This window comes from Panthera tigris, chromosome B2 (genome assembly GCF_018350195.1).
Source record: "Panthera tigris isolate Pti1 chromosome B2, P.tigris_Pti1_mat1.1, whole genome shotgun sequence".
Taxonomy (NCBI): Eukaryota; Metazoa; Chordata; class Mammalia; order Carnivora; family Felidae; genus Panthera; species Panthera tigris.
In genome coordinates, this window is record NC_056664.1 from 45,377,894 (window position 1) to 45,666,251 (window position 288,358).

The 288,358-nt window shown below is 38.9% G+C and overlaps 1 protein-coding gene and 1 long non-coding RNA gene across 3 annotated transcripts; both read right to left on the minus strand.

Annotated features, from left to right (window-relative positions):
- Positions 1-19,748: 19,748 nt before the first annotated feature.
- PTCHD4 (patched domain containing 4) lies at positions 19,749-198,068 on the minus strand. The gene is made up of 3 exons (XM_042985297.1): positions 197,643-198,068; positions 141,891-142,371; positions 19,749-21,466 (listed from the first exon to the last, which is right to left on the minus strand). The coding sequence occupies exons 1-3, from the start codon at positions 198,066-198,068 to the stop codon at positions 19,833-19,835; spliced, it is 2,541 nt and encodes an 846-aa protein (XP_042841231.1). The 3' UTR covers positions 19,749-19,832.
- Positions 198,069-249,785: 51,717 nt separating this feature from the next.
- On the minus strand, positions 249,786-269,957 carry LOC122238387. 2 transcript variants are annotated; one of them, XR_006217298.1, is made up of 3 exons: positions 269,881-269,957; positions 268,332-268,520; positions 249,786-250,183 (listed from the first exon to the last, which is right to left on the minus strand). It is a non-coding gene; the product is annotated as an uncharacterized LOC122238387 (long non-coding RNA). The 2 variants fall into 2 exon arrangements; XR_006217297.1 differs by having other exon boundaries at positions 269,730-269,948.
- Positions 269,958-288,358: the final 18,401 nt, after the last annotated feature.

Below are 288,358 nucleotides of genomic sequence, written 5' to 3' on the forward strand. Positions count from 1 at the left end.
GGGAAGTGTGTTTGAGTTTTTTCACTAAGAAGAAAAGCAGAGCAAGTGCTCCCACTCAAATTTGTGGTTGCCATGATGGTCTTTCACATTTTGAGCCGTATTTCTTCTTTCTTTCTCTCTCTTCTTTCCCTTCCTCCCTCCATTCCTCCCTTCCTCCCTTCCTTCCTCTTTCTTTTCTTCTTTTGTTGTTTCTTTCTTTCTTTCTTTCTTTCTTTCTTTCTTTCTTTCTTTCTTTCTTTCTTTCTTGCTTTCTTTCTTTCTTTCTTTCTCTTCTTCTTTCTTTCATCCATTTGTTTGTTCGTTCATTCCATTAACAAGTAAGGGCAACCTATGACAGTCTCTGTTGCGTCAAAGGAAATCACAGCTTTTGTTAAAATTTAAGTTATAGATAAATATTTTTAAAAGTGAAAGGCTAGATGTTAATATTGCCTGGCAAGGCATTCACAGGTAAGAAATTTCCAATTTATAAGTAAGTCTACCCTGAATTACTTACTAGACCATGAGATACATCCAATGGCTTTACAATCGAAACATCTGAAGCTTTCAAGATTCTCCTGAAATTGGCCCCCACTTTGATCTTATTCCTTCCCTCCCTTCTTTCCTTCCTTCTCCAAATATTTATCGAATGCCTAATGTTTGCCTGGAACTATTCTGGACTATGCAGTTTTAGTAGTTTATAGAACAGAAAAAAAAAAATCTGTCCTCATAGAGTTTTCAATCTACTGAGGAGAGACAACAAACAAACAGCAATGGAAGGAAGGAAGGAAGGTAGGAGGCTTACAGTCTGGTTATGGAAGGCCTTTCTAATGACCTGATATTAAGAAGAAATGTCATGAAAAAAATGAAGAAGACTTATGGCTAAGGGTGGGGGGAAAAGAGCCTTCAGGGTGGTGAGAACAGCAAGTACAGGAGGACAAAAGTGATTGTGGCAGGAGAGGAGGTAAGAGAGCAGGAGACAAGGGATCAAATTTGCTACAGTTTCCGCTTTCCCACATCTCCCACCGGAAGTAATGGTTGTGCAGCGCTGGATGCTTTACATGAACAGATCCCGTGCATTCTTCAAGCACGACTTAAGTTGTGTTTCCTTCCTGCAGGATTCCCCTGATACCCGATTCTTTTAACTCTAAAGGATGAACCATGCAAGTTGTCATCACCCATTTTCTGTGTTTTATCACTTATGATTGTTTCCTCTGTTAGTGTCTTCAAATAGATCCCAAGCAACTTAAGGGTAGAAACTACGTAATACATTTTCTCCATCCCTTACAGTGCATAATACTGAGACTCATGGTAATTAAATAAAAGAAATTATGTTAATTAAGAAAAAAATAGAAAAATCCACAACTCAAAAAAATTCAAGGAATGTTGCCATGAAAACAAAAACAAACCTATAGGTTAGAACTCAGTGGATAATACACATTATCTTCTGGTTTATCTGATGACTTATGTCATTGCCCATTCTACTTTAGAGATTATCTCTGTATGTTTGTACACTCCTTCTTCCTGCCCTGTAGAAAATGGGGGCCCCATCTATGCAGGCTTCTTTTTATTATAATAGTACTACTATCCATTCCCCTTAATGTCTGCCTTCATTCATGAGATTTCTTTCCGAATCTATGTATCCAATTTCACAGCATATTGTTACCTAGCAGAGTCAGGGCTATCAGTGGAGTGGCAAATTATAAATATATCAGAGACATAAACTACAGGGTGAAAATCCATTAGGCCACTAGTTTATTTGAAACATTTGCTTGAGGTCACCTAGTTAAGAAGAAGTCATGGATGGGGGCACCTGGGTGGCTCAGTTGGTTAAGTGTCCAACTCTGGTTTTCAGCTCAGGTCATGATCTCACAGGTTCATGGGTTCAAACTCTGCCCCCAGTGTAGAGCTTGCTTGAGATTCTCTCTCTCTCATTCTCTCTCTGCCCCTCCCCTGCTCATGCTCTAAATAAATAAATAAACTTAACAACAACAACAAAAGAAGTGGTCATGAATGAGTAGTGGTGATACAACACTTTCATAAAAATTATTTCTCTTACGGTAAGGTCTTTATGATTTTTAGACTTGAAATTATCTTTTACACACTGTTCATCTGCTCTCTACGGAAGACAGTATAGTCCAACTAAGGAAAAAAATGTTGATGTGCTCCATGCTAAATAGAACAAACAAGAAGAGAAGATTCCACTTGATGACTCTCAAATTGTCATTTTAGAGAAACATATCAATCTCGGTCCCCCTGGGCGAGATCTTACAGTACTTCCAGAACTAAATTTTAAACTGGATAAACACTTGGGAACCCAATGTTAAGGAGCAAGATTGTATTCTTCCTTCCATAGATGACTCTTTTTTCTTTCCCAAATTAGTCATGATTTCTCCTTCCTTTAAGCCATACTTTTGAATATGCCTTAGTCATTGCCATGCTAAATAAAAGTGAGAGGCGGTGACAACAGGGCAGGAAATGACTCCTTATTAACATTCTTTTCTGATGTTCTTTCATAAAATGCTTTTTCCTTTTTTTTTTTTTTTTTCCTACTCTGTCTCAATTCTGGTCTGAGTGGTCTGTTTATCAGTGTTTCTTCCCGTGGGTCAAATTATGAGTTTTGGCACTTGTTTGTAGATGTAGTCACTAACTTGTTTTAGTGTATTAATATCAAGCAAAATGATTTCCTCCCTTAAGGTTTTATCTTCTGCGTTGTTAATAATACTAATCAATTGCCTGTCCTTGCCTTTCTACCTTACCATTTAGTTCAAAACATATCTAGCACGCATTGGTACTTATTTTCAATAAACAAACACAAAAATAATAGAGTAACTGCTCTTTATATTAATCAAAATTTTTGAACAGTTTTTAGATTAGGTTAACTAATAACTCTACTTTCAGTTATTCTCATAACGTAACTATTTTCAGTTAAAGAAAATAATGTCTTCCATCTTTTTATACGGCATTAAGATGTTTTTCTGAATTATTTGAACATTGCTTTGTCCCTAGCACAGGACTTGTTCCATTACTTGGCACACTGTAAGTGCTTAATAAATGTTTGGGGGATGGATTAGTGAAGGAATGATACAGCATTTTCTTTATGCCCTGTTCCTTTCCTATTTCCTAGCTAATTGCCCATATTTCTAGTTGCTGAAAAACTTCTTCCAATCAATAATTATTCTCTACCATTGTCAACCTTTAGTTGGGGCTCTGATTACTAAAAGTAGCTGGGTGCTCTAAGTATTTTGATATAACTCATAAAGAAAAACTATTGGAATATTTGGGAAGAGATTGATGACCCCTAGAGGCATTTTGTGTACAGCTCTAAAATAAGTTTCAATATTCCTTCTTCTACCTGGATGACCAACGTGGCTTTTTGAGGGTCTGGTGGTGGTGAATTTTTTTTCTGTCTTTTTTTTTTTTTTAAACAAATTGGTGTTTGTCAACTGTTGATTTTGCTAGATTACGGCTTTTTTTAAGAGTGTCTTCGGTTTGGCATACATCACGGTATAAAAGCTGTGATAATGAGGACAAAGAAGGCTTACAACCATTTTCAACACACATTACACACTGTTTTTGGTTGAAAAATTTCCCCTTTCCTACTTTATATAAAGTTCTCAAGAAATAACCTTTCTCAAGTGTTTTATTCACAACCCAAATTTCCCATTTATACTAGAATGTCATTGCATTTTTCAAAAGGATGACAAATAAAATAACCCATTCATCTAGGCCATTTTGGTCATGTTTTTCCTTCATATTTCACTCTTTTTGGTCTTTTTCAGCTTGGTTTCCATTTATTTACTTTGACTTCTCTGAGTTTCTACTAAAACCAAAGGGCAAAATCAACTCTGTACTGTTTTAACTAAAACCCAGACTCTGAATGCAGTTACCATGTAGATGAGTCATTTTTGTTTAAGTATTCTACTCTTCTGTGAGGACATAAATCCCTTAATTATCTAGATAGTAATATTATTTAGCAAACAAGAACTGGTTTGTATACAGACCTATCAATACTGCTTCTTTTATTCTCTAATAAGATAGTTTCCAAAGTTTGCTCCATGGAACACAAGTTTCTAAGGTGCTCCATGAACATAGGGCCCCATAGCCAAATATATTTGGGAAATGTAATCTTCTGTCTACCCTACTGGGAAATTAATTGCAACATCTAGGGTAATTTGAAAGGTAGGCTTCATTTGGCAGAATTGAAGCCATTTGTACTTCAAGAGGCTCCTATTGGAGAGACAGGAATAAAAAGATCTCCTAATAGTCTGGATTTTGATTGTACTTAGTATTTTACCTCGGAGTTAATATTTACCACCATCATTCTGTTTTACTTGATATTTGTGATGGTCCCACATGCAGAGGAAGATCAATATTTTGTGGGACCTGAAGTGTGTAACAATTTTGGAGTCCCTTTGTAAGAAAAGGAGTACAACATTATCTTACTTTCACGAACTTTATATAAACCGATGATGATATGAACACACTGCCGGAGACTGTTCCAGGGCCTTGGAAAGACTCACTCGAGCAAAGGGCCCTGAAATTTAAGCTTCATCAGGTGCTAAATCTGCATCATCCCACATGAAAAACAATATTATAAAATAGAATTTATATGCTTTATAATAAAATTTATTATATTATACTTTATAATATTGTTTTAGCCTCACTCCTTCTAGTCATTCTGCCCACCTGACACATACCTTACATTCTCAGCGTCGACAGATTTGAGAAATAAAAATATGAAATGCCCAGTGATATTTAAATTTCAGGTAAATAATAAACTTTTTAGCATATCTCAAATGTTGCATGGGACATACTCATGCTAAAAAGAAGTGTTCATTGTTTACCTGAGATTCCAACGTAATGGATATCCTATATTTTACCTGGCAACCTATGCCTTTCAGTCAAAACACTCCATCAGAACTTTTCTGAAAATGATACAGCCTTTCATACTCTATGACTTGGTTCAATGTCTCTTAAAGTTTCTTCACGACAAGGCCCTCACGGGGGACCTGTTATAAATATAGACGCCTAAGCCTAACCCCTAGTGCGTTCAACCAGCTTTCCAGGTAAGTGTTATCAATAGGCAAATTTGACAAACACGGCCCTAATTCGGGGGGTTTTGTTTCCTCAGGCTGGAATGTTTTTGCACGCTCTAATCATCCAAATTCTCAGGCCTAGAGATAAGGCACTGCCCCTCATCATCACCCCCTTCCCTGGGCAGACTTCATCCAGCTACTCTCAAACGCCTACTGCTGTTTACAGACTTCTACTGTAGCAATTTTCCAAGTGAAACTGTGGTTTCATATGCCAGTAGCATCAGCATCACCTGGGAACTTAAAACATAAACGTTTAGGCCTCATTCCAGACCCACTGAATCAGCAGCTCTGGAGGTGGGGCCCAGCAATCGGTGGTCTAACGTGCCTTCCACGTGATTCTGATGTACCCTTCAGTCTGAGAATAATTACTCTATGTTAACGCCCTTCACTTTTGTTGTAGTTAAACGTAGGTGTCTTGCCTCTAGTTGGATTGTCTGAATTCCTTGACGGGTAATAGCTGATTGGATTTTTCTTTGTATTCATTCTCAGTGCCTGGCACATGGAGAGTATTTAAAATTTGTGTTAAATGAAAGATTTGATGAGTAAATGAGTCCATAGGTAATTATGGTTTGTTGTTGTTGTTTGTTTTTCAGTAAGCTGTCTAGTAAAAGCCATAACCCACAGTGTACATCATAAAGCTGGGTGGATGGTAAAGCTTTTCTGGGATCCCACTGTGTGGCATGGGGGCTCCAAGGCCCAACTGTTCTTACTTTTTCTCAAGCTACCATTTGCTCCTTGGTCCTTTAGGCATTTCAGTTCTATAAACTGTGGAAGAATACAAAGAGTTCAGATGAATTACCATCTCAGGTCATCTTATAGACACACGCTAATGTTAATAAGCATGCATCTATAAATGCAAAACGTTTGATGGGACAATTATTTCATGGAAAAAGTACTAAGTTAGAGACAGGCCAGCTACGAGATTATGCAAGTGCTGTGTATGAGGATATGCTGTGAAAATTATATTTTACATACATATCCAGCATTAACCAATGCTGATGGTTAAAAATGACAACATCTGTCTTTATGATGAGGTGTATATATGTGCCTATACAAAACTATCTGAGCAGATGACTGAAGACCAGCTTTCTAATTATGGGAGGAACAGTGATCATGTTTCTATGCATAGGTCACCTGAAATGTTAAATTCCCTGAAATATAAACAAATTTCAAGAACTGTTTGCTAATTAAATTGATGTTTTCATCTGTAGATTAATCTAAATATTGTCATGAGTTCCTTAGGTCGGATGCATACATGTAGATAAATGTCATATACTTGAATATCCAGCAATCTAACATAGAGAAAAGCACAAAAGATCAGGGGTACGTGTTCATTTTGCTAAAATTTTCTGTTTCTTCCTCTTTGACACATCTTTCATTATGTCAGTAACGTGAACCAATTAAATCCATTTTTTTCCCCAGGCTAAAAATGTGGAAAACCAAATCAACCATTCCGTCAAGAGTGATTTCCTGACATTCGGTGGTAACAACAGCTAATTTTGCATATAAGAACCACACAACCTGATTATTAAAATATGAATTAGAATATTAGAGTGAATAGATCATGCAAAGAACGAGTGACTGGTTACTGTGATACCCTATCAAACCCACTAACATGTTCAATTATAGGGTAACATATGCTGGTGTTTTGACAACTCAAAAGTTCCTGGGTGTCCAGGCTACCTTATGGATGCCGGTTCCACAGAATTAGTTGCATTCATTTCTTCCTTTCTTATCTTCATGTCATTATTACCTTTATCCTTGGGGACTATATCATCCTCCCAACACTTTCTTTGGCCCAAGTTTCTCATCTCCAATCTATCTTATGGTTGTATCATTGCAGACTAATGTTTCTAAATCCTGACTCTAATAATACTTTTAAAAAGCCATTCAAAAGTCCATCATATCAAATGTGAATTGTCCAGTATGACATTCACGGTCCCTATGCCAAACTTCTGCTTGTACAAATGAAAATCCTCTACGGGAAACATACACTTAAGCTAAATTGAGTTCGTTGATTCAGGAACACAGTCTGTGCTTCTGTTGCTTAATATCTTTGCTTAGGCTGTGCACACTTCCTGGGATGCTCAGGCCAAAAATTTAACCCCACCTGAAGTGCTGTCTTATATAGAATGTACGTCTTCCAGGTTTGGCTTTACTAGAGGTAAACTCTCTACCCTCTAGATACTCTTCGTGGGATTCTTTACAAGTTCTTGCTCGTATTTTAGCTATGGATGCCATAGATACCTTTGTCTTATGACTTTTATATCTTCACTCAATGTAAGGGCTCTATCAGCACTTGTGGGATTAAATTTGTGGACTTGGTGGTCTAAGCCACTGCCTATCACATTTAGCTGTACACTGAAATCAATGAGGGAATGTACAAAAATACTGAGACCTGAGTCCCACTGGTAGAGATACTGATTTAATTTCTCTGGGCTTTGAAATAAAGAAAAAAATATCTCTAGGTCACTCTGATACGCAGAAAATTTGAGGACCAATGGCTCTGCTGATCCTAGGAATACCCAAAATGTCTTTTGGAGTGTGCACGTTGGCCACAGTCTCCTATGGCTACTTGGTTGGTAAATTTATGTCCCTATCAACTCTGTGAAAAGTTGAAACCTTCAATCAGCTCCAAAATGTGGCTTCCCCAGACCAAGTCCAATCTTATCTTTACTCTAAGCCACATTATTGGGAAATGCTTACTTCAGGTTTAAAGGTTGGGGCGCCTGGGTGGCTCAGTCGGTTAGGCATCTGACTCTTGGGTTTGCTCAGGTGGTGACCTCACGGTTTTGTGAGTTTGAGCCCCGCATCAGGTTCTGGGCTGGCAGTGTGGAGCCTGTTTGGGATTCTCTCCCTCTCTCTCTCTCTCTCTGCCCCTCCTCCACTCACACTGTCTCTGTCTCCTCAAAATAAATAAATTAATTAAAAAAAATAAAAGTTAAAATATATCCGTCCAAACTTCCTTCTAATCCCACTTGCTAGTTTTTTGGGAGCACCAATCATTATTGTAATTAAGACACTAATTATAAAAAAAAGGAAAAGGCTAGTATATAAATTGGATAGTTTTAAACTATGTACACATATTACACTTTACTGTGATCTCTGAAGTAGAAGTGAATCTTAAGCATATGATTTAAAAAATAGTTTTAAGCATGTTAACCAACGCATGGTCTTAAATTTTGTATTTAGAAAGGGGTGGTGGGGGGGGGGAGAAAAATCTTCTATGCAGCTGTTCTTATCACATATAATTTGTATTTGTATGACTCTGTACAGGCACTTTTTTATGCCTGATTTAGGATGAAAAGATGATATATTGTATCATGGGGACATAGTGCTTGTTTATAATGTTTTCTTTCGTAAAATAACCTATAAAGCAGGGGCAACAATACCTACCCTACTGGGCAGATATTTGAATTGTAACTAAAACTAATAATTTTGACAGAGATGGTTAGTTTCAGTGTATTAGTTGGAGTTGTTTTTTCTGGAAGGTTTGGATTCCAACTGGTCCATGTCAGCCCTTTACTCTTGCACAATGAAGGACACTGGGTGTTTCTGAGGTGACCAGGTGGCCACAGGTATCTATGACAGAATATGGATGGTGTTCCACTGTCAAGAGAATCAAACTCATGCCCTAAACTGGCTCTTGCAAATACTATAAGCAATAAAGATTAGAAATTTGCATGTTGATGCTGAATTTTTGGATCCTTGACTTAAATAGGAGAAACACAGAAAAGGGGACTGTGGTGTTTACACTGTGTCAACCTTTCACTGCATTCAAACCCAAGAATATATCTCAGGACAAGCTGTCTCTTCATGACCCCAAGTCCAAATGCAATTCTGGTGATCTACTTTCTAATATCCAACTGTGACCACTCTCCTCTGGGTTGCAATGCATCTGTGGTACTCTTCACAACTTTGCTTTGCAGTCTGTGTGTCCTTTTGTGAATTCCGTATTCTTCCAGACTGTCTTTATCTATTAGAATCTTATCCAAGCATCAATGTGGATATTGCATAATGGCTTCCATGAACTTCCCAGGCAGAAGTTTCCTTAACAGATTATACGTGCCTTAAAGGCAGGGGTATGGATATTGGCATTTTTCCCTGAGCCTAACACAGAGACCGATATAGGGGCTCCTAAGTATGTGCCAAATAAATGCATATAATCTCAAGCAATCTAAGAGTGCTCCAGAAACCTACCCACAGTAAGGCTTGCTCCTAAAATACAAATGAATTTCTGGTTCTATTTCTTCAGGGCCTAATAGCCAATAAACTTTCGGAGATTTAGATTTGTCAACATTTGTTTTGACCTCTTTCAATGTGTTTATTATTAAAAAGAAAAAACCAAAATAGGGGAGCCTGGGTGGCTCAGTTGGTTAAGTGGCCGACTTCAGCTCAGGTCATGATCTCGTGGTCCAACAGTTTGAGCCCCGCATGGGGCTCTGTGCTGACAGCTCAGAGCCTGGAGCCTGCTTCAGATTCTGTGTCTCCCTCTCTTTTTGCCCCTCCCCACTCATGCTCTGTCTCTCTGTCTCTCTCAAAAAAATAAATATTAAGAAAAGAAATACATTAAAAAAACACAAAATAACTAAACTAACAAAAACCAAATCAAACCAGAAACGTTTAGTTCAGTGTTTATTTTCTTCTTCAAGTTTTTCATTTTTTTTTTTTCTTACTGATCTCTTTTTTTAAAAGCATCCCTGTCCTTTGGTATTTTTTTTTCCATGTCAAATCACATTGCCTTTTATTTCCCTGTCAGGATGTGTATTGTGCCAGGTTCTAGCATCCCAAGTTATTGGCAAGGACAGTTAGCTTCATCATAGCTGAATTTTATTCTTCATATGGGGCCTTCTTCTTGTGTAATAACTGGTTTTAAAAAATAATCCCAGAAAATAAAATAAAACAAAACAACCACCAAAACAGCCAATATAGGTCTCACTGATTGAGATTGTTAAAAAACTCACAGGCATGGGTCACAGGCAGACAAGTCAGAGGCAGAAGGATTCCTTAATTTATTTCATTAAATAGGTACTTGTGAGTGTCTAAGTGGTAGCACCTTGGGTTGGCATTATTAAAAGCAAGTAAGGAGTTTCAGCTTGCTGCCCATATTGAAAACAATGAATAATACTTTTCCAAGACTTCCATGCTTGTAAATATGTTCACCTGTCCAGGTGAATCTTGCTAAATTTTCTTATTTCACCCCTTCCTAGCATGCTCATTCTTACCTAAAGGAAAACTATGCTTTAGTCACTCTAAAAAATTATTTTAAAATGAGAAAGACTGAACATATTAAACAAAGGAATGAAACAAAATAAATTAATGATGAAAATGTTAAATTTAGACAGGAAAATGGCTATGGAGTTAACTCAAACATTTCCATTCAAAATTCTGGGCACTTTTGTTTGAAAAAAATTTAAAAACTATATATAATAAAATGTTATCAGACAGAATTCTTTATTTATTCATGCAAATAATGTCAATAATGAGCTGACTCTGAAATGACAGGTTTCTAACGTGTATTGTGGATTATGAAATTGTTTCAGTATAATTTTGGCATCAGGTGCACTTAAATCCTGTGAATGTTGGTTATCTATGTATTCCTTGTAATTACACCACATTATTTTTCAGAACACAGAGTGAACTCGGGTATTCAAAGATTTAACATTCTGGGTTTCGATGACTTAGGGGTGGTGCTGACAACTCATGAATAATTTTGCTCAGACTTGGAATTGTATCATATCCATAGACGATAAGGGATGTGCTTTTTGAATGAGCCTGCGTACTGCACGAGAGCCACCAGTCTATTTATTATTGTCTTCATCTCTTTAGCTCTCACGTGATGAGAAAATTGTTGCTTCAAGCACCTTTGCAATTTATGTTCTTATAGTAATACAATGTAACAGTAAGAATTTTTAGGCAGGATTTTTTTTTGAGCTGATTATAAAATGCGTTAGACATGAAGTTAATATCATGGAGGTCATAAAGGGCCATCTAAATATTTTAGTAACACGTTAGTAATTTACATGTTGTAGATATCTGTGAATTTAAAGATTAAAAGAAGTCTCAGAAATGCCAGGGTATTTTGCCTTTGCTTCAGAATGCCCTATCTTAACCATGTAAATATAACTAATATATATTATCATGGTATTTTTTGAATGAATTTATTCATCAATTTTTAAAGGATAAAATTTATAAGTTTTGGAACTTGTGATTCTATAATGGACTAAAGAAGTATACATTGTTATGTTACATTGTGATGACATGAGATATTAGGATTAAGAAGTTGAATTGTAGTCTAGAAGAATCTTTCTTTAAAGGATAGGAAGCCCAAAGATCCCAGTGACATTAGATGAAGAAGTCTTGTAGTATGATATTCTGTGAGGCATTTAATATTAATAGGAAACTACAGTGAATCTATCAATATCCTAGTTTGCAGCATTTGGGATTGCAATCTAGAAAGAATTTAGCAAAGTCAACTGACCCTAGGAACAAAGGGGTAACCACCAAATATCACCTATCATTGTTTTCATATGCTAACTGTTCCTTATTATAACTAATGGACATGGATTTTGGTTGTTGTTAAAATAAAAGGTCAGCGTAGCCAGAAATACTGTAAATAATTTTGCTTAGTGGCATTACAGTAAATATAACTGAGATGACATTTTTTTACAAACAGCTAAGACTTTATTGTTATTTTTCTTGAGGTTTTTACCTTTAGGCTTTAGATTATAGATTTTTTTTTTATATCACAGATTTTTTAAATAACATAATCCTGAGAAATTTAACTAAAATTATTATACCTCTATGTATCCAAAGTGTGAAAATAATAATGAAATTAACAAGGAACTATCAGCAACATAAATTCCTTGATTATGTTATGAGATTAATTACTAATTAAGTATGTTTACATGTGTAAATCTATGGAAAATAATTTATTTCTCTATTTTTATTATATTAGGAAAAACCTAGTTTATAATTTTTTTTGCTTATAGAGCATAGAGACAAATTTTGATAATGGACCAAATTCAGGTAATTTGGAAATTTCTGAAGGACTCATATAAGAACATTTGCTTGTTAGTAAGATCTGATATGGGTGGGCACTCTGACAGTTTCCTCCTTTGAAGATATTTTGGGATGAAAATATAACTTCAGCAATTTTTTTTTTATATTGACATTTTTGTTCAAAACTCTTTTTCAAGTGTTCCTTAATAAGTAGCTTTAGTTTTGTAGTGCAAGGTTCAGAATCACAGAGCAGAGAGTTTAAATGGTGTAATAGTGTATTTGCACTATTTTATGAGGCTGTTTTCATGAATGAGATGTGCTAAGAAACTATATGACATAGAACATTAAAAAAAGAATGTTCTTATAGGGAAAGACATCTGAAAATGGTGGTTTGCTATGAGGTTTGTCCTGATAAGACACTGGGTCTCATAACACCATACATTTTATTACTCTTCTTTGTTAGAGAAATTAGCATTCTGTTTATCCAGGAGAGCACCTCGGCTTTTGGTTTAGGATAGCAAAGGAAATAAAATGCTCAACTTCTACTTTCATTTCTGCAACTTGTCTATGCATGGGTGAAGATCTTTTCCTCCTAGTAGTTTTCTTCTCACTGATTCTCATGTTTCCCAAGGTGACCTGTGTTTCAGAATCCTAATTTAGCCAAAAATGATAGTGATCCTATCCAGTGGAAAAGAAAACCTAAGTAAAATGCCAAATACTAGTAACTTTGTGTCTTTCTATTTGCTTAGGGTAAATGAGCAAACACACAGATTGAATTTTCCCTCCATTGATAGGAAGTGCACTTGAATTTTTACTGAGTTACTCACAGATTATTTGATTGTGCACCTCCCTAGGTAGACCACTGCCTCAAAGCCAATGTCAAGGTATTCTCTTTCTGAACCGAGTTTCATGTTCGGAGATGTCTGTAGAGAGACAACCAAAGAACAGCTCTGAGAGATTTCACATTAATGAACATCGTGTTAACCGGAATGCAAAGGAGGACTGCCCAGGGGGTATTCCCTTTACATCTAGATCATCTAGACTTAGAAAGTGAGGGAGATGAGATAATATTGCTTTGTGGCTTTAATGTATTGCCATTTAATCAAAGGTTGCAAGCCATTTCATCTTGAAATACCCTTATGAGGTAGCTTGGAGAGATCTCTGCCCTTTTCAAGCTGTGATAGATTTCCTGTTTAAGAGCAAGAAAGTCGATTGCTGAGAAATACGTCTAATTAACGTGAAAGTCTAATAAAGTTGTTGATTAAAGTCTGCTAAAACTTTGGGATATTTGCATTGGTGAGTTTAAGGTCTAATTTATCAGTACCTAGCACTTTTATGTTTGAGAAGAAAAGATGCCAGAATTTCCTGATTCTCCCTCAAAATAGATGCTGCACATTACACCAAGGTATGGGGGAATATGAGAGTTTAGCCTTTTTCTAGCTCTCTCACTGTGGCTCAAATAATCAGTAAATCCACTAACTAGAACGATGGAAGACCAGTTTCCAGGTGGATACTGTACTGGCCATCTTACATTAGATGACTTCAATGCTCCCCACAACATAGTGTAGACTGCCTCTGCCCAAATCCAAGTTAATAAATCTACACAAGACTGGAAAACAACACACTTGCCATAAACCCCACTTGTCTTTTATCCATGGCAGTCTCTCCTGATTCCTCCTAGAGTTCTGATTTCTTCACTGTTTTGACAGAGCCCTGTGGGTAATGTGGTTGCTCTAACAATTATGGAAATGGAAAGGAGACCATACCGTTCCTCTATCTGGCCATACCATTAGCCACGTGGGAATCCAGAAGCCAGTTACAAATAACTTCCAAAACCCCCTGTTCAGATAAGTATAAACATGTGACGTGGAGTAGGAATCACACACAACCGGGAGATATTCTCACTCCTCTGTTTCCAAAGTTTCCTTCCGATTTTTAAGACTTCATAATTAGCATGACCTGTGCACACTTTCTTAAAACTTCAAGGGGGGAAAAATAGTAGTGATTTTCTGTAATTTATAAAAGTGCAAAATTAGCAATGGTTTTGTAATAAATGCTTTATATTAAAAAATATCTACCTTATAGAGGTTCTCAGTTTAAGATATAAGTCCATTTAATTTTGATGGCATCTGTGGAGGTGCAGAAGAGATATTATTATCTACAGACCAGTCATCCATACCATTCTGGTTATGTGATTTTTTACCATATATAGATTTCTCTCTGAATAACTTTCCATTTTATAAGAAAAGCAAGTGACTTCTCTATCAGTAACAGAGAGGACCTCATTAAGTACAGAGGAAACATTAAAAAAATTATTTGTTATGCCTCAAAGAGGGACAAAATCAAGGAATGCCAACAGCCATCTCTAGGAATGAATAATGCTTGCCTGGGGGTTTACTTGAAGTTTCTTTTCAAGGAGGCTCCCTAGTACCCCACTCTTCACCCACAAAACTATCTATGGCTCTGGTTCATGCATGGAAATTCAGAAGCAATTTCCTTGCAAAGATCAGGTTATGAATTTGACAAATAAGAAGACAATCTTCAAGTGAAATATATTGGCATATGACCAATTTTGCTAGCAGTTAAGAGTCTGTAGTTTTGAGGAATGATGCAATTCTCTGTGCATTATCCTAAACTCTAATATATGTGGAATTTCCCCCACCTCTTCTATCACACCTACTTACCAACATCTTGATTTCTGAGCATGTGGGCTCATTTCCCAACATTCCTTCACACTTATTTCAAATGTTTCCTGAGCCAACTGCACAAAACATCAAGCACAGAACACCACCTCTTTCCTTTCTAACTAAAACATCATGGTGGGGCAAACCTTGGCCATTTAGTTTACAATTCAAAACAATTTACCACGGTCAAGCCTACATATAGTTCCTCCCATGCTGGACCTGATGCAAAGAATCTTTGTTGTTGTCATTATGATTTTGCTGCTTTCATTTGACTAAATATATTTGCAGTCATGATCTTGAAGACAAATCATTCAAAAAAAAATCTAGCTCATTTCCCCTATACAATATATTGGCAGATCATGGCTTAAAAGGGTTGGTATAAATGCCTGCACCACAGTGATGATGCTGAGTTTTATTTTAGATTCAAGATGGGAAGATTCCAAGGGCATACAAATTCAGCTATAGATAGGTTTTGAGTCAATGTCATAAAATTTGTCACAAAATTGTTTTGTAACACAGAAGGAGCAAGACATATTTTTTGTTTCTTTGTTTTGTTTTTAAAGGGAATAAAAGTGCTTCTAAATTACTTTGAAAAAAAAATGACAGTTTTCAGGCTCACATTTGAAAAGATTATCAATACCTTTGGCAAACACCAACAGAACAGAGAGATCTCTCTAAAAAGAGGTTGAGCCAATCATTGAGTTCTCCAATTCACAGGAGACAGATCTAAATTTCAGTCGCAAGGTATTGTACTCTCTGGTTCACCGTGAGATCAGCAAACATAAGAAATTAAACTTGGAATAATTACTGACTAACACAGAATCTGCTATGTTGTTTACCTGGAAGCCAGATTTAGCCTCTAGGATTTTTCAGAGGACATTCTAGAAGAGGTTGCTGCTATTGACACCCAGGGAAGGCAATTTTTAAATTGTCCCCCTTGGGATGAAACTTTCTGTGGACTTTAGGCCCTTGAGACCAAAACCTACAAGGCATTTATGAATAGCTGATATGAGAATTTTAATAAAAGTTGCAATAACCATGAAAATAGTGTTTGTAAAAATCTATGTACTATTAGTAACAATGCATGCATAGTGCCAGGCATTCATAACTATTTGGTTATAAAAATATGTGACTGTAATTATGGTATTTACAGTCAACTTATAAAAATACATGTAATTCTGATGGCAATAGTTAATCCCTAGCTCTAACCACAAGCCTAGAAGGATTGGAAGATTATTATGGGAAAGTGCGTGGGTAATTACAAAATGGACAAAGCTCTCACCCTCTCGAATTCAACATTCAAGAATGGCTATTATAGCTTCATAGGAGCTTCATTTGTCATAATTCTTCTAAACTCACAAGGTAAAACCCCAATTCTCTGGAAATAAATAGGAATCAAATTGGAAAGAAACATTCACATGATACAACCATAGGGAAGAATAATTCTTTCATGGAATATTCATGCACACCTGTCAGAGAGGTTCCCGATCCCTGGAAGAATTCATGGGGTGACATTTAAGCACACCTTTCATTTAAAATATTATGCATGGTCTAGGTTAACCAAATCTCTTTCTGCAATTTAGGTGAGCACCTCTTTGGAGCTTATTAACCATCATGGGGAGTGGAGTTCTTACAGGACTTTCTGATTCAAATTTATAATCTGTTGGAAGAAAATAAATCCACATTGCAGTTTAAATTCAGAAAAGGTGTGTTCTTTCCTTCTTTCTTTTCTTTCTTTCTTTCTTTCTTTCTTTCTTTCTTTCTTTCTTTCTTTCTACAAACTTTAAAATCTCTTGTTTTAAGAGAAAACCATATTTCAGCAAAGTACAATATTCTACATATATGACATATTTCCCACGGGTTCTTTTCTTCCAGGGTTGATGAGTCATCTTTTAGCAGTAGATGGGTTCCCAATTTGAACGCCATGAGTATTTCACAAATGGACAAAAACAGTGGGAGTAAACTAGAAAAACTTGAGAGTTACATATAAGCTATTGAAAAAGGCAGAGGTTGGGCATTACCTACAAATCATGATCTCATATGTTAGGATGTATCTTGGCATTGAGGAATCGGAATATTTGAAAATATCTGTCGCACAGTGAGGTTGGGAGGTCAGATGATGCTCAGTTAGATTCTTTATGGGCTTAAATTACTTCCTAGGACTGAGCTAGGGCATTTTGGATGGTATATTAACTCTTCCAGAACAAGAAATTCCATTTCAATAAATTATTGCTACAGTTCATTAATGAATACCATGGTATCCTGGAAAAGATAACGACCCTTCCAAAATCCAACCCTTCTTGTCAGTTGAGCAATGAGAAATTCACATTTATTTTACTCACTGTGATCCTTGAAGACATAACCTAAAAAAGAACTGTTTTCCTCCATCCACATAGAGACTATCTAGACGCAGGTAGGATATTGGAATTGTCCTGGTGGTTTGGCAATAGATGCCAAACTGTCCTCACATGCATTTGGCAACCGGCATGCTTCATTCGTTCTTTAGAAATCAGACTGCCGATCTTCATATATGGAATATGGAATTGTCTAAGGTAATCAAGAAAAAAAAATGACCCAAATAGGCAAGCTTTTTAAAAATTGGTAAATGAATGGAGAATGGCACACCTTGGGCAAACAATGGAGTAATAGTTAATGGGATGTCTCGGTTGATTATTTCCCATCTTTTGAAAGGGATGTAAAACAAATATTCACAAAGGGTGAGTAAACTATGGCAGAAGAATCCCCCTCCTTTCCCTCAAAGCCTAACTCTTCAGAGACTTCTACTTCAGATATGAGATCATGGTCTACAGGTCTACTAGTATCAAATACCAGTTCATCCCAGCAGAGCTGTTCAGGAGGCAAAAGGCTAGGGTTATCTGTGACGTGAATTTCACAAAGAATAGGAGAACAATAGCTGTGTATGTTTATGTCAATTACTTTGCATACTTGATCTACTGCTATTGTGCCCACATGAACACAAGTGAGAAGACACGAATCATTTCTAATAGAAAGAAACTCAGTAACCTCAAGGTAGGACAAAACAAACTTCACGTAATAAAATAAAATTTCGTTAAATGGTTTTCATTTTAGAGACAGTGCTTCTTTCCCTTAATATCCTGGGAAACTCCTTATCTGGAAAAGTATACTTGTTTTATTGTTTTGTTACTTCATTAATCTATCAACTTCATTTCCAGACTGCAACCAGAATGGAATGGTTTGTATCTCTTTTCTGAACTTAACTGAGTCCAAGAGGTGTTTTTTTTTTTTCTTTTCTTTTTTTTTCCTTTTTGTTTCCAGATTTTAGTATTTGAAATTCAATTAAAATATACAACTGAAGTTGGTGGGAAACAGTAGCTCTCTTCCAGGTAAAAGAGCTTACTAAATGTTTTTATCATCACTGGACATTTGTTCAGTCCTACCTGAAAATTAATTTATTTTACTGGTTGGCATGGGAAAAGGCATTTTCTAGGAATTTTCTGTGACAGGAAGCACAGCATTAATCCAAGTAAGCACCCAACAGACTAAGTGTATCTGCTGGGGAGCAGTTTTAAACGTTAACTCAATGAAAACATTTACCTCGGTACTTGTTCTGAGAGAGAATTCAACAGCAGTTACAGTTAACATGACCCGTGGAGAGCTACGAACACCCCAGGGGGTGGGCCAGCTGAGGAGCACTTTCCAGGGAACAAGAACAATGATATTGCAAGAAGCTACAAAACGATATTGCGGTAGTTATAGTGATCACTACTATAGTGATCGTGGCCTGGGTCAATGTTCCAAATATTAATGCAAGGAGCACACTAGACTTTATAGGATTAGAATATTTTCCTTACACTAAGAACCAGTTGATGGTGCATGATGAGTGGTGATGATCCATTTACTCTGTTTCGTTCTACGACATTTCTTAGTTAGATCTCCTTTTTCCTATGTTAATTATCTATATTCCATGGCAGTATATATTCGTCATCTAAAATGAGAACACTGTACCTATGGTATACCTCAACGGTCTCACACACACGCACACAGACACGCACACACACGTGTACCCTATACATACATGTATGGACAGTATGTGTAAAGTGTTCATTTGCAGTGGGTAAGCTCTCTGAAAGCAGCCAAACCAGCCTTCCCGAGTATAGCGAACCATTAGACCTCAATGAAAAGCCTTATCAACTATTTAGCTCCAACATGAAATTTTAACCCTTGTCCATGTGGTAATTGGTTTAAATGCCTTTTGTGTGTGTATGTTTTCTTTTTTCTTTTTGATTTTATTTTTTTCTGAAGTCATCCAAAGCAAGAATCTCCAAGATTGACATGATATGTAGAATCTAATGGACTGACATCTCTGTTTATTTCGCTTATCACACAGTTGTATAATACTCTTTCTGCTGAAACACTTGAGTTGTTTTGAGTTGCCATCAATGTATCTGTATTTGGCTAAGGCAGGTTTGACTTTCTAGAGAAAGTCCAGCCCATCTGCAAATGGACAGCTTCTTCTACACGAACATCAATGTTCACTAAAGACAAATCTAAGTATATGTATATATGGTATATATACATATATATGTACACGTAAAATGGATTGGGAAGTCCTTTGGTTTAGACGGGATTAAATATGTACTTCCCAAGTGCATAGGTTTCCTTTGACCAACCTGTTCAAAACACAAATAAGAAAAATGCCATGGCAATTTTGACATTTACTGTCTTTTCCCCTATTTAGAGGCCCCCTTTCTACTCCTCTCCATCTTTCTTAAGCATTTTATTTTTAAAAGCAGTGAGATCTTTTGGCCTTCCAACGCTTCATTCATTCGTCCATTCCTTGGAAGAGCTCTAAGATCACATCCCCAAACTTATCTTTAGTGGAGAACAAGGTTGTAAAGAACATTTCCCTCTTCTTTGATTCTCTCTTCCCCCCAGGAAGTGGACACCTTGATGTGTCATGAACAATTCACTCTTGATCTGACTTTCCTTGTTACCCCTGGCCAGCCCAAGCAGCTGAGGAGTGAGCTTTACTCTCCCTGCATCATTGTGCAATACTGGAAAAGAAAAATAATCCATTTGTCTACACCCTTCAGACTGTAGTGACATGATCAGGGTTCTCTTGAATCTCTATGCATTCAATTTCCTCTCTCTCCTTCCGTTTGGCGCGTTTCTTTTTCTTGTGGTGCTTTTTGGAAGGGGGGAAAAAGGTTAGGAACACGGGTAAGATAACAAAACAGTGCAGAAGTGTGCAACCCCCAGTGAGCAGCAAGCATTTGAACAGTGTGAAGGTCAGGTTTGAAGGCACAAATAGGAGGGGGACCAACCCAATAAGAAAAGAAGTAACATTTTGCAAAATGGCTGTCCCATGCTCTTGTAGGGAGCTTTTTATACATTGTGTTCGGGTGTGCTCAGTTGCTAGTACAAATGTGTAAAGCAGTGGTGCACAGTGGTCAATGGCAAAATTTAAAGTGTAGATAAGGCACAAGATAGAAATGCAATCCATGTCGACGTTCCATAGCGTCATTAAACCCAGAACGCCCAGCTCAATTGAGGTGACACTAAGAATGAGCCAGAAGTTCCCCAGAGGGTGGATCACTAGGAAAAAAGTCAGGATTAACACCAGGAGGACACCAAAGCCTGCAATCAGAACAGGCACCGTGACAGACAAGCCATAATGATCCGTGAACACAAAGGAGGGGTTGAACACGATGAATCGGATGCTCTTTGACAGAGACAGGGGCCTCAATTTTTCCAACACTTCTATGACTTCCTTCTGCTTGTCTCTGCTAGTCCTGGCCACCAGATACAAGCGAGAAGCGATAATATTGTTTTCATCCCCTGCTTTGGAGAAGATGATATCGTTTCGAAAATGCTGGAATTCTGGCTTTTTTAAAAATGAACTTTGTAGGACACTGATAAAGTCACTCTTGTTACTGGCACTGATGTTGCTAACTTTCAGGAACTGGTAATACTGCTCCACCCAGGACACTGCAGTGAACCCACTACAGAGCCTCCTCAGATCCTCCTGGACGCTGCTGTTCCAGTACTCCAGCGGCTCGTAGATGTAGAATCCTATCACCGGGCTGTAGTTGCTGAAATATTTCTGCTGAACCATGGCGTAGGAAACACTCGGAGAATCACTGGCTAGTAGATTGATGATGTTGGCCCTGTCGCTGATCTGCAAGCACCCCATGAAGGAGAAGGAGGCATAAATGAGATAGAGGATGACGACAAACGGCTTCACGTAGATATTGGTAATCCATTCGTTGTAATGTTCGCGTAGGAAGTGCTGAATAAAATGGTGCTGGTAGGGGTTCGCCTCATGATGGGATGTCTGTTGATGCCCGTCACTCATCACTGTCTGGAACCACACAGGTTTGCGGTCCAGGTATTCCGCGGAGGGGATCTTACAGCAAAAGATGCTGTGGTAGCGGTTTTGCTCTAGTTGGCCCGCGAAGACCAGACAGGAGCCAAAGAATGAGAAAATGTAGAAGTAGTTCAACAGAATGGAGACACACATGTTCTGACAGAAGACCTTCACAGCCTCTATGTTTGTGAATGGGCTGGCACCCATGCCAAAGGTAATGAAGTACAAGGAGCTGGTCATGGTATAGGTGACCATCACATCAGAATAGGCATCTGCAACCCTGTCTTTGAAGGGTAAATTCTCTCTTGTTCTGCGCCATCCGGACAGAAGCTCAAACACTCCTTTAGTTCCATGACCTAGTTTTTTTTTAGAAAAGAGAAAGAATCATTGTTTTTATTTCCTCCTATGGCTCAAGTGAGCTCTTTATAGACTATCTATGCTAAGCAGCACTTTATACTCTAATCTTCAAAATGCTATGATCCTCATATCAGGGTCTCAAAATCTGAGTTACGCAACAGGATATAGTTAGTCTGGGTGTCTATTTTAGCGAAGTCCAAGTTAATTGGTGTTCTGGATAAAATTAAACATGTACTGTCTGTCTTATTAATTTTACAAGTCGTAAATATAATTGACATTATTATGTGATTGCCACCCCCACGCCCCCGCCCCAGACACATGCTGTCTCCCTAAGTGGATCGTAAGTTGTAAATGGCAGGGACTGTTATTCATACATCTTCAAATGCCCCACTTCAATTGACTGCTCGATCAATTGAGGTATTGACTGACAGTCCCTAACCTCCATTTCAAGCTGACTTATGGGCTGATTTAGGAAATTATAAGATGATTTTAAACACTTAAAAATCACTTAAAATTGATTTTGCAATGTTTAATAATCTGCTTGGTGGCCAGATGGCTTAGAAACCAATTCCTATAGATTTGATTAATTAACATTGAGTGTGAATTGAAAAAATCCACCAGGTCACATAAAAGACAGGGGAAGACCTTCAGAGCAAGAGATCATAGCAAGTATTTCCTTTGGGTTCCTCACAGAGCTTTTATTCACACAGTATGAACGCTGACTAGCATTTACTTCCTTAAAGTGGATGTGGAATGCTTCTTTTTAATCAGCTTCTGTGCATTCTTTAGTAGGCGTGAATAAGCAAAAGCTTTATTCCACAAATATTACTTGAGCACTTGCTATGTACCAGATACTGTTAGATATTGAACTGCCACCACCCTCTCCGCTCCCCACCTTGCCTGCTTCTTCACCCACCCCAGGCATTTAAGAGCTCTGAAGATACCACCACTTGCTTCCTTACCAGCCAAAGCAGAAAACAGCTGGGAAAGCAAAGGGACTATGCTATACCTTCAATTTCCCTCTTTTTCACTTCCCTGAATTAACTCTGTCAATTACCATCCACAATGCATCAATTGGTAACTTTCTGACTGAGAGAAAATCTTCATGCATCACTCTTGCCCTTGTAGGCAAAGCAATACTACACACAAACCTTTTCTATGAATGGATACAAGCTGTGCTTGGGCTCTTCTCCAAGAAATCCATTACAGGAGGATGTAGCTTAAGGGCACAAAATGACCTAGTTCAAGAAAACTTGGAAAATGGACTTTGTGGGACACCTAGATATTGGAGCAACTCACTTAGCAATGCTTTAACAAACATAATGGCTGAGGTCTTACTATAACCACTGATCCTGTGTTGTTGATAGAGTTGCTAATTGGCATACGTAATTTTCCCCTTCTTTATTACTTTTATTTGGGACTACAATGGGCACGATTAAAAACCATTTCTCAGCCTACCTTACAACTCGAGGTGGTTCGTATGATGTATTTCTGGATAGTATAACTGATAGTCACCTAAGGATGCTTATTAGAAAACCAGAGGCTTTGCCGTAAATGGTATCATGGAGCCACCAGTAAGAGCCATGGTCTACCATCGTTTCTAATTATCTTTATTTTTATTTTTTTATTTTTTTACATTTATTTATTTTTGAGAGAGCACTAGTTGGGGAGGGGCAGAGAGAGAGAGAGAGAGAGAGAGAGAGAGAATCCAAAGCAGGCTCCAGGCTCTGAGCCATCAGCAGAGAGCCCAACGTGGGGCTCGAACACAAAAACTGCGAGATCATGACTTGAGCTGAAGTCGGACGCTCAACTGACTGAGCCACCCAGGCGCCCCTCTAATTATCTTTAAAGAGAACCCAGTCTCTGCTTATCTAAGCCACTGTAAGTAAGGTTATCATATACAGTTGAACTTTTTCCTAACCAACAAAGCTTTGTAGGTGAGTTAACATTTACTTAAACCTCTTTTATGAGGAGCTAAGAATTCTTGCTTTATAGTTAATTTGACTCTAGTATTTACAGGTTTAAATATATATACATTTAAATATATATAATCAAATTATATATCAAATATATATATCAAATTGATTATATATAATCAATTATATATATATATAATATATATAATCAAATTATAATTTGATTAAAAAAATTGGTTCATCTCTTTTGGGAGTTTTTAAGATTAATTATTAATTGTTACTGCATTGGGGTTGTTCTTATCCTAAATATAAATCTATTGATTCTCCAAAGTTCTCTCTTCTGGGTCTCCAGTCAGAAAAGATAAATTTATCCTAGCAAATAGAAAAGATTAGGCAAATTGCATTTATGTATAAGGTAAGTTTTTTTTTTTGTTGTTGTTGTTGTTTTGGAGGCAGTGATCTATTACTTATTACATTTAATTACTAGCTCAACATGTATGTGCATTGCATTAGGTCTAATAATTCTTTAATTTTTTAAAAATGTTTATTTTTGAGATAGTGAGAGAGAGACAGACGGAGTGTGAGTAGGGGAGGGGCAGAGAGAGAGGGAGACACAGAATCTGAAGCAGGCTCCAGGCTCTGGGCTCTAGGCTCTGAGCTGTCAGCACAGAGCCCGGCGTGGGGCTCGAACCCATGAACCATAAGATCACGACCTGAGCTGAAGTCAGATGCTTAACCGACTGAGCCACCCAGGAGTCCCAAGTCTAATACTTCTTAACATCATTAATTCTTCATTTCTATCTTCTGCAAGACTCCTTGACAAAACAGAATACCGGATCTTTCATTCCCTTGACAAAAACATAATATTAGAATATTAGCTGAAGTAATTAAAAGAATTCTTTTAATTAGAGCACTTCTCTTCTGAAATGAGGACTCTTGCTATCTTTGTAGTTATAAGGGGGAGAAGGCTACATGGGGCTACAGCTAAATTTGGCTTTCCTTTACTAATGGTCACTTTTGTGAATATTAGGTACACTATGTAGGCCAGATTGTTGCTTTATATAGTACAAAGGTCTGTACGTGTGGGAAGATGATGCTAAACTATATTAGGTTAACTAACCACTTTAAGTGTGATAAAGTGAAAACTGAAAACATAATTTCCAAACTTTGTTTGGAGAGGACATTTTATCCATTCATAGGTTTGGATATTTTACAGACTATTCCTACGGATAGGAATCATTTGATTCTCACCATAATCTGGCCATTTCCTTGCTGGTCTAATCTATGACCTGCTTCAGCTAGGGTAGTCTTTCTTCTCACCATGAACCTGCCCATGATCGGTCTTAAGTTCTTAGTTTTATTCATGCTTTTTTTCTCTGTCTTGCAATACCTTCTCCTTATCGCTGGTCATATGGACGTTTTGTCCATCAATCTGTTAAGTGTCAGCTCAGTTCTCTTCTTTGCCAGGAATTCATCTCTGACAATTCCAGACATATTGATTTTTTTTCTGTTCCTTAAAGTCTTACTGCACTAATTAGTTACTCATTTTGGCACAAAACGATGTGCTGTTCTGCTCTGGAACAAAATGGTTTTCCTAGGATATGTTCTATTTCTTTGGTTAGACTGCAAATTCTTCAAGGTCAGGGAATACATTTTATGCTTCGCAGAACAATCTGGCAGAATTATAGATGCCCAGAAGATGCCCACTAATCTCTTATTGAATTAAATCAATTCTTGATTCTAGATGGGTCATAAAAATGTATCTTTTCATTACTTATTCTAAGATTTATTATGCATCTTTATATCTACATTGTGTCCAGAAGAATACACTTTTCATTCAATTCAACCCAATATGTATTTATTTTGACTTGTTACACATGAGTACCTACACTAGTCAATATATAAAACATAAAGGTAAACAAGAAACACACTATTTTCCAATATCTGTCAGACCAGAAGGTCATTTTCACTTGGGTAATTCTGAGACAGAGATTATAGATATGAATTTTATAAGCTGTCCTGTAGGATGCTCAGAAGAATTTCCTGACCTCTACTAACTAGATGTCAGCAGCACACTTCACAATTGTGAGAACCAAATATGTCTCCAGACATTGCCAAATGCTGACTGGGGGACAAAATTGCACCCAATTGAGAATTACTGGTGTAATTAAAAAAAAAAAAGTACACACACACACATATGTATTTTAATCACCTTTTCCTGATTGTAAAAACAGGACATAATTCCATTAAAAAAATTGGGAAAGATGGAAAAAATAATGGTTCAAAGTTATTTTATATTCCTGCAACACAGATAATTGCTGTTAACAATTTTGCATATTTCTGCCAGTTTTGTATGTATACAAGTATGTATTAAACTTATCCATCCATCCATCCATCCATCCATCCATCCATCCATCTATCTATCCATCCACCCATCCATCCAGATTGGTAACTACTTAATTATCTAACAGAACAGGGCTCCTGTAAAGAGAAATTAGAATTTGGGATTACTCTTGTCGCTATCCAGTTGTCCTGTCAACTGTGGGAAGCCTGTTTCCAAACCTTGCAGAGGTTTTTCTCTCTTGGTTTCTTACTTTTGACTTTGGGTTCCATTCTGAGGCTAAAACCATTTTTTGAACATCTACTCACTTGAAAGAAGCCAAGTTATTTCCCATAGCTTTTTAAAAGTGTATATTCACTAGTTTTCCACACTTACCAAGGGTCCTATTGCAATTCAGACAAGATACCTGAAATTAAAGAAAGTGACCTACCATCACAGATGATGATGATAGTGTGGCTTGCCCCACTGGACCATGACCTGAACTAATTCTATCGTATTTCCTTTTGGTGCCTTAGTCCTGACAGTTTGTTGTTTCTCTCCCATTCCTGCACAAATCCTTAATCTCCACCTAAGTCCTCTGCTTTATGAACCACTCCATTCGAGTTGCTGACTGGTGAGAGACATAGACGTGAGCCGTTAATTGGATTGTAAAGAATAACCGGAATTCTTTCTAAGCGGAGATGAATGCTATGGACTGTGAAAACACAGTTCTTTCTGAGGGATCAGGGAAAGCTCCAAAAGTTTCTGACACATAGAGGATGATGCAGTCTAGACTGATGGAATGACATGAATTCAGGCACAAATGCCTGTAAATCAAGAGGAGGTGGCTGTGGTTTTAATATTAGCTTGTTGGTATAGCCGGTTATGCCATTGCTGGAACAATGCATTTACTATTTCAGGAGATGACTGCCAAACTTTGATCATGATTTCCTTCAATTATTAGCATATGTTTGCAAACTATATTACAATACCATAATAAGCGGCTCGACTGGGAGAACTAAGCTTTCTCTTGGCAAAGTTTCATGAAAAAACAGAGAACTCTTAAAAATGCTTTGGACAGCTGGAACCGGGAGGACAATTCAAGGAGGGCAATGAAATAAAAGATTTGGGTGTATGTGTGTATATTGAATACTCCAAAAGTCTTCAGCAATGTTGTTGGAGACCTCTTTCCAAATGAAAGCAAAGGGAAGCCTTGTGCAATAACAAGTGAAACTTACATGACACCTGGCTAAAACAAAATCTGGATATTGAACCGGCGTTTGATTAGTATTAGGAATATTACTCTATTTAACAATAATTTAACAATTTCTCCTATTTACAATGGATAAATATGAAAAAAAAATGAAGATTATGTGGATTCTTCTTTTGGTCATGGTATTGTAGGTCAGCCAGAGAGAAAATTTTGAATGGTTAAAATTTAAGAACATACACTTTTGTTACCAAACAAAACTGATTTCAGTCATAAATGAGCTGAACAATATTCAGAATGGGTTGTAATTCCCTTGAGCCTGAAGTAATCACTTTACAGACAACTAAACAGGACTTCTAAAGTAAGACAGATGTTCTCCGAGAACAGATTCCTTCCCACATTTAACAACATTTCTCTAAACTCTTGTATTCCAGTGTAAATTTCCATACTGTGATTGTACCTACAGTGACTTAGGAAAACTGGTGACAGGGCTCGGCCTAAAATGACTTTCTTCCAAGGAAGTATTGTTCATCAGTAAATGCAATACAAATTTGACAGTTTCCATGTCAATCCCAAACCCAATCTCTCCCCAAACCAGAATTCCAAAGAAAATACTTTTAACAAGGATCAAATCTAATCAGAACTAATTGTAACTGATTCAATTAGTACTCCCTACTGGGCTTTTCTTGATATATTACTTTAATAAGCACCATCTGTGGGCTTCTAATTCTTTCTAATCAGCTGAATTAGAATTCTCTTCATTTGCCTCGAGGAGATGTACTAGTGGGCCTCCCTTTATACTTGAATATGTCAAGCCTTCTGCAGGTCATGAGAGCTTGATATCTCTGGTTTCAGCAACATAAGAAATAAGGCAAAAATAATATTCCTTCTTATGATCTGCTCCAGAGAAATCTTTTTATTTCTTTAATCTCATTTATTTATTTCTTTAATCTCATTTACTTCTGCTTTGGTTGGCTATGCTTTCAGTAACTGTGTTTGTGGAAATCACCCTTAAGCTCATGTGGAAAAGTGTATTTTGATTTTCTACTGGGCTCTCAGGCTAGGTGACTTCCCAATACTAATCAAATGAATAAATAATGAATGAAAAAAATAAAATCCAGCCAACTGAGCCAGTAAAGCAGCTAACAGCAGCAACAACAGAACAGCAACAACAATAACAACTCCACCACCACCCCCACCACCCCAAAATCTGGATATTGAATCAGCATTTTTAGTTACCATTCACCTGTTCAGCATTATATGGGATACTCATCCATTGTTCCTTCTGTTTAGTTGGCTGTTCCCGCTTATATTTTAAAGATACCACTCAAACATGATCTCATCTCTAATATCTTCTGGTTGCCCTCTTCATCCCTAACTCACATGCTTAGAAGCCTCTCTGCATTCCAACACATATGGTAATGTCAACTAATAAAATTATCCATCGGTGTGCCTGTTTTTTTTATGTAAGTCTGTAAGGCCCTCACTGTCTAGGGTAGGCACTGTCTTTTCCATTTTTATATTTCAATTATTTGACACTAATTGGCGCTCAATAAATGTTTGTGAAATTGAATTGGCCATGATCTGTGTCTAGTCTTAAAGATATTCTTAAGGGGCGCCTGGGTGGCTCAGCCAATTAAGCATCTGACTCAGTCTCAGGTCATGAGTTTGAGCCCTGCATCGGGCTCTGTGTTGACAGCTCAGAGCCTGGAGTCTGCTTTGGATACTGTGTCTCCCTCTCTGTCCCTCCCCAACTCACACTCTGTCTCTGCCTCTCTCTAAAGATAGATAAACATTAAAAAAGATATATTTTTAAGTGTGCTTGCCGTGATTATTACTAAGAACTCTATATTTAGCATAAGTGTCTGTGAAATAGAAATTCCCTCATTTTACTGAGAAGGGCACTTGAGTGTTACCTTGGTGGTGATTCTATGGCAGAGGCAATGATAGGTATCAGTGACGTTCAATTGCAAAGTAGCATGTAATTCATTAATTTGACTGGTTCAGCGTTACAAATGTCTGAGAAATGGAATATCAAATTAAAAAGCTTGTTCTAAATTGTTATTTGGCAGGGTAGAAATGATTTTGTAAAGTATTCCTGCTCCCTAAGAGATGGATTTTTTTTAGACATTTTCTAATCCTCATAATCTCTCACCTGGAGGTGGTGATCAGTGTGTATTTTAGACTGACTACTTTTAATCAGTGTTCATCAGAATAAACAGGTGATTATCAAGCTCTATACACAAAGGATGGCCAGGGCTCTTGCCTTTTGATACCTATATAGCCTAAAAGACATAGAGTAGGATGTTATTTAACAGGAATTTTCTTTTTTTAAAAAAATGTTTAGTTATTTATTTATTTTGGGAGACAGAGATAGAAAGTGGGCAGGGGAGGGGCAGAGAGAAAGGGAGACAGAGAATCCCAAGTAGGCTCTGCACTGCCAGCCTGGATCCTGATGTGGGCCTTCAATGGGCAAACCAGGAGATCATGACCTGAACTGAAATCAAGAGTCAGAGGCTTAACAGGTTGACCCAACCAGGTGCCCCTCAACAGGAATTTTCTTTTTTCTTTTCTTTTCTTTTTTTTTTTTAATATGAAATCTATTGTCATATTGGTTTCCATACAACACCCGGTGCTCGTCCCAACAGGTGCAAGCTGCTGTTGCCAGGGGCATATTTGATTGTTTTACCTGAAACTTGTGATGGTGTCGTGCAATGGGGGTGGGTCTAGCTTCATATTACTGTTACCCAGGAAGTGACTTCTCTTGAAATGTCCCCATCCCCGTACAGAAGGAAATAGGCTAAAACGCATGGTAAAGAGGCACCATATTGCAATGAAAAGAGGAATTAGAAGGAATCTGAACAGCCACTCTTAGCACTTAGTAGGAGGTTAGAGGATTTTATTAGGTTCCTAAGAGAAAAAAAATGGAATTTAGTAACAGATTCTTACTGTATGTTTTTTCAGAGCTGTTGTGTATTTTATACATATCCTAATGTATAGAAAAGGGCATATAGTCTCACTCCAGAGTTGCATTCCATCATTTTTGCTAATTTATTTTGTAGTTCTACATAAAGTTGAGTGTAAAGAATCTAATAAGTGTGTGTGTGTGTGTGTGTGTGTGTGTGTCCTCACATACACATGTGAGTATATGTAGATCTCAATATACATATGAGAGAGAGAGAGAAAGAAGGGGAAGGAAATAGCAATAGAGATAGGGAATGGGATTGTTTCAAAACCTGGTGACTATTGCAGCTAAAGTTTTAATACTCAGAGGGGGTAAAACTAGGTAGACAATGTGGTTACTAGCACATCCCCAGAGTTAGATTGATTGAGTTCAAATCTCAGGACCCTTTCTTCCTAGCTCTGTGACCTTGGGCAGGTTGTTTTTTTAAACCGCTCTACATTTCAGTTTCCTCATCTATAATTAGATAACAATGGGGGCTACATCATAGGATTGTTATCAGTTTCAGATAAGTTAACATATGCACTTGGCACACGGTAAGTGCTCTATTGAATGGAAAAATTTGGTGCTGGCAACAGCAGGTTGTTTGCATCAAGAACATTCCAAATCATTTGCCGTGGAATGCCACCTTCTGAATGCAGCTTGGTTTTTGCTATCTTTACCACCACAGCTGAGTTGGCTTTTGGGGGGGGGATCCCCAGTGCTCTCTTTTCAGCTTTTCTTGCTGTGGCGCCTCCAGTGCTGCCAGAAGATGAAGCAATCCTGCAGAGCCAGCGTGCATACGACGGCTTGCTTTCTCGTCCTCTCCCTCTTTCTGGTATTCCCATTCAGGGGAAAAAAGACTACAAGCAAGCTATTTGTTTTTTTCTCAATGCTTTCCATGTCTTTCAAGTTCTATGAAATGAAGATACATTGCTTTTGAGAAAGAGAAAAGCAGCTGTCAAGTTGGCCTTGGGTGTTGCCAGGCCCTGGTCTGGCACCCACAGCTAGGCTTAGCGTTGACCACAGACAGTCTGGCAGAATTGCATCAGATAAGACCAGTCTGACTGAGATGGATTGAGATAAAACAAGACCACCTCATGATTATGACCGAATATAAGCAAAACATAAAAACAAAAACAAAAAACCGCCATAAAATGGACCAAACACCTTCTAATGTCAAGAATGGTAGGAGTGATTGCTGTTTCTTTGCCAATCACAGTTTAGTCTTCATCTCCTGGTCTTTAGTCTGGTCTTCTTGCCTTCTAGGTGTCAGTATTATTAAGATAACTGATCATAGAATTATCCTCTTTTCTTGATAGTGACCAACCGTGCTGTCTTGAACCCTCTTCCAAATCACCTAACACATGCAAAAATCATATAAGTCCATTCTAATACCTTACTCCTGAATTGTTCCACAGTCCCCAATGGTATGTGTTCTTTCTCAATGTAATGAGTCGGTTAATCCAAATTTCTTCATTTATAGTAGTATTCCTGGTGGTCCTTGACTGGGGGGGCATTGACATATTATTATGAATAGGTGTTTTTGGAAAACAAAATAAGTTAAAGCTTTTGTTGTTGACTTTAAGTTGATTTCTTTGAGTTTAGGAGTTAGAGCAGGAGTACTGAGTCAGAGTTAAGCCCTGGAGGATTTGAATTTCCAAATCAAGGGATGGCTTCCTGATGGAAGAAATATTTTGGTTGTGTTCTCAGTGAAAAAAGAATGCCAGTTGGGTATATAAATGGGAAGATGTTCTGAGGAAGATAACACAGATATTAATAGGAAAAGCGAGGAGCAAGCAGTCATGTGATACTAAGAAATCATTGTTTTAAGCAAAGAAGAGCAATTAATGGAAGAATGAGTGGTCAGGCTGAAAATCTTAAAATTGTTAAAAGAAGTGAGTTTGCAGTTTAGAAACTAAACACAAGCACATGCTTAAAAAGTCAAGACTTAGACTAAGGAATCATATGGAAGAAAATAATAAATACAAGAACTTGTAAGAATGAATGAAAATTAAGATATAGTGTTTATTGAGCGAAAGATATTTAAAGAACAAAAATTAGTTAGAAGAATTAATTCATTCATTTGGAGGACATTTCCTGAGTGCCTCCCATTAGGAAAATATGGTCAAATGTCATCTTTCTGAAGTTTAATAACTCCCATTTGTCCCACTTGAAAACCATATCACATCCATATGTCTGAATTTATTATTTCATTAATTATAAGCTTTGGGGATCTTCTATCCTATAAAGAGTAAAAGTGGTGATAAATTAGGATTTCTGTAACATCAAGATCTGGAGAATGATTTCAAAATGCCTGATTCAATCATTGGGAAACATGTTTGAAATAGAAGTAATCTTACTTAGCAAACCTAAATTACGCATAGCTTTAGTTCCTAATAAATATCACTCAAAAGAAATCTTCAAAGTAGTAGCATGAATTCTTGAAAGAAGTGTAATGCTTCAAAGGGCAAGTTTTCTGGGAGCATCCTTGAGTGTTTTGTGACTTTTTTTTTTTTTTTTTTTTACCAATGAAGATGAAATAAAATATCCCATGTGTTGGAATTTCTCTCTGAACAGAGTGGCTCAAAGCCAGTGGAAACTCAATTAACCAGAAAGCCCAGAAATTGGATCATTTGAATAGCCATTAAATTAATCAACCAGAACTTCCTTTTTGATTCAACTTTTATTGGTTGATTAACTTTATTGGAGAAAATCTTTCTAAAATGCATTAGACTTGTATTACTCTTCCGTGTTCTGTCCTAAAGGAAGAAAGGAGGGAAGGAAGGAAGGAAGGAAGGAAGGAAAGAAGGAAGTTGGAAAGAAAACAGTATGTGTAGCAATTAAAAGGATGTACTCTAGAGTAACACATTTTGGTTCCAGTTCTGGCTCTATCACTGTGTGATGTGTGATGTGGAGAGAATCAATTAGTTTAACCTCTACATGTCTCATTTTCCTAGTCTAGAAAATGGGGATAAAAATGGCACCTATTTTAAGGGGCAAATAAGAAGATTAAATGAAATAGTAGCTATAATGTGCTTATAGCAGTGCCTGACACACAGGAAGCACTCAGTGAGTTAGCTGTTGTTATTTATTGAATAATACTCCACAGGATCATCATTTTATTATGCACAAAAAATCAGGAGGCAGTATGGCATATTGGTTAAAGCATTACATGCTGTGTGGGTTTGAGCTTCCTCACTACCATCAACTAGATGTATGACCTTGAGCAAATTAACTCCATGGCTGGATTTGGTAATCTCTAAAATCAAAAGCATAACAGTAGCTGCTTCAAAGGATTGTTATGTTAAAGGAAAAATAGACCCATGGAGCCCTTAGTACAAATATCTGGCACACAATTTGTACTCCCACAAATGTTAGCTATTATTGAAGAGTATTATGTAGTTGTAGAAGTGTGGGAGTTTGGATGAATGTGTACCAGGTTTAGAGAAAAGTTTAAAAGTTCTCTTCTCTGATTTTTATTTTGAAACTTGCCTCTTTTTTTTTGTCCTTAGAAGTTAATTGTGGAAAAGCACTGATTAATAAAGGGTTTTCGTTAACTAGATTCAACTGATTGTGGCATTCCTTGCGTGAGTGTTCTTATTCAAGGTTGCTAATAGAGTTGCTCTCATTTAGCAGGAGGGAAGCTGAAAGGGAGCTTTCCAGACACTGTGTGTTTCTGACTCACAGAGGGAACCCCAGTCATTTCCAGAAGGAGAACACAGCAGAGCTGCTGGACAGATGGCTGAGTTCCATCAATCCAGAGAGCAAAGAGACCATTTGCAGAAGGCCCTACAAATGACAGAGCTGATATTATTTGAATGTATCCCTGATGAATACAGCCTTCCTTTTCAGCTGAGATGGAAGTTTTCTAGTACTTTCTAGTACTTTCTCCACTTTTAGTGGTCCACAGCTTAGCTTGGCTTTGTCATAGCATGAATTTATAAATAAGAGTTACATCTTTTCTGCTTCTTATAACAATTTCTTGTTAGGTGTTAATTCTCAAAGGCAGGGGATAGAGGACCGTGGGTCATGTGGATAGTAGCCTGGCAGAGGGGGTCCTGAGTACAGGCTTTTGTGTTCATGCACAGCTTCAAACTTCAGCGGTGTTATTCCCTAACTGGATACCTCCATGGGTACTCTCCATGTTGGTTTTCTCAGATGCAGAGCAGAGAATGTAAGCCTGACAGTGTTGCTGAGAATAACAAATAACAAATAATAACAAATAAGGTAACCCACATAAAATGTTTACCACAGTCCCTGGCACGTATCAAACACTCAGTAAATATTAGCATCACTTTTTGCTTATGGGTAAGCGCTCGTGTGGGGCTTAGGCTTTTTGTGTTCGTTGTTCACTACAGCACATGGCTGTTTCATTCTTGAAGTTATCAATAGAAATGACAGTTAGTCATGATAACACGGCAGGCCACTAAACATAGCTTCAGTGAATGAAAATTGTAGGAAACACTTATTGCCTCTTGTGATAAATCTTACTCCTTTCCATCTTGATAATCCCTATGGACTTTGTCCAGCCCATTTCCATTAGGCAAAGATTCATCAAGAAACAATCATGAGAAGAACATCTGTTCTTCATGAGAAACAGATGAAAACTCACCCAGATTGCTATGACTATAAAACAGCTAACTGGACTCTTGGGGAAGGTTGAGTTTTGGCCATGTGACCGTTAGAAAGTTTAGGGAGATAATCTGAAGGTTTTGAGCTCTTTGAGGTATATGAAAACTCTAGGGCTATTCTAGCATTTATAAAAAAAAAAAAAAAAAACCCAAGCAGGCCCACATTATTTATTTCCAGACCATTTTCACTTATAATTGACTGACAACAATTCAGGGCCCAGAAATAGTACGTAAAGAGCTGATGAAAGAATATCAGCAGCTTGCAAAATGTATTATCTCTGTGACACCTTCTGAGATTTCTCAAGGGGTAGACTCTATTAACGCCGGTAGGGAATCTTCAATAAAATAGCACAGCTCTCAAAGAAATTGATCAACTAATCAACAGATATCGAGGAAGGACCTACCATATTCAAGTTGTGGTGCTACACGACAGCACACTTAGCTTTACCCTGATGAGTGTACTCTTTCTACATACCCAACAAGTGAACATCCTGTCCAGATACTTTTTGAAATTTGGAAAGTTCCTCCATATTTAGAGTCGATGCTAGTCACCCCCAAATTTCCAAAGTCTGCTACTAATTGTATACTTTGGAACATATGGCAGTTATTCTGCCACATACCCAATAATTCAAATATTGGAGACAATAGCATGGAACCTTCCGTCTTCTCCAGGCCAATCATCCCATTACTTTGACTCTTCCTCTGATGACATCTGCAGAGGAATCAATTTGAAGAACTGTGTAGCAGTAAAAGTGCCTTGAAACCAAGGACCATGTCTTCATTTTTGTTTGTCCCTTGGTACCTAGCAGTGTCGTAAATGCAGCAAGTACTTAAAGAATATTTTTTGAGTCTTGTGTTGTTAAAGTTTTGTAGCTAAACATGCGAAGTTCAAAAGCAGGCTGAAGCATTACAGGGAGTGGCAGATGGTAAGTCCTGTGATCATCTCTTAATTACAGTTCGGGAACACAGCAGAGGGATTGATATCTACATGTTGTCAATTATTACACGCATTCCATCTTCTGTACTGTAGTGGGTGATGACATTCTAGTAAGTTGATGGCAAGGGTGATTTTTGTAACAGATGTGGTCAAGTCAATATTGTACAAAGCCTGTTTTCACCAACTATGGAGGTGCTCAAAGGCAAGATCTATTTCTGTCTCATGAGGCAGAGTATCCTAGGAATGCTTCTTGGATCGGTTTACAAGATCGGCAAATAGCTAATACATGTAAAAACAAAACAAAACTACAAAAGACAGATTTTCCATACTAGCTCACCATGCAGCATGGCAGGCCTAATTTGTCAGTGGAGTTGCTTGACACTTTAGATTTATACTAGGAAAAGGAAGTTAAGCTTCATGCAAATCTACAAGTGGAAATTATTTCTGTATTCAACTTAAGGAGTTAGTCTTCTATGAAAATAGAAATGCTTCTGGGAAGATTTACCTTGTAAACATAGTGGTTCTTCATTCTTTTGGCTGAGTTTGTCATATCCTTTCCTAAAACAGATATGTGTTGACAGAATAGGCTGGGTACAAAGGAAGGAGCCACTGATGAGCAGATGTGCACAAAGGGGATCCTGAAGAATATCACTGTATATGAATCCCACGAACCCTTCATTTAATCATTAGGAAATGGAGTTTCCGAAGAATCCATGATATACAGCATTTACAAAGTGATTTTGGTAGTCAGGACCAGAATCTAAATCTTTAGCCTCTCACCCCAGTGTGAGTAAACTGATCTCGAGAGCAGTGACTGTGTTCTTTGGTTCTTTGGTTCTTATGTAACCATTTCCCAAGGCACTACTTGGCACTTAGTAAATATTTATTAAAAAACTGAGGACTCAGTGGGTACCTCTGATCTTCTAAGATTTCTGGTGTTCTAGTGTGTTGGGGAAGGGATACTTACACTTCATGTTTCCAAGAAGAGGTAACTACCATCCATTCTAATTTGGATAGCGCTGGAGAGAGTACTTGTATTAATAAGTGAGTAAGGAGGGTCAGAACTTGTCCTCAGCTTTGTCATTCCCTACTTTTCATGTTCCCATGCGTAAGTGGCTTCCATCCAATATCATTTGGATAGTGCTGAATAGTATATTCCATTTCTTCCTTTTATGCTTTAATCATTCCTTCAGGTACTGGGAATAGCTGATCTGATGGTTGGAGCCTGATGATAATGTACCAGTAGGTTGGCTGCTATTCCTCTAAAAGAAGAAATAAGCTGAACCCTATTTCTCTACCCTGCACTACTTATATTAATGAATGAGTAAGGAGGGTGAGGGCTTGTCCTCAGTTTCTCTTTCCATGTGGAAGCACTCCTGGCCCTGTTGTTCTAATGGGAGGCCATCTCTTAATGTTGGTCTCCAGTACCCTCTTCTGACAGCAACTGGATTTGTGAGGAAAACCACAGTCTTCCATGCAATTGGCTGCTAAGGAAATCTTAATGGGGGTGCCTTAAAGACCTAATTCTCCTTATAGGAAGGAGAGGGGAAATCTAGATTTAGGATTCGTTAGGCAGAGATCCCCACATTAGACTCTGGTACAATATAAGGTCTCCATTCTTTGGAGACTTTGGGAAATACCATCCCTCCATTTATAAGGATGAAAATTTGACTCTTGTTAGGCTCCTTGGGTATATATTCTCCACTGCATGGAACCCAGCAGTGGGGAAGGTTGATTGATTGAGATGACTGATTTCCACACATTACCTATGACATGATCACTGAAAGAATATATCTTTCATTTAATAGTCTGGTATTAGTTATACAGTAGGTATATCATAAACACTCATATCAAGGCTGCAGTTTTCTTTCTTATTTGTTATTTCATCCTTCCAAAATGGCATTTTATTTTCTAAGTTGCATTTTTATTTAATTTGTTTTTCTTTTAAGAATCATAGACTGAATGCAGAACAATTGTGAATTAAGCATAGGTTCTTTTTTTTGATGTTTATTTATTTATTTTGACAGAGAGGCAGAAGACTCAAAGAGTAGGGGAGGGTCAGAAAGAGCGAGAGAGAGAGAGAGAGAGAGAGAGAGAGAATCTCAAGCAGGCTCTGTGCTGTCAGAGCAGAGACTGATATGAGGCTTGTTCTCACAAACCATGAGATAATGACCCGAGCTGAAATCAAGAGTCAGATGCTTAACCAACTGAGCCCCCAGGTGCCCCTAAATTGCATTGTAAACCATCATAACCCTGTAGCTAAAATTTTTGGTAAGTTACAGAATCTTTTTGGCTAATATTAATTTTTAAATATCTCCGTAAAGAGTATCATTCCCATTATTTGACCTGACCCCATGCTTTTCAACTATTTCCTCTTTTCAGTAATTAGGCAAATCTGTAAAACATAGATTATGTCTAAGGAATTTTCCTCATTGAATAAGAATGGAAGCATGGGGGGAACATGGGGTTAACTTTACATTTAGCAGAAGAACTTCTCAACAGTAATGCTGGAGATTCAAGGTCAGTTCAATGTGCACATGGTACCACTCACATTTCTTTCCAATGGCTGTTTAAAAAAGAGTAAACACAAAGACCAGAGCGAAACAGCAATGAATTCATCAGCTTGCTTAGGATACCGAAGGCTTCTACCTTTTAACCCCATGTAGACATCCTTCCAGTTAAAAGCAAAGTCGCTTCAGGAAGGCATGCATCCCTTGCAAGAGGAAGGAGGGCATGCCGCTGAGGGGAAATAAAGAGAAGCAAAAACAAGGGAAGGAAGAAAGGAAAGAAGAGAAGAAATAGGGGGAACAGAAACAAGTTTCCTTTTTTGGTCCCTACTGGTACTGGGGCCATTGGACATCAGATTCTCCCTATTTCTCCAATAAGAGAGAAAAATCCCTGGAGAAAAATCCAGTGAAGGGTTTGTATGAATAAACAGAAATATTTCCTCCTAGATTTTTTTTTTTCTTTAGGAGAAGACTAGGAGAATCCATAAGTGGAAGAGTTTTTGCTCCTACAAGAGACAAGAGATTAAATCCTAAGACAAAACATCAAAGTAAATACAGGTCTAGAAGGGCCTCTCCCCCTTTATAGCAAGGCTATATAATACTCTATATGACACAAATCCTGGGATTGTCAAAGAGTTTCCTCCATGTAATATGCATAAATACTTTTTATTGCTTCTCTGTTGTTCTTATCAATTTACATATTTTGCCAACTTCCTGAAGCAATATCTGACATCTCTTTGCTCCTCAATACCTGAGCTTTCACTGTACTATGATCATTATAGGTACTTAGGGAACATTTTTGACAAACTTGATGAAGTACTTTTCCTGACTGCCACCAAATAGGACGTTATTTATGAAATGGCTGTGGAAACAATTGTAATCTATCATGCTCCATAAATGTAATGTAGGCATAAAAGTGTAAAGATACTAAAGATTTCTGAATTCAAATCCATCCTATTGGGTACAGAAAATTAGTCTGGGATCAAACATTTGCTGAAATAACTTTGCATGTTCTTCTAATGGGGTTTCCAAATTAAGTGGAAAAAAAAATGAAGGCGAACCCCTCCTTGTAACAACCCTATTGAGATATGTTTCGTACAATCCACCCATTTAAAATATACAATTTAATGATTTTTCGTGTATTAAAGAGTTGAGCAACCATCACCACAATCAATTTTAGAGTTTTTCATCACCCCAAAAGAAACCCCATACCAGTTAGTGGTCACTCTCCATTCCCCATCTTTTCCCCCTAAACCCCTAGTCCTAGGCAACCACTAATCCACTTTCTGTCTCTATAGATTTGTCTATTTCATGTAAATGAAAACATATAATAATTTAGTCTTTTGCAACTGGATTCTTTTACTTAGCATAACGTTTGCAAGTTTCATTCATATCGTAGCATGTATCGGTACTTTATTCCCTTTTATGGCCAAATATCATCCCACTATATGGCTACACCACATTTTATTTATCTCTTCATCAGTTGATGAATATCTGCTAACATGAGTCAAGCTGCTATGAACATTTGTGTGCCAGTTTTAGTGTGGGCACACGTTTTCATTTCTCTTGAATGTATACCAACGAGTAGAATTGCTGGGTCATAATTCTATACTTAGCCTGTCAGGAATTATCAGACTCTTTTCCAAAGCAGAGACACCACTTTACATTTCCACCAGCAATGTATGAATGGTTCCAATCTCTTGCAACCTCATCAACATTTGTTATTTTGTTATTTGTTACTGTCTGACTTTTTTTATTTTGGCTATCCATGTGCTCATTGTGGTTTTGACCTGCCTTTCTCTAATGACTAATGATGTCAAGCATATTTCATGCTTTTTGGCCATTTGTTTATTTTCTTAGGATAAACATCTATTCAAATTCTTTGCTCACATTTTACTGGGTTATTTGTCTGTATTATTAAGTTATAATAGTTCTTTTCATATTCTGAATATATGTCAGATCAGATATGTGATTTGGAAATAATTTTCTCCCATTCTGTCAGCTGTCTTTTCACTTTCTTTGTGGTGTCTCTTGAAGCATGAAGTCTTTTAATTTTGAGAAAGTCCAATTTATCTTCTTTTTGTTGCTTTTGAAATCATTTCCAAGAAGACTGCTTAATCAAGGCCATCAGAAGTTACTCCTATGTTTTCTTCTAAGAGATTTATAGCTTTAGCTTTTCATTTATGTCTGATCTATTTGAGTTAAATTTTACTTATATATAGTGTAAGGAAGAAGTCCAGCTTCACGATTTTTCATGTGGATATCCAGTTGTTCTGGTATCATTGGTTGAAAAGACTGTTCTTGTCCCACTGGATTATCTGGGCACCTCTGTCAAAAGCCAAACCACCACAAATGTAAGAATTATCTCTTGAGTCTCAATTCTATTCCACTGATCGATTCGTCTGTCCTCATGCCAGTACCTCTGTGTCTTCATTACTGCTGTGTTATAGTCATTTTCCTGATCTACGAACATGGAATGCTTTTCTATTTATGTAGGTCTTTTAAAGTTTGTTTTCAACAGTGTTGAATAGTTTTCAGAGTACAATTTTGCACTTCAATTCCTAATTATTTTATTCTTTTTAATGTTATTATAAATGGCATTGTTATCTTAATTTAATTTTTGAATTGTTTATTGCCAGTATGTATGTATGCCAGATAGATTTGATTTTTATATATTGATCTTGTATCCTGCAATCTTGCTTAACTCATTTATTAGTCCCAAACATTTTTTGGTGGATTCTTTACAATTTTATATGATGAAATCATCTTATCTCCAAATAAAGAAGTTTTGCTTCATCCTTTCAATATGAATGACTTTTATTTCCTTTTCTTGCCTAATTGTTCTTCCTATAACTTTCAGCACAATATTGAAATGATTTGGTGAGAGCAGACTTCCCTGCTTCTGATCTTAGGGAAAAAGCATTCACCATTAAATACGCTGTTAGCTTTGGATTTTTCATAAACGTTTTTCATCATGTTAAGGAACGTTTCTTTCTAAATTCGTTGAGTGTTTTTATGACAAAAGGGTTTATCAAATGCCTTTTCTGTGTGTATTGAGATGATCATGTAGTTTTTGACTTTTATTCTATTGATACGATGTTTTACATTAATTGGTTTTTAGATGTTAAACCACCCTTGCATTTATGGGATAAGTTCCATTTGGTCATGGTGTACAATCCTTTCCATATGTTGTTGGATCTTATTTGTTAATATTTTGTTGAAAAATTTTGCATTTATTATTATTATTATTATTATTATTATTATTCTTTCCTTCTGGTATCTGGTTTTGGAATCAGGGTAATACTGGCCTCCTAGAATGATTTGGGAAATGTACCCTTCTCTTCCCTTTCACTTTCTTAAATGCAAAAACTGTTCCTACCTCTCATGTCTTGCCAGGATAACCTCCTTCATTTTGTTGATAAATTATAGCATATCTAAACTTCCTCATCAGTCAGTACGTAGGAAAGTACCTATGTGATTTGAACCAATTTATTCTAATCACCAAACAGTATTTATAATGCTCCCACATGATTTAAACCAATTTGGTTTTCCCACGAGAGAAGTCAGGTGGGAGACAGAGATCGAGATGGCGTGTTTGCAGATGTGTGGCATTAAGCACAGGGAGGAAAGAAATGCCTGGAGCAGACTTACCCTCTAAGAAGCAGATAGCTGGGTTCTAAGATGAGAATAGAATCTCAGGATTTCACAGATCACTCTACTTGTGATTAACATTATATTGTTTCCTACCTTTTAGACTCTATGAGAGGAATCTTCATGTTTAATCTTTGAAATTGTGCTTTAGTTTCCTCCTTCCTAGCAGAGGATCCCCCCACCTCCTTCCTTCCCTCGTTCCTTTCCTTCCTTTGTTCCTTCCTTCCTGTCTTTCCTTAGAACTGAATTTCTAAACTCATGTAAACTCAGTGGAGATAACTCACTGATGCCTTAAAAATAATACAAGGAGTGCCTGGGTGGCTCAGTTGGCTAAGCAGCCAACTCTTGGTTTGGGCTCAGTCATGATCTCACGGTTTGTGAGTTCGAGCCCCTTGTTGGGCTCTGTGCTGAAGGCGTGGAGCCTGCTTGGGATTCTTTCTCTCCCCCTCTCTGCCCCTCCCCTGTGCTCTCTCTCTCTCTCTCAAAATAAATAAACTTAAAATAATAATAATAATAATAACAATAATATGAGCAGGTCAGGAACTACAGTTAGATTAAGTGTTATTTTCTTAGTTTAGCTCTTATTTTGACTTAACTACTTGAAGACATTGGAGAATTAAAGATTTTAAAAACAACAATAACATAACCAGTAACACAACAACCTGTCTGGTTCTTGATGAATTAACATTTTCTGGCTCTCCTCATGACAGTAGGTTTTACTGAAATGCTCAATGTTAAATGCTGTAAAATTATTATCCTTTAATCCCTAAATATCTGCTGCACATTAATGTTTCTTTTTAACAAATCAAGTTAACAAGTAGTGATGGTAAATGTTGGGGTTTGGGAGCTAACAGTCAAGAACAAATTCTTGTAACATCTTCGGTACAAAACGGTGGTTTTATTAAAGCATGGGGACAGGACCCATGGGCAGAAAGAGCGGAACTGGGGTTGTGAGGAGTGGCTGATTATACACTTTCTTTTTTAAAAAATTATTTATTTATTTTTTATTTTTTAATATGAAATTTATTGTCAAATTGGTTCCCATACAACACCCAGTGCTCATCCTAACAGGTGCCCTCCTCAATGCCCATCACCCACACTCCCCTCTCTCCCACCCCCCATTAACCCTCAGTTTATTCTCAGTTTTTAAGAGTCTCTTATGGTTTGCCTCCCTCTCTCTCTAAGTTTTTTTTTTTTTTTCCCCTTCCCCTCCCCCAGGGTCTTCCGTTAAGTTTCTCAGGATCCACATAAGAGTGAAAACATATGGTATCTGCCTGTCTTTCTCTGTGATTATACACTTTCAAGTTGAGATAGGGTTAGGGATAGCATAAGTCTGTAAGAAATTTGAAAACAAGATTTCCAAGACCTTGAGGGGCTAGCTGTTGTTAGGAAAAAGTCATTTACTGCTGTCTGGTAAAACCTTATTCTTGACAACCTTCAGATGTGTACCCGTGGGCCATATGTTTAGAGGATGGTCCAACATATGTCTCGGGGAGCAGAGATAAGGGAGGATTTTTTACAGATCCTCAGGATCCTGGAGGTTGGGCTAAGTCAAGCTAAGGTTGCCTTTTGCCTCCAGCAAAGCATTAGCATGGAGGCAGCTAAGCTCCTTGAGGAAGGTGACTCTGCCCGTCTCAAGTACTTGTCACTGGGCTGTAAGTTTTTAGGAAGTTTAATTTTTCTTCTATATTTCTTTTGCCTTTGTTCTCTACATCATTTAGTAACTTGTATGCTCTGGGTATTGAGTGATTAGAGAGGAAAGTAGGTTTAGATGCCTTTTTTATTCTGAGGGGTTTACGATCTCATTGAGAAAAGGCATATATTTAAGAAATACTTAAATAAGAATTCAAGATGCTTTAATCCAGGCAAGCAGGTATTTATTTTTTACCTACTGTGTTCAAGGCACTGAATATCATTTAGAGGTGAAACTATTGGAGCCCAGGGAAACAAATACATGGGGAAATTGAAATGAAGGGAATGATTTTAGAACTCAGAAAATGATGAGCATATTGGCTGACAAAGAAATGGGAGACATTCATGATTTCAGCCTGAATATTAATTAGCAATCGTTTTCCCTTCCATTCAAACAGAGCAGCCAATTAAAAAAAATGTCAACTACTTTGATTTCCTTTTAATCACATATAAATAAATTCAAATGCTATTCTTTCTTTGTCTCTTTTGATGGGGCAATCGTCAAATATGTCTTAACTTGAGCCAATTTCATATGCTCAAAAGTAACCCACAAACACTTTTGAATCTCAAAAAACCTCAATGTTTTCCTTTGTTCCAAAGTACAAAGGAAACATACTTCATATAGTGCTTTCTGTTTAAAATTACAGAAATGAATTGTTTTTCTTGGAGCTCTAAGAAAAGTTTTTCTGACATTTTTGTGATCCATGGGAGAAGGGTCTGGTTAGAGCATTCACAAATACCCACAGAATTGAAGCAAGACTTCTCCATAGCCAATTTCTGTGCATGCATTTAATTGAAAAAAAAAAAAAAAGTCTGCTTTTTGAGTTTTGCAACCTAATTTCCCTCCCTCTAGTTCCATCCAGGCAGTGCAGACAGACATTTCAGAGGAAGTGGCTAAAATGAAACTATGAAGCATTCTTAATTTGAGCGCAGATGAACACAATATATGCAAACTTTTTCAGCTCAAAATTTGACAAGTTTTCTTACACACACTCAACAGGAAAAGAAAAAAATTACTTGTGATGGTGTTTTGCTTCGGCGCAGAAGTACCTATGAGGAAAGAGGGCTTGCTAATTTATTCATTCTTTTAGTCAATATATACTCATTAAGTGTATAAAATGTACTAAGCACTCTTACAGGCATTAAGGATACAGCAGTGATCAGGGCAGAGGAAGTCCCTGTTCTCATGGGGTTTATATTCTAGTGAAGAAGACAAATAGTAAATAAAATAAATAAGCACAATATATAACATGCTATATGTTGGTGAAATCAGGAAAAACTTAAGCAGAAAAGAGGGGTTGGTTAGGTGTGTGGGGTGGGAGATTTTAGATAGGATGTCTAAGAAAAACCTTACCATAAAGATGACTTTTGAAAGATGTCCAGAAAGAAGTGAACATCCTGGCTGTATTATCTTCAGGAGAAGACTATTCTAGGCAGAGGAAACCTTGAGTACAATGGCACTGAGGCAGGAACCTGCCTGACTTGTTCAAAGATAACATCTTAAGGCCAATGTGGCTGGAGTGGACCGAAAGAAGGGAGGGTTGATTATTGATAAACTCAGAGAGATAGATCATGGTGAGGGACAGACAGAGCCTTGCAGATCACAGTGCAAACACTGGCTTTTACGTGGAGCAGGATGGGGGAACATTGGCAAGATCACCTAGGATTCTGGAATAAGAATAGAAGGCAAGGGTGCAAGTGAAAAAAACCCAGTACCAGTTAGGAGGCTTTTGCAATAATCCAGGCAACAGAGATGTGTTATCTAAAGGAGTGACTCTGATCACTTAGTACAGGGGTTGGCAAGCTACAGCCTGAGGGCCCAAATCAGTTTGCTTCCTGTTTTGGAAATAAATGTTATTGGAACACAGTCACACTCATTTATTTACGCATTGCCTATGGCTGCTCTCCCCCTACAACAGCAGAGTTGAGTGGTTGCAACAGAGACCAAATGGCTAGAAAAGTAAAAAATATGTAGCATTTGGTCTTTTACCTAAAGTTTGCATATTCTGACTTAGAATCTCCTAGGAGGAGGATTATGGCAGTGAAGCTGCCTTCTGGATATGCAAAACAGCATAGGCAAGAACCATTGTTTCTCTTCATTACAATTCTGTATAGTGTATGCACTTTGCAGAAGGTGGAGAGAAGCATATCTGGGGTTTAGTAATGAGGCAGTATGAAAATAAGATTAGTTGGTCAATAAAAGATAATGAAGAATATCCTTCATTCATTCACTCAAGACATATTCTTTGAAAATGACATTTATCAATCACAAAATTTAATGAGCTGGAGAGACATCAAATAAATAAACACACAAGTAAATCTATTAATTACAAAAGCACTAAGTGCCATGAAGGAAAGGATAAGGGACATACTTTATATTAGGAGAGTTCAATGGAAAGGCCATTTGAGATGAGACCAGAAGGACGAGTGGGAGGGAACAATAGAGGAAGGATTTCATATCAGAAACAGGATATACAAAGGTGGCAAATGGGATGCACAATTGAAAGAACTAGGAAGAAAGCACAGAGACAGGCACACAAACACATACACCCCAGGCGCGCGCGCGCACACACACACACACACACACACACACACACAAATGGCTGAACCTTTGACAGCAATGAGGAGAGAGTCATGGAGTGTGGCTGCAGATAAAGAATGAGTTGGAAAACACAAGGCTTCATAGATCATGTGGAAGAGTTTTGATTTTATTGTAAGTCCACTGAAGGACGTTAGGCAAAAATAGTCATGATACGCAGAACTCTGGCCCCATGAGGAGTATGAATTGAAGGGGCCAAGAATTCAAGGCTATCAACCAGTTAGGAGCTAGTTTGCAAGTGACTCAGGAGAGAGATAATGATTACATGAAGCTGGTGTCTACAGTTTCATTCAACAAGTACTTACTATATTTTTACTATGAACAAAATATTATTTTTGGTTCTATATTGGTGGAGCAAAGATAAATGGTAGACCGTCTCTGCCTTCAATAAACCTATAGCTCTGAAGACTAGGAAAAGTATATGGATACTTGTTCTATGTAGTTGGCTATGATAAATTCTAAATTCTCTATGACGACCTGATAGAGTACTACTGGGGACTGAGGGAAGGAAAGTTTCTACTGGCTTGATTGGTGAAAGAATCTTAGTCACCACCATATCCCCAGGGCTAAGCACAGTATCTAGGTACCTCACACATGACAGAGGCTTGGGTCTTGAGGCTTGAGAGAATGACTTAAGTCATGTCTCTGGACTCCTGTCTTACTCATTGTTTCCAAACACACTGATTTCAGTGACTGGATGTGCCAATTTCAGCTCCTTCTATATTGCTCTGTTGCTACCAGCCAGCCTAGTCCTTGCCACAGACCTTCCTTATGCCATGATCAGATAGCCTGCCAAACCACGGTGTTTCTCCCTGTGCTAACAGCTTGCCTGCCTTTATTCGGATTACAGCCAGTTGTTGTGTTTGGCCTCACCGTGTGAAAGGGAGCCAAGGATAAGAGGCAAATACGCCAAATTAAGTTAAAATACTTTATAGAATTCGAGGACCTAACAACCTTATCCTACGCTGCGACCAAGAGCTGTTTGATTCCGCTGGGATCTATAGGAGGGTTGTGGGGTTCTACCCCTCTGAGAATGCCTTGCACACACTTTAATACACATTAGGTGATTCAAAAATACAAAGTAAGCTGTGATGAAGTTTCAGGTAAGCTAGTTCATAACAGTCATTCCACACAATGAAGAATATTCCAGGGTCTTTTTCTGCTGCCAAGTCTGCCCAGCCCTATTCTTTCCCTCGCCCTCCAAGCTGGAATCACTTCCACTTGTGGGGTCAGACCCATCCAGGATGAGCCAACTCAGAGAATATATTACAAACTTTAATCTCACCAGGACATGCAGCCTGAATTAAGCCTCAGACTATGGTTCTTGAGGGAAAGGTAGAATACTGACTAAAGCCAAGTATTTGGAGACTAGTTTCTCTCATTCTTTTTCTTTACACTGCCATATTCAGGCTGTTTGATGTTGGGCAAATTTCTTAACTTCTCCGAATCTTATTTATAGAAGGAAAATAATGAAATCTTCCATTGAGGGTAAAGCCCTTTGTGTAAATCCTGACACGAGATCAGCATTAGATTAAGTGGTAGCTGTGGTGAAATCCCTGTGGTGATGTGGCTCACTTTGCAAATTTTGAATACAAGATTGGCAATTTCTCCTAGTAGGCTCACCCTTGTCATTTCATTAACTTTATTATAGTGTGACCTTGACTTTTGCGGACTTCACTTAGAGAATTATGGTGGGTTTTACTGTTGTTACCTATTAATCTACAATATTATTATTCATGCAGAAACCTGGTATTAATCATAAGTCAGTCTCAGAAAGAGACAGAGACTTTCAATTCTGATGTGTTGCCTCCCATCTTTGTTTTCCAAAGCAGGACCACTTTGAATGGCATACATTATTACAATGCCTGTATTTTGTTCTTTCCATGTAGAACACCCTTTGAAACAAACATGCCTCCAAATTCTGGAGGCAGTTACAGGTCTCTAGTGGCCAAGTGGAACCGGTGGGAAGGCATTTTAGAGATGAGAGTCTTTGGAATTGAGACAACTTTTAGCAGTCAAAGACTGTTTTCTTGCCCATGGAGTCAATAATATTCCTAAGATTCTGCCAGCCAAATGGTCTTGGTCTTAATTTACATTACTTCAGGTTCCCAGGAGTACCGCCACAGGCAAGAATCAGTTTTGCTAATGATTATAACAAGTAATGTTATTGAACTGAGACTACTGGACTTGGATAAGATAGAGAAGGCTCATTTCTTGCTATATCTCCTCTTAAGTATAATTATAATATCCTTGGACATAATACAACAGACAAGCATAAGAAGACTCTGAAAGGTGGAATGAGGAGCGCATACTAATTAGGGACCTTGGGATTTTAACAATGTGGGATGAGTTCCCCACACTTTCTTTTCCTCCTCCCATACATCCCAGGCCAGCTGCTGGAGAAGTCCTGGCTGGATTTGAAAGTCCCAAAAGACACAAACCATAAAGATCTCCCAAAAGTGTGCTCTCTCTAGCTAAAGAACCAGAAAATGGGGGGTCCAGCAGGGTGGCAATGTTTTTGACAAAGCCCACCTTACTACATTCCAACATCGTGGAAGGGAACATATCCCCTGTGGTACTGGCAGAGATTGAGTGGAGAGCCTGGATTTCCAATTCCCCCTGGGAACAGCCCTTGGCAGCCACACTGGTCTCAGCAGGGACTGAGGGGAAACCTGATCTCCTAGATTCCTGCCCCAAGCTGCTCTCCTCCCCTTACCAATTTACAGAGAGTTGGGGTGGATTTTGGAGACGAGGGAGCTGGAGAAAGAATTTCTTTGCGTTTTGTGGGCAGATCCCTAGTAACCCCAACATGAAACTGATTAGAATTAGCACTTCCAAAGGTCTGAGATGGAAATACAGTATAGAATACTGCCTAAGTGTTCATATGGGCCTCTGAGCAGTCTGCAAACAAAGCAGACCGGAATAGCACTGCATAGGCTGTGACAAATAAGTTGTCATTGGTACTACATCCCACAAAAGTAGGCCAGGACCTGCATGATGAGCCAAAAGAGGAACTCTGCTAAAAACAAAAAAATAATTAGGATCCAGAGCCTTATCACATGATGCTTCAAAAATCCACTTACTGTTATTTGAGTGAGCTCCGGACACTCTGATGGCCATTCACCAATGCTCAGCTTTGCCCCTGCTCTTCAACTCTTGCTCATTTGATCTGATCCATGAGTTGCGATTTTGTCTTTTCCTGCCTAGAGCTCAGAGCCCTGATTCCAACCCGCACCTCTGGGACTTTGACTGACATTTCCAGGAGAGAAAGCTGATTCTGTTCCACACGCTCCCAGTAATAAATAGACTCTTGTGAATGGATCAATTGCAGAGAAGTATAATGCTGCCCTGTTTTTTGGGGGGGGGTGGCTTTTAGATACAATGCCCCAAATTGCCCTTGAGCTGGGTCAGTTTCCCTCATGCCACTCTTTGACATGGTTTTGGCCAATATTCTCCTAAAGAAGTATCATGGTTTCTGTCAGAAATGAAAATTTAACCCACCAAATCTTTTATTCATATCTAATTATTCCAGGAGTCTATAAATTCAGCCACTTAGGACCTACAACTTTCTTACTAACTTCAACTTATAAAATATCCATTTTAATAAAATATCCCCCCCCCACCCGAGAGCAAATGTAAAACTGTAGGTGACTAATGATCCATTTGAGGAGATTACAATATGTGAATAATTAATAATAATAGTGATGTAAATAGAGAAGACATTATGGTTCCTTCATTTTAAAAGCCTCCCTCATTTAGGAACGCTTCATGAATTGAAATCTACCTAACAGGGTGCCTGGTATACAGTGGGTGCTAATATATATTTACCAAAATTAAAACCATTGGTTATATTTTGAAGCATTTGTTCACACTAACGGACAGTCCAAATGCTACTTCAGTCGTGATAGTCATAGGAAATCTAGAAGTGAACTATAATCCCGAGGTAGAGATTATCACTGTAGTTTGAGGCAGTGACCCTTTGAGGAAGTGATATAAGTATCAGAGAAAATACCTATGAGACACCTGCAGACCACAGAGTTTGCAAAGCTACCCCAGGTCTGTAATTCTGGGGGGACATTTACTTAAATATCTCGTTCATATCGTCTGAAGCAGATTAATAGTAAGTATTGCTTACCAAATGGGGAGGCTGAAAGCGTGTGCTCACATGGTACTCTACTGTAAGCCACTAGGAATTCAATAGGCATTTCCTTAGATATGTACATTAAGGACAATAAGCATGTGCTCAAAATATTATTAATAAGAAATAAAACTTAAAAAATTAATATTGTCTAGTGTTAAAATGCAGTATTCTTTGGTTTGGAGGTCAGGGTTTTAAAACTAAGAGAAGAGGGGCGCCTGGGTGGCTCAGTCAGCTGAGCGTCTGACTTCGGCTCAGGTCATGATCTCACAGTTTGTGAGTTTGAGCCCCGCGTTGGGCTCTGTGCTGACAGCTCAGAGCCTGGAGCCTGCTTCGGATTCTGTGTCTCCCTCTCTCTCTGCCCCTCCCCTGCTCATGCTCTTTCTCTCCCTCTCTCTCAACAATAAATAAACATAAATAACAATTAAAAAAAAAAGCTAAGAAAAGAGTTATTATAAGCCAAATGACAAATACTTTTGTTATCCCCAATTGTCTAATAATGATTTATTTCGCTTCCTGTTCAAACTCAATTACTACACCATTCTCACTCTTCATTATTCCATCTCTAGACTCTTTGAAGCGAGTCGGTAATATTATTCCCTCTTTTTACACATGAATAAACAAGGAGCAGCAATTAACTGATTGGGCCAGGAGGTTAACAGTGGAGATGTAGATGAGTAATTGGACTCTGTAACGTTTACCCCTGCTGGGTTCTCACGTCTGCTGCCTTGCCGCACTGCAGGCCTAGCACATGTGTCACACCAGGACACAAAAGAGAATCTGATTCTTGGAATATTAGGGGTGCGCTGTCTCTCCACATGGGCGACATGGCTACGACAGTAGGAGGATCTGATTCAGCATCCTCCTCGACTTAGGAAAAGACTGCCCTACCTCTTTCTGGCCACAATGGGATGCAGGTAGGCACTTCACTTTTTTGACCTTCGATTTTTGAATCTAGAATTTTGCACTACTTGGTTTGTAAGAGCTCATCTGGTACTAAATTCTTGGAAATGGCACCAGAAGACAATGGCTTCCTTTGTTTTGAGGGTTTCTTCCTTTGAATGGAGGAAACTATTGGGAGCCTGACAGTGTGGTTAGAAGAGTAACTGAGATGTCAGGGTGAGGTCTAGTGCACTGTACAGGCAAGGATGTATACACAGGCATGCATGCATGGACACACACACACACACACACACACACACATTCCAAATTTTGGCCAGGTACTTGGAATTTGGTTGGGAGACAGAGATACATGTTGTGTTTATTTAAAGACGGTGCTTTGCCTTTTATGTTAAGCAGGTTTTTATTTATTGGTCAACTACCTCCTTATCTTTCCATCAAAGACATGCTTAGATTTGAGACGAGGTCCTGCCTGGAAGCTGAATAAAACAAAGGCAACTAACACCTGATTTTCTGATATCAAACATTCATGTCAGCTTTTTGTTCAGGATGGGCTATTCCATGATCACCTCAGAAACACCCACAACACCAAACAAAGAAGTCAAAACAGAGGCTGGGGTCTCATTCCTGGCATCCATAGATTAATAACAACTGGAGCTGTCAGTGACAAACTCATTCTGCCACTTAGGATCACTTATAGTCACTGTGTTTAAAGACCTCAGCAGCAGAAGAACAACCATAGCCACTCCATCCCCTCTACCATCAACCGATGGCGGGTGGAGCTCGGACATCTCAATACTTTTTTTTTCTTTCTCCATGATCTGCTTTCCCTCTGTAATCCATTTCCTACTTTTCCCAGTTTTATTTTTTCTTGCTTTTAACTTCTTTTTATTTCCTTGGACAAAGTTTTTCTCCTTTTTTCCTTCCTTCTTCCTCTTCTAATTCATGACATTAGGATATTACAGGTTGTGATCATTATTATAGGTCAACTTGGCTGGGTGGAGGGATGCCCAGAGAGTTGGTAAAAACATCATTTCTAACTGTGTCAGTGAGGGTGTCTTCAGAAGAGATCAGCATTTGAAGTGGTAGACTGAGTAAAGAAGATTGTCTTCGCCAATGTGTGTGGGCATTAGTTCCCACTGAGAGCTCCATCGGAACAACAGGGCAGAAGAAAGGTAAACCTGTCATCTTGGTTTGCAAACTGGCCCCCATACGTGGAGGTCAAGGAGAGAGCAAAGAAAGAGGCAGTCCAGATTGGCAGGTGGCAGTTTTAATAAGACGTAAGAGAACTTACATATGTGTCTTGTCTTGGGTGGCCACAAGACAAGGAGATCTCTACACCCACCCCCAACAGAATCTTAAAAGTTTATGTAGAGGTCTTAACTGAGTTCAGTCACAAAAACAGCTTCGATGATCTCAACAACACCTTATTTCCTCAAGGTTATGTCCTTGAAATGACTACTAGTATGGAAGCATACATTCCAAGGACAGGGGAGGGGGTGAAGAGCCTCCATTTGCCTGGATTTTGCTTGCCAGTCAACGAGCGGGTATGTTCTCTAGATGAGCTCCTCCAATAAGTCTCTCTGCTTGAGGTAAGACATTCCACTTTTCCTGACCTTAGACAAATCTTCAAACTCAGACCAGCATCTACCCCATCAGTCCCTTAATTCTTGAACCTTTGGGTTTGGACTGAATTACACCACAAGAGCTTTCCTGGTTTCCTGGTTTTCCAGCCTGCAGATGGCAGAATGTGAACATACACTCCACAGTCGTGTGAGCCTGATTTATATACATAAATCATATATGTATATATTATTGATTCTGTATCTGTGGAGACCCCTGACTAATATACAGGTCCTAGTCCCCCGGCTCTGACCTGGCCTGGGAAATGCCAGGTTTGAATCTTAAGCTTATGTCTCCAATGTTTTGGGGGCACTCTGAAAGAAGCTGCTATGAAAATGTAAGTAAATGCTTTTGAAATTAGCTGCTTTTAGGAGTTAATTAATAACGAATTGATATTCATGAAATCTGACCAGACGCAGTGAGCCCTGAGTGGGGGATAATTAAGATATTGGCACTCCTACCATTGCTCTTTACCGACTGTGCAAAGCACTTCCTTTCTCTCTAGACTTTTTTGGTTGCAGATTTCGGCAGTGTGTCATTTTGCTTAATTAACTAATATCTGGGGTTTTGTCTTTATCACTTAGTCACTTTATGATATTATGGACTAGCAGAGGAGATACCTTTCACCTCCTGCCTCACCCACCCAAGGTGTCTGCTGCCCTCTGGAGTTACTCAAAACCCCCTCCACAGGACGGTGAAGTAAGCAGTTCAGACTTGAGTGTGCCAGTCGTCTGCAGTGTGGACAACAAGAGCATAGAGGCAGGACATATTGCTTGTGAATATTTATGTCCCTAAGAGGAAAGCCTTATTTCTCATTTGTCAGAGAGTTTATTTTCTTTCCTACTTCCCCCTAAATAATCTAAATCAAGCTTCTTACTTGATAAAGCCCTTTAGAAAAAGCTTTCCAGTCTAAGTCAATTTTCTCTCCCTACATGTTGCTCTTCCATGTGTGTGAAAATTACATTCTTTTAGTTGTACTAGAAATTCTTCTCGCTCTCTAAAATAAGATATCCCTTGTGAGCTGCAAACTCATTGTGATTCTACACGTTTTCTACTTTCTAGTACGGCTTTATTCACAGCCTTCTCTCTCAACCCTTAGCCTCCCTTCCCTAAATATCCCTTATGCTAAGAGATATGTAGTCTTCTCTCTTGGTGAGGGATAATCATGTGCTTCAAGATATTAAGAGGTTTTGAAGAAAGAGAAGACCTTCATTGAAACTTTGGATAGAAGGGCATGTCCTAAATGTTTTGATTTAAAAATAACCACCCTCCACTTACGTATAAGTATGTTTTCACAGTGCAGTGTTCCAGAGAACAAAAATGACAAATTACATCTTCTTACTAAGCTTATGTTCTAATGGGAAAGGCAGACATTTAACAACAACAATAAGTAGCTGAATGCACCAATAAAGTCAAGTAGTGATTAATATTTGTGGTGGTCACTTGTTCACTGTTCCTGGGTCCATTCCCAGTCCTCCTTCTAGAAAATACATTTCTGAGGGTCCCTTGTCCTCTGGCTCTCAGCTGGCTTGGGGCAGAGGAAAGCTCTGAGAAGAGAGTAGAGGGCAAGAGGAAGGGAAAACCCATGGCATTTCTCCTGTCTTTTCTCTGTTTTAGGCAAAACAATGGCTGTATCTCTTTTATATAAGCCATTTCTCTTCTCTATGTAAGTGACTTGGGGTATCTCCCCTTTACCCTGTATCGTCTTTCAAGGGCAGCTCTTGGGCTCTGATGACACCATCTTCTTACTTTCTTCCTCCAGCTCTAAGGGTCTTGCAGTCTGATCTTCCTAATCTTTGTGCTGCCTCTTTCAACAGCTTTGATCCTACTTCCTTATATTATAGTTCTTCTTTTGGACCACTTAGTGTGGGCTCCTTTTCCCATGTTGGGCCTTGGCTGACATAGCACTATAAAATGTAACTGGTAAGGGAACTAAGAGGGAAGAGGACGCTGTTTTTGACATAGTGACCAGGAAAGGCCTCTCTGGGAAGGTGGCTTTGGGGAAAGGGCTTGGATGGAATGAGGATGTAAACCTTGATAATGTCTTGGGGGAGACTTTTCTGGGCATAGCATTTGTTTGGGGCTCCAGGTGGGAACACGCTTGGCATATTGGTGTAACAGCAAAACGACCAGTATTGTTAGAGCATGGTATGGGGGAGAAGAGAGCTACAGGAAAGTCAGTCAGAGAGTTAACAAGGGCCAGATCATTTAGGCTGTGTAATGTCTGATAGAGGTGATCAGAATAATTGGACAGAATAACCTGAGTTGATGACTCTGGGAAGAGTGTATGCAGGGAACCCAATAAGAAGGCCATGGCAGCAATCTGTCCACGTAGAATATGGTAGTACTTCAGACTAAGATGAGAGAGGTAGAGATGGTGAGATATGGCAGATACAGAGTGTTTTTGAGGGTGAAGCCAACAAAATTTGCTGATAAATTGGATATGGGGTCGTGAAAGATGGACATCAAGGTTTTGAGCCTTGCATAACGATGATGCTGAGTTGAGAAACACATGATAAGTCTGGAGGAGGTTCCCTGGGTGGGCAGAAATTGAGTTTGATTTTGGACATGTTAAATTTGAGATACCTAATAGACATCTGAGTCCAGTGCGAGGTAGGCATTTGGGTATGTGCATCAAGTTCGGGAGAAAAGACTAGGCTAAGGATTAATTCTAAGAATAATGAATATATACATGGTCAAAGGACTAGATGGGATCTGGGGAATAAATACAGAGAAATATCACAGAGATCCTTGGACTGAGCCTTGAGGTAATTCAATACTTAGAAATCAGGCAAGCAAGAATTCTATTACTGAACAATCCATGCTAACAGCCTAAGTGTCCATTGATGGATGAATGGATAAAGTAAATGTGGTATGTGCATAGATCTAGATGTGGATATTTAATGGAACATTATTCAACCATAAAAAGAAGAAAATCCTCCATTTTCAACAACATGGTGGACTTAGAGGGTATTATGCTAAGTGAGATAAGTCAGAGAGAGAAAGACAAATAGTGCATGATCTCTCTTATATATACAATATAAAAAACCTGAACTCATAGAAACAGAGGCACTGGTGGAAGGATGGAAAGCAAGAGAAGGGGAGAAGTGGCTTTCTTCTTTCTTATGGTTTCTGGTGGTTGTTTTCCAGTAGTAGAAGTGACAATACAATAATGGTTACAGAAATGACAGCTGTCAGGCTGGTTTCAGGCAATAGTTTCAGCCATGATCAGGGTGGAAATTCTGGGAGATCCAGGATCAACCATGATCAACACTTACCTCCAAAGTGTAAGCTTGTGGCTACAGCCCAGAAATAATAGCAGCCTCTCATCTCTGGGTATCACGCCTTCCTACCTTTTGCCCCTCTAGTTTCTTCCTTCTGCTTTTGAACTTCTAGTTTTTCTAGGATCTTTGTACTTAATCCTCTGTATTAAATCCCCTGTTTGAGATATTTAGGTAGATTGTACTGGAGGTGATACGATTACAAAATGTCTCAAGTGCAATTCCATTTATTGTCTATTTAGAAATTGTTACACACATTTAGTGACTTACCAAGAATTTCTGGGCATGACCTTCAGTCATATTTAAACTCATATTTCATATTTAAACTCTTATATTTTATCATCAGTTGCTATAATTTGGGATGTCTCTGTTCTGTAAATTTTCCAAAGAAGGGCAAGTAACTTTGCCCAGTAGTGAACTAAACCTCAGACTCAGCAAGCACAGTTTTGCAAAACAATGGTTTCTCCAGTAAGTGATAATTAACTCAGTTCCTGTCTGTTTCAATGAGTTTCCTTTCTTCTACTTGGCACAAGTAGACTTTATTATTAGTGGAGGATCCTGGTGGTATATGTTCCGTGAACTTCATTTTATGATGCTCCCCACTGGGACACTGTTTCTTATGACTTTCCCCACCAAGGAAAATCTTACTCATTCTTCTAATGAGGACAAGTATTTCACACTATTTAGCTTCTTTTCAATCTAGGTGACCTGTAGTCCCAATTCTCATTTCCAAAAACTGAAGCAATGCTCTGCTCTTTTTTTTTTAACAACTTTTTTCTTTTTTTCTTTAATAAAACAGAAGAATTGAGAGAAAAGGTTTTGCACTTTCATGGTGAACTGGTGCTTAATAAGATGAAATCATGACTCATCATGAGGAAAATGTTGTAAATTCTGGACAAGACTGGTAAAGACAAAAATAGAAGAAACCCCTTTGGTCTGCACCCCAACACCCCTAAACCCCGAATCATTCAAGGATCAGCTGTATCTATATACTGGTTTTGTTTCTTTGGCGAACCCTGACTAATACAGTCATGTAAATCAATAGAAGAAAGAAATAAGGAAAAAAAAGAAGGAATACTGCACCAAGCAGTTTAAAGAGAACATGAAAATGATACATTATTTATCATGAGGTTCTTTTCTCTTTCTCTTCTCATCAACTTTGTCAAAATTCCTCAAAGCAACTTCTTAAATCTTTATTGGAATTCACTTCAGATTTGGGGCAATAAAATTTATCTGCCTAAGGTAGTGATTAAACATCCATATTAAAAGGTCTACAGGTAATTCCATGGGAAAGAAACCTAACTAAATGTCACAGACTTTTTACTACTTCTCTGCTTAAAAAGTAAAACCATGAAGAGGGTTGCCTCAGGCTCTCTAAAACTCTTGTCAATATGGATTTTAAAATCTGATGTTAAATCTTTGAGCTCTTATTTATTCAAGAAAATGACATATCTAGTCCCTTGTCGTCATTTTAAAAATTACTAGGTGTGTTGATTTGTGTATTAGGTCTATATTGTAATATTTCTCATTCTTGAAGCATAGTCAGAATTCAATTGTATGCCGACACAGAAAAATTCTTTATGGAGATCATGTCAAGAGGATGACAATTTACATTGTCCCATTTACAGAGGACAATGATCTGTTGGCATTGAGAGTCCTAAGCAGCTTTCATAGTGGCACCATCGTTACATCATTTCTAAACTAAATTTGTGGAAGTTTCCAAAGGGTTCTGAGTTGGTAGAGTAGACTCATGGAAGATATAGGGGAGGTACTTTTTACATATAGGAAAAACTAAAGTCAAAAGAAGAGTGAAAACTGCACGGTGCACACAGGAAGTCAGGCTACTTTGCAACACATTTGATTTGTAATGAATCTGATAATAAAATTATAGTACCCGGCCGTTATAATTATAGTTGACCCTTAAACAACAAGGGTTTGAACTGTGTCGGTCCACTTATATGTGGATTTTTTTTTTTGATAAATACAGTACTGTAAATGTATTTTCTCTTTCTTGTGGTTTTCTTACTAACATTTTCTTTTCTCTAGCTTACTTTATATGTAGATAGTATATGATATATGCAACATACAAAATAGGCATTCATCAACTATTTATGTTATTGGTAAGGCTTTCAGTCAATAGTAAGCTTTTAGTAGCTAAGTTCTGGGGGAGTCAAAAGTTATACATGGATTTTCAACTGTGCAGGGGGTCGGCACCTCTAACCCCCATGTTGTTCAAGAGGCAGTAGTACTATGTTTGTTAGAAACAAAGATTGGGACTTTGCCCGTTGCCTCCAAATTGCTCTTTACTGGAACAAAGAGGCACAAAATACCCTGATATCTGTACTAACTCATACAATACCAGTCACAAAGTCTGAAAGAAGACAACTGAGTGTCTAAGCTGAAGAAAGAAAGTGGAGAATTTTTAGGGGTGGGGTGGTGGCTGGTGGTTTCTAAAGGAATCCTTTACACAGACCAGCTTGAATATTTCAGAGCCGAAAATCCTGAAGTCCATTCTCATGCTCTCATCCAGTGCATGGTGAGAGGTTTCTTGGGAGAGTGTGACATGTGCATGTCCTGCAGTTGTGAGAGTGAACAAAGAGCTTGGTGGCTGTGAATTCCAGAAAGTGCTGGAAGGCTGCTGGAGTGGCTGACACCAGCAAATGACATGGGGCTGAAGTGTAATGTGGCTTGGGAGTAAAGGGTTGTGGCAACTTCCTGTGGGTTCTTGTAGCTCCCTGAGTAGGTGGAGACCTTAGCAATTTCTCTAGTTCCATGGAAGGTGCAGGATGGGTAATGGAGGAGGCAGGACACAGGCAACCAACGCATAAACTGGTCAAGGGAGATTACAGCTTACCTGGGAACCTATTCATACATGAGACTGAGGGGAGATGCTGTCAACTTTCTTTGAGGTGATCCTCAGCAAATCACCTCCATCATCTGTGTGGAGACCCCCACAACTGTGAGTACCTTCAGCAGCAAGTGGGACCATTTTGAGCCACAGAGCTCTTGCTTTGTGTCTTCCACTCTACCACCCACAGGTAATTAATTGCTTAAGAAGATCTGCCCCTCCTAATTCCTCTTCTCCATTCCTATTATGGAAGAGGGAGAAAAAGCAGGTATCTCTGCACTAAACCTTCTTGCCCACCCCCCATCACCACACACACACACACACACACACACACACACACACCCTGAGAAGTTAGAAGGAGAAGAGTATGCCACGCCCCTTCCCACAATTGGTAGATGACAGCTAATGGGACAGGAAATTAGAGATTTATAGTGAAACAAGCTGAATTTTAATACCTAAAATTGATCTGAAATCATGAAATCTGTCCAAAATTAAGGCTCAAGTTGACATCACTAATTGGAGAAAAATATAACCATTTTGTATTTGTATTCTCCTGGGTTGGCATTCCTCCACGTATCATTTGAAGAAATTATCTCATTTAAAAATAATTGAATTTAAATAAAATCCAGTTGTTTGTAGAATAAACAACTAAGCTAAAACTACAGTATAAAATAACACATGGTGAACAACTCTACTTTTAAAACACTGAATATATTTTTAACAATTGTTTATTCTAATTTTTTCTATGATACTACTTTTGGGCAAAACAGTTACTACATTTTCAAAGAGTTAGGATAAAAGAATTAGTTGTCCCTTCCAAAATGCCTAGGCTACAAAGAAGTTAACTCAATTGCTCAAGGTCATGTTTTAAGCTTGCATACATCAACAATTGACCTACATAGTCCAAATAACAAAGCCAAGCTGAGGAAAATGCACCCGTGAAACAAAGGCTGTAACAAACAGAGATGAATGCACATGATCAAGTAGGCAGATGTGAGAGAACACACAATTCTATAAACTACAGTGTTCTGGGCTTGGAAGGTTTTCTCGTAAGACTTCCTTCTTTAAGGATGCTATAACCCTTTGAGATCATCAACCAATATTGAAGCAGACACTTGATTTTACTACATATATTCTGTTATAAATTTTCTCAAACTTAAAAAAATTGAGACCTTTGCTGGAGAAAAGAGTTTCAGAGGCTTCCAAGTGCCAAAGGAATATACAGTACATATATGTTTTATTTTATCTATTCTATTCTATTCTATTCTATTCATTTTTAAGTAGGCTCCATGCCCAATGTGGGGCTTGAACTTATGACCCTGGGATCAAGAGTCAGATGCTCTATTAACTGAGCCAGCAGGGGGCCCCCAATACATGTCCTTTAAATGTAGTTATTGGAAGTTTGAAAAATTTATCTCCAGGGATCTCATCCAACTTTTTTGAAGACAGAAATGCCTGAAAATTTCCAATAATGCTGAAGCCACTCTCGGGGAAGAAACAAGTAAATCCAAGTAACAAGATGGTGATAGAGTTGCAACCATTAAAAATGTACATGAAATAGAAAAATCAAGTTGAGCAGAATTTTATCTCAAGGAGTAAATTTTAAGTTGCTGCTGCAGTAAAGACAAATGGTGACTGGGTGTGGATGGGGTGGTGGACAGGATCTAGACCAGAGGGAGATAGGAAAAAGTGAGTGGAGGAAAGAACTTCACAGCATACTTTTATTTTTTTTATTTTAGAGAGAAAACAAGAGAGAGCATGAGTGGGGGAGAGGGACACAGGGGGAGAGAGAGAATCTTAAGCAGGGTCCATGCTCAGCACGAGCCTGATGCCAAACTCAATCCCACGACCCTGGGATCATGACCTGAGCCAAAACCAAGAGTTGGACATCCAACCGACTGAGCCACTCAGGTGTCCCCACAGTATACTTTTTCTAGCCTGGACTCAACCTAGAGTTACCTTTTCCACACCAAGTCCAGGAACCCTCTCTGCCAATAGGTGCAGATGGCATCCACAGACATTTGGAGTTAAGAATGTTCATACATGGGGCTCCTGGGTGGCTCATTCAGTTAAACATCAACTTCAGCTCAGGTCATAATCTCATGGTTCATGAGTTTGAGCCCCACATCAGGCTCGCTGCTGTCAGCCTATTGGTGCAGACCTGGCTTTGGATCCTCTGTCCCCATCTCTCTGCCCCCCCCCCTTGCATTCTCCCCGAAATAAATAAATATAAAAATAAAACCCAAAAATGTTCACATTTGTGTCAGAAAGCTACTCTTTCAAATTTTCACCTTGGACAGGTTAGTGCATCTCCAAGGAGGAAAAGAAGTAGCTAAGACAGTGGAAAGACCATTGCCGGGGGGTAAGGGGTGGGGTGGGGGAGGATCAATGTAGTAATAAAGACACAGTGCTTTTTAATTTCAAAGATTCAACCTGAAATTGAGAGTTTTTAATAAGCAGTTCATTAGTTCTAAACCAGAAAGATCCAGATCAGCCTAGGGAAATAACACTGTGTGGGATGTAGAAGTGAGCAAGACACGGGAACCAGGGCAACCAAATGCCAGAAAAGTTGAATCAGAACTGGGACAGAGATTGACCTACACTGATTTTGCTAAGATATTACAAATAATTAGATGAAAAGGGATTTTTAGTTAATGTTAGAATATTTGCGCAATTTTTGTACTGGGCTAGCTATAAATATATTTAATTGTTGCAAATATTGTAGAGGTCATTCCCTCCTGAAGGTTCAGTTCTTTTTGGTGGAGTTTTTTTCTCTCATAAAATTTGAAATGGAAAAAACAATCACTTCAAGTATTATGGCAGAGATTTTTAGTTTTCTTCCAGTGCATCTCCCCTTTTTCTATAATAACAGAACCCCAGTTTTGCATCTTGGCACATAGCTACTCAGATTAAGTGTGCATTTTTCATCTACTCTTACAACGGGGTGTGACCACAACACTACGTTTGGGGCAATGGAATGTAAGAGGAAATGGTGTGTTCAGCTTCTTAGTCTGGATGTAAAAAGTTGGATCCTATTTGTTCCCACCTGCTGGCTAGAATTCAGAGTCATGGTGGACCACGTGGATTAGGACAAACCCCTAGTACTACCAGATTAACAAGGAAGAAGGGATCTGGGACTTTGGGAAGTTGGCCTATTAAATGCATAAATGCAAGTTGCTACACCTGAATTATTTACTTGTGAGAGAAATAAGGTCTAATCATATTTAAGCTTCATTATTTTGGGTTCCTCGCATAGCAGCTGAACCCAACCTCATCTCCAAGTGAAATATGTATTTTTTCTTTCATTCGTTCAACAAATTGATATTTTACGCATATCCTAAATCAGTCACTGTTCTAATGATGGATTTGCCAGTGAACGAAAGATACCAGGTCCCTGCTCTTGATAGAGTGAAGAGCCTCAGCTAATAAGTAAATTAAATAATGTATAAGGTAATATCTCATAATTATAAATGCCATAAACAAAATGGCACATAGTAATCTATTAGTGAGGTGTTAGATACCAGGAGGGTATGCTACTTCTAAAGAGTTAATGATGGAGAGCCTCTGTGAGGAAATGACAATTAACCTAAAATCAGAATGGTAAGAGGTGGTTAAATATCTAAATATGCAGAAGAAGAGGGGTCTAGTGGAGGAGGCCAGCAGTGTGTCAAAGCCCCAAGCTAAGAGGGACCTTCGAGTTGCTGAGGGCATCAGAAAATAGTAAAAAGAAGGAAGTGTTGAAGTATCTAAGGTCAGAGAGACATACAGGTATCTGATCACAAGTGATTCTGGAACCAGGGTAACAAGTTTGCGTTTTGATGTCATCGCAGTGGGTGGCTATTGGAAAGCTTTGAACAGGGCAGGGATATGCTCTGACTTCTAATCCACTTGAAAAGATGCCCCAGCTGTTGTAGAAGCAGGAAATAGGTGTGACAAAACATGTTTTATTTTCCTCCTGGTCAGTCAGGAAGTCTACATTACCCAGTCTCCCTTGCAGTTAGGTGGGGCCATGCAACTGCCTTCTAGCCAATGACATACGAGTGGAAATGATGTAGGCCACTTTAAGGCCTGAATCCTAACACTTCTGTGAATCTCCATGAGTTCTCTCATCTCTTGTCTGTGGTTGGATGATGCACTTAGAGGGCTTTGGTGATGGTGGAGCCACCACTTGAATGAACATGGTCCCCAAATGACTGTACAGAGCAGTGTCTCCCTACTAGAAATAATCTTTTATTTGTGGTGAGTCACTGAAGTTTGGGTGTTGTTTGCTGAAGCAGTCAGACTAACCTGATTGACACAGATAGCTACTGTGGTGGTCTGAACAAGAAATGACAGTGGCTTGGACCAAAGGTACCACTTGGAGGCAGGGTGAAGTGACTGGATTTGGGATATAATTAGAAAGTGGAGCAAACAGGACTTACTGATGGATAGAATGGAGCTAACAAGGATATAAACAAAATGAGAAATGACTTTAGGATTTTTACTTGAGCAGTTGTGTGGCTCACAATTTCATTAACTGCGGGCATTGGGTGGGGAGATTGGGAGGGGGCAAGTGTATGCAGGGTGGGGGAAATCAAGCATTCTATTTTGGCTAGGATACATTTTTAGATATCTAATTAGACACTGAATTGGAAAAGTTGGATATATGAGTCTATATCCCAGAGGAGAGGGAAAGGCTGAAGATAAATTTTGGAATCATCATCCAACAGATCATATGGACTTAACCAACATTTGCATTCACGGTACTTGTCCACCGAATAGGTTGTTTCTCACATGCATGCCCACTCATTACCAATGTCTTCTGTTGGGATTCGCAACACTTTTAAAGATACACACACACACACACACACACTCACACACACACACAATCATGTCAGAGAGGAACATTAGGAAGATGTGAGCCTGGACAAGGAAATTAACACAGAATTAGACCTTGGGTAGATACATAGGTTTTAGCTAAAATTCTCTTCCTAAGACAGTGATGGCTCCCACCCAAGTGTCAAAGAAAAGAACAGGACAAGAGGACTGGGAGCATCTGAAGTACAGCTAAATAGGTTCTGCTGATTGTTGTTGAGATTATAGAAAGACGAAAGAAAAAAGGTGATCACTGAGGTGTAATTCCATTTACCACATTGTCAGTTTAGGTTCACTGAGGTGAGGACTAAAATAGTCTGTTGCAAAAGTTAAATGAAGAGGAAGAGTTAAAAAAAAGTCTAGCTAACATTTAAAGAAAAGATTATTATTGTCACTGCTCTGAATTTCAGACAAGCTCTTCTGAAAAACAAATTATTTGTAGTTCCACTGTTCCAAGATAATTATTGTTAGCTATTGCACTTCTCTATAAATTACTTAGCAATTTTATTTCTTTTTTGGAGGGTTAATTTGATAGGAGAAAGTGTCATTCCCCTGTTTTAATTTACATTCCTTTAAAGTATAGTACATTACACTTTTGCCCTCCTATTTTTTACCCAGTTATATTCTCTTCTGCCAATTTTTCGTATCCTTGGACTTTGTTTTCCAGCATAAATTTTGGTCTGTGTTAGAGACTACTATTTTCCCACCCAAATATCAATTTTTCCCCTCTTCAAGCCCCTAGCTTTTAGCAAAGCATTAAGCCACTTGAAATAAGACATTTCCTGGCCTCTCTTGTAGCTAGTAGGAGACACATGACTAAATTCTAGCCAATGGGATATTGGTGGAAATACAGCATAGCAGCTTCTGGGAAATTTCTTTAAGAGGCAGTGACATGCACTCCTTACCTACTTTTTCCATCTTGATGCTTAAAACATGGATATGATGGCTGAATCTCTGTCTTGGGTCATGAGAAGAAGGGTATCTTCTGTACCTGACCCCGTGGAAGCAAAATGGGTTCCAGATGATGGGACAGATGACAGTCTGTGCCAGCCCTGGACTGCCTGCATCAAAACTTTTATGTGAGAGAAGAGTAGATTTCAATTTTTAAGTTGCTATTTGACAGACTTCTGTCACTCAGCTAAACTTAATCTTAACTAATGTGGATACTGAATCCAATCTTCATTTTCAAAAGACTGTTAGCTTGAGAAATCCCTTCAATGCAAGAAACTATGAAAGAAACTTATTGAAACAGAAATGCTAGATTTCGTATCTTGACTTGATCCCTTCCCTCTGACTCTTTTCTCCCCCCCCATTTCTTTTCCATTCTACCCCTCTTCATCCTTCTCCTTCCTTACCACCACTTTCCTACTCTGGGTATATGTGTCCACTTTCCTTCCCCACGACCTTCACTAGCCTAACTGGCCCCGCTGTAGGAATTAGCAAGATGCAATCCTCAAGGTGGCTAAAAGTCCACTGGTTCATGACTGTGGGAATTAGAAAAAGGTACCCCTTCCTCTGCTGGATCCAATCCCACACAGAGCATATGGTTTGGCAGGCAGAACCTGGGCTGGGTTTCAATCCTTCCTTACTCCTTTGGCTGGGTGCCCTCATGCAATGAACTTCATGGCCGTGTTTGCAGCCAGCGAGTCCTTTGCTAGCAGGCTCGGCTCATCTACAATAGGACTCTGAAACAAAGCCATAGAAGGGTCCCCCAAATTGAGAGCACCCTTAGACTTAGTGTTAAGTGCCATTCTTGTTACTGGCTTTCCAGCCTAAACAAGGGTTCTTTTTGCTTTTATTCCTAATTACAGTTGAGAGCCCTACTGACATTCATTTGTTACCTGCATATATCTTGACTGCTGCTGACACCATTTCTGGTAGCTCCTATTATCTGTGCTTTCCTATCTAGTTATTTGTTTTGTTTTTCTGAGTACTGTTTGGTTCTTATTGTCTCGGTTCTCAGTTTCTTCTTGTGCTGCTGTCTTCTGGACTGGGGCTGGCCAAAGACATAGAGGGGGAAAGATACCAACAAAATTAGCTGGGAAATTAATCAAATTTATGGATTAATCCATCAGCCATTAAGAAAACATTTTAATCACAGAAATGGCATTTAAAAAAATTCTTCGAACTTGAAGTTTAAGGGAGGAAATAAAAATATTTGATATAGAGATTCCTCTGTGTACTTTAGTCTTATTTTCTGTACAGGCCTTCTTCCCCCTAATTTCTGGGAATCAGTAGTGCATTATATGCTGTATTTAATTAGAAGTTCTAGTTGTCTTTACTACTCTTTTCACCAACATAACCTAAGATCTCTTGTCCTTACCCAAGTTATTGTATTTTTTATGTCTTGTTTTTTTCTAGGTCCTCACATATAAACTTAACTTGTGCCATACACAACATAAAACAAAAACAAGCTGGCTAATGAAACTCATGCTAGGATTATTTCCTCCACATTTCATAACCATACAGTGTTGTTTCTGTGCCCTTCGCCTGATAATTTTTCTTGCCCTAAGTGAAGACGGCATAGATGATGTCAAGTTTGAGGTCTATGTTTCACGATAAAGACAACTATGACTATAAAACCATTGCAAAAGGTGCAAGTTCCTTGTTAGGTTTTCCTTGTTTTCACTTGTATTCATTGGATGGAAAAATGAGTGTGAAAATGTATAAGTGCTTGACTGCAAAATTCAAGGGGTTCCCGGCAATCAGCTCACGGGAACCAAGTCACTAGAGTATCCTTAGCATGTGTCCCCTGCCCCAGCCAAGGGCAGTGATCTCTGGAGATCCTCTGATTTCTGAGTGACCCTTCACAGTGCTGGGCTGAAGGCTAGCACCACAAATAAAGTGTAAATGGAGAGCAAAAACCAATCTCTGGGTGGTCAGAACTCTTCCTGACATTCTGAGTTCTTATTGACACTGTCCTAAATATTTCTATCTATCTAGGTTCTGTATTTTGCCCACTAAATCCTTTATTCCCTGACTGATCTCTACATGAAATTCAATCTCACGGTCAACGTCACTTGTTCTTCTGAGCCGCACCCCACTCCACTTGCAAGGCCAGATGGTCGATCCAGGCCACTCCCGGTCAGTATTGCCCTATTGCCCGCCCAGTACGATGGAGTCCTGACTATGTGGGAAAAAAAACCAGAGAGAGAAGCCTCATTACAAAATGAGTTTGAGCTGGAGGGAGAAAGAGAAGGACGTCTAACAGGCTGTTTCAGGTTATAGGCAAAATGAAGATTAAGATGATTTTGAAACCCAGTGGTACAGAGGCATTCAAACTGAGGGAGGGTGTGTGGAGGTCACGTCAAGTGGACTGACTGAGGACCGAATCTTCACCCGCCACTTGCTTTTGAGGACCTCAGGCTGCTGTCTTAACCTCATGGGTCTCAGTTACCTCATCTGTAAAATGAAAATCATGACATCTCCCTTGTAAACCTGTGAGGATTACAGGAGATAGGACCTTGACCCACTTAGCACCGTGCCTGACGCATAACATGCTTTCTGTAACTGGCATTTTGAAAGAACAGGTTCACGAACCCGGTCATGCACTTGCAAAGAATTTTCACCCAGGCTTTATTCCAAAGCAGCTGAGAGCGGATTGTAACATATTTTCAAGTAAAGAACACAAACACAGTCCTTTGCCTCTAAGTTTTTCTTTCTTTTACTCATTTAATTCACATCTCTGCTCACAGGTCACCTTCTCAAGAAAACCCCTCTGCCTACCCCATGTAAAACAGAACTTCTCATCAGTTTCTTTCCTCTCATCTTGACCTGTTTCTTTGTACAGTACCTGTAGCCAGACATTTTATTAAGTATGTGGTGTTTATGTTTTGTTACTGGTAGTAGTAATCTCCTTCCCCTGTGTTTAAGCTTCAGGAGGGAGGAAACTTGGTTTGATTTACTTCTGTTTCCCTAGCACCCAGAAAAATATTGGGGACAAAGAAGGAATTTAATTGAATTCACTTGTTAAATGAACTATGATATGTTACTTTTTCTGATTTCATGTTTATCAAGCTATTGTTTTTATGGTTCATCTCTGCAGCCGCAGTTAGACAGAGGTATAGGTATGATCGGCCACACGTTTTCATAGTATTCTTAGTTTTCTTGGCCATAAAAGTTCTTCTCTAATACATGGCACCAACTCATGCGATCAGAGCAAAGTGTTTGTTTCCCAGAGGACTTGAAGTCCCTTTTAGACCCGCTGCCATTCCGAAAGAATGCCAGAACATGACAACTCCTTAATTTTTTTGCCAGTCTCATCTCTCTCAGCCCACGGCCCAGTGTCACTGTCCGCAAAGTGGGGAATTCACGGGCATTTTCTCTGTTGGCTCGCTTTTAGTCATTCTCTCCTTTCCAATAAACTCGCACAGGTTTTCCTTCCCATAGGACTCAGTACTGTGCTTGTCTAGCTTTCAGTCTCAGGGGCAATTTATCAGGGCTGGTTTCCCAACTTGCTCCCCGTTTCCCATGCCTCTTTTATTTCACTGTTCTTCAGCTGAGCAAAGAACAGGTCCTGGGGATTGATGACTGGAGCTTTCTGCATTAATGAGCAATCTGTTGTGCAGAGGCTGTGGCTCTGCCTGCGGGCTTATGGAAGGGCTTCCAGGAGTCACACATGTGACTCCTGTTCATCTTCCTCTTTCCGTAAACCCCCATGGCCACCAAATACCACACTGTATTCAAAGGTGCTGGGGCTCACTTCATCTGGGCCATGAAAGGACATGTGAAGGACATCTTCCCCTCAACAGTGCAACTACAACTGTAGGATCCTTGATGGGCGCTGGGCTGAAGGTCACTACCGGAGGTTGGGAGGAAAGGTGGGTGCTCTAGGTTGAGAGTGACCAATGAGCATATGTCTCTCTTGACACTTGGAAACTTCAGTTTTTAGAATGAAGTCTGTCAGTTTGTCATATACATATATAAAAGATATATATATATATACACACACATATACATATACGTGTAAAAGATATATACACATAGATATGAAATATATAAAGTCTTTTCCTCAAGGAGCTTAATGGTATACAAATGTATTATTGTAAAAGGATATGCCTGCTTAAAAATTGCTATTTATATGATAAAAATGAGATACAACTATTCTTTATTTCTTATTGATAGTATCTCTAATTTTCTAGAACTTAAATCTCAGAGAATGAGGGAGTTAGACTAGGCTATCCATAAGACACACACACACACACGCACACACACACACACATATATATATATATTTTTTTTTTTTTTTTTTTTTTTTTTTTTTGAGAGAGAGGAGAGAGTGAGCCAGGGAGGGACACAAAGAGAGGGAGCAGAGTATCCAAAGTGGGTTCTGTGCTGACAGCAGACAGTTCGATACGGGGCTCAAACTCACAACAAATCATGAGGTCATGACCTGAGCCGAAGTTGGACACTTAACCAACAGAGCCACCCAGGCATCTCCACTTTATACTTTTCTGCTCGAAGTGTGGTCCTGGGAGAAACAGCATGAGCTTGACTTGGGATCTTGTGAGAAATGCAGGGACTCAGGCCCCACCCAAGATCTACTGAACTAGAAGTTGCATTCCAACCTGCTCCTAGAAGGTTGCAAACCTACGCTGCAGGTTGCAAAGCACTGATTTTCAGCTCTAATATTTTGGGGTAGTATGGTTACATTTCAGAAGCTAAATAAGATAATTATCTAAATGCCAACAATAGCGTGAAGTGGAAAGGACATAGATGTGAATTTGGATTTCAGCTCCATTACTAATAATCTTTGGGAAAATTACTTCAGTGTTCTAATTCGTAATGTGGAGAAAATGGCATCTGCCTTGAGATAGATGTGGGGATTAAAAGTTATACATGTAAAGGACCACCACACGTAATTTCTGGAACCAGAGCATGATAACTATCCTTGTTGCTTCATTAAAATCTATACAGCTAAGAGATTCTTGAAAGTCTTTCACCCATTTGAAGTTTATCCTGTGGAAGGCCAGTAGCATTGTTCAATGAGTTCTCTCCAGATTGTCTGTCACTGAGCTCCATAAGGACTAGAGGGCCCTTTGTGACCGAGAAGGGAGGCTACACCCAATTCAACTTTTTAGGGGACTGAGGATCCCAAGCTTTCCAGGTGTTGGAAGCCATCATCTTCCAGGACTATCTTGGCACCTAAACTCAGCTCCTCGGATCCTTCGCCCAACGTGTTTATGTACTGTCTACACTCTACCCCATATTTTCCCTATTAAAAATGGAGAACTCCGGGGGCCAGGAGTTCCCCATGAAGCCAAGTAGTCTATCTGTGGCCTTTCTGTAAGATACTTAACTAGCGGGGGGCTCATTCACCGCTGGGGCTATTGCCGTGAGTTCCAGCTTGCTCCAAGCGACTCTACTCACATTTACCCAAGCCCTTTGCCCTATATTATTTGGGTAAAGATTGAAGAGTGGCAGACAAAAATCTTTTAACCTAAATGGTAAAAGATGTTAGGACGTAGGGACGAGAACTAGATCTCATACAAAAAGAAGCAGGAGAAAGAACATTCTACTGGGAGCAAAGATGCAGTCTAATTCCATGTATACAATTAGCTGGCCCATCTCTCCAGTACATTTTATGAATGTAGGCCTTGGATTTTCCATTTCAAAAATGAGAATACTGAATTAAATGATCTTTCCACTTTAAAAGTCAATTGTTACTTTTTTTCTTATTTACCTCATATGCTTTGAGATGAAAAATCCAAAGATTTTTGTGAAAATGTATAGATTTCATAGCCAGTTTTTATATAGTAAAATCTTAAACTGGTTCGATTAAAAAGTCTTTAATCTTTCGTTTTGCTTTGTCTGTAATTCTTCATATAAACAATTTGTGGCCCATGTGAGGTTCAGTGGCTCTGTTTTTCTGGGATCTTTCTTGCCTTTCCCAAGCACACACATATTTGAAGATTTCTAGGTAACTGAGTTTAAAGAACTCCTCTGGTAAAAAAAAGTCTACCCAAGTAATTTTGAAAGAGCATTCCTTATCCGATGAGCAAAAATGCCTTCCAAGTTGGACAAGGAATCGTTTCTGCAACTGGCATGGACAATTATTTCCATAAATAAGTAATTCAGTGAGAAAGAAACAAAGAAATCTAAAGAAATGCTTCATTTCAGTGGATCTGAAGGCAGAGACCAAGGACTGGGCACCAAAGTCCAAAAGGTCTTTCTAAATTGAGGAAAAAAAGTCTAAAGTAACTTAGATTTTGTTTAGTCTTCACCGATTTGGATTAAATTATAGCAGTGGATAACAGGCCTACCATTTAACACACATCTTCCTTTTTAAGAATTCACCCGAAACAATGTCACCTCCCTCTGTCCTCCCAATCATCAAGAATCTGTCCCTTCTGTCTTGTTATTGCACTATGCTCTGTGTATTACTATATGCTATTGTATTATATGATGTTATATATCACATTATAGCATCGCTTTTATTGCATAGCAATTCCTATTTCCATTTCTGCCTACTCTACTTGATTGTGCATTTCTTGAGGACAGAGACCATGTCTTGATCATTTTTGTCCCCCCAGGGCTAAGGCAGTTCTTGGTGCAGTTGATACTCAATAAATGTGTTTTTAATATTTAATGAAGAAATCAATATGCATTGTACAAATATGCAAAGCTTATTTTAATGGTGTTTGAGAGAAATATTATAACAAATTGTGTGCTCTCTGTTTCTCAGTGAAAATTTCTAAATAAAAATAATGTGATTTGAATCTAGCCACATTTGGGGTAAAAAGGATGTTCTAAAATAATAACGCTCTAAATGGAGCTGCATTTAGAATGAGGCTCTCATTAAGATTATGAATTGGTACCTAACACATAATTTTAATATGTATTCGTTTTAATGTAGATTTCTATCAAGTGCTATGTGAGCACCTTGATATCCAACATCTTCTTTATAAACAGTACTAAACGAAAACAATTGGCAAAGCAAGTAAAGTAATCCATATATAAAAGACAATTTACATATCAAAATGGAAATGCTCATTTGAACTAAGGTAAGGATTTGAACTCAGGAAAATGTAACAGAAGTAAAAAAGTATTCCATTTAAAAAAGAAATTCAGATAGGTTACTGAATATCAAGAACCCATTTGCACCCAGGTAGCAAGTTATTATTTTTTAGTCCTCATATTTGTATTTAATAAAACCGTAACAGGGAAGAGTATCTGATAAGCCCAAAGGGATGCTTCTGTGGCAATGCATTGTAATTTTTGCTCCCTGAATCTTGCGAGCATTTTGAATTTCTGCCTATTCTGAAGCAAACATAACTTTTGCTGTTTTTCTCTTGCAGTAGGTAAAAAGGTTGTAAACTCTGACAAATCAGCACTGCAGTTTAGTTTATGACACCCTGGTGCCACATATGTCCATAGATGTGAAATTGTGAATTTCCAGAGGGGAACTTGAGGTTGCTCTCAAAGGTCTGAATCATTGCCTCAGAAGTGGGGTCTTTCACGCTCGGATTCCCATGATTTATGGACTTTCAGAGTGTATGACATCTGTACGTAAGCCACCATGGCAATCCTGCCCACTACCAGCTATTTGTGGTTGATTGTGGCCTCTTTCTGGTCTCTTTCGCTTTTCATTTCACACAGATGGGAGTGCCCTCTGCTCCTTCCAGATTGAGGAGCTGGGAGCCATACCCAATGAAAGTAACGCCTTCTGCTTTTTGCTCGATAGCTTGCAACAGCTTCTTAGATTCCTATGCATAGTCTTAGGGAAGAAACTTGTTTTGACTAGTCCATCAACCTCCATGCCCTGTAGTTGAAACTGGGTCAGCATCCTTAAATCAGCTGTCAGAAAATAGTGGGCTTTTTTTTCTTCAGTTGAAGTACAGTTGACATATAATGTTACACTCGTTTCAAGCACTGCATAGTGATTCAACAATTCTATATAGTATGGAATCTTACCATGCTAAGTGTGGCCACCATCTGTCACCATACAAAGTTATTACAGCATTATTGACTATATTCCCTATGTTGTCCTTTTCATCCCCATCACATAATTGTTTGATCACTGGAAGTTTATACCTCTTAATCCCCTTCATCTATTTCATCTATCCCCCATCCTTTTCCCCTCTGGCCACCACCAATTTGTTCTCTGCATGTATTAGTTTCTTTCTTTCTTTCTTTCTTTCTTTCTTTCTTTCTTTCTTTCTTTCTTAATGATTTCCCTAAAGTGGATGGGAAAGAAGGACAAGAGGTAAAGGAAGAGAGTGGGAAGTGAAGCAGTACATTGGAGTCAGTCCAAAGGCACACTCTAAAAGGGCAAAAAAAAGGGTAGATGGTTTATAGACATAGAATGATATTTTGCATCTTCACATTCAACTAAGTTTAAAAAAATCCAAGGATCCATTCCAAGCATATCCAGGTAATTGGATGAAAATTTTGCTTTGCACAGAGATGTTTGGAATCTCAGAGAAAGACTGTCATAGAGACATGGATTTTTCAAGTAGATTTTCCCCATACAAGGTTCTTTCACTCTCCACAACACAATTCTTGCAACAAAACCTTAGCTAGCTATTAGTGTCTACTGGATCATCATATTTTTATATATTCCCAGGCACATACTCCCAGGGATTCATGGTACACAGTAAAGAAAATATTTTTAGGAGACCTTCTTCACAGAAAACCCAAAGGGAAACATTCATGAGGGTTGTGTATGCCCTCATGTAGAAGGTACACAGAGTTCTATAGAAATGTGTATTTCAAGTGATAGTTCTGTCTCAGAATTAGTGTGAATTAGCAACTTTATATTACATAAGCAAGACCCCGGAACTGTTTCTGCTTCCTTATTATAGGCATGCCTCAGAGACATTGTGAATTCGTTTCCAGACCACTGCACTGCGATAAAGTGACTATCCAAATAAAGTGAGGATCACAATAAAGCAAGTCACATTAAATATCTGGTTTCCCAGTACATATAAAAATTATGTTTGCACTGTGCTATTAAGTGTGCAACAGCACTATGTCTAAAAAAAAGTATGTACCCTAATTAAAAAATGCTTGATTGCTAAAAACCGCTAGCCATCATCTGAGCTTTCAGAGAATCGCCACCTTTTTGCTGGTGGAAGGTCTTGCCTCAATGCTTGATGCTGATGTCTATTGATTGACCAGACGGTAGTTGCCGAACGTGGGGGCGGCTGTGGCAATTTCTCAAAATAACGTAACAATGAGTTTCGCCACATCAGTTGACTCTTCTTTCGTGCACAATTTATCTGTAGTATATCATGCTGTTTGATAGCATTTGACCCACAGTAGAACTTTCAAAATTGGAGTCAATGCTTTCAAACCTTGCTGCTCCTTTCTCAGCTAACTGTATATAATATTTTAAACCTCTTGTTGTCGTTTCATCTATCTTCACAGCATCTTCATTGCAAGAAATGAAATTTCAAGAAATCACTTTCTGTACTCATCTATAAGAAGCAACTCCTCAACTGTTCAAGGTTGATCGTGAGTTTACAACTATTCAGTCCCAGCCTCAGGCTCCACTTCCGATTCTAGTTCTCTTGGTATTTCTACCACATTTGCAGCTCCTTCGCCCACTGAAGTCTTGAACTCCTCAAAGTCATCCGTGACAGCTGGAATTCCAAACTTCTATGAATGTTGATATTTTGACCTCTTCCTGCGAATCATGAATGCTTTGTAATGGCATCGAGAGTGGTGACTCCTTTCCAGAGGGTCTGCAGTTTTCTTTTCCCAGATCCATCAGAGGAATTGCTACCTGTGTCAGCGACAGCCTTATGAAATGTATTTCTTTTCTTTTTTTTTTTTAAAGTTTATTTATGTATTTTGAGAGAGAGAGAGAGAGGGGAAAGAGAGAGAGGCAGAGAGAGAGGGAGAGGGAGAGAATCCCAAGCAGGCCCTGTACTGTCAGTGTAGACCTCGATGCAGGGCTCAAACTCATGAACCATGAGATCATGACCTGAGCTGAAATCAAGAGTCGGACGTTTAACCGACTGAGCCATCCAGGAGCCCTGAAATGTATTTCCTAAATAATAAGACCTGAGAGTCTACAAGATTCCTTTATCCATGGGCTGCAGAATGGATTTCTGTATTACTTTTTATCCCAGTTATTTAACACTGATGAAACATTCCAAGACCGAGAGCAGCAATTACTTGTGTAACTCAGGACACACTGCTCTGGTTTGCACTATTCAGAGAATTCAGGCAAACGTAGACATAATTTGACTTTTTCTTTTTTCCACTTCCATATATAACGACACGAGGCTCTTCTTCCTCTTTAATGGAGTATGTCACTGAAGATAACCAGCCAATATTATTTATTACATGTGTGTCATGTGTCCTCTTAAAACTGTGAGTTCCTTAAGGAGGGGAACATTGCCTTTTATCTATTCGTGGGCCCACCACAGAGCTGGACACAACTGCTCAATAAATATAACAACAAGGGTATTATTATAATACTCCTAATACCTAAAATACTCTAGTAGGAACATTTTTTTCTTACCATAAACTTCCCCCAAATAAGTATATATTAAACATGTGTATCATTAGGTTGTGTTTCTTATGACCAGACAAAGGGAGTTCAGTTCTCAAACCATGAAGAACAATGGGTCAAATACGCAACATTAAAGGCATATATATCCAGGAAAGTTGACAGAGGGAAGCACCGATTAGGGTCAGGGGTGGTGCAATGGGGGAAGGCCTTAGAGCTTCTTCTGTATAAAAGAAGGACTTCCAGGAGGAGGCATGGCTGGCCGCAAAACTGGATAAGGCAGGCTGTAGTCCTAACAGAGGAAGTGACCAATGCATAGGATAGGCTCTTTTGCACATGCACCCCAATGTTTATAGCAGCACTATCAACAACAGCCAAATTATGGAAAGAGCTCAAACGGCCATCGACTGATGAATAGATAAAGAAGATGCGGTATACACATGAAATGGAATATTATTCGGCGATCAAAAAGAATGAAATCTTACCATTTGCAGCAACATGGGTGGAACTAGAGTGTATTATGCTGAGCAAAGTAAGTCAGTCAGAGAAAGACAAATGTCATTTGGTTTCACTCACATGTGGAATTTAAGAAACAGAATAGATGAACATAGGGGAAGTCAAGGAAAAAATAAGATAAAAAGAGGGAGGGAGGGAGGGAGGCAAACCATAAGAAACTCTTCAATACAGAGAACAAACTGAGGGTTGCTGGAGGATTGGTGGGTGGGGGGATGGGCTACATGGGTGATGGGCATTAAAGAGGGCACTTGCTGGGATGAGCACTGGGTGTTATACATAAGTGATGAATCACTAAATTCTACTCCTGAAATTGTTATTACATTATGTGGTAATGAACTTGGATTTAAATTAAAAAAAATAAAGGCAGGGAAAAAAACCAAAAAAATAAAATTAATTAAAAAAAGGATAGGCTCTTTTGTCCTTAGCAATTCTGGAGACAGAGTTATTCCTTAGTTGGAGGAGGCTGGATGGGGTTCCTGGAAGGACTCCATGTCCTTCTCTATGTCTGGGCAGATTACAGACTGTAACCTCTGAGCCACCCACCTTTGTCATCCATAAACTGTCAGGTTCCTTTGTGGGAGGCCTTAAGTGGGTCTCCTTTGATTTCAGAGATATCTGTACCTTAGCTTCCCAAGACCTTCATCTCTTTGCTAATACCTAGAAAAATACCTTTAAGAAGGTGTGTGAGTTACAGAGAGAGATTTCCTGATGGGACTTAAATTGAAACTGAGATAACACTGTAGTGTGAATTGATTTTAGTAAAAATTTAATTGGGTCTGTCGGTCTGTAAATGCCAGGTTACCAGGTCCTTCTGGGTGTGGATACTGGGAAGGGACATAAGTCTAGTAATTTTCTATCAAGGAAGAATGTGCATGGGGCCAGAAAGAAGAGGCTGGGGTTAAAAGAGAGAGAGAGAGAGAGAGAGAGAGAGAGAGAGAGAGAGACAGTTTTGAATATCTGATGATTTTACCCTGGAGAGACCTTGTTTCTCTTCAATTGAGCAAGACATACAGCTGATGTGCATTATGGGATTTTTGTCAGGCTACTGGAAATGGCAGCATCCTTACTTCGCATGATTTATGAAGAGTATTTTGGCTTATTTGACACTTACTTTATATAAGACAGTGCCTCTTCCAGAAGGGTCATTAATCAACTCTTGAGGTCCCTGAGTGCGAAATCTGACAGTGCCCTGTTGAGTCCTCCCAGTCTACCACCACCAAGGGGCTGTATCCGCATCTAAAAGTCTGCCAGCCAGTGTCACTCCAGTCAGAACCTCCCGCGTCCCCACACCATTACCAGCCAGTTGGCAGATTTTTGTTTTTTACCATTATGCGTGCAAATTTCACCAGAGTCCAATGAAAGTTGCATATAAGCACTTGGCGCTTTTTCTTTGATGAGTTTTTCCATATTTGGAGAGAGAAGCGTTTCTAATGGACAAACATGTCATTGAAGATGAGCAGTTCAGGCCAAGTGTTTCAAATGGCAGCTGAAAGGCTACGAATTAAATGCATGAATAAAGGAGCGCATTTATGGTGGTAATTTTAGATGGGGAAAAAACAGGTAATTGTATAATCATTACTGTTTGACTGAAGAGCAATGAAATGCATCTTTTCCTTGCTGTTAAAATGTTATTTGCTTTTAAGCATATTCTCCAAGTAGGATATGAAGAAACAACAAATGATTATTTTCACTTGCACTGTATACTCTTTGAATAAACGTACAGATTCTTCTTTTGGCCTGAAGCTGATAAAAGTCATCAAAAGCATAACAATGACATAGCGAGGGCCTCCTGGGTGGCTCAGTCGGTTAAGTATCTGACCCTTGATTTCGGCTCAGGTCATGACCTCGTAGTTCGTGCGTTCCAGCACCGTGTTGGGGTCCCCACACTGACAGTGGGGGAGCCTGCTTGGGATTCTCTCTCCCTCTCTCTCTGCCCCTTCCCAGCTCTCTCTCTCAAAATAAATAAACTTAAAAAATTACATCCCAAGCTTCCTGGGGGAGAGAAAGAGCAGCCAGTATCATAGTGATTTTATTGGTGGGAAATGAAGGTCTAAAGGTGAAGTGATCCAAGGACTAAGGGGCTTTCCAGGGACACCCGGACACTATAGAAGTCCATAAGATACCACAAATATCCAAGAGTGGGCCTCAAAGTCCATGCAGCAGGGGAACCACTCCCATTTAGCCCTCTACGCAGAATCCCCCTCCTTCAAGAAACATTCTCTTGCTCGCCTACCATTATACCTCTTTCTTCCTGTTTGTTGCAGAAGCTTCCAGGTGTGGCAATTAAGAACATCAACTCTGAAGCCACGCTGACTGAGTGTGAAGGTCCATTCTGCTCCTTGCTGGCAGTGAGACCCCACACAAGTGACCTATCCTTTCCCAATCTCCATTTCCTCATCTGTAAAGGGATTATAATCAAAGCTACTTCAGGGGCTGTTGAAAAGATTCAGTGCTGATCTGTATAAGGCATTTAGAACAGTACCGGGTCCATGCCAAGCCTTATGTGTTTGTTAAGTGAATAAAATCACCCGTCACTTTCTGCTTTCCCTAGCGTTTTATTCTCCAACAAAAGCAAACTGTTCGTTTACTTTTGTAAACTTACCACACAGTAAGTTTACTTGCATGCCTTTGTTCCTGGTGTTTCCCTTTCTGGAAGGCTTCTCCCTCTCAGACAAGACCTCTTCTGTCCATGGCTCCCATAGCTGACTGGCCACAGTCCTACCGGTATTCCTATTGGAGCATTACTTGTGCTGCAATTCCCGGCAGAGTGAAGCCAGGTGACTACTGGCACACGTTGGGACTTCCATTATACCCCTCTTCCAGTTTCCTCCTTTCTTTTTGGCCAATTCATCTTAGCTTCTATTTTGGATGCCTTTTCTCTACCCCCTACCCTCAGGGCTCTGTTCTAAATTCCTCTCTCCTCTCACTAGATGTACTTCTACACCTCAATGCTGCGTTCACTCCTCTGACTGTAAAGCCATTTTACTGACCACTCTAAACCTATTTCCAGATCTTTCTTGGGAACTTCTGACCCATATTATCAAATGGTTACCACAGTGTCTTTACTTAGATGTTCCAAAGGCACCAAAAGTTCAATATGTTCAGAATTGCGTTCTGTTTCCCCCCTGCATCAAATCCTCCCCCAGAGAATTGTCACTTACCCTGGTATTTCACTGAAGTGCCCCATGCCCAAACATTACCCCTCTTTCCTCTTGTTCTCTCACTTTCCATCAAAACTCTGGTCCCCTTAGCCAAAGCTAAGCAAGGTCTTAGGAAAGCTAACTATTACATAAGTTGATAGAATCATGTAATAGGGGCCCTTTCTCACTCCTCATAGGGAGCGTTTTCTTTTTAACACAAATGAATTACTAATATTGGGATTTGGGGTGCTGGGAGAAGCAATTCTCTTAAATTATATAATTCAGTTGACTCCAGTAAGGCCCGGACTGGATGGTTTGTTCTAGGATTCCTTTGTTTATTATTAATTATAAGCCAGAAACCAGAATTTCATCCTTTTCTTTTGTCTCTCTGCTTTCCAGAGCTCCTTCCTACCTCTACCATCTTGGAAAGGGCCCTGTTCTATCCCATTCATTTCCTAGCCAGATGGAACTTGACCCTCAAATTTCCCCTTCTCCTTTCAGCTCCTGAATGTGAGCCTAAAGTCTCTTAGACACCTCTACTGAAGAAGGGGTATCCTGGGTGGCCGTGAGCTTGGAGATGAAAAGTGTATTGAGCCGTTACCTATAGCTTGTTGACCCTAAAATGCTTTTTGACGAGACACAAGTATTAATAACATTAGCCATTCACTGGAATAGCACATAATCTTTACAGAAAGAACAACTAAATCACGCCCTCTCACACAAATTAACATTCCCATCAGTACTAAGATTTGTTCGTTTGTATTATGATTTGTTTTCATGCTTGCTCTTAAAAATGCATTTGAAGTTATTTAAAGAGGCACAAAGAATAGAACAAAGGAGATGGATGTAGGAAAATAAGGCCGACTAATAGGTAGGGTCAGTGCACAGAGTACTGAGAGGGTGAAGAAGAGGGATAGAAGTGGAGAAAAAAATTAGGTTTGGAGCTTTCCAGTGGCTGGAATAAAGGGGTAAACACATTTATGAGAATGAGATTAATGGTATTCATATGATAAAAGCACAGCTTTTTTTGGCTTGTTTCTGACAGCTGGGAGAAATTTCTTCCCTAAAGGGTGCCTGGTGTGGTGTAGTGAACTATGTCCAGAGCAATATTTTTCAATAAGTCCCATGGTGAGTTTCATAAGGCTACTTCTTCTTATTATTCTTTTTAAAAATTTTTTATTTATTTTTGAGACAGAGAGAGACAGAGCATGAGTGGGGGAGGGGCAGAGAGAGAGAGGGAGACACAAAATCTGAAGCAGGCTCCAGGCTCTGAGCTGTCAGCACAGAGCCCTACATGGGGCTCAAACTCACAAACTGTGAGATCATGACCTGAGCCAAAGTTGGAGGCTTGACCGACTCACCCACCCAGGTGCCCCATCATAAGGCTACTTCTTAGGATGGTCCTCAGTACAATAGACGGATCATTGCCAAAGCAAAGCTAGAGAAAGGCATAATTTTGGGGGGCCCACACATTCTGGTACAAGTGCATGGCCAGCTGTGCATGGTGTAGTATAAAAGTTAAGAGTATGGAGACAAAATGGCCTGAGTTTGAAATTCAACTTTGTCACTTCCTGGCTATGTGTCACCCAACAATTTAGGCCTCTGGTTCAGTGTGGTCATTCATAGAGTGGAAATAATAATATTATCCACCTTATCGGTTTATTCTAAGGATTAAATTAGTTGATAGGTGTGAAGGGCTTAGAATTGTACCCTGGTACAAAGTTTAAGCTATTATTAATCAAAGGAAAAAAACCAGAAAATATCTAGAAGAAAGATTACCCACAATTTAAGCCACACACACACAATAAATAACGTTTCTTACTAGTGCATTTTTGATCAAAAAAGTGAGAGTTTGAGATCAGAATTTCTGACACAAACCTAGACTGCATATATTCTATATGGAAGAATTAAAGGGAGAACCATATGCTCTGATAATCAACCAAGTGGAGGGCTATGTTGACACCTGTAATGAGAGAGCAGGAGCCCAGCTGAACACTTGGCAAGTGGAAGACCATCCCTCAACTATGAGCAGGGCTACCTATGGAGGAATCCAAACAGTTCTCAGGAAAGAATTCTGAGTCTATAAGATACAAATGGATCTTCAAGGTCCCTAATTCTGTGCAGTAGACAATGCTTGGCTGAAATAATTTTAGTTTGGAGAAGTTTCAAAGTGAAAATGAATATTTACCCATCCATCTATATACCTCAGTGAGGAGCCAGCAAACATTTTAAGTGCTTGCAAATTCCTGATGAGTCCTTAAAGATGAACTGGATTCAGATATACCTTTAGGTAACTGAGTTTGAATTTTCTATGCAAGACAGTAAGACACAAGTCAATCAAGAGTTGAAAAGTCATGGTCTTAGCATCCCAGTAGTTGACATTAATTAGTTCATCCTTTTGAATGTCATCAGTATGACTTAGCTATTGAGGCCAATCCTCACATATAAGGGGAAAATGCCCTATCTATAAGAATAATGACACCTCCTTTTTACTCCATTTCAAGCAACAAAAATTTACCTGATGATTATATTATTTTCCTGAACTTTTAATGATTTATTTTAATTACGACACAATGTAAAAAAATGACTTACTCATAAAATATGTAAAATAATTAAGTCGTTATGACTCACTTAATTTTTATACTCAACAGTTAGAATGCTGTCTTTAAAAATTCTTTGTAGAGGGGCTCAGTTGGTTGAGCATCTGACTTTTGATTTTGGCTCAGGTCATGATCTCACGGTCCTGAGTTCGAGCCCCACATTGGGCTCCATGCTGAAAGTGGAGCCTGCTTACGATTCTCTCTCTCTCTCTCTCTCTCTCTCTCTCTCTCTCCCCCCACTCCCACTTGTGCTCTCTCTCTCTAAAAAAAAAAAACAAATTCTTTGTAGATTAGCATAGTCATCTGTCTGTAACTTAAAACGTTGATGTGTACTGTATGTAAATATGCACCCAAGTCACCAAGTTCCTCACAAGACTATTACACTGAACACTATTGCATGCACAAACTTTTTGAATAGTATGTCAAGAAAAAAAGAAAGACTAATATGGTGCTGGATTTCCAGAACATTTTACACATCTAAATCTAGTAACTTAATTTTAGTATGTGTGACTTAGTTTGCTAAAGCACATATGAGCAGTTAAACTTGACCAGTATGACTTTGAGTTCCCTTTTTTTTTGTTTTATTTTAGAGGGGCTGGGGGAAGGGCAAGGGGAGAGAGAGAGAGAGAGAAAGAGAGAGAGAATCATAAGCAGGCTCCACACTCAGTGCGGAGTCCCATGCGGGACTCGATCCCACAGCCCTGGGATCATACTCTGAGGTGAAATCAAGACTCAGATGCTCAAATGACTGAGCTACTCAGGTGCCCCCTTTCAGTTCACTTTTAAAAATTCTTCTTAATATCTTCCTTCAACTCTTTCTAAACCTGCATCTTCTTCATAGAGCATTTGGGACTGAACTGAAATTAAGTGGCAGTTTTCACTCCATCACTCCCCTCCAAAACACAAATTTATATATTCGTTCACTCACTTCCTCTGTCCCCCACTTTCATTTTGTTATATCCATCTTTTGGTGAGGGGTATAATCTGTATTCCAATGTAAAATCTACATCCATTTTGAGAAGATAAATTTTAAATAAAGATTTCCATACTTCTAACTCTTTCAGACGATTGAAATTATTGTGTTACTGTGCTATTTAACTAAGACTTTAAATATTTCAATCTACCTAGGCCTAGAATTCAATAAGGCTGTGTTCGTGGAACAGAGTACATTCAGCTCAAAAGGATATCATCGCACGGCTTACTTGCTATTGTTTACAGTGAGTATTTCATTTCTAGTAAGTGGTTTTTGCGTGACAGAGTCACAGCTAGAAATCACGGCTTTTTCAGGAGTCTCTCGTCATTGGACTAAAGCCATTTTCCTTTATGTCGTTCTCATAACCTTCCTGACGAAGGCTGTTCTTAGGTTAGATACATAAATTAAGCTATGAAATCCACTGTGAAGTCTAGCATCCCTATGCTCTTCACTGGTGGCTTTAGATTGTATTTAGAGGTTTGTTCTTAGAGTGAATATAAACTAGGAAAGGAATTAATATGTCGGATTTTTTTGTTTTTGAAGGAGAATATGCTGTGGGGCACTTCTTATTGTTCAGATGTCTGTATGAACTCAAGTGGAGTAACACCAGCTGGCATGCCCTGTGCTTTCTGCCACCTCTCGTTTCCATCACCACCAAGGTTGTCTCAATATTCTCTTCCTCAAGTAGCAAATCACATCAAGGGAGGCCCCAAACACTGTGAACATATTTTGAGGGAAATTCATCAGAACCAATGCATTCACATGTCCTGGCTTGGTTGTTATTGCTTTAAATAAGCTGACTTATATCTGATTTGCATTTAACCATGCCCTCGATTTCTTTCACCTATGCATTTATCCAACAAATATATAGATGGCTGATTAGGTGCCAGACACTGTGTTAGGCGCTGGGATATAGCAACAGAAAAACACTCTTCTGGAATTGGTATTATATTCCAGTGGGGGAGGTAGACAATAAATACATCTTTACAAAGCATATAATGTTAGATGATGATAAATCCTATAAAGTAAAACAAAGCCAATAAGGCAGATAAGGAGGGTAGAAAGTGCGAGGGGCCGTGTGGTTCAACGGGAAGACTTGTCGACTTATATCGACTTATCATATCGTTGACAAAGGGCTATTTAAGTGGAGAGGTGAGGAGTATTGAGATATGTGAATATGTAAGGGCAGGAAATTTCAGGCAGAAAAAAGTAGCAAGTACAACGGCCCTGGGGCAAGAGCGTGTGTAGCACAGTAGAAAGGCAGCCAGGAGTTTTGTTGGAGCAAGTATGCGACGGGACTTTTTTCACAGGAAAAAAGTCAGAGATACGATGGATTGTGTAGACCATACTGAGTGGTTGAGGTATTATAAGTGAGAGGCGACGCCCTGCATCAGTTGAAGGAGAGAAGCGACTTGATCTCATTTATATTTAACTGCATCAGTTAGGGTGAGCTGGGGAGGACACTTCATAGGGAAAAAGAGAGGACAAGGCAGGAGGCTACTGCAGCAACCAGACAAAAGATGACGCCTTGGACCAGGGTAATGGTGGGGTGATGATGGGGAGAATTATGAGATTCCAGATAAATATATATACTCATATATATTTATAATATTTAATATATATTTATATATATAAAACATATATATAATACACACACACACACACACACACGCACACACACTCTAATAGAAGGGTGGGAAACTGGGGCAAGGGGAGTTGTTATGGGTTATTCCATGCTAAAGTTTGCTATTGACTTAGATAGGGAAGGCGGCTGGGAAGCAGATTTGTAGGGGGAAGATCAGAAACTACCTGCTGAGGTTGTTGGGAGCTTAAGTGAATTAATGCTCGGATAGTTAGGGCAGGATTGATACACGGGACTCACTAATCTCAACACAATTGTTCCTGCCATTTTTTCATTTCCTTATGTGCTTTGTTGAAATGAGATCTCTTGAAATCCCCAGTCTTGCTCTGAAACTGATCTTTCGCCCCTGGTTTGATGCAGCACTCTATGCATTTCTTTCTTTCTTTCTTCTTCTTCTTCTTCTTCTTCTTCTTCTTCTTCTTCTTTTGTTTGTTTTAATGTTTATTTATTTATTTTGAGAGAGAGAGAGAGAGTGCACGTGCATGAGTGGGGGAGGGGCAGAGAGAGAGCAGAGAGAGAATCCCAAGCAGGCACCACACTGGCAGCGATGACTAGGGGCTCGACACGGGACTCAAACTCATGAACCACGAGATCATGACTTGAGCCGAAATCAAGAGTTGGATGCTTAACTGACTGAGCCGCTCACGTGCCCCTATGATTTTCTTCTTCTTATTTGGAATTTTAAAATCTGACCCTCTATGACAAATTGAACTTGAGGTGATTTAGACATCTGTTCCTTAGACGTACAAATGTTGTAAAGGACATTGACATAACATGAAAGCACTGTCACTATCCAGATGTAAACTATAATTATAATCGCAATTGTTTTATTTGCCGTGCAGGTCTCTCAGTGTAGAATGGTTGTGACCGCAGTTCTTTTGTGACCTTTTTGTCTCGGATCTCATATGTGATCACAAAGAAAATCATAAACCAAACTCTATGGAAATACATAGAAACGTTTCAACTGGGTCTTTAAGGTCATTTTATAATCTTACTGGACAATGTGACAGCTGTAACTAGTCTGTATATTGATTTTAAAGGGTCCATATCGGGTTTCCTGCATTTTGCCCCATGCAGTGTAGTTAGAAAGAAGTATTAGCTAGCCGTCAGCAATGCTTGGGGTGCACATTGCCTGTATATTTTTCCCCTAGTGGATGACTTTCAAAATAAAATCTCAGAGAGAGAGGGAGGAAGGGAGGGCAGGAGAGAGAGAGACAGCGGAGACAGAGAGAGAGAATTTAACACATGACTTTTTTCATCTCCAAAGGGAGTTACCCAGTCATTCAGCTGAATATTTTTCAAACTTTATACCATAAAGCCTTAGCCTTTCTAGGTCACCGTACTGCATCTGAGACTAAAATTAAAACCATAAATACTTAAAGCCTTAACGCCTACACTCTTTAAAATCTGGTAAAAACAGGCATTTCCCTTTGCCGCTTTACTGTGCTTATTTATATGAGAAATAGCACTTTGAAAAACATGGCTTAAAAGCAGAATCACACAGAGCATAAGGGAAGAGAAAAGCCAATTTACATGTTTCCATTTTTCTTTTCCTCCAATTTATTCCCTCCTGCTTAGTTTCAGGATTCATATCAGTCTCTATCCAATTTCAAGAGGGAGGAACTCGCCACCCTAAGCTAGTAACCAAATCAATATTAAAATGTGGAAGGCGGTTGTAAGTCTAATATCTCCCAGAGCACCTCTTCCATTGTTGCTCAACAACAGGGTAGCTAAGAAATACTGGCGTCTGTTTTGCTCCTTTGTGACACTGCATCTAACTTACAGACCTTTTATGATCTGGTCTGCCTAGTGCGCCATTATGTTAATTGTTTTGGAACAAACCTTCCCTGACTTCCAGTGTGCCTTTCTGTTGGCAACCTAGTGTCACTCTCCCACTGCTCACCTCTCCCATCCAAGGCAAGAGCCGTATCCCTGGGCACCACGTTTTCTAGAAGCATGTACCTTTTCGAGACACCTGGAAGGTGGAAGAAAAGCAGGAAATGTTCTCATGTTCTTTGGCAAAAGCCAAAGCCACATGGGCTCCGGCAGATGCGAGATGTGCACTGTGGGGGCAGATGTGGCAAAGCTGACTTCCTGCAAGCTTTCTGTGTGCTTGGTCTCTTCTGAAGCTCCCGATTCCCTCTATTAAATCTCTTCTGGCTTGAGATACCCGTTTTTCCTGCTGGAAACTGTATGATACATGCAGATGGAGACAAGGAGATGGACTGGGAGACAGAGGTTCCCTACAGGAATCCACCCTGCCTGGGTTAGTCTGCTGGGAAGCACAGCCATAAAGTAGCAAAACAGACGCCACGTAGAAACACACTGAATACTCTGGAACCGGGAGCTGACCTGAGTGGGAGATAATTCACACTTATCGCTCACTTGCTGTTTGACTTTGAATAAATTGCTGGACCTCGGTTTGCTCATCTGTGAAATGCCATTAATGACAGTACCTACCCCATAGAGTTTTTGTGTGGTTTAGTGAATTAATGTTTGTAAAATCTGGAGGAAAAGGAACGGCACATGGTTAGTACTAAATGAGTTTTGCCAAAGGAAAAGTTAATTTAAAAACTAGCTTAAAAGTGGTCTCCTTGGGAAGTTAGACTTGAACTCCAGTGCTCAAAATATTCTTGGAACGTGGACATTTAGGGACTTGTACCTACACCCCGTCCAGCAGCCGCATTAGAAAACTGTGATTCTGGGGGCGCCTGGGTGGCTCAGTCGGTTAAGCGTCCGACTTCGGCTCAGGTCACGATCTCGCGGTCCGTGAGTTTGAGCCCTGCGTCGGGCTCTGGGCTGATGGCTCAGAGCCTGGAGCCTGCTTCCGATTTTGTGTCTCCCTCTCTCTCTGCCCCTCCCCCATTCATGCTCTGTCTCTCTCTGTCCCAAAAATAAATAAACGTTAAAAAAAAAAAAGAAAGAAAACTGTGGTTCTGACCCTGGTCCATTCTTCTGCCTGGTGCAGGAAGCGCCCAAGCTCCTGCATTTCTCCCTGACCATTCATCTCAGCGTTGGATGAAAAATTGTATTATGCAACCTGGCCATTCGCCTTGTTCATGTGGTTTAGCTCTGAATGATTTAGGACTGTTTATACAAAATCAAACACACTCTCAAAAGATGAAGCATTGCTTCCCTCAAAAATGTTCAAAACAGCAGAGAATCCAAAGGGATTCCAGCTGAGCAGCTGCAAATGTGTCCTAGACAATGGCTCTGTGACTGGCATAAGTTTAGAGCCTCTCAGAATAACTCTTGAAAACGGGAGAGAGCTCTTGGGTTGATACATTTAAAGAAAAATAATTCTTCTCTCCATGCATATGTGGCAGTTACCCTTCATAAATCCTCTGGGATTGCAGTGAGAATGGAGAATAATAAAATACAACACAATTAAGAAAAATAACAAAACAGGGGAGCCTGGCTAGCTCCGTTGGTTAAGCGTTCAACTCTTGATTTCGGTTTAAGTCATGATCTCACGGTTCATGGGTTCGAGCCCTGCGTCGGGCTCTGTGCTGACAGCATGGAGCCTGCCTGGGATTCTCTCTCTCTCTCTCTCTCTCTCTCTCTCTCTCTGCCCCTCCCCTGTGTGCGTGCTCTCTTGCTCTCTCTCTCTCTCTCAAAATAAATAAACATTTTTAAAAATTAAAAAAAATGACAAAACAGCTTCAAGGACAGAAAATGTAAGTTGCAGGGTCAAGATGATCTTTCTCTGTTCCTCTTGTAACAGCTGGCAAAGGTGGCCAAGGTTGCCCTAACCATTACCTACAGAGTTAGATACAGAATTAAATTTGGAAGCTCCAGTTGGGGAAAATCTGGTTTCAAAAAACAAGCAGGGATCCTTATTTTCCAGCAAACCAGTGTTTGCCCTTCAATGCTTTCCCTTGCATTCATTACTCAGTTTTGCAAAGTGAGACATACTTTTTGTTACTGGCAGATGTCACCCGGGGGAGAGAGAGGAAAAAATAATCTCTGTCTTGTTTTTTCTCTCAGGTGTAAAAATTTTCCCTTTAGTTCCTTAGTGTCTCAGGAATCCGTTGAGAAATGCAGCAAGAATATGTCAGATAAGCTGAAAAATATTTTTCCAGGTATTCATTTTAACATAGAATGAAAGCATTCTGTGGCAATCCTGGAGGCTGCAATAGCTGTTTGGAACTGGTTTATGAATTAACCTTTTTTTATATAGTTTCATGAGAATTGATCCACTTAATCCATTTCGATCCAGCTGAATGCAGATTTTAGTAATTTATCAAGACGAGTCTTTAGGACGTGTCTCATTCCCGAATCCTATCCATCACAGATTAAGGATTGCAAAGACCTCATGTATTTTAAAATTTAAAAATACCTAGAAATGCTGATCCGAGATTTACGCATTTAAACACATACGGTGCTATGTATGCTTAATGTATAGTTTATAAAGTCCTGTAGATTTCTTTTTTTATTCTTTGACGATTATCCACAAACGTCTTTATTTTTGTGATTTTCTATACTTGTCCTGAGCATACCCTCATTCGTTCGTTCATTCATTTCATTTCATTTCATTTCATTTATTCACCCAACGCTGAATAAATACCTACTGTGGTCTAGCACTGTGCTAGGCCTTGGGGATATGCAGCTTGGAATCTGGAGGAAATCACAATCCGGAGGTGAAAAGGGAATGTGGCAATTAAATGTATTAATTATCAAGTAACTGTCAATTATAATGTGTAAATTTAAGTAAGCTTCTCAAGCTCATGCAACCTGGAAAATGACAGTTTATCAGGGGTCTGAAAAGTACAGGCTTTAGGCCAAATCCAGTCCGCTGCTTGTTTTTGTAAATTAAGTTTTATTGGAACATAGCCAAGCTCATTCGTTGATGTGTATCTACAGTTACAAAGACAGAGCTAAGTCTTTGCTAAAGAGAGGATTTGCAAAACCTAAAATATTTACAAACTGACCCTTTAGAAAAGAACTTTGCCTTCCCCTGGTTTAGACATTACAGTTACAGATCAGGTGTTTGAATACCACTCTCTCTGGCTATGAAGTCCCTTCCACCTTATCTTGTCAAATTTTTAGAATCATAGATATCTTAAAGATTTCTCTAATAAATTTCTATTTTTTGTTCCTAGTAAATATTTTCTATAAACTCCTCCAACAAAGTTTTGTAATAAAAAAAGTTTTTGATGTTGGACGGTTAATCTCCACCTCTGGAAAAAAGTCAGTCGTCAGAAACAGTTTCTGCTTTTGTACATATCTGTTCAGAAAGGGAACGGCAGAGCTAGGAAGCAACAGATAAAACGAGACAGTAGGACTAGATTGTCTCAAAAGAGCTTTCCATCTCCAACATCCCAGAGCTCTATATTTCTATAATAATAACTGCACAGGCTAAAATTAAACCTAGCGTTGCAGCTGGAGCAAACACACAGCACAATGGTTTATGGAAATCAATTAAGGACAGATACAAACCTAACTGTAACTGCACCATTAAAAATTCCAATCTTCCAAATTTTACTTCGCAAAAATAAGGACAACCCCTAATCAATAACACATTATTCAGAGACCTCTCAGACAACGTCAATGAAAATAACTCGGCAGGACCCTCGATCCATCTCTGACATGCATTAGATTCTAACAGGTGAAGATGATGTAAAAGAGAGCCCTTGAGGAATAAAAGACAAAAGAAATTAATAAAAATCAGCCTGATGGCAACAATTATTTCCTCAAATGACCTAATCTTAATGATCCATGAAGACACATAAAGCTTTGATGTGGGCTTTTGGCCTGAGAATGAGCTGAACAAATCTATATTTAGAAGGCTTCTGGAAGACTCACATTGAACTAACAAGTACGTTCTGAGAGGAAAAGAGAGGGAGAGGGAAGGAAAAGGGGACTAGCCCTCAAGTACTTCTTTAGGCTGCTGCGATTATATGTACGCTTGCAAATGAAACTCGGGAACGTATCTGTTGTCCATTCATCCACTCAAGAAACGTTTATTGAAGAGTCTGTCAAACACTGAGCTCCGTGCAGGAAATGCAGTGGACAGTGAGGCAAACTTGCTCCTTGCTTCATGGTGCCTATGGCTTAGTGGGTGAAGAGAGGCATTCAGCAATTATAATACGATATGATGTACAAGTGCGTGCAGGGGAATGTAGAATCCTACAAGAATGTGCCTGGCACATCTGACATGGCCGACACTAAGGTATCAGAGTCCTCCCTGGCGGGTCACCTCAGGCCAGAAGTGGGAGACTTCCAGCTCCTCCCTGCTCCTTCCCTTCCCTCTCTTCACAGTCTGACTTCCGACCTTGCCTGTTTACATCTGCTCAAAATCCAAAGAAGGTAATTGTCCTAGGAGCCATTTGAGAATGTGGATGAATGCAGGGTCACAGATCCAGCAGGAATCATCGGTACCGGTAAATGCTGAGCAGGTAATAAAAACAAAGTGACAAATCTAGAGGTGACAGAATCCATTTACTTCTGCAAGGCAGTGATATGAAATGGGCAAAAGACAGAGAAGAACATGTCTCCCAAGGAAACTGGGGAGCAATGCCTTGCTATAATTGTTGGGTACAAGACTGATTAGCTGGAGTATGCTAAAGAGTTTTAAACATCTTTAAGTAAAATGAATGTTCTAATAATTCACCTTATTCATTCTGTGAATCCATCCCTCCCACGACAGGTTAAGGTTCAGTCATCCAATTTGAGAAGTACAATTTTCTTTAAAAATGTTACTGGCATGTATAACCTATTTGTTCTTTTTAAAGAGGCAAATAAAATAAAACTAACCCTCCTGTACACCCCACCCAGCCTAAGAAATATATTACAAATACCCTTTCCTAATTTTTCCTCTATTCTATTTCTTTACTTTTAACGAATCCTTTAGATGTTAATTTCTGTAAAAAAAAACCAAAAAAGCCTGAAATTTATTAATATCTTTATCTTTCCACCAAACAATTCAAAAACATTTTATATTGGTAATGTCACTCCCCACGTATATACTAATTTTGTCCAGTTATTCAGCTCTGTCCCGATAACTTTATGCATTCTTCCCCTCTCCTGACCTCTTCCCAGAGAAAGTAATCATTTTCTTTAAAATATTACTAGCACAGGGGCACCTGGGTGGCTCAGTAGGTTAGGCGTCCGACTTCGGCTCAGGTAATGATCTCATGGTTCATGAGTTCAAGTCCCGCACTGGGCTCTGCACTGAGAGCTGAGAGCGTGGATCCTCTGTTGGATTCTGTGTCTCCCTTTCTCTCTCTGACCCTCCCCTGCTTACACTGTGTCATCTCTCACTGTCTCTCAAAAATGAATAAACGTTAAAAAAATAAAAAAAAAATTACTAGCATGAATAAAATTTATTATTAGATATTATTACCATTTTATATACAATTTACCATAAAGTTGATATTTTCTGTTTTCACATTTCTTTGTGTATCTTGCATCTTCTTTTTGGGATCATTTACTTTCTTCTTGAATTACAAAATTAGCTGTTTCTTGAGTGTTAATTATTTTTTAGCTAAATTCAGTAAGTTTTGATTCCTTTTGTGTTCATGTGTTTGTTTTTGGTCTGAGAAGTCATTATTTTACACTTATTTGTAAGAGATGCTGTTTGCTGGACATCAAATTCCATATTATTTGCTATTTTTTTTTTTAGCACATTAAAGATAATTATGTTCTACTTTTATAGTCGTTGAATTGCCAGTTTAAATTTCATTCCACTATGTGTTCTTTTGCTCTCTGGTTGCTTTTTTGATTTTAAAATCTTCTCTCTCACTTTTTTTTTAATGTTTATTTATTTTTGAGAAAGAGAGAGCACAAGCAGGGGAGGGGCAGAGAGAGAAGGAGAAAGAATCCCAAGCAGTCTCCATGCTGTCAGTGCAAAGTCCAATGCAGAGCTCGAACCCACAAATCATGAGATCATGACCTGGGCTGAAGTCGGACCCTCAACCAACCGAGCCACCCAGATGCCCCTAAAATTTTCTCTTTGAAAAAAATAAAATAAAATAAAACCTTCTCTTTGTCTTTAAAGTTTTGTAACTTCAACATAATGTGCTATGGTATGGATATTTTCTTATTTATACTGCTTAAGATCTTTAGGATTTTTTGACTGAGAAATGGAATCTTTTATAAATTCCAGAATATTGTTACCTTATTATGAGTTTTTACCAGTTCAACCAAAAAAAAGATGTCACCCTTTGAGGGTCTGGTGTATGTGTGAGATCCCATTTCTGTCTCCTACTCCTCTCAGGTGCCAGGCTTTCCTTCCTGTCTTGTCAGGCATGACCCACTGAAACCCAAGCTTTAGGCTATGGGGTTCACCAGCTCCCTTCCGGGCAAACACTGGCTTTAAGGCACAGTTACATCAATGGATTTGTGCTTCCTTGTCATTTGTAACCTCTGATTCTTTTCATTACTTTAATGTCAGGGCAGCTTCACTCTAAAAAAGATTCTTACAAAATGTTTTATTTAATATTTTGTAGGTGTTGGTGCTAAGTAAAGTTTTCCTGAACATCCAAGCTGCCATATTTCTGGGGAAAAAAAAAGAAGGAAATTATTTGGAAACGAACAAAGGGCTGATTCTGCAGATCTGATGCCAATTTTCCTAGAGCTTTGATGGAGAAATCTGTTTTGGGGACCTTAGAGTGACTAGACATACTCAGAAGGCAGATCACACGCCTGCTGTTAGAACAAGGAATGTGAGGAATGATTAATGAAGCACTCTCTAGAGTTTAATTTTTTTTTTTTTCTTTCAAACATTCTAAAGACAGAAGACAATACTCATTGGAGAAAATGCCGCTTGGGTTGGAGACAAGTGGGAGGGGGTAAAAAAAAAGGGTTCCCAAGTCAGAAAGGGTCTAAGACTGGATAAAGCGCAAAGAAGATAAAAGAAAAATCACGGGGGTGTCATCCTTCAGTCGCAACTGCCTGGAGCTCAGCAGGACCCACCTGGGCTTGATAAGAACAGCTTCTCTCCAGGCAATGACTGTGCATGTGTCTACAGGAGCCAGATTCTCCGGGATCTCTGCTCCTTGTCTCTGTAATAGAACGTTAGACCAGAGACCTTAGGCCCCAGGAGCTTGCTGTAGTTCACTCTTTCATCCATCCATAAATATTTTAAATCGATGTATTTTTGAGTGACTACTCTCTGCCAGGCGGAGCTAGGCCTGGGGATACAGTGTGGAACAACGGACATGTTCCCACTATCCCTGGTATTAGGAAGCTTAAAGTCTATTTGGGAGAGATAAACTCCAAGCAAATACCTGAAACCTTGTTTTATTATAATTCTGATAAGTGCCATCAAAGAAAGTAAACTCCAAACCCAAGGGTGCAGATACCAGGCCCTTGCTAGCCATTTGCAAGGGCCAGAAATAACAGTCTCTAGTTACTAGCCTGGGGTAATGATCTATTAGCTGTGATTTCCCCACATTCTGCTCCTACTATTGAAAACAGTTTCTTTATCAAACTCTCCCCTCAAAACCCCAATCTGAATATACTGTCTCTTTCCTCTTTCCTGTCTCTTTCTTTACGTGCAGTATAGAACTTGGATTGTTTTTCTTGGCAACTTCCGGAGGGTTGGAAGCAAGGAGGATGCATGATCTGAATTACATCTTGAAGATAACCCTGCCTCTCATGTAAAGAATAGAAGCTGGGAGAGAGCAAAAGGCAGAACAGCAGTTGGAGGACATTACAAGGACTCAAGTGAGCAGTGACTGTGACAGCCCCAGTAGTGTGAAGCAGTGGAGATAGGAAGTGTCAGATTCAGGTACATCGAGACGGTAAGAATGACTGAGACTATATAGAGATTGGATGAGAAGAGTGAGGCTAGTGGGTTCCAAAAGAACTCTTACATTTTTGGCCAAGGCAAAGAGGTGAAGAGAAGCAGGTTTACAAGGAGGAAAAAAAAAAAAGATTCTGATTTTGGGGAAGTGAATGCTGTGATGCTTATTAGACATCTAAATGGAATGTCCATTGAGAAATGACAGCTAGAGGGTTGATGAAGGAATAGACAGATAAAGAACAGAGCTATAAATGTGGGAATGTCAGCATATAGATGATATTTAAAGCCGTAGGTATAGATGAGGCCACCTACGGAGTGGGTAGATAATAAAAAGATAGACTTTTTGAAGGTGGAAAGATGAAGAAAAACCATAAAAAGAGAATGAGAAATGGTAGCTTTGTTAGGAAAACATCCCAAGAGACTGGATCCTTGGAGCAAATGAAGAAGGGAAAGGTCAATGTGTCAACAGAGTGGATTTGACAAGATGGAGTTCATTGGTGACCTTGTCAATGTTTGTGGAGTGATGGGAACAGAGACCTGTCTGGAATGAATTCAAAAGAGAAACCCGCAAGGAATTTTGCTATGCACGGGAGCAAAAGAATATAACAGTGGCCCCTGCAGGGGGATAAGGGGTGAAGGGGAATTTCTTTCTAAATGGGAGATAATGTAGCATGATCCCCTTTGCCCACATTTGTATTTAATTCCTCTTGTCCTTTGAAACTTAAAGATCTTTTCCAGAAATAAGTGGGAGCAGGATGTAGGGAAACCACCGAGTCTACTAATAACAGCTCATTACTGCAAGGCTTATATGTGAGAAGCCTTTATCACTCCTAGACCCAAAGAGGCACCAGGATATGTGGCTTCTGGATTCTAGGTAGGATTTGCTATCATCCTAGGAGACTATGACTTTGTGTGTTTATCATTCTCAGAGCCAGGCCCACAAAATTGAAGGCTGTATGACCAGTGCTGGCTACTAGCTAGGCGATTTACCCAATATTCATTAATATATCATCATAGGGCAAAAATATATCATTGCAGCTGTGTGTGTACCAGCCTTCTCTCCCCCACTCCTTTTTCTATCTTCTAAGGAGGTTCCTGTGTTACCCTGACCACCTCCTGGAAACTTTTTATGTGAGCTGCATTTGGAGTAAGGAGTCAGAGGGGAGGGTTACCTGGGAAAGTCAGCGAGAGATAGATTGATTTTCATTTGTAGGGCCAAGAGCTAGCTCCTTTTCAGGAAAAAAAAAAAGACCCCAAAAAATGTAAAGAGGGGAGAGAAAAAGATCAGTGTGGATGAGTTTTGAGGTACTGTTTTGATGAGTTCTGAGATTTTAGGAGATTAAAAGCGTTTAGGGCAGTGTCTTAATTCTGTTTAGGCTGTTGTAACGACGTACCATTTGACTGCAGAATGCGGTTCTGGAGGCTGGAGGTTCGAGCCTCCAGGGTGCCGGCACGGTGGGTTCTGAGCATAAGAATTTTGGGGAGGACACACATATTCAGTCAGGGTTCTCCAGTTGGAACAGTGAAAAGAAAATAAAACAGATGAAATTCCTAACTTTCTCTATGTAATTTTTTTTTATCACTTTAGTGAGTGACTTCAGTAGACATTTAAATTGCTCTTTGGTGCTTTTTAGATGCCAGAATAGAGATTCTATTGACTGTGAGGCTGTGCTGTCCAGATTGATTTATTCTAAATTATTATTAATGCAATTGTCTGTTTACTTGTCTGCTTCCTCTGTAAGGCCCTGATCTCTTCTTAATTTTTTTGGTAGTCTGGACACTTAACTGCCTTGCACATGACATATGTTAAGACATTTAGGAGGGCACTTGTTGTGATGAGCACCGGGTATTGAATGTAACTGATGAATCACTGAATTCTACTCCTGAAACCAATATTGCTTTGTATGTTAACTAACTAGAGTTTTAAAAAAAAACAAGACAAGGCCATCCTCATGGGACTGTTGCCAGCATAATCACACTGGGCCTCATGCAGAGAAGAGCCTTATTTGGGTTAATGCTTTGCTCTTGTCATTTTGAAATTCTTAAGTTTTAAATAAGGAGGCCCAGATTTTTATTTGGTACTGAGCTCTGCAAATTATGTAGCCAGTGCTGCACTCAGTAATTATTTGTTGAGGATAAGCCGTGCCCAGAACTAGAAAGCTAGACATGGAGATTTTTTCCATTTCTTTCAGTTCTAAAATGATACTTCCGTCTTCCTAAGAAGATCTTTGTTTGCATCCTGGAAGAATATTTAACCGGATACCAGTCTGCCGGGAAAAAGTTAACCAGATATCAGTCTTGCAGAAAAAGGAGACTAGAAGGGTGTTAAGGAGACAAGTGTGGACAATGATGGGCACAAAATAAAAACTGATTAATTCGTGTGTAAATATATTACACTGATCTTTAAAACGTTGCCTGAGTCAGAAAAGGAAAAACAAAACGGGACAGAGATGTTATATAACTTAGAAAGATGGTATACCAATGATTAAAGTTCCCAAAATTTATAGATGAGAAGATATACTGCATGTCCAAGAAAACTTTAGTATAAGGACAAAGCCACATTTATTCTCTGATTATGCTATAGCAAAAGATTTTTTTTAAATGTTTATTTATTTTGAGAGAGAGCGAGAGAGAGAGAGTGAGTGTACAAGCAGCAGAGGGGCAGAGAGAGGGAGAGAGAATCCCAAGCAGGCTCTGCGCTGTCACAGAGCCCAACGCAGGGCTCAATATCAAGAACCATGAGATCATAACCTGAGCCTAAACCAAAAGTCAGACGCTTAACCTACTGAGCCACCCTGGTGCCCCATATAGCAGATTTTTAATCTTGTTTGTTAAGTATGGGAGAAGATGCTTAAGGGGCCGGGGTTTGTGCATGTGTTAGAAAAATATTAGAAAGAAATGGACAGAAATGCGTCTTCGAGAATAGGGGACAATGAAATGGGTAGTGATAGTGGTAGGGATAATTTGAGTTTATTGACAAAATATTGATATTCCATCTCTGCTGGAATGTAAGCGTTAGTGATGGAGTTCCCCCAAGAAGGAATTCGTTGTTTCCTGGGTTGTGCTCCTGCAGCATTTACTTATCTATATTGCTCTCCTGGCTTGGTACTCCAATTACTCTATAATTATTTGTTGTCAGTCTGTCAACACCAAAAGATATGAGCTCCTCCAGGGCAGATTTTAATTTTTATTCTTAGCTTCTAAAAGAGTGTCTGGCACAAAGTAGTCAGTGAATGTTTGCTAAACACACACACACACACACACACACACATACAAACATAAAATTGGTCTTGAAAATCAAACAATATAGATTCATGCACTTTGAAAATTTTGAACTACTTTAGAAATACCCTATAATGACGGTGGTGATGAGGCCAAGGATGATAATGACAAAGTCAATGATAACTCATATCCTCCAGAACCAAAGAGTGTACCCCTCACTTCTGGATAATGAATGCTGTCCTAGGAGTCTGTGACAGGTTTGGCATTTGTATATAGACATATTATGATTATGTGCATGTATTTGTTAGTTTTTCCTCTGAGGATGAGATCGTTATCTTTCATGAGCATTTCCAATGGTTAGGTATTTTTATTTATTTTTATTAATTCATTTATCTTTAATGTTTATTTATTTTTGAGAGAGAGAGAGAGACAGAGTGAGTGGGGGAGGGGCAGAGAGAGAGAGACACACACACACACACACAGAATCTGAAGCAGGCTCCAGGCTCTGAGCTGTCAGCACGGAGCCGATGTGGGGCTCAAACCCATGGATCATGAGATCATGACCTGAACCGAAGTCGGATGCTTAACTGCCTGAGCCACCCAGGGGCTCCATGACATTTTTAAAAGGTTAAGAATTCTGCTTTGTGGGAAAAACCATGCACTACCTGCATGCTAGTGCAGTGATTTATTTCTCAGTTTGGAAAAGATTTTAATCAAGAAGTGATCCTGTAACCTTTAGGATCTTATTTAGCATGGAAGTAAAATCACTTCTGCACTATACATCCCCCCTCCCCCCAAATCATTGGGTTATATGATCTGAGATATCCCTACAGGAAAGATTCTAGGATAAACAAAAAATGTATCACATTAAGTGATATTACACTGAAATGAGGGTAGTCATTGAAAAACTGGAGCCAGAGTGTAAAACATAAAGCACATTAAGTGTATTAATGGAGAAGTAGAATGAGGCCAAGTATATCTTGTCTATGGTGCTTTGCACGTACAAATATTCCATTAAGAAAAAAATATCGGGATGATGTATTGATGTAAATAAAGACAATGAAATAATTTCCCAGGAAAACACTGACTGCTTCAATGATAACATTACATAAAACACGAGCTGGTCTACATTGGAAACTTCCTTCAGTTTTGAATGCTGTCTGCCAAAATGGATTGCAGGAGCAGGAGCTAAACATCATAGTATCTTCTAAATGTGCAATTCTCCCCCGCCCTCCGTCATTTCCTGTAGGAAAAACTTTCCATCCTAATTCAATCTTTAAAAATAATTCTACTTTCTCTAAACCGCTAAATGTTTTCTATTATGTATGACACAATCCTTTCCACTTTGCTAGTGAAGGATAGCTAGTCATTAGAAGCTTAGTAATGAATTACAATGGCCCTCAGCCCAAAATAATCCACGTGCCAAAGTGGCACATTTTAGGGTGGCGTATTCTACTCTTTCAATATATCATATTATCCTGGTTCTTTTAGGTGTAATGATTCACACGTGAATTATTGCTGTTAATACAACAAACATGTATTAATTGCCTATTCTGCCCTAAGCTTTGTGCTCGGTTTTAAAATAAAATATAACTAAGATACAAATCCTACTCTCAGGGAACCTGTGTCCAGTGAAAGAGATGGCCATGAAAACCCGGAAGTAGACTCAGTTATCACCAGAAGTATGTGTTAAGTATTGCGGTATTAGTATTGGGGTTGTAGCTTTTTTTTTTTTTAATTTTAATGTCTATTTATTTATTTAAAAAATTTTTTAATGTTTATTTTTGACAGAGAGAGAGAGAGAGAGACAGAGCATGAGCGGGGGAGGGGCAGAGAGAGAGAGAGAGGGAGACAGAATCCGAAGCAGGCTCCAGGTTCTGAGCTGTCAGCACAGAGCCCAACGCGGGGCTCGAACTCACAAGCTGTTAGATTTACCTGAGCCGAAGTCAGACGCTCAACCGACTGAGCCACCCAGGCGCCCCTGTTCATTTATTTTCGAAAGAGAGATCACAGGTGTGCACATGTACAAGTGCAAGTAGGGGAGGGGCGGAGAGAGAGAGAGAGGGAGAGACAGAATCCCAAGCAGGCTCTGTGCTCCCAGTGCAGTGCCCAACATGGTGCTCCATCCCCACAAACTGTGAGATCATGACCAATCAAGATCAATATCCAATGAAGAGTTGGATATTTCACCAACTGAGACACCCAGGAGCCCCTTGGTGTGGTAGTTTTAATCTATGGCATTACTAGTATTTTGTGGCATTAGTAGTAACGTTAAAGTAGTACTGTGGTAGATATTCAAATATGGCAACAGCAGTATTTCTGGTCCTACATGATTTTCCAGAACCTTGTCACTCCTACAGTTTTAGAACGATCCTCACTCTCACACGCCTTTTACCTAAATTGGACTCTGTTTAAATAATTTATGAAGCATGCTTCTGTTTGAGGGGAAATTTTAAATTATATTATAAAGACTTTTTTATAATATGTAGTTTCATTATAGACTAGTTCTTGACCTCTGAGCACACATCTTGTTCCTCTTTTTTTTTGTTTTTTTGTTTTTTTGTTACTTCTACTCCCAACCACGTTATTTCTAGATGAATAATGTAGCATTGGGATATGTTCTCTTCATCAGGAGAGATGTTATTTTTTTTATTTTTAAAGTTTATTTATTTATTTATTTTGAGAAATAGAGAAAGAGAGAGAGAGCACATGCCGGGAGGGGCTGTGAGAGAGGGGGAGAGAGAGAGGATCTCAAGTAGGTTCCGTGCTATCAGCACGGAGCCCAAGGCAGTGCTCAGACTCATGGACCGTGAGATCATAACCTGAGCTGAAATCAAGAGTCAGACACTTAACTGACTGAGCCAACCTGACTCCCCCAAGAGAGACATTATTATACATGAGTAGAGAAAAGCTTACCAATCTAGGATGTAAGTATTCAATAACTTAAGATTTTGGAGTGATTTGCAACCTACTGTTGCCAATTCTTTCTTTAAAAGAATTCATAATCCAAGAAACCAGTTATATATTGGTATAGCCCTTTTGGAAAACAGCATAATATACACACCCTTTTATACAATAACCCCACTCTGATACATAATTCAACAAAATCAGAGATACATATATGAAGATTTCTTTGTAGCATTATCCACAACCCAGTGGGCATTTAGAAGTAACTTGAATAAAAATTTGGAATTCATTCAGTAAGCTACAAGCCTTTAAGATCACAGAATGTGACCATCAAATAGGTAATTATGAAGAATCTATAGAAATATCTAAGTATCTATACAACAATGGCTTAAATTAAGTGAGTGCTTATTCTGTGGCAGCCTCTGTTTTAAGTATTTTATAAATATGATTCATTAGAACTTCAAAACATCCTCATGAAGTAATATTCTCTACATTATCCAGATGAGGCACAGAGATATAAATAACTTATCCAGGATCAAAGCGCTAGGCAGTGACAGGGCAAGGATTTGAAGCCAGAGAATGTAGTGTAAAATCCAAGTTTTTGACCACTATGTTATATACTCTTTGGTTTAAATTGTGCACACACACACACACACACACACACACAGATAAGGATTGGAAGACAATAAAAACATTTGAAAAGTGATTATCTTAGGGTAGTGAGAATATTAATGCTTTTTCTAGATTGCCTATAATATACGAAATGATTTTTAAACACAAAAGAGAAGACGAAATTCAAAGAATTCGCTGGTTAAGAGTAAAAGTAAGCATAGGTTCATTCAAGAAAAACTGACATTGACTGCATAGGACATGAATTCTCAAATCCCATTTTGAGACTTATTACTTAAGCTACATCTGTTATTGCAGGTAAAATTTCCATTATTTGTAAGACCATGAAGAAATACTATTGCTAAATCTGTGTGTTCTATTCCTGTTATGAATTTTCAGACCAGGTAGCATATGGTGCATCTCTTAAAAAGTTTAACCTGAATTAGTTAGTCTATGTTCCCACCCCACCTCTTCTAACCCAAGAAATACTGTAAGTGTCTTTCTACCATTCAAATGTAAGACTAGATTCATATATTTTCATGGTAAAGGGACTGTAGAGAGCCAAATCCATGTTATTTTTCAAAAGTGTATTACGTAGAGCTCTCGTTATTTAAGACAGTCCTCTCTCTAACTACTAATAGAATACCCTAATGTCTTTCTGTAACAAGAAAGGCTAAAGTTGTTTCTAACCACCATGTTGTTCAAAAGTCAAAGATGGCTTAAATACTGTGTATTTTATTTTTGTTTTATTTTTTTATTAAAAAATTTTTTTTTAACGTTTATTTATTTTTGAGACAGAGAGAGACAGAGCATGAACGGGGGAGGGGATCAGAGAGAGGGAGACACAGAATCTGAAGCAGGCTCCAGGCTCTGAGCTGTCAGCGCAGAGCCCAACGCGGGGCTCGAACTCACGGACCGTGAGATCGCGACCTGAGCCGAAGTCGGCCGCTCAACCAACTGAGCCACCCTGGCGCCCCTTATTTTTGTTTTAAATAAACAGATACTTTGTTCATGGCCTAATTTTGAGATAATGCATATGAATTACTCAGAATACACTGGATTGCTTCATGGGAACAAATTAATTTAAAAATCCCAGAAGTTTAGACTTCTCCCTCTGGCCAAGATAGAGGCACAGGGACCAGACTTACCATCTCCTACCCCACTGGAAACAGTCAAAACAACTGGACAAATGATAAGAAACAATGGCTTGCAAGGCACTGGACAACAGACAGTTAAAGACAGTAAGACCTGAGAGATGGGAAACAAATGAGATGAGCCCCACTCTTGCTTCTAGCTTCCCGCTTTGAGAGTTCCTAGGCGACGGCGCAGAGAGGCGGAACCTGGGCACCACCCAGTGGACTCCGAGTTGAGATGGAGCTGAAAGTGTGGGAAATCCAAGGTGGCTAGAGTCTGCAGAACAGAATACTGGAGAGGAAATCAAGCTTCATGACAAGAAATGCTGCAGATCGCCTAAAGGCCCCCCTCAAGAATTCAGGGTAATACTGATCTACACATGTGGGTTAAGGAAAGAATCATTCAAAGGTAAGAGTGGAAACAGGATCTGGTGCTCACAGAAGGACTAGAATAGTGCCTGATATGACCAGCCAGACTAGAAAACCTCTTATTCGTGAGGCACTGAGTAGAGTGCACAGAAGAGTCTTGTCTCAGCGGTGGGAGACGATCTCTGGATTAACATTGCTGTGGTCTCACCTAACAAAACTTTCATGCGACACTGAAAGAATCAAACAGTTACCAGGTAAGTATTCCATGACCGTGCTGGAGACTATTGTGTAGCTTTAAAAATAGCACATGAGAGTGGCTCTTTTTTTGGAATCGAACTAGCTTCTGGAGTATGACAGCATAATATCGGTAACTGTCATCACACATTTCTGGTTCCAATGGAGCCCCGGCCTGTCATTTGTTGAAAAATACCTGGCCTTCATGACTGTCCATCTACGCATTATCCCTCTCACTATTTTGTGGCTTTTTGATGGGATACTAAATGAAACAATATTTTTAAATACAACATGTCCCTCGATGTAATTTCTCTTCAGTCTGAGTGCTTCAATAAGTAAAGTTGAATGCCTTGAGTATGTGTTAAAGTAGGTTGATTTTTAATTAAAACTCATTCGAATATATGTGAAGATAGATAACTTTTCGTGAAAACCAGTTGCAAAGGTATGGTATCACTTGTAGGTGTGCAGGCTGGAAGTTGCAATTCATAGCTCCATTGTTCTTGAAATCTTAAAAGCAGCTTTGTATCCCTTAAGGGATCAAGAGAAAGAAGTATTTCCATATTACTCTCCCTAAAAAGGTCTCTGATTAACTTAACATATTACAGAGAGAGTGAGTCCCCTGCTTTCATGGAAGAGTAATAATCTTGATTAATTATTAAAGAAATTCAAAGGAAAGGGACTAATATTTACTAGGAGCCTGCCCTCTGTAAATCATAGTGTGGATGCCAGTCATAACGCTTAAAAAGTAAAACCTATGATTTCATGAAGTTTTGGTGTGGGTAACTCAATACTGTGCTAAGAAGTTCCCATCCCTGAGGTGCCTGGGTGGCTCAGTCGGTTGAGAGCCTGACTTCGGCTCAGGTCATGATCTCGTGGTTCTGGAGTTCAAGCCTCGTGTCGGGCTCTGTGCTGACAGCTCAGGGCCTGGAGGCTGCTTCAGATTCTGTCTCTGTCTCCGTCTCTCTGCCCCTCTCCACTCATGTTCTGTGTCTCAAAAATAAATAAATGTTAAAAAAATGTTTAAGAAGTTCCCATCCTGAAGTAAGTACGTTTGGGGAAATAAAAAGTGAAGGAAATATAAGTATGTGTCATGTAAGTGATAATGCTGCTTCTTGCTTTGAGGACTTTTCAGCATCTCGAACTTAGTAATGAGAAATGTCTGTCTCTGGGTACACAATGAAAGGTAAAAGATTCCGTTGGTCATATCTGTGAATAACTTGTCCTCCACCCTGTAGGCCAGTGAAGTACGTGCTCTCCTGCACCTTCCACTACTTCTCATACAGCAGCTTTGGTACCGTACAAAGATGGTCTCGACCTTATTGATATGTTTGAGAAGGCAGGAGGGTGGATGGAAAAAGATGTCCCGGAAACCCAAAGGAAGAAAAAACTCTTCTCTACATACAAGCTAGACTCTAAAGACGAATCAGGGAATCTATTATAAAGAAAACCCCGAGACAGAGGAGAAGCAGGAGAAAGTTTGGGAGGATATATGTTATATTAAAGTACCCAAGAAACTCGTCCTGTCCTAACTCCCTAGTGATTTCATTTATTTCTTTGTTAGATTTCCTTTGCTGATTATCTTGCAAAATTTCTATCAGTAAAAAAGGCAAAAACAGTGTCTGATATGTCAGATAAACTTCTTAACAATTCACAGCTATTAATCTCTTATGGTTTCAACTCTAGGGTAAGACTCTTTGCTTTATAAAACTTCACTGGATCTTGAGGGAAACTAAGACGGGGCAACTCATTGAATTTAGACAAAATAAAAGAAACTAGGCCTTCTGATCATCTGTTTAGCCCCTAAACTTCAGAATCTCAAGAGTACAAAGGGAGCCTGTTTTGTTTTCACATGCTTGCTTTTTCCTCTTGAATACTTCTGCTAGTGACCTGCTTATGGTGCAGAACCAAAAACAGGGCCTGAAATCTGACAAGTATGAATGTACTTGATGGGATCCATTTTGCACTCATCGGTGCAGATAATATCTTTGAGCATCTAATACTATCAGGTATTACACCAGAAATTCTGAAAAATGTATCTGTTATATTATTATGGGTTGATCCTTTAAAAGATTAGTAAAAATTTACACTCACTACCTATCATAAATATCTTTCTATGCAAAGTTGGAAAATTCTATTTAAACTCAAGAATTAGTAAATTTAAGTATTAAAATTATACATTAAACAGTTTAGATTAATTTTTTTCCAGAATTACATTTTTTAACAATAAAGTAAGAAAATAAGTAAAATTGCATAGCTATTTAAAGGAGCTTCTTCACAGAGCTTGAAAAGTTGTCTAGTGGGTACTTTTCATTTTACCTCAAGCTAGGATACATTAAAGTTCAGGTTAAAAAAAAAAAAAAGAAAAAAAAAAGTTAGGTTATTTAAAATTCTCAGAACTCAGAAATGAGAATTTCAATTGCAGGTAACATAATGCAATTTTCTAATCCAATATTCTTCTTTGACATCTACCAATATTAACAGAAAATATAAATCATAAAAAAATTATCCTCAGTGGAACAAGAACATATCCACAATTCAAATGATAAACTATCATTGTCAAGTATAGACCAAAATAAATGAGCTGATAAAGTTGACACACACCTCCTTTCAAAAACTTCAGTAGGTCACCTTAGTCCCTAAAGGTAAGAACACAATCTAAGCATGAATGTGTCATGGGAGGTGAGAGAACTATTCCCATAAAAGAGAAGTCGTCTGCCTATGGCTGTGTCCATTGTCTATGACTTTGTCCATTATGTCCATTATTCTAGCCTCAGTAAGCCACTAGGTGAGGGAGGGGGGAAGATAAAGAAGGAAACAGAGATTTCTAATAAAACAAAGTAGACTGAATGCATGCACTTATATTTACTCCCTCCTGAAGCCCCTTTAAATGACATAGGTGTTTTGAACAGGTATACACTCTATAAAAATTTTTGGAATAGGGTCAATAACAGATAAAGTGTTAGCAAGTGGGGACAATGAAAAGCAAGTGGCAGAATGGTAATTAACTAAGCATGGGGAAAGATGAAACCTGTGTGCCTGAACAGAAGGATGCCAATAAAGATTTTGGCTGCAGAAACCTTAGCAAGATTCAATAATTGGAGGCAATGAGTACCTCAGAAGGCAGGAATTGGTTGGGTTGAAAAGATGAAGTCTGGTTGAAATCTTTACAAGGTACAGCAAGACCCTTAAGTAGGATGAGCTTTACTTTCTGATGAAATTATTAGAGGGACTGTAACTTGCAAGACACTAGGTACAATGGAGATATGGAATGTTACCTCCAAATTTTTTACAAATGCAAATCATCAAGCTCTACCTACAGAATCAAAAAATCTGAGGGTGGTGCCTAGCAATTAGTGTTTTAACAAGCCCTCTAGATGATTCTGAGACACTCAGTTTGACTCCCAAACTCAGATTTGGGAACCACTGCTCTTGAATGCTTGGGTACCAACAGATCAGTCCACCATGAAGCACGCCATTTAGCTCTACTCCAGCATGCACAGTGAACTTCCAACATGCTTTTTTTTAAGAATCTCACATAGAAGAGATCACAAGATATCTAAGGAGGATCATGAAGAAGGAATACAGAAACTGAAACAAACAGGAGAAAAAAACAAAACAAACAAACCAAAAAAACAACAAAAAAAAACAACCAAACAAAAAAACTCCAAAACCCCTAGTTGTGTGATACTGAAGAGAGCAGAAGAAACTTCAAAAATTATAAATGATGTCTTCAGAAGGTTAAGGAAAGAGACTGAATTCATGAAACAAGAAACGATGTTAAAGACAAAGGAGCAACGGGAAAAAAAAGAAAGAGTTCTTTGGAAATGAACGTATGATTGCTAAAATTAAAAACAACAACAACAACCACAAAAAACCTCCGGAAGAGTTATATGTGGAGGTCATCCAAATTGAGATGATCCACTGTGTAGCCAACATGCACACAAAAAATAGCTGCACCAATTTGGAACTTGAAGTTTTAAAACAGTAGGGCTTGTTCAGAGAGGTGAAAAAAAGTTACATATAAAGCCTGGGGAATCAGAACAGCATCTGGTAACTGCAGCGGCCACACTGTGGAACATAGAAGACAATGGGAAAATGCCTTCAAATTTCAGAACGAAGTTTCTAAGTAAAGCTCAGCCAAACCATTAAGGTATAAGGTTGGAATAAAGATATTTTCAGATATACAAGATCTCAGAAATTTCTTTCCAAAGGTCGCTTACTGAGAATGTACTCCATGTAAAGAAGACACAAGATTTGGGAAGAAGGGCCCCATCATAGGACATGAAGGTAGGGGATCCTTGGGATCAAATCCATGGGAAGCCCTAAGGGTGACAACAGTACAGCAAACTTAGAGAGTGGTCAGTTGGCTGGCTCAGGAGAATAGAAGGCTCTAGAAGCAACATGTCTAGGAGGGAAAAATGGACCCAACCAATTAAAGAATTTTGACATGTTGGAAATCATACTAAATTTGGAAAGAATTAGCCATATTAACATAGAAAAACAAAGCAATTACTACCTTTAGGGGAAAAAAATGAACAGGTAAGAAATGTAATCATGGCTCCAGCACTGACCATTAATTTAATAAAAATGACTCTACAGCCATAATGAGAGGATATGGGGAGGGAAGTATGTATGGCTGAGGTGGTATAAGCGGGTAAATTCTCACATTCTATAATAGGAAGTCAGTAGACAAAGCACAATTGTTAAATCAATCATTAAACAGCAGAATAATTGTGTATGTATTCAGTGAAAAAGGCCTGGACTCCATTTAAATGTAGAAATGACACTAACTAGATGGGAGCATAAGGGTCGTATGACAAAAAAACTATACAATAACTAACAAAGGTCAGGAGATGGGAAAGAGGGAGCCATAAAGGAAATAAAATATGTTTATTTATTTAGAAGTGTTTCACTAGGGGAAGAAATAAGGGTGGCTAAAAAAGGGGAAACAAATATTTAAATGTGTTTTTTTTTTAATGTTGATTTTTGAGAGAGTCAAGGCGCGAGTGGGGTAGGAGCAGAGAGAGAGGGAGACACAGAATCCAAAGAAGACTCCAGCCTCTGAGCTGTCAGCATAGAGCGCGGTGCAGGGCTTGAACCCACGAACCGTGAGATCATGACCTGAGCAGAAGCTGGACGCTTAACTGACCTACCCACCCAGCTGATCCAGGAAACAAATATTTAACAAACTTTAATTCCTAATGTTTTGCATAATCTTTTTCTCTGATTGACAGAAATTCTAGAAATGGGTATCTCTTTAGCTTTTTGAACTTTGTATAAAGTGCACCAAAATTTCAGCTCCAGAAATTCTTTCCCCTTTTAAAAATTTAAAGTTAATAAAATATAATCATTAGTAATAAAATACAGCATAATCTTATTTTGTTTTTTAATATATCCGTGTATTTCATCATCCATCCATCCATCCACCCACCCATCCTTATGTCTGCATAATTGCATTAGCACTATCTAGACCAAGCAAAGTTTACCAATTGTTAATGATGACTGTTCTGAGTAGTGAAGCTTGGAGTTATTTTTTACTCTTTGCTTTGTGCTTTTTGTATTGATTGGATTTTTGAAAAAAATAATAATGATGTCAGTACTAAGTCACCTTAGTTTTGAAATTTAAGGGATCTCTTTTAATGAATTTTAGTGCTGAAAAGTTGAATGATGTCACACATTTTTATTATGCTTCTGTATTATAATCTCTCATTATATGATTTTAGCACCCTTATAATTAAACCACTTGTCTCATGTTGCTCTTCTCATTTACTAACTTTTTTTCTCCATGTAAACATCATTATATTATCCTTTTTATCCCTCTGAGTCATACAACTGTGCTTACTTTATATTTATACTTTTTATTTATAATCCTCTGCATCTTTTACATTTGAAATGGACACAAATGGGGCAGTCCCATTTTTGCCATGGATTTTTCCTGGATCCTGGAGAACAATATTGTGAAAGATGAAGTTGTGGCTTTATCTGAGGTTTCTGTTTTTCTCGAAACATTAAAGAAGTACCCAAATATCAAGGAAAGGAAGTTTTTTTGCCTACTTTTACTGGTTGGAATTAAGAAGATAGGCACCACCTCCACCAAGGATGACAGTAAGAACAACCTAACAATAGTTGTAGCTGGTGACACAATCAAGACAGTATGCAAACATGTAGGAATGAGGGAGGGAGGCAGTTGGGCTAAGCCAATCAGAGCAGAAGCTGCTGGAGTTGGAAAGCATCTACTGGGGAAGGTATTAATCCTGCAGTTGCTGGATTGTGGGGAGACAGAAAAGGGTCTGCAGGGGGGCTGGACAACTGGAGATGTTGGTGAGCATTCAGGAGGCTTAGGGCAGCAGTTTTATATCTGCGAGTGTAGAAATGTTCTAGTACTTGAATCACTATCGGTGATTAATCACTACAGTCAGTACTGTAGCCAAGGATGAAGACTGAACTTGGTTAGAGATTCTTTGGGTTATAGAGTGAGTTTACACACACATTTATTCCTCAAGAACAAAGGCCAAGTTAAAGTCATGCTTTGAAGATCTCTAACACATCACTGCTTGAAATCTCACCATTATCAAAAGCTTTGGGTTAAACACTGACATCTTTCTTTTTAAAATGAAAATATAGTTAACAAGTAGTAACATCAAAACTATTGTCAGCTGTTAACCCTGATGTGGAGTTCTCTCAAATTGCTAAGAACAGGATACCAAGAGAAGGGCAGTTTTGGAAGAGTGGGGAGACACAGGGAACAGTATAAGTAATGGGACCTTTTATGGGTGAGGTGATAACACACAACGAGAAGACAGAGAAGTAGAGGGTAGAAGAGAAGTAGTTCCAATCATGACAAGAGGTAAGTTAGGAGAAATGCCACAGATGACCATTGTTAATTTTTCCCAGTCTCCATTCTGGAAAGAAAACAAGAAAGAAGTTGGCTCCAACATTTCATCTCATTTTTTAGCAGCAGGCAAATGGCTAACCCTTCTCTGTATCCTCTGTTCAGGAGCCAAACTCCACTTTCTCCTCAATGTTTCCTACTGTATTTTGTTCTACCATGGGGCCCAATACATTCATTGTAATAAAAACGTAGACTTTGGGAGCTAAAAGAGTTCTAAGGGTTTAAAGATAAAACCATGTTTTGCTGATCTATGCCAAATAAACAGAGACCCTAATTCCCTAAATCCAGGATTTCTCAACCTTATCACTAGTAACATTTTGGTTGGACATTTCTTTGTCGTGGGGACCATCCTGTGCAATGTAGTGTTTATCAGCATCTCTGCTGCTACCCATCAGATGTCAGTAGCCTTCTTTCTGTAACAATAAGAAATAAGACATTGCTGACTATCCCTTGGGGGCAAAACTGCCCCTAGTTGAGAACAGTGCAATAACCTAAGAAAATATTTAATTTTGGAAGGCGTAGTGTTTTCATTTCTTGCGTATTTTCCTTTCTAATTATATTTTATGCAGGCTAATATTAACATTGACTTTTATTTGCTGACCACAAATTACTGGTGAGCAGGGAAGTTGGCCAATAAATGTACAACCAGCATCCAGAAATCAGTCTGGGATTTAGAACACTTTGTACTAAACCACAATTTTATAATCAAGCCGCGGCAGCATCATTCATTCATTCATTTTTCTCCAACAAGAATTTATCTGCTACACACCATTCTAGATACTGGGGATTCAATATCCCCAGTATCAATCAACAAAGTTGATTCTGGGTCCTCATGGAACTTCTATTTCTGTGCCTGCACACAGATATTCCAGCAAAATTCTAAATATGCTCCGGCTGACATTTGACTTTTATGTCTCACTGTACCCAAATCAATTCTAAAATAACATTCAAGAATGTAGTTACTTGGGGTCATGCCACTAAAAATATGATTGGTGCTTGAAATGTCTTAAAATCGAATCAATTTTGTACCCACTTCCATTTCCAATTCCGGGCTGTCTTCACACTGAAATACACAAGGTTTCCAGAGTGCTTCGAGCTCTCTCTCACTCCATTATTTTGGTGCTTTCTGCTGCTGCTTTCAGGAATTTACTCCTCAACTCTCCTCCCTCAGCTCAGCTGTGCATTCTGCCTGGTCCATCATCACAACTATCCTTATTTGTCTCAACTCTTCTTGGAAGCTTCATCACCCCAAGGTTGGGTTACGCTTCCCCGCTGAAACTCCTTTAAAATTCTCTCTTGCCAAAGCATAAGATACTCTGAAAAACAGAACAAACTGAGGGTTGATGGGGGGTGGGAGGGAGGGAAGGGTGGGTGATGGGTATTGAGGAGGGCACCTGTTGGGATGAGCACTGGGTGTTGTATGGAAACCAATTTGACAATAAATTTCATATATTGAAAAAAAATAAAATAAAATTCTCTCTTAATTACATCATGGCTTTTGTACTCTGTGGTAATTATTTGCTTCTTGAAGTTATAGGATGTACCTTGTTAACCTTCTTACACTGAGTAAGTAGCATATCCGATTATCAGTGTAGTGTTATTGAATAAACAAATTCACGACTAATCCACTTGGAAAATGCTTCTTGGTATACATTCTAACATTTGTGACCCATTTTTTAGCTGAGGTAGGTGTTTACCCTAATAATAAGATATCTCTTTGTTGCTTTATGCTAGTATTTTATATTATTCCCAACCTTCTTGGTTTCCACTGATTTCCCTGTTTTTATGACAGCTTGCCAGTTCCTAATCTTGCCTTGCCTTTGGTGTATCTTTTTCACTCTGTGAGATTCATCTTGATTACTCTGCTCCCCCACCAGTCATGGAGGGGGGAGCAGAGACTCTCCCTGTCTCCCTTCCTCTACGTGTCCATTTATCACTGTTGTACCTATCTAGGCCTTTTCTTAACTGTTCATTCCTTAGTTAAACTAGTAATATTTCTCAGGTACCTATTATAAATTTGGCATGGTGCTTACTTAGCATTCTGCATACAAAGATAAACAAGAATACTCCTGCTCTTGGAAAGTCCACAGCGTACCATATGCTTCTTCAACTTTACAGAGACATCCTGGGCCATTTGTACACAAGATGGATGGTAGAGGGTATGGGTCATATTTTTGAGACTGATCCCCAAACAAGCCTTCTACTCCTCTATTCTCTGATCTCACATCTGCCCCCTTTCAGTCATCATTTCAGCTCTCGGATGCCTTATCTGTCCTGTCCTTCCAGGTAGAAAATACCATTTTGGGATTTTTACAGGCCATGCCACTCTCCAATTTCTTACGTTCCTCACTGGGATAAAGTACTTCCTGAAACTGCTATCCCATTTGATACACCTCACTCAGCTTATTGCTGGAGCCCCCAAGGCCTTGAAAAAAAAAAAGATCTTATTAGGTATGGTTCATTAGGGAATGAATGCTTTCTTGGCTACCTTTCAAGAGTGGGGTTAAAAACACAATTCCACCTTCCCAGAGAAAAAGTGATGACTTCCTCAGGGACTTCTCAGCTCCCTGCTCCCATATGGGAAGTGAATTCTTTCTGGCTGAAAGTTTGCCAAACCTTCACTGCATCGATACCTCTAGAGGCATTTACATTGTAAAAGTAGATAGCTACAAATTAGTAATTCAAATAATATACCCCATTTAAAAATGGGAAAAGTATGAACTGTAATTCACAGAAGAAGAAATTTATATTACCAATGAGGAGATTAAAAAAGTTCAGCCTCTGATCTAACAATTCTACTTCTGGGTATTTATCCAAAGAAAATAAAAACACTGACTTGAAAACGCATCTGCATTCTCCATGTTCATTGCAGCATTATTTACTTACAACAGTCAAGATGTGGAAACACCTACATGTCCATCAACAAACGGATGAACAGCTAAAGAAAATATGGCGTCACACACACACACACACACACACAATGGACTATTATTCAGCTGTAAAAAAGACTGAAATTTTGTCATTTTTCAAAACATTGATGGACCTTGAAGGCATTATGCTAAGTAAATAAGTCAGACAGAGAAAGACAAATACAATATGACTTCTCTTTTATGTGGACTCTAAAAACAAAACCCATGAGTTCATAGATACACAGAACAGATTGGTGGTTGCCAGAGGCAGGGAGTGGGGGCGGGGGATAGGTGAAATAGGTGAAGGTGGTCAAAAGGTACAAAATTCCACTTGCAAAATAAATAAGTCACAGGAATATAATGTACAGCATGGTGACTACAGTTAATAACACTGTAAGGCATATTTGAAAGTTGCTAAGAAAGTAAATCTTAAAAGCTCTCATCACACATACCAAAAACTCTAGAACTACATGTGGTGATGGGTGCTAACTACAATTATTGTGGTGACCATTGTACAATATGTACAAATATCACATCATTATGTTGTGCACCTAACCTATAATCTCATATGTCAATTATACCTTAATTTAAAAAAAAAGGAAAAAGGCTCAGCCTTATTGATAAGGATATACAAATAAAATAAAAATATAATAGCATTTCTTGCTTTTCATCTTATCATCATAAAGATGAAATTATCCACAATCGATGAGAGTTTGAGGAAACAGACACTGTAATGCTGACGATTAACATAATCTTGTTGAAAAGTAATTTGACAATGTTATTAAAAGCACATGTATCTTTTGACCTGGCAATTTCATGTTTAGGAATTTATCATAAGGAAACAGTTAGAGAGGTGAATAAAAATGCATGCCCAGTGATGGCCACAGTAGCATTTTATTAATTGAAATCATAGCGAAAATAATGCTGACCACGATAATAACATTCACCGAGGGCTTACTATGTGCCGGGCACTGTTCTCAACTCCATGAGGAAGGTATTATTATTAGCTCCATTTTACCAATGAAGAAACTAAGTTGTAAAGACGTTAAGTAACTGTCCAAGCCCTCACAGATATTAAATGGTGATGCCAAGATTCCACCCCAAGTAACCCATTTCCAGACTCTATGTTCATAATCTCTAAAAAAATAGGTGCTGACAGTATTACCACACAGCCATATTTTAACTAACTTAAAGCATTTGGTTACGTTGAAAGATATTCACAATATATTGATGATAAAACGGGCTAGAAAACCAAGTTTTACAGTCTGGTATCGGTTCTGTTAAGATCTGAGTATATCTACTGTGGTAGGTAGACTTTTAAGATGACTTCCAATAATCCCCACCTCCTGCTAGTCACACTCTTTTGTAATATGTCACCTTTGAGCGTAAATGTAGTGACTTACTTTTAATACATAGAATAAAGCAAAAGTGATGGAGTTCCAATTCTATAATTACAAAAGGCTATGACTCCCATCTTGCTCGTAGCCTCTTTTGTGGGGTTCCGTGAAGTACTGTTATTCTGAAGAATTCTATGAGACAAGGCAGTGAGAACAGTCTAGCCAGCAGCTAGTGAGGAGCTGAGACCCTCAACCCAACAGTCTTGAAGAACTGGATCCTACCATCAACCACTGAATGAGTTTGGAAGGTTAAAAGCTAACTGCAATCTTATAAAAGAACATAAAGGGGAAGATCCAGCTAAGCCGTATCCAGGTTCCTGATGCTCATAAACTATTGATAATAATTGTTGCTCTTTTAAGCTGGTAAGTCTTGGGGTAATTTGTTATGCATCCGATAACAAAAACATATATTTATAGAATTTTACAGCATTATCTTTGAACAATATGATTATGATAATGAGAATGACATCTTTTCAATTCTGCTTCATTGCATACTTTGAAGTTTTTCTATGAGTAGCATATTTTATTTCTGTAACCAGAAAAAAACACCCTTATATTGAAGGAGAAGAAAAAGTAAAGTTAACAAAGTAAGTATCCTTTGGCTAATGGCTAATAATCTTAGAACTTCCATGCCCCCTCAAGTAACATGATGAAGCCTATGAGGGGAAAACTGCTTTGGCCCTCCACATTGAGAACAACCGTGTCATGTGACCTGGGGAACTTCCAAAACTACACCTTCCTTTACATAATGAATTTACTGATAGAACTAGCAACAGGAAAATTAAGAAATGATGAAAGTTGGCCTCATTGCTGCCTCATCCCTCTTCCTCCTCTTCCTCTTCTTCCTTTTCTTTCTCTACCTCTCCTCTCTCTCCTCACCCCACCTCCTCCTTTCCTTCTTGTTTTTTTTTTCTTTTGAGTTTTTTTTTGCGTTTTGTAGACCCTCCTTTACTAATTCGGTTGGAGGCTTGGTGCCCTTATATTCCTTTCCGTTTCTGCTAATAAAATTCTACCACTGCTACTCCTACTGCTACTCACAGTTCTTTCTCTACTACCACCCCCCATACCTGTCCTCTACAGAGCACCAGTAAACTGCCAAGAAGCACTATGACTTGGTGGTCAAGAGCTTTCTGCTTGAGTGTCAACTTTGCCCTATCACTTAGTATGTCTTCTGGGAAAGTAACTTACACTCTCTATATTGCAATTCCATCGTATAAATATGAGGATCACAATAGTGTCTACTTCATAGTTTGAGTATTAAATCAGTTAATTCATTTAGAACAGTGGCACATAAAGGCTAAATAAATGTTAACATTCATTATGATTACTGATTCGTATTCATGATTGACAGATTTCTAATCATGGTAATAATAGCTACCAGTTATTTAATCCTTCCTATTTTTCAGGTATTATGTTAAACACTTTACATACGATTTCTCATTTATCCCACACAATAATTATCACACTGTTATACACATTATTATCACAATGATGGCTAAGCTAACTAGGGCCAAGTAACGTTAGGTAACTCATCCAGCAAGAACAATGGGACAATAAAGTCAGGATTCAATACTGGATTTTTCCATGTTTCTTCAAGTGTGGGAGGTGTTACACCTAAAGGTGTACTTTAGGAAGTACACAGGCTCATCTATTTGTTGTTGTTGTGGCTGTATCAATATTCTAATGCACTTAGAAATAACCACAATATTCTATTCATGCTTACATTCTTATCACAAATATTAACATTGAGCTTATTAACATCAAAATATAAACTCTTATATAGATGGTAGTCAAAAACATTATCACCCAGTAAAAGAAGCCTTCTACCAAAAATGACTATTTGAGTCTATTTCCATGAGGTTCTGGAAAAGGCAAAACAAATAAATGCTGAGATATAATTTGACTAGTTGTTATATCTGAGGGCTAAGTGTGGGGGTAAGGATTATGGGAAGGGGTATGAGGGAGTTTGCTGGGGAGATAAAATGTTGGGGTTAATTTTTTCTTGAAAGTTAATGAATAATATAACTAAGATTTGTGCATTTATTGTATATAAATTTTATCTCAACAGAAACAATAAACTGTAAACAACACTGAACTCTAGTAAATGACATGCACCCTTTAGGGATGAAGTATAAAATGCACCAAAAATAAGATGGTTGATATAGATAGAGGATGGATAGATAGGTGAATAGCTATGTGATAAAGAAGTGTGGTAAAGATCAATTATAAAATCTAGGTGGTAGGTATAGTTCTTTCACTTTTTTGGTATGTTTTCAAATGTTCATAATAAAAAGGTAGCAAAAAGTAAGCTCTTAATGACAGAAATGTGCAGGGTTTTTATTGCCTAGTAAGCAAAGTATGTTAGATATTCAAGAACTTCACTCTGTATTTCTAAATCTGTATGTGTGTGTATGTGTGTGTGTCTGCACAGATTTAGAAATATAGAGTGAAATATCTATCTATGGATATCTATAGATATATAGACATATTGGAGAAAAGAGTTATCTTTAAGTAAAGCACTATAGAAATCTAAAATCTTCTAAGTTCATATTTCCTATAAGTTTATAAAATCAATCACTACCATTTATATAATTCTCATGGCTGTATTTTTGAAAAGAATAAATGGAATTTTACTTATTAAATCTGCTCTCTTCCAGGAAGTAATATTATATTTAAAGACAATAGTCTTTTTTTTTTTTTCAGGTTGTAGAATTATCTGACAGGAAATTTAGGAACTGATTTTATTTTTTTTTTATTATTTTTTTTTAATATATGAAATTTATTGTCAAATTGGTTTCCATACAACACCCAGTGCTCATCCCAAAAGGTGCCCTCCTCAATACCCATCACCCACCCTCCCCTCCCTCCCCCCCATCAACCCTCAGTTTGTTCTCAGTTTTTAACAGTCTCTTATGCTTTGTCTCTCTCCCACTCTAACCTCTTTTTTTTTTTTTTCCTTCCCCTCCCCCATGGGTGGATGGAACTGGAGAGTGTGATGCTAAGTGAAATAAGCCATACAGAGAAAGACAGATACCATATGGTTTCACTCTTATGTGGATCCTGAGAAACTTGACAATATTCTTGTTTATACTGACTTTTAAAATAGACTGTATCTTTATCATTCTTCAACGTGGACACATCAATACACCTGATTCTTTTAGGACCAGACCAATTAGTGTATCTGCTTATATTCAACATATTCCATGCACAAAATCCAAAGTGTTTCCACACAATATCTTTACAAATCACATGCATGTTAAACCATGAAAGGTAAATAATTCTATTTTTATGTATAAAAAATTAAAACATGAAGGAAGATGATTTCCTACAGTACTTATATAGAATAAGGGTAAACCCATGATCCTTAGACCACAGAACTACATTTTTATATTCCTATGTTGGAATGCTACAATTTTTATTTATCACGGAAAAATCCATTGCATGGTATATTTGGATAGCTACATTCAAAACTTCATATTCCTTTCTTCTTTCTCTGTATTCTTAATCCCACTTAAAAAGTTTTAACCCTCATTTTTTCATAACTGCTCATCTTGCATAAAATTTAAAAATACCCTCTATTCTTCAGTGAATTTTCAAAGAAATGAGATTTGATTATATAAAGGATTATTTAAACATGTTTTACATACACTTGTCTCATATCAATGACAATTACTGAATTATTTTGGTAACTGAGTGCAATGTCCTCATATTGTTTTCTTTAAATAAGTTCCTCAAAATAAATTACTAAACTTCAGGGGTGCCTGGGTGGCTCAGTTGGTTAAGTGTCCCACTTTTGATTTTGGCTCAGGTCATGATCTCATGGTTCATGAGACTGAGCCCTGTGTTGGGCTCTGTGCTGGCAGTGTGGAGCCTGCTTGGGATTCTGTCTCTACCTATCTGTTCCTTCCCCACTTGCTCTCTCTCTCTCTTTTTCTCAAAATAAATAAACATTAAAAAAAATAAAAAAATAAATTACTAAACTTCATATGGAATTCTGTTTATACCTATAAAGTTTGTAGATAACCTTCTAAGTAAAAATGATAAAAATTATGGAAATGAAAGTATTAGGTCACTATTTTTTTTTAATTTCATGTTTCAACAGTAAGCACTGTCTATGTATTGCCCACTATGAAAGACAAGAGGTACACATAATTCTTTCCTGCTCCCCAATTTTGCTATTATACTTTTTTTTTTACATTTTTAAGATTTATAATAGTTTCATTCTATTCTATGTCTGTAATTCTCAGAATTGGTAATTTTGTTCTATATTTAAGTAGCTTTTTCATGGTTTCTCCTTTCCGAGTTTTTATTCTGATTCCTTTTTTAAAATGACATTTTATAAAAGAGCTTCTTTTTTCGAGGGGACGTATGTGCTATATTCCCTGAGCTATTACACACAGGAGATCATCTATCTTTGTTCTTAATGCCTGAAGGACAATTGGGGTAATTATGAATATTTTATTTCTGTTCCATATTCCTCTATTTTTCCTCAATCACAGCTTATCATTATGTTGATGCTTTTGTCTCCATTTCAATCATCCTCTCTCTAATTACTTTCCTATTTTTGTTTTTTTATTTCCTTTTGTATGATTTATTCAAGTCTGTGCTCTATGTTTCTAAATGTGTTTTCATTCCTTTATATTTTATATTTTGTTGCTTTCAAAGTAGCCCATCTCTCTGAAAATGGTTTGATTTATTTCCTTCAATTATTTTCCCCTGAGCTCTGCCAGTTTATTTTTCTTCTTTTTGCTGCCTCTTCAGTTTTTCTGTTTTCTTTTGTGTCTATTTTCCACATTTTTGTAATCCCTAGAAAAGTCATGGTGTTTGTATCTTCTATGGAGAATGTTTTGAGGTTTCTCCATTTTCTGGGATAAATTTCTCTTTGGGCAAACTTTAATAATCTTCAGTTTGCTTATATTCTTTCCTCCTTCATTTTGTGTGCTGGTGTCTCTCTAGTTATGGCACGCAGGTGATTCTGTCTGGAGCAGCTATTGCTGAATTCTGAGGGGACGGTAGCCAAAGGGAGGTGGGTTTGCCTTCAGGTTTCCGTTTGGGTTGGCCATCTGAGAATCACCCTCACAGAATCCTCCGCATCCTCTATCCTGGTCATGCATCTCCATTTAGCTTTGACATTCAAGAATAGCGCTATAAATTGTCAATAAATGCGTTATTGGAAACATATTTGCATGAGTAATGTTTCTCAATAAATATATTTAGACATTGATAATTACGATTGATTTCATCATTAATGATGGCTGCAAAAATTCAAGGATTCCTGCTTTTCTGTATATGAAATTAAATATTAGATATATTTATTTAAGGGTAACTTTATATTAAACATAATTCTTTCAGATAGGAAAGTCTATTTCATATAAAGGTTCAGTGCAGAACAATAAATACTCGAAGAAAGTACATATATGAGTACGGTTTCACAAGCTATTTGCCAATGGTTATGCATCCAAAAGGAAAATAGGGGCGCTTGGGTGGCTCAGCTGGTTAAGCGTCGGACTCTTGATCTTGGCTCAGGTCATGATCTCACAATTTGTGAGTTTGAGCCCAGTGTCAGGTTCTGTGCTGGTGGCGTGGAGCCCGCTTGGGATTCTGTCTCCCTCTCTCTCTGCCCTTCCCCTGCTCACTCTTGATCTCTCTTTCAAAATAAATAAAAAATAAAAACTTAAAAAAAAGGAAAATGTTAGTATGATTTCATATTAATATTATAATATATGCGATCGTGTTGTGTATGATTAAATACCACAAATAGGATTTAGTGTATAGCTTAGGACACAGGTAATTTGTCAGAATTGCACCCATGATCTAAAATAAAATAAATGTGCAATATAACTTAAGTTGGAGAAATTTCAAATGTAGGGAAAACAATTACATAATTTATAAATCAGGATTTTCTTTAAGCTTGTGACTAAAGGCAAATGTTCGTATCTTCTCTTATGGTAGCTTTTCCCTATGACTTTAATATGAGTATAGGGTTAACTCAGTTCTTTGCAATGTATAATGTATGATATGGGAATTATATATTGTAAATGTATAATATGGAATTTCAAACAAAGTTTGGCCATTTCAATACATTTTCATTTATTTATGAGAACTGAGTTTTATTCGTAAAGCATAATGTATCTTTTCATACGACTCTTTGGAATTATTCTCAGAACCTTCTTATTGACTACTGCCTTCTTTACGTATGCTCCTAATTTTAGTGCTTCTTCAAACTGATATAGTTAAAAGAATTATCATGCTGATAGGATAGGCTCTTTATGCCTTAAGTAAAAATTGCAAAAGGGCACATGGCACGAAACAAAGAACATTTTAAAAACCTATAAATGGTACAAGGACGGACATCAGGACATATGGAACTGAGTGGAATAACTAGCTAGAATGGTCTAATATTTTTGGATAGTAATAAAATGATTAGCAGTAACAAAGCGTATGCATAGATAACAAGGCACTGTGTGAAAGCCACTTATTTAGTCAAAATATTTTTAGCATTATAAAGTTAGAAATATGTAAAAGTAGAGGAAGAATAATTTATGATATAATTATTCCCATTCAACTTTCTCATCTTAGAAGAAATCCTTCATTTAATGGAGGGTGAAAAAACTAGTTTTAATTAAGTAAGAGTCATGCTGATTCAATTGCTATTTATGTTGTATATCCATATTCAGATAACTTTTTATTGCTGGGCTCTATTTTTCACTGTTCACTTAAGACATAGAAAGCCTAACATTTCAAAGATTTTCATTCAAATACATTGATATTTTTAGTAATATGCATGGAGTCTATATTGCCAAAAAACCCTGTGATGACATTATTTTATACTGAAGTGAGTTTTTTCTTTTTCAAATGTTGTTTGCTTTTTTGGCTTGTTTGGTTTTTCAGTATCCAAAGTATTTCTGAATAGAGGCCAAATCAGCCATGCATCATGGTATAAATTTCAGTCTATATTGAAGTGGGTAATTGAATGTGTGTATGTGTATATAATTAATGTATTAAAATCATTTAATATTACATATATTTTTCCTTTTCTCTGATGGCACGGATGTCGGCGTTTTGAGAGAATCTAGTAGACAGTATTAATTTTGTTTACAGAACTCAATCAGTCTGATAGCTACCCACAAAGACACGGAGAGTCAATATGCTTAGTGGAGAGCTTTGGTGAGCCAGAGTTCCTGTGTTTATGCTGAAGCACCTTCACATATTAGCCGATACGACCTTTGGCCAATTATTAAAACTCTCAGTGTTTTGATCTATAAAAAAAAAGTTCCTTTAATGGGTTATTGGGAGGATTTAAGTACATTAAACCTGTAAATTACTATCATGGGGACATTCTAAGGTGCTGAATACAGTTTAATTATTATTCGATCCCTTTTGTTCATTTTCCTGGCTCCCTGACCATGCAGTTTGGCTTGCAGAAGTGTCTTACATGGGTAATGCATTTTTCAACACTAAATTTCAATGCTTTTTGGCAGTGTATATATCCTATAATGACAAATCCTCAGCATTCTCTACTTTCCTATATCTACTGCACATACCAAGGGTAAGCAGGCTTTCTATGAGGCATTTGAGTTCAGAGTCTCTGGTAAAAGGATTTATATGTGCTGCTCTTAACTGTCTTCACCTGATTTCCAAGAATTTCTTTATACCCTACCATTCTCAGATCATTCGATCCCATTTTCTCTCAACCTGGTCTAATCAAATTAGAACCCAGAGTACTCCAAGGAATGATATTTTGGAACTGTAAGCTCTAAGAAGCGCCATAAACATTATTTGTTTCCTTTCATAATGGATATCCAGTTGTAGGCTAAGATCACCAAAATAGTTTAGTAATACAGTGGTTAGTATCCTCTCAACCTTCTGCATAAGAATAAGTCCTTGCAAAGGAAAATCATTGGTTTAAGTTCATACTTTATACTGGAAATGTGGTGGTTTCACACTCTGGATAAAGCCTTTTTTTCTTAAGTTTGTTTATTTATTTATTTATTTATTTATTTATTTATTTTGAGAGAGAGAGAAGAGAGAGGGAGAAAGGCAGAATCCCAAGCAAACTCTGAGCTATCAGCACAGAGCCTGACGTGGGGCTCTATCCCATGAACCATGAGATTATGACCTGAGCCAAAATCAAGAGTTGGATGCTTAAGTGACTAAGCCACCCAGGCACCTGGATAAATCGTTCTATCGCACCTTGCATTCTGAAGAATTTTGCTTCTACATTCAAATTAAAGTCCTCATAGTTGTAAACACTTCCCTTTCAGAAGGAAATGCCAATGTTTCCAAGCAAAAGCAGTAATTGGTCTGTAGTAAAAGAAAGTTAGAAAACGTTTGTATTTAAATATTATCTATTGAATTGGAAATTTAAGATAATAAGCAAATTGCTACCTAAGAAATTATGTGAGAAGCAAATCTGGATCAGAAGGTAGTTAATATGAATATTAAATATACAACACATACGTATCAAGCAAATATTCAAATGATGATGGCTTAAATACTGCCCAGAATAATATCCAGGAATTAAATGTGCTACAGCAGCTGCTTCTGATTCCTCATTTTACAGGATGGTTATTCAGATTAACCTACTAGCTGAAAATTAGAAAATAATGGATAAAAAATAAAGCTCTTCATCTGAAAAATCAATGAACAGCCACAAATATAATGGAGAACCTTAAGGACAAATTTTGGGGGCCATACTGAACCTAAAGTAATAAGCAGAAATTCATAGGGATTCCATTTCTTCCTTGAGGGTTTTATTTAATTATTATTAATATTTTTTTTTTACAGTACTGCACCCTTGGGCTTCAAGTCAGCAGCCTGAAAGGATGAGAGGAGACAGAGGTCTGCTCCATGGGCTAGGAAAGGTGAGATGTCTTATTGAGACACCTTCTTCACCTCAAGCTGGGACCTCAGAGGCCACAGATTCAGAGCAGTGATACACCAGAACTAACCCCCACCTCTCAGTTCAAGTCACAGAACATTTTAGAGAAGCCTTTATCTGTGCTGAGCACAGCAGAAGAAAAAATAAAAGGGAAAAAGTATCTTAAAAGTTGTGTGTATGGGCACCTGGGTGGCTCAGTCGGTTAAGCTTCTGACTCTTGATTTTGGCTGAGGTCATGATCTCAGTTTGTGGTATTGAGCACCAAGTTGTTGGGCTTTGCAGTGACAGCACGAAACCTTTGGGATTCATTTGGGATTCTCTCTCTCTCTCTCTCTCTCTCAAAATAAATAAATAAACCTTAAAAAAAATGGTGTGTTTAATGGATGGGTCTTTGTGTACATTTACAGACTGGACATCATAGTCTGGGTAGAGCAGGGAACGTTAGGCTATGAATTACATTTGAGATGGTTTCCAATTACTAGTGTCCTCAGGTGCCAGACAGAGACAAATAACCACAGAGACCTTTTAGAAGAAAGAATACCATCATAGGAATCTGAAAACACCCATGATTTTTTTTTTCAAGAATCTTGCCTACCACACACTCATACAACTAGGCACACAAGAAAACAAGGTGATTGATTTAAGACCTGTACAAATAACAGACAGCAGAAGAGGGATAGAGACCTCAGATAATAGAATGTTTATAAAAAGTTTAGATTATGCTTCCTGTGTTAAAATGTATATGGTCTTGAAAGTATATTCAGATAACAGTAAACAGCTGTAGACAATAGGAGACTCAAAAAAGAATTAAATCGAACTTTTAGACATTTAAAAAAATCTAATACTAAACATTAAAAAAATTAATGGGTATCTTAGAAATAGCTTAGGTGCAGTGTTTTAGTCCACTGAGGCCACTATCACAAAAAATACCATAAGCTGGATGGCTTATAAGCCACAAACATTTATTTCTTATAGCTCCGGAGGTGGGGAAGTCCAAGATCATGGCACTGGCACATTGGGTGTCTGGTGAGAACCACTTCCTGGTTCACAGGTGGCCCCCTTTCATTGTGTTCCTCACATGATAGAGGGGATGAATAAGTTCTCTGAGGTGTCTGTGATAAGGGAACTAATAGCAACCATGAGGACCCTGCCTCCTACCCCTGGTAATAATGGTAACATTGACCATTACTGTGGGGGTTAAGATGTCAATATATGAATTAGCAGGGACACAAACATTCAGACCAAGCATTCAGCAAAAGGGAACATTAGTAAACTGTCTTATCAAACAGAGGACAATATTTAGAATGTAGCACAGAGAGACAAAGGGAAAATACAAAAAGGAAGGTGAGGGACATGCCAATTATAACATATGTTTGTGGAGTTCAAGAGAAAGAAAAAAGAATAAAATAAAAATAGTATTTAAATAGATAAAGGCTGACAGGTGTTCAGAATCTATAAAAGACAGTAATCCATGAAATCATGAGGTTCAGTAAATTGTCAGTGAGATAAATACAAAGAAAGCCACATATTGACATATCCGAGTGAAACTGCAGAAAACCAAAGACAACAAAATCTTAAAAGCAGTGAGGGGAAAAAAAACAATGGAATAAAGATGATGGAGAATCATCATTTTCAGTGTAATGCAATAACTTCATACCCAGCAAAAATAACTTTCAAATATGAGGGGGAAAACAAAAAACTGAGAGAGTTTTTCTACCAATAGAACATCTCTCAATGCATTAAGCAATTTCTGTTAGAAAGAAGAAAGGGATTTCAGATTAAAAAAAATTAAGATGCAAGAAGAAACAATAATAATAAAATAGCAGGTAAGTATGTGGATAAAAGTAAAAGACCATGAACTATATAAAGAAAAAATGATAATGTCCAGTGAGTTTACATAATAGCATCAAAATTAAAGTGCTGGACAGCAATAACATGTAAGTTAGGAGGGGTCTCAATAGTGTTCATGTGATCTCCTTTTTTATATAAGGAAGACAAATGAAGCCATTGATAAATTTTACATTTTGGTAAATGAAGTATGACTATACTATGATTTCTAGAGGAATCACAATATTAGAAGCATACATTTAACTTTCAAAGTGGCAAGCGGAATGAAATGAAGTAATAAAATATATTAATTCATTCCAAAAGGTGGTCAAAAAGGGAGCAAATATATATATATATATATATGGGTAGAAATATATGGGCCATATGGGACAAATATAAAACACAAATAAAATGGTAGATTTAAACCTGAAAATTTCTGAAATTGACTGAAGGGACTAAGTTCTCCAGCTAAAGGACAAAAACCGTTAAGCTGAAGAATATCCACATTTAACTATATGCAATTTACAAGACACATGAGGAAGTCTGAAAAAAACAGAAATGTTGATACTGAAAGAATAGAAAAACATATGTAACAAATATGAGCAAAAGATTCTGATGAGCTATCTTAATATCAGAAAATAGGCTTTAAAGCAAAAACCATTTCTAGGGATGGAAAATCAGCTCATACTGATAAAATATCTGGTTCACCAAGAATATACAATAATATATATTTGTATGCACATTGTAACATAGGTGAAACCAAAAAGAAAAGCTAAGAGCTCATTACCTTAAAAGTCAGGATAATGGTTATAAGGTGGGGTACGAGTGATTAAAAAGAGAAACTCAAGAGGCTTTTGGAATGCTAGTTTTTAATCTGAGCAGTAATCACACCAGTGTTAACATATAACTGTTAGAAAAAACAGTACATATACAGGTTTATATAATTTCTCCATATATGGAAATTCCTGATTTATTAAATGAAAAAGCAGACTGCGGGGCACCTGGCTGGCTCAGTCAGAAGAGCATGTGACTCTTGATCTCAGGATCATGAGTTTGAGCCCTACGCTGGGTATACAGATTACTTAAATGAATAAAGAAGAAGAGGAAGAAGAAAAGCAGGCTGCATGACAATATATAGAGAAATGTTTTGTTTTATAAATCTACATATTTATCTACCTATAGACACAGAGATATAGTCAAAGGTATAGTTGAAGTTTTTATCAGTTATCTCTGGATGGTGGTTGTACACTTTCTTTCTCTTTTCCTATAATATGCATTGTTTTTGCAATAAGGAAAAATGAATAAAAAAAAAGTTACCACTCAGGAATATTAAGTAACGTCTCTAGAGAGAAGAGAGGTTGGTAGAAGGATGTGTATCAACCTTGAAAATGGAAAATGAATAGCTTTGTGGAAAATGAGACATAGATGCTCAATGAGAAGGAAATACTTGGAAAGCAGCAATACTGAAAAGGACTTTAGGATGAGTATGGACAGCAAATTAGATAGAAGCTTGCAGTGTAATGTGCCAGGAATGAGCGCCAATGCTATTTTCAGTTGCAAAAGCACAAGCACCATGGCACAAAACAAGGACAGGAAGCCTCTTTTTATATATATTTGGAAAATCTGACTATAAGGCAACAATTCTATATCAAGCTACTTTTAGCTTAGACTAGGTACAAGGAAGAAAATAGCCACCATGACCTAAAAATGATCACAGTGATATGGAACTCTCCAATGAAATAATTTCTCATTCTTGCTTCATAGAGGGCAAAGCCTCTATTAATGCCAGCCCCAAGTTTTACCAAGGTAAAAACATGTATGTTTGAAAATTCTTCTTTAGGGTCTTTCTTAAAAGAGACATATCAAAATAGCCATGAAAGATATAAAAATAAATCTGCATGGGAAACTCGTATGCCTCAAGACTTCAACTTGTTGGAGAAAGCAAAGTACAAGAATTACAAAAGTAGGAGAAATGAATCGTGACACAAGACTGGCATTTAAATGGAGATACAATGCACACTCACTGTCCAAAGGAAATTGTGAGGTTAAGATGTCCAAAAGGGCCAAATATGGCAGATATCTAGCTATCTAATGATAACCAAGTTCAGATGGGCAACGCAGACTGCTCCTAGATCCACTGATGGTCAGGAATTGGTTGGTAGAGAGTAAAATCCAGTACCCTTGAAGAAGACGATTTGTTGGCAAGAATTAGCCAGCAAATTAAGGGAAGCAGATGGACTTCAGGGCAGGACTTCAGATCCAGCAAGATACTGGATGGCTGTATGATATCTAGCAAGAGGCGGAGAAGCTCGGAAGGACATAGCAATCCCTTAGACAGTATAAATACAAAAACCTTAATAGAGACTTACTTACAAACCTATGGGCAGAGCCAAAAACCAGGGATGTTGAGGTATCTAGAGACGATCACGAGCAGGAAGTTGTTATTACTTTTAAGCCTAAAGGAATAAAGGGAGGAAATTGTACTACTGGGGTCTAGTAACAGTTGTAGATATGGAGTGGCTGCCTGTCGGAGGATGAAGTTTTCAGAGAAATACTGTCAAAGCAGAGAAGGAAGAAGGAAAGAAAGACCTTGACCTCTTTCTCTTTCTGCCCTACTATCTCCTGGTGATGCCTCTTACTGGCCAAACTCAACACAAAGCAAGGTGCCAAGGGAGCCGTGGTGGAGCAATCTACAAAAATTAGCCTTCTAGAACAAAGATCAAAGAAGAGAAGGATAGAGAAGAAAATGTGTTGGTGATGATAGGGAGGGAAAACAGAAAGTAACCAGCACAAGTGCTATGTGAGGAACCCAGGGTGGTGGCCAGTTATATACAGGGGCCAATATGGCAGAGCTGGCCTTCACTGAGTCAGTCCAAAAATAATTTTAAATTACTTCCTATATTGTGGTAGGCCCATTACTAGTTGCTGAAGATAAAAACAGTAAGTTGATCCTTTCTTTTAAAAAAAAAATTTTTTTTAATGTTTATTTATTTTTGAGAGAGATAGAGACAGGGCAAAAGTGGGGGAGGGGCAGAGAGAGAGAGGGAGACACAGACTCCAAAGCAGGCTCCAGGCTCTGAGCTGTCAGCACACAGACCGACACGGGGCTCGAACCCACGAGCCACGAGATCACGACCTGAGCTGAAGTCGGATGCTTACACGACTGAGCCACCCAGGAGCCCCAGATCCTTTCTCTCTTTTTTAAAGTTCATTTATTTACTTTAAGAGAGAGAGAGAGAGAGAGAGAGAGAGAGAGAGAGAGAGAACATGTGTGCATGCACACGTGGTAGGGGCAGAGAAAGAGAGAGAGGGAGAGAGAAAAGAGAATCCCAAGCAGGCTCTGCACCATTAGCACAGAGCCCGATGAGGGGCGCAAACTTATGAACCATGAGACCATGACTTGAGCCAAAATCAAGAGTCAGACATTTAACTGAGCCACCCAGGCATCCTGAAGTTGAAACTTTTCTAATGAAGTCTTTGCAGTCTAGTACAGAATTGAAGACAAGCATGTAAACAAGGGCACAGAGAAGGCAAAAAAGAAAACCAGTCATTCTTGGGTTTGGAAGTCAGTAAAAAATGCCATAGAGCAACAAACATTAAAGGCTTGAAATTCAGAACAAGGGAGATATAGAAAGAAATTTCTGGAGAAAGGAACATCATGAGACAGCAAATGGCCTTGTGTGTTTGGATATATAACAGTTTCATTTTGGTCAGAGAAAACAATGTGAAGAGATTGGAATTGGAAGTTCATAGAGACGAAGCCCATGGACTTCCTTTGACAGACATCTCTCCCTTGGCCAGACTGCTCTAGAAACACAACAGTGCTAAGCTATGCAAGTAACCAATGGTATATTGGTAATGGTGTTTGAGTAGGATGAAAGAATAAAGGAATTTTCACATAATGTGCTACTGATTTAGGGTTTTCATCTTTCAGGATAAGATTAGGAAGAATTAGCAGAATGGGCAAAGGGATAAACAGACTGGAATAAATAACACAACCAAAAAGAAAAATATCATAGAAAGTTCCCAGTGGAAACAGAAGGGATGAACCTCAAATACTTGGAAAACATAAAAAGATGGGGACTGTCTGAGGATTAAACTCATTTGATCAATAAATAATCTAAGGAGAAAGAATGTCTTCTAGTCCCAGCAGAAACACTATTGACTTAGTACATTTATTAACATAGTCAGTGATATGGAGTCATTGTATAGATAAAGCTTATCAACCAAAGGAGATAGCCAGCATAGAATGATAACATCTAACAATGAATCTGTATTGTGTACATAAAACTTTTCAGGCAAGAAAGACACCAAATCTGGAAGGACAGAGTGGGCAATTTGGCAGCATTCAAACTCATCAGATATCATTGTTTTTTCATTTATGCTCATCACAAAGCCTTTTGAGTAATAATTGGTCTTTTTCATATATCTTAAGAAAGCCTTGTTATGTGGTATACTAGACCATTTTTTGGAAAGGTTACCAGAACAGAGCTGTTGGCCATTATCTCTTTCCAACTTAGTAAATGGGATCCTTTCTTTGAGAGTCTAGTTTGCCACTGTGCCTTTACGATACAATTTTTTGACCTGTAAGACAGACAGTCTAACCTAACCCTAGGATACAGTGAAATTACAAATAATTCTACCCTTTGGAGTCTCTTTGCAGTCTTGCTCAGTTTCCTCTGGCAACCATGAAACCTCATTGCCTCCATCCCTTTGGATTTTCTGTATCTTAAAAATAGGTTAACTTGTCTACAGGAGCGAATGTTAAAGTCTTAAGTTGAAATCACACTTCTAGAAATATTTCAATAAAATAACTACAGCAAGCATGTAGATATAACAGTTGATCAAAGCACAGCCACCCAGGCTGTAAAATAAATTTAGTTCATCTCAAGTTCAGTTTCTGCCTTCCATTACGTTATGAAGGAGGAGAATGGTAGAGAACTGGCAGTTTTCAAACATTTGTTGGTTTGTTTTTTGATCCACAGGAATTTCTCCACAAACTAAATCTTTATGGTAACTTGTCATGTAAAAAATACCAGAGTGAAATTCATGGGCAGAAGCAGAGAGGAACAGCCAGAAATTCTGCTGGCTCAATTCTTTCCAAGGCCCATAGTCCTAATGTCTCCCAAGGAGTCCTCGGGGCTCAGTTTGAGAACAGACAACAGGGTCAAGGAATCTGGGAGAAAAAAAATTAAGTAATACAGGTTTTGATCTTGGCTTCAAAACATACTTGAGAATCGTTCTGGTGACTTTATTTCCTTATTTAGTAGAAACAGGTGCCCACGTATCTCTGGAAAAATAAGGAAGTCATCTTTATGATAAAATGGCCATGGGAATATTTTTAGGTTGCATGAAGCACCCAAACAAATAATAAAACATTTAGACTAAACTCTTATATTTGGAGATCCAAAAATCCCTTCATTACATAACCATTTTCAATGGCTTTGTTTAAAGATCATTATTCCCAGAATTTTAAAAGAACACATGGAATTTCATACATAGATATCCATTTCTAAAACAATTAAGCTTTATCTTTGCTGTGAGCTAGGAATTAAAGTCATTCATTCAAGAAATAATTATTGAGCACTTATTATTTCTGAAACATTGTGCCAACACAGTCAAGTATATGAAGTTGCCCTGACCCTTGACCAACACAGTGGAAAGGAAGGGAAAGGGGACAGAGTTATAGAGTGAATCCATTAATTTATTGTTGAGTGTTATAATGAGTCCTTATTATAGTCATCACAGTCACTCCCAAAAATCTACAAATTAGGTGCCTTTAGTAGTCTTTCTTTGTGTCCGTATAGGTGATCTCCACTGGTTTTCATTCAGTGAAATGAGCCATCTAATGTGTTTCTCCCATCTCCTTTCCCCACCCCCCCACCCCCGCTAAAAAGTAGCTTAACCTGTGAAAATTAGTAATGGGAAACCCCACTAAAATGGAGTCAGAAGGTTTCCGCGAGGAGAGCTCTCAAACCTTGCTATTCTTAGTCAATTGCAGACCCAAGAGGAAGAAGTGGACTTGACTATGCACATGGACACAACTTTACTATCCCAGCTAAAGAAAGAAATGCTTTCCTTATCTGCCCCTCTGCCATAGCTAAGCCAATGAAAAGTCACCATGCCTTCAACTCCTAGTTTACTCCAATGGAGTGTAGTTTATAACAGCCTTCCCAACTTACAATTTTCTCCTTCAGGAGCATACCTTTCCTTTGTTTCCAGGATTTGTCTATGGTTTTGCCATAGGTTGTTTGTCCAGGATTACAATTCTCTTTTATTCCTGAATAAGCCTATCCATTGCTGGTAAGATAAATAGTAGTTTTTCTTTTTTAAGGCTTAAAAACCTATTCTTATACCCACTTCTTTCTGACAAAATTGTCTCCTTTTTTTGGTGTGTATCATTGACTATTATGGTTATACTCCATGCTTTTTATTATGTGTTCTCAAATACCATTAGTAAATTTTCTTAACTAATACTTTACTGATTTATATTATTAAATACAATATTTAATTTAGGATGGAGGCATCTAGGTGGCTCAGTTGGTTAAGTGTCTCACTCTTGATTTCTGCTCAGGTCATGATCTCACGGTTGGTAGGATAGAAGCCCACGTTGGGCTCTGTCCTGATAGCATGGAGCCTGCTTGGGATTCTCTCTCTCCCTCTCCCCCACTCACTCTCTCTATCTGTCTAACTCAAAATAAAGAAATAAACTTTAAAAAATATTTAATTTAGGATGTAAACAATTACTGGAAATATCACTGGCCAGGACATAGTCTTATTTGATTTAGGCCAAGTCAGGAAGCACTAGAAAAAAATGGCAGCATCTTCTTCATATTAAATTCAAACTCAGCATTATAATTTCTCTAAAGGTACACAGTAGGATCTAGAAGATGAAGCCCAAATAACAGTTTTGCCTTGGTCTGGGTGAAGGCATTGCTCTGTCATTACGAAAGAAATCAGCCACTATGACACATATATTGGATGCATACATAAACCATAGTGTTCCAGGAAGGCAGGTGGGAATCAATGCATAGGAATTCTTCAATTCTTAGAAGCCAAAGGTCACCACTAGCATCCTCAAATCAATACAGGAATTATCTCATCCTTCTCTGCTAATTGTATTTTTTTTTTGTTAGATGCCTGGGTATGAAAATACTGGCTTGGAAAAGAATTGAATCCAGAAGGTAAGTGTCCAGTTTTTAAATGATTTTCTTTTTCCTGGATAGGGCTTTGTTTTTCCTCAGAAAAGTAATGGCATAAGCCTTAATGCATTTCCACCATTCAAGTTTCGAGTTAAATTGCAGCATTTACCCTGAAACAGCACTGCAGAAAATCCCAATCTGGTCGGTAACCGCAGCTTTCAGGCACTAGGGATATTTTTTTCTTGGAATGTTTTGACATGACAGTTAAGTCAACTTCAGTTAATGAGGATCGTTCAGATTGCTTGTGATAGAGATGCATTTGAGGAAGGCTTTGGAAGTCCATGCTGGAGAAGCGATAGTACCTGACATAGTAATAGTTCTACCATGTGCTGAATAAATTTATCTTTCACAATTCCCTAGCTGCTTAATTACTCAAGACTGATTGCTACCTGATTCAAGAGGTAAAAAGCAAGAGCAGAGTGGATTAAGCAGCATGAGGTATATTTACAAATCTTTCCATTTTAAATGTCTAAACTAGCATCAGCTACCCTTGAGATAAACAGTATCACCAAAATGAGTCCATATGCTTCCACCCTGAGTAAAATTGTGTTATATAATAGTACTCTTCCTCATTCCAAACCTCCATCTATCACTGGAGGAAGCTTGTTTGCAGTAAAAAGTGCAATATGGAGGTGGATTCCAAAGAAAATGTAGAATCTTAAGGAGTCAGGATATAATTACTACTAATGTTGGACAGTGCTATACAATAAAAAGTACATGCTACCTGAAATGCTTGGCATAAAATTCAACTTCTAACTTGTTATGCCAAAAATCTGTTCCCTTCCCGCCTCCTTTAAAAGGTCTGCAAAAACCAGCTAGTGAGACGATGTTTTAACTTATTAGAAACTTACGTCTCAGGAAATCCATCTCAAAGCTACAAAAGAACAGACATCAATATAAGAAAATCAGAACTAAAGAAAAACAGAAGAAAAATAGGGACATTAAGATACCCAAACTAAAAACAGCCAAGAGTTCAGACTTTTCTTCCTCTATGAACGTTAACGGCCACAAGAGTCATCGATAAGTCGATGTTTGCAAAATGCCTACTATGGGCACTTTGGAGTAGACATTAGAAAAGATGCCAAGTAGACCCAGTCTAGCCCCCAGTGAACCCCAAACCCAGAAAATAACATGCCATACAGCCTAAGTGTCAAATAAAAGCTTCACTGATTAAAGAATAAAGGTGGAAGGGATGTTAAAGACAAATCAGTCCAACTTCCTCACAGTATGAAAGAGAAAACAGGGGAGGCCCATAAGAGGTGGGACTAAACTGGACTCCCAAATCTTCTGATCCCAAGCCATAAACAAGGGGATATTTTTACATCATCGGCCAACCCTTTCCCAAAGGAAGTAACAGTTTCTTACCAAAAACAGGGTGGCTGCAATTAATATGGCTGGGAAAGAGCTCCAACTGAACATTCTTGATGTCATAATAATAGGCCCTGTCTCTCCCAGCAATGAGTTACTTTGGGGAGGCTTCCGATGCCTTACTGATCCCATGTAAAACAGGTCCTGTGGCAAAAGCAACTTACTGAGAAATATTTCCAAAACCGTAACATAATCATTAAAAAACTTTAGCCAACTCTCAAGTCTTAGAGGGCCCATTACGTGCTAAACACTGTGCTATTTCTGGTCTAGGGAAACAGCAGTGCCCAGGAAGTAACACCTTAAATGCCTGGCAAAACCCTCCCCTTCCAAAGTACTGATCCTGCCTCCAGCAGAACTAACCAAGAGAAGCAGCTACATATGTTTCTGATGAGTTCTTCCAGTGGCCTCCCCATCAATAAATCCTCACTTATCACCATGATCTGTTTAAGACATTAGCCCAACAAAGTTTCTAGTGTTTTTCTAAAAATTTTGACCAGGGCCCACATTATGAAAAACATCTTCCACTGGGATCTGTTATACACATAGGTATTATACTGAAACTAAAGTATTGATACAGTAATACTTTACTATGTGCAATACCTTCTGATATTTCCTATTTCTTTCTATTTTCTTTCCTTCTCCTTAAGTGAAACATAAATGTGGATCATGATACATTAAACTGACCTAGTGACTCGAATAGAGCATAACTCATTTGAGAAACACTGAGAGACCATTCATTCATTAATTCCACATTAATTTTTAAGGCCTATTCCAGGCCAAGTAGTGTTTGAAGTACTAGAAAACAATGGGAATGGAACAATGAAAATTTACGTTCTTTCGGGGCTTATATTCCATTGCTGGGAGATAGAAAATGAACAAGTCCAAAGGTAAATTGTATTGTATAGTAGATAATGATGAGCTCTAAGGAGAAAACTGAAGCAGAGAGGGAGACCAGAAGGTGAAGGTGCTTGTGGTTTGGGATAGAGTGGCCAGGGGAGTCCCCACTAAGAAGGTGACATTTGCATTAAAAGCTGCAGGAGGTAAGGAAACAAGTCTGCAGGTATCTGAGGAAGAGCTTTCCAGGTATAGAGAGAGAGACAGGCTGAACCTGAGGCCAGAGGCACAACAGATGTCAGTCTTGTCGGGACTTTGGAAATCACTGAATGTTTGTATCCATTGAATTTGGCTTAGATGGGAAGCTAGTATAGGATTTTGAGCAGGTGAGTGATATGATCTGACTTACAATGTAACAGAACGACTTTGCCCAGTGGGACCATTGGTACGGCCATCAAGTCACACCCTTCCCCTCACAGAGCAATCACAGAGGCCCACGATTCCCAGGTCTGGGAACTGTCATTCCTATACAGTTCTGTATAACCCCTTATCTGACCATCTTCTCATCTTTCCCACCTTCCCCCTCCCCTCTGGAACTCAGTCCTGTCATCACTAAGATTCCCTACCTCCAGAATCTCTTCCCCAAATATAACCTTTAGCTTCTTGCTCTAACGAAACCTGGCCATCCCCCGAGGACACTGCTTTCCTGGCTGTCTCCATTGGAGGCCTCTTTGTTCTCCTATTCCTCTTGTGTTATCGGACCTGAAAGTTTTATAGGTGCTATCCTCTACCTCATGGGAAGTCAAAGATGTTCGTCTTCCTTAAAAACACTTACTCTTTTGAAGTTGGGCATGTAGTATGCAAATTATTCCTTTTTAAAAAAAAATTATTATTCATTTACAAACCTCAGGATCAGTCTCTCTCATTTGCTGAAGATTTAACATAGGACTCAATGTGTCAGTGGCCATCACAACTCCTGTCATAATTTTTCATGACTTCAGATTCCACAGAGAAAATCCCTTCTATACTCAGGTCCTTTGAACTCATAATGTCTTCAATCCTACATTTGTCTCCCAGCTCAAAATGATCAAATCATGGTCATTTTCATTAGTAATAATCTCTTCTCAAGACCTTGATACCATGCATCTCTACAATCCGTCTCTTTCTTTTCCAGCTCACTCCCATTATGATTGTGTGGCAAATCTCTGTTTCCAAAGATGGCCAGAACGGTCGCTCCCATTCCACCTGTTCTTCTGCAATGTGACTCCACCTCTCTCTCAACTCTCTGCCACTCTCTGAAGTGGTACAGTCCCACTGCCGTCCTCTTGAACCTGAGCTAGCTTTTCTGAATGGCATGCAGTCAACAGGATATGTCTGATGTGATGCTACGCAACTTCTGTGACCAGGTCAGCCCTGCAGTTTTGCCCGAGTCACCAGATTAGAAACCTGACTACCTTGAGAACACCATGCTGGAGAGGACACGTTTAGAGGCCATCTTCAAAATTCTAGGCTGAGGGGCTCCTTCAGAAATCCCAAACTTGGTACCAGCCATGTGAGCAAAGAAAGCATCTTAGAAGTGGTTGTTTTAGCCCCAGCTGTCCCAGCCCATGGACATTCAAGTGACCCTGAGCCGAGGCTCTAGACATTGTAGAGATGGGAGAAATTGACCTCACTGTACCCTTTCTAAATTACTGACCCACAAAACCCATGAGCATAATAAAATTGTTGTTTTGTACTACGAAGTCTTGTGGTATTTGTTATACAGCAATAGATAACCAGAATAGACTCCAACCTCAAACAATTTTCTGACCTCACAAAAAATCCTAGTATTTTGACCCTATCAGTTTTTTGCTATGATGATGATGGGAAGTAAATCCTCATTGCCCTTATTGTTTGACTTAGTTTATATGAGACAGACAGTTAATAATTCATTAAATAATCCATTTACTCTCCTACATTTCCTGTACTTCCTTTAGCTAACTTATGGCCATGTGTCTAGTTCTGGCCAATAGAATATGATGAGAAATAACTATCAATTCACGTGCAAGGTAGTTATAAGTTGGTGTGGTTTCCCTAACTATTCTCTTTTCTGTGTACACAGCTGGGACCACAAACTCTGAGAAGACAAGATGTTGCATGGCAGAGGCATCCTCGACCCCTGAATTTCTGCTGGAGAAAGAGTTCCCAAAGAAAGCTTCCTGACCCACACCAAACTGTAGTATGAGCAAGAAACCAATCTTTGTTGTGTTAATCCAACTAGATTTAAGGCATTATTTGTTATTGCAACATGGTTTAGCTGACCCCAACTAGTAAAATTTTCATGATCTGTCATTATAGTCATTCTTCTGCATACACTATAAACTTTCTTTTTTTTTTTCCCCCCTGTAAGGTTTTTTCCAATTAAATTCATGTCATTGCCTACTCAACCCCTCCCCCAAGCAGCTATATATGGCTGGAGGTGGGGCACTGACTCAGCAACAATGCCAATTGATTTCTTTTCTAAATCCATAAACGCGAACTTCAAGTGGTTCCTTGTGCTTCTTAGCTGTTCACCTAGCTTTTTTTCCTTTAATTTATTCTCCAATTTCTAAAGCCACTCTTTCAAAATCTCTTCACTTTCCTCAAATCAACACCTCCTCTCCCAAATTTATTCTCAGCTGATAACTTGCTTCATATTTTACTGACAAAGTTGAAGCCACAGAAGAGAATTTCCACACACTCCCACCCCCACATGTACCAATCTATCTGGATCTGTCCGTATATTTTGCTTTCTCTTTTCTTAACCGGAGATGAGCTGTCTGTGCTCTTATATAAAGCCCATGACTCTAGTTGTGTTCTGAATCCAGGCCCATCTCTCCTACTCAATGACATTGCTTCTGCAATTTCTTCCTATCTTTGCTTTACTATGAAGCTTTCTGTACTGCGCATCCCAATTAGCGTACAATCATTGTTTCTCTGTGATGTAACACTCCTTGGAAAAATTATCATTACTCACTGTCTTCGCTTCTTATGCTCCAAGCTCTACTCAACCTCTTTGTTACTCGCAGCATGCCTCCAAAGCAATTCTTGTCAAAGTCACCACTGACCTTCAAATTGCTAAGTCAAATGACCAAGTCTCAGTTCTCATTGGACACAACTTCTCAGCAGCTTTTGAAACAGTTGATGTCTAGCTTTTTCAGGAAACACCTTCTTTACTTGGCTGCTGGGACACTATTATCTTTTGATTCTCCTGCCATCTCACTGCCTGATCCTTCTTAATGTATTTTTCTAAATCATCTTCATTTTCCCAATCTCTAAGCATTGGAAAGCTTCATGGCTCAGATCTTAGACTTCTATTTTCTATCTATATTTATCTTTCCAGTTGATCTTGTCAGATCTCATGGCTTTTATTATCAGCTATGCCATGATAAATCCAAAATTTATATTTCCAGCTCCAACTTACTGATTTTACTTCTGAACTTGATCTACATACTGTCTTAGCCCACATTTTTCCCACTTGGATGCTTCATAGGTATATCTAACTTACCAGATAGAAGAGTAAATTCCTAAAGTTTTCCTCTACCACTGATTCCTTCCATAATCTCCCTATGACAATAAATAGTAAATGCTTTCTATTAATTATTCAGTCCTCAAAGATTGGGGTCATCCTTGACTCTTCTTTTTCTTACATACCACATCCAATCCTGCAGCAAATCTTGTCAATTCTATTTTCAAATATACATCCTGAGTCGAATCCCTTTTTAGCACTGTCCCTGTTCTCATGGTATTTCAAGTCACCACCATTATATCCCATAAATTTTTGTGATAACCTCTTACACAGTCTCCCTATAACCATTCTCGATCCACTGCAGACTAATTTTCACACTGTAGCCAAAGATGCCTTTAGAACGTAAGTCAGGTCATACTCTAATGTCTCAAAATGCTTCAGATAGCTTTCCATCTAAAGTATTCTCAGTGCCCTACATGATCTGGCTCTTTACCATTTTCCTAACTCCATCTCATAATACTCAGACAGTTGTCCACTCTGTTCCAGCCACACTCCCTTTCTTGCTGTTCCTCAACTTTACCAAGAGAAGTCCATCTAAAAGACTGCATTTATAATTGGCTTTGTCAGAGACGCTCTTCTCAGGTTGCCACATGGATACTTCTTTACTTCATTTAGCTCTCTACTTCAATTTCTTTCTTTTTGTTTTTTTTTTAGAAAGTCTTTTCTCTTACCACTTATGCTCTTTACCCCTTATCCTGCTTTATTTTTGTACTTTATAGCACTTATCTTATTTGTTTATTGTCAGATGCCTCCCCTTTGCAGGCCAACAATGTAAGATCCATGTGGGCAACAACTTGATCAGTTCTGTTCAGTGTCTTTTATTCTAGAATGCAAAAATACCTGGAACATAGTAGGTGCTCAGTAGATATTTGAATCAATTAATAAACAAATGAACATGGAGCTCATGAACATGGAATTTTGAGCATGGAGTTTTAGATGATGAATGAAGTCTTGTAGATGGAAATGCTGGCTTCCCCTGAACAAAACAAGTCAGGTACATGTGTCCATCATCTTTACTCACTATCTTCACTACCTATTTTTTAAGCTCTATTGAACTTTAAATTAGTCTCAGCACTGCCACAAAGCAGCTCTTGTCAAAATCACAAATGACTAAAGTAAGACTCCTGGCATATAAAACGAATTCAGGATAGATCACAAAAATAACAGTGAAGCAAGGCTACTAATGTCTTTGGCAATTATCCACAGAAGATCAGCAAGGAGCCAGGTTGGTACCTGTATGCAATATTAGCCCATATTTCTCCTTCCAGAAAGAGGAAACGCATTCACACAAAGCAAATGAAGTAAAAAAAAAAAAAGGCTGACAATGAGTTATAAATTAAATTAGTGACATTCTTATTGCTTTATGTTTGCATAGAGAAAAGATGTTAAGCTGGAGTTAAATAGGGTCATTTTAGTCATAATAGGTCATTCCAGAGGTCATACATATGCCTATGATCATCTTTTATAAACCTAAATCTGGAACATACAATTTGAGAGACACGAATTCACTTACAGACAAAATATAAAAATTGGTACAGGTTTAAAAAATGCAGGAGGGGGTGCTTGGGTAGCTCTAGCTCAGTCAGTTGAGCGACTGACTCTTGATTTTGACTCAAGTCATGATCTCAGGGTCATGGGACCGAGCCCCCTGTTGGGCTCCATGTAGAACACGGATCCTGCTTAAGATTCTCTCTCTCTCTCTCTCTCTCTCTCTCCTCTCTGCCCCTCTCCCTTGCTCGTGCTCTCTCTGTCAAAAAAAAAAAAAAATGGCAGGATATAAAAGTACAGTACATGTGCCTCTTAAATGGCACCAGGGATATTAAGTGGATGAATGATCAGAAAAAAGAACAAGGCAGGTGCAGTCTAGAAGGAAGATACGTGGTCAGAAACAAGACAGCTGAAGAGCAGAACATCATAAGTGACATATTCAGCTTCAGGGATAAGTTTTAATGAACACAAAAGGTTTGAATCTTGAGGCACAGCGGAGTGAATATTCACTACCTCAGATAAATCCTTGTGGGAAGATAGGAATAGGCATAAAAGTTTGCCAGAAGAGTTGGGCTTCTTTGCCTTACACCCAACTAACTTCATATTATGCAGTTTGGATACCGTATACAATGTAATCAATCAAAGGACTACTTTCAACCAATGCCATGTGTACCCCTAGAAGATATAGATCTGCCAAACTGAATTTACTGATGCTCAATAGCACATTCCACCTCATCACCTTCATGGAGTTGTGCTCTGAATGCAAGGTTGTGGTTTTTCTATCTAAAGCCTCTCCCCGCCCCCCTTTCATATGCACACACACACACACACACACACACACACACTAGAAGTCAACAAAGGAGAATGGAGATTAGAGGTTGGAGGATAACGCATACCTTACATGACATTAGAAAGGAATGATTAAAGGAATGATCTAGCTTCAGTAGAAAATGAAATAAATAGGGGTGCCTGGGTGGCTCAGTCTGTTGAGTGTCTGACTCTTGATTTCGGCTCAGGTCATGATCTTGCAGTTGGTAGTTTGAGCCCCACATTGGGCTCTGTGCTGACAGTGCAGAGTCTGCTTGGGATTCTCTCTCTCTCCCTTTCTCTGTCCTTCCCCTGCTCTCTCTCTCTCTCTCTCTCAAAATAAATAAATAACTTTAAAAAAGAAAGAAAATGAAATGAATAATATTGTAGGATCTTCAAAATTTGAGATTGAAAAGCCCAAACCCTTCATTTAATATATGAAGAACTGGGACAAAGTTAAATCAAACATACAAAGTTAGTGGAAAAACTAGAATGAAAGCCCAGATTTCCTAGCCCTGTAGGATATTCCTTTCATTTAGCTAGTTCTTGATCTTGGTATCTTTATCATTATGGATCATTTTACAAACAGAACAAAACACAACCAACAAACTCCTTCTTGATGGAAAAGATATCTGAAATAAGTATTTATTGGTAGGTTTATTGTAGTTATGTTTTCAGAACATACCAAAAAAGTTTATTTCAGAACATTTTAAGGACTGAATTCTATGAATCCTGAAGAGTAACCATTCACCAGGCTTCTTAGAGTCTGCACCTACACTGTCCAGAGTTGAGTTATGATCTTAAATAACACCGAGAGAGGAAAAAAAAAGTGTGAAAAGTATGTGTTTCAGGGTCTGGGCATTTGCTTCAGTGCTATGGCTTTACATGTTATTATTTCCTTAAAGAATGAAAACACCACTTTGATTTTGTAGAATTGATACTACAATTCAACACCACTGGAGACAATTTTTCTCCTTATTTGTATTGAATATAGAATTCTATATAACATATAATTTTCCTGATAAATCTTTCCATTACCTACTTAGATTGCCACAGTTTTAGGTATCTAATTTGTCATTTTGAATGAGCCATGCTGCATTTGTGAATCATGCTGAATGTTCCTTATGAATTTTATATTGTTATTTCAAGTCAAGAGACTGAGCTCAAAAAACAAGTATTAAATGGTTCAAATCTAGGCTCATCCTTATCACTGGTACAAACAAATTTTAATATAGTTCTTTGGGAAAAAGAAAAAAAAAACTTTTGTTAACAAGATGAACATGCATTTAAAGATGATATGCAAAATCCAGGATGACTTTCAATTTCTTGAATCTAAGGGCTGTTTCCTATTGATCATTTAATCCAGCTCACTTAAAGCTTGATAAGATTTACAAAGCATTTGCTGTATGTTCTAAGCTTTAGGTGTATTCTACTCCATTCAAACAACAATTATTTGAAAATGATACGATTATTACCCTTATTTTATATGAGAGTAACCTGAGGCTTACTGAGATGAACTGACTCACTAGGGGTCACAACGAACTTGGGTTTCCAGATAAAGAAGTTTGACCCCAGTACTTACACTATAAATCTGTTTTGCGGTATTCTCAAAAATGTTTGTTAAAGTGAAAACAAAAAGGGTCTGGATTACCTGGAAGACTTTTTGGCCACATACCTGTGGGGTTTTTTATTTAGTAATAAAATTGTAATTCATAGCTGATTTTAACATTTACTTTACAGCTCAAGACTCTCCTGTTCATGTCAGTTCACCTCGTAGAGGCCATTATTACAGCTCAACCTCCAAATCACTGCATGTGGGGAATTATATCATATCTGACAGAACTGTTTTGTAGTACCACAGATATCACCATTATCATGGCTTTTCTGATGCATTCCATCAGTCTTGTTGCTGAGCCATCACTCACATTTCTTCCCAGACTTGATCTTCTTTTTTGTGAGAACACACACACACACACACACACACATCCCACACACACACACTCATAAAGCATTTTCTAGACATTTATGTATGCCTAGGAGAAAAGTTATAAGAAGGAATAATCTTGAGTGAAGATGCTCATTAATTATTTTTACCAGAGATGTAAGAAATTGGGGGAGACACCTTTAAGCAGCAGCAGGAAGGTTTAGCTAATATGGAGGTAAGTAAATGAGTATAATTTCTGGAAAATTTTTGAAATGAATTAATAAGCCAAGATTAATGAAGGAGTTTTTCAGATTAGAACATGTCAGTGGTTCTTTGAATTTTCACCCTACGCTATTCACTCTTCACCATCATCAACTTGAAGATGCCCATGAATACGAACCACAAAAGTTTGTTCAGACTAAGTGTTGAGTTTCCTTAGCTCCGTACTCCATTATCCCTGGCCTATCATTTTTGAAGAAGCAGAGTAGAGAATTCCAATATTGTATAATTTAAAAATACCTGACAGCACTCAATTCCCCAACATAAATGGGAAGATGACTTGGTCAGCCTAAAATTTCCAAAAGGCCCAGTAAGGTGAAACGGACACCACCCCAAGTAAGATTTTACATAATCACACAGACGCATCAGTGCAAAATTAAAACGGATTTCTGCCTGAGAATTCAAGAAATATACTACCTTGCCCCATATCGGTAAGAATCCAATTACCACAAGGATGGATAGTTACCCATGGCGAAGAATGGGATTCCAAGCAGGGTGGAGTTGTACTTTCCATCGGTGATGAAGAAGATCCCTGCTGCCGTGATGATGGAGATGCACACCGTGAGCACCCCCAGGAGGCCCAGGAAGGGCTTGCTGCGCAAACAGTCCTTCATGGAGCTGGAGAGGGTGGCTGTGGTCAGGATCAGCACAAGGCTCACCAGGACCTTGCTCCTGGCCAGGATGCTGGTCTTATGAAAGTCTCTCCAGAGGCTAAAGGATGCTAAAGAGTAGAGCTGGAAGTCCTGGTGCTCCTCCTGGAGCTTCCTCATAAGCTTACAGAACTCATTCTCCCACTTCTCCCCTATGAGGTCTTGGGTGGCAGAACCATAGGTCTGGAGGTAGTAGGTGATTTGAATGGCTCTGGCTGACTTGACCCGCTGGTCCTTGCTGTTTGGCACTTCCACTACCCCGCCCAGTTGGTGTCCAATAAAACTGTTCCTCCCATCCTTGAAAACAGAAAAAGGAGAGACTACAGTTACCAGAGGGATGCACATTCCAGACAACAGATTGTTACTCTAAGTGAAGGAACACAATGAAGGCAGAGGATGGCTCTTGCAATCGTGGAGCTGATGTGGGTGGAGTGGCATGTGAGGATTTTATATTTAACCTTTTGGAGTGTCATGGAATCCCATGCAAGATGATCAGGATTAGAAAGATGCAAAGAGAATTACGAAGCTATGCAAGACTCGCCACATGCATAGGGAAATGATCCATCCCGTCCCTACCCCCGTTCCCATCATTTCTGTCTGTAGCAGTCTATTATAACTCCTTTATGCAGGATCAAGTCTTACGATTCAGTTTCAGCCAAAAGTTTTCAGCTTCAGTTTCATGAAGCATGGCATGAGTTAACATTTCAAAAATTGGAAGAATAATCCATTTAGTAAATATACACTAAGCTTTTCAGGGTTAACACACACACCTACACCAACACACACAAACACACATGAACATTACAAACATCTATACTCTGGGGGTCCTGGGGGTGCAACGGTGTACTGCACACCACATAGAAGATACTATTTGTTTTGTTTTTACAATTAACACAAGAGTGTTGAAATGTTTTCTAAATATGAGGTGAGCACCTGCTCACTCATCATGATGTTCCCTCCAATCACCTGCCTCAGTCATAGGTTGACCTTTTCCCCATAGAACACAGTGGACAACCCCCCCCCCCCACCGATGAAACTGATAAGATTTCAGGTGGGCTTGTCAAAAGTCATTGTGATTTTAGAATTTCGCATGAAGTAGAGTAGACAAGGTCATAGGACTAGGATATTTATGAGAGAAGTGATCACTCCTCTTTAAGGTACAAGTAAGGTAGATACTGAGTTGTTTATTTACTTATTATTTTAGTTTATTTATTTTGTTTTGAGATGGGGGCAGAGAAAGAGGGAGACAGAGAGGATACCAAGCAGGCTCAGCACTGTCTGTGTGGAGCCTGATACGGGGCTCAAACTCATGAACCATGAGATCAAGACCTGAGCCAAGATCAAGAGTCAGATGCTTAACCCACTGAGCCACGATGAACCCCAGATATGCAGTTGTTTAATTCGGAGCAGTAATTATCAACCGGTGTGCCTTAACACTCAGAAAGAAATCCCTGATGGCCATCACCAAATTTAAATCAATTTGGATATTTTCTTTTTGCCACAACTGTCATTTACTTCAGTGGCAATGGTGGTCAGATGCAATACTGAGCCCAATAGCAGGTCACAAGATGGAACATGTCATTGAAAATGTGCTGCAGGTACCACGTGAAATGCAGGCACAAAGGTACTTAGTGCCATGAGGAGAATCTGCATTTGCTACGTCAAGCAAGATATTTATCTCACAAGGATATAAAAGCATAGAAGCAGAGCAGGAAACAATTCTTTCTAGAAAGGTAGTGCAGAAGGGCAACAAACCCAAACAATCTGCTAACCGTGGTTGTTATCACAGAATTGCAGCGCACTCTACCCTCAAATAGACACCTGTAACCAGTTATTATGGACTCATTTAGTCAGACTCTGTATCTGAGGTACTTGTTCCTATTTGTATTTTTAACATGCACTAAAGTAACTATCATACTTGAAAGTGTGTTGCGGGCACAAAAAAGTTTGAAAAATTTACAGCAAGTACAAATGTTGTTAGTGGTATCATTAAGATTTGTGAGGAGGAAATTTCATAGTCATTTCACATACCCATTTGCCCCTATACGTTAAGTAAAAGCAATTTTTCTGCTTAATACAACCTGACCAACTCTAAATGAACAATTTATTTCTAAATAAGAATTTGATTTGAGGTTTTTTTTTCCTTCCTTTGCTTGGAAAGTCTCCCCCTTCCAAGGCATCTTTGTATCTTTGTAAACTTTCCATCTTTTTCCATATATATATATATATATATATATATATATATACATATATGTATTATAATGTATACATATATATATATATATATATACATATATGTATTATAATGTATACATATATATATATAGTTAAAAACCTGAAATTCCAGCTGGAGTTTCCCCACTCTCTCTTTTTGAAACCTTGTGGGCTTGTCTGATGAGCTGCAAGTGAAACAGTAGGAAAGCTTCAAAGAAGGAGTGGGCATCTTGTCCCAGCACTGAGAGACTGGAATATGGTTTCCACTCTTTAAAGAATTTCCACTCTTGCTCTCAATTAGGCTTGTTTATTTTTGGTTTAAGCTTGGTATAATTTTTAGCTCCACCCTGGTTTCTACTTCTTTGAAATCCTGCCTGTGATGTTGACATGTGCTTTTGATTATTTGAAAGAGAAAGTATTTTAAAAGCTATATTTATTCACTTAAGAATGTGCGTTCCATCTGTCTTTACTCATTCTTGTCATCAAAAAGATTTCTCAGGGATCTTTAACAGCGGAACAAAGATTTATGCGTCCCTCAGGCCTCATTTGGAGATTATAGTGGATCAAAGAGGGCACTGATAATGTGCCTGGACAAAAGTCAAAAGTCTACAGAAGGCAAAATACAGATTTTTAAACAACTGATCTTTATTGAGTTTGGCTAACTGCTCACCCCCCTTTTGAAGTTGTCTAATTGCCATTTCTTACAAAAATTACCTCATAAGAGATACGCTTTCATCCCATTATATTTAAATGGATGTAACTAATAGAATGAATTTTTCTCTCTTAATTTGTTCTACTCCATGCACCAGAACAAAATAAACAAGGTCTTTAGACGTCCTTGAACAGAAAGCTGTGCTGAAAGGTCCACATTTTGTACAAGCCATTGGCCCAGTCATCCTATATGATCTTGAGAAATCATCCCAATGTTTCTCAGAACTATACTGAGCATATTTTTGTAAGGCAAAATTCTACTGTTTTGTAAGGGATGGTAGAAGAGTTTGTCAGTTTCCCAACTTTAACAGTTCATTGGTAGGAGAAATAGAGAATGAATAAAACATGTATTGTAATTATCCTCTGGGCAGAACTTCCCTGGACCTGTAAGCAGTCAGGGGGGGTTAGTGCCAAGAACACCTAATCAGGAGTCCTGTGACCTGGCCTGCAGCACAGGTCTCAGGCTAACTGGCTAAGAAACCCTTGGCTGGTTCATTTCCCCTTGTAGGTTTCCATTTTCTCATCTCTAAATGAGCAGATATGAATATAGGAGTAAATGTTTACATAATGTTGAAGATAATTTTCAGCTCTATTATCCTATGAAAATACTACCTATAAAGTCAGATGTGAAGGCCAGAAATGATATCATTATAATAGAGCCATGAATTAATTATTTTTATAGCATAACAAAATCTTACCAATCACCAGGTAGGACATTTGTGTTTAACAGGTGAGCAAATGTAGAGGCTCAGAGAAGGCAGACCTGTTAGTCAAAGTGATGAACCCAGGGTTCCAATGCAATTCTTCTGATTTCAAATCCAGAACTTTCTAGAATCCTGTGGGGCTGACTTCAGGGAGGCCACTTTGGTTCCTAGTCCCCACTAACTGTTCTTTTTTTTTAATGTTTATTTATTTTTGAGAGAGAGAGAGAGAGATAAAGCATGAGTGGGGGAGGGGCAGAGAGAGAGGGAGACCCAGAATCTGAAGCAGGCTCCAGGCTCTGAGCTGTCAGCACAGAGCCCAACATGGGGCTTGAGCTCACGGACTGCGAGATTGTGACCTGAGCCAAAGTCTGATGCTTAATTGCTTACATGCATGTTGATTCAACTTCCTCCTTTTCCAACAAAACCTCTTACGCAAATTCTAAGATTCCTTTAAGTACAGAAATCACATTTGTCGGCCCGAAGATAAACCTTAAAAACATGACAAAATGGTAACATGTCCCTTTCAATGCTCTCCTGTTTCAGTGTTTTGCTGAATTGAACAGACATCACTAACAGGAGGTGAACTGAAGTTCCTAACTCCACATCCTTGTGCCCACTTCTGCTCTTCTTGTGCCCACTTCTGCTCGTCCGTTACTGCACATCGAAGCCAGAGCCCACGTGCACAACTCTAAATGAGATGACACCACTTATGCACTTATAATCTTCTACGTGCTTCCACTTGCACTGGGAAGAAATGAGAATTCCTTACCAGGTCTGCAAGGCTCTGCATGTCCCACCGCTGGCTGAGCCTCAGACCTTGTCCCCACCACTCTTCTCCCCATGAATTCTATTCCAGCTTTCCTGTCTTCCTTCCTATTCCTTCAACACCCCAACTTTCACCACATGGCCTTTGCACCTGCCATGCCCTCTGCCTGGAATGCCTTCCTCTACTCTTCTATGGCCAGGGCTACTTCTTCACGGAGGTCTTACCTTTAAAGAGAACATTTGAACTGCATGCTCTAAACTAGACACTTCCTTCCCAGCCCTCACTTTATGATATGCTCCTATTTTGTCTTCTCCCTACAAAGGATTTCTGTCTGAAGTGATCTTATTGAACCATTCAAATGTTCCTTCAACTAGCATGTGTGTTCGCTGAGAGCGGACACCTTTCTTATCTTGCTCACTGACAATTTCCTGGGGTTTAGAACACAGCCAGGTATGTAATGAACATCCCATAATATTTAACTCAGTTCACCCTGAGGTGTATATAACTAATCATACGTTATTTTTTTTAATGTTTGTTTTTATCTTTGAGAGAAGAAGAGAGACAGATCATGAGTGGGGGAAGGGCAGAGAGAGAAGGAGACACAGAATCCGAAGCAGGTTCCGGGCTCTGAGCTGTCAGCGCAGAGCCTGACGTGGGGCTTGAACTCACAAACCATGGGATCATGACCTGAGCTGAAGTCAGATGCTCAACTGACTGAGCCACCCAGGTGCCCCCATGCATTATTGTTATAGACACTATTTTATTAAGAACAGGAAAAGCAAGAGACAGCTCAAAGTGTCTGAGGACAATCGGGTCTCGGATGAAGAAAGGTGTATATAGAAATTGGAGGCTGGTACAGGAAAAAAACCCATAAATTTTACCTTTTTTTCCAATCCCCTTACTCTACTGTAACATTTCCCTAAAATATGTTTCCTCCTCTATTTTCATTGTACACCAAACACGTAGAGTAAGATAGTCTACTGGCAGGGGGACTTAGTGAGTCCTTGAGAAAAGAATTTGCATGCAGGTCTGGGGGCAAAGGACAGCCAAAGTGTTCAAGGAACTGAAGGAAAAGATGAGGTCTGAGGCTAGAGAGCAAAGCAAGGTCTTTTAAATTTAAGAGCCAGGAAAGCCTTATTAGGGAGCCAGAGTTAACTGTTCTGCAGTAAGAAACCACTGTGAGTTTTAAGCAGGGAACCGCACACTTTACTTTTTGGAGTGCTTTCTCACTGTACCATGGGAGATGATTTAGGCAGTAAGGGTGACTTTAAAGGAAAGAGTTCCATTAGGAAGTCCCTGCGGTATTTCAGGTTCTTGATGCAGCATGAAAAAAAAAAAAAAAAAAAAAAAAAAAAGTCAGCCCAGGCAGTCTGTGGTAGGTAAATTGTTCCAAGGTGAATCAGTGCATTTACAGGTCATGATGCTACCTCACAGCCACAAAGCATCTCATCATATTCTCTCTCCAGGAGCAGTAATGTCAGAAGAAGAAAAAAAATATCTTGAATTCTTTAGGTCTTATTCAGTTTACAGTAACTACTTAGTAGCTTTTAAAAATTACCACCCAATCCAAAGCTCTACAGTGGAAAAGGCAACTAAGACTCTCAGAGATAAGATCAAAGAATAAATTCTTCAAGAGATAGGAGAGGAAAGAGACATTAATGTCACAAACTATTGGGCAGAGAAAAAAAATTACTCAGTGATGCTTTGAAATTATAAGGGAGTAAGTGTCATATCTGCTCAATGTATGTGCTAGGTTGACATCAAGATACTTTCTGGGATTGCAAGATAATTTAGCTGCAGACCTCTGTCCAAGACAATTGCATTTCAGATTTCACTGATTTTTGATGAAGTAGACACTGCAAGGATATTGGAAACTTTTAGATTATCAGTTGTCTCGTATTGCTGAAAAGAAAATCTTCCCACGTATAGAAGACAGCGATATTTCTTCTTTTTTAATTTTAATTTTTATTAAAAAAATTTTTTTAACGTTTATTTATTTTTGAGACAGAGAGAGAGAGAGCATGAACAGGGGAGGATCAGAGAAAGAGGGAGACACAGAATCTGAAACAGGCTCCAGGCTCTGAGCTGTCAGCACAGAGCCCGACGCGGGGCTCGAACCCACGGACCGTGAGATGATGACCTGAGCCGAAGTCGGACGCTGAACCGACTGAGCCACCCAGGCGCCCCCTTTTTTAATTTTTAATTTTAGAGAGGGGCGCCTGGGTGGCTCAGTCGGTTCAGCGTCCGACTTCAGCTCAGGTCACGATCTCGTGGTCCACGAGTTCGAGCCCCGCGTCGGGCTCTGGGCTGATGGCTCGGAGCCTGGAGCCTGCTTCCGATTCTGTGTCCCCCTCTCTCTCTGCCCCTCCCCCGTTCATGCTCTGTCTCTCTGTGTCTCAAAAAAAAAAAAAAAAGTAAAAAAAATTTTTTTTTTGATTTTAGAGAGCAAGGGAGGGGCAGAAGGAGAGAGAGAAACTCAAGCAGGCTTCCTACTCAGTGCGGAGCCGAACACAGGTCTCAATCCCATGACCCTAGGATCATGACCTGAGCCGAAACCAAGAGTCAGATGTTCAACAAGGCAGTGATATTTCTAACAAAAGGGTAAGTTTTGTTGTTGTTTTGTTTGCTTGTTTGTTTAAATAAGATTTCCCTTCTATTTATTTCTGAACTTATGTCTCTTTGTTTTATTCTCAATATCAAATATTGTAGAATAAACTGCCATTAAATGAAATCCTCAGCTATCTTGGATTTCCTCACCAGAGTTTCATATTTAGTAGAAACAAGCAAATAATGAGAAAGAAGGTTCCTATAAGGTATTTAAAGAAAAAAGAATCAAAATGCTACTCCTGAAACCATTACTACACTATATGTTAACTAACTTGGATTTAAATAAACAACAATAAAATAAAGTAAAAAAAAATAAAGAAAAAGGAATCAAAACTTATTTTGAAAATGACTTTAAAACATTGAAATGCCCTAATAAAGAACAAATTAAATTTCTTATGTCATATTACTAAGCTAGGGTAGTGCAAGTGTGTATTTTTTTTTTCAAATAGCAAAGTTAAAAAAATAAGGTTTGTATTGTTGAAATGAAATATGAAATTTAGCCTACCGGAATAGAAGTTTAAGAATACACTCTAGCATACCACTTTTTTAACACACGTGGCAGACTCAGTTTTATGACTTAAGAACGTTCTTTGCATTATCCTAGGTCATTTTGTGAGAAAGTGCTTTGCTGGAGTAGCCTCAACTCACCAAAGAGGACACAGGCTCGTAGCAAGAGGAAGGAATAAGGTTCTACTAAGTGGCACAGCCAATCACTTATTCCTCTTTCTGACTCCGTCAGGCATGTTCCTAACACAGCTGCACCTATGTTTGAATAGTTTAAGAATATATTTGAATGAAAGGAAGTATAATACAGCAGTTATGTACAGACTCGAGAATCCAACCGTCTCGCTTAGAGAACCAGTGTCAACATGGACAAGGTGTGGAGCTGTCTGGATGTCAGTTTTGTTACTGGTTAAAGTAAGAAACGTTGGGGTACCTGTGTGGCTCAGTCCATTGGGTGGCCGACTTCAGCTCAGGTCATGATCTCATGGTTCATGGGTTCGAGCCCCACATTGGTCTCTGTGCTGATAGCTCAGAGCCTGGAGCCTGCTTCGGATTCTGTGTCTCCCCTCGCTCTCTGCCCCTCCCCCGCTCACACTCTCTCTCTGTCTCTCAAAACTGAATAAACATAAAAAAAAATAAGAATCATAAGGCATTGTGAGGATCAAGTGTGCTAATGCATATAAAGCATTTAGAATAGTGCTCAGAAAGTGTTGGGTATTATTCTTATTAATGTGTCATACATTAAATGTTTGAATGATGCTGTTTATTCACTGAGACATCTAATATTATTCTACGTTTCCCAGCAAATATCTGTAATGTGATGAGAGAACACAGGGCCCAGAATCCAAGTATCTGACTCCAAGTTCCAGTTCTGCTACTATACGGCAAGGTGACAGGGCATGACTTCTCGGGATAGCAACTCCATCTCAAAAATAAAAGGCTTGGCTTATATTATTTCTAAAGGTTTCATTAGCTCCGTATTTAATGATTCATCTCTGGTGAAGTCATTAGACACTCCGAAGTAGGCTAGAAAAATCTACCCTAAGGGAAAAAGAAATAAGAAGGAAGAAGAAACACAAGATGACCCATGTTCATTTCCATAGAAACAAGAAGCTTTTCGTCTTCTTTAAAATCTGGACCCAGTAGCTTTTCTCTCTTGGAGTAATTTCCAGAGAGAATGCTTCTCCAGTGGAAAAAATCAAGAGTTTGCCCGATTTTACCTAGATGCAAATCATCTCTCAGTAGCCTAGATGAATTGATTTCTTATTCAGTAAAATTCATTTTCTCTTCAGCTCTCCATGTCATGAGTACCCTGTCTTCAGTTATTTGTTTACTTATCACAAAATTGGATAAATACATTTAATTTCTCCTTTACTGATGCAAAATCTGTACACAAATTTATTTTAAAAGTATGGAAGTAGAGTTAACATGTACATTAAATGTGAGGCATATAACAAAGAACTTTTTGTTTTTTCTGTAATTCATCTTAGTGACCCTATCCCAAAAATTTCATTTGAAAGCAATAGGACTATTTTCAGTGAGTCTCTCACAAAGGCATCAGTATAACCAGTCACGGGCAAGTGTTCCATATCAAAGGACATTTAGCTTTGATGCAATTCTCCATAAAGGAAGCTGGCCATCAGTCACAGGGGAACGTTTGTGGAATGCACAAAGGCCTCAAGTGCAATGCCCCCTTCAGGAGAAGGATTAAAAGTCCTACTCTTGCCTTTCTTTTGGGGGAAACTCTCTCCCCCAAACATTCTAGTTTACAGTCACATGCTGTATCAGGAGGATGACATCCGAGTCATTAGCACCTCTGAGTGGAAAAGTTGATCAGACGAACAACCTACAGACTAACAACCTACTGAAGCGAGTAGAGCTCCAAAGATCCTCACAGAAATGGGAAAGAGAAAGGGTCAAAGGCAGAGGTATTGCAGGTAACTACCTGGGGCAGCAGTGTGGTGAAGTCTTGGTGTGCTCAAGGACATGACACACGCAGGGAAACAGTCAAGAAGGGTAGAGTCATTCATTCATTGAAGACACATTCAGTGAACACCTGCTCTGTGTCAGCCAGATGTTGAGGTTAGAATGGTGAACTGCGACAGTTCCTCTCTTCAGAAAGCCTTTGGGGTGGAGTGGGAGGGGGATACAAATGAGCAGAAAGGCATTTAAAAATATATAGGTATTAAGGAAGCACTGAAAAGCAATTGTCTAGCCTAGCAGGGACTAAGAAGACTTTCTGAAAAGGGGTGCATCTTAGCTGAGCCCTGAAGCATGAGTAACAATTGTCCAGATGAAGATGGGGTGGACATGAGGAAGGAGGATCTTCCAGGCAGAGGGAACAGCATATGCAAAGGCCTCAAAAGGAGAATATGCATGTTGTGTTCCAGGGACTTGGAGAATGACTGGAATTTACAGTGGGGGTGGGGAGGGCGATGCAGAAATGAGTACTGGTAGTGAGTATGGAAATTTGCTTTATTCAAAAGCTGTCTTTGACAGCAGTGTGAAAAATCAGCCTTAGGTGTGCCTTGGGATGGAGACAGACACTAAAAAGGGAGCATGGGATTGTTTTCTTGCCTTCCTCACAGCTTTATTTAAGCCAAGACCTACCTGATTGTACGAACATTATTTTTTAAAAAAATTTTATGGAATTCACACTATTCTGGAAAATAAGTTTTCCCCACACCTGGGTTTCTTCCAAAGAACCATGTCTTCCTGAGTGCTAGAACTTCTTGGAGAAAACCTTCCTTCCTAGAGGTGCAGGAGTTGCTAACAGTGATTTACTTCTAATGGTTCCCATAAATCTCACAAATTCAAACAATATATGCACTGAGTGTCTGGGAAGGCAAATTGCTAGTGTGTGCATAGAAAACAAGATAAGGACAAATACACAGAAAGAAAAAAGTCTCTTCCTTGGAAGAGTTTGTACTTTTGTTATAGAAACAAAGCCTATAAGATGGTGAGAAAATAAAGCAGCAGAGAAAATTGGAACTCAGAAGACATTGCTGAGGAATGCAGATAACTGCTGAGGGCTGCAAAATTATATACATACAGCATGATCTCAACCATGTAAAAATAAATACGCATGTAAAAATATTCAAAGGAAATCATCAAAACTTACACATTGGCTCTTATTTGGTATGAAATTATAGATCACATCTGCTTTCTTGGTTAGTTGGGCTATTATATATATATATATATATATATATATATATATGAAAAACTATGGACTCATCAACAAAAATGATAAAAAATAAGTATGTTAAGGGAACTGTATAAAGGGTAGTTAGGAATGGGAAGGATAAATTAGGTTTGATTTCTGATCACACTTCACTTAGACGAGCAGTCGAAGAAGAGGGAGGGCCAAGAAGCAAGACACTTTTATTTCCAGGCTCAAGTCTTAAGCAATCTGCCTTGTGGCTTCTAAGTCAACTTAAGTTATGATGGTTCATTCTTCTCCCTGAAGGACTGTGGTTTTGCCCACTGAAATATAATGAACAACAGTGGTCTACTTAAAGTCACAGTTAAATAACAACAGATTCCTGGCTTCTAGGGTAGGGTATAGTGCTAACTGTTGGAGATGCAGGAGAGAAGGATCAAAGGAGAAGACTTCCAAAGGGAAGGGCTGGAGAAGGTGCAAGGCCTTAGGACGTGTTTACACAGCTGAACAACCCGGGGCTCATAAGGAACGCCTAGAGCCATTAACATTGTCCAGGGCTGGATCCTCCTTCACACCTGACCCTTCCTAGTGTTATAGAAACCAATTAACTCAAAATTCAACCTTGAAAAGCTAAACCATTAGATTGAATAACACACTTGCTTAGCTGAGTTTATGCATGTAGTCTTTAGCAATTATCCTAATAAAAGAAGCTTCATTCTGGAGTCAGGGCCTCATTCCCACTCGACTATGAGGACCTTCACTTCACTGCACTTTGTTTGAGGACTCATCTTCTGTGACTCCGGCCATACTCCCTGCAACAGCTAACACTCAAACTCTCAAGCTGATCTGACCTTGCACTGGTGCTGTGGTATTTTCTTGGCAAAGAAAAGATCATGAGAACCTTGGTGGCTTAATGTCACTTTTCTTCCTTTGAACTTGAGTTCCAAACTGACCCTCATGAGGTTCTTTTTAATTTTTGTCTTTGTATCATTCCTTCCCATGCATTTTTTAATCTGAAAACAGAAGCCAAATTAATTGACTCATTATGTACAGGATTTGCTGTCCATAAAACATCACTCTCAGCAGAAACTTTCCTTCTTTCTTGAAATATCTAGACCATTGTAACCACAGAGGTCTAGACTATGAGGTTGGTCAAAACTTCTGGGAAATATGCTGTTGATTTATGCAATGTGGAGATAGCACTGCCATGTATGAACTCCATTTTTCTAATTTCTTCTAATTTCTATTTTTCTTTGTTTTCCAAGATTGTATAAAATTTTCATTCAAAGGGGCCTCTACTGATGAGTCATACATGTTGCCTTTTACCATTGCTCTGACTAGCCTTCCAGATTTAGAGAAGATAGAAAATGAAGGTGAAACATTTCTCAAGCTAAAGGAAATGAACTTGGGGCACGTATTTCAAGGAAAGGTAGAGGAATTGACATATTGTGAAAGAATGTGAAACGGAAAAAGTAGCCTTTATTTGCAGTTGTGTGGGTGAGGTTAGCTGTGTCCTTTGATAAAACAAAAGTAACACCCTTGCGTGTGTACCGAAGATAAATCAGATCTTGATCTCTCATTGTCTTATTATGAACAACCTCCCCACCTCTTCCTTGCTCCATTTCCTTTCTCTTCTACTTCTCCTGCTTCTTCTGCTTTTTTCCCTCTCTCTCCTCCCCTCTGAACCCTTTCTTTCAGTTTTCCTCCCCCTCCCTCTCCCGTCATTGTCCTTCCTGTATTTGAAAGACAACTACCTAGAAGCCACAGTGAAGGATAATTATTGAACTATGTCAGTAAAATGCTAGATAAAGAATACAATGCTTGCTTAAGTCCATTTTATCGTCACTAAATTACCTCTCCTTTTTAATCCCCAAAGGACAGACATGCTTTGAAAGTATCATGTGTGATACACATTCTAATGAGATCCATGAAATTGTTCTTTACTACTACCAAGGCATCCAACCTCAAAGATATTAAAATAATTGAAAGCCTTTTGATAAAGCTAAGAAAGCAAGGACTCTCCTATCTCACAGCTCCATGTGGGAGTTAAATATTCCTTCTCTCAGCATAGGAGATGAGGGTGTAATGGCTCACCTTTGCAAGGGCGTTAACATTTTCTGGGTTGATGTGGCATATTTTTCTCAAGTGCATGGGCTGATCTTTGTTTTAAACTCTATATTCTTGGATATCCGTCAAAGGAGCATCTGGACACCTTTAGGAGGTGCACTTTTAAGATACCTGAGTAAAAAATTAATCCAAAAGCAAAGTGTGTGCTTTTTGCAAAAGATTATCCAAAAATCTTTGAAGACTTCGAAAATAATTTTCTGCTTGTGTTGCTTGAAAGAGAAAGAACTGCTTTTCTAGTTGTCTTTGTTTAAGTCTAATATTAAAAAATAAAAATATCTACATACAAATACTTGCCTGATATAGGAAAGAAGTAACCCACTTAAAGTGAGGAAATAAGTCAGAAGCACATTAAGTTATGCATAATGACTGTATAGACTTTAGCTTTAGTAAGGAAGGTAAAATTTCATGTTATTTTATTATCTGAATCAGACAAAGTCATGCAACATTCAAATATATGTGTTTTTATTTAAATATTTTTTTAATGTTTATTTATTTTTGAGAGAGAAACAGAGCACAAGTGGGGGAGGGGCAGAGAGAGAGGAAGACCCAGAATCCCAAGCAGGCTCCAGGTTAAGAGCTGTGAGCACAGAGTCCAGTGCAGGGCTGGAACTCACAAGCCATGAGATCATGACCTGAGCTGAAATCAGAAGCTTAACCAACTGAGCCACCCAGGTGCCCCCATGTGTCATTTTATACTCATGTGATACTTCTCAATTAATATATTCATTATTTGATACCATATTCTTATTTTTGGTTTGGGACATATGGTGACCTTAATAAGTTAGGTGGTAGTCAATTACAGTGACTAAAAGCATATATGATGGATTATACCAAAATGTTTTGGCAATTGAATTACTTTTTATGCAATAGGGGTTTTTATGCAGTAGGGGAAAATACTAAGGCAGACAGTTTCATTGTAATGAAAGTAATCATCACTGTAAATTTACCATTCAAAATTAGGCCAATTTTAAGGGGTCAACCCACATTCTAGCCTCTGGGAGTTTGATTGCCTCCACTACATAAACATGATTGCTGCTTCTTCCAGCCACACATAAACATCCCTCTTGGCCGTGTCAGTTCTAATATCTCCTAGCTCTATATCATGAAGTTTGGAGACAATGCTTCTCATCAAAATTGTGCTCCAGTTTCAGGTTGGTTTCAATTTATGCTGAATTTTCCAAATAGTGCCAAGTTTCAGCAGCCCCATTTCGCATAATTGGACAATCGATATATTTTTTCTTCAGCAAATCACTACCTTTCTTTCCAAAGCATAACACTTCAGCATAGAGGATTCTCTCGAACCCTATCCTTACAAGGTGTTAAGAAATAAACTGAGATCTCTTCCTCATTCTTCAGACCTACAACATATTCCGGAGGTATCACACGCCACGTGTCTGACATTAGCAGTTTGGTTTTACAGTTTGGAGAACTTGGGGTTGAGTGCTGATTTGGCTACTTAAGATCACTGTGAGTTTTGGAAAGTTACTTAGATTCTCTGAGCCTCTTTTGTTAGTTATGAAAGGGGGCTGTCTAGCTCATAAGTATTATTATGAGAAATAAGTTTGATGGTATTTGAAGAGGGATGGCACCCCATTTGTTATTTCGTAAAGGCTCTATCAAGAGTTATTATCTAACTACAAAATGACGGTTGAGTGATTCAGTGATATTAAAATGAAATAAAAACAGGGGCGCCTGGGTGGCTCAGTCGGTTAAGCGACTGACTTCAGCTCAGGTCACGATCTCGTGTGCGGTCCGTGAGTTTGAGCCCTGCGTTGGGCTCTGGGCTGATGGCTCAGAGCCTGGAGCCTGCTTCCAATTCTGTGTCTCCCTTTCTCTCTGACCCTCCCCCGTTCATGCTCTGTCTCTCTCTGTCTCAAAAATAAATAAACGTTAAAAAAATAAAAAAAAAAATAAAATGAAATAAAAACAGCATGGCCCTTGGCAGCAAACACATCCCATCTACCCTTAGCCTATACTACAAGTACAGGAAGTTTCCAAGGCTCCCTAATTAGGGTATATTTAACTAAAAGGAGGAACAAAAGTTCCTAAGTATCTGTTCTAGTCCTGAGGGTCCACTCTCTATATGACTTAGAGCTTGGTCCCAGCTTAACGCAGATTCAGGAGACAGACTGCATCTTGTATTTTTTTTATATTTTTTAAAGTTTATTTATTTTGAGAGAGAGAGACAGAGAGAGAGAGAATGAGTAGGGGAGGGGCAGAGAGAGAGGGAGAGAGCGAGAATCCCAAGCAGGCTCCATGTTGTTAGTGTGGAGCCCGACACAGGGCTCAATCCCACAAACCGTGAGATCACGACCTGAGCCAAAATCAAGAGTCTTAATCAACTGAGCCACCCAGGCACCCCTGCATCTGGTACTTATAGGGGAAACCTAAAATGATTGGTTTGATTTCCCCTTAATATACTCCATATGACCACCTAAACATTGGCTTTTTCTATTTTGGAAAACAATTCAATATCAGAGCAAATTCACTGGGAAACTGAGCTCATGAAATTTACTCTCCTCCGCAGCAGGCATCCCAGTGTTCATTGGGTTCAGGAATTTAGTCAGGCCTGCATGTCAGCACTGCCATCTGCTTTTATTCCTGGCACCAAACAGGTGGGCTTCTAGATGTGACAAATTCCATTGTAGAAAGAGACCCTGCAGCTTTGTGGCACTCTGTGCAGCCAGGACTACGATGGGATGATGGAAGCAAGAACCAAACCTCCTGATTCTACAATACGGCTGGGGGGCGTGGGGGTGCGCTCACTGAACTGTCCTTCTGTAACAAAGAGCACCTGGTGAAACCATGAAGGAGCCTGTCATAGCCTCTCTATTTTATCACCTTTATGTACATTTCATACATAAAATGGCAGCATGCAAAAGGCAGATGAGGTGATTCCACATTCACATTGTTTCATATTGTGTTTGCTGACCCAGTATCTTATCACCCTACTGGATTCCCAAAGGAATATAATTTCATCAAAAGAATTTGCAGCACACTTTGATTTTAATATGTTTGTTTCACTACAACATTTCATGCTTTCTATAGATACTACCCTACTCGTTCTTTCCGGTATTCTTTAACATATCACAGGCATCACTGACGTCTATTCAAGAATGCCAAGAGCCCTGTGTCTATTACGGTATTAATATAAACCCAATGCATCTCATCTTCCTCACTGATAGCAGATCTCTTTATTCAAATAACTTGATTATATTAAAGTGAAAAGAAGGAAAAAACACAGACAGAACGAGAAATGTAAACACAAAAAGGACCCACATAGACATGGCTTCTAACTTAACGCACCCAACAAACTAGTGTTTTAGGGCACCTGCTACAAGTGAAACTATTTTCCAGGCACAAAAATACAAACCGCTGGTTCCTTGTCCTAAAGAACATTCACCATCACTCTACCTTACTAAAACACAGGTTAATTCCCTATAATTTTGCAAGTAGTCAGAGAATTTGAGGCGACTATATCACACCTTCCTTATGAATAAGGTGAGAGGCTCTCTTTTTTACACAGCTTATGTAAAGAAAACAGCCTAACATCCTTCATTTACATAGAGGTACTTTGTGGAAGCACAATTAACTTGGTAAGTGGGTGTCTGCTTTGACTGAAAGATCAGGGCTATTTGAAGCCACTGCAATCAGTTACATAAGCAGGTATTTAGGGGAGACTTTTCAAATGCATATTGCTATGTCAATGCACTGTTAAAAAAAAAACCCAATAATAACACACAAACCGAAAACAACACTCCCTCAGAATTGGGGCTGGCAGCTGTCTGGACTACATTGGAGTTATTTACAAGGAAATACTGAGCAAGTGTCTAAAGGAAAGGAATGACAATCAGCACTGAGCTACCCAATTTGGATAATGAAGGATTCTTCTTGGTGTGGAAGGCAACGAGGCCCACCACTCCCTCCAGCAGCAGGTTGTTGTTTGTTAGTGTGTTTGTTTTCCTCCCACAGCAGTTTAAGCAATGATGTTTGCTATTTCTCATCCAGAACAGAAAAGAAGGATAAACCCAACAGAGAAATCAAAAGGGTCTTGTGTACCATCTGAAGGAATCTGGAAGAGTTGCCATTAAAAATCTTTAAAACAAGAAGGGACCTGATGAGATACAAGTTAGAGGTTCCCTCTGATAGCAATATGGAGACTGGTCTGAAATGCACGTGTGCATATGTGTGTGTGCATTGGGATTTTACAACAGGGTGACTGATGAGTAGGTTCCAATATATATTCAGGTGAGAGATGAAGAATCCTTAAAATGAACAAGGGGCAATGGAGAGAAGAGAAAATGGTATTTCAATAAAAGGGTATTTAAGGAGTACAATGGATAGAACTGGGTGACTGACTGCATGTGAGTAACGAAGGAAAAATGGAAGAAGGAAATGATAACCGTAGAGTGTGGCTTAAGAGCCCGGTGTACATCAGGGGCACTCACCAACCTAAAGACTACGTTTGTGTGGGATTAGGGGAACTGGAATGGAGCCCGATAATTTTGAGTTTTAAGTACCTGGAAAACATCAAGTTGGAGATACTTACAAAGAAAGAAATTGCTTAAGGCAAAGGCTAGAGATGAATACTTCACTGGTATACAAATTTAGAAGCTTGATATAAGGCCACACTTGTCCAGAGAGTGAATAATGTGAGCATACAAGAAGCTGTGGTAAGAATGCAGAGGAATAAGGAAAATAAGATCAGGAAAATTCATTAAAAGGCAACTAATGCAGAAAAATAGCAACCCATTTTGTAGAGTCTTACATATGTTGATGAAACATGTCACCAGCCCTGATAGGGAAAATATATTAAAGAAAGGAAGAGTCATCATGGATGGCAACCCATTTGCTGACAATTGTTTAATTATCTCAGAAAAAATTTTTGTAGGACGTGAGCTTACAATACACTCAAATGTTCCAATTCATTGAAATGAAAGCGGTTCAGATCCAAAGAATAGTCTTCAGTTGGAATATTTTCTCAGTGCTTTAATAGGAAATTCCCGCCAGTCAAGTGAAGTTGCATCCTGTTCAACCTTTTGAGATGAAGGATTTGCCTTTTAATGAGAAATTTGCATTTCATTATAATGATGTACCCCTCTGTCCTTGACTTGGTTATTCTCTACAGAAGGAGTGACTTCTTTGCACCATGTGCTCAGCATATAGTAATGACAGATTCCAGAAAATTTATCTCAGACATTAAAAAGAAAAGGCATAGTTAAAAGAAGTGAGTACAAACACACACACACACACACACACACACACACACACACACACACATTCTCCTCTCCTCTACTGGGTTCAATATAAAGAAAATCTTTAGAGGTGACCTCACACATTTCCTGTTTCACAGCTAGGCATCTGTGAAGACAGAACCAGTCATGAAGAGTTGTGTTAGACCAGGTCATTTAATATGCTAAGAATTATTTGTAAAGGGGAGCTTGATCATCAAAGTCACCTGACTCAGTAGTATAGATTCAGCAAGGAAATAGTTGCACGCGCTCGTGTGTGGGGGGCGTGTTGGAGGAGGAGTGGGGTTCAAAATTTTAACAATAAGGCATAGCAACACCTTGAATAGACACAAGTTAAATTAAACAATAAAGAAATAATGAAATGACCTCCTATTTATAAAGCAATAGCACATTGCATTAAGAATAACAACTTAATACATTTGCTGCTTATAATAAAGAAATAACATGGTCAGGTTTTCAAGTTGGATCAATATGATCATTAAAGCCACAGTATTTCTGAGGAAACTTCAGAAGTGTCTGAGACATGTCAACTTATTTTCAAGAGAGTCTTATATATTTGGTAAATAAAAAGTTCCAACTTACATAAAAATTTTAAAGAACCTTAAACTGGAAGAAAACTCCTCTGGAGTCTTATGGTATTTTCTGGATCAGTCAAATAACATTTTTAATCACTATGTAGTATTTTGATTATTTTTTCCCCCTTCCTCTTTACTGGAAACTCCCTGAAAGCAGAATAAAGTGTTTGATATTTTTGTTTTGTTTTGCAATTGCCTGTGATAGAGTATCTTCTCAAAAATCTATTGAACAAAGAGTGGAATGTGTCTTATCAGCTCAGTTTTTTTCTCTTTGAATTGTGTATCTTTTCTGAATAGAAATGGACAGGGTTATGAGTACATAAAGAAACCAAATGATCTAACTTACATACGAAATTCCAGAGTTTGAAATGGGCTTCTAAGCAATATAGTTAATCATTTCCCAGAGGTTATGTAGCTAAACCTCCTACCAGTATTATGGGAAGTCCTATTTGCTGGAAACTGCGTGGATCTAGAATGCTATAATTAGGGGAATCTGTTACATTTACAGCAGTGCCCCCCTTATCCACGGGGGATACACTCTGAGACCCCCCCAGTGGATACCTGAAATTGTGCATAGCACTGAGCCCTATATGCACTATGTTTTTTCCTATGCATACATACCTGTGATAAAGTTTAATTTATAAATTAGGCAATAGTAAAAGAGTAACAACAATAACTAATAATTAAATAGAACATTTACAACATGTACTGTGATAAAAGTTATGTGAATGTGCTTTCTCCCTCAAAATATCTTCAGGTACCGCACTCCCCCTTCTAGTGATGAGGTGAGATGATAACATGCCCACGTGATGAGATGAAGTGAGGGGAGTGATGCAGGCGTTGTGACAGAGTGTGAGGCTGCTACTGACCTTCTGAGGATTCCTCAGGAGGATCATCTGCTTCCAGACTGAAGGACTACGGGACACGGAAGCCTCAGAAAGTGAAACCAGGGATGGAAAGTGGGGCAGGAGGGGGGTGCTACTGTATGTTTGTGGAGATCGCCAGAAGCTGGGAGTGAGAAGCTCCCGGGCCTCTGGAAAAAAATGTGATGCTTCGTACTCTTTCCATCCTTTCTGTTACTGTTTAAAGCCTGGCACCCTCTTCTATCTGTGACTATAAAGAAAACTAAGTGGCTTTGTAACTTAGAAGTCCTGTACCACAGTCTCTCTTCTCCCATCGGTGATCGGCCTCCATCCAACTTGAGCAAAAAACATCTCAAGGAGCACTGCCCTGCCCGCACCTCCCGATCAAGTGGTACAGGACTTCACTTTTCATCTGTAGAGTTAGTGGAGCTCACGTGGTAAGCAACACCCCTGCCGTGTGCATGGTCTTTCTCAGTGCCCGGCGGTGCAGGGAAGCCTTTAAAAAATACTATGCTTTCTGGAAACTCTTCCTCCAGACGTGCGGACACTTGTAATGCTGGCTTACCACAGCAGAGAAGAGCAACACATAAAAGGAGCAGGCAGATGGATGGGATCCAGGTAATTCGTATTTTTCTCTTTGTGGCAAAATGGTAGCTGGACGAGCACCAAGTGTATGGACGCGATTTCTGCCTTCTCTCAAATGTCGTTTCCATTGATTCCCATAGCTTTGCTTTTACCTCTTATTTGGGCTGGAGATTTTTACCATGAGGTGCTGTTATTGTGTGTTAGACAACATATTGTGGGTTGGGCAACATTCCCCAGAAATCACCTTTAAGAATATTAATTCCGAATGGGAATGATTAGTGTGGATTATATTTCTTTCTCACTCACAGGTCAGCCCAGAACAGCAATCTGTTACCTTGGAAAGCAGAAAGCAAAGGCCTGAGAGACAGACTCATTAAGTAAGTAGGTTCTGAAGAGTCAAATATGAGGCACGCCTTGAGGAACTCTGGGCCCCAGGGAGGGGGGCATTACATTTTACAGAAAACTCTGGGATCCTGAATGTTGGAGAAAAAGAGACAGCTTAAGCAAACTGTATACTTTTGACTAAAATTAGTTGTGGGATTTCTTTTGTGTGACAGACAGCTAAAATAGTCATTGTTATTCTAGAAAAAAACAAAACAAAACCCCCACAGGTTCATATGACCTGAAATGGCAAGTGTTAAGCAGGCAGATTTAGACCTCAATGAAGGCACCTCTGGATAAAGAGAGATGCAGAAGGACAGTCATTTCTAGGAGACCACTCGTGGTTGTGAAAGCAGAACCTGATAAAGTGGGGCCTCGGGCTCCGGCTTTCACCAAAAGGGATTAGAATTAAAGCCTGAACGTAAAGATCAGCGGTTGACTGATGGGAATTTTTTTAATCTCCTTGGAAAAAATGAAGATTACTCAGGAAACTTTTGGCTAACATCTCATAGGACAAAGCTGAGGGTGGGAAAGCATTACATTTTTTTTTATATTTTGTGATTTCAGACAATTACATTGTCGTTAATATTTGAATGGAGGTTTGAAATTTTGAAACATACTTGAAAAGTGTAACAGGGAGAGTGCTGGGGTGGGAGAAAGGGGGTCCTCGGACCGAATGCTCTCCACTCCTTTGCTGCTTCTTTCCCTTCGGAGCATTGGCGCACTGTGCACTTTTCCAGATCGGTCAGCAGATCCATCACTCAAGCCATCATTACTGTCGGCACCACCTCTTATCAGAATAAACTCCCTTTGCAGTCAATGAAACTCTTACTTTTCACTGATTCATCTCACGCTCCAACCAGTGATTAGAAGAACTGAGTAATAATCACATCACAAAGTACTGAGTAATAGTAAGATGTAGTTAAAGGTATCCGGGCAGTGAGCTACCTTATCAGAAGCAGCAAAGTACCTTCCTTTCTAGAACAGTTGTTGTGCACTTTCTGTGTCCACCTTCCCCCAACCCCACCCAGAAAAGGGGAGGACATATTTTTCGAAGAGTCAAACCACTTCTTCCCGATGCTGTACTATTCTTGTACCCTAAAATATGTATCAAATGCAAAATGTAACTGCTTTTTCTTTACTTTTCTTCTTTGAATCATTTTTTCCCCTTATCGTCTGCATAGTAAATGACTAGCAACCTCTTCATTTTGCAGAGAAATACATTGAAATATCATGATTTTTCCTCATACACATAACATACCCTTGACACACTTACTTGGAAGATGGTAACCCGTGACTCCACACAAACAGCTCAAACTCTACCATTTCTAATAAATAACCAAATATGAGGACAAGTTGAGTTGTTCTGGATTAGGAAAACCAATCCCTTCAGGAGAATCTAATACTTCACTCCATTACAATGGTTTTCAAAGCGTGTTCTCTGAACCAGCAGCATCAACACCACCTGAAAACTTTACAGAATTCCAAACAGTCAGAATCAAAAACCCAGGGGAGTAGGTAGGGCTCAGCAATGTGTGTTTTAATAAGCCCTTGGGTGAGTCCAACGCATGCTCAACCTTGAGAACCACTGCCAAGAACGTCCTTCTCCTGAGCTTCAAGGTCAGCTCATTGGCAATAAGTCAAATTTCACACCAGAAACACGGCAAAAAGTTTCATATTTTGGTTGTGGTTGTTCCCAAGAAATTAAGTATGTGCATGTCAGTAGACGATGGCTAAAAGAAGGGGATCAAGAGAGATTAACATTTAATGAGAAGAGGTTATGATATGATTATAAGACAGACTGAGGCTCACTGGCACCCAGGAGAAAATGAGAAAGTGCGAAGGTGAAGAAGTAGGAAAGCACTTAAGGAAAACCTGTCACACTGAAGAAATGTAGAGGTACACACATTCTAGAAGCCAAGGGTCCTTTTTATCACAGAGGAAGTGAGCACAAATTTGTGTCTTTTTTTCTTTTTTTTCTTAAATCTCATTCTGATCAAGCTTGGGCTTAGTCAGACATGCACTGTGAACTTCAGAAAGGAGACTTCAAGAGTTTCAAAGAAAAAGTTGACAGAAGCTATGACGTGCAACTCCATAACAGAAAAAGAAAGCTCAAAGGTTGGAAAAGGCTTAAATATATCACGCAGGCTATGCAAATAGAAATCACTGCACTGAGGAAGGAAAGGGGAGAACCTACAGAAAATGAGGTGGCATAGAATGTTCTCCAGTTAGGTTACCTTTTATAAGGAAATGTCCAAAAATGTAAATAAGGAGACAATTTAAAAGAACATCATGGGGGTGCTTGGGTGACTCAGTCGGTTAAGCATCGGACTTCAGCTCAGGTCATGATCTTGTGGTTCGTGAGTTCAAGCCCAGCTGTCTGTGCTGACAGCTTAGAGCCTAGAGCCAGCTTCAGATTCTGTGTCTCCCTCTCTCTCTGCCCCTCCCTCATGCTCTCTCTCTCTCTCTCAAAAATAAATAAACATTAAAAAATAAAAAAAAGAACATCATGGATCTATGAGAATAGTGTTCAGAAGGCTAAACTTAAAATAAGGCACCAAATGCTAAAGGTAAGAAAAAAAGTTCTCTTTGTTTGGTGTTAATATTTGACTTGTTTTGTTTTTCTTTGTTTGGACCGAGAAGATAAGAGAAGAAAGAGGTCCTCTGCTTTGGGCTAGTAATGTAGCTCTTGGTGGCTGACCAAAAAGAAAAAAAAAAAAATGAAGAATAAAGCCACTGTTTAGTTTCTGTGTTCTCTTTCCAGGAGAATGAAGGGGAGGGAAGAATACAGGGAAAAAGGAACTGAAGCTAAGGAAGGAATAAAAGATGATTAAAAACATTGTTGAATGATGCCTCTAAATTGTTTGGGTTAATTACCACCCACTGTTCCAGGACATGAGAAGGAGACCCGGAGCTGCCAACAGTGATGTTGACGCAGCCACAGTGAACAGAGAGGGATCAGAAGCTTGGCAGTGGGCAAACGGAATTTGGGTTGACAAAAGGATAGGCGAATTTCTGACACGCTTCTATAAAGATCGATGTTGATTTGAGGCCTGATATTTCAGGTACTGGTGGATGAGCAATTAAGATAAGGGGTAGGGATAACGAGATGCTGGTTTGAGCTGTTTTTGTTTGTTTGTTTGTTTTTGTTTTTGTTGTTAAACAGAATCACAGGTAGATGTATCAGGGAATTGCAGAGGACCTACTGCACCGGGACTCTATCAAAGCAGCCACTGAAAAAGTCCCTTACAGGCAGTGTCGGGACTCTTACCTATTCTTTCAAAATGTAACTTCCTAGAATCACTTGTAAACTGCAAGACTTCAGGCATGATTAAGGAAAGTTGAAGATGCAAAGACTCCATGCCTCTGGGATTCCTCTCCTGGTGAGGCAGCCTCGACAAATTTCGCATACATGCCCTGGGAGACATGTACACAAATATTAACTGTGGTATTGCCTACAATGGCCCTAAAGAGCAAACAACACAAATGCTTGTGAGTATTAGAATAGTGAAATTAGTGCTCAATGAAATTCTATGACAGCGATGAAAAGGAACTAATCAAAACTAAACAAATCAACATGGATAAATCACCCAAATGTAAGGTTGAGTGATATTAGCATGGAACACCACCATAGAATTCCATTTACATAACGCTCAAAAACAGGTGAAACAATCCTATTATTTAGAAATGTATGCTTAGGTGGAAAAACTATAAAGGAAAACAATGGAAAGAGGTTATCATAGAAGGCATTCCTTTAGCAGCTAGTAGTAGTCAAGGTAAGGGGATATGGCTGCAAGTAGCTGCCACAGGAATGCTGAGCTGCTGGCAGTGATTTATGTTTTAACCCTGGTGATGTTTACACGGTGTTTGCTTGATAATTGTGCTTTAAACTACACGTACCTCTTATATATTCTTCTGTATGTATAATATATTACACCATTAAAATGTCTCTCATGATACTACTGCCAAAAAGATGGGGAAAACGTTTTGGATGACGATAGTTAATAATTACATGAATTTGTGTTACTGAACAAGATGCTGATTTAGCCACTATATCAGATGAGGCTTGAGAGGATTTTTTTCACAGGCATATTGAAGAGTTCTGTCTTCAACCTTGTTCATTGCTTCCACGAACACTTTTTATCAGGGACTCAGATGACAATATAAGATGTGCATATCAGTTTCGAAGCTTGCACGAAAATGGGATGGCTACAGAACCTGGCTGTTGTTTCTCAGACTTTTGTGTACATTAATAGTGCCCTGGGAATCTTCTGGAAACACAGATCCTGAATCAGTCAGTCTGACAGTCTCTGAAATTCTGCATGTCTAACGTGCTCCAGGGATGATGATACTGTGGGTTAGTGGATATTACTTTGAGTAGCAAGAGAATAGGCAATCTTTAAGGTCCTTACCAGTCCAAAAATTTAATGACGCTAATGACCCTAATTCTTAATTTAGGAGCATGCATGAGTCAGTCTCATACAACTGAGACCACGCCACTCACAGAGTGATCAGGATGGCCTATCAATCACAGCAGACTGATTTCCCTCTTTTCCCACACTTTCCTTACCTTTTAATTTGCTTCCTTCCATTTTTATTTACAATAATTCTATTTTCATTTGCTCTGAAGATGCCATAATGAATCCCTGAGAAGTACTCATCCTAACTTTGTCCTTATAACACATGGAGTAGCAGAAAGTATTGCCACCACGGTCCACAGGCAATTCCTTTCCTCCTTCTTTCAGTGGCACTCATAGCGGGAGTCGGTCTTTTGTGTTTGGAAAAATATCAAGTGTGCCTTCCTTTGTCGTTCTCATTAAAGAGCAAGTTGTAACAATCAGGTATAAATTGGAGGGCCAACAGGATGGTTCTAAATTATGAACAATGACTGTTTTCTGAATAACTCTATATTTTGGAAAAGAGTGGGTCTAGAATAAGGAAGAAAAAAACACAAAGTCTATTTATTATTTGTAGTATATGCCAGATGAGTTTGCAGGTGCTTTCCTATTCTTTAATTTCCTCCACCACTCCTTGAAATGGATATATTTTTTTTTAATGTTTATTTGTTTTTCAGAGAGACAGAGAGTGCAAGCAGGAGCAGGGGAGAGGCAGAGAGAGAAGGAGACACAGAATCCAAAGCAGGCTCCAGGCTCCGAGCTGTCAGCACAGAGCCTGACATGGGGCTCCAACTCACAAGCTGCGAGATCATGACCTGAGCCAAACTTAGATGCTTAACCTACTGAGCCACCCAGGTGCCTCAGAATGGATATAATTCTTTTTTTAATTTTTTAAAAATGTTTATTTATTTTTGAGAGAGAGGGGAGGGGGAAGGGCAGAGAGAGAGAGGGAGACACAGAATCCGAAGCAGGCTCCAGGCTCTCAGCCGTCAGCACAGAGCTCAACGCGGGGCAAGAATCCATGAACTGTGAGATTGTGACCTTAGCCAAAGTCAGGCACTTAACCAACTGAACCACCCAGGTGCCCCTAGAATGGATATAATTCTTATTCACATTTTACAGAGAGAAGTCAAGTGGCCTGCCCAAAGCAACTCATCTCATAAGAGACGGAGTCAAGATTCTAATCCAATCTTCTAACTTACAGTGCCCCACCATACTGCTTCACTGCTGCTCCTAGGAAGAAGCAAAATCTCATTTTGGTGAAGCATGGATGAGAGGTACCATTATTTTTAAATATCTGGAAAACTGCATCTTTAATATATATACAAAAATCCATGGTGTTGATTATGGCAGGTATCCCTTATGAATATCATTTTTTAACTAAAATCCAAATGTCAACTCATTACATGTAAATGACTAGTTTTGTTGGGTAACAGTGAGATGCACTTTGTTTTAAAAACTGGTTCTTAGGGAGCTTAGCAGTGACAAGTTCAATTCAGTGAGTAAAGGCATACCTCAGAGATATTGTGGATTTGGTTCCAGACCACTGCAATAAAGCGAATATCACAATACAGCAAGTCACATGAACATTTTGGGTTCCCGGTGCAATAAAAGTTACGTTAACACCCTTCTGTGATCTATTAAATGTGCTATAGTGTTACGTCTGAAAAAAAACATACATACCTTAATTAAAACTATATTATTGTTAAAAAATGCTAACCATCATCTGACCTTTCAACGAGCGGTAATCCCTGGTCACAGATCACCATAACAAATACGATAATAATGAGAAAGTTTGAAATATTGCAAGAATTACCAAAATGTGACCCAGAGATAGAAAGGGAGCAAATGCTGTTGGAAAAATGGTGCCGACAGACTTGCTCAACAGGTTGCCAGAAACGGTAATTTCTAGAAGAATGAAGTATCTTTTTATTGTGTGTGAAGTACACACAATAAAGCATAGCACAATAAAATGAGGTACGTCTGTAGACTAAGAGGAAGCAAGTCTTTTCCAGATGATATGTTATTTTTTTTTTAATGTTTATTTATTGGGGGGGGGGCAGGGGCAGAGAGACAGGGGGACAGAAGATCCGAAGGTACTCTGTGCTGACAGCAGAGAGCCTGATATGGTGCTTGCGGTCATGACCTGAGCCAAAGTCGGACCCTCAACTGATGGAGTCATCCAGGAGGAGCCTCTCTTCCCATTGATAATTTAGTCAGACTATCCCTTTTCAGACTGGGATATCAGCCCTCCTCTGGTTTCCAAAAGTGTTCACCCTCCCATACTTTGTAATATAGGACATCAGGTCTTCAGTTCCCTATCAAAGCATGCAACTTCAAACACTCTGGAATCCAACTCTTACCAAATGCTTAGCTAAATAAAGTAACACTTGGTGGAGACTGCATAATGGGCAGGCCACCCACCGACTGTCGAATTTGTTAAAATCTCTCTTTGCTACCGGTTAGAACACAACAGATCTACATACCCTGGCCCTTTTGGTTTAGCCATCTCACAGAACTTTCAACATTAAAATGTTTCATTGTTGTGCTCTCAATTTTCATCACAGGTTGCTGATAGCCACAGCTACATAGAATTTCCCCCTGCGGTTGCCAAAATTGTCACTGGAATTCCTGTCCAGTATATCAATGCTTTAAGACCCAGTACTACAAAAAACTGGTAAAACCACATCATTCCTGTTGTGAAGGTCATGCTTTTTTAAGTTGTAGCTTTCAGGGGTGCCTGGGTGGCTCAGTTGATTGAGCGTCCGGCTCAGATCATGATCTTGCAGTCTGTGAGTTCAAGCCCCACGTCGGACTCTGTGCTGACAGCTCAGAGCCTGGAGCCTGCTTCAGATTCTGTGTTTCCCTCTCTCTCTCTCTCTCTCTTTCTCTCTCTCTGCCCCTCCCCCACTCATGCTCTGTCTGTGTCTCTCTCTCAAAAATAAATAAGCATTAAAAAAAAATTTTTTTTAAACTTAAGCTGTAGCTTTCAGCATCCAGAAAACTGATCTGAATTTGAAGTTTAAGCTTTAGCAACCATTCATTCACAACTGCTAACACCTTTATTTTCTTCTTTTCTTCTGTTTCTTTGAACTTTTCAAAAGCCATTTGAAATTATTTGTGAATATTTTTGTAACCAGTAAAACATGTCAGTGTTTGGATTGTTGGGGAAAAAAGGCAACTCTAAAAATACTTTTGCTGACTGGTATAGTTTAAGACATGCACGGAAACACTGACAGATTGCTGTGCAAGGTCGTAACTGTAGGAACCAAACAAACTGGTCTCTGTTGAGGTTCACACTCTATGAATGGTGGGGATATTAACAAGAGGCCAGTGATGTGTTTGGTAGAAGCACTTTGTTCTTTTCTCATGGATTAACTCCAAGAAAAGAGAAAGAAAATCTGTCACTCCTACTACCACCACCCATGTAGATCAGTTCTAAACTCGAATCCAAGCCCATCAACAGGAGTTTCCCAAACGGGAGTAAAGATGGTTCCACATAGCCTCTAACTGGGCAGCGTTCAGAAAGACAAACACCAGGAACCCGGAGCCAGAAAAATTAGTTCACTCTTTTTCAGCTTTGTGTCCTTGGAGAAATCACTTACTTCCAGGAATCTTAGTTATTTGATATTTAAATGAGGATGGCTAATGCAAATGCAATTCAATACAATGGAAAGATAAATTCCAACCCAGGTCTGGGCTAGCTGGCCCCTGCTCCCTATAAAACAAACCCTCTAAAGGGGCTGAAAGGTGTGATGGGAATGGCAGTTTAACACCCTGGATTGAGAAATGGAGACTGGCTAGAATGAACAAGCTGGCCTTACTAACCAAATCACTGACCTCATCTTGCTTTTCTGGAAGCTGTTTGCTGGACCTCTCTTTCAGGCAACTTACCCAGGCCACTGCATTGCAATTTCTTCCTCTCTTATTTTTCTACCCTGCAGTTCAATTTCACAGTTTCCATGTCTTGCCTTTGTCAGAACACGAGGCAGACATCTGACACCGTGGAAACTTAATAAATATTACATCAATCAATAAAGTAATTAATCAGAAACAACTGCCAATAAAATCCAGCACCACAAACAGTTGTCTGTATTTTCTCATTTGCTTAATTTTTCTCCGAGGAATAGTGGCCAGAAAGAAAGACTGCCAAATGGTTGTCTACTCTGATTTCTGAGGAATGTCAGTGGCGTTCCTTACCTAATGTATCAAACATACTTGTTGAGTTTCTGTTACTGTGTACTGAACTGAGGGATGATATTAGTGAATAAGTTGAAAATATGAGGGAACAAATATAGTTGGGACAAATTGTTGAAACACAAGCACACTTATAAAAAAGCCTGAAGGCATAAGCAAACCCATGTTAAAGGCATTCACTACTGGGGAGGTAGGCACATAATCTCTCACATACATAAATATGCCACAAGCACTTTTGTCTTTAAAGTTTTTTTTTTTTTCATTTCAATAAATTTCCATATCAATCCCAAGCCTTCCCAGAGTGGCTTTTCTAACAATCATAATTTTCTGATCCGAGCTGTTCTTTTCAGTATCTGTAACAGTATTAGTAATGTCCAGACGCCAATCTGAGGCACACACCTCAGGAAATTGCTAGGGGATTGTTATTCATTCCCTCCCTTAGTATTTAATAATCCTTTTCATGCTGAGAGGCAGCATTTCCTGATGTCCAAAACCAGAAGACTCGTACTGGGAATGTCAAGATTCCATTTCCTCATCGTTTTCATCTTAGTCTCAAAGCTTTGCCTTGAACATACATACATCTTCTGTGCATTTCTTCACTCTTCGTTCAAGTATTTAGAGTGTTCACTGCTAGCACAGGTTTGCTGTAAAGCATGCTTTATAATGTGTGCCATGGATAGGATCTCAAATCCAAAGTGTTACCACCCCTTAAATTCACATACATGCCTGTGTTTGCTATTCTCGCTATGTAAAATGTCTCTAAGAAATGCCACCCAAAATAGGTGCCGAGCTCATAACAATATTCACAAATGAAAAACGTGCCTCCAGATGCCAAGTACTTATAAAAGTGAGGCTGTCTGCCTCCTCGAGGGTATACAGCTTCTCAGATGCACTGTAACTGTTATATCCAGTGCTTTCAGATTAAAAGAAGAGATGCTCTTTAACCAGGGGAGGGGGACAGAAGGACAGAGTTCTTAGGCTTAGACCCTGGAGCTCAGATCTAAAGTGAAATTGCCTCCAATGTCAGAGAATGAGAATTCAGAACTCAGGGGCTTGAGGGGAGAAGAGGGAAAGGAATACGAAGGGGGAATCTCATTTTCCCCAATTGAGCCTGATGGCAGGGTCCAGTATTAGTCCTATTTTATGAGGGCTCTCTGAAGGGGAGTTTAATGCTGCTGTTTTATGTATTTTCATTAATATCTTAATTTTTGTGCTTGCACCCTGAGGCATTTTCATGAAGGGAGCAATTTTGGATGTGGAAGACGAAAAATACATTTTTTCTCCTTGCTGCCGCAGAGTTTTTTTTTTTTTAATTTTAAAAAAAATTTTTTTTAACATTTATTTATTTTTGAGACAGAGAGAGACAGAGCATGAACGGGGAAGGGTCAGAGAGAGGGAGACACAGAATCCGAAACAGGCTCCAGGCTCTGAGCTGTCAGCACAGAGCCCGATGCGGGGCTCGAACTCACGGACCGCGAGATCATGACCTGAGCCGAAGTCGGCCGCTTAACCAACTGAGCCACCCAGGCACCCCAACTGCCACAGAGTTTTAACACACCACACACATACCCTCATCTCTTCGGGGGCTATCTTTTCATCTTTCAGTGCCCAGATCCTTTCTAAACTGAATGCAAGTTGGTACAAATCTTCAATTCATTTGTCTAGGAAGACTTGAGTCTTCCCAGTCTAAGTGCAGTTCTAGATGTTGCATTTTTAAAATGTTTGATGTTGTATTCTGAAGACTGAACACAAACACAGATATGTAACCTAAATTTGATGTGGGAGTGTCTGATACTCAAAAGGAGAAAAACATTATTATTTTGAAAATATGACTGCAGAATACTAAACTAAGGGTTGGCAAACTAAAGCCCACCACCCAAATCTGGCCCTTGCTTGTTTTTGTAAATAAAGTTTTATTGGTACTCATCTGTGGATGCACTGTCTGCCGTTTCACAGAAAAGTTTACTGGCACTTGGTCTAGAACGTGCATATCAGATATCTGTATGTTCCAATTTTATTTCCTTCCATGTTTTACAGTGCTTAGAATTTTTTTTTTTTTTTTTATCCAAACAAGTGACTTCTGAATTTGGAATACAAACTCAGGAAGTTTCAGGTTTAAATTTCCAAATATTTTCCACACGCTTTCCAAATGACAAAGTCCTCAAAATTCTGTCAAATAGCATTTGATTAACTGAAATGCTGTCAAGTTTCAACGCAATAGCACCATAAGATTTGGAGGCTGCAATTCTAAGCAGAATTTGCAAACAGAATTTATATTATAGTCAAAAGACTGTGCAATTCCACAATTACAGAACAGACCCCATTCCTTATTAAAAATATATATATAACTGCTACCAACTTCTCCTGACCTTTTACTACCACCTTTCCATCTCTGCCATGATAGTTTATTACACGTTGTCAACTCTGCATATCATTCCCACATCAATATCCTAAAGATTTCACACCCCTGGCTCCAGTCTGCTCTGCATCCAAATCATCCAGGGAAGAAAGCTGCATGTCATACTTCTAAAAATACTTCTTTGGGGTGATAAATTTTACTAACAACCTTTAGAATTTGAAATTTTCCGGAAGCCTAATCATTTACTATCATTTAATTCTGTTCCCTCTTCTAACTCAGCAGAAAGGAGAGCAATTCCTTGATCTCACTTAAAAATATTTGTAATAGTGGTAATATTTTTAAACTTGCAGGTTTTCATTATTCCAGCAATGGTTTCACCATGCAGGATGGTTCATTGTCATTCTTTTTGTTCTTGAGATGATAAGAGACCTTTGGTGCCCCCACTTTAGAGACCCCTACAATTTAATTGTGTTAATTTTTAATGTTTATTTATTTTTGAGAGAGACAGAGACAGAATGCAAGTGGGTTAGGGGCAGAGAGAGAGGGAGACACAGAATCCGAAGCAGGCTCCAGGCTCCGAGCCGCCAGCACAGAGCCCGACAGGGGGCTCGAACTCACAGAGCTGTGAGATCATGACCTGAGTCGAAGTCAGACGCTCAACTGACTGAGCCACCCAGGCACCCCTAATTGTGTTCATTTTCAAAAATATGTTCCTTCTCTTTAAAGCATAAACACTAGGATTTACCCCTTGCTTATTTTGGTATAGTTACTGAAAACTTGTTTCTCATTTCAATCCTTCCAATGACCTACAGTTATCATCCCCACTTTAAACTGAAGAAGCCAGGGCTTAGAGAGATAACGTCATGTATCCAATATCACACAGCTAGTAAGTGACAAGGCCAGGATGGCATCTTAGATCTGTCTGATGCCAGAGATGGGGCTTTTGCCCACTGATTTCTGCAGCTTGGAGGGCAGGGATTCAGTATAATGTGCCTTTGTTTCTCCAGAGTTCAGCACAGGTTTTGATATATAGGATTGTCTCCCTAAAATGTATGTTGAATGAATGAATGACTAAACAAAATCCGAACAAGGTGTTCAGAGTCTATGTAGAAACATCTGCTGTATCCTTAGCAGTCTCTTGGCATGTCTTGGTATAGCTGTGCCGGAGCCAGTCTGGCTACTTCAGAATTTGCTTGAACCAGACCATTCAGACAGGTAGGGAAAATGGAAAAGTAAAGAGCAAATACTCACATTGACAGATTAAGAAATACCGGGGAACAAGTAAATAGAAGTTACTTGGGAGAACAAATCAGAACATAATTCTAAAACTTGCCGTCTCTGAACTAACTTACTTTAGCTAATTTCCAAATCTTTCCCCTCATTATGAGGGCCTTTTCATCCCTTATTATTGGGTCATTCATTCCCAGATATTCACCTACATTTATATATATTTATCTCACTCATTCCAACTGGAGCTGCTCCTTTACAGAAATAAAAGAATTTCAGATGCAAGTAGCTCTGATAGAAAGCCCTATTCCCGTAAAGAGTTTTGAGGAAACTTTCCCAGTCTCTTTTGAATGGAATCCAGGCAGATTAAAAGTGTTAGTTGTATTCCTGGCACCATGATTTCATTTTAAATTAAGCCAATATACATTTAATTGATAAGATGGGTTGATTATTTTCTACCCCTCAATATTAGTTATAAACTAGTACTTTAACTGGGTTAATGATATTATCTTTAGGGATCCCTATTTTATTTTTAATTTTTTAAAGTTTACTTATTTATTTTGAGAGACAGAAAGCCCGGGCACGTGCAGGGAAGGGGCAGAGAGAGACAGAGGTAGAGAGAGAATCCTAGGCAGACTCCCGTGCTGTCAGTGTGGAGCCCAATGTGGGGCTTGATCATGACCTGAGCTGAAATCCAAAGTCAGACACTTAACTGACTGAGCTACCCAGGCCTTCCTAGGGATCCTTATTTTAAATGCCTCTGGCAACTTCCCCTTTCTTTCCACTGTGTACCTCTAAACTCACTGATATGATACTGGGACTGCTGTCTCAATTGTTCTGACTTTTAAAACGTCCTATCACTTATTTAATAATATATATCTTATCATGCAGCATAGCATCTGATTTATGATGCAAGTTGTCAATTTTCAAATCAAATAAAATGCCCATGAAATGAGGTTTCCCAAGGAAGACATCCTTGAAAAATAATAGAATGGAGCTTGTTTGAATTAACTGCTCCTTTTTAGGGTACCTTAAAGCAAGCTGTGCTATTAGGAAGCTAGAGTAGTTCAGGTTATATTCCTTACTTCTTTAGAAAACATCAGGAAGGGGAAAATAGCGTGGATGCTCATAAAGGATCTTCCGGCACGACTGTCATAAGCTGAATATTGCTTGAGATGTCTTGGATTCAGTCAGAGCATAATTATTGGGCTGTTTGGCCCCTGGGTCCAAACACCCAAATGGCTTTTTCCCCTTTGTTCTTATGAGATGAGGAAAGACTTTAACAAATGAACCCAAAGTGAGATCTCGTTTAATAGAATTCACCCTCTCTTCCCATCTCCCCTGTTCTAATGACCACAACGTCCTTTTCAAAAGAATGTAGCTGTTACAAATCACAGCTGGCCAATTTCCAGTTGGAAAGTTCAATTTTTGTCTATCTACGTACCCTGACAAAATCCCCCTGGATACAGAACCAAGTGATCATTTTAGAAATTTGTATTGTCTGGATAACTGCAATGGTTGCACACAGACATCTATTGCCTTTTACCTTTGTCTGTATTGACTCTCAGTGAAACTAATACAAAACTACCGACGCTGACCAATGGAAAAATCTGGAGGTTGGTAGCTTTGATTGCTTATACTGCATGCAGTCAACCACTCAAGCAGCATAGATTAAAACATAAAAGTTTCGGCAATCGCTGAGCATTATAAATTCTCATTAGAGTCTCATAATCAAGACATTTGGTTGAGTGGAGCATACAGGTGTAGTAGCCCACATACGGACCCTGTCACATATGAAGGAAAAGATCGTCGCTTTAAGACGTAAAACAGGTTTTCTGGTAAGAATGTTACCTCTTTCAGGACACAGAAATAAAAGCACTAGTTTACTAGATTACTAGTTACCTGAAAAAGTGCTGGTACTACTGTGGGACACTGTTGCACAGGCTGTGCATTCTGGAGGACTTAGTGCAGTTTTGAAAGTATAATATGGGGGCGCCTGGGTGGCTCCGTCGGTTAAGCGTCCGACCTCAGCTCAGGTCATGGTCTCACCGTTCCCAAGTCGGAGCCCCACGTTGGGTTCGGTGCTGACAGCTCAGAGCCTGGAGCCTGTTTCAGATTGTGTCCCGCCCCCCCCTCCCCCTCTGCTCCTCTCCTGCCCACGTTCTTTTTCTCTCTCAAAAATAAATAAACATTAAAAAAGCGTTGTGTACTATTAAAAAAAAATAAGGAAAGCAACGAGAAGATCCAAGATGAGCTTAGGACGCGTACTAGGACAGTTTGGACTGAAATAGATGATGCAATCAATAGCTAAGCGTGAGAATAGAACCATTAATGAGGAATCTTTAATGTCAAGCAGTTGTTTGAATGTCATCTATTGTCTACAAACTGCAACTGAGCAGGTGACTCTCCTGTTCCACGATTACCTTTTGACTTCTGGGGGACATATTTTCTAGGAGGGTCAAAATACCGCACTTGAAAAATGAGCTATATGCCTGAGTGACACAGGCATGACTATATAAAATGTAGAAAGGCTGATTCTTCCTAACCGCATTTCATAAAATTCTCTCAGGGCAACCTATCTTTCCTGTGTTACCAAAATGGGGAAAAATCAGGTTAGCAAATAGCATTGTCTCTACAGCTTTTCTTAAAGCTGTGGAGGATGGCTGCTGTGATTTAGTAGGCCTTTTCCCTCTTTCGTGCCAGGGACTAGGTTTTGCAATATTACCTTGAGGATTTAGCATCTCAGCTTGGCTGTTTCTGACTCTCCAAAATGAGGAAGATGAATTATTTAACATCCAGGAAGCACCAGCTGTGTTCTCTCCTAAAGCTGAGCTTCCCCCACCAGAGGGATTTACAATTGAAATAGGTTTCTAATCTAAATAGGACTACAGTTTGGACAAGTGAACAAGACAAGAGAGTTTTTTTCCTAAGTGGAGAAGAGATATTAGTGAGCATTTCTTAGCGGTTTTCCCAGAGCACCTAGAAATTCTCTAGGGATTATATAGCCTAGCATCTTGCCAAGGGGACGGAGTGCTCCTGACATGAAGGCACAACTCTGAGGCCACTAAAGAAGGGGATTTTTAACATGCAATAGGAGGGATTTAGGTTAGGGACAAAGACAATTCTCTTGATGGTCGGTGTTACACAGAAGGAGACGAGAGTATGAGAGAACTCTTTCCCTCAATGTTCTTAGAACCAGGGCAGTGGTTCTCAAAATTGTTCTCGAAATTTTGTACCCCAGGGGGCATTCAGCAACATCTGGACACGTTTGTTTTTGGTTGTCACAACGGGGGCGAAGAGGAAGACACTACTAAGTCTAGTGGGTGGGGACCAGAGATACTGTTAAACATTTTATAATGCACAGAGCAGCCCCTCCCAACTAAGAACTATTAGGCCCAAAATGTCAAGAGTGCCAAAGCTTAAGAAAGCCTGACCTAGAGAATTTACACATTTTTTGAGTTCTCTCAAATGATTTTAATCAGCCACCTGGGCCAGTTCTAGGAAATAAAATAATTCTTTCCATTTGTTTAATGAGAATAAAAATGGTTTGCCACCCAGTTGGGTGTGCTCTCAAGATGGGTTCCTCTTCAGGGAAGAGGGCTCTCTTCCCAGGGACTCTCCCTGAAGTTCTCCAGCTGATTCCAATCTTTGTTTTAGGAATTAATTTAAATCCCACTTCATCCCAAAAGCCTGAGGGAAAGACAAAGGTGATCCACTATTCCTTGAACCCCTTTCTATAGCAAGTAGTGTCTGCCTACCTCATTGGGCATTTACTGCCTCATGTATTTACTGTATGTACATGACAAGACAACTGTGTTGTGACCTTATCCAACCAAGTCAACTAAACTGTAAATTCCTTACTGGCAAGGGATAGTGTTTCTGCTGCATCAGAAACACACAATCTATTACCAGCTTGCACACAGTGAGAATTCCATAACCCTTTATTTATTATATGATGATAGAATCCTTTATTCATTATATGAGCCACTGGGTGGCTCGGTTAAGCGTCCAACTTGGGCTCAGGTCATGATCTCACGTATTCAGGAGTTCGATCCATACATAGGGATTGCTGCTGTCAGCCCAGAGCCTGCTTCAGAGCCTCTGACCTCCTCTCTCTACCCCTCCCCCAATGGTTCTCTCTCTGTCTCTCAAAATACATAAATAAACATTAGATGATAATCAATATTCAATCTCTTCACATATTCTGAGGCCCCTCAGAGTGGTAGTTATTAAATAAAAGTAGAAGGACTTTGATTGCCAGTTTTCCCCAGTCTAAATTGGGGCAGGAAGAGATCATTTTAAAGTTACATCAAATATATTTCTATTTTCAATGGTTCCTATTCCACAATGCCAGGATATGGACTTTGATTTCTGGTCTTCATAAAAACTAGGCATCAGCATGACTTATTAGAAAAAGAATTATTTAGGGTCATTCTATGTTAATAGAAAAAGGAATAATGAAATATCGTAATAAAGAGAAATAGTTTTCTAATAGAGAAGTGTCATGATATTAGTCAGGTTTATTAGGGCTTTAGAGGAGTATTCCAAGAAAAGTGGCAGAAATTCGATCAATTAAGTGAGGTGCACATAAATTGAACTTAATAAAACTGCCTAAATTGCTTTGGAAAAAAATGCTGTAGGGAATATACTTTTATTAGTTCTGGGTGAGGGTGAATTTGATGATACAGTGAAACCTTTTCCACTTTTAATCTTGAGTTTCCCATGAAAACCATCAGGAATAACTTTAGAAATATTATCTACAACCAAACTAAAGACTGAAGAACCTGTGTGGTCAATGTGTAGTCAATGGTTTAGAAGTAAGAATGTAGGTACTGCGGTAAGAATACTGGCTCCAATCCAGTCTTACTGGACTTTGACAATTACTCAGTCTATGTCAGTGCACAACACCCTATTTGGTAGAACTGCTCCCGTGGATCTACATCAGATACGCCCTGGGCTATCCTTGCCTCCAAAGAATTCAGTTCTCCAGTGATGAAAGAGACTTCTTGACGCGCAGTCTTACTGTCTCCAAATTAAAACAAAGAACAACAATCAAAACCAAGAAATAATTATTGAATTAAATTACTGAATTAATTACTGAATTAAATAAAGCAAAATCAAAGTGTTGCTCTAGGACAGTCAGATAGAACTCACTGGTTTTTCTATTCGTGAAGACTGAATTCACTGGGTAATTTTTTTTTTTAAATGTATTTATTATTTTGAGAGAGAGACAGAGTGTGAGGAGGGGAGAAGCAGAGAGAGAGGGAGACACAGAGTCCGAAGCAGCCTTCAGGCTCCGAGCTGTCAGTCAGCACAGAGCCCGATGGGGGGCTCGAACTCACAGACTGCAAGATCATGACCTGAGCCAAAGTCTGACACTCAACCGACTGAGCCACCCAGGCACCCCATCACTGGGTAATTATTTAATGCTTCACTTCACTTTACTAATACAAAGAATCCTTATGAGAAAAGAAAAAGGCCCATTTCTATTTTATGTTTCTCAACAAGGATTTTTGGCATCCTGCAATTTCTATATACACTGTAACTCTCAGAAGCATACACTGGGCATCTTTCAATCAGTCAAAATGTGAGATATCTTTTGAAGATTATGTTTACCCATTCTGTTCTGAAAAGATTAATGTGACCTTTTCTTAGATATAAAAGTGACTAATTTGTTTAATGGCAACAAAAATGCTGATTTACCACCCAAGTGGTCACTAAGTCGGCGACATTTGTTAAACCAGATATTACTCAAAACGAAAGTAGGAATTAACCCTTTATTCTTTGTAATCAGTAAAAATGCTCAGCATTTTAGCTGTGGTTGCTTCACAATTTCAACATCTTAGTGGCCGTTGCTTTACGATTTATGAAAGATGCCTTGTACTTGTGTCCATGCTTCATTTTTGCTGGTTAAATAATCTCATGATTATCTTAACCATTACTATACATCAGGGAGGAAAGACCTCAGGGTGGGATGATTTTTGGGGTCATGGAAAGTTCCACTATCCAACAATCTTCTGGCCAGGTCTTGTGGATGATTAATAACCCTCATGCTTTTTCATCTTGATATTTCTTGGTCCATACCCATAAAATTTTCCTGCTTGGTATTCATTTTTTAAGTCTATAACATTATTGGGATTTTATGCTGACTTCATAACCTTCAGAGTAACTGATCGTAGCAAAATATTTCCTTGCTTATAGAGAGCAGCTTTCCATTGACCTCGATTTTAATGAATACATTTTGAAAAGAAAACATTTATTACCAAGTGAAATAAGCATCTCTGAAAGACTTCTCCCACCAGTGAAGAGTAATTTTTTTTTTTTAATAGAACCCCTGAGGAGGCTGAATCTGATATAGCACCAATACTGGCTTATTCAAAGCTCTGAATCATTTTGGACTCACCTTTAAGATTCAAGTTACCACACTTTACTGATTGCTTCCCATTTAGTTGTTTTCCTTCTTCACTAGACTAGGTTTCTGGAAAAGAGGATCTGTACTTATCTCTGTAACTCCCCAGGCTAGCGCCGTGTCTGAATCAATGTAAGCATGGAATATATCTCTATTGAGAAAGGCTATTCATTGGGATAAGGCAGATACACAGAGTAGGGAGTTTGGAGCATGGCAGATGCTTGCATATCTTTATGAAGAATGCAACACATGTGTTTAAGACCCAGGACACACGTCAATTTCCCAAACTTAAAAGCCTGCTGAAAGCAAAAGGCTGTGAGGTAAAGAATGAGGTTTACAATAAGAGATTATGGAGCCAGAGAGGAAAAGACCAACAGAATATAATGACCATTTCCAAGGTCGCAAGTAGAAGATGGTTCAAAAAATACATTATAATGACCAGGGTTCTCCTTCACTGAAGAAAGAACAAATAGAAACACCTATTCTAAATCGATGTGAGGAATAATTTTCTTCAAGAGAGACATTAAGTAGCGAATAGGTTACTGAAAGAATGTATAAACAAGGCTTTCTGATACTTGTAGATTAGATAACCTGCCAAAATTTCTCTTAATGAAGGCTTATGAACATTTATGCACAAAATAACGATACTTATGTTAGACCCCTTTAAGGCGCACAAGGCACAACTACTGAATAGTATTTAGAACAGTAAATAAAAGAGGAACCAAATCCCTATCTTATACACCCCTGCAAAACATAAGAGAGTGGGATACCAAATGGGATAACTTCCTTTTTGTGATACATAATTACAAGTTTTCAGTGGCCAGTGGCACACATCCTATCATTCATGTGGACTAGGAAGACATCCTTTTAACTCATTCTATCAGGTGATTTATAATTGCCATTTAAACACAATAAGTGAGGGAGGATATGATTTGTGAATCCGCTAGGATGCTAATGGAAAAGCTCTCTACTGACCCAAGAAGGGCACTTAAATTGTTTTGGCTCCTATGTAGTTGGAACTACTTTAAATATTCATTGCACTTTAATGAACGTACTTTTCCTTTAATTAGACATGGTGTTAATACTCTTTTAATCTGAATTGATTTGCCACACTGATCTGGGGAAGCCAGGATCTGTTTATGAATGAATTAGAAGTCTCAAGCTTACTAAAACTAGTAGTTAACCTTCCCAGAACTCTTATGTCTCAAAAGGAGGCATAATATTATTTTCACAGGTGAAAAGATACAAGACATGGGGTGTATTTAGCTAAAGATTAAGTAAAGTTTGGCAAGCTAAGACTGGGAATATTTTGAAATTCCTTAATATCATGTTTTTAATACTCAATATGTGACAATTAAAAAGATCACGAAGTCACTTGATCTTTCATTCATTCAACACGTATCCTTTACTTTTTTCTCTGCTCTTATCAAAAGGACGGACTAACGATGGATAGCATTAATGAATTGGTTGCACAGTAGCAAAGCGTGACCACCTCAGGATATGAAGGTATTTAGGTTATCTTGGTGAAAATTAAGGAGTTAATAACAACTTAATAAAGGTGAAGGTCTATTTCAAGTCCTGGTATTATACTTCTTTGAGCTGTCAAGATTTATTACCTTTGGCTGTATCACCATAACAATATTTTTCACGTGCCTCCAGGTTTTCTTTATTAATCTCCTTACAGAAATGCGTGCCTTTTGAAGTGTCCAGGGATATATTTTCCCAATGACGAGTAATCCAAGACATCTTTGGAATATAACAAATTGATTAAGACATCATACTTCTGGCCAGTCAATACCAGGTTAAGGAATTATAGGAGAGGATGAAGTTGTTTATTTAGCTAAAAAGCTCCCATGGAGGTAATTTACCTGGTGGGGAAATGATGTGATTGTTGCTGTCAAGGCAAATGCTCTCTCCTTTGGGACCTCAGAGGCTGAGGCTCAGGGGAAATAGCATTTGCCCCTTATCCTCTCATCCGTTGCAAAATTGCTGGATAGGATGGTGGGATCTTCCGGTCTAAGGTCCCTCAGTGTTTCTCAATTTGGTTATCCCTGCATTCATTCATACAAAGACTTCGAAAATACCAATGCTTGGGCCCTTTCCCCAGAGATTCAAATTCAGTGGTCTGGGGAGGGGCCCATGGCACCATAAAATTGGAAAGTTCCTGAATTGTTTCTTTGGAGAATCACTGAGCTATAGCAAGTGAAAAGCTGTAACAATTACTTCATAATAGGATAAGCCACAAGGTACTCTTAGAAGCTTAATCTTGGATGTGGTCCTTAACAAAGTAATTCACAGCATTTTGGAGTTGGTCTACAAATAAATCAGGTCCTTCTAATTTTCATCCAGGGTTTTTCTTGGGACACCTCCTCCCCTGGAACTTGTTGACCTATATTTGTATCTTGTTTTCGTAAGTGCATATACTTACAAAAGAGACATCTTAAATCATGGAAGAAAATGCTCTTTTCCTATAGCTTCTATTGACAAGCCAGAATATTTTGCTTTCTTCCTTAAGCCTATTAAAGATAGTAAAAATCAGTTCCAAAAACTCTGCCCCAGAAGCACTCTAAAGGTAACAATAAATGAACAATTAAGTGAATTATGTCGCAGTCACTTGCCAGACTTTTGAACAACCGATAAAATTATAATTATGAAAATGCTTGTGAAAAAATGAAAATAAATAGAATCAAAAAAGACATATACCATATATGACAACTGTGTATTTTATAGTTAAAGACTAGAAATAAACTGTGTATAGAATTGGTGAGTGGGATTGTGAGAGATTTTTCACTTGGTTTCCTAATCTTTCCTTGGTGTTGTTATAATGTTGATTCATATTTAAAAATACCTATAATTTATTAAGAAACTACCAGGTGCCAGAAATTTTGAAAATCTATAGATAGGATATTAATAATACAATTTTTAACAGAAAAATTGAAGGACAAAGACATTAAGTAGCATGTCTGAGTCATAGAGCTAGTAAATGACAAGATCGGATTCAAAGGTTTGTCAGTTTCTTTTTTTATTACCCTCTTCATCGTTATTTAAAAATTTTAAAAGAGGGACTCAATCAATAAGACCCCTACCTCCCACGTCAATAAAAACATTTGTTACTTTAGGTTAAATGGACTGGATTGTCCATGCTAATATGTTTAACATCATCAGTAAGTTTTCTGGATACTAAGTTGAGGGAAAGATGAAAAGTGAGAATCTCTTATCAGTTTAGTTATCAATTAACGAAATATTCTTCTATCATGAAAAAGTCAAGGAGGATAACATCAAATTAATAAACAACTTTTTGAGGGGCACCTGGGTGGATCAGTCAGTTGAGTGTCAGACTTTGCTCAGGTCATGATCTCACAGTTCGTGGGTTCAAGCACCATGTTGAGTCTGGAGTCTGTTTTGGATTCTGTGTTTCCCTCTCTCTCTGCCCCTTCCCTCCTCACATTGTCCCTCTCAAAAATAAATAAACATTAAGAAATTTTTTTTTATTAAAAAAAACTTTTTGAGAGAAGTTAACTAGAAATATAAACTTGGATATTGTTTAGTAAGTTAAGATGTGATTAGTAACATACTGATAAGATGTGATTAGTTAATAAAAAAAAAAAAAGTCTAAAGTTTCTCAGCCTAGAAAGGATCCAGTTCCTTAAAAATAATCCCCAAGGTAAAAAATGGCTGGAAAGAATGAGATGATAATAAACGTTAAGTTGCTAATACCAGTTTTATGTGCCATTCCCTTAGAGAGATATGCTCTATCTATGAAAAGGGGTCATTAAACTAGTTCAGACCCTGGGCTTCCCAGGGCCCTGGGAGCTCCAGCAGGGCGCGTGTCTGTCTCTGGGGACACTTACTGGTGCCCCACCATCCCTGTCCTCATGCTCCATTACTCAGGCTCTGCCTCCTCCCCCCAGGAATTTGCCCTAAAGAGATTATCCCACAAACTGCACTGTGCAGGAAGATCTGGTTCCTGGGAAGTAAGAAATGAAAAGCTAGAATTTTCTCACATTTCTTTTAAGCTAGAAGTGTGAATCAGATATGATCCCTGCCCTTAAAAGTCTTATAGTCTTGAAGGAGAATAAGACAGATTCTAAATAGCACATATACTCCTTTGTGCTGTTATATGCATGTTTAATAACATGCTTCATCTCGGTTTCTAATGCAACATTTCATACATGAAAGGGTAACCTATCCTGTCTAGGAGTTCATATTTTGGTTTGCTAATATTCCCATGCAACAGATTTTCACTAATTTACATCCATCATCTATTTTCTTTCATTAAAATTTTTTCTTGTGCATAAGTATTTTTTATCTTAAAATATAAAACAAAAGACTGCTGAATGGAATCTTTAGCTTGTAGACTCTTTGGATAAGTTTCTTTTTCTCATTCAATTTTCATTTCACTACCAAATAAACACTTGGAACTATTAAAACAGTAAGTGTAACTTGGGTTTCCTATGGACGGAATATACAAATAAGGTTGTAGTACAAAGAGCTTAAATTTTACTTGCTTGTATCTTCACTTTACGATGGGAACTCTGGCCCCTGAAAACTTTTACCCTTACATTTCTGGGAGTCTTTCTGCTCTCTTTATTATTTCCCAAAACACTTTCCATGGTCTTCCTCTCCAGTCCCCTGGTTGATTGCCATTAACGTGAGCTAGCACTGGCACTGGTCCTGACTCTCTGAAGTTGGTGCTGTGGTCTTCAGATGTGATTCTGTGAATTCTCTTACTGCTAGGTTGCCACATAAAATATGTGGCACCCAGTTAAATCTGAATTTCAGATAAGTAAAGAATGCAATATATAGGATGCATTTCTACTAAAAAAATTATCCTTTGTTTATCCAAAATTCAAACTTAACTTGGTGCCTCGTATTTTTACTTGCTAAATCTGACAGCCCTACCTTGTGCCCAAGCCATACCATGCCTCCTGCAGTCTCTCGTGAGCTAAAGTCACATGTGTGCTATATACAGGTGGGGAAAATGGCTCTCTTTTCCTCTTCCGATGGCCTTTTGTCTCTTTATTATTTTTAAGTTCATTTATGAGACTGATTTACTTTGAGAGAGAGAGAAAGCATGAGTGAGGGAGGGCAGAGAGAGAGGGAAAGAGAGAATCCCAGTCAGGCTCTGCTCCATCAGTGCAGAGCTCCACGTGGGGCTCAAACCCATGAACCACGAGATCATGACCTGATCTGAAGTTGGACACTTAACCAACCGAGCCACCCAGGCATCCCAGCCTTTTGTCTCTTTAGCCCAACATTGCTTGTGCCATCTTAAGACCACTCACAGGAACAGCTTTCAGTGTCTTTCTGTGGCCATCTATCTTTGGGGTTTAGACAGCCTTAGAATGTCAGACTCACTGTGGCGGGCTTTTTTTTCCCTGTTCTCTTAGACATTCCCCCAATGGCTTGTCCCACAGTCCTCCTTATTGGCTAGCTCCTCCCAGACAAGTCAATTTACGTAATGAAGGCTACCAGCTCTCTTGGTTCATGAGGCACATACAGTTTTATTTCATCAAAGACTTTCAACAAATAATAAAACTTAGACTGTGATTACGGGAACTGCCTTCAAAGTACCTCTAACGTGCGTGGAAGTGTTTCCTACCTTTGGAAGCACTTAGGGAAGCTCTGTGGAAAAAGTGGCTTTGGGGCTTCAGCTTTTAAGAAATGTGTGCGAATTTGACAGCGTGAAAGAAATTCCAAGCAAATGTAACAGTATGAGTGGAGGTAAGAAGACAGGAAAGTTCAGGGTTGGCTTACTTTGGTTTGGTGACACCGTATGATGTACAGCAACTGGAAACTATAAGGAAAGTTGGTGCCCTGGACAAGGAAAGTTCTCCATGGCCGTGGTCAGGAGTTTGTAATTTCTTCTCCAGGCAATGGGAAGCGCTTGCAAGATTTGGTTAGAAGAAAAATATAATCAAGAGATGCTTATAGTCCTGTTACACAGGCTACATTCCAAGTGTGAGAAATTATAGGAGAGAGATTAGTTTATCACATAAATAAAGTAGGTAAGGAGTAATGAAGTCCCAAGGGAGGGACAGGAGAAAGAAAAGGAAAAACAGAAATTTGAAAGAGACTTTGGTCTGAAAACTTGATAATCATTTTAATCAGCAGAGTTTTGTTTTGTTTTGTTTTGTTTTTGTGGGTTTTTTGGTTTTTTTTTTTTTTTTTTAATTCCCAATGCCCATGCCACTTCGAGACTAATTAAATCAAAATCTCTGGAGATGAGACCCCCACATCAGTATTGTCAAATCTCCCCTCGTGATTCCAACACTCAGCCAAGACCGATCACCACTATTGCAGAGCAGGAGTTCTCTCACTTCCGTAGGAATCAGAGTCACCAAAGGGCTTGTTGGGCACCATTGCCAGAGTTACGGCAGATCTGGAATGAGGTCTAAGAATTAGCATCTTGAACAAGTTCCTAGGTGGTGTGGGTGCCGTTGGTCCAAGGACCATGCTAGCAGAACTTCTGCGGTGGAATGATCAGGACCTAACAGTTAATTAGCTATTACTATGTATATGTCTTGGCTGGTTGGGGGCAGAGGGAGAAAGAGTTAATTACAGGGGACTGAGATTCTGAGCCTGAGTAAATGGCAGCATAGAGGTGCTATTCAACAGTCATAGACAGTGGAAGAAAATAGATATTGGGCTTGAATGAGAATATGGAGAGAAAAGACAACGAAAAAGAGTGTTTTATGGGGGGCCATTATAAAAATGGGAACAGTAAGAAGAGGGAGCCAGTAAGAAGCAGAGAACCATCAGAGACACAGAAGGAGAACCAGAATGTCACAAACACCTAGCAGGGAGAAAGTGGTCAAGGCTAGCTCTGCTAAGAACATCACAAAAATGTAACCTCTGAGATATTTCCAAACCCAGTGAACGCAGAGAACAAAGGTCCCACATTTTCCTTATCTGCTCTTTACTATCCTTAGCAAAGAGAGGTCAGAATGATAACCCTGGAGGCAGCTTAAGGTCTTTAGTGCAAAAAACAGAGGGATCTGTATCCCTCACACTGCACTTACTAAGGAAATAAGGATGATGACCATATGACAGAAAGATTTTCAGTTTTGAGGGTTGAAACAAAAAGGGCTTTTCGCCTAATCTGGCTAAGGGCAGAGTATCAGTGCTCATGGAGTTAAGCCCCTAGCAGCTGTTAAGAATTTACAATGAACCTGGTGCTGTTCTAATGCCTTATACGGCTCCTGCTCACAGTGGGGTTCATGGATCAGTGGCATCGGCATCACTTGCTAGAAATGCAGACTTTCATCCACACCAGACCTCCTGGAACTGAATCTGTATTTTTGAAAATATCCCCAGGTAACATTTAGAGCTTGAGGTAACAATTAGAGCTTGAGAAGCACTGCTTTTAGGTATCATGAACTCATTTAGTCTACTCAGTGCTATGAGGTAGGGACTATGAGGAGGGAGCTGAGTTCTGAAGAGGTTACAACATTTGTACAAAGTCATACAACTAACGGGGCAGAGCAAAGATCTACACCCAGATAATCTAGATCCATAGACCTGGATCTGACTTGTGTTACATCATTGCTCAAGAAACTCTTACAATGTCCCTTCCCATCATCGCCGTACCTTCCACCGCGGTGGCTCTTATCCAACGCTTTTAAGGTGCCTGTCGTCCCCTTTGTTCTCTTGTGTCTACCATCCAAGCCATGCATGTTAACCTCCTCACCCCTTAGATCTCAGCTCATAGTCACCTCCTCAGAAGGCAGCAGTATCCAACACCCCAAGACTTGGTATTCCACTCTCACAGTGCCATTTTTTCTTCCATGATAATCTGTAGATATGAATTCGTGTGATTTTTGCCTTTTTTTGCCAGGCTTAAGCACCTAGAGGGCAAATGCACATCTGTTTTGTACCTCATGGAATTGCCAGGGACCAAGATGGAGCCTGGCACAGAGTCGACACGATCCGTTACCTAGATGAGTGTGCACAGGAATGACTTTCAAATCAAATGTGCACCTTCCCCACATTAGCATGGACTATAGTGCCAATCAGAACTGAATACTCTTGGGGGCCCCCGAGTGGCTCAGTTGGTTAAGCGTCCAGTTCTTTGTTTTGGCTCACGTCATGATCTCACAGTTTGTGAGTTGGAGCCCTGCATCTGGCTCCGCTCTGACAGTATGGAGCCTGCTTGGGATTCTCTCTCTCTCTCTCTCTCTCTCTCTCTCTCTCTCTCTCTCTGCCTCTCCCCTGCTCCCTGCTCGTGCTGTCTCTCTCAAAATAAATAAATAAACTTTAAAAAAAAAAAGAATACACTCTCCCTCCAGGTAATTAAGAAACCTGATGAGGTGAAAGAACAGACTTGAACATTCAAAAGAAGTGTAAACTTTGAGGCTGAACCTGATCCATCCAGGCAAGCCTCCACCTGCCAGAAACATTCAGGACCTCCTGAGGCTGTGAGAACCCTGTGTATGTACAACTACTTTCCAGAATCCAGAGCCAGTAAATACTCTGCCTTCAGCCTTTGAGGCAGCAGAGGAAAGTCAGAGTGGCCCACGTGAGCCCTCCCCGTATTGGCAGGGTAGCTCTGGAGGGAAAACATTGGCTGTTCTAACACAAATCCTATAACTAAACAGAGTCCATTCATTCTGAGTGCTGCTCATCAGGTACCTTTCAGAGGTCCCGAGTTTCTCTGAATGACAGAGAATAAGCCTTGATTTCAGTGAATGGCTCTGCCATAATAATCGTGAGAAAAGCACGGATTGCAACGTCACTTTAAAAATACGCCCCACTGTAATTTCGTGTCTCATTTTCCCAAATACTCTTGCTCCTATGGATAGTTCCTATACCTTGTGTTCTCATATTATATTAACATAATTAGGCTAACTAGGCCTTAATGTTGCCACTCTCGTGAAGAAAAAAACTGCAAAGGGCCTTGAGAAAAATGCTGCTGATGTTTTTTTCTTAAAGAGATGGTTAGATTTAATTTCAACATTTTTGGAAAATATTGAACGACAGTAATCAGCTTTAAGCTTAACCAAGGTGACAGTTCCCAACGACAGCTGATACGGACGAGGGTTTCTCCATGCGGAAGAGCTGCTTGCTAATTCTCCAGGCATTTCCTCAACATCTCTATCACGTGCCTGAATGATATGGCTATAGGCTCAACTACTCAATTTTCTTAGGGTGTTCTTGGTCTGAATTGACACGTTACTTCAAGCTCAGCCATGAATGAGGAATCCGGAGGTCCACCTTGTGTCTTAGACCTGAGCTTTTCAAATGCTCAAATGCATGAATCACCTAGGGGCTTTGTTAAAATGCAGACTCCTGTCAGGTGAGATGCGGGAATTTGCATTTCTAATAATGTCCCAGGTGATACTGATGCTGCCTGTCCATATGTAACACTTTAGGGAACAAGGTCTTAGAAAACAAAATGAAATTGATTTTGTTATTTACAATGCAACTTGGCACCCTTTTTAACCAGAAGCATTGCCTAAACGTTTCCGCGTGCCAGGGCTGGGATAAATGTAACCCTATCGACCAGCACAGGGGCAGAAACAATCCGGAGAAATGAGTTACTCCCAGGATTCCACCCTGGGGAGGGGGCCCCAAGGTGATCTGTTTGACTCAGGGAAGAAACAGGCTTGCTGTTCAATCTAGAGCCGTGTTACACAAATCTAGAGTCTAGGAATTTCCAGACTCCTTTTTAAAAAATATTTATACCAAGCACATACAGAAGTGCTTGGAAGTATCTAGAATAGGCTTGAACATATGCTGATCACTCTAAAATTGAATTAAAAGCAATGTGGTCCAATAATGATGTAACAGCTATTGGGTTAAAATGGAAAATACTCTCCAAACACAATGTATTTTGAAATGCAAAATATAATAGCTTGTTTCAGTTAAATAATGTCTATAATAGAAAAGGCTGAGAAAATAACTGTTAGAGCTTATCATTGCTTAAAGTGGCATGAGAGGCAAAGGAGTGGTTTCTTTTGGAGGGGGGAGTGGCCTTAGTTCTTCCTGCCCTCCCACCATGTTGTGTCTCTTTGACTTCTTTTCTCCACCCTTACCCCAAGCTCTTGGTGGTCCTGTACCACTGAGGGAAACACCAGCAGATCAACTGAGAGTAAGAAAAGAAGAATGGAGAGATCCATTTCTGTTCCTTTTTTTTTTTTTAACCATCCCTTAATCCTTGAATTTCAAACATGAGGAGAGTATAAATAAAATTATGAAAATTATTTACTTTAGTTAAAAATAGGTCTTTGTTGAAGGAGAAGGAGATAGCTCCCCCATCAAGCAAGCCTTTTGCCCATTTGGATGCTCAGTGTTGGAGGAGGTCATTAAGAGGACATGACCTCTGATTGACCCATAAGCTTGACCTGGGTAATCAGAGGCTCCTGACCTCTTCCCCTGGCCTTGCAATATACATACTGTCCATTATTCTCACAGTGAGAGATGTTTTCAAGGATGCAGCCCTGAGAAAGCAATGTGTTGTTGAGACCATCTGGACAGTGTATGTAACTGAACACAGGCTTCTATACAGACTTTTAAGATTCTCACAGGCAGGTATAGAGATCTACTCATCTTGTGGCTGCCCAGGAAAAGCCTCATATAGAAGTTCTCTTGCTCATTAAACCTTGACACCTACCAATCTAGGGTGGCCTGCTTCTTTCTTTGGTCTCTCTTTGCCTTCTTTGTATGGAGGAACAGTTTTATTTTATTTTATTTTTTAATGTTTATTTGTCTTTGAGAGAGAGAGAGAGAGAAAGAGAGACAGAGCATGAGTGGGAAAGGGACAGAGAGAGGGAGACACAGAATTTGAAGCAGGCTCCAGGCTCTGAGCTCGACACAGAGCCCAACATGGGGCTCAAACCTACGAACCATGAGATCATGACCTGAGCCAAAGTCTGGTGCTTAACTGACTGAGCCACCCAGGCACCCCATATTTTATTTTATTTTTTAAGTTTATTTATTGTTGAGAGAGAGAGAGAGACTGCAAACAGGGAAGGGGCAGAGAGAGACAGAGAGACAATCCCAAGCAGGCTCTGCACTGACAGTGCCCATATGGGGCTCGAACTCCCCAACCGTAACATCACGACCTGAGCTGAGATCAACCGTCTGACGCTCAACCTTGACTAAGCCACCCAGGTGCCCCGTGTACAAGGAACAGTTTTTAAACCAGTCAGAAAAATTTAATAAACCAACTTATCCTGACTCGGTGGCTAGGAAATATATATACAATAACTTCATTAGGAAACCGTGATGACCATTATTGAACAGCATAGTTCAGATCTAACCAAACACATCTACTTTATTCCACAGGAAAAATATTCTAGAATATATTCCCAAATCCACCGTAATGATAGTCATCTACTACCTAGTGGAACGTTACATCAGAATGCTAGAACTTGAAGTCCAGATTGGTGATGGGATTTGTCCATTAACACACAACTGATCTTCAAAGAACTGGGCTTAGAACTTAGAGCTCCTGAACATTTCCCAATTTACTCCCCATTGTCTTATCTCAACCTATATCATCAATTATTTTTCCTGATGCCAATTTAAGACAAAAACACCCAAGCTTGTCTGGGACAAAATACCCTGTCTGAAAACTGAAGACCACACTGTAGGTTTCCCACCTGCAGTTGATCATGGGGCCTCGCCATGGTTTGTTTTGAGTTGATGTGAAATGATATTAAAGATGAAATCACTGGCCAGTGAGGCATTTGCTAAACAATTTGCAGCAGGTTCCTCAGTCAGCATACAGTAGGGGTTTGCCCAGACTGGAAGTTTCACTCCCTTATGGATGAATAAGACAAGTGAAGCTTCCTTTCCCCATCTTATGAACTAGTGGATCTGAGTGAGCCAGCGGACAACTGTGAAAGATCAGTAGTGGTCTTTTAATGCAGATCTGAGATGACTTGGGAATTATGGCACGAGATTTTTTGTAGTACAAAGGCCTGTTGTTACAAAGAATGGCGCAGAGCATGATGGGACCTAATGTAGTATTGTGATTAAGAATTCAGTACGGACACCTGGATTCAAATCCCAGCTCCAACGTGTACTATCTCAGGGACCTTGTACAAGTCATTTAACCTGGTCATTAGCTTCCTTACCTATAAAATGAGAATAAAAATACTCCCCTGACTCACAAACTTGTAACAATAATATGCTATGTATAAAGCACAATAAATCTGAACATTCAGTAAGGTAGCAATGTTTTCCCCCATCAAGAGACAGAATCACGAAGGTAAGCTTGAATCAAAATATCCTGAGAGAAGATCTTGACATGGATGTCTTACAAGATTTTAGAATAAATTAGGGAAAGAGGTCTGGAAGAACCAAACTTTCTTGGAAATCTCTAAAATAATGTTGGTCCTCACTTTCCATGTTGGCTTAGGTTGCCCTTCCATTGAGTCTGGAATGAAATAATCAATGGCAATATCTTCCAAACCTGGAAATGTCCCCACAGAAGTGCTGTTCTTTATTAAGAAACAGGAAGATCTTTCTTTGCTCCTGTTCTTAAATATGGTATATTGAAGCACATACACTTCAGTTCAACATCTATTCATAGGTGTGGGATTAATGAAATTTAGTGGGAAGGACAGGCTGCAGGGGAATCAAATCTGCTTCATTTCTTTCTCACCATTTGCTATGGACCCCATTTGCCTGCTTCTTCTTTTTACTTGTGCATTTTACTGTGGCCAGAGTAAAGATCTTGGAGTCCAGAGTGGTCCTTGCTTAAGGATTTTGAGCACCTGATTCATTTTATTCAAGAGACTGGGTTCATCAATATGTTATGTATTTAACTTAGAAATTCAGTCTAGCCACATTGTATTAACTTATACAATATGTAGTTTACTAGGTGGGGAAAAAAAGGCTCTAAACTACTGGGGCCAAAAACATTTTATAGAAATCTGGAGAATGTAGAGACTACCTTTAAAAATAAAATTATGCCACAGAGGTATGAAAAGTGATGATAATTTTGTGATATTACAGTATAAATGTACAAATTAATCAACAGACTAATCAATGATGTGAATACTATCTATAAAGAACTGAATTAGGTTGGGGGGAACATAAATAGCATAGAAGGAATATAAGACATGACTTTGTGCCTCATCTGGAGTATGATAATGGATATAATAATATAAAGATTTTAATTAGAGACACCCTTATAGAGTTCCTATCATGCAGGTGTAGGAATTGCAGATTTGGGCACCTTTTCCACACAGTTTTTGAAAATGTGTATGTTTCATTTCTTCTATAGTATTCTAAGCTGACTCCTGCTTTTTTCATACCAGCTTTATCTGAGACTCTGTTACCAGCCAACTTTCCATGTCTCTGCTTCTCTGGATCACCTTGGCAAGATAATCGTGTTTATCAGAAGTTCTAAACCCTTCTGTGCTCAGGACTACTTGGGTGTCTTCGTGATATTTGGAAGATGTCCTTCCAACGGTCAGAACTGTTTCTGGTCGCTTCTTTCTGTCAATCGGTGTTTCTACATCTTCAGACTATCTCTGAGAACTGACCTGCTGCTTCTTCCGTGTCAAGAGATTGCCAATCCCTGCTCACGTTGTCCAGCCAGTGCTATTTATTTTGCATTTTCCCACAACTCCTGCTTCCCTGCCTAACAATGGCATCTTCCACCATGAAAATTTTCCATATTGAGTTGGGAAGAGAGGTGACCCAAGTATGACAGAGGAAAGCAAAATGAATTAGAGGGCCATAAACGTAAGTACAAAATTTCCCCTCAAATCTCATACACCAGAAGTTCTCAAACTTTACCATGCATCAACATCCCAGGGACACTTCTTGAGAACCACTGCCACATGTGAATCAAAATCATCTCCAAATAACATGTAATCAAAACAAGAGGCCATCTCATTTTGCTCTGTGACAAGGAGCTCTTAACCTAGACATCCTTGGAGACCCTTTGATAGGATTCGAGCTCTCCACGGTACTCCACAAATTATATTTTATATTACATTAGCATGTGTGAGATTGCATCCGGATGCTTGAGAGGGCCCACTGCTCTCAGAAGACACTCAAAGGATGCATTTTCCCAAACATTATCTTCTACAACTCCCACTGATGCCATGCAGTGAGAGTCAAGCCAGCACATGTGTGGAAGCGTTGACATTAGAACGGAGCAGAATAGGGCTTTACAGTTTATAGAGCCAAGGTGTAATTTTCCTGTTCTTTTTATGGTTAATAAAATAATTCTGTTAATACTATTACACTGGCCTTTGTAATCAATTATTCCATTCTTTCATGATTATACACTGACTCCTACCAAGATGTAGATCCACCAGTCAATCAGCCAAAAAGTTTAGATGGAGCGCCAATGATAGGCCTAGTATGGTGTTGGCTCAGTGAGAAACCCAAACATTGTAGAATCCCTGCTCACAGGCAACTCTCAGTGAGGATACTGACATACACTACTTGTAAGCCCTGTGAGAATAAGAACCTTGTTTTTCTGACCCCAAATTCTGTCTCATGTGCCTACAAGAGCCCCTAGCAAATCACAGGAGCACAGCTAAATATTAAATGAGTGAATTAAAGACCTCAGGGGTTTATACTGTAAATGTCATAATGATTTTGACGGATAAACAAAATATTCACAGTGGCTGATTGGCCAACGCTCTTACACCTGGAGAGTACTGCTGAATAAAGGAAATAAGGGACCCAATTAATAAGGCACGTTAATAATCTGCAAACTTGCCTCCACAGGGAAAACAAATTGAAATTTAAATATGACACAGTTTCAAATGGCTCTTTACACCAGATGTCCGGCATAGGTAAGAACTCAGTTAAAAGATTAGGCTAGAAGATCACCTCTCCCTCCACTGCATCCTTTCCTGTAGCAAGTGATAATGTTGATGGCAAAGGATTTGGGTAACAAAAAGCATGCTGCCCAACCACATATATTCATCATGCTTCCTTCGATAAGTGTGAAGCAGGCAAGCCCTTCCTTACCTAGATTTCAAGCTGATGAATCATCTGTCTAGTTTCAGTAAACCCCAAGGGACTGCTCAGCTTTGTAAAGCTGAAACCCTGTCAGCCTCTGGATGCATTTAAACAAGGACAACGTGTTAAAAGGAGGCAGGTTATGAGGTTTCCTGAGGAATCCCTAGTTTCTAAGTGCACAAAGCTCTCCTTCAATGCACAATAAAGAGCCTTTGTATCTAAAATAACCCCAGAAAGTTATTTTTAAATCGTGTATAGATGCTGACTATCTCAAATACATAAAGAGAAATATTAATGATATTCGGCCATCCATTTACCCAAACGAGGTCCCTCCTATTCCATTATCTCCATGGTAGCACACACATAGCCTTATACACGTTAGAAGAAAGAAAATTCCTCCTTCTTGGGAAATACCTGTCCTGGGAGTTCTCCGTTGTGCAGGTTCTGAGCACACACAGGGTCGAGCATACAAATGGTGCAGTGACTCTTTTGGAAGTCACATTTGTCCCTGAAACTTCAGTCACCTGGAGACTGCATGCCTCATTGCCTGCAGCAGCTCAATCCTGACAGTGTAGGATGAGTTTAGAAATCTCATTTGAGCAACAAAATTTGAATCGAGAGTTCAAACAGCATAATGTGTTTAATGCTGAAATAATCTTTTTTTTTTTTTTTTTTTTTTTTTTTGCAACTTCTGCTGACTGTGGAATTTTTCTCTTTTTTCTTTGCTTTTGGGCTATCATCTTGGTTTGGTTTGGATATTGTGACGGGAAAGGAGGGTAACAGGACTCAGTCTACGGGAACATCTGTTACCTGCACATCCCCATTTGTACACATAGAACGTCTCTGTTTCTTCTGCTATGCTAACACACTTACACATAATTCCTGAAATCCCTACTACATTCATATCCACTGCTTCCAGACACACACTCACAAGGCACCAAAACACAAAATCTCTACATGTCAAAATCAAACCAGGCTGAAGACGTAAATAGGTGAACATGGCACCAGGTGGATGTGTAATCAGTAATAAGAAATACATCGAGCCCCATAATGAAAAGAAATCCCCCAAATTGTTTAGGATTCCCCCTCCCCCTTCCATTCACTGATTTATTAACCCTGAACAAAGATGTAATTGCAGGGTCTCAGAAACAACTTTTTTTTTTTCCATTTTTTTTTTTCATTTTTTTGGCATTTGTTTTGTTTGGCTTTGAATTTCTTAATATCTAGTCGTACCATTCATTCATTGCCTGTTTTCTTCACTCAGTTGCCCATCTTTCCCCCTCCCCCCCCCCCCCCCCCAAAATGAAAGAAGCATTAGCTTCTGAGTCTTAAGGATGAGACCTCTGCATTTTCTTTGCTTGTTTAGGGCAAGAAATGAAGTGCTGCCTCTTTAATTGGCAGAAGCATGCAGGAGGAGCGTACCTTTAATTTAGTGCTGGGATACCTCACTTGCACCCTGGCTGTTGTCTTATTGGAGACGGCAGCCTGCCTGAGATCCTCTAGCACTGAAATAATATCATCCAGCACGCATTTCTTATCCTGATTTTTCAACACACACAGATGGGAAAAAGTATAATTATAGCCCTTGTGGTTCACCTTCATTTCCAGCACGGCTCGGTGGGTCTGCAGGATCCCCTCAGCCTGGAGCAAAATATTGTCCCCGGGTGGGGAGAGGAGGATCACCCTGCCATACCTCCCAGGGGTGTGTAAGTCCGAATAGAGCTGGCTTTTGGACTGGTCCAGGGGGAAAAGGCTGCTGGCCAGGCTGCGCTCGATCTTGGCCAGGCTGTGGCTGGGAGCGACCAGGCGCTCCAGGTCGCCCTCGGGCTGGAAGCGGTTGAGCGCGCTGAGGCCGAAGGTGATGGTCAGGACTGCGGGCACGGTGAGGAAAAAGACCGGGTGCCGGCTCACGCACAAGCCCAGCCTGTGGCAGCACGACTGGAGCCCTCTGCGAAGCACCTGCCGCAGCATCCTCCACCAGATCCAGCTCGCAGGCGCTCCCGGCCGTCTTAAAAAGCACATGTGACATGTGTAAGCGCCGGGCCACCCCCCCCCCCCGCTCCCCCATCCCACCCCCCTCCGGGCCAGCCCCCCTCCCCAGCACCGCCGCGTCCCCACCCCTCCGCGCTCACCCCCAACCACTCCGCCTGGTCTTTCCCCGGCCCCACCTCCATGCGCTCCTACTACTCTTTCAAACACTGCAGCAAGTTGCAGCAAGGCGGGCAAATATCGACAGCGCGCTGCGGGGGCACCGCGGGGCCCACCCCTCCCCGGCCTCCCCGCGCCCTCGCCGCCTCCCGCGCCCCTCTCACCGCATGAGCAGCGTTCCCTCGGTCTAGCCCTTCATCTCGGTGCTGCAGTCCCCCGGCCTCCCTCGCTGGAGGTGGTTCCGTGCGGAGCGTCCCACAGATGTGGATTTCCTCTCCGTCCTGATGGGGTTCGGTGCCTAACTGGAACCATGTGCCTCGGTGTTGTAAGAAGCAGACATGTGCCCCAAAAGGGGCGGAGGGGGGCGGGGAGGAGAGAGACTAGAAGGGAGGGAGCGAGGTGGGGGGGGCAGCTAAGCTTTTTTTTTAAGATGCTGGCAGTTATTTTTAGAGTTTTGTTTTCCCTCTTCCCTCCTGGCTGGAGTGAATGGAAGAGGAAACTGGTGAAGGTGCTGCTGGCCCATTGGAGCAAAGGCAATTAGAGCCTGCGTGGGGGAGAGGGGGTGTACGGGGGAGGGGGGTGTGTGGAGGGAGGGAGCTCGAGGGCTCCTGGAGGCCAGCAGCCGTTTTGCCCCTCCAGTTTCCCTGTGCCCTCGAAATCTGCTTTCCTGCCGAAGGAAAAAGAGAGCGGAGAGGATGATGCTGCATTTTTAACATACCACAAAGCATGCAAGGGATTTCCTTGCAACACCTTCCCGCCGTCATTCCAGACTAGTAGGCTGCAGCCGAGGGCTGCCAGAGACCCCATTTGTGGGTGGTGCGTTGGGGCTCTAGAGATCCCTTCCTTGATCTGGTGATTGGAGAGGAGGCATTTGCCAATAGCAGTCGCCTGTGGCTTGGTGTGTGTGTTTGTGTGTGTCGCGGGTTGGTAGTGAAGATCCACAGGCAGTGTGTAGTTTCCCATAAAATATTACGTTCACTTCCTGTACTTTTGAAGTTTAGGACAAAAAGTTCTTAGTTTCTGGTTTCAGTTCCCTTTCCCCATTTTCCCTTCCATCAGATTTATTCTGATATGAAGTAGACCCAGAGGCTATCTAGTTTTCTCTTGTGAGTGGAATTACAGAAACAAACATTTTGGGACACCCATCACACAGGTTTTGCCTCAATAAAGAGGGTGACAGGGCTAGGAGGAAATACACTGGAGTCGTTTAATATGTAAAACAGTGAGTCTCCTTCACCACAGAGGAGAGAAAACTCCCACCAGGTACAATTCCTCCCTGACTACCTAACCCTGTAAAGATGAGAAACTCTCATCTGCAGATCCCATCAACTTCAAAAACTTTACTATTAGTAAGTGGATGTGTGTATTTTATTTTTTTGCTGATTGGGCCTTTCACAAGGCCCAGTGTTCTGGAAAGAATGTGAAGAACCCTCGAAGACAAGTTCTAAATTTGGTTGTGAACTGGAGACCTGCTTTCCAAAGTTTCTGTTCTTTTTGCACTGACTTCATAGAGAAAATGGGGATTCAAAACATGATTCATTCACACTTTCTTAATCATAGTAAAATGACCCACTCTTCATCAGATACTTGAGATATGCCCATGTGTGCATACAAAAAAGCTGAAAAATCTCATCCTCTTAATAGATGAGTTTTATTTTTCCTAGTGGAATCAGTTTTTCAGTTAGAAGACCAGAGAGACTGCAGGCAGCTCAGAAACAGGGGCAATGGTTAATTAAGGGCAACAGTTTAAAGGTGGTGTTATATAGAAGATAAAAGAAAAAATTCCAGCCTTTAAAATTGAAATTGACCTTGAAGAGCAGTCTGTTTGCAGCACCCCACCCCCTACCCCCAGGCCAATAGCTTCTATAATATCCCTGATGGTTCTCCACCCAGCCCTTGCTTCTGTATGAGATTTCTATTCTTCTATTCTATTCTATTCTATTCTATTCTATTCTATTCTATCTATTCTATTCTATTCTATTCTATTCTATTCTATTCTATTCTATTCTATTCCATTCCATTCCATTCCATTCCATTCATTTAATGCTTTTATATCAGCATGGGTTTAGGGGTATTTATAAATATTTCTCTTGTGCTTGGATTAGAATTCAATACTTTGTCTCCTTTGTTGCTCAGATTGGTTCCACTTTGCCCACTGGGTCCTCTGTCTCCCTTTGACATATCTCATTATTATTGGGTCCTTAAAAAAAAAAAAGTATTCTGTATTTTCCAGCACTAAAAGATATTCCAGGCTTGTCTTGTATCTTTTCTGTCTGAGTATCAGCCATTTCTCGAGAAGCCCTGGTTTGTTTATTAGACAATGGTATTAGAAACAAAGATCTGGGTGCTAAGTGTGCTGCTTGCTGTTGGGGTGTCATCACTTCTAAACCTTCGCCACCGACAACAAGGAAATACATGGGTGTGCAGATCTTCCTCAGCTGACAGTGGGGTGATGTCCTAAAAAATCCATGGTAAGTTGAAAATATTGCAAGTTCAAAATGCATTTAATACACCTAAACTACCAAAACCATAGCTAAGTCTAGCCTACCTTAAACGTGTTCAGAGCACTTAACATTGGCCCGCAGTTGGGCAAAACCGTTTAACATAAAGCCTATTTTACAGTAAAGTGTTGAATATCTCATGTAAGTTATTGAATATGATATTGAAAGTGAAAAACAGAATGGCTGAAGGCGTATGGGTTGTTTACCTTCCTGACTGCATGGTGACCTGGAATCTGTGGCTTAGTGTCGCTGCCTAGCATCAGGAGAGATTATCCTACTGCATATGGCTTGCGAAATTCAGAGTATGGTTTCTACTGAATGCGCAACAACATAAAGTTGAAAAATTGTCTGTCGAGCCATTGTAAATTGGGGACTGTCTGTATACTAATCTGTGCATGTGTATATCTATAAATAGTTCTTTATTTAGCTCTTTGTATCTAGATTAAGCTAAACATGGGTTTATATATGTCTCCAACTCTAATCTATTGCCACATGGGTCATTGAAGCCTCTTTCCTATGCTTACCTGTAACCTCCTTACCTGTCACTTCAACAGTGACAAATTGGCTCAGTGGCTGATCTTTAAATGATTTTTCAATAATAAAAACATTTTTTTTTTGGAAAAAAATTGAAGTAAAGAAGAAAATCATGGCTTCTTAATTTTGATACTGTAAGAAGCTAAGGGCAAATACTATTATGGGTTGATTAGAAAGATAAAGCATATGCTCAAAAGAAGGGGAATATTAGCAATATTCCAGATTAACCTACAGGATATTAATTTGCACTAGAATATTAGTGGATATCAATCGCATGATAATTCTAGTAAACCTGATTGAAAATAAAGCTTAAAATAAATCTGAAAGTGGTGCATTTAGAGGCCAATCAGTTACAACACAAGTATCTGTACTGGTTTGTTCATATAGGATTTGTCGTTTCTGATGTGTGTTGGTCAATATCAGTTTTCAAGACTTGGAACCAGGTTGGCATTTATCCACTTGGCCTTTTGTGGGTTAGGACACCAGAAGAACATGAATTTGGACCCAGAATAGCTGAGTTCTAGGCCAGCCCCTCACGTTACTTCCTGGGTGTTTTGAGCGAGACACCTCGGTCTCTGATCCTGTTTCCTTATCTATGAACTTGGATTATGTTCTTTACCCTCTTGTCACTTCATTCACAGCAACATTCGCCAAAGCCCTGTAACTCTGTCGTATTAACTAGTGCTATAAATAATACTAGTGATTGTAACAAATAAGCCTCTAAATTTTAGCGGTGTGAAACAGTACAAGTTTATATCTTGTTCGAGGTGAACAGTCCATTATGGGTATTCCCGTTTTAGCAAGGAAAGGTAGACCTCAGTTCCACAAGTCATTCATCCATCTTCGACTCCTGGCTTCCAAGGGCATTCCCAAGGGAGGCCATTTCCTGGCCAGTCAGCTAAACGTGGGAAAAGAGCCCGGAGGAGCCCGCTGGGGAGGCGTTTACGGCTCAGTCTGGAATGGCATACGTTATTTCCTCTTACATCCTTAGATTAGAATTTAGTCGCAAGAGAGGCTGAATAATGCAGTTTCACGCAGATCTCCTCTGTCCCACAGGCAACTTGAGCAATGTTGGTTTTGGGAAAATGCTCTTTGAGCTTCTTCTGTGGTGGCTTTAAGGAGTCTGACCTCTTAGGCCTGTCATGTCCAGGAAGGGCACGTCTGAGAGATACAGTTTTAGAGGCAATGTTGGTCTTTATCATTTTGGATGTTTCCAGCAACTGGTTTAAACAATAAGGGCATTTCTTATCTAACTGTTAGGATGTCCTTGGAACCACAGTAGAGGGGACGGCCATCACCAGCACAACCCAACGAAAAGCCCCTGTAGCTGCCAGAAGGAATGAGAGGTCAACCAATCACCGAGCCACAGCACGACCTGACTCGAAAAAGGCCCACCCAGACCTAAACCCGGAACCGCTGCAGCTTAAAAACCCCACCCCACCACACCTGGGGGCGACTTCCCTGACTCCTTCCTCTCTCTCTCTCTCCCTGAGTCACGGAACCTCGCCCGAGACCTTAGTTCCCAAATAAAGCCTTTGACTGCTAAAATTTTTTAGCCTCTGACTCCTATCTTTACCCTGGCTTACGCCTGACCCTAACATTTGGTGCCGAAACCCAGGAGGGAGGTAGTAGCTCGCCTCCCTTGGCTGAGCTCCCTCCTCGCCAAGCCAGAGGCCAACACCCTACTCTCAAGCGCCTACAGGAGCCGGTAAGTAGGACAGACCCTTCCTTCCCTCCTCCAACTACGGCTGACACCCACGAGAGACTTCTCGCAAGTCAGTCTCCTTTCCTCCGCACGCCGCAAGGCCCCTTATTGCAGCGCGAGGGACACCTCGCCCTGCCACGCCAATGGGGAGTAACCAGTCTAAACCGCCTGGATCTCTTACCCCCCTCCAACGTCTGTTAAAAACTTCCGGCTCCTGGCCAAAGCATAAGAGACTGTTGAAAACTGAGAACATACTGAGGGTTGATGGGGGGTGGGAGGGAGGGGAGGGTGGGTGATGGGTATTGAGGAGGGCACCTTTTGGGATGAGCACTGGGTGTTGTATGGAAACCAATTTGACAATAAATTTCATATATTGAAAAAAAAAAAAGTTTAAAAAGATTAAAAAAAAAAACCTTCCAGCTCCTGGGCTTACAAGGCGAACTTCGTCGTAACCGGCTCATCCGCCTTCGCACTGTAGTCTGGCCTCAGTACAAATTAGATAATGATTCTCAATGGCCACCCCAGGGGTCTTTACAATACCAAATCTTAACCTATCTGGACACTTTCTGCCCTCGGCGGGGAAAATGGGGAGAAATACCCTACGTCATGGCCTTTTGGGACCTCAGGTCTTGCCCCACCCTATGTTCCTCCTGCCCCTCTGCAGGCGTGCTCCTTGCCCGCCCACAACACCCCCCCCCCCCAAGACCCCACCTCACCAACTTCCCTGATATCCGACCCCCTTTGAGGATCTAGCCACGCCGCCCACCAGCCCTCTCCCCCCTCCGTACTCCCAACCCCCAGCCATCCTGCCCTCGCCTCCCATATCATCCCGAACTCGTGCTCAGGCCCCGCCCAGCGAACAGACCCCAGCGGCCATCTTACCTCTCCACGAGGTGGCAGGGCCTGAAGGCCTGGTTCGCGTTCACGTCCCCTTCTCCCTCCAAGACTTATCCGCCATTGAAAAGCGGCTAGGGTCATTCTCGGCTGACCCCACCCAATACATTAAGGAATTCCAATACCTTGCCCAAGCCTACAGTCTCACATGGCATGACATCCAGGTAATCCTCACCTCTACCCTCACCCCTGAGGAGAGGGAGCGCATCCAGGCCGCAGCCAGGGAACATGCAGACCAAACCCACAAGACCGACCCCACTATGCCTGTAGGGGCCGATGCTGTCGCGGTGGCCGACCCCAACTGGAACTACCAACATGCACGCAAACCAAATGTTAGGGTCAGGCGTAAGGCAGGGTAAAGATAGGAGTCAGACGCTAAAAAATTTTAGCAGTCAAAGGCTTTATTGGGAACTAAGGTCTCGGGCGAGGTTCCGTGACTCAGGGAGAGAGAGAGAGAGAGAGAGGAGTCAGGGAAGTCGCCCCCAGGTGTGGTGGGGTGGGGTTTTTAAGCTGCAGCAGTTCCGGGTTTAGGTCCGGGTGGGCCTTTTTCGCGTCAGGTCGTGCTGTGGCTCGGTGATTGGTTGACCTCCAATTCGTTCTGGCAGCTACTAGGGGCTTTTCGTTGGGTTGTGCTGACAAGATGGCCGTCCCCTCTACTGTGGTTCCAAGGACGTCCTAGCACTAACATAACACAGTATCCAGAAGCATGACAGTTATAGAGCTTGTTAATTTCGAGGTTCAAGGGTGTCGTTAAGAACCTAAGTCCTCTTCCTCATTCTGTTTTGCTCATCCCCAGAGCATGAGCGTTGTGCTTGTGTTTGGTCACAGGCCACACAACCAGGCAAAACAAGATCCTGGGGAAGAAGGAAGCTGCCTCTTCCTGTGCATCTCTTCTAAGAGGGAAGAAACCTTTTCCAGAAGACCCCCAACAGATTTCCTCATAAGTCGCATTTCTCAGGCCCGTGTCTGAATCAATCACTGGCAAGAGGATCAGTAATGCAGTAATTGGCTTAGACCAATCTGGACTCACTATGGGGCTGGGAATGGGGCCAGCCTCTTCTCAGAGAACATTGTCGTGTGGGAGTTTATGTGGGGTTTACTTTGTCAGTTTGTTTTGTTTTGTTTTGTTTCGTCTTAAACAAAAGTTTCCTTAGGAAGAAGCATAATGTGATGACAGGAATGTTTGGATGTTGGGTAGCTGACATTAACCTTGCGTGTTGAGTTTTTCTGCTGGAGCAAATTAGTTTCTGGAGACCATACTTTCTGGATGGAAAACAAACTCATAATCTGACAAAGGAATTGCTTTTCTGGTTTTTAATCCATTTATGTTAAAAGCTTTATAATACTGCACAGGGGAAGTCCAAAGGTATTTGATATTTAAAAAATTTTTTTTAATGTTTATTTATTTTTGAAAGACAGAGACAGAGCACAAACAAGGGAGGGGCAGAGAGAGAGGGAGACACAGAATCTGAAGCTCCAGTCTCCAAGCTGTCAGCGCAGAGTCCAATGCAAGGCTCAAACTTACCAACTGTAAGATCGTGACCTGAGCTGAAGTTGGATGCTTAACCCACTGAGCCACCCAGGTGCCCCTTGCTACACACACACACACACACACACACACACACACACACATATATATATGTATACACATTATATATAAATAAATAAATAAATATATATATATAAATTGTTTTGATGTTTATTTATTTTTGAGGGAGAGCAGGGGAGCGGCAGAGAGAGAGTGAGACCCAGAATCTGAAGTAGCTCCAGGCTCCAAGCTGTCAGCACAGACCCCAACACGGGGCTCAAACCCACAAACCATGAGATCATGACCTGAGCCAAAGTCGGACGCTTAATGGACTGAGCCACCCGGGCACCCGTGAGATATTTGATATTTTAAAAATTACCTTTATTTCAATAGGGTACAAATATGTGAGTATTATTTTTGGGGGGGGAATCCACTATCTCTGATCCCTGTTTCTGTATGAGTAGGAGATGACTGACTGGTAATGACTGAGGAGTGTAATCAAACATCTTGACTTAATAAAAGTTATGGGAGGGGCATCTGGGTGGCTCAGTTGGTTTAGCATCCAACTCTTGATTTCGGCTCAGGTCATGATCTCAGGGTTCATGGGATCGAGCCCCGCATTGAGCTCTGGGCTGACAGCGTGGAGCCTGCTTGGGATTCTCTCTCTCGCCTTCTCTCTCCGCCCCTCCCAACCCCCGTCTCTTTTTCTCTCAAAATAAACAAACATTAAAAACAGTTATAGGAAGTTTAGATAGGCTTTGCATTACTTGATAACCTAAAATTCATCATATATAAGATTGTGCATCAAATGTGGCTTAGAGGTTCAGTGCCACTGTCCTCTCATTGCACCCTGCATGCTTACCACCGAAAATAAACACCATTTTCATTCCCATTTTAAAATAGCCACACTATGTACTCAAAAGAGGAACAAAGCAGTGTAGACATCCACCAGTATACCATTTATAAATAAATCATCAGTACTGAATTATTGCCAGAACTGGTATTTTCCTATGGTGGAATTTAAGAGTAAGTTTTGGAGAAGATTTGAAGCAATCGCTTTTGTCTTAATCTTTAGTCAGGTTCTCCTCTTGCTTCACCACTGTATCACTTTGGTGAAATCATTTCAGTGTCCGTAGGCCTTAGATTTACATGGGTAAACTGATACAAAGTAATAAAATTGAAGTAGGTGATCGCCGCCTTGCCCTTCTGCTGGGATTCCGTCATCTTCCGGAAGTTGCTTCCACGGGGTTCCTTTGTGAGGTCTGCCACCTTTTAACATGTCATTCCCTGTTCAAGTGTCAGCCTTGCTTTCTTTCCTGTTTACTCTTTGCACAATATCAAACAGAGAGTCACTGAGGGTGAGGACTGGTCCAGCACACAGGAGAACGCGAGCTTTGGTGTTGGTCTGGAGAAAGATAGAGAGGCTGGAAAAATACTCAGAATATTGTGGTCACAGGGGAATAGCTGGACGGAAAACGAAAGACTGCCTGCCAAAATGCAGTTAAGTGCTGACGTTTATCGGACGATGCACTAAGACGACATGCTGCTTTGTATACATTCTGCTTTCACTATTAAAATAAAGATTTTCTAATTTGGGAAGAAGTAAATCACACTTTTTTCTTAAAATCATCTTAAAATTTTTTGTTTAATGTGTATTTATTTTTAAGAGAGACACAGCATGAGTGGGGAAGGGGCAGAAAGAGAGGGAAACAATCGGAAGCGGGCTCTGGGCTCCAGGCTGTCAGAACAGAGCCCGACGCAGGGCTGGAACTCATGAACCGGGAGATCATGGCCTGAGCTGAAGTCAGATGCTTAACCGACTGAGCCACCCAGGTGCCCCTTGAAATCATCTTTTAATTTTTTTCTGAAATCCGAGTGTAATACAGGTCTATCAGTTGGCCCTACAATAAACCAAAGGATTTCCTCCATTTTTTTGCCTTCTCTCCTTCCTTCCTGTAGGTCTTCCCTTCTTCCCTTCCTCCCAGTAGTATTTTTTTTTCCCCCAAAATGTCCCTAGCAAGGCCTTCTTGAAATTACTCTGAAAAACATCTCTCTCTTCTGGATGAACTCAGTAGTATAATTCTCTCAAATTGTTTATTTTGAAGTTGCACGTTTTCCAAAACGCACGTCCTCATCATCAAATTCAGTGTTTGGTTACCGATCCGGGATTTTAGTGGTGTTCCTGCAACCGCGGAGAATCTGCGCCTAAAGGATGAGTTGCTCATTAAGTTCAGGCCTGACCATGAAATTGCACATCCTGTTTCCTGACAAGACAGTTCTCCCATCGGATGCTGGAAAAGAAAAAAAAAAGAATTTTATGAAGCCAATCGTTGAGTGGAAGTGAGCGTCAGATTCACCGTAGAAGAGATACTCGAACGGGAAAGCATTAGGGATGTCGCCCCGTGTTAGAACTCCACATTCGTTGCTACGTCATCAGACACCAACACTGATACCATTACAAACAGCAAAAGAAGAGAACAACACTCCTCAGCTCTGGTAACGGTAGCCCTTGCCCCCTTAGGGTCAGGGAGAAAGAGAGATGTAAGTATGGAGAAGAGGACTTTGTGGGGAGGCAGAAGGGTCACATAAAGAATGGTCTAACCCAGCTTGGAGGAGGATTATAGGACTGGCATTGTTAAAATGACAATGCATGGGGATAGTAAAAGAAGAGACCAGATTTTACTCAGTTTTATCATTTCTTTAAGGTTTCTATGGCCAATGACATTACTGCCTACACATTAGGTGGAGTGCTCCCACCACCCTGCCTTCTCCCCACACCCGGTACACCACTGCTCCCAATAGTTGCAACTGTGATTTCTGAGTAACTTCACATTCTGCATATCCAAAGCTGCGTATGGCTGAAAAGATTTGGGTGGGTTTGCAGCCAATATGGAATCACAATATGAAAGACCGAGTTGCTTCGCTCCTGTGATTATAACCCCTGCCCTGTATAAGGACTCCCTCTCACCCCACCCAAAATGGTGTCACCATTGAGGGGAGAAAAAAGGGAGGGCCTGACCCCTGATGTAGCACCTGCCTATTACTTAATTCCCAATAGAGTTTTCTTGCTGAGGAAAACAGATTTCTTCAGAAAAAATGTAAGTGAAATGCCATTAGACAACAGACAAACTCAGACTATCTATAAGGGTGCTTGACATTCAAAAATTTGGTCTTCAGTCTGTCAAACGAGGTGAGGAATTTCACTGTGACCTTTGGGAAATTTTCAGCCTTTTAGCCAGGAACATCAGTGTAAACAAAATGAGTTAATATTAAATGGAAAAAATAAGAAAGCTTCCTATGACCATTCACATTTGTATGTAAACAACACATCTCCAGAAAACGTGTAGACTAACCATCTGGAGATTTAGTTATCTTGTTGACATAGGCGAAATCAATAGGCATTTACAGAAATTGTGATGAACCCTTTCTGTGGGCCTTCGTCTTTGGCACAGTGCCCCCCCTTTGCTGAGCAGCTGTGAAACTTAGGGAAATCTTTATCCTGTTGTATTGAACTAATCTCTATCTTCCTCCTACATAGCCTGCAGTCTTCATGAGGACGATGCCTATTACCCTCAGGTCTTGTACCTTCAGTTTCTAGCAGGATAACTAACGTATAATAAACATACAATAGCATAATAGGCACTTAATTCATCCTCGAATGGCTCTCCTAGTGTGATAGAAGTATAAAAAAACAAAAACAAAACAACAACAAAAAAAAAACTAAGGAAGAAAGGAGAAATATAACTGTCACTAAGGATAAGACATAACAAATTACTTTTGAGCCTTAGGTTTAGTCCTTGTGGTTGGTGACATGGGTCTATGCTCCCTTTTGCCTTATATCCATTGCCCTTTGTGGTGGTTGTTCCGAAGCATCTCTTTGGCCCTTCTGGCTGCCCTGTTGCCAGCCTCAGCTCTCCTGGGATTATCAGATTGTCTGCACCTTGGAGTAGGTCTTGCTCATTCTCAGTGCTGTGTGTTTCTGATCACTGATTGTCTTTTTGATGATTTTCAGGACCTAAACAAAAAGTTTATTAGAGCTGGAGTGTATATTCAAGGGCAGGAATGGCAAAAGATGAGCTGATAGAATGAACAGGTGCATGAATATAAGGAAGCCTGGAAACCAGTTTCCTTCAACACGCTAACTGATCAAAGACTTCTTGAATCACCAAAATGTGCAAAGCCCTCCTAGGCAAGCTGTACAGGGCTGCTACTTTCATGGAGCTTATACTGTAGGGGGAGTTAGAGAGTTGGAGCACTTTCCTCAGAGCAATGGGGAGTTAACCAAAGTGCTATAAGAACAGATTGGGTTTTAGAATATAGCCATACTGCAGTGTAGAGAATGAGCTGGAAGGTGTAAGAGTGAAGACTGAGTGATCCTTCAGGAGGCTGAAACAGTTGTTTGAGCCATGACAAGAGCAGCCTGGACCAGGGTACTATGAACGGGGATGGTAGAAAATGAAAATATTCGTGAGTTACCCATAAGTGAAAATAGAAATGATGCGGTGGTAGAGTCAACGTGGATATGTAGGCTAAAAACAGAGTGTACCTCCTGAGTGCATTTACAAAGATAAGCATAAGAGCAATGACAATAATATTTCTGGGTGATGGCGATATAGCATAACAGATTATCTGGACTCTGGACACAGATACATCCATTCAAGTCCCTCAGATCCCTACTCTGTCACCTGTGAATGGCATTAGCTTGGCCAACTTATTTAAGCACTGTACACTTTAGCCTTCTCATCTGTATAGGGATAAGATGGGATAAGAAAAGCTCACACCTTGCAGGCTATTGTGGGGATTAAGTGGAATACATTAATAGAAGCAGGATGCATATTGTATGGAGTGTTACACAAGATTTATTAGATGTGCTTCCTGCTTTCAAAATAGCTAAAGTGAAAGGAGGTACATAATTACTTGAAAGTAAAACAGAGATAATTAACTTAAATTAATTTGCATATATTTAAAAGCTGTACCTAAGTATATACAGATATGCTTAGATATTATTCATATGATTATAGACACTAAAAAGGATACAGTTTGGGGGGAGAAATTTACAACACTAGGCAGAGAAACTTAGCTTTGTTGAATGTTTATCATAAGCTAAATATTATGCTTGTTATTTTATATTCATTATTTCATTTAATTACTAAGGAATCCTATGACATAGATATCCTTTACTCAGTATTACTGATATTAGAACTGAGATTCAGAGGATTAGGAATTACTGGAATTTGAAAGCAGTCCTACCTACTTGAAAGCCTCTCTTGATTCTGCTATTTGGACTGCTCTGTCTTTCTGTGTTCTTAGCGTATCTTGGATATTTCCTTGTTATGAAACATTATCTATTGACTTTTCTTACTTTGCCTATTCGTGTATCCAGGGAAAATATTCCACTGCCTATGTCAGCTTTGCCCCCGGAGAAAAAAGGCCTTTGCTTAATGATTTCCCTTCTCTTGGTGGGAAGGGAGGTCTTTCTATAACCAGCAAAATTCAAAGGCCTTCTCTTCAGGAAATGAATGTAGAAGGAAGACGTTAGAACATGAGACGCAAAAGGAAAAACATGGGGGGCCTGGGTGGCTCAGTTGGTTGAGTGTCTGACTCTTGATTTTGGCTCAGGTCATGATCCCAGGGGGTTGGGATTGAGGCCTGTGTCAGGCTCCACACTGAGCGTGGAGCTTGCTTGAGATTCTCTCTCTCCTCTCTTCTTTGTCTCTCCCTCTGCCCCTCTACTCCCACCTCTCTGTCTCTCTCTCTAAAGTAACTTAAAAAATTAAATTACGTTAAAAAAAAAAAAGGAAAAACATGGCCTACAAAATACTGTTTTCAGGTCTTTTGAGATTTCATTCCATTTACATTTCATTCATTTAAACTCTGGCCTGTTTGGTCAGAGGGATCAAACTTAGCAACCAGCTCTACTCTCAATTTCTCAGCCATTTCTTGTTTTGTGGAGTATAGTGCTTCCCTGATGACAAGACAGCCTCCAGCATATATTTCTTTTAAAAAATAAACCACACACACACACATACACATGCAAATTCCATATTTTTTCACTTTTATCAAAGCGAAATCAAATGGTGCATAGACCTTATGATGAAAAGCAAAAATCCCTGCCCTACCTCTTCCTGCTCCCAGGCTCACTCCTGAGGGACGACCCCCGTCATTTCTTCTTGAATATTTCTCCGTATCTCTAAATGATATTTATAGAGCTCTATTTCAGTATTACCCACATTAGACCAAAGTCTCTTTTTATTGCTTGTTTAATGGTCCCACAAAATTAAGTCAATTTGTTTCATAAAACAACTTTTAATTATAGTTATCTCTTTAAAATAAAATAAATATATGATATTAAAAATATTAAAATGTATATAATCAATGACAATAAAAATAGCTACCATTTACGTTAATTATAATATAATTTTAGTGCTAAATGGATTTACTCAATTCATTTAACCATCCCCCATTGGTACATACTTGGCCTGACTACAAATTTCTGCCTTTGTAAATGATGCTGAATAAGCAAAAACTATTGCTAAATTTGAGTGCACACATACACTGTTTCCTCAAAAAAGTTTCTGGTAATATAATTCCCGGCACGGTTTTTATTTTAATTTGTTTTGTTTGTTCTTTTTCATTTTAGTTTCTGAAACATTTTGTTAAACTTCTGTCCAGAAAGTCTGCACCAACCTATTTTTCTTCCATAACATAAATCAGCAAATTTTTCTGTAATGGGCCAGAAAGTAAATATTTTAGGCTTATGGGCCAAAAGGCAAAATTGAGAATATTAGTCAGGTTTTTGTATAACAAGAGAGGAATATACATTTCCATACATTTTTAATTAACAGAATTCAAAATTAATGATAAAAATAATATACAATTTATATAACATGAAGCTACTAATGAAAAGAATGAATTTTTTTTTGGGTAATAACATTTTGCTCAATTGGATATGGTAGGCAAAATAAAGAATGACCCTACAAATATGTCCACACCCTAACCCTTGTGTCCTTTAACTATGCTGTATAGCAAAAGGGAAGTTGCAGATATAATTGAGCTTATGGGTGTTAATATAGGGATAATGGCTTAGCTTATCCAGGTGGGCCTATTCTAATTAAATGAGCTTTTTTGTTTTTTAAGTTTATTTACTTATTTTTGAGAAAGGAGAGAGAGAGAGAGGCAGAAAGCAGAGACAGAGAATCCCAAGAAGGTTCCATATGGTCAGTGTGGAGCCCAGCACAGGGCTCAAACTCACGAACCATGAGATCCTGAGATCATGACCTGAGCTAAGTCAAGAGTCCAATGCTAAGAGTCCAATTCTCAACTGACTGAGCCACCCAGACACCCCTTAAATGAGCTCTTAAAAGCAGAGAGAATGCTTTAGGCTAAAGTCAGAGAGATGCAGGGAAGGAGAAGTAGAGATTGGAAGTGTGAGAGGGAGCTGACCTGTGGTTGGTGGCTCCTGTGGAGGGGCCACATGGAAAGCATGAGAAAGAATGTGGAGAGTATTGTGGATTTCCAGACTGGCCCCTGGCTGATAGTCATAAAGGAAATGAGGGCTCCAGTTCCACACCCATACAAACTGCGATTGACCAACAATCTAAATGAGCTTAGAAGTGGAATCACTCCCAGAGTTTCCAGAAAGGAACATAGCTTTGCTGACACCTTGATTTTGGCCTGTGAGATTTGCAGCTGCAAATCTGACTTATAAAGTTGTAGCTTATAAAGCTGTGAGACAATAAGTGAGTATTATTTTAAGTCACTAAATTGTGGTCATTTGGGGTTTCAGATTTAGTGTTCTCAATCATCAAAACTGATTGCACATGTCCACCTGTTAATGTTGATCTGTAATGAGATTTTGTGTATATTTCCTCTATGAAATGCCTTTTCCCAAAGAGAGGAAATGATACTGATGACCATCCACAACCACGTTATTTTAGCGCATATAGTTAATCTCTTAGAAGGAATTGATTGATTCTATTAGATTCTCGTCTTGATATTTGCTTTACATCATTACATTGCAGAGAAATCATGTCCAATTGAAGGTTCTATAGAAGCTCCTCATTTGCACCATTCATTGGATTATAAAATATGTGCATTTCCTTTGCACATTCATGAAGGTAAGAAAAATGCTGTTGTAAGCTTACTTTTAGCTCAGAACTGTGGTTTAGCCCACCACCAATTTGTACAAAAAGATCTAGCTTATTGTTTTAACTTATGACAGCACAGGTCTTCTAAAGCACTTTGATATTACTTGTGATTCAAACAACATCAGTGTTGTGGAAGTAACTCCGCTGAAGTACACATTTCAAATGTAAGCACTCTGCCTGTTCATTAAGGAACATTATCAAGTCCACAACAAAAGCTAATGTCAAAGCTGCTCAATATTTGATAATAGTGGTTGAGAGTAGTTCTTCTCACTCAGAAAAAAAAAAAAAATTAAATTACTAGTCCTAAGTTCAAAACCATCTAGGCAACAATGGTTAAATCCACAAGAGTGAAAAAAGTTCACTGTTGACACTCCTTGTTCAGTAACAGAGTCAAATACTTTCTGCAAAGGACCAGTAGATGAATAATATAATAAATAACCATAGGCTTGAAACACCTTACATCTTTACAAGCTTTGTGAATTTGCAGGGTTGAGCGGGGGGAGACCCTTTTTCTGCCCCGTGCATATTTTTGCCACCATCAGTTATAACACATCTTAGCAGATTCCACTTCAGGTTGTTGCAAATGAGTGTTTACTCACTGTGTTTGAAAATATTCTCATCTGCATTTGCTCTACACAGATTATTTACATGGGTAATTTTTCAGTCACTTCAGACTCATCACTGACTTCACTAATAAGCAATAACCAGCTAGTATTGTCAGTATCTTTGGACTAATCAAGAGCCAAGGAAAACCACTTGAGATAATGTACCTTGTTTTTAATTGACTATTTGCTTCCCATGTTTTCAATTCTTTGGGCAGCTGTTCTTGGCAAATAGTTGACAATGTTAACTACTTTCTCTGGCTACATTTCTTCATATGATAAGTCAACATTGGTAAGTGTGTTCTCTTGATTGGCTAATAAATGAGCTGCTCAAATATTTAATTGCAGCCTTCTTTTTGTTTTTTTTTTTTAATTTTTGTGAAGAACTTCTGTTGTAATGAGATATTTTAAACTTTTCTTTTTTCTGATTATTGCTTTCCCATCATGGGAGATGTGATAAGTGCATGATCTAGAAATATCAACATTTATTAGTATTGTTATAGTGTTACTGCTTAATACAAAAATATTTTGCCATCTAATTTGATACCAAATTAATCCCTTTACTGTACCTTAAGACTGAGTTAATTATTCAGGGGCGCCTGGTGGCTCAGTCAGTTAAGTGTCTGACTCTTGATTTCGGCTTAGGTCATGATCTCAAGGTTATGAGATCAAGTCCTGCATCCAGTTCTGTGCTGAGTGTGGATCCTGCTGCAGATTCTCTTTCTCTCTCTCTCTCTCTCTCTCTTGCTCTCTGCCCCTCCCCCCCTAAAAAAAAAGACTGAATTATTCAAAGTCTAGTTTTTTCTTCTCTTATTTTTTTATATCGTATATAATCATAATAAAACAAATGTTATAGTACAGCAATGTGCATAACACCAGAAATGTTGTAGAATAATAATTGTGATTTATAGTGAACCAAGCAGCTGTGCAAAGCAGTGAGCAGGCAGCATATGGTCTGTATCACAGCTACTCAACTCTCCTGTTGGCACATGACAGTAGCCACAGGCAATGTGTAAATGACTGTGTGCCCATGTTCTAATAACTGTAATTAGGGTCACTAACATTTAAGTTTCATAGAATTTTCACACACCATAAATGACTGCTTTTCTTTTGATTTTACTTCCACAGTCGAAAAAGGAATAACTCATTCTTAGCTCATAATCTGTATAACAACAGATAGAAGTCTGGATTGGACCTTTGGGCTGGAGTTTGCAGACTCCTGTACTAGAAGAATATCTTTTAATAAAAAGATCAAAATTTTCAGATAAACTGAAACCACTAAATATTCACCATCTCTTTCTTTTCGTGGTTTACGTCAGTAGGAAATAGCAGGGAAGAATGGGGACTTTAGAGGAGAAAGGAAAAGCCATGTTCACTTTTTTCTCAGGGCAAGTCTCCTTACAAATGAACAGCCTAGTATTTAAATCATTGGAATGGGACACATGGCAATTGCTGTCAATTCTACTTCCATCACTTACTCACCTGCTTCTACGGCCCTCCCTGTTCCCCTCTACACCTGCCCTCATGTAGTGATGTAACACTGTGCTTATGAATGATGTTAATCATAATAAGTCACATTTACCAGGACCCCTACTAAGAGCCAGGACCTTTGAATATACTGTTTTACTTAACCCTCACAGAAGTCCTAGGTGGGCAGTTTTCATTGTTATACATTTCTAGAGTAAACTGAGGCTCCAAGAAGATACATTACTTACTTAAGGTCTCATAGCCACTAGATGGCAGAGCCTGGATTCAAATCCAGATCTACCTTGCTTCAAATCCCATATAATGATTCTAAAGAGAAAGGGGATAAGGGAAATGAAAAAGTCACAACTATCTAAAAAGAATTAGCCTGCTGTTGTGTGACCTATCATTTACTTCAGCTCAATTATTAATGAGTTAAGCATCTAAGACAACTGTCAGTTATAATGTGTATGTATTTCTACTGTCAATGGAACTGTTATATGGTAGCCTCTTATGAAGTTAAATCTCAGATAAAGTATATAATATACAGAACATAAGGATGCAACGCCTTGGTTAAAATATAAATGCTATTTTACAATACGTAACCCAGTGGGCTGCAATAAATTGAGAGTACAATAATTATGTGTGTTTCAAAATCAGAATAGGGCATATTAGGTTACAAGACTATCAAGAGAAAACTCAGGATCCTGAATGCCTTGTCATCTCATAAGAAATTTCACAGGGAAGAATTCAGTGTTTGGTTGATCTGATAAAACATGAAACAATATTTTTTATATTTTTCGAAGGTCTCCATCGATAGCATTTCCATGTCCCCCAGTTGGAAGGTTGGGTCTCTCCAGTCAATATTGATTGATTTGCCTCATTTATCATAGTTTAGCTGCTCAACAAATATGTCGATTTGATTTAAGAAAATCTATTTTATGAAAACCCCAAGTTCTATAATGGGTAAGTGATTTATAGTTTACAATGCTTCCTTTCTTCATAAAAGCAATTGACTTTTTGGCCTCTGTTTAATGAGTATCATTCAATTGTGTTAAAGATGACCATGCAATGGATCAAACAGAATTGATGCATGTAATGAATACTCATAAGTCTGGATGATTGTATGAATGTGAATATGAGTTGTTGAAGATGACTTATTATTTCAAAGCTGTAATCAAAAATCCAGTGGAGTCCAACATATCCTGTAAGAATATCATTAAGTGTTTGAGAGACTAAAACCCTCTATGGTATTAGTGTAGTGGAAATGTATGTGTTTCACAAAGTCAAAAGTACCTGTCTTTACTCCAAATACATAGGCTTTACCCAAATATCTGTCTTTAAGAAAACATGGGCAGCTATCACTCCGATGCAAGTTTACCCATGTTGAAGACAGAGCTGTACTGATGCTGTAATGGGATGAGATCAATAGTAGCAAGGCCAGATAAGGTGGAAATTTCCAGAAGACTAATATTAACTAAATGATAATGAAAGCAGAACAATTCACAATGTACTTATTCTGGGACAGACATGGTTTTAAGGATGCTCTAAATATTGTTTGTTTAATGCTGTCCATAATATTAGACTCTGAAACTCTGGAAAGTTATTTTTACTAATTAAGTGGTGGATCAGTTGGTCTCCAAAAAACAAAGAAGAATCGCTACTATCTATACCCAAGTAGAACTTATTGTTTTAACAGATTCTAATGATTTGTAATAAAATGTCAACACATTTTAATGTATTTAATCGTTGTAAAGACAACTAATAATCGTATTTATGTAAGATATGATTGGAATTCAGTGAGAATGAACATACAGATTATTGGTTTAATTTTGGCACTCATTGTCATAACCCCCTTGTTGAATTGTGCTTTTGTGTGAAATTTTGTAATTTTTTTGTTCTCAAATTTGAATTTCCTTCATCTGCAAATAGAGTAGATATCTCTAAGTTAGCAGGTTGAGAAAAATCTTTTCATCCTGACAGCATTCAATGCATTTATCAATTGCATTGGTAATTCTTATTCCCAATGTATAAATTACAATTTTTGTCTCATATGTATTCCATCTTATGCTTCCCGTGTTGATTATAGCTTATTACTTGTTCACATCCTGCACTACCACAAGATTACTTTACTTCTCTTTTCATTTTTATCTGTTCTCTCTCTTTTTTTAATATCGTCCATCTGCCTTCTTTGATACAGAAGTTGTTTAGGTTGAAGAGTCAATTTTGTATATCCTTTAATGTTTCATCACTATTTTTCTATAGTTTCTCCGAGTTATTTCACAAATTTTAGTCTATTTAATACCTTGTAGCATATTAAACTTTGACTTAGTAAATATCCAGAACCTTTACTGTTATTATAAAAAATAATTATGTTTTTTTTAATTATTGTCTGTTTAAAGTTAAAATAGGTAAAAAGTTAGAAATTGCAAACTTACTTATGAATGATATTAGGTAAGTATGCATTCAGAAATATACATAAATCTTATAGTTAATACCCATTGCTATCTTTTGCATCGATATTTATAAATTAACAAGAGTCATCTTTGCATGATCATCGAATATTTGATTGGAGGGAAAGTCATTCCCAGGGAAGCTTATGAAAATATTGTTCCTTCATAGAAAATAGCTGCTGTCTTCAAAGGCTACTTACCTTACATTGTCTTTAATCATCATAGCAATCCTGGCAAGCAAGTATTTTTAGTGCCATTTTGCAGCAGGCTCAGAGAGGTCATCCTGTAAGAATTAACTATGTGAGGATTTGACCTGAGATTTGCCTGATGTGAAAGCCTATGATTTTTCTGCACTAGGATGCAAAAAAAGAAAAAAATCTCAGAAAGGGAAAAAATAACTATTTCATGAGAAAATCAGGTTGCCAGGGGCTGCAGAATCCCTATCTCTCATCATCTGTCTGCACATGGGGCTGGCCACTCAATAATGCAGACAATAAATCATAACACAGAATGGGCATTGGTACCTAACTGGAATCTGTAAATGTTTGAACTGTTAAAAGAACTCCTGTGTAATATTCTTCAACTGTCCCGCTTCAGCCTTGGCTTTGATTGCCTTATTCTTGACAGAAGTGGTCATAATAGTGTGTTCAGCCATCCTTTAAAAGAGCATTCTCCCAGAGTATTTAAATATAGTCAATTTTCCACAGCTTTAATTCACACCAAATATTCAGTTGCACACTCATTATATAAACAAGTGTCCAGCATAACCACTTTTTCTATTAAAATTTTCTTGAAAATTGTGCAGTAAGCAATTTCTGATAGTGCCTGTATTAGGAAAGTTGGCCATATTCTTTTGGGTTGACTGTATCCAACAGCAAGATAAATCTGGGCAAAATTATCATCATTTAGGACAACTGAGATGAGAGAAAATGTGGATAAACAGAATCTTTATATTTTAGTACATTTTAATTACTTGATTTAATCTTTTAGAATTTTGGGAGCTTTTTTACTCTCCTTCACCTAAAACAAAAGCATTATTATTTTTTGCATTATTCAACATCTGGTGATGTCCATAATAAAAATGAAACTCTGCAAGACATGCTTCAGAGTATAGAGCAGTGGTGCTCAAAGTATGGACCTCAATCAGTCAGCTAAGCATTACCTGGGAGATTGTTAGATGTGCAAATTCTCAGGCTCCACCCCAGATGGACTGAATCCGAATCTCTGCAGCGATTCTGGGGCAGGGCCCTGGAATCTGTGTTTAACCAAGCTCTGCAGGTGATTCTGATGCATGAGGGGTATTGTGGAACACCATTACATGAGATCCTTAGACTCGCAGCATCAGCGTTACCTGAGGCTCACACTGCAGCCTACCGAAGCAGAAATTATATTTTCTTTAAAAAACTTGTTTTAATGTTTATTTATTTTTGAGAGAGAGGGAGGGAGTGGGGGAGAGAGAGGGAGACACAGAATCTGAAGCAGGTTGCAGGCTCTGAGCTGTCAGCACAGAGCCTGATGTGCGGCCAGAACTCACAAGCAGTGAGATCATGACCTGAGCCAAAGTCAGACGCCCAACTGACTGAGCCATCCAGGCACCCCAGAAATTATATTTTAACATCACTGTGTTACCAGTTCACACACTAAATAAAGACCTAAATAATATCTCACCAGACAGCTAACTCCAATATATCCCATACATGCCTCCTGTCCTAAAATTCCTGATGTTCTATCTACCGTGAACAAAATTGACTCTCTCTAAGTTTGATGATTTTAATTCTAATCTTGCCATTCCGCATATATGGAGAATGACCTAGAGGGGAATTAAAGTAGTAATCCACTGATGGGCTAAGTCTAGTGACAACGGTTCTTCTCTCTTCTGTAGATGGTGTGGAGCTCATACCAGCTCTTCCATATTGGTGTACAATATCTGTGCCATTGACCTTGCCAAGTGCTAGATTATCCACTTCTTTTAATCTTTTGGAGTAAAGCATTGAAGCCTTTGTCAACGTGCAGCCAGGGAATTCATTACTTCTCCATCAGTTAGCATGGAGACTAGAATTAATTTATAAGATAATAAGCTGTGATGAAAGCATCATTGGTTATGAGTCATAGGTCTACTACTCAGCCCTGGTATAACTACACATAATTTGTGATTTTTGAGAGTCCACTGGCTGCTCTGAGGCTTACTTTATTGGTCTGAGAAATATGGAAAAAAATGAATAATTTAAAGTTGTCTTGAATTCTAACTCAATGGTTCAGTAATCACTTCAGTTACTTGGATGACTAAAATGAGGTCATCAAATAGGTTTGCTTTGATAAGGAGTCAGGCAAGGAAAGGTTCAGTGTGAAGGGGAAGTCAGTGCAGATACACTGTGCAGGCAGGTGCCAAGAGACGGCACCAATCTTCTTTCCTGGCATGTGAATGGGCTTTAATGGGGCCACCAAGGCGAGATCCTTTCATGGACTCTTTTCTGTAAGTACTGGTGTTTGTGTGCCTGGTTTCCGCTTCCTTGTTTGAATTTTGGGACTATACGTACTATCCACTCACCATGATTTCTGGCTCTGTTAGTGGGATTCATGCTCTCTTTTCCCCTTTCTGAGATGTGTTGGGCCCAGGCAGTGCTGGGGACACTGAAAGCAGCTATCCCCAGGTGCAACAGACTTCTCTGGCTTGCTTCATTTAATAAAAATAGTTCTGGCACTATCATAAAACCTTTCATCCTTGAGTCTTAAATTATTTCACAAACATTTATTCTTATAGAATTCCTGCAAGGCACACGTTATAGAGTCACAGATTGATGCAGACTTGGAGATAAAGAACTTCAGAGATCATTCACTTCAAATCACTTCATTTTTCAGGTGAAAAAATTGAAATCCCAAAAGGTGAAGTGACTTACCCAAGCAGTTCTCTTTTTTTAAAAATGTGGATACAAGACAGTTAGGTGGATAAACCCCAAGCCATAGAATGCATTTTTAATTATTGTATACAGTAAACTTCAAATTTTTATTTACTAGCCTTGGGAGGAAATTCACTCGATCTTTTGAAAGGTAGCCCTAAGGGTTGGACAAGTGGATAGAGATGGGTTAATAAAATGATGTGTCAGTAATGAATGATGCTTATTTATTTTTATTTGTTTTTAATGTTTATATATTTATTTTGAGAAAGAGAGGGAACAAGTGGGGGGAGAGGGACAGAGGAGGAGAGAGAATCCCAAGCAGGCTCCATGCTCAGTACAGAGCCTGACATGGGGCTCGATTCCATGAACCAGTGGGATCATGACCTGAGCCGAAGTCAAGAGTTGGATGCTTAACTGACTGAACCACCCAGGCGCCCCATTAACGAGTGATGATTTAAAGTAGTATATTAGTGAGCAGAAGAAACAATGTTATCGTTACTCATTTAATTTGATGGTACAGAATAGGAAAAACTGCTAGAAATGACTCTCTATCAAATCTGACAACCTCTTCTCCTGTCTTTAATCCTAGAGAGAGCCAAACGCTTCTTACTCTTTTGTCACCCCTCTCCCCCCTCCACATATTAATCATCTGCCACTTTAAAGGATGAAGGGGTTAGGATGGAGAATAAAGAAATTGATCCAGAAACAGACCTACTGATCAACAAGATAACTGCAGAACCCTTTGCACCTTTTCAGAGAAGGGAAAATGACACAAAAGCTATTGAGATAATATTTATCCCATGGGTGCAGGGCATTTTCAAGGATTCAAAGCTGTCATAGAGAGCTTTGATAGAGGGCTGTGATAGAGAGTTCACAGACAGCAGGAATATATCTTATGTATACTCATGCCTACCCCAAAGTTAATGACACTAAACGCATGATAGTGGTGCAAATGAAGTGCTATGGAAGCACAGGGAAAATATATGGATTTGAGATGGATGGCTTTGGGAAGACTGGGTAAAGAATTCAAAGTGAAACTAGAAAAAAAATGGTAGGTAAAAATGAGATTGGTAGGAAAGGGCATTCCAGATAAAAAGGAATCTATTTTACTAGAAGCATCATTTTTCTTCTTTCCTGAAAGACAAAAACAAGTAGAAGAGAGTCCCAGGGATGAATGGCAGTATGATGGTAGAGCCAAAGGACTCATTTGTGGAAAATAATGCAAGCAAATGAAGATACAAATCATGACTAGTGACATGACATGACAATGAGAAAGTTCCACTTGAGTGAACTTATTTGGAGCATTGGGGGAAATTTTACTGCTGGATGGATGGATAAAATGAAGAAGGAAATAGGGTTATGTTACAGAGAAAATGGACAAATACTGAGATTAAGTAGAAGACAGGAAGGTTGCAAAGGTCCCACTTAATGTTGTGTAATACAATCAACTAAGAACAGCATTGACAGAACATTAGAAGACATATGGATTTGCCCAAACCATAAAATGATTTTACCTGTCTAAATTCTTAGGACTACTTTTTTAAAGCTGTCTTTTCCAGGAGATATGATTGAATCTAGAAATGTGTATCTCAAAGGATAATACAATTGAAGAGATCTGATTGATGGTCTAAGAAAATGAGAATTAAGGTAATATGATAAATCTGAGTACATGATGTAGTATTTTAAGATAAATGTGGTATTCCCCACCTTGAAATCATAGCAAGTTAGAGCAAAGAGTGACTTTAGGGATTTTTACTGATATGCATAACAGCATAGATGAGTCTCAAAATAACTATATTGAGTGAAAGAAGCCAAACCGCCCCTCCCCCACCATGAAAGAGTACAGACTTTATGATTTAATTTTTGTAGAACTCTAGAAAGAGCAAACTCTAAGAACAGAAAATGGATATGCTTGGGATTTCTTGGGGATGAGGGCAGGGTAGGCTACATTATAAAGGCACATAATGAAACTTTTGGTTGTTATGGATGTGTATGTTCAGTGTCTTGGTGTATAGTTTAACAGGAATGTGTGTGTGTCAAAGCTTATCAAATTGTACACTTTATACATGTGCAGTCTCTTGTATGCCACTTATGCCTCAATAAAGTAGTTAAAAAAAAGAGATAATATGAATGACAGGAGATCTATTTGCACCCAGAATATATAGTAATTTGGCAAAACTTTCCTTGGATAGCACCTAAGACCATATGCCTATCTGACAATATCTCTTCTTCCTGTGGAACGGGGGAAATTACTAGTGATTTTTTTAAAAAGGAAATATGCCTTTTATATCTCTATAAAAATAGAGTATTTTTGCAATTCATTTGTAGAGCAGGAAGGCCCAGGACCTGTTTTCAAGATGCCTGTTCTCTGATGCCAGCTATGGCTCTGACTTACTCTGGATTTTGGAACTTAATCTCATTTTATGACGTGCAAAATGGAAATTAAAATATCTATGCCATACTTCACAGACATAAAAAAGATGAAATTGTTTAGAAATATTTAGAATATTTTTGTTGGTACTGTGCAAGCCTATAGGGATACAAAGATAAATAGGATAGGTTTCTTTTTCTCTAGATGCCTGTATTTTCTCCTCCCGATAGATGATAGATAGAGATGCAAATCAAGTGTAAGACACTCTGAATTTTATAATTATGTTGTGAACCAAATACAGGAGAGGTACCGAGGAGGAAGGATCTAAATATCTGAGGGTCGAGCAAGTAACATCTCAGTTGGTCTTGAAGAAATAGTTTAGCGAATAAAGATTCAATGAAGAAGCATGTGCAAAAGCATACAGACATAAGGGGACGTAGGACTCAGAAGATGTCTTTGAAATTCAATTTTCTTGGAGGACAGGGCAAGTGTGAAAGGCTGTTGAATGGTGAATCTGAGGACAGTGGAGAGCAATATTGAGATGGGCTTTCTGTGCTACCTTGGAAAATGTAGAGAATTTAGACCAAAGGGAACCAGTTGAGTTTCTAGGCATGAGAATATGTAACCAATATAAAAGTAGCATAAATATATTATGCATTAGACAGGTAAAAAATAAGTAAGTGAAAATGCTAAAAAATCAGTGAAAAAACAATTTATTGATTAAATATTTGACTTTTTCTATGGATACTTTTGGAGTTATATAAATAAAAATTGACACATGAGTGTAACAAAACTGTCCACAATTTTATTTCCTATTAAGATGCTTTTGCAGTATAAATCTAGATTCATTCTTAACAACTAGTTAAGTGATTATTATATTTCTTTGTTTTTTAATTTAAAGGTTTGATAGTAGTGACTTCCCATAAATCAAAGACTGTTTTCTTAGGAAAATATTGACTAAATTTAGTTTTCTCTTGGGAAATAAGGACTTGTAAAATGTAAGTGTGCTGAAGAAATTCAAGCACAGTTAAAAAAGGAATGGTATTAATGACATTGTAACCGAGAAAATGGCTTATTAGAGCAAAGCAAAATAATTAATAGATCTTTTTCAATTGTATGCAGTAGAAAACTGGATGAATGGTACTCTTACTGAAGTCAGTTCTTTGCTTGGCCTTGAAAGTTTCCAACATTACTTATGGAAACAATATTTATATCTATTTTCTCAGTTTCCTAATGACAGTGTTGCTGTTTCAGTGTGGACTTTGGTGGTCGGAAGGACTGAATTTAGCCCACATCGTGAGCAATTCTTGCTGGGTAACTTTAAGCAAATTATTGGACTTCTCTAATGCACAATTTCTCCATTGTCAAATGAGAATAATAATATTCAAGTTACAGGGTTGTTACAATGGTCAGGTGAAACACGGATTCTAAAATACTTAGCATAGTGTGACTTATAGGAAACCCTCAGTAAAAATTAGATGTTTTTGTTGTTCTTGTTATCTGGACTTGTTGGGACTGGCAGATCAATATGGGACCAATTTTCCTGTTTATACTGAATACGTGTATAGCCCTATGGTGAGTGGAATAAAGCACCACACTGAAAATCGGGAAATCTAGCTCTTGCCACAGCTCCGACCTTAGTGAGCTGTGTGATTTTGAAAGCGTAATAGGATGTCACTGATTCTTTTCATGTACAAGATGAGGGAGCTGGACCCTTTATTAGATTTTAAAAATGCATTTGAATAATCTAGAGATTCAGGGATTTCCTTTGTTGACGCACACTGAAATGGAGAAAAGGGAGAGGAGAACAGATGGGACCCAACTATCCAGCTTTGCTTCAATATCTGAGCTAACTAGTGTTTAGTTTTGAATCACCTGGATGGGTTTTGCTTGAACAAAGCATCCCACAGCTATGAAAGTTTGCAAACCACCATATTTTGTAATTTCAGATGTTCCATTAGCTATATAGTTTTGCAAATGTGTTTGACTACTTGTAAGATCTGAATCACTGACAAAATCCAAAAGGTTTCCATGCTAAAGATGGAAATAATTACATTTTCTTGTTAGGATAGAGAAATTAATATATGTGCCAAATATGATGATTAACAGTTTTATGTAAATTTAATCCCTATAAAAATCTTGTAAAAGAGGCATCGTTATCTCATTTGAAAGATAAGACAAGGAAACCAATACCCAGGAAGTTTAAATCATACCATAAATGATCAATTTGGAATTTAAACTTAAATATAGGAAACTCTAAATATTATGATCATTCCTTTGCAATTAGTAAATCCCTAATGAAAAAGCCAATAATACAGTAATAAATAGCCCAAGGTATCATTCAACCCACTTTTAAGAAGTCCACCTTGGGTCTCTGAATTGTTGTTAATTGAGCAAGTTTTCTCTGAGCACTTACTCTGTGTCTAGCACCTTAGAGCATAGGAAGATAAGTAGTTCAGAGCTCCTGCCCTCTAAAGGCTTATAAATTAGCCCTTACTATAAAGACGGGAAGATAGGCCCTTAATAGGAAGCTAATATAAGAGTAAACACAAGTATATGATCCAGTTTAGGTTCGCTGGGAAAAGGAAAGATCAAAGATCATAAACACAGAAGGTAAGTATAGTTCATTTGCAAATAGTAACAGTTCATCTTTCTAGGTATATGTGAATAGGGTGAGTCTGGCCCAGTCCTGAAACAGGAGGAGAAGGGGCAGGTAGCTAACTCAATATAAATTTCAGAAGGAGAAGGTAGTGGCGAGCAGAGAAGGAGCTATGTTAACAATTTAAGTCATTGGTCAGTAACCTGCCTGTGATCTGTACACCAGACCAGCCAGGTCTTAGGGCCTCTGTGACCATGACCTGTATTTCTTTTTTAAGGCTGCCAGCTACCCTCACCCAAACTGGAGTTCACAGACATGGGGAAAAGACCAGGAGCAAACACACACAGGACATCTTCAAGTATCAAGTATCCCACGGCCTCAGGGCACCTGGGTGGCTCAGTCAGGTAAATGTCCGACTCTTGGTTTCAGCTCAGGTCATGAGCTCATGGTATGTGGGATAGAGCTCCACGTATGGCTCTGCACTGACAGCTCAGAGCCTGCTTGGGATTCTCTTTCTCCCTCTCTCCACCCCTCCCCTGCTCTCTCTCAAAATAAATAAATAAACTTAAAAAAAAGAAAGTCACGGTTTCACACTGTAAAACTATCGCAGCAAGAAGGAATGAAATTTTGATGCAAGGTACAAAATAGCAAACAAGAGTTGCTTTGCTTCAAAGGAAAAAAAAGGTGCAGGGTAAATAGTAAGGTGAAGTAACTGGAGTTTCATGATGATGAAATTGATGCTTCCCTTGGCCAAATTACACTTATGTCCGATGCTATCTATTGCCACCTGGTGCTTGCACAAAGACGGTGACACAACCCTTTTCGACACAAATCCTTTCTCAGTTTGGAGAAACTCTAGACCTGTCCTTATTCTATCTGAGTGGCTTTGAGAGTAAGAACATTCAAATGATGGAAATAAGAATTACTCTAAAATATAACCAAAGGTTGAAAGTGAAGTTAGCATTACACCAGAAAAATGAAATCATTTCAGATGCTCCATGAAAAGCATATTTGGATCTCGTGTTCTTTTTGAAGACTTAAGTACCTAGAGTACTTAAGATTCCTTAAAATGAGACCAAGCTCTGTACCTCTACAGCAATTTGCTTCACATTAAGTAGCATTTCAGCTATTTTTTGTCTGAAATTGGTATGATAAAGTAGCTTCTTTATCTTCTTTTCATTTGAGAAGCTGCTTCCTTCCTGGCAGTAAGAAGGTTGGCATGGTTGATGCAGACCTGATCCAGATTTCTAATGCACACTTGGAGAGGGCTTCTCAAACTGTAGGAGTCCTGACCATGGTCGCCAGTTGGCACTGTTCTATTCCTTAAGGGGGCACCTGCTTCCTGCATCAGGGGGAGCCTTGTGCATCAGGCTGGGCATGTGGTAAGGGGCCTCCAACAGAAGCAGGCCTTCCGGACACACCTGGAATCTCTACTCTTCTGGAACTTGGCATCAGGACTGTTTGCACTTCCTGTGTCATGGAGGTAACCCCACCTTGTTTTCTCCTCTTCTGCTCCATGTCTTGGGTACGGGACACCAACTACACAGCTACACAAACATGAGACACATATGAGAATAAGTTCAGCTAAAAAGGAAAACTATTGCAGTGGAAATGTAGAAAACAAATAGCAAGAACAGTCTCTACCAGTTATCCCAGGACCCAAGAGCAAACCCCTTACTTTCAGCCATGTTTTCTTTGCTATAATTCAACTGATGCATTTGTGGATTCACAAAAAAAGGAAAAACAATTATGACATGAGGTTTGGGACAGAATCCCTGAGTTCCAGAATCTCTGAGCCACTTCTATCACTACCTCACTGGATGTCTGAGGTAAATCCCTTGGTGTCTCTGAGCTTTATTCTCCTTGATGGTAAAATGCGGACAAGGGAACTTCAAGATTCTTTCATCTTCTAAAGTCCTAGGATAGTATGGTTTTACTGATATCTATCATGAGAGATGTTTCAACAATCACAGAAATGATGAATACAACAGGATTTACTCCTGGGCGCCTGGGTGGCTCAGTTGGTTAAGCGTCCGACTTTGACTAAGGTCATGATCTCACTGGTTCGTGAATTCCAGCCACGCATTGTATCAGGAGCTCTGCTATCAGAGCAGAGCCCACTTCAGATCCTCTGTCCCTCTCCCGCTCATGGTCTATCTCTCTCTCGAAATAAATAAACATTTAAAAAAAGAGTTCACTCTTCAGAAAAAAAAAAAAAAAACAACAAAACATTTCATATGTAGTGAATACCAATATATAGGTAGATATAATAATACCTACAACACAAGCTAATTTCTCTATATTGGGGTTTTACTGTTCACTGATGTTATATTTAAATGACATTTGTTTTAATGTTTATTTTTGAGAGACAGAGAGAGGCAGAGTGTGAGCAGGGGAGGGGCAGAGAGAGAGGGAGACACAATCTGAAGCAGGCTCCAGGCTCCGAGCTGCCAGCATAGAACCCAAGGGGGGGCTCGAACTCATGAATGGTGAGATCATGACCTGAGCTGAAATCAGATGCTCAACTGACTGAGCCACCCAGGCGCCCCTTAAATGACATTTTTGATCGGTGATCTGTGTTAACTCCAATGAGGTTTGGTGGTGGTGGTGGTGGTTTTGGGGGGTTTTGTTGTTGGTTTTTTTTGTTTATTTTTGTTTTTGTGTTTTTTTGTATTTTTGTTTGTTTTTCAGTGATGAAATAACACATATTCTGAGCAGATATTCTCCAGTGATGACTTACGGTTAGGGGTTCATTTGGGAAATTGTCTGAAACTGCCCAAAAGGCCTAGATTCTAAATTCCTAAGGTAAAGCTGACTTAGTGGTTGGTGAATGGCACTATCATGCTTTTTCCTTAATCTTAATGCATCGTCTTGCTAAATGAAACAATTTTGTAGTTAAAGTTAATAGCGTAGCGTCATAGGATCTTAGATGTACAAAGTGTCTCAAGTATACCTTACAGTTTACAAGATGTGCTGAGCTTTGATGGCATAGGATGAAGGCTTCAATGAGATGATTGCCTCTAGAATTGGGTCTGAAGTTGAGTTCCCATCTCTTTCACTGGGTAAGGCTTGTCTTATATTTGCATTTTTACACACTTTGTCTTATTAAGGCTGATACATTATAGCCCACCACTTAAATTCAATATGTCATTACATCTTCTTCTAGATGTGTTTCTAACCCATTTTTGTCTTGATAGAAGTCTATTTGTTTCTGGGGCGCCTGGGTGACTCAGTCAGTTAAGCATCTGACTTCAGCTCAGGTCATGATCTCACTGGTTGTGGGTTCAAGTCCGGCCTCAAGCTCTGTGTTGACAGCTCAGAACCTGGACCCTGCTTTAGATTCTGTGTCTCCCTCTTTCTGCCTCCCCCCTTCTCATGCTCTGTCTCTCTCTCTCTCTCTCAAAAATAAAAACAAATTAAAAAAAAAAAAAAGAAGTCTAGTTGTTTCCTTTAAAACTTTTCTTGGGGTGCCTAGGTAACTCAGTTGGTTGAATATCCGACTTTAGCTCAGGTCATGACCTCACAGTTCATAGGGCTCTCGGCTGTCAGAGGGGAGCCTGCTTCGGATCCTCTGTTCCCCTCTCACTCTGCCCCTTCCCTCCTCAAAATAAATAAACATTTAAAAAAAATTAAAAAAAAAAATTGGTGCAGCCGCTCTGGAAAACAGTATGGAGGTTCCTCAGAAAATTAAAAATAGACCTACCCTATGACCCAGCAATAGCACTGCTAGGAATTTATCCAAGGGATACAGGAGTACTGATGCATAGGGGCACCTGTACCCCAATGTTTATAGCGGCACTCTCAACAATAGCCAAATTGTGGAAAGAGCCTAAATGTCCATCAACTGATGAATGGATAAAGAAATTGTGGTTTATATACACAATGGAATACTACGTGGCAATGAGAAAAAATGAAATATGGCCTTTTGTAGCAACATGGATGGAACTGGAGAGTGTGATGCTAAGTGAAATAAGCCATACAGAGAAAGACAGATACCATATGGTTTCACTCTTATGTGGATCCTGAGAAACATAACAGAAACCCATGGGGGAGGGGAAGGAAAAAAAAAAAAAAAAAAGAGGTTAGAGTGGGAGAGAGCCAAAGCATTAGAGACTGTTAAAAACTGAGAACAAACTGAGGGTTGATGGGGGGTGGGAGGGAGGGCAGGGTGGGTGATGGGTATTGAGGAGGGCACCTTTTGGGATGAGCACTGGGTGTTGTATGGAAACCAATTTGACAGTAAATTTCATATATTAAAAAAAAAAAAAAAAAAAAAAAAAAAGAGATTAAGGAGAAATCATTAAATGAAACCTGAGATTTTTTTATTGGATTCTGGAACAGAAAACCACAGGGGGAAATGGATAAACCTCAATAAACTTGATATATTTGCAAAAAAAAAAAAAAAAAAAAAAAATTAAAAAAAAAAACCCTTTTATTCCACTAAACACTATTGTGTTAGTATTATTTTATTAGTCAATATTACTGTATTATATGAGGTTTTCAAGTGCAACCTTTTAGTTTAGTTTCTTCGCTTTGTTTGGGGATTTATTACTCTAGGCACAGCGCACCTCTATTATACTCTGATGTTATGTAGTGCATCTCTGCAAATTGTTCTTGCTTGTTACGCTCTTCTGATTAAGGCACTATCATGTTTTTTCTTATACTTGATGTATTTTATTGATAAAGAAAATGAATACATTGTGAAACATGATAGTATGTTATCATAGCTCTTTAGGCTATTAAAAATTTTTTTTAAATTTTTTTAATGTTTATTTTTGAGAGAGACAGATAGAGTATGAGTGGGGAAGGGGCAGAGAGAGGGAGACACAGAATCTGAAACAGGATCCAGGCTCTGAGCTGTCAGCGCAGAGCCCGACACGGAGCTTGAACCCACAAACCATGAGATCATGACCTGAGCCAAAGTCAGACGCTTATCCGACTGAGCCACCCAGGCGCCCCTGGGCTATTAAATATTTTAAGAATCAATCTGGATAAATCCTCTTCTAATATTTATTTGAATCTCTCCTCCCACATCCTTTTAATTGGTCATATATATTCCATATTCTGAAATTTTTTAAGTTCATTTATCTAAGTAATCTCCACTACTCAACATGGGGCTCAAGCTTACAACCCCAAGATCAAGGGTCACATGTTCTTATGACTGAGCCAGCAGGATGCCCCTATATTCTGAATATGTTTAAGAATTCTTGAGGCGCCTGAGTGGTTCAATCAATTAAGGGTCCGACTTTGGCTCAGGTCATGATCTCATGGGTCTTGGGTTTGAGTCCTGCCTTGGGCTCTCTGCTGACAGCTCAGAGCCTAGAGCTCGCTTTGGATTCCGCCTCCCTCTCTCTCTGCCCCTCTCCTGCTTGTGCTCTGTCTCTCAAAAATAAATAAACATTAAAAATTTTTTTTTTTGAAAAAGAATTCTATAAGGTTCTGTAACTGTAAACATCATTTGGTTTTATTAAAAGTTTATTCCTCAAAAAACTAAATATTGATTTACTCGTATGACCCATCAATTCCACTTTTAGGTATATACCCTAAAGAATTAAACACAGGGACTCAAATATACCTGTACATTCATGTTCATAGGAGAGTTACTCACAATAGCCAAAAGGTGGGAAAATTCAACTCCCCATCGACAGATGAATGGTCAACAAAATATGATATATGTGTATAATGTAATATTATTCAGCCATAAAAAGGAAACATGTTCTTAAACATACTACAACTTGGATGAATCTTGGAAACAATATATTACATGGGAATATATAAAAAAAGCCAGATACAAAATGACAAATATTGTGTGATTGCACATATATAAAATATCTAGAAGAGGCAAATTAAATTCATAGAGCAGAATAGAAGATACCAGGGGTTGTGGGAGAAGGGAATGGGAAATTATTGCTTAATGGTTAGAGTCTCTGTTTGGGGTGAGGAAAAGTTTTGGAAATAAATGGCATGATGGTTGCACAACATTGTGAATATAACTAATGCCACTGAATTGTATACTTAAAAAAGGTGGAAATGGTAAATTTATGTCATGTATATATCACCACAATAAAAACAAAATTGTTTTAAGTATATAATGTGATTTTCTGACTCTTTGGAATCTATGTTATAATTCTTTTAGGGCAGCAGCTAGCTTGAACATTTGCTCTTTGGCTATGCTGTGAGTAGAGCTTTCTGAAGTGGGCATTCTGCTCCAGAACTTAGAATATAATTTGCTTATATGCAGATTTAATGTACTCCAGAGTGTTAAGTGCATGTTAGTATGCAAACAAGTGTCTGCAGAAGTGGATTTTCTACTAATAACCTCATTGGAGATGTCCCATGATCAATTTCTTTTAGTGGCCATATTAGTGGAGTTCAACACCACCTGCTGGGTTTGGAATTTTCAACATTAAGGTAAATGCAGACAAAATTACTATTATTAAGGATAAATGGGCCAGGAAGAGCATAGTTAAGCTAAATAATTACTGTAACATGGCTTTTTAAAGTTGGAAACAATCTGGGACTTTTAATCCTCCCATGATATCAACATGACAGGTGGAAGAGGGAATGTGAAATCATGTTTAACATTCTGTTGCATTTAAAACTTGGATAGAGATACTGGAAAAAGAAATAGATATAAATATAAACATTAATTAAAATATGTATTAAATAATAATGTAAGTCACTAAGATAATGAATATAGATTGTAAAATGTCTAAACTCCTAGAGAAAATTAGACTGACCCCAAAAGAGCGGAGCCTGATGGCAATAGGATGTCTGTCTTTGCATAGCAATTCTTTCCCCTTCCTTCTATTAATGGAATCTCAGAATCTCCAGTCACCTTGACCCAAATCTCAAGAAACATCATTGGTCTGACTGCAGGCACATGATCAAAACTATGTCAATCTGAATCCCTTCCTGCATCTTGAGGACAAGATGGAAAGGATTCTTTTTTTCCCCTCTCCAGACTGAGTTACAAGACTATGAGACAAAGTTATCACTGTTCAAGTAGGAGCAAAATGGAACAAAAGGCTGAAAGATGCCAACAAAGAGAGGACGTGAGCTTGCTAATAAGAATGTGGAGCGATTACCTGATGCTGATGAAGCCTTGATATTCTGTTAACACTGAGGTCATCTTCCCTTTTGCTGTTCTGTTTTGCTGGTTTCAACCTATACATAAACACACATGTACCTTCTTATATTAGTTTGAAGCATGTATCTATCACTTGGAATAGAGAATCCTGACCAGAAGCTCAGGAAAAGAACAACTGACGTCATAAGTTCACATGGTAAATTAACAACCCTGTTTAAATTTCATTATACTGAAATGAATAAATAAAAATACATCAAAAGGAATCAAAGTAGATATGAAGGCTTATATTTTCCCATGAGACAGAGATCATTGGGTTGGGTAAAAAAAACAAACAAACAAACAAAAAAAACAAAACAAAACAAAAAAAAACAAAAAAAAAACCAAAGAAGCCCAGAATAAAAGCAAATAGACCGGGCAAACAACATTGCTTAAATATTGTTTTCAAGAAACATACCCCAAACAAAATGACACCAACTTTTAAAATGCAGAATGAAAAAAAAAATACCAAGGAAAGACTTATTTTAAAAACTGCTGTGATGATATTAATACAAGAAAAAAACCAGAACTTAATGTGAAGATTTATTTTGGATAAAGAGGAATATTTTATTATGATACAAGGTGTATTTTAAGAACTTACAACCATCAGGGATCTTTGGTTTTCTAGTCATATAAGTTTAAGATATGCAAAGTAAACCGGAGGGAACATGTAAGGACTAGTACATAAAAAAGTAACCAAAATAGGAGATGTTAACACTTCCTCTCAAAAATCATCAGATCAGGCAGTGCAACCACAATGTGAACAAACATGACTCATGGGATGCTGTCATAAAGGGACTCTATTTTGCATCTCACGTCCTTTTGCGTTTCTTCAGTGAGCCTATTTTTTCCTTTTTCCTGGCTCTGGTTAACTGGGTAGCTACATCATTTACCCTAAAAAAAAAAAAAAAAAAAATAGTTCCTGTTTATTTTGTCAAACACAGTCTCAATTCAGCCATTAAAGTGCTCAGTCCCAGGCCATCATTAAAAACTCTAATCTTGATGTAAGGCATATCCCGCTCTTCATGCCGGGAGCTACTGCGGGCAAACATCTAAGCAAAGGAAGCTGGTTGGCTTTTTTCCTCCCCTGTTTCTTCTACTCCTTCTCTCTTCCTGGCTAACTGATGCCTCTAATTAACTGGGATGGGTGGATGACAAACCTCAGGCAGGCCATGTTGTCTGGTTCATGGAACTGCAAGCCTTTTCCCCAAGACTTTGGAAGAGCAGTTTCCTACCAAACTTCAAATCACTGTTTTGCTCCCACAGAGGTCACTTTAGCCAGTATGTTGTATTCAAGCTTCTCCAACTTGACTCAGACCCCAATGTACCGCTTTTGCCCTCAGACTTCAGGGTCCACAGGTTACACTCTGAGTAGCCACCTCCAATCCCCCTTCCAGTGATGGAGGCTGGGGAGTAGCATACTCCCCACTATTGTTTCCTGTGGGAGAAGAGGGGTTGTGACTCAGAGGGGGGTCCAATCTAGAGGAATGTTCCTCAACAGTTTTCTCTAAATTCAAATCTTGACACGTTATATCCTAGATGTGTGGGTGGAACTGGAGAGCTGTCCAAAGTTTCATGTATACTTCCCTTGAAAATTCTGCACTGTGGGTCTGCTGCCTAACCTTGAGATGCAGTTTCTAGCAGGTTCTAGTATTCACAAGCGTCAGCCCCAACTTCCATTTTAATAACTTCTGAAGTAAGACGAGATGAAAAGTATTTGAATAACAACTTATTCCCTGACTCTCTTTCCTCAACTGGCTCTCAGAGGAACAGTTACAGCCTTAAGTGCATTTATTAGAAAACTGAAATAAAAAGTTTATTAAGCCTTTAATATGAGATGTTAGAAAACAATTGCAAGAAAAGCATAGTGAGATGGAATAAACAATGATAAAGCCAGGCTTCCTAATACAGATAATTTTTTTTAAAGGATATGTGATTCCAAAGCAAATTCTAAAAAGGTTAACAAAATATTACAAAGTCTAGCAAGTCAGTTTAACAGGAAAAAGAATTTACTAAAAATCAATGTTAGGGAAAAGAAACAGGATAGAAGCACAGATGTTAAGGAAGTGAAAAACATTGTGCACATTTATAGCAACATATTGGAAAGTCTAATTGAATTAATCATTTTCTAGGAAACTATGAGTGACAAAAAAATGACTGAAGAACTAACAAAATACCTCAAGATACCAACCAAAAAAAAAAAAAAAAAACAAAAAAGAAAAACTATCTAAAATAGCACTGCTTTAAATGACATCTGTCTACCTTGTGCATTCAATCAAATCATCCTATCGGATACTTAAGAATTGTCTATAATTCCTGTTATTTAAGCTGTTTTCAAAGTAGAGAGAAAGATTAAAGCTGTCTTACTTATCACCAGGCTACTATAGCATTAATCTAGTAATGCAAGACTATCACACAAGCCTAAAAATAGTTCAGACTCACATATGAACATAACTACAATTTTTTAAAGCAGCAAATTAAGTCATTTATTGTATTAAAAAACTAATATAACCTAATCAAGTCTGTTTATTTCAGAACTGCAAATATGATTTGTCATTAAGGAATTATGTTTATAATAGAAATGGTATTTCAAATAATTGGGGAAACACTTGCTGCTTAGTAAATAATGTATAACAATTGGATACCCATATGAGAAAGATTAATGTTATAATTCTATCACTCATCATATACTCAAAGAAACTCCATAGAAGTCAACTATCTATATTTAGAAATTCACAGGAAAAAAAAAATTGTCTTTATTTCCCTCAGACAGCAAAGGGCCTCCCAATATGCTATAAGCTCAAAGCCCATGAAAGAAAAGATTGAGAAATGTAACTCAGTAAACATGAACATGTACTGTAGAATGCAAGATACCTTAAATAAAGTGCAAAAAGACAAGCACGACCCTGGAAGAAAGCATTTATAAAAGAAAAAAAAAACTTATATAAAAGATTATTAGCCTTCGTATATTTAAAAAATTTTTTTTTACTGTTTATTTATGTTTGAGAGAGTGAGAGACCGAGTGCGAGTGGGGGAGAGGGAGAGGGAGACACAGAATCCAAAGCAGGATCCAGGCTCTGAGCTGTCAGCACAGAGCCCATCATGGGACTCGAACCTACAACCTGTGAGATCATGACCTGAGCTGGAGTCTAACGCTTAACTGACTGCCCCACCCAGGGAGTCCCAGCCTTAGTATATTTTTAAAATGTTAACAATTAAAAAGAAAAAAACAATCAATCCAATTATGGCAAATAATTCATGACAATTCATAGTAATCGCTAGTAAATCTAGAAAGACATGCTCAGTGTCACAGGTAATCAGGGGACCACATATTAAAATAACAATGGTGTGCCATTTCCAGCTTGGATGATTGGGGAAAAGGAATGAGGTAATAGTGAGATTTTCCAAGGGGGAACCTGGCACTCTTGTTGGTGAGCATGTGAATTGGTGCCATTTTCTGGAGAATTATTTGACTGAATCTATTAAGTTAAAAAAAAAAAAACAAAAAAACAAAAAACGCCTCTCCTTTGACTCAGCAGTTTTATGTCTAGGTATCTCTTCCACAGAATTTCTTATCTATGTGCATGAAGATGCATGCTCAAAAAAATTTGTTTTGGTATTGTTGGGAATGGCAAAAAAGAAAAAAAAAGGAAGGAAAAATTGGACACAACCTATAATGTTCCATCATTAAAGAGCGGTGAACAAGTTTATGCTATTGATTTATTTAATGAGGCGATATACATAAAGCACTTGGAACAATGTCTGGCACCTGATAAGCACCAGATATGTGTTAGTTACATTGTCCTCCCACCCTAGAATTATAAGCTCTTTGAAAGCAGCATGTGTGTCTGTTTCACTCATTACTGTGTTTCCCTGGGCCTAGAACAGTATATGACACGTAGCAGATCCTCAGTCAATATATTTAAAATGACTCTTGGGGCACCTGGGTAGCTCAGTGGGTTGAGCCTCCTAGTTTTGATTTCTGCTCAGTTCATGCGTGATCTCACGATTCTTGAGATGGAGAGCCCTGGATCAGGCTCTGTACTGACAGGTGGATCCTGCTTGGAATTCTCTCTCTCCCTCTCTGCTCCTCCCCACTTGTGTTCTCTCACTCAAAATAAATAAACTTTAAAAAAAAATGACTCACATACATACAATGCTCTTTTGCTGTGATTGCCCCTCTATATCCATTTTCTGCCCTGCTCTGATTCCTAGGAAGCTGACTCGGGGTTCCCTTACCCTGTGGCTTTTAGTTTGCAGCAGCCCACGGAGGCACAACAGCACTGGGGAGAGTGAAAGGGTATTTCTTCTCTGCCATACTGTGGTTAGTAGTGATTTCATCCCTCTAACTATGGCCAGACCTCCCAGTGGTTAAGTCTGGAAAAAGAAACCCCACTCCATTCTACCCACCTCCCACCCATAGTTACAGCTCTCACTAGGTTCCAGTAACAAGGAAAATTCTCTTCCTGTTTCTTCAGCCTCAAGGTAGTAACTACTTTCTTCTGTTGCTAACAGCTGGGTGCATTACTGTCCCTTACTGGTTCCCTTGCTGGCCTCTGCGTATTTCCTGTTCAGACCACAACTGATATACAAGCTAAGCAATATCATGCAGCTATTAAATAGTGTGAGGGAGAACTAAATGTACTGACGTGAAAACAATTCCACAGTGAAAATGTTAGATTTAAAAAGGCCAAACAAAGATACCCATATAGGTATCATTTATCCACAGTCAAGATTTGCCATGTTTTGGTTTAATGCTATTTTCAACATTTAGATATTTCAAATCCATAGTGCACTATAATAGAAGAAAGATTTGAATATATAATACACACTTGGACAACTCAGTGGTTTAAAAAGAGCTTTAACTGTCTAAATATATACATGACTATGAATCCCAGACAACATATGCCATTCCAGCAATAATGCTGGGACGATAATGCTACCCCTTCCTTATGTTCCATACCCCGTGTCTGTGTCACAGAGAGCAAGGATTCCCTGGCAACACCTACCGGTCATTTGTGACACTATCACCAAGCATAATGCATGATATAGCGCAATATCATCAAGTACTGTAAGTTTTTGAATTGTTATGGCACTTCGGTTTATAAAGGAATGATCAAAGAACAGACCATAACATCCTAACACCTTTTTGGTGTTTAAACATCCATACTTAAATGCTGTCAGTTCAAAACCTCAGGAGTTTCCCCCTCCTATATTCAAGACTGGTCCCTAAACCTGAAGGGCGAAGAGAGGCTGAAGAAAAAGGCAGACAGGCGACTCCAGATTGGAAGAAGGCAGATTCAATAAGCAAGGGAATTTATGTCCAACGCTTTTCTTGAGTAGCTGCAAGATGATTGGATCTCTACAGTCGCCAGCCTGAATCTCAACAGGTTATACAAAGGCCTTACCTGGGTTCAATCTAGGTGGTCTCGAGAACACCTTACTCTCAAGGCTGTGTTCTTGAAACAGCCCCCACTGTGAGGATGGTGGGTGGAATGTGTGTTCCAAGGACTGGGGCTTGAGGAGTCTCCAGTTCCCCCGGTCAGCTTGTAGGTAATAAGCAGTCATGTCGTCTCCATGGCTTTCCCAATTAATATCTAGAAAATGATATTGAAACATGAAAGTAGGAATGACAGCTACCTCTGGGTATGTAATGGGAACTGGTATGGGCACAGGGGAAATTTATCTTTTTTTTTTTCCCTCTAAACCACTGTATTATTGAAAAATCGTTTTACAGCGAGCCTACGTTAGTTTTCTAATTATGGAAGCATATTTAAATAACATTTGATACAAAAGAATGATGGGATCTTCTAGAATGAAATTTTGATAAAATTTTGATAATTGTATGGAAGAGAAACAGAAAAGAGAACAGTTTGACTACACACAGAGCTGTCTGATATAAGCATTTAAAAGAAGACATAAGGGTGCCTGGGTGGCTCAGTGGGTTAAGTGCTGACTTTGGCTCAGGTCACGATCTCGCAGGTTCGTGAGTTCAAGCCCTGCATCTGGCTCTGTGCTGATAGCTCAGAGCCTGAAGCCTGGTTCGCATTCTGTGTCTCTCTCTCTCTCTCTCTCTCTCTCTCTCTCTCTCTCTGCTCCTCCCCAGCTTGTGCTCTTTCTCTGTCTCTCAAAGATAAATAAACATTAACAAAAATTAATAAACATGTAAAAACCAGGAGGAGCTGGCCCAGAGAGGTCACCAGGATCACTAACCTGGGAGTGGGGATGGAAATCCTAAAACAGAGTAGGTAGGTCTGCAGCAATGTGGTCAGGATAGCCCAAAGCCCAGACTGGCTTGAGATCTATGCGGAACAAAACCCTCAAGACAATACAAAATAAATATGTTTTTGCTAAGAACAGACAGGAACAAGCTGAACAAGAGAAGGAACTGTTTAGGGAAGGTGCACACTTTTACTAACCTGACAGAAACGACACACTCACTCAACTATTATTTCTTTTGTTTTCTTTAACACAAAGATACAAAGAAATGGTGTTGGGGGAACTGAAACTCAATACATGAGAGAAGATATAAAGTGAACATCAGCCCGTTAAATGATATTCAGTTTTCAGACCCGAAAAGATTATATTCTAGTGTAATAAAAGGATTTATAAATGTGATAAGAACGCTCTGAAGAAGAAAGGTTTAAGGAAGTGAACCATGTTCCAATGTTTCAAAATAAGAGACATATTATGAAGATTCACTTAAATGCAATTCCTTTGTGTGTGTGTGTGTGTGTGTGTGTGTGTGTAGTGATATTTTATTTTCTTTAATTCTATCAATATCTAATTTGTGCAGAGACACTGTGTTAGTTTACTGGGGCTGTCATAATGAAATCACAACAGAATGAATAGCTTAACAGAAGTTTATTTCCTGGCATTTCTGGAAGCTATTAGTTCAAGACCAAGGTGGCAGTAGAATTGTTTTTTTTCTTAAGGCTTCCCTCTTGTCTTATAGGTGGCCACTTTCTTCTCTCTTTACATGGACTTCTTTCTGGGCATGTCTGTGTCCTAATCACCTTTTCTTATAAGGATACCAGTCATAATTAATTAGCTCCCCTGACCCAATACCTCATTTTACCTCTTTAATGACCCTGTCTTCAAACGTAGTCACTTCAGAAGGGAATGGGGGTTAGGGCTTCAACATACGGAGTTTAGCCCTAAATTTAGCCCATAAGAGCTACTTATCACCTTTAACTGAAATTTAATTATTTTGGTGTATATCCTGTCATTCATATGATTATGTAAACTTAAATGATGGAATGCGAGTTTGATGTGTTTATATCTCGTGGCATCTTTAATTATCAAGGAGATCAAGTTTGTGTTGAGGGAGAATGACTGACTGAATGAATGAATGAAAGGTACATATTGTGAAGCAATGCCTTTCTCGTCTCATCTTTCTAATTCAGACTGTAAGCTCACGTGTGAACATTGTTGCTGAAGGGAGAGAGAAGTTAGTAAACAAAAAGCTACGGTGGCTTCTGTTATAGCCATTTGACATAGACAGTGAGAAGCAAGTCATGACAGGTACAGGGACAGCTGTTATGAGGCCCTTCATCCTGCTCACAGATTCTTTTCTTCTGTCAACAGGATAATGCCAACCCCAGTCCCATCAGCACAGTCTCCCCTCAGGAACTCACATCAAGAAGGGAGATAAGGCTAGTTCAGTGAGGTCCTGGCTTTTATGAGCAGAAGAGGCTGAACCAAAGTGGAGGACTCCTTCCTCCCAGAAAGTAGCCTCCCACTACTTCCGAAGCAACTGCCCTTCAGAATAATCTCTGAAATGTTGCCTATTCTTTGTGGCATTTAGCATCTTTTTGAGTTCTGACTATACACCAGGGTTAGGGTATCTTTCCATAGACATGGTAGTTGGATGATTTTGAACTTGGGAATTGGCTAGTCTCAGTTCTGAACATTCTTGACAACCCTTCAAACCTCTTCAAACACTCCTTCCATTAGTCTGCTTGGTCCTTCCCAGTGCTGATCCCTCAGTTGTCAACAACTAAGAGTCTTTACGATACCAACCATGCCAGGGAGCTGATTTATGCCTAAAACGGGCAATACCATCTCCACTCCAGCATGGTAATGGAGACTTCATGCCTCAAAATTCCACAGCACTGAGTTAGATACACGTACATTGAAGGCTGCCATTCTAGAAAGTTCAACATAAATTAACCATTTCACTTATATGGAGAAGTATGCTCAGAGATCCAAATCCCTGACTCCTTTTTTTTTTTTTTTAAATGTTTATTAATTTTTTTTTGTGAAAGAGAGAGAGAGAGGGAGGAGGAAGAGGAGGAGGAAGGACACAGAGAGGGAGAGAGAGAATCCCAAGCAGGCTCAATGCTGTCAGCACAGAGCCCAACGTGGGGCTCGATCTCATGAACTGTGAGATCCTGACCTGAGCCAAAATCAAAAGACCGATGTTTACCAGACTAAGCCACCCAGATGCCCCTCAAATCCTTGACTTCTAAATTAATTTTATTAACGTGTTTTCAGATGAGGACTGTTCATAAGTGTTTTTCTAGAGCAGTCACAATTTTTTACATTTAAAACTTAAATTTAAAATTAAAATTTTCTCACTTCATTTCATTCTGTAAATAAGAGGCAAAGGGGAAAAGAGATCACCATCTTCCTAATTTCTCAGGACCTGTCCCAAGTGCACTTTTTTAGATATCTCTCTGTTTGGGCCTCAGTCTGAAATGGGATAATGGTAGGTGATGAAGTACGAAAACAAAGATGGCAATTGTAGTCTCTCTTCAGATTTCCAAATTAATAGGTGCAAGTTCAACTTACTAAATTTTTGTAAAAATATTTTTGTAAAATATTTTTTGTAAAATTATTTTTGTAAAATTTTTGTAAATAATTTTTGTAAAAATATTAAATTTTTGTAAAAATAAGTACCCTTAGACTGATGAGGGCAGTATTTGTTATCTTTCTAATATGGAATATTTGTGAGGCAACAATGTTTATTAAAGAATCAGGCATCCATAAACTTATCTAAACTGGTGAATGCAATTTGATAAAATGAAATCAGTTGGTCAACTATTAATTAATTACAAATTTTTCTTTTTAAAAAATTGAGACCATGTACAGAAATAGTGTACTACTTAATAAATATGACTGACAACTATTATCGAAATACATTTTTTTATCCTTTCCTGGTGTGGTACCTATGGTTTCTCCAAACATGAAAGGAAATAGAACATAATGATTATGAGGATGCACTTTGAAGTCACACAGGCCAGAATTTTAATCCTCACTCTTTCACTGACTAGCAGTGTGGTCTTGGGCCTAAGTTATTTTTATCTTCTAGCAGAGCTAATGATATCTACCTTATTGGGATGAAAGAAACCATGTATTCCAAGAAGTCCAATGTAGTGCCAGTCACACAGAAACACCTTATAAACGGTACTTATTATTCTTGTGCAGACTTAACTAAATTTCTATAAATGCTGCAAGGGCTACAAAAGAGACAATATGTTTTATGAGTGCATTGTATTGTTACCCATATAAAAAGGCAAATAATTACAGTGCATACAGCACATTTTTCTGACTCATAATGTTTTCTCAATAGACGTCACTTTCCTTTCACTGACTTCCTGTGCCCTGTGCTTTTCCTTCAAGTGTATTGATGACCAAGAGTTTCCTTTCGTAATCTTTACTTGATTAAAAGAAAATAAAGAAAACAATCACAATGGAAAATTTTATGTAAATTGTGAGTAAACATGCACTTTGAGAAATCCTCTTGGATTGAAGACCCTTGAAGCGAGCCATGTCTAAGTGGAAAAACGATATATTCTGTAGTTGTTGCTCTGATTTGCTCAGAAAATCTGTAGTTGCTCAGAAAACTGCTCTCAGTTTTCTCTGATTACTGCTGCTAATGGCTAATAAGAATTTGAAAAGGAACCAGGACAGCTCTTGAAGTTCACTTGGTTCAAGTAACGTGATCGTTTCTACACACTCTATAGAAATTCATTTCTATACTCATTTTTCATTTGTTTTGCTGATCCTTATACACAGATTCAAGTAAACAGAGGATGTAAATCAAATAACTATGGTGACTTTGATTTTTGTTATTGTATTTGTATTTGTCATTCTCAAGGATCTCTTTAGCATCTTTTCAAATTTATTGTGACAGTTCTTATACTTTTCCTATTTACTGCAGATATCTTAAACTATTTCTGTTAGTTTAAGTACAACAATGTTAAAGAAAAAAAAAAAACACCTCTGCAATTGTTAAAATGTAAGGAAGACTTTGCTCAAGACTACCACAACAGGGGAGGGACATCAGTCTTAACTCTGGATGTAGCAAAGACAGCTGGGGATTTATAGCCAACAAGCAGAGCGAAGGGGTCCATGGACGGAAGAGTACTCCAAGGAGATATGAAGGGCGGGGACATTCTTGCTAAACTGACCTAACAAGATTCCTGCTAAAGGCAGTTCAAGACTTTCTCCACTAAAGGGGGAAGATGAGGAACTGGGTCAGATACCAAAAGTGTGGGACTCTCATTACACTGAGCAGGATTCTTGCTAAAACTGGGCTCATCAGGCCACAGACAAGATTAGGCCTAAGGCTGAAGCTTAGTCAGAAACAAGGCTCAGAGAAGCCCGACTGAAGTTTTGTCAAGCAGAGTTTTGTCAGTAAACACCATTGCTTTCTCGTCTTTGTCAAATGATTCTCAAGCCTGAAGACTGCAGTTCTGTTCCTTAGACGACTGTTTTCTCTGGTTCTCATATTTCTTCCTTTGCCTCTCTGGGAATGTGTGTGGTCCATGGGGCTTGAAGCCCAGCATGAAGGTATCTTTCTCCAGAGATCTGTGTTAACTCCTCCCAAGTACCTGGAGGTTCTGTCTGTCCAAAGCTACCTGACACCAAGTTCAAAGCCTGAGGTAGGTTAAACTACTCCTGTGCTGGGGAACTTATAACCTACACAGCAGTGTGAAGGTCAATTCAGTTCAGACTCACTTTTACTTTGAGGATGTATCCCTTTTATGTTTCAGATTATTTTGAAAAGTTGTTCTACTAGAATCTCCATCACTGTGGATCCTCGGTTTTGATTTTTGTTCCTTTTTCTCTGGTTGGCCATCAAAATAAAAATTCAAGTGTGACAATATTTACAAATACCCTCAAGGCAAAAGCAACTTCCCTACTCATTTATCTCTCTATGATTTCATTTCACTTACACTGCAGCCTGGTAATTCCTTAGTACTGTATACTTTTCATGGAGATAACTTTTATATTTTGCTATCACATAAGAACTTTCAGAAATTTTTAATTTAGTTTTTTTTTTCTTTTAATTGGGTAAAGATAAATCCGTAGGAGCAAAGCATGCTAATCAGGCATTTTTAGGCAACAAATGATCAATAACAAGATAAAAATGAACAAGGTAAAAACTTCAATGTCAAGTGAAGTTCAATAATTGACTAAGGGATTTTTCCTTTACTTCTTTGAACTGTCATTTTGTTATTTTGTTGTTGAGTCCATTTGTATATATTGATTATTGATTACTAACTTCAGAACTGTCAGTATCTGAGTCATACGTTTAACATAATACTGTCCCTACTCTTTGAAAATAATCCCTGTACCAGTGAGATTGTCCACTTGAAGTAAATTGTACCATCCTTGCCTTTTGGAATAGCCAGATGTGACTACCTCATTTGTCCTTAGTTCCTAATCTTGATGTCCGATGATAACTTTGACTTTGGTATCTATTTCCCAGTACTTTTCATCATCCACCTTGATACTTAAAAACTTGATGATTTCATTATCACTTAACTCCACCTTCAATGCTCTGGAATTTTTTTAATGTTGGTCAACTAACCCTTCAAGTCCAAACCACAAGAGCAGAATAATCTAATCTAATCTAATCTAATCTAATCTAATCTAAATACTATGGAAACAGTCTCTGAGACATGAAGTTGCATACAGAAGATTTTTGGGGAATACCCTCTGGAGATGTTTTTAAGGAAGTGGAGAAGACAGAACAGAGAAGAGGCAGGAGCTAGTCCACTAAAGGGATATAACTGAAACCTTAGCCCCTATTAGCTCTCCAGCTGGGATGGCCTTTCAGTGTTGATCTAAATTGGAGCACGAAGGCTTAGCTTTTGTATTCCCACATCAGCCAGTCATACGTCCAAGATGGAGCATGAACTTGGGTGAGGCAGTTCCCTGCAGCCAGCTGAGGGTAGTTCCCACTGAGGACACAACTGTGATCCATCAGGCTGTGACATGGTATGTTGGTCCTGGTGATCTTGATACGATGCCCAGGCATCCACTATAGCAATTCAAGATCAGGGAGGAAATAAAGTAATAGGAAATGGAAAAATATATGAGAATCATGACACTGCCTTGCAGTTACCACATAAGAAGTCCCAGATACAACCCAGGAATGCATTATGATGATCAGTTCTTACTGTTTGACTCTTTAGTGGGGTGTTGACCATGTGTAGTCCATGGAGTTGTCCTCTTTATCCATCAATGTGTGCCCCAAGTGAGGATATAGCTGTCTGCTTTACAGTTGAAAATTCTTTGAAATTTCGTGCTTTCACATAAAAATTTGGTGAATTTTGTCTTATTCTCTAAAAATATTTGTGATTATTTTTTTAAGGTTTGTTTGTGTGTTTATTTATTTATTTATTTATTTATTTAGAAAGAGAGAGAGAGTGAGTCGGGGAGAGGCAGAGAGAGAAAATCCCAAGCAGGCTCTGCACTGTCAGCATGGAGCCCAAAGCGGGGCTCAAACTCATGAACCATGAGATCATGATCTGAGCCCAAATCAAGAGTCAGACCCTTGGCCTGCTGAGCCACCCAGGTGCTCCGATACTTGTGAGTATTTTAACATCCAAGGAAGGCTTTACAGAATTTATCAGTTTAATTACTTGATTTTTGTTTTTCAAATATTCTAAAAAACAAAACAAAACAAAAAGCCTAGGGCTTATGCATACCCCTGACATACCTTGTAAACTTTCAGAGTTTTCGAAACGAGAAACAGCGTAACACAGGTATTACCGGGACAGAGTCCAGACCTAGATCGATCGTGTTACAATCCTGGTTCACCCACTCATAAGCTGGTAAAGTCTGGGTAAGTTACTGAACCTTTCTGGGTTTCAGTTTTTTCATTTATAAATTGTGGCTCATAATAGCCCAATGCACCAGGTTGTTTTGAAAATTAAAGGAGTCGACGTTTATAAAACATTTCAAATAGTGCGCTCACAAAGTGAATACCATTTACAGGTTTGGGTGGCACACTATTTGCTTTATAAATAACATTATTTTTTTTTCAACGTTTTTTATTTATTTTTGGGACAGAGAGAGACAGAGCATGAACGGGGGAGGGTCAGAGAGAGAGGGAGACACAGAATCGGAAACAGGCTCCAGGCTCCGAGCCATCAGCCCAGAGCCTGACGCGGGGCTCGAACTCACAGACCGCGAGATCGTGACCTGGCTGAAGTCGGACGCTTAACCGACTGCGCCACCCAGGCGCCCCATAGATAACACTATTTTAAACACGATTCCATACTGTTTAAAAATAAACACTACTTAAGGTTAACTAAATAAATATTTCATTTGATCTTTAAAGGAAGGCTGCTGGGAAGAGAGGAAATTGAGTCATAACTCATGGATGGGGATAATGAGAGGTGATAATTGAGGTCATTGCACAAGCTCATACAGCCTAGCTAGTCAGTGGAATATTTAAGTAGAAACTCTGTTTCTTTTTATTTTTAATAGAATATGTTGTCAAGTTGGCTAACATAGCGTATACGGTATGCTATTGGTTTTGAGGGTAGATTCCCGTGATTCATCGCTTAATCCGAATTCCTCTCTGTTTTTGGAAATCTTGCTTTTGAAATACCCACTGCACACTTACTCTGATAAACCTGGTAGAAAGAAGGGGCCCTCCTTTTAAAATTACGGTAACAATGTATTTTATCATGTAATTGTCAAAGCAGTACTCCAGACACTGAAAACATTTGGCTAAACATAATAAATGTTTTACTGAGTTTAATTAACTTCAAGGGAGTAGGAAGATGAGAGATAAAAAAAGTATCCTTCTTTTGCTAGAAAAGGAAACATAGAAATAAAAATGTTTCTGTGTATAAACTCCAAAAAACCCTTTGTGGCTTAGAATAATAGATTTTTTCCCCCCTTTTTTAGAACTGGAGGGAATGTCAGACATCCAATACCTTAGTTTTATTCAATACCAAATTGAAGCTCAGAAAAGTAAAATAAATTTCCCAAAATTATGGCACTAATTAGACACAGAGCTGGCATCAGAAAATATGTAATTTTTATTTCCGGGATAATGTTCCTTTGCTACAGGAATATTAACTGTATTATCTCTAGTTTTTCTCTCTAAGGAAACTCTTAAATCAGTCTCTATTTAAGACCAGAAAACTCCTACACCTGGAGCCCAAGTGGATAAGCGCCTTCAAAAGGGGCCAGTGCAATTTGCTGTTTCACATTGTAAAGTCAGATTAAAATACAGGTACGGCTGTTAAAAGGAGACTTCTTTATTCCTCTCTAATTCACACAATGAGACAAAGTTGGATCATTTACTGTGTCCTCCTTTCTCTTACAGTTACATGGGCTGACCATACTAATTGTGTTTAAGGAAAGCAATTACTGAAAAGTTCCTTTAGACATGCAAATCTAATGGCCTATTTCTATAGTGCATGAAAGAAAACTCTGTGGAATTATAATGCTAGTTAGTGTATTTGAAGTTACCTTAAAAGAGTTTGCAATCTGCCTTCCCCTTTTAAAAATATGTGGAACAGGGCATTTGAGCCAGCTCCTGCTGAAATAAACAACAATTTCTCCCTTCCTAAAATATTACCACCGACATACTGCCTGTTCCATTCCCAACATGAATCTACACCCGACCAAATTTATTTGCTTGTATGCATTGATGCTTTGGTTTAGTGACTGAGAACTAGAAACAGAATTTGTCTCAGGTGGTTTGTAGAGAAGCAAGGGATTAAAAATGGAGAAGAGGGGGATAGAGAAGAAGGATGAAGGGGATGTGTAGCCTTTTCCCAATTGCCCCCTTCACTTGGCTTTGAACAGACAGGATAGAGACTGAGTGACAGAGGCAGAGGCTGATGTCATTAAACTGGGACTTTGAGAGATTCTGAGCGTGGGCAGAGCTGCATCAGGACCCAAGAGACAGAGTGGCCTAGAGATGTAGAAACTGGCCTTGTTTCTGCATGGAAGCCAGAGCCACGGAGCCTAACATCAGAAGCCTCCCATGTGGTGTTCATGGCCATGGTGTCCCTATGACTGGCAGTGACTGCTGTGAGGCTACTTTGATTTGTTTAGTAGATACGTATCCAGATGTGTCTACAGATCAGGAGGGTAAGAACAGAGCAGGCATCTGGTAATATATGCTGCTGCTAGGTTTGACTCAATATTAAGTGAGACCCTCTGTTGGTTATTCTTAGATATAACTTGGCAACACTTTGAGCGAGGGCTGCTACGCTAGAGGTGAGATACTTGAGGCAACAGCCACGTCACTGACAAGGATGTATTTCAAGTTATCCAAAGAGATTCCGTAATTGCCTGCAGTTACTCCTTTCACAAGTCTCAAGAATCTCTATGTCATCCATCATAGAAAAATAGACCCACACAGCCTTATAATTGGAAATGGATTATTCTCGTATCTGTATACTCACATATGGTATATGAGAAATGAACGATGTCAACTCCAGGCCAATGCAGGGACATCTCTGCGGTATATCCAACAAATTGTCATTTGATCCCTCAGTTTTGTCAGCTCTAAATTCTTATTTATAGTGAATAATTTCTATTTAGGGTAAGCCCAAAGCAGTGCTCTGGTAATGCTCACCCTTGGCTTCTACTTCTGCCCTTTGCAGACTTTCCGTATGACATCCTCGCCAGTATTTGAAGACAGGCTTTATGTACCCCTCTCCGCCTCCTGCATTTTTAATTTTCCAATCTGGCTATCTTTTGGTTCTTCAATTATTCTATGTCTGGAATCATATCTTTCACCATCATAATCAATCTTCTCTGGACACTGATGATTTACCATTTCAATGGAGCACGCACAGGGAGACTCAAGATTTCAAGGTGGTTCCTCTTAAGGTATTTCTCCCCTTGATAAGGACCGTGTATATCTCTTCTTTTGAAAATGATGACTTTAAATACATTTATTAAGTCACTGAATAAAGGGGAATTGCGAGTAAATCACCTTATGATCTCAGCAGCTGCCTTCAGTGAAGGAGAGTGAAGGCAGGTAAGGTTGTGGATGCCTACTGAAAACTTGAAATACATCAGTAGAATAGTCACAAAAATTCCATGGGCTATCGGTACCATCACCTCCATTGTACAGAGGAGAAAACTCAGGCTCAGAGAAGTTCCATAATTTGGCCAAGGCGCAAAGCTGGCAAATATAGAACCCAAATCTCTGTGTATATAAGTATATACATGAATGTGAAAAAGGGTTTTTCTGACTCTATCTGGTACTTACTTTTCCAAGTTCTTGCTCCTCCAGATTAGGTGATATTTTAGAAGAGAAAAAGCATCTAAAGCAGCCTCTTCCGTACTTAAAATGCTCACACATGCTAATCCATGAAATAGAAGTAGGAGTGGGGAGATATGGCAGGATAAATGGCTTCCATGGCATAGAAAACAATCACAACAATTCTAAGACGATGAGGTTCCAGGCCTCACTAATGTGGTATTACTAGTGATGTCTCCATAGAGAGAGCTAATAGTTACTTCGCACACCCAGGTATTTCACGTGAACCCATCTCCTCTCTCTTGAACGTGTGCAGTTTATTTATTTGTTTTTGATAGAAACCAAATATAGATATTTTGCTCAATTCCTATTAGATTTCAACCTCTCTTTGGTGCCCATTTTTCTGGCCTGTTGATTTTGCCGTCCAGTGAATTAATTCATCATTTATATCCGTATTTTGGATATATGGATGCATATATCTGGATGGTAAGCATTCTGGGCTTTCATTCAGGCTCTGAGGTAAATCTTGAAGAGGACCAAATGTAGGACAGAGAGCTTTCACAGCTTTCTATACCCCAGTTTGTACATAGTGAAGATCAGAATTTAGATGATGAAAGGCTTCCCATGAAAGCATGGTCATTCAAGAAAATTCTCCCTGGAATTACTAACATCAATGTTCCTTTCTTCCTTTTACCTGAAAAAAAATGCAGAGTAAATAAATATGGTATAGATTATCATATATATCACATATATGATCGTATCTAACAATAATCTGTGTTACTTATAAGTTGACTAAATTTTATAGAATATAAATAGATGCCTTAACATCGCCAATCTAGTAAGTGTTACAGCCTGATCACAAGACTGGTTACTGATTTAGAAGTCTGTCTATTAAGTACTATTCTCTCTAAATACTCACCTAAGTTTTCTTTTAAAATTTTTTTAAATGTTTTTATTTTTGAGAGAGAGAGAGAGAGAGCAGGGGAGGGGCAGACAGAGAAAGACACAGAATCCGAAGCAGGCTCCAGGCTCTGAGCTGTCAGCACAGAGCCCGACATGGGGCTTGAATTCATGGACAGTAAGATCATGACCTGAGCTGAAGTTGGACGCTCAATGGAGCCATCTCAGGTGTCCCAGTTGCCTAAGTTTTCTATGTTTCTCTTTTGTTTCTATGTTTCTCTTTTGGACCTACTTTTTTCCTCCTTAGTCTGTCTTTCTTTCTTTCTTTCTTTCTTTCTTTCTTTCTTTCTTTCTTTCAAATGTTTATTTATTTCTGAGACAGAGACAGAGCATGAGTGAGGGAGGGGCAGAGAGAGAGGGAGACACAGAATCAGAAGCAGGCTCCAGGCTCTAAGCTGTCAGCACAGAGCTCAACGCGGGGCTCGAACTCACAAACCGTGAGATCATGACCTGAGCCAAAGTGGGTCTCTCAACCGACTGAGCCACCCAGGCGCCCCCCTCCTTAGTCTTTCATTTAACCTTGTCCTCAGTATGGAAAGCTGGCAGTGGCAAACCGTCAGAATCACCATCACCTTCTAAAAACAGCACTCCAGCTGCCAGAAAGGAGCCCTGAAGATCCTTAAAACTTCTGCTTTATAAGGGGTTCTCCATGGACACTTTTAAAAACGCTGTGGCTTCATGTCAATGTATACATGATGTTTCCCTATACATAATTGCTACATAATTGTTTTTAAAGTTGAATTCAAGAATAGTTCACCAGAGCAAATATCACGAGATGTTTTCCCAAGCAGTATGTAGACAGTCTCAAGGGTTTTAAAAAGTAAAATGGCTTTTCATCTTTGGGAGATGGTGTCACTGTGTTTCTTACTGAAGCATGGAATAACTTAGCATTTCTCTTAGGCGGTCATGATTTAGAAGATAAAATCCATATCACTGGATTTGATCATTCAAGTAAAATTTCAGGACTTTTTTTTTTTTTTGTCTGAATGCTTATACTGTTGCTAGGTGCTATGTAAGCTGCTTCAAATGCAGCCATATGATAACAAAGAATAATAAGACAAGGGCCTATCCTCAGATAGAGGAGATCCATAATCAGCACTATGTAATGTTAGACAGAATTACATACGCAAATAACAGGAACATATCCTAGATAATGAGCTAAATAGATGTTCGATAGCATAATGTGCTGGAATCCAGCATATAAACTAGAATCCAGCATTTTAAAATGTAATTGTTTTTGACATTATTGCTGATTGAATCATTGTATTCACTTGGGGTGGCTATTATCAACAGCCATTCTTGAAATACTTTCTAATTTAGTCACTAAAATGCAAACTTAGTTTTATATTGATGGTTTTGATTGAATATAAGTAAAATTTCCCTAAGAAGTAACTGGTTTTCACGGAGGGGGGCTGGGACACTACAGCATGTCCTGAGTTTATCCATGACATTAAATCATAGGATCCAACACAAATGAAAAAATGTGGTGAAAATTTCCTGAACATTTGTGAAAAAGGAAATACTAAAGAGCAGACTTGAACTAGTGTTTGAATCAGAGAAAGTCAAGTAACTGTGGGTCATATTTGCCTTTTAAAAATCTAATTATCTTTTATTTATCTTCTTATCAAATCACAAATAGAAGAACTACTAATACATTGGACCCTTTTTAATGTGTGCCAATTTTATACCTTACTTTACTGAGTAAAGATTGAGATTTACTCTAAATTTCCAAATATCAGTAGCCATACTGGTATATATCTGCTGTCATGTTATTGTCCCTCAGGTTAAAATCCCAAGGAATTCCCTTAAGTATTGAATGCCCCAATTATTCTCACTTATTGAGCTAGTATTCACATTACACTTACAAGTATACACTGGTTTATGCATGTGTAAGTCATGTGCATTCATGGACACACATTGTCATTTTATGGGAAAAAATTAGGAACCCTATGGGAAAGGAAGTTCAGGATTGGAATTCATATTTCTTAGTCCTCGAAAAATATATAAATGCCTCTTGAATATTGAACGACATAGTAGTTGTTTCACCTGATTTTTATCCTTTGAACTTTCCTGAGGACAAACACTCTATGTGATTGACTAGAGACTTCATCTGTTGTATGCAAAAACCGAGGCCAGAGAGGTAATGTGACTGTCCCCAAATCACATACCTATTAGGCTCTTCAACTACAGCATTTCTAATTATAGTTGTAATCTTTTAAAGCATATATGCATTATAACTAACTCTAAAAGTCATGCAGCTGGTACAATATAGAGAAAGCATTTCAAGCCAGAACTCTAAAGCCTCCTGCTTTTACTATTGTCATGGAGGGAGAGGAAACAGCATGACAGACACGGTCATTTCCCAATGCCCTGTCTGGGAAACATTATTCCCCATTCAAAATTTGAGCATGAGAGATCTTCATTTTTATTGCTTGCTTCACCATCCCCCATCTCAGGGCAAGAAATCCATTGCATATGACAAAAAGAAATGTATTTCATTTTTTTCTTGCTTAGTTTGCTCTATTTTGTTAACATGTTTCTCCGATAACATGTCAAATTCTGAAACGGTCAGTAAGTTGGCATGCTAAGTCTTGGGAAGTCCATTTTCTAGAATTTATTTTTACCACCAAATAGTCTTTGCAGATGAAGAACCATGACATTGAGCCAAGTTAACTGTTTGGGGGCAGATTTTTCTCATGGGTGGCATCCCATATAGTTCTCCCTTGTCCTGGTCACCCAACAGATAACTCATTGTTGCCGTAGCTAATTTTCATTGAGTTCCTACTGTGGTTGGCACTTTACATGGATTAGCTTGTGAAAATCTCATAATTACTTTTTCAGAAAGATCTTGTTAGAATCCATGTATTACTTGATATCACAAACGAGGCCCACTTTTTGGAATGTTAGGCAATTTTGTAATGATCACCATCTCATCTACAGATCAATGAAGAGATTATTGAGGCTTGGAACTTTCTCTGTAACTTGGCCCTCAATGGTTTCTGCCTTAGCCTACATCAGTTACTTTGGCCACTTTTCATTGCATATGAGCATGCTTATATCCAAGGGAATGGAAACTAATTCTAAAAGTAAAATTTTGTTAGATTTTCATGTTAGCTATTTTATAACATAGAGGAGGAAAGCTTTCCCCTTCTCTTTTAGGTTCTTTGGTCTAATAATTAAATTGACATGGACCAATTAACAGAAGAAAAAAAATTAATTCTGTACATACAGTAGCCTAATTAAAATGATGAGAATCAAGAAAGTGACCAAAACAGGCAGTTTTATACTTTTTTATAGTTAGATAAAGGAACAACAAATTCATGAAGAATTGAGACAAAGAAGTTTGAGCTTGAGCTAGTAAATTAGTAAGGAGGTAACAAATGCATGCAGTCTTCTGGGACCTAAATTCCTTATGATCAGGATGTCCCATTTCCTCCTAAATACAGAGGCTACCTTGCACATGGGAGTTAGTACCTGCTCTCAGGGGGACAAAGGAGGGTTAGAGTGTCCTTCTCGCCCTGTCCATTTCTCAAGTAACTTAATTTAAAATATCAATATGCCAAAGTGTCATATTTGTGGTTGCATGTTCTACTCTCCTTAAATAAAATGAAGGGAATGTACATTTACAAGAAAAAGCTCATTTTTATACTTATTAGAAAAAATGCAGTAGAATTTGTCTGATGTATGTTCTTTAACATCCTATCCTACTTTTTCTGTTGTTCTTCTATTTTTTTATGAGTCTTTGTTATTCAAAATGTTCTTCCAATTGGCCACATGCTGCAAAGTCATAATTGTTAGAAACAATCAAAAACAATCCCATTTTTACCTTTTGTTCATTCATTCAAGAAATATTTACTGATCATCTACAATGCTCATGGCATCATCTCTGGCAGTGAGAAGGCAATGATAAAAAGAAACCCCTGGCTTCAAGCATACTAAAAGTTTGGGTTGACATATTCTTTGTTAGTACTGTATGCTCTGTTTTTTAAATCATGATATTATGATGAATTATAAGAGATATGTAGTTGATCTTTGTCCCCTTTCTGGGACAGAGCTCCTAAACCCCTTGGAATTTCCTAAGTAATGGGAGTGTTACAGGTGTGGTGGCTCTTGTTATTATAATGTCTAATGTCCTGACTTTTGGAATGCCCCTAGGTCACCTGAGGATGGGGACTGGTCACTGGAGGAACCAATCCTTTGATAAGAGGATTGGAACATTCAGTTCCACTTCCTGACCTCCCAGAAGGGGTAGGAATTGGAGGAAAAAAAAAAAAAATCACTGACCACTGATTTAATCAACTGTGCCTATTCAATGACGTTTCATAAAAACTGAAGGACAGTGTTATGAGATTTTCCATGTTGCTGAACACACAGAGGCGTTGGTGCCACTCAAATCCAAGTTCAATTGACTGTCACTGGCAAGGCCAATCCTCAAGAGACTGGTTTTGATTGGAAAGGAATAGGAGCTTTATTCAGGAGACCCACCCACCTGGGGAGAAGGTGGACTCTTGTCCAAAGCCCAACACTGAGGTTTCTGCCTGGTGCCGAGATTTTTATTTTATTTATTCTTTTTATTTATTTATGTTGAGAGAGAAAGTGAGCGCAGGGTAGGGGCAGAGAGAGAGAGCAAGAGAGAGAATCCCACGTAGGCTCTGTCTGCACTGTCAGCACAGAGCTCTACATGGGGGTCGATCTTATGCACGTGAGATCATGACCTGAGCTGAAATCAAGAGTCGACGCTTAACCAACTGAGCCACGCAGGCAGCCCCTGGCGCAGAGATTTTTAAAGGGGTTTACTCAGGTAAGAGAGTACAGTAGTCTACGACGTTTCTTGATCGCGTGCAGACTGGCTGATGCCAGCTACAGAATTATCTGGGTGCTGGGAGGTTGTGCAAGAAGTTCTAGTTCCTTGGTGCTTGGGGTGCAGACTCGTGCAAAGGAATCTGGTTCCTTGGTACCCAGGGACAGTTGGGCGGGGATACTTTGTCCTTTGCGCAAAAGACGGCAAGGTCTACAGATGCACAAAGGGAGGTCAGTAAAGTTATCTGGGTGACCTTAAAAAAGAAAGACGTTTTACTAAGAGATTGCTGGGCTAGTAAGAAAGCCAAGGTGGTTTCAAACAGACTCGCTGGCCTCTGTGGCCTGGGAGAGTTCTGATCCTTCATTCCCCAAGGCCAGTGGTCTGTAAATCTCAAAGAAAGTAAATCGATTCGGTTACAGATCAAGGACCTGAGGTCAGCAAGCAAGGAGTCTGTTACTTTGAGGCTGGTTAACCCTTAAGATTGGCTGCAGCTTTTGTTAGTTGGGAGAGTGATGTGTCTGGAGATGTCACTGATGCCAGCACCTGTTCCCACACGGTGCCCTATCCATCTTTTCTGTCTGGCTCTTCTTGAATTATAGATATCTGTATCTATATCTATATCTATATCTATATCTATATCTATATCTATATCTGTATCTGTATCTGTATCTGTATCTGTATCTGTATCTGTATCTGTATCTGTATCTATATCTATATCTATCTATATCCTTTTGTAACAAACTGGTGCTCTAGTAGGTAAAATGTTTCTCTGAGTTCAGTGACCTTCTCTAGCAAATTAATCAAACCCAGAAAGAAGGTTGTGGGAACCTCTAATTTATAGCCTGTCAGTGATAAGTACAGGTAACAACCTGCGCTTGCAAATGGCATCCTGAGTTGGAGTCCAGCTCAGGAGGAAGTCTTTGGAACCTCTAATTTGTAACCGGTGGGTCCGAAGCACAGGTAACAGCCTGGGCTGACAACTGGTATTTGAAGGAAGGGCAGTCTTGTGGGACCGAGCCCTCAACCTGGGGGATCTGATGCTACCTCCAGGTAGATAGGGTCAGGAAGGAGTTGAGTTCCAGGACTCCCTACTGGTGTCTGAGTATTGCTTGGTGTTCTGCAGGATGAGCCAGGTCCCCCGCTGCCCCCCCACCAACACACAGGTTGGAATTGGATCCAGGAACCCCCCAAAAGGTATTCACGACACAATTTGTATTTGCTAAAGTCTATTTTATCCTCCTACTCTTTGGTCTGTGAGACTAAGGAAAGATTTCAATGTGTCATAGAATTTTGGACTTGGGAAAAACTAAATGTACTGAGGGCCTCAAATGGGCTACATGGTTCCTGGAGAGGGTCTCATATGTTGTAAACAGACACTGAAGAAAGACTCTTGGCCGTCTTCATATATTATAATCAACCCAGAGACGCTAAGTGACGCATCCAAGTTCACACAATTATTCCACATCAGAGCACTTTATCTTCAGACTCAAATTCCACTGTTCTATTCACATACACTCTGACCCTTCTCTGAAGAGGCTCGCAGTACATTCGACAGCTGGAATTTATAGATTGTGGAGAAATGTACCTACCTGGGGCGGGAGTTGAGAGCATAGATGGGCGTTGACAATCTGGGTTGAGATACCACCTCTGCCTACTGAACCCCTTGTCTCTATTTTTCTCTCTTTAAAATTGAGTGTTAATAATGGTGCCGGATATGAGTGGTTGTTGTGGACTATATAAGTCAGCAGAAACTTAGCACCTAGTAATTGCTATATATTTGTTAACTTTAAAGAGATCATGTGATTTTTAAAAATACAGAGACAGAAACCCATGGGGGAGGGGAAGGAAAAAAAAAAAAGAGGTTAGAGTGGGAGAGAGCCAAAGCATAAGAGACTAAAAACTGAGAACAAACTGAGGGTTGATGAGGGGTGGGAGGGAGGGGAGGGTGGGTGATGGGTATTGAGGAGGGCACCTTTTGGGATGAGCACTGGGTGTTGTATGGAAACCAATGTGACAATAAATTTCATATATTGAAAAAAAAAAATACAGAGACAGGGGCTCCTGGGTGGCTCAGTCAGTTAAGCGTCTGACTCTTGGTTTGGGCTCAGGTCATGATCTTGCAGTTCTGTGAGTTCAAGCCCCGTGTCCGGCTCTGTGCTGACAGTGTGGAGCCTGTTTGGGACTCTCTCCTTGTCTCTCTGCCCCTCCCCCACTCGTGCTGTCTCTGTCTCTCTCAAAATAAATAAATAAACTTAAAAAAATACAGAGACATTAACTATGACAATAAAGTAGTGACCTTGATTTCGTAATACAGTATAGCTCTATAATATAGGCATTAGAAGTCAGTTTTTCTTCCAGTTGGAGGTTGATACTACAGGTATGGGCATTAGGGCTGTTGTTTAGCTAAGAATTGTACCGTGAACATAGAAGTTACTTATCTCCAAAATGGACATGGTTGGGGATAGAACAAACTATCTTGGAACTCTGCAGTCTGAGGAAAGAATGGGCTGAAACAAGTAACCTACTGAAAAAACAAAACCAAACAACAATAAAAAAGAGTTACTTATTACTCGACCTGAGCTTACCTCTTTAGCAGGAAAAATAGATAAGAAAATAATGTGCGGTGAGGGCATGGCAGAGGTAAGCCCAGAGGGCAAGCCGTGCACCTGAACTTGCTGCCCAATTCCATGATTAAGGAAATCAGGTACTAGAGTCAGGCCACCTGGCTTTACATCCTGATTCATCACTTACAAGCTGTGTCATCCTCTTGCATGTTATTTAATTCCTCTTTTTCTCATTGTAGAAATAGCTCCCAAGCATAGGTTTTTGTTTTGTTTTGTTTTGTTTTCCCCCAAATGACATTTGTTTCTTAGTTGCAGAATCGAATCCCCCTTCCCTCTGATTCCTTCCTGATAAGGAATTACTTCTCCAAGATGGGTTCCCTGTTGGTCTGCGTCTTGCAAAATTCTATCAAAATCGGCTGTATCTGATGTTGAAGGTCAGCAATCCCAGTTGAAGGCTGAGGTGGCTGAGGCCACAGGACATGTCACGTTGGATGGCTGCAATCACAAGCCTGGGACCCCTCATTGTGCCAAAGATGTGGCTGATGCTACCACAGTCGTGATTACTGAAGGGGCAGATGGTGCACCTGGTCCACCATATTCCATGGCTGCCGCCATAAAGTTGGTTAGACCCCAACCTCTGTCACATCATGGGGAAGGGCTGCTGCTTCCCAACCTATGAATGTTGATAAGAGTGCAAACTTCTGCAAAGGAGCAGAGACCAAATCCATATTCTTTAATCCCAGTTGTATCTGTTCATTTTACCCATCTGATGTTTGTATCTCCATATCTCAATAAAGGCATTTTTCCCTCCCTGAGTCCCCACTTGGCAGAAGCAGCACACATTCCACTTACAGTGCACGACCTGGTCAGAGATCCTGGGGAGACAGAGTAACACACATTTTAACCTGTATTTAAATTACGTCTTTTTCTTTTTTGGCCAATTATCCACTCTCAAGCCAGCCTCAGCCACTTTGGGTGAGTCTCTTGTCCCTGCTTCAGTTCCATGTTTTGTTTATTTGTTTTGTTCTTTGGCATGACAGCTTAGCATTAAGGCTTTAACACCGAACTTTCCAATCAGTTCTATCTTCACTACGCCCTGAGAATAGGAAAATTTTGGTTAAAATTAAACTTTAGTCGAAATGGTCAGACAGCTTGTAATTATAAACTTAAGTTTTTATTCTCTCCCAAACACATCACACTTTGCATTGCTTTTTACAAAGTATTTGTATATATATGTACATATTTAGGGGCAACTACCACAATTACTGGCTAAACAATAAATTGAATGCTGATAGTTCTTTTCTCTGTGTTCAATATTTGGTTTTGTGTAACTGTTTCACCTGCCCATTAAAAGAAACAACCAAAAATGTTCATTTACATTCAGATGTTTGCTATTTTCTTTTCAGTTAAACATGCAAATTGTCATCATTGGCAAATTGACTATACAACAATTAGATGGAAATCGCCTCTTTATTCAATTTTTGTAAAGCATGAGTGTCTCTTCCAGTTTCCAAATACATTTCCCTTTTCCTGTGTTTCGGGTTTTGTGTGATTTTTAGTAATCAGTTCCTTTTAATTGCTTTTTTTTTTTTTTTTTCAAATTCTCCAACACTTGCATCAAGCTGCGCTTTAGAATTGGATTTAGATTTTGTTTTGTTTTCTTTTCCTAGGGTATTATTTGCGGAACATCAACGGTGCCTTATAAAATCCAGAATAAAAGATGTCATAAGAGAGTTGACTCTTATTTTAAACTGAAATGACAAGAGACCAAAACCACTTGTTTTAGTCGAAAAATAAGTCTTTTTTTTGGTGATACTTGGAATATATTCACCATCTTTGCTCAGGCTAGAAGTCTGTGACTGAATATCCTCTGTGACCTTTTAAACTTTCTTTCTCTGGCTCTAGTTCTTGTTTTATTTGAGCCACGTGTTTTGAATGTCTCCCAAGTCTAGTTCCTTGGCTCTCTGCTCTTCTCTATTTATATCCGTCACTCTTAGAGCTTTCCTTTCACCACTATATATGGGTGATCTCTGACCCTGACCTAAATTCTAGCTTTACCTGTCTAAAAGTTGCTAGAATATATTTTTATTGGACATCTTGAGCTAAAAAGCCCACAACTTATGCTTGGTGTTTTATTTTTTATGGTTGCCTCCATTGGTAAAGAATGAGATAAATCTCTACAGTGCCTGCTCAAAAATATTAGTATTCCTGTTTCATTGACTCCTTTTCAGGAAGCCAGTTTGCATGCAAAACAATTTAAGCTGCATCCTATAAACTCACTTCTAAAGAAGTAAATATTATCAATATATATTTATGCTTCCATGCTTTTTCATTATTTATTTTTTACTGGGCTTAAAAAGCATAAGATAAAATTTACCATCTTCACCATTTTTAAGTGTACAGTATGGTTAATTATATGCACATTGTTGTTGCCTTTTTACTCTGTTGATTGTTACCTTTGCTGTGCAGAAGCTTTTAAGTTTGAGAATAGTCCCATTTTTCTATTTTTATTTTGTTGCACGTTGGTGTTTTATGTAAGGAAACAATGCTAAATGCTATGTCATGAATTTTTTTACCCTGTGTTTTCTTCTAGGAGTTTTATAGTTTCAGGTTTTATGTTTATATCTTCAATCCATTTTGAGTTCATTTTTGTATTTTGGTCTATTTGCCAGTACTGGACTGTTTCGATTGCTATAGCTTTGTAATATGTTTTGGATTTAGGATATGTGAGGCCTCTAGCTTTGTTTTTCTTTCTCAAGATTGTTTTGATTAAAGTCTCTGACATTCCATATGGATTTTAGGACACTTTTTCTATTTCTGAAAACAATACCACTGGGATTTTGATATGAATTGAATTGAATCTGTGAATCACTTTGAGTAGTATGAACATTTTAACAATAGTATGTCTTTCAATTAATGAACACGAGACATGTGTCCATTGATTGATGGCTTCTGTACCTTCAGGCATGTTTTGTAGTTTTCAGTTACAAGTCTTTCATATCCTTGGTTAAGTTTATTTATAAACATGTCATTTGTGAACAGAAATATTTTTACTTCTTTCTTTCAATGTTGATGTTTTAAGGTTTTTTTTCTCTTACCTATTTTCTCTAGCTAGGTTTTTCAGTATTAAGTTAAATGGAAGTGGGAAGGGTGCACATTATTATCTTGTTACTGAACTTAGAGAAAAAACTCAGGTTTTCACCATTGGGTATAATGTTACCTGGAAGTTTTTCATAGATCGTTTTTGGCACGATGTAATTTCCTTCTATTCTTAGTATGCTGAGTGTTTTTATCATGAAAAAGTGTTGAATTTTGTCAAATGACTTTTATGCATTAATTGAAATGATTATGTGGTTTTATCTTTTAATGTGGTATGTAGCATTGATTGATTTTTGCATATTGAAACATTCTGGCATTCCAGAAGTAAATCCCACTTAGTCATAGTATATAATCTTAATTTTGCTGGATTTGGTTTGCTAGTATTTTGTGGATGTTTTTCATCAACATTTATTGGGATAAGGGTACATAGTTTTCTTTTCTTATAGTATCTTTGTCTAATTTTAACATTAGGGGTAATTATGGCCTCATAGAATGAATTTGGAAATGTTTCCTCCTCTTCAAGTTTTTGAGAAAAGTTTGAGAAATCTTGGTGTTAATGCTTCCTTAAATGTTTGGTAGACATATTCAGTGAAGTTGTGTAGTCCTGGACGTTGCTTTGTTTTTTTGTTTTTTTGTTTTTTTTGTTTTTACATTTATTTATTTTTGAGAGACAGAGAGAGACAGAGCACAACTGGGGGAGGGGCAGAGAGAGAGGAAGACACAGAATCTGAAGCAGGCTCCAGGCTCTGAGCTGTCAGCACAGAGCCTGACACGGGGCTCGAACCAACGAACCGTGAGATCATGACCTGAGCTGAAGTCAAGTCAGACGCTCAACCGACTGAGCCACCCAGGCGCCCCAGTGGATGTTGCTTTGTTAGATTATTGATTCAATCTCCTACTAGTTATCAGTTTGTTTAGATTAAAAAAAAATCTTTATGATTCAATTTTGGTATGTTATATATTTTTAGAGATTTATCCATCTTTTCTTCATTACCCAGTTTGTTGGTATATAATTATTCATAGTAATTTGTCCTCTGTTGTTTCTGTGACATCAGTGATAATGTCTCTTCGTTCATTTCTGAATTTTATTATTTGAGTCTTTTCTCTTTTTTCTTAGTCTATTAAATTTTTTTTTAATATTTATTTGTTATTTTTGAGAGAAAGACAGAGTGTGAGCAGGGGAGGGGCAGAGAGAGAGACACACACACACACACACACACACACACAGAATCCGAAGCAGGCTCCAGGTGCTGAGCTGTCAGCACAGAGCCCGATATGGAGCTCGAACCCACAAGCCATGAGAACATGACCTGAGCCTAAGTCATATGCTTAACCGACTGAGCCACCCAGACTCATGTGTTTATTTTTTTTTAAGATTTATTTTTAGTTACTTATTTACTTTTTTTTTGAGAGAGAGAGAGAGAAAGAGAGAGAACACAAGTGAAGAGAGAGAGAGAGAGAGAGAGAGAGAGAGAGAGAGAATCTTAAGCAGTCTCCAAGCTCAATGCAGAGCCTGATGTGGGGCTTGATCCCAGGATCCTGGGATCATGACCTGAGCTGAAATCAAGAGTTGGGTACTCAACCAAATGAGCCACCTAGGCAACACCTCATGTGTTTAAGAAAGATAATTTTTTCTTCCTTTTCTTTTTTTAAAAATTTTTAAGTGTTTATTTTTGAGAGAGAGAGAGAGAGAGAGAGAGCAGGGAGGGGCAGAGAGAGAGGGAGACACAGAATCTGAAGTAGGCTGCAGGCTCTGAGCTGTCAGCATAGAGCCCAATGCAGGGCTCGAACTCACAGACCATAAGATCATGACTTGAGCTGAAGTTGGACGCTTAACTGACTGAGCCATCCAGGTGCCCCTTTTCTTTTTCTTTTTTACACTGCAATACTCATTACCTAAACATGGAAGAATATGTCACATATTCATACTTGTGATTTTAAGAGTAGAATAGAAGTCCGAAGATCCTAGGATGAGGCATTGTCTTTGTCTTTTTGGATTGCCATAATAGAATACCATAGACTTCATGGTTTAGTTACAGGAAACAAATTGTCTAATGGGTCCGGAGGCTAGAAGTCCCAGATCAAGGTCCAGCTGGGTCAGTTTCTGAAAAGGGGAGTTTTTTCTAGCTTGCAAATGGCTGTCTTCTGGTTGTGTCTTCATAAGGCAGAGAGAGAATGAACAAGTTCTCTGTTACCAGATCACAATCACTCTTGTGAGCTCATTTAACCTTAATTACCTCCTTATAGGCCCTATCTCCAGTTAGTTACACTGGGGTTTAGAGCTTCCAGATATGAATTCTGGAGGGCACAATTTCATCTAGAGCAGGTGTATATGGAAAGAGGGGAAATATTTTCTGGTTTCGTGCAACATAAATTTGGAACATACTTTCACCAAAAAGAAGATACTGACAACAGACATTGAAATGGACTTTTATTCTAAGATAAATTTTTCTAATTTTTCAATTTCTGCCAGTATTTTTTATATGGATTCACTTGTGGGAAGGGGCAGAAATTCACTCAAATTTTCTGGGGAAAGAAAAAAAAAAACAAGTAATCCTATGGAATTATAATATAGGAATGCAGCCAGATTTCCTAAGTCCTCAACAGCTCTGAAGTCTTTCCTTAACTGTTTGGTACAATGTAAATCTTATACTGAATAAAACTTATACTGAATAGTAACTTAATAGAAAAAAGTCTATTTTAGATATGTGCTGAGCTCCATCATATTATAGAGTTTTGCAGAAACGAAAGAAAACAATACATCACAGAGTTTCAATCATATTCCTAGAGAAAAAAAAATTTCTTTTAATGTATTTTCCTCTCTTAGATTGTCCAAGGTAGAAATGAAGGGAAAAAATTATGTCACACTGTTACCTGACTGTTTCCTTTCTAATGAAGTGATATAGTTTCCCTCTGATAAGAAAATACTAATATCCAGTGGCCTGTTTTCTTTGAATATGAAGGATTTATATGTACATATCACCCCTTCTCTATCATTTGCCATAAATCTCTATACTACCTTGTGGTTACTTAGATGAGGCACCTCCTCCTAATGACTTCAAATAAATATTGAAATGGGCTTAAAAACAAAATCTATTATAAAGTCCAATTTCATATATTTGATTATTTATAATCACATTTAGATGTTCAAATTCAGTTATTTTATTAAAACTCCAAAACTTCCTTTAAAGAAAAATACCAAAGGGGGGAAAAATGACATTATTTAAAAGTCACTGAAAACATTAAGAATTAGATCTGGTCAGAGAAGGCAGTGGTTCATAACCTGAATTAATAGTATACTTGTGTTTGTTCAATGTAGTTTTAAATGGAAGAAAAATCACATGTAAATTGTAGTAAATGCTGAAATGAAGAAGAGAAAATGAGTTCTTCCCTGAATGAAAAATGATGGTCAAGGGAAATAATAAAGAAAACTTTATATACAAATGCCATGTAGGTGGATGTCCAATTCAACATAATAAAACTGACCTTATATTGGCTCTAAATTCAAGATGAAGTTGTCAGTTAATGATACTCACTTTTCAAAGGTGATTCTAGCAATCACTTTGAATCATTGGGAAACTTATGAAATTCTTCCAAATGTTTAAAAAGATCTTCCTCATATTTCTCCTTCTCTTAACTCCTTCCCTCTGAGTTCATATTATTTTCTAGAATGCATCTAACCTGTAATGTAACCTAGAGGGTAGTCATATGGCTGTTAACAGAATTAAATCTTAATGTTGTGAAATGCATAAAGTTTGACTTTCCTGTAGGCTGTCACTTTTTCTCCTGTTTTTTGCTTATTCCCTCATTCATACAACCAGCTATGTGCTAGGAATGAGGTCTTCAAAGCAGATATGACTCCTGCCCTCATGAACTAGTAGTATGAGAAATGGGTGGGCAAACAGATACTAAGCAAATAATCTAACAATTGTGTGAAATAGAAGTATGATAAGCACTATGATTAAAAACAACAACAGGATAATGGATTAGGGAATTTATATAACATGAGGAGTCAGAACAGATGTCCCTGAAGAAGGGTTATTTGATTTGAGACCTTGAGATGGGAAGGGTGAATTAGAGTTGTCTGGGCAAAGGGGTTGTGAGGAAAACATTGCAGACTAATGGAAGGCAGGCCATGTTGAAAAGACTTGATGTGTGAGACTCATGGCACTACAGGGTCCAGAAGAAGGAAATGAGGCCTAGGAGGAAGCAGAGGTGAGAAAAAAACAAAGCTTTTCAGGCATTTAAATAGTTTTGCCTATGTTATATACAGCAGTGAAAGTCTTTGTAAGGATTTGTGGGGGATGGATAATAAGATCTTCATTTAAAAAAAGATCTTTTTGCACTTCCTCTGGAGAATGCATTGCTGAGAGCAAAAGTGGGAGAGAGCTCTTGTCAGGCTAGTGTGATAACCCAGCAGGAGATGACACTAGCTTGGACCAGGATGTTGAAAGTTTTGGAGATGGAAGGAAGAGGGTGGCGTAGAAATATTTAAGATAAAAAAATCAGAAGTAATGGAAGAGAACTATTTTGGTGAGGAGTGCAACAATCCATTTCGAGGTTGAATCCTATGATTCCACCTTATAAACCAGACGTATAGTTTTCTCATTTGCTGGAATGGGGCGACCCTGGGTAAGAAGCAGTTTTGGAGGAAAGAAGATAACGTCACCTTTGGGCTTGGTAGGTTTGCATTCCCTTTAGGGATCTCATGTGGTCATGGAGAGTAGGTGATTGGATATGTAGTTTCTGGACTCAGAAGAAAGATCCTGACTGATGATAATGATTTTGGAGTCATAGATCATCTAAGAGACTGGGGAGGATTTAACGGACAGAACCCCAAGTCAAGGAATATGGGGTCTGGGAGAGGGCCTGGAGAAATGCATATATACAACAGAGGAAAAGAGACAAAAAAAAAACAAAAACAAAAACAAAAAAAAACACCCACCACTGATTCTCATTTTTTTTTTTTTTTGAGACTCTTGTTTATCTTTCTTTTGCTGCTACTTTTCTTGGCAGAATCAAGGACAGCTAAATTCTCTTCTCTTGATGGTTTTAGCTCCCTTCCTTCAGAAGTCCAATGTGTTCATGCTTTTCTACACTGTAATAGAGCATAGGTGGTTACCTATTTCAGGGACTATAGGAAAGTCTCTGCTCATAAAGTTTGCTGGTGAATAAAATACCAAATCAGTGGTTTGTCCTTTGGCTGAAGACTTTGCTTCTGTTAATAGGAAAAACTCATGGGCATTGTATAATTTTAACTAGCAACCGTTTAGTTATCTCTTAATTGGAATGTATCTATAAGAGCATTTCCTGAGAATGCCTTAGAATTGATCACTATTTCTTCTATAATTTGATTATTAAGGAGGACAGATTAAGGATCAAATTCAACATGTGAGATATATACTCATTAGTCAAAGCTTTTTGTTAATTTATTCCTGGGTGTTTGCATTTTAATAGGGATTTAAATTCTCTTTTAAATCAAAGGAACAGAAGCTCTATCGTGAACTATGCCTTGTGGTTATCTTTTGGGACAGGTAGAAGAATCTTCTTAGAATCAGTAAAATTTTATCAGCTGTCATTTAGCCTAGTAATATCCGTAAGCAAATTTCAGTGAAAAACTAAATGGTGGATTTTTTTCTGGTGGAAAAATCTATCCTAAAAATTAGGCACCCTCATTTACATTTCTCTCTCCTCTCATCCCTAAATAAACCTCTATAATTCAGTGTTTATTTTTGTAAAATAGTGCTCAGCAATGTTATGGCAAAGCTATTGTGTAGTTCAAGGACATATCATTAATATTAACTTACATCATAAGGCTTACATCTCCTTACAGCACAAGGAGATGAAAATAATTTGAAAAATAAAAAAAAAACCCACTAAGTTTCATTTGAGTTCTCAGTTTCACCCTCTAGATATCACCTTGATCCCCCTTATGTCTCCTCACCTCACTTAGGGATTATTGAGACAATTGGTTATGCAACTGTCCTCCTAGAAGTTTGAGTAAATGCTTTGTGTTCCTGTTTAGCTCTTTCCATATGTGTATAACCTCCTTGCCGTACTCTAACAGAGAGGAAGGTTTTGGGTCAGAGGGGAGTGGGGAAAATGAAAAAGAAGTGAACTTCCTTTTAATGTTCTGGAGCAGGTCAAGTGGCTGCCTATTACTCTGACTTTTTATAACTTTACTTCAGGAATTTCTTCAGTAGTTAAGATAACTTAATGATTTTTGTCCAATAGCACATTTAGTAAACACACACAGATAGCTGACTGTCTTTCACAGAGTGGATATTAAAATTACCCATAGCCTCTGAAAAAAAAAAAAAAAAAAAAAAATACACAGAGTGATGGAGAGAGGAAAGCACTCAAAATTAAGTTCTAAAATTGATGTTAATCTAAATGGATGCATGAGAAACCAACATGAGAAATGATATGTTTTACAATCACGATGATTTAGACATTTGAGTGTCAATTTTTGTTCATCCTCTGCATTTGCTTGGTTAGGTTCCTTATTTTCATAATAACCTATTATATATGTACTAATCGATTGGCACTACAGCTTTTATTCTAATATGCAGCTCTCTCACAAGGGATGAGATTGGTTCTTAGTGATAAGGTATCTTAGCTTAGGCTGCCGTAACAAAAGGCCATGGACCAGATGGCTTGAACAACAGACATTTGTCACAGTTCTGGAAGTTAAAAAGTTCAAGATCAAGGTGATGGCAGATTCACTTCTTGATGAGGGCCCTCTTCCTGGCTCACCTACAGTGCCTTCTTGCTGTGAGCTCACATGATCTCTTTGTATGCATGTGGAGAGAGCAAGCTCTGTGTCTCTTTCTCTTCTTATAGGGATACTAATTCCATAATGGAAGCTTTTGTGACCTCATCCAAACCTAATTACCTCTCAAAGACTCTACCTCCAAATACCATCACATTGAGAGTTAGGGTTTCAATGTATGAGTTTTGGGAGGACACAAACAGTCATTTTATAACATAAGGTTTATTGAGTTTGGAGAGGAGATGAGAAGAGTCAGGTGTGGTTCCAAAAGCTGGGGAAAATATGGAAAGTAGAACAGGAAAAAAATGGTAAAGGTTGAAAAAGGAGACTATCATATCTAATGGATTTGCTCAAGGGACTGCTCTTAAATAATACTCAGCTGTCCATAACACAAATGGTAGGACCACTAATGAGGGATGTTGAAAGTAATGTTTAACTGAGAGATTCAGCCTCAGGAGTTCTATTTACTTACTTTACCTTTTACCTTCCTCTCCTGAATTCTGCAATATCACGGCATCTATATCAGTTATCTCTTGCTGTGTAACAAATTGCTACCCCAAATAGTGGTATAACAATAAACATTATCTCATAGTTTCTGTAGATCAGGAATCCTAAAACTGGGTGGTTCTGCCCTGATGTCACTCACTGTGGCAGTTAAGATGTCAGTCAGGACTGCAGTCACAGAAGGCTTGGTTGAGGCTGGAGGGTCTACTTTCAAGGTTGCCCATTGGCCATTATTTGGTACTGGCATTTGGCAGGAGGCCTCATTTTCTCACCAGAGGGACCCTTCAACAGGGCGGCTTGAGTATTCTTGTGACGTAACAGATAACTGTCCCTAGATGTCAATCCAAAAGAGAATAAGAGGAAAGTGTAAAGTCTCTTATAACCCAGTCTTGAAAGGCATAGTCCTTTATTTCTGCTGTTGTTAACTCAGGTAAAGCCCTCTGTGGGAAGGGATTATATTAGGCATGAATATCAAAAGGAAGAAATCACTGGAGGGCCATCATGGAGGCTGTGTACCACAACATCTCTTCGAGAATAATTTCTAGAAGTCCACAGAGCAATTATTTTTTTTAATGTTTACTTATTTTTGAGAGAGAGAGAGAGAGAGATAGAGTGAGCACGCACACGCACATGAGCAGAGGAGGGGCAGAGAGAGATAAGGACAGAGGATCCAAGCAGGCTCCATGCTGACAGAAGAGAGTCTGACAAGGGGCTCAAACTCAGGAACAATGAGATCATGACCTGAGCCAAAGTCAGACGTTTAACTGCTTAACCAACTAAGCCACCAGGTGCCCCTAGGTCCACAGAGCACTTGACATCTCCTCTCTTGGTCAATTCTGAAATGTTACCACTCTGTTGACAATGAAGGAGGGACACTAAAATATTTATTTCTTGCTGGACCTTGTCACTTTTTGCTAAGAGCCAGGCTTTAGAAATAATTATGAAGGAAGTAAAGCAAAACTATTTTCTCCCTTTGAAGAAATTTCCTATATCTTCTGTCATTCTTAATATTCGTGTGTGTGTGTGTGTGTGTATGTACATGTGTGTGTGACCAGACTTTTTTTCTGCTTTGTAGTTGATGAGAGATGCCCCTTTCTCCTCTAATATTTGTCCTACATTTTTTTCTTATTTATACTTCTGTTTAATATACTCTCTTTAGGTTCCTTTAATGTTAGCTGAGCTCAATGCTAAAAAAAAAGTTATTTAGTCAAATTTATTTACAAAGTTATAGATTATATTTTATTTGCCCTTCTAGGTGACTTTGTGTGTTTAAAGAATGTCCACTCTCTGAAAATATTGAAAATTGCGATGTGGAATGAGAATTAGAGTCAATTCGGGCCTTTTAGATATTGCTAGTCACAATCTGTGTGGTTTTGGGGATGTCTATTTCGAGTAGGATGGAGTAATTGGTGGCATTTCAATTCTTCCTTTGGGCAAAAAATACCTTACAAAACCAAAATAAATTACAAAACTTTAAAAAATATCAGATGTTGCAGAAGCAAGGAGGACAAGAGGTACTAAAATTCCAGAGAGGGGAGACCTTTCATAGTTGAACTCAGGACCCGCAGCTGTTTTTCCTTTTGAAGACATTTGCCAATTTCGGTTGTGGACTAAAGGCTGGGAATCTGGGCTTGTGGGAGCAGAAGATCATTGCTGGGGATGGTGAAAACAGAGAACCCAGTAGCACTCACATCAGGCTGAAGTGAAAAAAGCCCCGGAGATTCAACAGGGATCAACAGTTGGCTGGTGCCCAAAGAGCAGGGGCCCTAAGAAAATGAAAGGCAAAAATTAAAATCTCTTAGAGGTTAGGGAAAAATATCAGTCTGTACATCCAATAAACTTACCAAACCATAAGCTGGATAGACTTTAAGACAGTCCTACGTAGGCACATCATGATAAAAGGGTTTTTGAGGCAATGAGAAAATCATAAATGCAGGAAGGAGGAAAACCACTCCAAATAAATATATACCAAACATCCTTACAGATACCTTAGCCCTGCTTTACTTCAGCTTCTCTTTTTGTATTCATTTCCAAGCCTGTTTGGAGAGTGTGTGTGTGTTTCTGTCTTTTATAGTTAAAGCATGGGAAGAATCATGCCGTTAGGCTCAGATGCACAAATGAGGGGTGAATATGAGCAGGAGAAGGGTGAATTATGATGTATAAGAGAGAAAAGCCAAGGATGGTAGGATCTGAGGAATGGATTTGTTTTCAACCATCGCAGTACAGTTTTAGTCTATCCACCTGGGGGGATGAGTCCATGGTTCTCAGTCTTATGGGAGTAACTCACTTCTTTGAGGATCTCATGTAAATTACGGACAGAAAGGAAATTTCAGGTGGTTTTTGGGCAAGAGTGCATGCCATCTTTGAAATTAAGAAGGGTTCAAAACTTCAAATAATGAACATTTTAGAGACAGTAGGCCTCGAGAAGAGGGTGCCATAAAAAATTGGATCCTACTCCGTTCTGGGCCATTTAAAACATGAAGAAAAGGGATACAGAGCATGGATTTGTCATTGACAGCACCAGTAAAACTGGCATCCTCTCTACATGACAAAGTGATGTCGAAACCACAGTGGTCCTCTGGAAATTAATCTATGCTAAATGAATTTCATCTCTATAATTCGTGTCCATTTAATCATGATGTTGGTATATACTTGTGTAAGACCATGGGGGTGAGAAACACAACAGTGTATAGTTGATTTTAGCTTCACTTAATTTCTTTAAAGAAAACATAAACAATATACAGATTATTGGAGGGGTTATTTGCATAAAGATGAATCGAGATTTTGCATTCTACTTCATGAATATTAGTAATACAAGTAGAGTTCTGGGAATAAGACAAATGTTCATTTTGAGAGTTGCAGATTGTGATGTCTAGAATTAAAAATGAGGTGATGAGTGAATGTCTCCATGCCCTCACTTTACCTCTGACTATGTGGAGAATTCACTGTACAAGGGCTCTTGTCAGCTCAAGGACCAATAAAGTCACCATGACCCATTTTATTCTGTGTTTTGCCCAGCTGCTGATGTATATTTTAGCAGTTGGGACGTGGACTATACCAGCCATGAAACCATGGCTAATCTTAAACTGAAATAATTCTTTAACAACGATTGGAAGTTTGACTCCCGCCTAAGTAGTTGCCAACATATTTATAGATTCAGATTCGAGCAATGTAACTGGGAGCTCCTTAACACTAATTCTTAAAGATTAACCTCTATAAAAATTAAGTGAAAGTTTCAACACAGGTTCCATTTTCTGGGAGCAAATAATTAGCCATGAGCATCACCTGGACATAAGGTCTCAAGCAAAAGGCAGTGCATGGGAGCAGTGCTGACCCAGAGTGAAGTATCACTTTCCATACCCAATGCTGGGCTAACAGCATGGAGCCTGCTTGGGATTCTTTCATTCCCTCTCTCTCTGTCCCCCTCCTGCTTGCACTCTCTCCCTTTCTCTTCCTCAAAGTAAAAAAGTAAACATTAAAAAAAATACAAGTTGTCTAGTACAGTACAAGACACATCATTTCACTTCTTACTAACTTACTATATTTAAGAGATCAAGGGCACCTGGGTGGCTCAGTAGGCTAAGCGGCTGACTCTTCTTTTCAGCTCAGGTCACGATCCTAGGGTCTTGAGATCGAACCCCTCATCAGGCTCCTTGCTGGGCTGGCCATGGAGCCTGCTTAAGGTTATCTCTCTTCATTTCCTTCTGCCCCTCCCCACCTAAAAAGAAAGAAAGAAAGGAAGGAAGGAAGGAAGGAAGGAAGGAAGAAGGGAAGAAAGAAAGAAATCAGTGTTGTAATATGGCAAATCCAAACCCAATATCCTGATTTTATGAGTAAAGTTTGAAACCAGGTCTAAATTCTTTCCCAACATTTTACGAGGCCACTATACATTCTATGCTATTACGGTAACATCCTGTGATGAAAAATATTCTGGTTGAGAGAAAGGAATTTGGTGGGTAGACATGGATTCAAAGATATCAGAGTCTCTGGCCCCAACATGTTGTGAAGACGAGCTTAATTTTTTTCCTTGAAGAAGAAGGCCGGGAATTTAATGGGAAAATGACAGGAAGCGGGAGCTCAGATCTAAAAGGAGATGATGATGTAAGAGTCATCTTTTTTTTTTTTTTTTTTTTAAACTGTTGAGTTCCACTGTATGAGCATGAAGCTTTTTAGTTCCCTGTAGGCAGGAGGAGTATTATTGCCTTTCAATACTATTTTTGGCCTGGAATACCAATGATAAAGGAAGATATGTTGCAACAGATGGCAAAGATACTCAAAGCCCCAGGGTACACACGACATATTATCAGAGTGGGTCTACTTTAATGAAAGGTTTTGGAGAAATGCACTGTAAGCCAAAGCAAATATAAATATCTTATGACTTGGGATGGTAACTGTATAAGGACTTTTAAATAAAATTTCAAAAAAAAAATTGCTTCCCAGGTAGACATTTTGGCTTACACTACATTTTCTATGCAAGGCTATGGTGAAATATTTAAGAAGAAATTTTTCAGCTATTTCATGAATTCTCAGTGGGGACTGTATGGCTCCCAATGGGGCAAAAATTGGTTCCTGACAGGCAGAAAAATCTTAGCTTATTGAAATTCTTTGTGACCCTCTAAAAAGGCCAAAATAGATAAACAGAAACATAATATATACAATATTAATTGGAGGAATTAGGAAAAAATATCTAAAATATCTCCTTGGCAGAGGCAATAATGAAAAAAAAAGTTGAGAAGCATTGATCTGTTCAGTCGCCTGACTTTATTTTCACTGGTTGACTTTAAACTTGTTCTTTGATGATAATTGTCAGATTTTTTCCTTTATCAGTCTTATTCATAATGGAAGCCAGTATAGAGAGATCTTTAGGGATGAATAAAAAATGATTGATATTGTTAATATCATTTGTGGAGATGAAAGGAAGTCACTGCATGTGAATTGAACTAAATATTAAACAAACAAACAAACAAACAAACAAACAAAAGAAAACCACAGACTCTGGAGGTTTTGTTTTTATTGACCCTTAAGGTGTTTCATGATTATGATTGCTTTACTGATTAGAAGTTATTAAGGAACAATATTTTATTATAACTGAGATGCAATGAAGTTAACATAAATGTAGAGAGATATGTTATTGCCCATTGAACAAAGGCATTAATATTTAATTTTTAGAGGAATGAAAATGTCTCCATGTTGATGAAGATAGTTAATTGGAAGGCGAATAGCCAACCCATGGGATTAATAAACGATTAAATGAAAATAAGCTAGAAGGATGCTAGGATTGGTTTTCAAATCTTTTTACCTCTTAATTTACCCCAGCTTTCTAGCATGAATGTAGCTGACGATATTACTTCTTCCCTTTTAGAAAAATATACCATTTGAAGGACTCTTAAAGATTAATTGCTTAATTCTATTGGTTTAACATGCACTAGGAGAGTGTCATACCGTTTTGCATATTACAGCCTGATGAACCAAACTGTTTTGACAACCCTTTACAAGTTCAGTCACAAGGGACTTAGCAATAGGCTTCTTTCCAAATCTTATCTTAAGAAATGATTTCTTCTCTGAAGACATGCTTTGTAAACTCGAAGTTGTTTTCTTTCACTTACTGGCTTCTTTGCTTTGTCTGTGGCCCCAGATTTAGTAGTGGGCAATGTGTATGCGTATACTTTGGTCTTTGCCCCCAGGCTGCCTCCTTCTATGTCTAGCAATGAATTTTTATGGAATGTACTAGAAAAAGGCTGAAGGCCCATAGACTTATACTCCTGTTGCTTTGCACAAACAGTTGGCTTGTGCACCCCATGAGGTTCCAAATTAAGGGGTGCTCAGACAACTCAGATTATGGACTTCAGGCAGAGAATACCTTCTGTATTAGAACTGTATTCTCTTCCATATCTGACGATAGACTGGATAGCTTTATTCAGAGTTTGGTTTTCTTGTATAGCATGCAGTTGATAATGACTATCAGCAGCTGCATGTAATTTCTTTCAACAAGCTTGGATGACATGTATCTGCTGCTGTAAGCATCTGAAGCAATTGTTTGGCCAAATATATTACCCTAATAAGGGTCATCTGTGTTGTAGACTACGGTGTACGTGTTCTTTCTGCCTGCTGTCTGGCAAGCTGGCATGTATATTTTGCATTTTAAGCCATATTACACTGATGCGGTTGATTGGGAAATTGTAGATTTCTGTTGCAAAACATAAACGAATTTGAACTCGGCCCAACAGTACAAGTTAAAGAGACCTGAATGGGCACTTGCACTTGGAAAAACTTTGATGCTTCTAAGATATTGAAGAGATAAGCCAGTCATTGCTTTTTGCTGTGTAAGAACCTGATGTTTGAGTCTTTGCAGGATGAAGTTAATAATCTCTCTGGATCTTAGTTTCCCTAATACACTGTAAATGCCGTGAGAAGGATTGTCTCTGCCTCACTCAATAGTACAATTTCAGCATCTGGCGCATTGCCAGGGACATAGTTAGGATTCAATAAGTATGTGTTCAATTAATTTCCATGTAGTGATACCATGGTTCCAAAAATTATAGGAAAGGTTAACAGAGCTACCTTTGCAGGTCAGATCAGCTCTGCCGTTACAAAATGAAACCCTTTTCCAGTTTATCGCATTAAAAAAAATGATGGTTTGTGATCTTCTCTGTTAAACTGACAAATTTTGAGTCATGTCTTTAACTCCTCCTTTATCCTGCTTTTCCTTATCTCTCCAGTCAGTGTCTTTTTATCCTTATTTTCAGTACGTAAACACATCTGAAGCTTTTTTTTTTTTTTCAAGGAGTCAGTTACTTTTAATTTATATCAAAATAGTACATAAAGGTAGTAAAAGTAATGATAGAGAAGAGATTGTCATGAAAAGCAGCTGTCTCTTGCTCCAACCATTCTCCTTTCATCTTTAGTCGCTGGCGACAACCTCTTCCAACCGTTATTACTTTAGATCTTCTAGTAGTTACGTTCAAAGCAGGGGATTTCATTCAAAATAAACAAACAAGGGATCATCTTTTGGTAGAAATATTCTCATTTCCCCTTTCATCTTCCCAGCACCTAGAGCAGTGCCTGCACTTAGAAGCCCCTCGTTAAATGTGTATTGCATATATTGAAAAAAATATGACAAAGAAGATTAGCAAAAGGAAAATGTGATATTGCCCCCCAAAGAAGCACCGATTCTTTGATGACAGAGACCACGTAGGAAGCCAGAGGACAAAGGAATAAAAACGTCCGTCAGGTGATATTCCTCGGCTCCTATCAGTCTCAGCACAATTTCATGGAATATAATCCCTCCCTTTCCACAAATGTAATTATGTAACGGGAGGCAGGCTTTCCCATATTATTTTATGCAAGGCAGCTGAACCAAAAGATAGTAGCAGCTGGGTAGTTAAGATAATCTGACTGCATTGTTGAGCAGGTAGTAAACTTTTTCATATCATTTTAAAAACTGTAATGAAAAAGAGAGAGAGAGAGAACTGGAGAACTGTTTGCCCTAACCTAGTGACATAGCCATTTTTTTTTTTAACTTTTCACTGATTTGTGAGTAAATTCACTTTTCTTGTATGCTGGTTTCCTAACCCACCCTTAAAATTATATATCATGGCTCATATTTTTGAAATATGGCATCCCATAACAAAAGTCAGCTTTTCCTCCTTTTAACTTCCAAACACCTCATGTCCCAGGATGTTTCACTCAGATCAGATCACCCTCAAAATATAGTGATTAATTATGTTAAAAATGACACTTGATTAGCAAAACCATGTCTGAGTGCATGTTCTTGAATGGACTTGAAATAGATAAGACAACAGTTGTGGTGTTTTATTTATTTATTTACTTATTTATTATTATTATTATTTTACGGTTCTGTGTTCACTGAGCTGGTAATTTGCTAATCCTCAAATATCACTTGCTGTGTGAACTGATCCCTCCAAAAAAGAAGTAGTTTTTCCTGCAGCTCCCATTCTGATGGTTCTCCTCTGTCAGCCCTGCTAGTTTTGCTTTTTTTGGTAACTTATTTTCCTTTTTGTCCCCTTCCACCATGGATTTCCATTGAAATTGAGCATTTGATGAGATTCTAGCTATTCCAAAATTTGTACTTTATAAACACAGAGTATGTCTCTGCTTATACATACAGGGCATAAAGAAGCTTGAAATATGTTTGAGTAAGTTAATAGATGAATGGAAATAACACAAGAAAACCTCTCAGGTTGGAAGCAGAGGACCATGTGTGAGAAATGGGTGGGGATTCGGGGTAGGATCATGGCACAAGTGTCTCAGAAAATGAGACCAATATTCTTTCCCTCACTGGCTTGCAGAGATACAACGGCATTCCTATCCGGTCACATATGGTATAATAGATAGCATACGCTATGGATATAGTATGTCATTTGCATGCTCTATTTGAAAGTCCACTATCATGCATTGCCTCCAGCTGAGGGTTGCCAGTGGGCTCGACATGGCAGAGTCTGGAGCTGGTTTTCTGTTCTTGCCATATGTTTCATAGAAGACGTCACCCTCTGTCCTGCGTTTGAGAGGATCCCTACCAATGGCTCACGCTGGTAATGGTAGAGCAGATAAAGCATACTTGTCTGCTAGACTAAGTTTCTATTTTAACTCTAAACAAGTCATGAATCTTTCTCCCACTTTGTTGAATTTAATACACACTTAATTGTGTCCATCCCAGTATGTAGGCTATTGCATAGAGAAGGTAGGGTAGTTCACAAAAAAAGCAGTGTGGGGCAGAATATGCATCAATAGCAATATTGTATATATCGCAAACTGAGGGGGGAAAGCATGAAGTGTAGTAAGTACTCACTGTATTCCTTTTTTCTTACCAAACACGTGACCTTGAGAAATTCACATAACTAGCTGGACCTCAGGGTCTTTACATATAAGAGTGGAATAGGGTATTTACTAAATATCCTTATAGATATAAGAAGCCATAATTTTATAAAGGTTGCGTTTACACAATTCCAGAATTGCTGGAAACCAGCAATTCTAATATTTCCCTAGTCCTGAGTCCTAATCTAGTATCTAGGAGAAGATTGAAGCCAGCTAGAATTAGTATTGAAGCAGCCAATGGTTGGGGCGCCTAGGTGGCTCAGTCGGTTAAGCGGCTGACTTCAGCTCAGGTCATGATCTCGCGGTCCGTGAGTTCGAGCCCTGCGTCGGGCTCTGTGCTGACAGCTCAGAGCCCGGAGCCTGTTTCAGATTCTGTGTCTCCCTCTCTCTGACCCTCCCCCGTTCATGCTCTGTCTCTCTCTGTCTCAAAACTAAATAAACGTTAAAAAAAAAAATTAAAAAAAAAAAAAGAAGCAGCCAATGGCAGTGTTGATTGAAAATTATATTCTCTTATTTATGAAGACAGAAAGACTGATTTGCATTAAAGTAACTTTAAAGATGTGGCAAGTTGATCCTGACTAAAGCCTTCTTGACTTCCTATTACTCTCTTAACTTCCCTGTGCGGGGTGGTTATGGGCCTTCCCCATCCACACTGTCTGGAGCTGGCCTAGGCCAGGAGCCCTCAAATCAACATTCCTGGCCTCTGAGAGAAGTGGCCACAGGATCCTTCACTTTAGACTTCCTATAGAGTGCTATGACCTATATATCTCAATTTATCCACATCTGAGTTTGATTTGGATGGCTCAGTTGTTGAAATTTATTTACTTGGCATCCAGGAAGGTGGTGCATAAATTGTCCAGGTAATAATAGACACCTTCACTTGGGCCTGCTTTTCTCATTTATACTTTCCGGTAGAACCTTCATGCTGTTTGAGGGGTGGGGCATCAAGAAAGCCTAAATAGCTTGTTGTTAATGGGATCTTAATTTTTGTTAATGTTTATTTATTTTTGAGAGAGAGAGACAGAGCATGAGCAGGGGAGGGGCAGAGAGAGAAGGAGACACAGAATCCAAAGCAGGCTTCAGACTCTGAGCTGTCAACACAGAGCCCGACGTGGGACTCGAACTCACGAACCTTGAGCTCATGACCTGAGCTGAAGTCAGATGCTTAACCGACTGGGCCACCCAGGTGCCCCTAATGGGTTTTTATTATTTATTTATTTATTTATTAATTTTTTTTAAAAAAAAATGTTTATTTATTATTAAGAGACAGAGACAGAACATGAGCATGGGAGAGGCAGAGAGAGGAGGAGACACAGAATCTGAAGCAGGCTCCAGGCTCTGAGCTGTCAGCACAGAGCCCGACGCGGGGCTCGAACTCACAAACGGAGAGATCATGAGCTGAGCCAAAGTTGGACGCTTAACCGATTGAGCCACCCAGGCGCCCCCCCCCTCCCCTGCAGTGGGTTTTTAATTTAAGTTTGTTTTGCTTGGCAAAAATCACTCCCCAGTGTGAAAGTAACAATTCTTCTGGAATGGAACTGTAGTCACATACACAATGGCAACACAAACATTGCTTGATTGCAGCAGCTTGAAACCTGTAGTTTTGAATATTAAAAATTAAAACTAGAATGCTCCACAATGGAGATGAGAACGATGGCTAAGAAAAATGTGCTCTCCATATAATCATCTGCCAAATAAACCCAACTTCCTGACTCTGGTGACAGGGTCCTACTGAAATTCTTGATGGCTAAACTTACCTTGGATCATAATAGAAGGAAAGTGGGTAGATGGAAAAGAAAGTTCCACTCTTCAAGGGGAATCTGTTGGGAGCTGTGTAATCCCTCCTTGTCTTCCAAATCTTTGGAGATTATTTGAAATCCTAAAACCTAAGGCCATTTAATTTCAACATGGCTGGGCCAGAGTTGCATGCATATGCCTAGCATTAACATTTGCAATTTGTATTTAGTAGAGGAAAAATCTTTCTCTGATGTGGTCAAATCTCAAAGGTTAACAATTTCATTTTTCAATTCCTTTATTTCCTACTTTTATATCACACCCAAACATGTGAAGTCTTAGGATGTGGAAAAAGCAGAAAACCTTATAAAAAAAAAAAGGATGTTTTGATAAACTGTCTAATCCTGACTAGCCATACCACCTCAAACAATTTTCAAGTCATTATGTAATAATAAGTGGAGTCCAAATCAGAGCAGGAATGAGAAATGCCTCCAAGACATTCCACATGGGCATCGTCTGCAGGAGGCACTCAATGAAGCATTGCTTCAATTTTTGGAGCACTTTGAAAAGCAATGTCCCAGTCTGGGTTTTTCTGTGAGTTCCTGTGATTTTTCAATTCTAGTCTTCCATGCCGTGCTGTCAAAGGGAGGAGTATCCAGCCCAGACTATAATCCATGGCATGGAAGAACCAATATCAGAAACCCAAAAGGAACACAAAGTGTCAGAGAAAGTGACAATTCAAAGCCACTTTTTGCTTGTAGGGTATTTACAACAACAGCAAATGTGTCTGTGGAATCCCATAAAAACACCAGCCAATGTAATATTATTGCCAAGCCTAAAAAAATACAGCTGAGGATGTGCTAATATACACCCAATGAAAAAAGGAGCAAAGGAGAATGTTTTAAATACACTTATATACTCTGCCTTTTTGCTAGCTTTCAAGGGAATTATTGGAAGCTCCCATTACTAAGAAATAAATAAATGGTCTTGTTTGGGTTCCAAACTTTGGATTAAAGAACTTTGATCTCCTCTTAACATTTTTAAAGGAAAGTCTCTGTGGCTACCAGTCTATGAACAGGTATGAAACAGAAGTAGGATGTTGTACCCCCAAGAGGGTTAAAAGGATTGGTCGGTGACTGAGTTATGGATCAAGCATAGAATTGAATCTGGCTGAGGTGAGAGATGCTTTACCAGGGAAGGTCATATTCCATATCTGCTGGCAAATATGACCTTTCACTCCAGTCATGGAGTGGCCAGTGCATAGTTGAGAAAACAAAGCATAGAAGCATGGCAAGATGAAGGTGTTTACTCAAGAAGACTTACAGTTAAGCTGTGAGTGAGACATAATTCGAACCCAAAGTTTTTGATTGCTACTCCAGTTGTACCTACAGGATACCTTAATATCTCACCTAATTCATTTTACTTAAACAACATTTCCTTGAGGTTATTCTGGACACTGTGGGCAGAACTCTGCAGAGAGAGACAAAGTCCTTCTCCTCAGGAGGGCATCAAGAGGCAAGATAAAAAGAATATGGACATTGAATGACATATATTTAATTAAAAAAATTTTTTTTAATCTTATTTTAGAGTGAGAATAGAGCATGAGTGTGGGAGAGGGGCAGAGGGAAAGAGAGACAGAACCGTAAGCAGACTCTATGCTCAGCCCGGAGCCTGATGCCGGGCTTGATCTCACCACCCTGGGATAATGACCTGAACCGAAATCAAGAGTTGGGCACTCAAGTGACTGAGCCACCCAGGTGCCCTTACATATATTTAAGATTAAATTCCACCTTTGAAACTTACAATGAGACCCTGGGCAAATATCTCAGGTATTCTGTTCCTTTGTTTTCTCAACTCATCTTTATAAACGAGGATGTTTGCAAGATTGTTTTAAGGATCAGAAATAATACAGAAATGTTCCGCAAGTGTCCAGCAGTAGCTTTTCACTAAATGTCCTCTCTTATTATTAATAGAGCAAATGGCAAGGAAACAGGTTATTCTAAGGCTAGGAAGACTAAAACGAGGGCCATAGGGAGGCACAATGAGTGCCGTGGGCATTTAATATACAAAAAGGTATACTGTGGAAAAAGTGTCTGTGTGTGGGTTTCTCTTCTGGAATGAAAGAGACTGAAGAACTGAAAGAAATCCTACCACCCTTATATCATTTCTTACCACCACCTCAGGTCTTTCTTGTGCTATTTTGGCTTTCGCTACCTTACTTCTTTCCCTTATATTATTTCCTATTTATGGAGTATACATACCAGGCTCTCAGTGTCATTTCCTTGAGCGCTATGAAAATTGCCCTCACGTTGTAAGGATTTATTTGGACATATAAGAAAAACGCTAATAATATAATTTAATACAGTCTTCTTTTCCTTTTCCATATACATCTGTCTTCAGTATTATGTAGACAGATTTACTACTATTGTGAAGTATCTGTGGGATGAGTATGTTCGTTGAATATTAATTTCTTTCTGAGAGCAAGCCAAATGTATAGGGGTAAATTCTTCTAATGCTTTTGTAAGTTTTTATTTTGTTAAAGCAGCTGTTGAAGCCTCATGAAAGACTTAAAGCATACATTTGTTTTTTAGTGCATTTCTCTATTTACGATGTTCTTTTTTGTCTTAGTGCTCATTACTAGCAATATTTGCATAAATATAAATTTCTATCATTTCAATTTTCATTTCTCTCTGAATCTTATTGCCCACACTGAGTTATAATCTTATATTTGTGGAATTACCATCAGATGTTATGAAATCTCTTATGAATTTAAGGCACTAATGGCTATTAGGAAGTTAAAGATTTCTCAGAAGTAGATCAACTTAAAACCATAATCTTTTGTGCATAAAAAAACACTTTGAGATTAAAATTTAAATTGGCGAGGACAGAATAAGCAAGCATGTATCATATCGGTAAACCAATTTTGACAGATTTTTATACCATCACTGAGCTTTCTTGAAACATACTGAGATATGATAATCCTCTACTGTGCTCTGATGCGGGAGAAAGGGTCCAGGGGGCTCAGGAAACTGGGGTCCCTTGTCAGTTCTTCTTCCTCATACCAGAGACAGTGTATGGTGCTTGTTCAGAAGGGGCTCAGGATCCAAAGTATCTGAGTTTTCACCTCCACCCTGGCACCCCATTAATTACAGTCTGTGAAAGCTGAGAAAGTCATCTAACCCTGCTGTGGTTCAGTTCCCTCATCTGTAAAATGGACACAGTAAAAGTCAACCTTATCATGAAGACGATTACTATGGAGATTTATATATCTATGCATATATGTATACACATATATGTATGTATGCATACACATACATATGTTTGTATATACTCACATATTCATACATATTCATTTATATTTATGTTCCTGGCACTCACTATTCTGATATACACACATATATAAATCAGAACAGCAAACACCTGGCTTGTGTTGAACTTTCAATGATTGTTATTTCTTTTTAACTTCCATCCTGGTGAGCTGGAGAAGGAGGGAGAAGGAGCAAGTCATGTTTCATGTACTACAGACTTCTCTTCTTACTGAGACTTAGTAGATTTTCATCAAAGCAAAGTTTTCTCCTATGCTGTCTGGTCTTAGGAGAATTTCCAGAGGCATTACACCGTTGTTCATGCTGTTTTAAAAATAATTTTCAGCGGTGCCTGGGTGGTTCAGTCGGTGAGCATCCGACTTCGGCTCAGGTCATGATCTCGTGGTCCGTGAGTTCGAGCCCCGAGCCCCGGGTCGGGCTCTGTGCTGACAGCTCAGAGCCTGGAGCCTGTTTCAGATTCTGTGTCTCCTTCTCTCTCTGACCCTCCCCCATTCATGGTCTGTCTCTCTCTGTCTCAAAAATAAATAAATGTTAAAAAAAAATAATTTTGCCAGTTATGTTTGGTTTACTGAGGAACACGTCTGTGGGGATTCTCAGGTTGCCATTCAAGAACTAGCAGTTTGATTTTATAAATATGTATTTGAAACATTTTAGGGCTATTACATATCTGTGAGAAATTTTGTTCAAGGCAGAATTATTAGATTCCTTCTAATTAATTTTGCACTCAGCACAGACATATTTCCCTTAATTTATATGGACCTAGAAATTCCAAATTTTGCTGAAGGCAGTTTGAAACGAGATTTCTAACTTGTGCAAATGACAGATTCATAACCAATCCAATGAAGTGCACAACAGACTGAATATGAATCATGTGCCCGTTACTGTAGTCATAGCAGTAGGTACACTTATGAAGATATATATTGAGAAGAGGTGTTATGGTGATACGTATAATCATTCTTAAATCACTTTCAAGACATTGATTTCTGGCTTTTAATTTATAGTTTATATTTTTATTTAGTGTTCCCTTGCTTTCTGGAACTACAACATGCTCGAGGTTCTTTTTTAAAAATGTTTACTTATTTTTGAGAGAGAAAGAAAGCACGCGAGTGTGTGACTGTGGGGGAGGGGCAGAGAGGGGGAGCCAGAGAATCCCACACAAGCTCCCTGTGGTCAGCACAAAGCTCGAAGGGGGGTGCGGGAGCTCAACCCTACAAACCATGAGATCGTGACTTTCGCCAAAATCAAGAGTCAGACGCTTAACTGACTGAGCCACCCCCGGTGACCCATCATGCTTCAGGTTCTGACCTAGAATCAGTCATTTGTCTACGAAACCCTGGGCCCTTTTATTGGACAATGGTGTTAGAAACCAAGATCTGGGTGCTGGGTGTGCTCATTACTACTGGTCTCTAAACTGGCAGAACAAGGATATCTATTGTGTAGACCTCCTTTTTAAAAATTATTTTCTGCCTTATACTGTAGAGTAATATGGTAGGTTCCTATTACTTCCTAATATAGAGACAAATTGTACCGTTAAAATCATCTTTAAAATGGAATTGTACCTATGTATCCGATTTTGTTCTCTCATCAACTATGAGAAATTCATTCCCAGACTCAGTGCCATTCTGGATGAATTACTTACCTACCTATTTGAGAAACTAAAGGGGGAAAAATACCTTTGCTCCACTATCCCCTTTAAAAATACATCCCTCGGGGCGCCTGGGTGGCTCAGTAGGTTAAGCGTCCGACGTCAGCTCAGGTCAGGATCTCGCGGTCCGTGAGTTCGAGCCCCCGCGTTGGGCTCTGGGCTGATGGCTCAGAGCCTGGAGCCTGCTTCCGATTCTGTGTCTCCCTCTCTCTCTGCCCCTCCCCCGTTCATGCTCTGTCTCTCTCTGTCTCAAAAATAAATAAACGTTAAAAAAATAAAAAATAAATAAAAATACATCCCTCATTATTTTTACTAAAATACTGAATGGTTCATAACCAAGCTCAATATTTCTTTTCAATCAAGGAACCTTTGTAAAAGCAGAACAGCTGTGAATGGATTCATTCTTAAAGACAACAGTAATAGCAGGAAAAAAAAAAAATCTCTGACAAAAGAGGTACCTGGCTAATGATGGTATGACAGAAGGAAGAATCCCTGGAATCAGAGAGCATAACAACAGGGGTCTGGAAATAACAACTATTTTCATTCTTGTTTAGGAATGATCCACAACAGCAAATAAAGGAGTTTCACAGTGACTAGAAGTGCACTTTGCAGTGATAATGTCAGAGTTGGGAGACATGAGTGCCAAAACTGGGAGGGAAAAAAGAATATCAGTGGCCTAGATAAAATGCTAAAGGAGTCGCTACTTGTATTAGAAAATTAGGTGGATAAGATGCCAAGGGGAATGAAATGAAAAACCTCGGTAACAAAATGACTTACAATTATATTATGCCTGTAGTAAGACTCCTGTCCATTTGCCTTAAAAATAATATTTTCATTTCTTTATTCTGGAGATTAAAAAATTAAATTACACAAATGTTCACATTTTTAAGGTAATTAAACACAAAGATAGATTATTATCTCTTCCCAAATTACAGTCAAAGCTAAACTTAGCTTTCTAGGTGTTTGTGTATGGACTCTACATATAAATCACTATAAATCGGGGTAGTTTCCCCATTAGCATGAATGTATCTTCAAGACGCTTCCCAAACTGGATTTAAATAGAAGAGCGTTTTTAAAAAACAACTCTGAGTTGCCGGATGAAATAAATTTCCATTTCTGGCTTTTTAAATTGCAGCTGAAGGGCTTACTAATGTAAGTGACATCTTATCAATTATGATGGCCTCCTTTTTGGTTTCCAGTTTGCTGGGCTTCAATGTGCATCTGAAGTGAAATCAGTGGTTTCATGAGGGTCATTAATATTTGCATTTAATGACTTCTCTTTAAGTATCAAATTTAATTTTTCCAGATGACTTTCAATTAGAAGCTCAGTGACTATGCTTGTAAAATTCCAGGGCATTTGGGAGGACAATTGGCTCCAACACTAACAAGATACAGCAATTCTGGGTTGTGTTTAAGATGTCATGTCAGATGACCTTAAACCTTGTATCAGCTTATTCATACTGAATAAGATTTGGAACTGAGGCAGGGGGAGGATCCTTAAAATCATTTCAAAGCATATGGTTTGTCTTTCAGTTAGTTATTACAACGACTTTTTCTGCCTCTTACATTGATAGGCATTGGAGTATGTGTTAAACAATGCTTGAGTGGGGTGGGGCACCAAAGAGAATTCGTTCAAGGCCCTCTACAATGTGTCACATTTCCTACATGTATTGTAACTTACCTGCACAACCATAGTTAAAAGTAAATTTGATTATTCCCATTTTATGGATAAGGAAACTGACTCATAGAAGTTAAATAATTTACTCACAATTCTATAATGGTCCCGATACCCATTCACTTTCTACTACATACCCGTGATAGTTGAGCTCCACTTAAGAGTTTTATTCCATACTTTCGGCAAATAGAAAACATTTTCATACTAATACACATGATCATACTTTCGACAGTATTTTTAAGGTGATAATCCTCTATTTCCTGGCTCATAATAAAGTAATCATGTCTATGGAAAGTGGATGAAGTAAAGAAGATTACATTAATAACACAAACGAAGCAAAATTACCAGAATTCCACCTTTAATTTCCTGTGTATTTTGTATTTAAACCATGGTTTAGGAAGTCATAAATTCAAACTTCAAGAGAACAGCACCAAAGATTGTTAAGCTACTGTGTTTTAGCAAAAGGAAACCAATTTTTAAAAATCATCGATACTTTTGTAAAGTCTTTATTGTCTTTGTTTTGTTTAAAGCTATTATTATAAATTTTACACGGGTATGTGAATCAACCTAGGAACTAGAACTAGCTTGTATTTGGGTAACTCATCAGCTTGTTGATAATATATACATTCTAGTGTGAAGAGAAAGATTTTTTCCCCTATTTGGACAGAAATGGTGTAACTATTGCCTAATAAATGGATCCTTCTTGATCAACACACCGACAACAATTGCCTGATGAACAGCATCACGCTCGAGGGACCTTCACATCCCTGTCCTTGGAAAAATTATAGCAAAGACTAGTGAAATTGAAGAATGGAGGAAGAGGAGGCCTGGCATTAAGGAGAAGAAAAGCAGAGGGGAAATGTTCTCAGGGAATCCAGTTGAAGAGGAACACCTGGCAGGGAGTATTATAAAAGATTCCTAAGACTTCTAACCCTAGAATGAGAGCTGCTTGGAACTTTCAAAATGATCAATGTTAAAATTCCCAGGCCCAGGTGAAAACCTGATTCTTAAGATTTTACTTCTAGGGGCACCTGGGTGGCTCGGTCGGTTAAGTGGCCGACTTCGGCTCAGGTCATGATCTCACGGTCCGTGGGTTCAAGCCCCGCGTTGGGCTCTGTGCTGACAGCTCAGAGCCTGGAGCCTGTTTCAGATTCTGTGTCTCCCTCTCTCTGTGACCCTCCCCCGTTCATGCTCTGTCTCTCTCTGTCTCAAAAATAAATAAACATTAAAAAAAAATTAAAAAAAAAAAAGATTTTACTTCTAATTGCATAAACACAGGGAATGTCAGAGGTGGGGAGAGACATTAACAAAAGCAGCCCCTCTTGATGTTAACCTAAATATCTGAAATGTTTTCTCGGTAAACATGGTCAAAATTTCCCTCCTTACCAGTTTTTAAGAATGTCGCAAGTTTGGCAGTCTACAAGAGACTTATCTACATAGTGAAAATGGGAACATTTTCAATTGCACGCAGGTTTTCCTGCAAGAATATCTTCCTAACAGCATCCTTTTTAGACACCTCTGTTGGGCTATTTTTCATTTTGGGACTTAATCAGTAGGAGGGCAACTTTTGGAATTAAGCTATTTTGATGAGAATTCAGGTTTTACCATTTAGATAAGTTACTCACTTGCCCTCACCAGGAAAATGATATAATTCTTACCTCCTTAAAACTGGGAATAGTTAAAAGAAATATATGTGCAAGGCTTGGTACAATGCTAGTCGTGTAATTAACACTTGCTTCATGTAAGCTGTAATTATTTTTCATATTGTGGATTACCCCTCCACCCACAGGAAGTGGGAAATGCAGTGGTAATTCTCTAAGGCCGTGGACTTTTATAGATCTGGGTGCAAACTATGGCTCCATTATCTAATAATTCAATGACCATGGCAGGAACCTCACTTTCCTGGTTAAAGTTTTTCCTCATGTATAAGACGGCGATTGAGGACAACCTATTTTTCAGAGTTGTCAAAATGATTGCATATGCTAATGTACTTAAGGCATTTAGCACTGTGCCTGTCAGGGAGTTAAGAGTTCAAACTGGTGGCAGTTACTGAGGCCAATATCTACTTCAGACAGACATCTTTCTTGCCTACTTTTAAACACTTAAACCAAAGTAGTAACTCGTCGCAGGAGAAGTTCCTTGATCTTTTGGCACTCTTAATATACTCTCAGTGATTACACAAGAAAAAAAAAAACTTTTAAAATACCGCAGCCTTGAAATTCTCATATCTTCTTATGCTTTTGCTCATATTCTCTTTTTCCACACTGAGAACCCAAAGGAAGGTTTTGATGCAGGTGGTGCTTAGAGGTCCTGGAGTCCTTTATTCTGTATCTGCCTTTTTTTCTCTTCGAGTAGGTACCCCTTCACTGATTCCTACCCTTGTGTTCTCAGTAATCTCATGCCCTCTCTTCCCCCTCATTAAGCTCCGTTCTCCTTTCTTGGTCACCTTGAAGTCACACTTGATAAAACTACAAATGTTGGCCCTCTCAAAGCCACACGCATTCAAACTGGGATTAAAATCTTAAACCTAAGAAGGGAGAGTAGCTATAATTCAGCAGAGAGGTAGAATTCAGCTCTACAGCTGCAGGCGAGAGACAGCAGGACTTTGTGCTAGTCCCTGAAAATTACGTCTACGACTAAAACGAAACCTGTCTGGGAAAGTAAGATGATAGGATCAGGAGTGGGTAAAAGGAAGAGTGTACATGGCCAGAGAAGATACCAATTAGTATTATGCCTTGCCTTATTTTCTCTCTTCCGGTCTCTATTTACTTTCCATGCAGCCTGGGTCCTAAGTTTGATCTATTTCCATCACCTATTAGATGCTAAACATAAGCAAGTCAAGCAAATCATCTAATCCTCGATTTCCTTATCTGTGACATATTTATTTTTAGTGTGTGTGTGTGCAAATTATTGATGGTATATGAAAATACTTTTCAAGTCCTAGCCTGGAATTG

What these genes read in the sequence shown, in the direction of transcription:
- PTCHD4 (XM_042985297.1), bottom strand. Translation starts at nt 198,068, where the DNA reads ATGTGCTTTTTAAGACGGCCGGGAGCGCCTGCGAGCTGGATCTGGTGG. An exon ending in GAGCCGTGCTGGAAATGAAG is followed by an intron (nt 142,372 to 197,642) that starts GTGAACCACAAG and finishes TCTGTTTTCAAG; the next exon opens with GATGGGAGGAACAGTTTTAT. An exon ending in AATCCCATTCTTCGCCATGG is followed by an intron (nt 21,467 to 141,890) that starts GTAACTATCCAT and finishes AAAAAAAACTAG; the next exon opens with GTCATGGAACTAAAGGAGTG.